Source organism: Salmo salar, chromosome 15 (genome assembly GCF_965601325.2).
Source record: "Salmo salar chromosome 15, fSalSal1, whole genome shotgun sequence".
NCBI lineage: Eukaryota > Metazoa > Chordata > Actinopteri > Salmoniformes > Salmonidae > Salmo > Salmo salar.
Window position 1 is genome coordinate 97,398,826 of NC_138305.1, and position 288,358 is coordinate 97,687,183.

General features: G+C 42.2%; 10 protein-coding genes and 3 long non-coding RNA genes across 24 annotated transcripts; 2 read left to right on the forward strand and 11 right to left on the reverse strand.

The window, feature by feature from the left end:
• Positions 1 to 22,408: 22,408 nt before the first annotated feature.
• On the reverse strand, positions 22,409 to 26,207 carry hoxc1ab (homeobox protein HoxC1ab). The gene is given in 4 exon segments (NM_001139537.1): positions 22,409 to 22,476; positions 22,478 to 22,483; positions 22,485 to 22,799; positions 25,589 to 26,207. Coding segments are annotated over 4 exon segments (984 nt in total). The 5' UTR covers positions 26,184 to 26,207.
• Positions 26,208 to 40,668: 14,461 nt separating this feature from the next.
• hoxc4ab (homeobox protein HoxC4ab) lies at positions 40,669 to 144,565 on the reverse strand. 10 transcript variants are annotated; one of them, XM_045695193.2, is made up of 5 exons: positions 143,543 to 144,565; positions 140,112 to 141,401; positions 73,383 to 73,430; positions 43,008 to 43,133; positions 40,669 to 42,802 (listed from the first exon to the last, which is right to left on the reverse strand). In XM_045695193.2, the coding sequence occupies exons 1-2, from the start codon at positions 144,285 to 144,287 to the stop codon at positions 141,121 to 141,123; spliced, it is 1,026 nt and encodes a 341-aa protein (XP_045551149.2). In that variant the 5' UTR covers positions 144,288 to 144,565; the 3' UTR covers positions 40,669 to 42,802; positions 43,008 to 43,133; positions 73,383 to 73,430; positions 140,112 to 141,120.
• Positions 77,542 to 83,018, forward strand: LOC106572581 (uncharacterized). The gene is made up of 2 exons (XR_001321151.3): positions 77,542 to 79,254; positions 79,653 to 83,018. It is a non-coding gene; the product is annotated as an uncharacterized LOC106572581 (long non-coding RNA).
• Positions 97,459 to 99,235, reverse strand: hoxc5ab (homeobox protein HoxC5ab). The gene is given in 3 exon segments (NM_001139536.1): positions 97,459 to 97,480; positions 97,483 to 97,700; positions 98,725 to 99,235. Coding segments are annotated over 2 exon segments (705 nt in total). The 5' UTR covers positions 99,212 to 99,235; the 3' UTR covers positions 97,459 to 97,480.
• hoxc6ab (homeobox protein HoxC6ab) lies at positions 101,034 to 102,285 on the reverse strand. The gene is made up of 2 exons (NM_001139535.1): positions 101,883 to 102,285; positions 101,034 to 101,318 (listed from the first exon to the last, which is right to left on the reverse strand). The coding sequence occupies exons 1-2, from the start codon at positions 102,283 to 102,285 to the stop codon at positions 101,035 to 101,037; spliced, it is 687 nt and encodes a 228-aa protein (NP_001133007.1). The 3' UTR covers position 101,034.
• Positions 119,473 to 123,099, reverse strand: hoxc8ab (homeobox protein HoxC8an). Of its 2 annotated transcripts, none has more exons than XM_014146887.3 (2): positions 122,343 to 123,099; positions 119,473 to 121,130 (listed from the first exon to the last, which is right to left on the reverse strand). In XM_014146887.3, the coding sequence occupies exons 1-2, from the start codon at positions 122,776 to 122,778 to the stop codon at positions 120,805 to 120,807; spliced, it is 762 nt and encodes a 253-aa protein (XP_014002362.1). In that variant the 5' UTR covers positions 122,779 to 123,099; the 3' UTR covers positions 119,473 to 120,804. The 2 variants fall into 2 exon arrangements, with proteins under 2 accessions (XP_014002362.1, NP_001133006.1); NM_001139534.1 differs by having other exon boundaries at positions 120,515 to 121,136; positions 122,343 to 123,084.
• Positions 127,607 to 129,735, reverse strand: hoxc9ab (homeobox protein HoxC9ab). The gene is made up of 2 exons (NM_001139533.1): positions 128,999 to 129,735; positions 127,607 to 127,981 (listed from the first exon to the last, which is right to left on the reverse strand). The coding sequence occupies exons 1-2, from the start codon at positions 129,537 to 129,539 to the stop codon at positions 127,734 to 127,736; spliced, it is 789 nt and encodes a 262-aa protein (NP_001133005.1). The 5' UTR covers positions 129,540 to 129,735; the 3' UTR covers positions 127,607 to 127,733.
• On the reverse strand, positions 140,894 to 144,450 carry hoxc10ab (homeobox protein HoxC10ab). The gene is given in 2 exon segments (NM_001139532.1): positions 140,894 to 141,401; positions 143,543 to 144,450. Coding segments are annotated over 2 exon segments (1,026 nt in total). The 5' UTR covers positions 144,288 to 144,450; the 3' UTR covers positions 140,894 to 141,120.
• A 6,792-nt stretch (positions 144,566 to 151,357) lies between the features above and the next one.
• LOC106572583 (uncharacterized) lies at positions 151,358 to 152,625 on the reverse strand. Its single transcript, XR_001321154.2, has 2 exons — positions 152,148 to 152,625; positions 151,358 to 151,844 (listed from the first exon to the last, which is right to left on the reverse strand). It is a non-coding gene; the product is annotated as an uncharacterized LOC106572583 (long non-coding RNA).
• A 1,193-nt stretch (positions 152,626 to 153,818) lies between these two features.
• On the reverse strand, positions 153,819 to 158,613 carry hoxc11ab (homeobox protein HoxC11ab). 2 transcript variants are annotated; one of them, XM_014146890.3, is made up of 2 exons: positions 156,882 to 158,613; positions 153,819 to 154,925 (listed from the first exon to the last, which is right to left on the reverse strand). In XM_014146890.3, the coding sequence occupies exons 1-2, from the start codon at positions 157,579 to 157,581 to the stop codon at positions 154,693 to 154,695; spliced, it is 933 nt and encodes a 310-aa protein (XP_014002365.3). In that variant the 5' UTR covers positions 157,582 to 158,613; the 3' UTR covers positions 153,819 to 154,692.
• A 13,012-nt stretch (positions 158,614 to 171,625) lies between these two features.
• On the reverse strand, positions 171,626 to 173,613 carry hoxc12ab (homeobox protein HoxC12ab). Its single transcript, NM_001141619.1, has 2 exons — positions 172,926 to 173,613; positions 171,626 to 172,002 (listed from the first exon to the last, which is right to left on the reverse strand). The coding sequence occupies exons 1-2, from the start codon at positions 173,539 to 173,541 to the stop codon at positions 171,764 to 171,766; spliced, it is 855 nt and encodes a 284-aa protein (NP_001135091.1). The 5' UTR covers positions 173,542 to 173,613; the 3' UTR covers positions 171,626 to 171,763.
• A 9,472-nt stretch (positions 173,614 to 183,085) lies between these two features.
• Positions 183,086 to 186,641, reverse strand: hoxc13ab (homeobox protein HoxC13ab). Its single transcript, NM_001139531.1, is given in 2 exon segments — positions 183,086 to 183,492; positions 185,637 to 186,641. Coding segments are annotated over 2 exon segments (924 nt in total). The 5' UTR covers positions 186,301 to 186,641; the 3' UTR covers positions 183,086 to 183,232.
• Positions 186,642 to 188,073: 1,432 nt separating this feature from the next.
• LOC145860920 (uncharacterized) lies at positions 188,074 to 200,570 on the forward strand. Its single transcript, XR_014380699.1, has 3 exons — positions 188,074 to 188,602; positions 188,706 to 188,819; positions 197,749 to 200,570. It is a non-coding gene; the product is annotated as an uncharacterized LOC145860920 (long non-coding RNA).
• Positions 200,571 to 288,358: the final 87,788 nt, after the last annotated feature.

The window sequence follows — 288,358 nt, forward strand, 5'->3', positions numbered from 1 at the left end:
ACCGGGGGCAAACTACCTGCCCTCCAAGACACCTACACCACCCAATGTCACAGGAAGGCCAAAAATATCATCAAGGACAACAACCACCCGAGCCACTGCCTGTTCACTCTGCTATCATCCAGAAGGCGAGGTCAGTACAGGTGCATCAAAGTGGGGACCGAGAGACTGAAAAACAGCTTCTATCTCAAGGCCATCAGACTGTTAAACTGCCATCACTAACATTGGGTGGCTGCTGCCAACATACTGACTCAAATCTCTAGCCACTTTAATAATGAAAAAATTGATGTAATAAATGTATCACTAGCCACTTTAAACAATGCCACTTTATATAATGTTTACATACATTACTCATCTCATATGTATATACTGTACTCTATACCATCTACTGCATCTTACCTATGCCGTTCGGCCATCGCTCATTCATATATTTATATGTACATTTTCTTATTCATTCCTTTACACTTGTGTGTATAAGGTAGTTGTTGTGAAATTGTTAGGTTAGATTACTTGTTAGAAATTACTGCATGGTTGGAACTAGAAGCACAAGCATTTCGCTACACTCGCATTAACATCAGCTAACCATGTGTATGTGACAAATAAAATTTGATTTGATTTGAACACCACTGTACCCCCAACACTACTGTATCCCCAACATCACCGCATCCCCCAACACTACTGTATCCCCCAACAACACTGTATCCCCAACACCACTGTATCCCCAACAACACTGTATGCCCAACACCACTGTATCCCCAAAAACGCTGTATCCCCAAAAACACAGTATCCCCAAAAACACTGTATCCCCCAAAACACTGTATCCCCAACACCACTGCTTCCCCAACACCACTGCTTCCCCAACACCACTGCTTCCCCCAACACCACTGCATCCCCAAACACCACTGAATCCCCCAACATTACTGCATCCCCCAACATTACTGCATCCCCCAACATTACTGCACCCCCCCAACACCACTGCATCCCCCAACACCACTGCATCCCCCACCGCCACTGCTTCCCCCAACACTATTGCATCCCCCAACACCACTGTATCCCCAAATCCCTGCATTCCCCAAACAGCACTGCACCCCCCCAATGCCACTGCATCCCCCAACTCCACTGTATCCCCAAAAACGTACATTTTGGCATTCAATCTGAGTGGTTAAATTGAGCGTTAAGTCTTGGTATAGGCTTAAAATAATATACATACAAAACGAGTGCCCAGCACTGGGATGGAACGCTCAGAGCTGGAGGGTGGGGCTTAAGTTCACATCCACCATCCACAATGCCCCTAGCAAGCAGCAAGCCTACTAGATGGTAATAGATGGTCAGGTTGACCCTAGTGGACGTTAGCTTCCACATTTCGCCAGGTCCAAACATAATCTGTACCTGCAGAATCGGCTCCTCCTGGTGTACTCCATAAGAGAATGGGCTGATTGTTTGACTGTTACCTGCTCAGTAGTATTGTTCTGTAGTCTGTTGTTTGTTAAGGCAGTGCTGTGTAATCTCTTATCATGATTGGTGATTGGTGATTTCCACATGACAAGGATTTGTGTTGTATTTCATTGTAATGCATTTTATTGTATTATATTATACTTTATGGTATTGTGTTTTATTGTATTCTATTGTATTTTATGGTATTGTATTTTATTGTATTGTATTGTATTTTACTGTATTGTATTTTATTGTATTGTATTTTATTGTATTGTATTGTATTTTATTGTATTTTATTGTATTTTATGGTATTGTATTTTATTGTATTTTATTGTATTGTATTTTATTGTATTTTATGGTATTGTATTTTATTGTATTGTATTCAATGATCGTAGGCTCCCTGAGAGTTCTTGCCCTCTTAGCGTCATTGCTATGTATAATCATAGAGGTGTCTTTCCTTGTGTCTTCCTTAGAGCCAAGTGTTCCTCAAGGGCTTGGTCACTGTGGTGTGCAAATCAGCATTAATATTATTGTCAGAATGAAAAAATGGGAGAAAATGGTAAAGCAGCCTCTCCAGATGCCTTGCTCCTGCACAGAGCAAATTAACATAAATGTCACTGTCAAATTGAAATGAAGAAGAAACGTGGCATAGCGGGAGCGAACAGACTGTTCTGTGGAGGACAACGGGACATGTTTTGCGTCTGAAGAGGTGAAAATCACAGAGAACTGTAACAATATAGTTTGCTCGAAATATGAATTTGTAGTTATTAATAGTGATAAAGTAATAACTTAAAGTGATCCCATGTTTACATTTGAAATATCCACACACCTAACAAGCACCGACAGCATGTGTACACTGTACAGAACTATAAGTGCAGCATGTGTACACTGTACAGAACTATAAGTGCAGTATGTGTACACTGTACAGAACTATAAGTGCAGCATGTGTACACTGTACAGAACTATAAGTGCAGCATGTGTACACTGTACAGAACTATAAGTGCAGCATGTGTACACTGTACAGAACTATAAGTGCAGCATGTGTACACTGTACAGAACTATAAGTGCAGCATGTGTACACTGTACAGAACTATAAGTGCAGCATGTGTACACTGTACAGAACTATAAGTGAAGCATATGTACACTGTACAGAACTATAAGTGCAGCATGTGTACACTGTACAGAACTATAAGTGCAGCATGTGTACACTGTACAGAACTATAAGTGAAGCATATGTACACTGTACAGAACTATAAGTGCAGCATGTGTACACTGTACAGAACTATAAGTGCAGCATGTGCACACTGTACAGAACTATAAGTGCAGCATGTGCATGCAGCATGGTTGTGCCTCCTAATCGGCTCAGTCAATGACCATCACCATGTGTTTAGTGCTGTATGTAAATATGCAGAGCATGTACACATCTCCAAGGTGACAGCCAGTGGTGTGCGTGTGTGTGATTATTGACTGTGTTGACCTGCCGGTGACCCTGGCGGTGTGTGAGTACAGGGCGGGGAGTTGGTGTGATCCGCAGCACCTGTCACACACGTCAATACGCTGATAGATGGTCGCTATGGTTATTAAAGCAGAGTTAGAGCGGGGAGGGGGAGAACTGGGATGAATGATGACTGCAAATGGCTGGCTGTACGTGCGTGTGCCTGCATGCGCAGTGCAGTGTGGAGAGGAGAATGGGAAGCCGGATGGCAAAGCATCGATGTCATCTGTCTTTATTATCCTCCTGGGAAGAGAGGAGGACGAAAAGAGGAGGGAGCAGAGAGGGAGAGACAAGGAGCGGTCAGTGGTACGGGCCCCATCGGCAAGCCAGGTCGCACCATGCCAGGAATGTAATGTCCCCACTGCTGGTCATGCATTAAACCTTACAGACACACATACACACACCTCGATTCTTCATCCACCTCTCAGGCTCTCTCTCTCTGTTTTCCCCAATGCTTTACCCAATCTCTCCTCCATTTCCTAATTTTATTTATCCCTCCATTTTCTATGTCTCTTTCTCTTTCTGTCTCTCTCTCTCTCTGTCTCCCTCTGTCTCTGTCTCTCTCTGGGTCGGTCTCTCTCTCTTTCTGTCTCTCTCTCGCTCTCTATATCTCTCTCTTTCTGTCTCTCTCCCTCTCGCTCTCTCTATTTCTCTCTCTGTCTCTGCTCTCTCTCTCTCTCTCTTATCAAGCGAGGAGAGAACCCCCACCACAATCAATCATGGTGAAGTCACAAAGCACAGCGGCACACTCAAGGCACAGCAGATAGGCTGGGGGAGAAGAGAATGAGAAGGAGAGGTGGAGTAGAGAAGGTCTGAGCTGTGCTGGGAGGGGAAGACAATGGGTTCACTGCACAGTCAAAGAGTGGGCACACTCACTGCTGGGGAGGGGGGCGGAGGGAGGGAGGTGGTGATGAAACCAACGAGACAACGTGATTGGTGAAGCCTCCATGAGGACCAGCCCCTCGCCAACAGAGCTCTCTGTTTGTTCCAAATGGCACCCTATTCTCTATAAAGTGCACTACTTTTGACCAAAACCTTATAGGCACTGGTTGAAAGTAGTGCACTATATAGGGGATAGTGTGCCATTTGGGACGATACCTTTGAATCGCTGTCTGAATGCAGATGTGACTGAACAGGCCTGCCATTTATATTCTCCCCCTGTCCTCTCCTCCTGTTCTTTTTTCCTGATTAGTGCTTTATTTATTGATAGCCCAGTTAATGTCCCCCCTAATTTCAGAATGCTTCTGTCGTCATTACCCAAGGAGATTAATTTGCCGCATTGTCTCTGTCTGTCTGTCTGTCTGTCTGTCTGTCTGTCTGTCTGTCTGTCTGTCTGTCTGTCTGTCTGTCTGTCTGTCTGTCTGTCTGTCTGTCTGTCTGTCTGTCTGTCTGTCTGTCTGTCTGTCTGTCTGTCTGCCTGCCTGCCTGCCTGCCTGCCTGCCTGCCTGCCTGCCTGCCTGCCTGCCTGCCTGCCTGCCTGCCTGCCTGCCTGCCTGTCTGTCTGTCTGTCTGTCTGTCTGTGTGGGTGTGTGTGTGTGTCTGAGTTTGGAACGCCTCAACAAATGCCTACCAGCTTATACCCTCCTTCTCCCAAAACTGCCCCCCTCCTTACGCCCTCTACTTCTCTCTGTCTTTCACCTGGGCCGTTCTTGTAATGCAGTCAGTGCATTGACACTTTGTACTTTGACATTGCACTCCTTAAAATAGTCTTTGTAAATGGCACAAGTTTTTCTGAACGGTTGATATTTTGCACATTTACAGGCAAGAGACATGAATCCCATTCAGTAGTCGCAATGCCTTAAAGTGGAACTGACAGCAATTTAGCAAGATTAAATATTTTGAAATCTTTTCAGGAAGAATATGACACTTAAATATTTTCAGAAATTCTTAGAATATTTGAGCATAACTTATACTAAGGCATTTGTGAAAATTGGATAGGGAAAGTGTGTTTAGATAATTAACTGTAGTAAATAAAAGCCAATAAAAACATCTGTCTCATCCAGGACCAGAGTCTATGCAGACCAGTGCTCCATAGTACTTCAGTGCTACAGTAGGCCTTTATTTGCCACACAGGCCTGTCATCATTCACATTCATCATTGCAACAGCACAACTTTAGATCATTAGAACACATTCACCAAAAGCCACAAAATACACCTGAATGGATGTCTGCAAATATGTAAACACCACCGGAGTCCTCTAACATTTGGGAACTTTACAGTCCTATTGATCAAACAACCATAAAAAGATCAACAACTAAAGTTAGCCAGGGAAAGATGAGCTCAAATCCTAAGCAGGAAAACAGATAAACCCTCTCAAACTCTTTCAGTTTGTCACAGCTTCCGTCGCAGTTGGTCCCTCTCCTTGTTCGGGCGGCGTTCGGCGGTCGACGTCACCGGCCTTCTAGCCATCGCCGATCCACCTTTCATTTTCCATTGGTTTTGCCTTGTCGTCCCTCACACCTGGTTTCGATTCCATCAATTACATGTTGTGTATTTAACCCTCTGTTCCCCCCATGTCCTTGTCCGGAATTGTTTCTTGTTAGTGCTTGTGCACATTATGCTGGTGGATACCGGGTCTTGTTTGACCCATTTCATTTATTGTTCTGTTTACGGTGTTTTTTTATTGTTTATTAAATTTCACCGTTGTAAATCAGTTTTCGCTCTCCTGCGCCTGACTTCTCTGCCGCCAGTACGCACCACGTTACACAGTTAGTTGGCCATCAAAATTTCCCTGATAAATGATGGGGAATTGTAGTCTCCTCATTGTTCTGCAGCTTCCCTGCCAACAATGCATGCTTGTCCCAGCCAAGCACCCAAAGCTAACTGGCTAAAGTTGACTAGCTTGCCAGCTAGCTACACCACCGGTAAAAAGTTTTAGAACACCTATTCATTCGAAGGTTTTTCTTTATTTGTAGTATTTTCTACATTGCAGAAAAATAGTGAAATCATCAAAACTATGAAATAGCACATATGGAATCATGTAGTAACCAAAAAAAGTGTTAAACAAATCAAAATATATTTTATATTGGAGATTTTTTTATTATTTTTTATTTTTATTTATTTAACCTTTATTTAACTAGGCAATAGCCACCCTTTGCTTGATGACAGCTTTGCACACTCTTGGCATTCTCTCAACCAGCTTCATGAGGTAGTCACCTGGAATGCATTTCAATTAACAGGTGTGCCTTCTTAAAAGTTAATTTGTGGAATTTCTTTCCTTAATGCGTTTAAGCCAATCAGTTGTGTTGTGACAAGGTAGGGGGGTATACAGAAGATATCCCTATTTGGTAAAAGACCAAGTCCATACTATGGCAAGAACAGCTCAAATAAACAAAGAGAAATGACAATCCATTGTTACTTTAAGTCAATACGGAACATTTCAATAACTTTGAAAGTTTCTTCAAGTGCAGTCACAAAAGCCATCAAGCGCTATGAAACTGGCTTTCATTAGGACTGCCACAGGAATGGAAGACCCAGAGTTACCTCTGCTGCAGAGGATAAGTTCATTAGACTTACCAGCCTCAGAAATTGCAGCCCAAATAAATGCTTCACAGAGTTCAAGTAACATCTCAACATCAACTGTTCAGAGGAGACTGTGTGAATCAGGCCTTCATGGTCGAATTGCTGCAACGAATCAGTACTGAAGGACACCAATAATAAGAAGAGACTTGCTTGGGCCAAGAAACACGAGCAATGGACATTAGACCGGGGGAAATTTGTCCTTTGGTCTGGAGATCCAAATTGGAGATTTTTGATTCCAACCAGCGTGTCATTGTGAGACATGGTGTGGGTGAACGGATGATCTCTGCAGGTGTATTTCCCACTGTAAAGCTTGGAGGAGGAGGTGTTATGGTGTGGGGGTGCTTTACTGGTGACACTGTCTGTGATTTATTTAGAATTCAAGGCACACTTAACCAGCATGGCTACCACAGCATTGTGAAGCGATACGCAATCCCATCTGGTTTGGGCTTAGTGGGACTATCATTTGTTTTTCAACAGGACAGTGACCCAACACACCTCCAGGCTGTGTAAGGGCTATTTTACAAAGAAGGAGAGTGATGGAGTGCTGCATCAGATGACCTGGCTTCCACAATCCCCCAACCTCAACCAAATTGAGATGGTTTTGGATGAGTTGGACAGAGTGGAGGAAAAGCAGCTAACAAGTGCCCAGCATATGTGGGAACACCTTCAAAACTGTTGGAAAAGCATTCCAGGTGAATCTGGTTGAGAGAATGCCAAGAGTGTGCAAAGCTGTAATCAAGGCAAAGGGTGCTATTTGAAGAATCTCAAATATAACATATATTTTGATTTGTTTAACACTTTTTTGGTTACTACATGATTCCATATGTGTTATTTCATAGTTTTGATGTCTTCACTATTATTCTACAATGTAGAAAACAGTCAAAATAAAGAAAAACCCTTGAATGAGTAGGTGTTCTAAAACATTTTGACAGGTAGTGTACTTCCAGATGTAACTGACGTGAAATGGCTAGTTAGTTAGCGGTGGTGCGCGCTAATTGCATTTCAATCAGTGACGTCACTCGCTCTGAGACCTGAAGTAGGGTTTCCCCTTGCGTTGCAAGGGCCGCGGTTTTTGTGGCGCGATGGGTAACGATGCTTCGTGGGTGTCAGTTGTTGATGTGTGCAAGGGTCCCTGGTTCGAGCCCAGGTTGGGGCGAAGAGAGGGACGGAACCTACACCGACACAAATGAGAGAACACCGTACTCAGACCATTTTGCTCACCCTAGAAGAGCTGGTTAGGCTGTTTACATGTTATCTAGCGCGTTGGTCATATTCAGTGGGTGTTGCGTTTGTAAATTAATCAGTTATTCTGCGGTCTGGCACACTCAGACAAGAGAGCTCTTAAATCGGAGTGGATAGCCAGAGTGAATTTGCGAACTCACGAGATATACTAACTCGATAACAATTGTTCAAGTTCTTGCTAGCTCACCAAATGACACCTGCATCTCTAGCTGTGTATAGCCACCGAAAAATGATATGAGGGGAAAAGTCAGTCACTCACCCACTCCTCTAAATGACGTTTGCCTAACAGCTAGCTAGCTAGCTACCGTTAGGCTCCGTGTTTTTAAGCATGCTACATAAATAGATACGCTATCCTATTAGCTACGTTATAACTGAATTGTGATCATTGCCCTTGCTAGTTTGATTGTAATGACATTCCCAGCCTACATTCGTCCGTTTTTTGTCCAAAATATTGAGGTATTGAAACTGAAACCGTCCATCCAGAATGGAGGCAGCAAACAATGTACCAGACCAGCTGTGATGTACAACCTGATAGCAATATTTTCTGGACTTCCAAGAAATGTATTAATCGTGCATTGAACTGCATCCATCTATTCTGCCAACAATACCTAAGTGTACATCATGGAATGTTGAGTCAAATAGAACCAATTCTTAAAACCTCTGATAAAGTTGGTTTTGTAGCATAAACTGGGAATTTTATATGTTTTACTAATATTATGATTTTGTGTGTGTTTCATATCTACAAAGTGGTTCAAATGCTGTCAGTTCCACTTCAATTATATTCAGTGACCTGTCCATCAGTATTGTTATGATATGGGGGGAAGGTTAGTGTTAGGATGTATTTTTTGGGGGGCAGGCTTTTGGTAGTTTTCCTTTTTGTACATATTTATGTTTCGTCACCATCCGAACAAATAAGTATACCCTTGGACTGGCCGACCAAGAGTTCAAGTGAGAGAGAGCTGGCCCTCGACCAAGGCAAGGTTGCTGTCTCTATGGGCACATGTACATTCAACACCTAGGCGTATTTACACTGATTTCTCACGTAAATGAACACATTCATTCAGGTTACAGACCATGTAACTAGGCCTAGGAACCCTAGACAAAGCAAGTGCAACATTATCCCTAGGCTAGTTATGGGTCGGAACAGTATGACCTCTTGTGTCTCATCATATTGCAACCCCCCACCTTCACCTGGCAGACTGAATGTCCACACTACATCATATAACCCCCCCCCCCACACACACACACACACTCCTTCCCAGTGTCCCCATTGTACCCAGCTGCTGCTCCAAGCCCAGCTGCACCCAGATTGATGTCTCATGGATCACAATAAATCCTCTCATTCAGTCCAGAACCATCGCTGTCTGGCCTGTCTGTCTTTCTATCTATCTGGCGGCTCTGGTCTCTCTGTCAATCTGGCCTGCCTGTCTGTCTGGCCTGTCTGTCTGTCTGTCTGTCTGTCTGGCCTGTCTGTCAGTCTGTCTGGCCTGTCTCTCTGGCTTGTCTGTCTGGCCCGTCTGTCAATCTGGGCTGGGTTTCCCAAAAGCATCATAGCACTGAGATCATCTTTCGTTGATTTGGTTTCAATAGAATGAAGATGATCTCAGTGTTACGAAGCATTTGGGAAACCTGGCCTGTCTGTCTCTGCAGGGTTGGAAATGATACGCTTACAATGATCCCAACCCCTCCATGACAATAGCTTCCATCGGAAGACTGTTTTCCCCCTGATGACCTTTGTGAGTACTTCTGTCTTTGTTAACTGTAACCCTGTAACATTGTTCACAGACATTACTGGTACACTCGGGAGCTGTCTCAGATATGATCCACTAACTTGTTGCTTTCACCGATGCATTCTAAAGTGTCTTTGACAGATCCGTCTATTGATTGAGTAGATATAAGAGCAAGACAAGTCTATTTGAGATGCCCCCAAATGTTGATCATGCTCTATCGGTTTTCCAAATGGGTCAGAGGAGAATGGGCTCCATAATCAGGGACAGGAGAGGAGGAGGCCCTGGCAGTGTGGCACCAACGGGTTAACTAATTATAACATTAGTCTGTGCTGCCTGTCTCTCTCTCAGGTGATCAGTCAAGGTTATCCAGTCATCCCCTTTTCACTCCTCTCTCTCATCCCCTCATTACCTTCCCCTGCTATCTCCCATAAACACCTGCAGCCCAGCCATCAGTAGTATTATACAGTAGCTGCACAGACACACACACACAGAGACACACACAGAAACACACACACAGAAACACACACACAAACACACAGTATCACCAGGGTCCATACACTCGTAGTCTTTGTCCAGACGAAACCAGGCCCTGCCCATCACATTCATCTAACAGCAGCACTGTTCATATTTTTGTGGGGAGTGGGGAGAGAAAAGACCTCCTCTTACTCTGGAGTTTATTGACTAAGCATTAAGTGGACATTATCAGCCGATGGCCTGGTTATTTATGAGGCAGTGATAAAGGCTTGGAGACTGAGTTATGTGAGAACCGCGCTCTGGATGAAAGGTGCTCATACACAACACTGATACCCGCTGCTCTGCACTCTGTGTCTGGGTAGAGAGAGAGCAGGGATGGGCATTACAAAATACAACTACAAATAACCTAAAAACCATGTATCAAAATAAAATATAAGATCATTTTGCAAAGTATTGTAGTTAATTAAAGTACATGTATTTTGTATTTTAAAATACAAAAATAAATGTGCAAGTAGCCAGCCGAACAGCAACAACATTCTCAGTAACTCTTACAGAAACTTCTTACTTGCTATGATTGTGATATGTTGTTGTTTATCTTATTTGAATGCATTGTCAGTCTGTATATTTAACCTGTCTCCTCCCCTTCATCTACACTGATTGAAATGGATTTAACAGGTGACATGAAAAAGGGATCATAGCTTTCATCAGGATTCACCTGGTCAGTCTGCAATGGAAAGAGCAGATTTTCCTAACATTTTATACACACAGTGTATATGTGATAATGAACAACTGCAAAGCACATTAGGTATTGTCATTGGCCTTTTTTAGGCGCGGAGCTCATTAGAGTAATACATAGAATGCTTTGCAATTGTTCATTGTTACATATACATTTATATTTAGTTCATTTAGCATACGACTGTATGTATTTAGCAGATGCTCTTATCACTCCATAGTGCCACCAGACATTTGATACCAATGCAGGGTGAAAGGGGGCCACAAAATTGTGAACCGCTATAAAGAAATGATATAGAAAAGTATTTTGTCATTTCAAAATACAAATTAAGGCTTTCAAAAGCATCTTCTTACAAAACACATTGGAGTGTAGTTCAGCCCAATGTAATACAAGAAACTCAGATGTAATTAAAATACTTATTTCAAATACATGTAACAGAAATACTGCCCATCTCTGAGAGACAGGCAAGCCAGCTGGGACTGGCGCTGGAAGCCCAGGCCAAAATGGAGCTGAAACGCTGCTTCATTTAGGATTTATGGATTTATGATCCTTCCATAGGTCAAACGAGGAGCTGCTTATGCATGTTTCATTGTCACTGTTATGGCGCCGGTCCCCTTGGCACGACTGTATGTATGCAGTACATAGTGAAATATTCATACTTGCCTCAGGCTATACAGCATAGGCTTACTGAATTCTATTGACCTATTGACCTTAATCCACAACACACACACACATCTTCATACTGTACACACACCCATTTGCACCCACACATACTTTAACTGCACACAAACACAGCTTCACCCAAGTCTAGAACACAAACACAGCTTCCCACATACTGTACACACATTAGGGTTGCAAAATACTGGTAACTTTCACAAATTACCAAGGTTTTTCCAGAAATCCAGAATGGAAGATTCCTAGTCACCCCTATCTTCATCCACACATACTGTACACACCCCTATATTCATCCACACATACTGTACACACCCCTATCTTCATCCACACATACTGTACACACACCCCAATCTTCATCCACACATACTGTAGACACACCCCTATCTTCATCCACACATACTGTACACACCCCTATCTTCATCCACACATACTGTACACACCCCTATCTTCATCCACACATACTGTAGACACACCCCTATCTTCATCCACACATACTGTACACACACCCCTATCTTCATCCACACATACTGTACACACACCCCTATCTTCATCCACACATACTGTAGACACACCCCTATCTTCATCCACACATACTGTAGACACACCCCTATTTTCATCCACACATACTGTACACACACCCCTATCTTCATCCACACATACTGTACACACACCCCTATCTTCATCCACACATACTGTAGACACACCCCTATCTTCATCCACACATACTGTAGACACACCCCTATCTTCATCCACACATACTGTACACACCCCAAGCTTCATCCACACATACTGTAGACACACCCCTATCTTCATCCACACATACTGTACACACCCCTATCTTCATCCACACATACTGTAGACACACCCCTATCTTCATCCACACATACTGTAGACACACCCCTATCTTCATCCACACATACTGTAGACACACCCCTATCTTCATCCACACATACTGTAGACACACCCCTATCTTCATCCACACATACTGTAGACACACCCCTATCTTCATCCACACATACTGTAGACACACCCCTATCTTCATCCACACATACTGTAGACACACCCCTATCTTCATCCACACATACTGTAGACACACACACACACACACACACACCTATATCTTTACTATCTGTAACTGTACACACACCCACTACCTGAAGGAAGCCATCTTACTCTGCACTAGATCAGGTCAAAAAACCAAAATGATGTTGGGCAGCTGTCGCCTGGGAGTGGGTAATTACAGTGCTATGTGGACAGCTTCATTCTAAACAGGTACTAAAAGCATCATCCATCATCCAATCACTGACACCCGCCTCACCATCGTCACGTGACATGAGTGGAGTGTGGAGCTGTAGGGGAGATTGGTAAGGGGGGTGGGGTTGGAGTGTGCGCATGTGTGTGTGGGTGTGTGTTTCTGTATGTGAGCGTGCTTGCGCGCGTGTGTGTGTGTGTGTGTGTGTGTGTGTGTGTAGAGGGGGAGTCAGAGCGAGAGGGGCGTGATTGGCTGCTGCCAGAAGTGCTTTTAGAAATCAGCCAGTCAGAGGAGACGACCTGCCAATGACCTTGTATCACTTGACCTCCCCAACCCTGAAGGTCAGTCCCTCATGAGAGAGAGAGAGAGAGAGAGAGAGAGAGAGAATCTGGCTAAAAATACTGCAATCAGTTATAGAACCCATTTCCCTCTATGGTTGTGAAGTCTGGGTCCACTCACCAACCAATAACTCACAAAATGGAACAAACATCTGATTGAGGCTCCACATACAGATTTCTGTAAAAATATACTTTGTGTGCAATGCAGACCCCCTAAACAATGCAGATCAGAACGAGGACTATAACAGCTAGATGTCAACATCCAGAAAAGGCGGCGGTGCTCACACATTCCATCACAAAGCCCTCACCTACAGAGAGATTAACTTAGAGAAGAGTCCTCTCAGCCATTTCACAAACACAAACAGACCCCACAGAGCCCTAGGACAGCAACACAATTAGACCCAATCATGAGAAAGAAAAAGCTAACTATTTGACACACTGAATAAATACACTGCTCAAAAAAATAAAGGGAACACAATGTAACTCCAAGTCAATCACACTTCTGTGAAATCAAACTGTCCACTTAGGAAGCAACACTGATTGACAATAAATGTCACATGCTGTTGTGCAAATGGAATAGACAACAGGTGGAAATTATAGGCAATTAGCAAGACACCCCCAATAAAGGAGTGGTTCTGCAGGTGGTGACCACAGACCACTTCTCAGTTCCTATGCTTCCTGGCTAATGTTTTGGTCACTTTTGAATGCTGGCGGTGCTTTCACTCTAGTGGTAGCATGAGACGGAGTCTACAACCCACACAAGTGGCTCAGGTAGTGCAGCTCATCCAGGATGGCACATCAATGCGAGCTGTGGCAAGAAGGTTTGCTGTGTCTGTCAGCGTAGTGTCCAGAGCATGGAGGCGCTACCAGGAGACAGGCCAGTACATCAGGAGATGTGGAGGAGGCCGTAGGAGGGCAACAACCCAGCAGCAGGACCGCTACCTCCGCCTTTGTGCAAGGAGGAGCAGGAGGAGCACTGCCAGAGCCCTGCAAATTGACCTCCAGCAGGCAACAAATGTGCATGTGTCTGCTCAAACGGTCAGAAACAGACTCCATGAGGGTGGTATGAGGGCCCGACGTCCACAGGTGGGGGTTTTGCTTACAGCCCAACACCGTGCAGGACGTTTGGCATTTGCCAGAGAACACCAAGATTGGCAAATTCGCCACTGGCGCCCTGTGCTCTTCACAGATGAAAGCAGGTTCACACTGAGCACATGTGACAGACGTAACAGAGTCTGGAGACGCCGTGGAGAACATTCTGCTGCCTGCAACATCCTCCAGCATGACCGGTTTGGCGGTGGGTCAGTCATGGTGTGGGGCGGCATTTCTTTGGGGGGCCGCACAGCCCTCCATGTGCTCGCCAGAGGTAGCCTGACTGCCATTAGGTACCGAGATGAGATCCTCAGACCCCTTGTGAGACCATATGCTGGTGCGGTTGGCCCTGGGTTCCTCCTAATGCAAGACAATGCTAGACCTCATGTGGCTGGAGTGTGTCAGCAGTTCCTGCAAGAGGAAGGCATTGATGCTATGGACTGGCCCGCCCGTTCCCCAGACCTGAATCCAATTGAGCACATCTGGGACATCATGTCTCGCTCCATCCACCAACGCCACGTTGCACCACAGACTGTCCAGGAGTTGGCAGATGCTTTAGTCCAGGTCTGGGAGGAGATCCCTCAGGAGACCATCCGCCACCTCATCAGGAGCATGCCCAGGCGTTGTAGGGAGGTCATACAGGCACGTGGAGGCCACACACACTACTGAGCCTCATTTTGACTTGTTTTAAGGACATTACATCAATGTTGGATCAGCCTGTAGTGTGGTTTTCCACTTTAATTTTGAGTGTGACTCCAAATCCAGACCTCCATGGGTTGATAAATTGGATTTCCATTGATTATTTTTGTGTGATTTTGTTGTCAGCACATTCAACTATGTAAAGAAAAAAGTATTTAATAAGATTATTTCATTCATTCAGATCTAGGATGTGTTATTTTAGTGTTCCCTTTATTTTTTTGAGCAGTGTATATAAAAAATAATACTGAGCAAATTGGAATGCTATCTGGCTCTAAACAGAGAGTACACAGTGGCAGAATACCTGACCACTGTGACTGACCCAAACTTAAAGAAAGATTTGACTATGTACAGACTCAGTGAGCATAGCCTTGCTATTGAGAAAGGCCGCCGTAGGGAGACCTGGCTCTCAAGAGAAGACAGGCTATGTGCACACTACCCACAAAATGAGGTGGAAACTGAGCTGCACTTCCTAACCTCCTGCCAAATGTATGACCACCTTTTAGACACGTACATTGATGGTTGAGTGTACATTGAGGGTTGAGTGTACATTGAGGTTTGAGTCTACATTGAGGATTGAGTGTACATTGAGGGTTGAGTGTACATTGAGGGTTGAGTGTACATTGAGGGTTGAGTCTACATTGAGGGTTGAGTCTACATTGAGAGTTGAGTCTACATTGAGGTTTGAGTGTACATTGAGGATTGAGTCTACATTGAAGATTGAGTCTACATTGAGGGTTGAGTCTACATTGAGGGTTGAGTCTACATTGAGGGTTGAGTGTACATTGAGGTTTGAGTGTACATTGAGAGTTGAGTCTACATTGAGGGTTGAGTGTACATTGAGGGTTGAGTCTACATTGAGGGTTGAGTGTACATTGAGGGTTGAGTGTACATTGAGGGTTGAGTGTACATTGAGGGTTGAGTGTACATTGAGGGTTGAGTGTACATTGAAGGTTGAGTGTACATTGAGGGTTGAGTGTACATTGAGGGTGAATGGGCAAGACAAAAGATGAAGTGCCTTTGAACAGGGTATGGTAGTAGATGTCAGGCAACGCTGCTGGGTTTTTCATGCTCAACAGTTTCCTGTGTATTTCAAGAGTGGTCTACCACCAAAAGGACATCCAGACAAATTGAAACTGGGAAACATTGGAGTCAACATGGGCCAACATCCCTGTGAAAAAAGGCAACCAGTGGAACACAAACAACATTTAAATACCACCAATATTTCTCCACTATTCATACTACAACTATTTGTACACTGCTAAAACACTGTACATAGTTGATAATATAAACCGTGAGATGTCTTTATCTTTTTAATGCAATGTTAACATTTCATTTCTAATCGTTTTTTGTTGATATTGTTAAATATGTTTCTTCTCACTTTTGTTTATTGCCAATAAAGCCCCTTTGAATTGAGAGAGAGAGGGAAGGAGAGAGGGAAGAGGAATGGCAGCGAGGAAGAGAAGGATGGTGTGAGGGGAGTGGGGAGGCAGCAGGAGAGAAGGATGGTGTGAGGGGAGTGGGGAGGCAGCAGGAGAGAAGGATGGTGTGAGGGGAGTGGGGAGGCAGCAGGAGAGAAGGATGGTGTGAGGGGAGTGGGGAGGCAGCAGGAGAGAAGGATGGTGTGAGGGGAGTGGGGAGGCAGCAGGAGAGAAGGATGGTGTGAGGGGAGTGGGGAGGCAGCAGGAGAGAAGGATGGTGTGAGGGGAGTGGGGAGGCAGCAGGAGAGAAGGATGGTGTGAGGGGAGTGGGGAGGCAGCAGGAGAGAAGGATGGTGTGAGGGGAGTGGGGAGGCAGCAGGAGAGAAGGATGGTGTGAGGGGAGTGGGGAGGCAGCAGGAGAGAAGGATGGTGTGAGGGGAGTGGGGAGGCAGCAGGAGAGAAGGATGGTGTGAGGGGAGTGGGGAGGCAGCAGGAGAGAAGGATGGTGTGAGGGGAATGGAGGCAGCAGGAGAGAAAGAGGTAGTGATGAGTAAATAAGGGAAAGGAGGGGTAGAGCCTGAGGTTTGATTGACCCTCTTTTCATAAAGGGACTGATGAAAATATGTTTTTATAGTCATCCAGACCAGTGCCGCAGTCCGTCTCACATATCCTAGAGTATATGACAAAATATCTCAACATTTAGACATGTTAGTTTAAAAAACAGCCAAGGACTATGAAATGTGTATAATGTTTCAAACAATACTGCATGTGTAAACGTTTTGTTCATATAATTGTAGTATTGTTATGTCTCCTCAGGAAAACATAGGTTCAGGGACGTGATTGTACGGAAATCAGTTTTCTTTTCTCTGCTCTGTGAAAAATAAACAAAAGTAGTGGCTGATGGCTGGCACAGACCTGACTGAGAAAGGTTCATGAACTGGGCTCCTATTCAGCACGCACGGATGATTCACAGATGAGGCACAAAGACATATCTGAAAGAAAGAAAGTGTCCTCGAACCGCACCCGCCCCTTCTCTTCTCCTGTCCTCTCTCCTCTGTCCGCCGCCCCACCTCTCTCCTGTCCTCTCTCCTCTGCCCACTGCCCCACCTCCCTGCTTCCTGCTCCCCTCCTCTCTCCTGTCCTCTCTCCTCTGCCCGCCGCCCCACCTCCCTTCTCCCCTCCTCTCTCCTTGGTCCACCGCCCCACCTCCCTGCTTCCTTCCTCTCTCCTCTCCTCTCTCTTCTGCCCCGCCGCACCACCTTCCTACTCCCCTGTGCTACCCCCGCTCTTCTCCATATGTCTGAGAGCCTGTCATTATGGTAACCTCCCTCGGGCAGCAGAGAAGGGGGGGTCGACTTTAGTTCAGACAAATAGGCATTGCATGGCTCATGTATGAGTGTTTTGTGTGTGTGTGTGTGTGTGTGTGTGTGTGTGTGTGCGTGCGTGCGTGTGTGTGTGTGTGTGTGTGTGTGTGTGTGTGTGTGTGTGTGTGTGTGTGTGTGGTGTGTGTGTGTGTGTGTGTGTACTCTAAATACTGGTACCGGAAGTAAATGTTATTGCCTCATTTGAAGTGAAAAAATCAGAATCAAATATTGATTATTTTGTATGAAATATTTTTTATGCATCCTACAAAACCATCAATCCAAAAATCTATCTTCTATTAAAATGAATTCCAAAAATAACTTTAGGGCTCCTTCATTACAACAGCTAGACTAAAGTATGTCTGATATCTTGAATGCAGCGTCAGCAACCCCTGTAGAGGCTTATTGTTTTGTTTTCCCTACTCACTTTATGCCTGTGTGCAATTTTTAAAAGGGCAATACAAAGCGCCAATGTAAACAGAGCTGTAGGATAGAGGTCAGTAGCTCTGCACACACAATCTGCAGTGACATCCATTCATTTTACTGATGTGTGTTTTCCTGAGGAGAGGAGGAATCCTTTCTGAGCCTGCAGCCAACTGCTTTGTCTAAGGCTCAGAGACAAACCTGTCTCTATTCAATGTCTGTATGGGGAAATAACAGGAGAATTCCTATGCAATAAACATGCAACCTTGACACAGTTTCACCTCTGAATGCACCCCTCCTTTCTCTATCTCCCTCCTCTCTCTCTCCGTCCCTTTCTCTTCCTCTCTCCATGTCTCTCTTCTTCTCTCATTCTACCTTTCTCTCTCTCTCTCTCTCTCTCTCTCCCTCCCTCCCTTTCTCTTCCTCTCTCCATGTCTCTCTTCTCTCGTTCTACCTTTCTCTCTCTCTCTCTCTCTCCATCTCTTCCTCTCTCTCTCCCTCACTCTCCCCCTCCTACCTCTTCCTCTCTCTTCCTCGCTTCCTCTCTCTTCCTCGCTCTACCTCTACCTTGAGCTGACTTGATCGCAGACCTGTCCAAGAGGACATTTCCCTTGTCCGGCAGCCAGAAGTGCTGAGTGCTGCTGTTTTCTTTATACACAGAAATACGCTGAGACTGTAAGCTGTCCCCAAACACCTGGTTGCTGGAGGAGGAGGAGAAGAGGAAAGAACTGTGGTGTGGGTGCGTGTGTGCATGTGTGTGCATATGTTTATCGCTGCTTTGAATAATCAATTCTCAAACAAACATAGGATAGCCAAGAGAGAGCGAGAGAGAGAGAGAGAGAGAGAGAGAGAGAGAGAGAGAGAGAGAGAGAGAGAGAGAGAGAGAGAGAGAGAGAGAGAGAGAGAGAGAGAGAGAGAGATACCCCGGAACAACAGTATTTATTTAAATTCATTAGTAGCAATGAAATGTTTAAATTGATTTAATTTCAGAGTACACTTATTGCATGTACATTATGCATTACGTTAATACTAGGTTTACTGAATTAATGAATTACAATAAAGCAAGTAAGAAATCACTTACACATGTAAATGCAAAAGTAATGCAACATGCCTTTGAATCATTATGCATTTAAATGAGTTACGGTATCTAATGCTATTGGGCTCGTAAGCATGAGAACAGGTGTCCATATTGCATGAGAACAGGTGTCCATATTGCATGAGAACAGGTGTCCATATTGCTATAACCAGAATAATTGCATGGCTCCTGTTATAGCCATGTGGTCCCGGAAAAACTCAAGGATTTATGGTTTAACTTTAGATATGTCTCTGAATGCTTGCAATATAAAAAGTTTTCAACTCACTATGCAATATAAAAGTTTTGACTGGGTTCAACCATTTCAAAACACGTTTTGAATAGTTTTGAACCCTTATTAATACTAGTGTCAGTGCATGACAGAGCTGTCACTGTGATGAGGGAGCTGTGCATCTTGGGAAAAGAGAGGAAAGAGGAGTAATGATCCATCAGACAACAATGGTTGAATGGTTTCAAACTAAATGTCAATCTACACAAAATTGCAAAGGTGCTCTCATCAATTGACAGGCAGGCAGCCCAATGCTGAACCTGTCAGAGGACGACTAGAAAGGTGTTTTCAGGAGCTCAAGGATATGTGTACAGATGCTTAAAACCAGTTATTGCTAGCTGCTCAGTGCCTCTGTGTCCACGAGATATGGGGCATATTTATACATTTTAGTTAAAGTCCGCTAATTGAGTCAAATAACAGTGCATCAAAATCATAATCATAATTTTCATCTTTATCATGCACATCAGAAACATCATCATCATCAACATTATACTGTAATAGTGAGTATATTTTGTAATTAATTCCTTATAGCATTCCTAATATGGTCATCATGTTTTATTGCAGGAAGCAAAACTAATGGTGTGTATTTAAATGACTTTAAATGACTTTAAGTTACTGTGCAAAATATACAAATACATTTGGTACAGTGCACTGCCTGAGGTTGCACAGTTATCCTCCCATTGATTCATCCAAGCTCATCTTTCTCAGGTCATAAGGCATTAAAGGCATTAGACTTCAGCTTTATGAATTAAGTCTGTATAGTTTCATTGTTTTTTCAAGTTCTTGTAGGTAAAAACTAATTAACTAAAAAAATGGCTGTAGGGAGCACTTTTGGCAGAATTATTTGACAAAGGAGGCAATAAGTTTTTGTCGATTAACTGTTGACATGCAATGGAGGAGCATACTGAATACATCATTTCCATATGACATTGTTGCATAACAATTTAATAACAAATGAAATGCAATGGAGGACTACAAAATTGAATGTTATCAAATAATAAGCATGATCGTAACAGATCCATAATTAGAGCGAAATGAATAGTGTTCTAGTATCAGGCTATAGAATACTATTCTTCTGGGGCCGATTCAATGTTGAATAGTGAAAATGAATAGTGTTCTAGTATCAGGCTATAGAATACTATTCTTCTGGGGCCGATTCAATGTTGAATAGTGAAAATGAATAGTGTTCTAGTATCAGGCTATAGAATACTATTCTTCTGGGGCCGATTCAATGTTGAATAGTGAAAATGAATAGTGTTCTAGTATCAGGCTATAGAATACTATTCTTCTGGGGCCGATTCAATGCTGGATGAAATATTGTCCTGAACAAAAGTTTGTTTCCTTGTTGAAAAAGCCATAAAGCTTGTGAGCCTCTGAGGTCACCCAGATGAAGGATCATCTTTCTCTCCTTGACTCACTGACCAGGTCACTGTCGTCTGTAGGCATGTTGAAGGTCACCAGGTCAGAGTTGAACTCTGGAGTAACTGCATACATTAGCAAGACTTGCACAAACTTATGTGCATGTGTCCATAATAACTCTACAATAGTGGCATATTCATTCATGTAAAACTATGCATTGAAAATCCCAAAATACAAGTACAATTGTCTACACTTGCAATTCATTTAAATGAAGGTATTCGTAAGTAGGCCAATAGTTTACACCAAGTAAATGAAGCAATTCCGTGTTTCCAATTGTTTTGTAATTTTCAGCCCTGCACCACATTTACTGGTGATAAATAACACACACAAAAACTAATCTACTAAATTAAATTAGGAGCGTATTCGATATTTCAACAAAAAAAATGGTTTATCTCTTGTGTGGTTTTAAAGGTGACATTAAGCTATAAGTCCTATATATTAACACCCCGGATAACCTGTTACTCCATTAATAACGTTTTTATGAGGCATTAAACGAATCTCTACGGAATGCATTTCAGAGGTGTCGTGCGAGCCCAGGCAATTCATTTGCTCATTTATAAGATAACATGACAGTTTAGAGAGCGTTTTATCGTCGAACCATGAGTGTTCAAACTGTAAAAAGTATTCAGAAGTGGATTCTTAATTTCTGAAATATGTTTATGATAAGGCTATAGCTCACTCGTTTAGGAAAGAGAATTCTACAATCATTTGCACTTGCAGTTCCGTTGAAATGCGTTCAAATATTTGATTAAAATGGTATGATTAACTTTGATCAATGCATTAAACCTGCCAATCAATAGATCTATCAGTCAATTACCACATTAATCCTTAAGTGCTGGCGGGATAATTAAAACCATTAAGACATATAGAAATACAACGGGTGAAAGTGAAGAGAGAGAGAGGAACCAACAATGTTGAATAGAGAAAGGAAAATAAATGCAAGAATGATTCATATTCAAGAACATGAAATAGGTAAATATAAGATAATACAATTCAAATAACTTTTAAGTTATTCAAAATGTGTATAACCAAAATACATTTACTTTAGATAGGCTATTGACAGAAATTCTTTTGGAATTAGCTTTCAGCCTTATGCGGTCCTTGAAAGTCACTGGAAAATTTAAAATCAATTGGATATTATTTTAAAACAAGATAAATGCTGACGGAAATGTAGACATTTTAGTCAAGAAGATTTTAAGTAGGCTGTTCCGAAGAAAGAACTGGCCACAACGTTATTGTAGTTATGCTTTAATGACATGTACGAGACAATAAATAACTAAATCAATAAGTTTAGTAGGCCTACTAAATACACAAATAAATATAATAATATTGGTTGTCTGAATAAAGTTATGTTATTTGGTATAAACTCATAAAGTGCATGAATCTTTATATTATTTCACCTGACAAAAGAGCGCAACTCAAATGTCCTTTTGAATAGGCTACTCCGATTAAAAGTCTCAGGACTATATGCGCCTCTAAAATGAGGAATCGCTGAGTCAAATATTTACAATAACACATTCTGGAGTTCACGACACTGACCCTGTTTTCCGTGTTTTTGTTGTGAAAAACAACATGACCCTGATTAACCAATTAGGAAGAAATTCCTCCTAATGGAGAATCAAAGAACCTGCATGTTGATGATACTGTCTGCCACTATTACACACCTTATTGTGTAACGCATGAGACACTTCCTCTAGTTGAGTGTTAAGGGGCGGCAGGTGTTTGGGGGAGCATGAGGTCGGTTCAAGTTGTCCAGGAGAGGAATAAGTGTCCAGGCTGTTGGAGCGTGAGCTTTCTGAGCAGCTCGAGGACACGGGAGGGGCCACCGGGAGAAGGCCCTCGCGCATTAATTTCTTCTGTTTCATGCGCCGGTTCTGGAACCAAATCTTCACCTGCGTCTCGCTCAGTTGCAGGGCGCTCGCGATCTCCACGCGTCTGGCGCGCGTCAGGTACTTGTTGAAGTGGAACTCCTTCTCGAGCTCTGTGAGCTGTTTGGTGGTGAAACTGGTCCTTAGTACCCCGTTAGCAGTAATATGATGCCCATCGGTGGGAATGCTGGGGTTACCTCCACCTCCTCTGTCCATACTGACGCCCGGAGCGACTAAACTTAATCCACAGGCCATGTGCATCTTGGCTGAAAAGACAGTTAAAACACAGGTATAGTATAAATATATCGGCTGAATTCAATGAAGTAACCCAGCCATAAAATATAGACAGTACAAAATGTATGACTACCGGTTTATATCAATCACAATTACTTATAAAACATATATTAAATAGGTTAATTCAGTTAATTGGTTAAGTGTATTAACATCCATAAACTGGAGTAGATGATTGCGCGGGGGAAACTTGGCTCTAGCGCCACATTCACGTGCTCTTGTGCCAAACATTCAGCTGTGAAGTTCCTGATACGGGTGTATCTGTACCATGAGGACAGGTGTTGGGTGTAATAACGTATATCACAGTACAGGTACAGGCTATCTAACAGGGCCTATATCAGAGAGAACAGAAAGCTCCTATGATAAAGGTTGACATGTCAGAGACAGGCAGTAGCCAATAGTGAATATGAAAAAACATAGACAGACAAAACAGTACAGTAAGTAAATAAGCGCTTTGGCTCTCATGAATAGATAATCACATTCTGATTAATGGCGTCTAAGATAATAGAAATTGGCGCTGGCCAGAAGGCGTAAAATGAAAATATTTGAGGAATGACTTGCACGCTTAAGAAATAGCCAGCCAGCAAAAGCCAGGGCAAGCCGCCGAGCCGAGGCCTTCCCAGCCAAGGAGAGAGAGAGAAAGAAGAGAAGAAGTTAAGGAGAGAGAGAGAGAGAGAGAGAGAGAGAGAGAGAGAGAGAGAGAGAGAGAGAGAGATATCGATACACATTGCCTCAGCCATCTGGGCATCCTGCCCACAGTAATTCAGGTGCTGTCAGAGCATAATCGAAGAATGACACACTGGGAGTATATACACTGTACCAGCAGGTCAAGAGGCAGAGGGGTGGTAGGCCTTTATGCAAGAGAGAACATAGGGATGCTTTGCTTCGTGCCAAGACTAATATACCCCCCTGAAACGTTGCTGCTGCTGTCACTAATCATACTACTGCTAACAATGTAGCGCTAAAGAGATCTACTCCAACCCTGGAAATCATCCTTACAGATACTATATCAATATCTTTGCAGCTGTTTCTATGGTAGCTTAGAAAGCTGGCTAGAGGACATTGATACCAGTCCTGGCAAGCAACATTAACAATCAATATAAATGAAGACATATGTGGTGACCATATGAACTGTCAGCCTGGTACCAACTGATACGCGTCGACAGCATTAATTGTTATACTGTATTTGTATGTCTCTGAGACAGACTACAAAGAAGACATCCATGTCGTCTTCAAACTCTAGAGGCTTTATTTCTGAAGCGTTCCCCTTGTCCATATAATTTATATTCATTATGGTTAAAAAGGCAAACTGATCCTAGATCCTATTCTGAGACGCTTTGTGAATACAGGCCCAGATTGCACGTCATAATAGAACGAGACAGAAGGATCTCTACTGGGTCCATATCACCCCAATAAAGCATCTCTTTATTCAGATGTGTTCGAGATGTTCCGAAGGCTGTGAGCTCATAGTTTTCCCTTTTCACCTCACACTGGATACTCAGATTTAGATATTATGCTGTGAGGTCTTGTGAGACGACATCTCTTTGTCAGGATGAGAAATTACTTTTAATGGGCAAAGTCAAGATACTCAAGGTATTTTTTTAAATATACCACGTATTCTACATGAGTTGTATGATCTCATTTCTGTGAAATCAGAACGTTTATGCTGAATGTCACAGTAAAGGCTCATGAGATGTTGGTGGACTGATGATATGTGACAATGATTATGTTAAAACGGACACATGTAAAGGTGCTGGGCACTGAGATCAATACACAACGCTCTCATTACTGTACAGACAGATAATCAATAAGCAGAGAGCTCTGATGTTACTAACGTTATAGGGAGTGAGTTTGGCTAAACTTAACATTAGCTGCATTGCACACTGCACACCCAGGCAATATTGCATTGTCAGAGCACAGTGATGTGAAAGCAAAGCACGTGGATAGCTATTATATTTATATTCTATTATTTTATTTTATTCCCTTCTATTGTGTTCTAGTATGGGAAATATATCCATCCTTTTTCTGTGCCCAATAGGTAGAGAGAGGCAAGTTGGCCTACACTGTACAATAACCATGTACACCTCGCCCAGCCTCCCCTGCCCGTATCCCAGTCCATTCCGATTATCCCAATCCGGGTAGAATACATAGTTCAATTGTCACATATGGTTATTGTGGTAGGCTGATTCAGGAATTGTAAGTATTACAGTTATCATATTGTAATGAAACAGGCAGGGAGCAGGTCTCGAACCCTCGACCTTCAAGCCCGAAGTCCGGCGCGCTATCGACTGTGCCGCAAAAGCATGCTCCAGCATGCTCCAATATTTTTGCTGGAAGTTTTGTTAAAGGTAAATTCACAAGTATGCATGTATTTGTACATTTTGAGCCATCACACGCTGAAAAATAGGCTACATGCATCCAAATGTATAATTTTCTTATTTTAAAAAAGGTTGTTGATGATGTTGAGCGACTTTACGAAACTTAATCTACGCTCGAACACGTCACACTTTGTTGCCCGTAGCACAGTAGCCTAGTCTGTACTTCCTCACAGCACAGCACTGTCCTTCATACTGAATAGTGAATATGGCACATTCAATTGTATACTTTCCAATAGTAGGCTATGTTGATGAATCAATGACAGTTTACTATAAGTTATAGGTGCTATTGGTTTTCGTATCAACAATAAATACAATGTTTTAAAAAGTAGTTTGTCAATAAGATGCTTATTGTCTTTCCAAATGGAAATGTGAACTCCAAAACTTACCCGTCCGAGCTTGACTTCTCTTCTTCACGTTCATCCAATCAAAAGTTTTGCTCCTGTGACTGAGTTCAGCTACCTTACACTTGGGGTCGGAGGGAGAGCTACTGTCCACAACAGCAAAGTGAACATTTGACCCATCATGAGTGTAGATTTTAATGTGCGCATTTATAGACCCGAATTCAGCGTGCGCCAGCGCCTCAGTCCCGGTGATGTGTGTGGAAGAGGAGTACCCAAGTCCCGGGAAGTCGTGTTCCTGCACCCGGTGGTAGGAGGGGAGACGAGAGTAGTGAAGGCAGGCCGGTGGCGTGGTTGAAAAGCCCTGACTCTGTGTCAGAGGAGAGCTGCTCGAGCCTGAGTAGACTGGGAGCTGAGTAACGGTGCAGTCGGTTGCAGAATTGGCACCGGAGAAAGACGGGTAACTGTGTTGTAATGAATATCCCGTGTCACCCTCTGATAAAGAGTTACCCTCATTGCCAGCTCCAAGTTCTGGAGAAATGATCTGGTCCAAGTCACCTATCCTGATCTCCCTTGGTCGGTATCCCCCTGCGAACAGAGCGCTACTCTCCCCATCGCACGTTAACTGTTGATACAAATTCATTATCACCTACGCATAATCATTGGATCGGTCAAACGGTTATAGGACTCATGGACGGGTGGCCTCTAGCTAACACCCAATAACGCATGGATGACCGAGATAGCGACCATAGACAGTCAGAGGGACATGCCCTGGAGAAATTCGATCTCTGATTGATGGAGATGACGTGCCCTCTTGGTCTTGGCCAATAGATGGACATCTATGTCATCCACCGGGGACAACACACTGATTAACCAAGCCAATCAAGTTGTGGACTCATTTCAGGTGGTCAAATTAATGGACTCCAGTACAGCAGACAATAGCTGTTTCGTCCCCATCATTCATGGTAACTTTCTTTTCTCAAACAGGGCTGTTTAAATGAGTAGGATTTACACATTAGATGGACATAGAAGAGGTACTTGGTGATCATATAGGACTGGGATATGGAGAAGCAAGTAAGTCAAGTTTGCTGAGACGATGGACCGACGCTTCTGAAGTCTGGCTTTCATCAAAATATCACTGCTCGTTTATAAAACAGGTACAGGTAAGCTGTGGTATGTTGCTCTGTACCACACAGTGCTGCAGGCCTGCGGTGATCTACCAACTTTGTGACTTTCATGCCAGCTTTGTTGTTATCAATTATAACCGATTAGTGCTAGATGTTTTTTTTTAATAACAGGTTTTAAGGTCCAAGTAATAAAATAGCAATATTTGTTAGCAGGTCCTGAATTTAAATGTTTGCCAATAGGAATATAGGCCTAAGCCGTTCATTATACAAAAACCCTCAAAATGTAATAGACTAAGGGAATCCAGACTAGTCATTGACATTAGTCTCGTACACAATTATCCTGCGATTATGGTTTCTTCGGCTGCAGAGGCCGTGATCAGTGCAGGGCTTAAGGTCATGTTAAAGACACACTTAATGGGTTCAAAGGTCGTGACAGCGGCTGTTGAGCTCTTCTCTGACATTTACATGTTAGTCATTTAGCAGACGCTTTTATCTTGAGCGACTTGCAGGAGCAATTAGGGTTAAGTTCGAGGGCACATCGACAGATTTTTCACCTAGTCGTCTCGGGGATTCGAACCAGCGACCTTTCGGTTACTGGCCCAATGCTCTTAACCGCTAGGCTACTCACTGGCAGTCTCCGAATAACTAGGAACATCGGTGGTGACAGGTGGACATGCACGTTCCGGTTTGGGTTCCCAATTATCGACAATTAGCTATGTAGCTCCTACACATTTTACTTAATGAAATGGGATGCCAAACTAATATAACGTTAGTAACTATAAATGATCTAACTATGTCAATATTGCACATTCAATGCTGTTATTTCAGATAAATAGGACTAGATCTTTACTATTCCACAAATACAGCAAGCCTTTTTCTCGACAGTAAAGTATATTTTCATTTTTTGAGACGTGGCATGGGAAATTGTAAAAGTGCTAATTCAATAAATAAAGGAATACAACAACAAACTTTATATTCCATTTTGTTCATCCGGTATAATTCCCATAGTTAAGTATATATTCCTAGACGCTTATCCTCATTTCATTGTACTATAAGCAGAGCTAAACCTGTTTAATTTCCCTTTACATTACATTTGTACCTGTTCAGATTACATAGAAAAAACTATACCATCACATTCACATAACATGAGAATAAACTATACCATCACATTCACATAACATGAGAATAAACTATACCATCACATTCACATAACATGAGAATAAACTATACCATCACATTCACATAACATGAGAATAAACTATACCATCACATTCACATAACATGAGAATAAACTATACCATCACATTCACATAACATGAGAAAACACTATACCATCACATTCACATAACATGAGAAAACACTATACCATCACATTCACATAACATGAGAATAAACTATACCATCACATTCACATAACATGAGAATAAACTATACCATCACATTCACATAACATGAGAAAACACTATACCATCACATTCACATAACATGAGAAAACACTATACCATCACATTCACATAACATGAGAAAACACTATACCATCACATTCACATAACATGAGAATAAACTATACCATCACATTCACATAACATGAGAATAAACTATACCATCACATTCACATAACATGAGAATAAACTATACCATCACATTCACATAACATGAGAATAAACTATACCATCACATTCACATAACATGAGAAAACACTATACCATCACATTCACATAACATGAGAAAACACTATACCATCACATTCACATAACATGAGAAAACACTATACCATCACATTCACATAACATGAGAAAACACTATACCATCACATTCACATAACATGAGAATAAACTATACCATCACATTCACATAACATGAGAAAACACTATACCATCACATTCACATAACATGAGAATAAACTATACCATCACATTCACATAACATGAGAAAACACTATACCATCACATTCACATAACATGAGAAAACACTATACCATCACATTCACATAACATGAGAATAAACTATACCATCACATTCACATAACATGAGAATAAACTATACCATCACATTCACATAACATGAGAAAACACTATACCATCACATTCACATAACATGAGAAAACACTATACCATCACATTCACATAACATGAGAAAACACTATACCATCACATTCACATAACATGAGAAAACACTATACCATCACATTCACATAACATGAGAATAAACTATACCATCACATTCACATAACATGAGAATAAACTATACCATCACATTCACATAACATGAGAATAAACTATACCATCACATTCACATAACATGAGAAAACGTATTAGCTCGTGAACAAAATCATTTAGAAAGGCTACACAATTGTATTTAGCATGAATTGAAGGATGTTTAGAAATAAAGATAATCCCAACGTTATTAATGATAAAGTAATCGTGTCTGTTGGGTTCCAGATATTGACTGGGTGAGACTGAAGTAGCTGGGATGCCACACAAATGTTGTTTTTCTCTCCTTCAAGTTCATTTGTGGATAGTCTTGAGTTTAGTGTGTTTAGTGTGTAATATAACATATACCGGTACACCAACATTGCAATAAAGTAATGGTTTGTTTATTTCTATTATTGTAGGCCTACTAATTATCGTATTGTTATGATTATTATAAAGCATATATCATTGTTACTATGCTGTTCTTGCTTTCTTGTTATTCATTGTATTTGTCATCTGCAATTTTGTTTAAATTATTATTATCGCATATAACATTATTTTCTATCAAAGACCGTATCACTAACCTGATCACATAATATTTATCCACAACAGTAATTACAAAGCAATTCTAAATAATCAACCATTTAGGCCTATAACGGCATACAACGTTCTATAGACTACAGGCCAGAAAGTCGGTCGCAGCTGGGAGAGGTAATGGAATTCTACAGGCAGCGATGAGCTGAATGACCGACTGCGATATAATCCTTCCCTCCGCGCATTTGCATGCAACACTTATCCATCTTGTTGTCAGCTCGCGAGGTTACCCAGGGTTCACACGCTAGCTTGTGTCTCTCCCCTACACTCAATAAATAAAACTCGTTCTGTTTACCGCCTGAATATAAATTTGTTTTCAGTTGATCGCAGACCTGTGTGGAGATATTAGAAATTGTATTTCTCTAATGGCTTTCATCAGAGGGAGGAGGAAAGGGGTTTGCAGGGATATAAAGAAAAAAACTGGTATGAGCATCTCTCCTCTCCCTTTGTGGAAATACATGTCATTTTTGAATGAAAAATAATAATGATCCCAGTAGCCACTTGACGAATTAAAAATAGATTAAAATATTTTATTTTACAAGAAAAGTGCAACCATCTTTCAGTGGCTTAAATACGAGTGGTTGTACACTTCCTGGCAACAGGAGTGATATTATCACATAGACCTCAGGAAGGAAAACAAGTCATCTGGAGTCTCCCTCTCAACAGCTTGTATCCCCAAAACAGACACATTTACAGGGACAGGTGATGATAAACAATCTGGGCTCATGTTCAGAATGGACAAGGGAAAGATTCAAGCTTAAAAAATAAAACTGTAATAAAAGAAACCACCCCCCTCCCCCAGGGATTATTGATTGACTGATTCTGCTAATTAGTTTTCTCCTCCATCCTCTGATGTCAGTGATGTCTGTGATCTGTCGTCAATAGAGGAGCTGAACTGCTGAGGCCCAGGGATTATGGTGGTGGTGATGCCCGGATGGGATCATCTCCTATAGGTCTGTATTGACCCCTCGCCCTGCTGACACACACACACACGCACACGCACACGCACACGCACACGCACACGCCACACACACACACACACACACACACACACACACACACACACACACACACACACACACACACACACACACACACACACACACACACACACACCTTGCTGACAGTGGTCGGTAATGATGCTGCAGTAGTGATGGTGCTGACATTGACACGATGAGGATGAGGCCCTGGTCTAACCCAGGAACACTGTCAAAGACTCATTATGTGTCATCTCTCGACCCTGGGAGCTCTGGGAATGAACCGTGTGATGACAGATAACTGTCACCGCCAATCGGAGAGGTCACAGCCGGCCTTTAATGCAGTGTGGGGCTGAGCGGTTAAAGCTGGGCGATCTGTACAGTGGAGAGGATCTCAGTGGGGCCCACCCGAGCAGTGTAAGCAGCTAGGTGATATACGTGTTGAGGCCTGCATTGATCTGTTTAGTGGGGATCACTAAGCTGAGTTTAAATGGATTTGGCTAAGGTGTATGTAAACTTCCGACTTCAACTGTATGTATGCATCCTGGTGCTCCACAATAATATCTATACATCCTGGTGCTCCACAATAATATCTATACATCCTGGTGCTCCACAATAATATCTATACATCCTGGTGCTCCACAATAATATCTATACATCCTGGTGCTCCACAATAATATCTATACATCCTGGTGATCCACAATAATATCTATACATCCTGGTGCTACACAATAATATCTATACATCCTGGTGCTACACAATAATATCTATACATCCTGGTGCTACACAATAATATCTATACATCCTGGTGCTCCACAATGATATCTATACGTCCTGGTGCTACACAATAATATCTATACATCCTGGTGCTACACAATGATATCTATACATCCTGGTGCTACACAATAATATCTATACATCCTGGTGCTACACAATAATATCTATACATCCTGGTGCTACACAATAATATCTATACATCCTGGTGCTCCACAATAATATCTATACATCCTGGTGCTCCACAATAATATCCATACATCCTGGTGCTACACAATAATATCTATACATCCTGGTGCTACACAATAATATCTATACATCCTGGTGCTCCACAATAATATCTATACATCCTGGTGCTCCACAATAATATCTATACATCCTGGTGCTCCACAATAATATCTATACATCCTGGTGCTACACAATAATATCTATACATCCTGGTGTTCCACAATAATATCTATACATCCTGGTGCTCCACAATAATATCTATACATCCTGGTGCTCCACAATAATATCTATACATCCTGGTGCTCCACAATAATATCTATACATCCTGGTGCTACACAATAATAACTATACATCCTGGTGCTCCACAATAATATCTATACATCCTGGTGCGCCACAATAATATCTATACATCCTGGTGTTCCACAATAATATCTATACATCCTGTATCCATACATCCTGGTGTCCCACAATGATATCAATACATCCTGGTGCTCCACAATAATATCTATACATCCTGGTGTTCCACAATAATATCTATACATCCTGTATCCATACATCCTGGTGTCCCACAATAATATCTATACATCCTGGTGCTCCACAATAATATCTATTCATCCTGGTTTTCCACAATAATATCTATACATCCTGGTGCTCCACAATAATATCTATACATCCTGGTGCTCCACAATAATATCTATACATCCTGGTGCTCCACAATAATATCTATACATCCTGGTGTTCCACAATAATATCTATACATCCTGGTGCTCCACAATAATATCTATACCACCTGTATCTATACATCCTGGTGTTCCACAATAATATCTATACATCCTGTATCCATACATCCTGGTGTCCCACAATAATATCTATACATCCTGGTGTTCCACAATAATATCTATACATCCTGTATCCATACATCCTGGTGTCCCACAATAATATCTATACATCCTGGTGCTCCACAATAATATCTATACATCCTGGTGCTCCACAATAATATCTATACATCCTGGTGCTCCACAATAATATCTATACATCCTGGTGCTCCACAATAATATCTATACATCCTGGTGCTCCACAATAATATCTATACATCCTGGTGCTCCACAATAATATCCATACATCCTTTATCTATACATCCTGGTGCTCCACAATAATATCCATACATCCTTTATCTATACATCCTGGTGCGCCACAATAATATCTATACATCCTGGTGCTCCACAATAATATCCATACATCCTTTATCTATACATCCTGGTGCTCCACAATAATATCCATACATCCTTTATCTATACATCCTGGTGCGCCACAATAATATCTATACATCCTGGTGCTCCACAATAATATCCATACATCCTTTATCTATACATCCTGGTGCGCCACAATAATATCTATACATCCTGGTGCTCCACAATAATATTCATACATCCTTTATCTATACATCCTGGTGCGCCACAATAATATCTATACATCCTGGTGCTACACAATAATATCTATACATCCTGGTGCTACACAATAATATCTATACATCCTGGTGCTACACAATAATATCCATACATCCTGGTGCTACACAATAATATCTATACATCCTGGTGCTACACAATAATATCCATACATCCTGGTGCTACACAATAATATCTATACATCCTGGTGCTCCACAATGATATCTATACATCCTGGTGCTCCACAATAATGTCTATACATCCTGGTGCTCCACAATAATATCTATATATCCTGGTGCTCCACAATGATATCTATACATCTTGGTGCTCCACAATAATATCTATACAATCTGGTGCTCCACAATAATATCTATACATCCTGTATCCATACATCCTGGTGTCCCACAATGATATCTATATATCCTGGTTTTCAACAATAATATCTATACATCCTGTATCCATACATGCTGGTGTCCCACAATAATATCTATACATCCTGGTGTTCCACAATAATATCCATACATCCTGGTGCTCCACAATAATATGAGTACATTCTGATGCTCCACAACAATATGAATACATCCTGGTTATTCACAACAATATGAATACATTCTGATGCTCCACAACAATATGAATACATCCTGATGCTCCACAACAATATGAATACATTCTGATGCTCCACAACAGTATGAGTACATTCTGATGCTCCACAATAATATGAATACATTCTGATGCTCAACAACAATATGAATACATTCTGGTGCTCCACAACAATATGAGTACATTCTGATGCTCCGCAACAATATGAATACATCCTGGTGCTCCACAATAATATGAGTACATTCTGATGCTCCACAACAATATGAATACATCCTGGTTATTCACAACAATATGAATACATTCTGATGCTCCACAACAATATGAATACATTCTAATGCTCCACAACAATATGAATACATTCTGATGCTCCACAATAATATGAATACATTCTGATGCTCCACAACAATATGAATACATTTTGGTGCTCCACAACAATATGAATACATCCTGATGCTCCACAACAATATGAATACATTCTGATGCTCCACAACAGTATGAGTACATTCTGATGCTCCACAATAATATGAATACATTCTGATGCTCAACTACAATATGAATACATTCTGGTGCTCCACAACAATATGAGTACATTCTGATGCTCCGCAACAATATGAATACATTCTGGTGCTCCACAACAATATGAATACATCCTGATGCTCCACAACAATATGAATACATTCTGATGCTCCACAACAGTATGAATACATTCTGATGTTCCAGTGACAGATATAAATGCCAGTCAGAATATGCTCTTAACCAAAGTGAATTTTACAGTACATGATGCCTCTGGGACTTGAACCCACAACCTTGGCATTGCGATTTTGCAAGGCACTTACCAACTGAGCCACACAGGACCACAGAACAAGTACACTAGGTCACACTCTCTGTTTACTCTGAACACTCCTTTCCTGTACTGTCTGACACACTTTCGTCAGTGGCTTTACCTTTTTTATTGTCACAGATCGTCCTTAACTGGGATGCATTTAAAATGTAATTGATCTTGCTTTAATATGACAGTAACAGTTGCCTGGTCAACCAGGAAGTCAAATCCTGAGATGGATGAGCAGGTGAGTTATTATCATCCATCTACCTGAGTGATGCTCTCCTTCGCTCCGTTACACACCACAGAGCAGACAAAGAAATACAACCTATAAAGATGACACAGGAAATTGATACTTAACAATTCTCTCTTGAGCAACAAGCACCTGGAAAGAGTCATGAACAGTGGGAATTACTGCTGGGGATGGAGAGAGAGGGGGCCAGAAAGAAAAGAGAGAGACATGATTGGCTAAAGGCCACCCGTGAACTTTAGTGTCTCGTTAATCATTGGAGGAGTCAAGTATAATACAGCTATAATAGTTACTTGCTTGGCCAAAAATAAACCTAATGAAAATATAACAACACAATGATTAAAAAAATGGTCACCAAGAACGATCTCACGTTGAAAGTGTTATGGGCAGTTTGGGAGAGAGTCTGACTGTCTCTTATTTTATGTGACCACCAATTGACAAAAAACAATCTATGATCTGTTTTGAATTGCTAGCCTGCTAGAATCTGACCTCAAGTTCCTGAATGTATAATGTAATGCATTCTTAAACCTGGATTCTGTTTCATATTCTGCAATAACACTGACAGTGTTTGTAGTGGCATTGTTTAGTGTGGTGTGTCTCTGGTTTTAAATGTCTAAAAGTTTAATGTCGAGGATGGAGCACAGCAGAGCTCCTCAGATACTGGGGCAGGCCTCATGTAAGCAATGCTCTGTATTACTACCATAAATCACATCTGTTCTACTCACACAGCACATGCAACAATGCAAAGAATCCAACGCTGCTGCCTGCCTTCTATTCTCTCTCACTCAATCTCACCCTGATTGGTTTCTCTCTCTCTCTCTCTCTCTCTCTCTTTCTCTCTCTCTCGCTTTCTCTCTCTCTTGTAAAGGTACAAGTTTTAATCCTATTAACATATTTTATGCTGAATTAAATGGGTTTGCATTTTCTGTTTTGTGTTCAGAGTCAATCGATTTCATTATACTGTACCTTTTATCTAAGACAGACTGCAATGATGAGGCCATAGGCCACTGGGTCATACCAATACTGGCGCCGGAGGGGATCAAATAAAATAAAATAAAACTTTATCAAACCAAATACAATCGTACCGAATACAACAAGTGTAGACTTTACCGTGAAATGCTTACTTACAAGCCCTTAACCAACAGTGCAGTTCAAGAAGAGTTAAGAAAAATATTTACCAAGTAGACTAAAATAAAAAGTAATAATAAAAAGTAACACAATAAGAATAACAATAATGAAGTTATATACAGGGGGCACCAGTACTGAGTCAGTGTGCAGGGGTACATGTTAGTCGAGGTAATTTGTACATGTAGGTGGGGGTGAAGTGACTATGCATAGATAATAAACAGCGAGTAGCAGCAGTGTACAAAAGGCAGGGGGGTCAATGTAAATAGTCCAGTGGCGATTTGATTAATTGTTCAGCAGTCTTATGGCTTGGGGGCAGAAGCTGTTGAGGAGCCTTTTGGTCCTAGACTTGGCGCTCCGGTACCGCTTGCCGTGCGGTAGCAGAGAAAACAGTCTATAACTTGAATGACTGGAGTCTCTGACAATTTTATGGGCTTTCGTCTCACACTGCCTATTGGATGGCTGACGTTTTACGTGCTTCTAACCAGCTGTGCTATTTTGTTTGTTTTTTCGCGTTGTTTGTAACTAATGTTTTTACTTATTTTGTACACAATGTTGTTGCTACGGTCTCTTATGACTGAAAATAACTTCTGGACATCAGAACAGTGATTACTCACCTCGAACTGGAAGAATCATTTTTCTTTAATGGGAACAGGCCCAAATCCCCGTAATTTGCGTGAAGAAAAGACAGACAATAAGGGGGTGGATGTCGGGCTGCCTTCTGAGAATTCGTAGGCGAGCAGTAAACTCCCACTGCAATCCGTTCTATTGGCCAACGTGCAATCATTGGAAAATTAAATCGATGACCAACGATCAAGATTATCCTACCAATGGAACATTAAAATCTGTAATATCTTATGTTTCACAGAGTCGTGGCTGAACGATGACACAGATAATATAGAGCTAGTGGGATTTTCCATGCATCGGCAGAACAGAGAAGCTACGTCTGGTAAGACGAGGGGTGGGGGTGTGTGTCTATTTGTCAATAAAAGCTGGTGCGCGATATCTAATATTAAAGAAGTCTTGAGGTATTGCTCGTCTGAGGTAGAGTACCTTAGACCGATGCTGGCACCACAGACCGATGCTGGCACTAAGACCGCACTCAACCAACTCTATAAGTCCATAAGAAAAAAATAAAATGCTCATCCAGAAGCAGCGCTCCTAGTGACCGGGGACTTTAATACAGGCAAACTTAAATTGGTTTTACCTCATTTCTACCAGCATGTCACATGTGCAACCAGAGGGAAAAAAATTCTAGACCACCTTTACTCCACACACAGAGATGCATACAAAGCTCTCCCTCGCCCTCCATTTGGCAAATCTGACCATAATTCTATCCTCCTGATTCCTGCTTACAAGAAAAAACTAAAGCAGGAAGCACCAGTGACTCGCTCAATACAGAAGTAGTCAGATGACACGGATGCTACGCTACAGGACTGTTTTGCTAGCCCAGACTTGAATATGTTCCGGGATCCATCCAATGGCATTGAGGAGTAAACCACCTCAATCATCGGCTTCATCAATAAGTGCATCGATGACATCATCCGCACAGTGACCGTACGTACATATACCAACCAGAAGCCATGGATTACAGGCAACATCCGCATTAAGCCAAAGGCTAGAGCTGCCGCTTTAAAGGAGTGGGACACTAATCTGGATTCTTATAAGAAATCCCGCTATGCCCTCAGACGAACCATCAAACAAGCGAAGCATCAATACAGGATTAAGATTGAATCCTACTACACCAGCACTGATGCTCGTCGGTTGTGGCAGGGCTTGAAAACTATTACGGACTACAAAGGGAAACCCAGATGTGCACGAGAGCACCAGCTGTTCTGGACGACTGTGGGATAACGCTCTCCGTAGCCGATGTGAGCAAGACCTTTATACAGGTCAACATTCACAAAGCCGTTGAGCCAGACAGACTACCAGGACGTGTACTCAAAGCATGCACGGACCAACTGACAAGTATCTTTACTGACATTTTCAACCTCTCCCTGACCGAGTCTGTAATATCTACATGTTTCAAGCAGACCACCACAGTCCCAATGCCCAAGGAAGTGAAGGTAACCTGCCTAAATGATTACCGCCCCGTAGCACTCACGTCAGTAGCCATGAAGTGCTTTGAAAGGCTGGTCATGGCTCACATCAACAGCATCCTCCCGGATACCCTAGACCCACTCCAATTCGCATACCGCCCCAACAGATACACAGATGACACAATCTCAATCGCACTCCACACTGCCCTTTCCCACCTGGACAAAAGGAACACCTATGTGAGAATGCTGTTCATTGACTAAAGCTCAGCGTTCAACACCATAGTGCCTGTGAAGCTCATCACTAAGCTAAGGACCCTGGGACTAAACACCTCCCTCTGCAACTGGATCCTGGACTTCCTGAAGGGCCGCCCCCACGTGGTAAGGGTAGGCAACAACACGTCTGCCAAGCTGATCCTCATCACTGAGGCCCCTCAGGGGTGTGTACTTAATAACCCTACTGTACTTCCTGTTCACCCTCGACTGCGTGGCCAAACACGACTTCAACAACATCATTAAGTTTGCTGAGAACATAACAGTGGTAGGCCTGATCACTGACAACGATGAGACAGCTTATAGGGAGGAGGTCAGAGACCTGGCAGTGTGGTGACAGGACAACAACCTCTCCCTCAATGTGAGCAAGACAAAGGAGCTGATAGTGGGCTACAGGAAAATGCGGTCCGAACAGGCCCCCATTGACATCTACGGGGCTGTATTGGAGCGGGTCGAGAGTTTCAAGTTCCTTGGTGTCCACATCACCAACAAACTATCATGGTCCAAACACACCAAGACAGTCGTGGAGAGGGCTCGACAACACCTTTTCCCCCTCAGGAGACTGAAAAGATTTGGCATGGGTCCCCAGATCTTCAAAATGTTATACAGCTGCACCATCGAGAGCATCCTGACCGGTTCCATCACCGCCTGGTGTGGCAACTGCTCGGCATCTGACCGTAAGGCGCTACAGAGGGTAGTGCGTACTGCCCAGTACATCACTGGGGCCAAGCTTCCTGCCATCCAGGACCTATATAATAGGCGTGTCAGAGGAAAGCCCCAAAAATTGTTGGAGACTCCAGTCACCCAAGTCAAAGACTGTTTTCTCTGCTACCACACAACAAGCGGTACCGAAGCGCCAAGTCTAGGACCAAAAGGCTCCTTAACAGCTTCTGCCCCCAAGCCATAAGACTGCTGAACAATTAATCAAATGGCCACCAGACTATTTACAATGACACCTTCCCCCCTCCATTTGTTTTGTACTCTGCTGCTTCTCGCTGTGTATTATCTATGCATAATCACCCCTACCTACATCTACAAATTACCTTGACTAACCTGTACCCCCGCACATTACCACTACCCCCTGTACATAGCCTCGTTATTGTTATTTTATTGTGTTACTTTTTATAATTTTTTATTTCAGTTTATTTGGTAAATATTTTCTTAACTCTTCTTGAACTACACTGTTGGTTAAGGGCTTGTAAGTAAGCATTTCACGGTAAGGTCTGCACTTGTTGTATTCGGCTCATGTGACAAATTAAAGTTTGATTTGATTTGATAACACTGCTGGCATTTACTGTATACTTTCTCTCTTTCTCTCTCTTTCTCTCTCTCTCTCTCTCTCTCTCTCTCTCTCTCTCTCTCTCTCTCACACACACTCTCTCACATACTCTCTCTCTCTCTGTCTCTCTCTCTCCCCCTCTCTCTCTCACTCTCGCTCACACTCTCTCTCTCTCTCTCCCCCTCTCTCTCCCTCTCTCTCTCTGTCTCTCTCACACACACTCTCTCCCTCTCTCTCACACGCTCTCTCTCACACACTCTCTCTCACACACTCTCTCTCTATGTGTAATTACAAGTAGAAACTGTTTTGCCTGAAAGCCTACTACAGGTGCTGTAGCCTATAGGGTGCTGTAGCCTATAGTGTGCTGTAGCCTATAGGGTGCTGTAGCCTATAGTGTGCTGTAGCCCATAGGGTGCTGTAGCCCATAGGGTGCTGTAGCCTATAGTGTGCTGTAGCCTATAGGGTGCTGTAGCCTATAGTGTGCTGTAGCCCATAGGGTGCTGTAGCCCATAGGGTGCTGTAGCCTATAGGGTGCTGTAGCCCATAGGGTGCTGTAGCCTATAGGGTGCTGTAGCCCATAGGGTGCTGTAGCCCATAGTGTGCTGTAGCCTATAGTGTGCTGTAGCCTATAGGGTGATGTAGCCCATAGGGTGCTGTAGCCTATAGTGTGCTGTAGCCTATAGTGTGCTGCAGCCTATAGGGTGCTGTAGCCTATAGTGTGCTGTAGCCCATAGGGTGCTGTAGCCTATAGTGTGCTGTAGCCCATAGGGTGCTGTAGCCTATAGTGTGCTGTAGCCTATAGGGTGCTGTAGCCTATAGTGTGCTGTAGCCTATAGGGTGCTGTAGCCTATAGGGTGCTGTAGCCCATAGTGTGCTGTAGCCCATAGGGTGCTGTAGCCTATAGTGTGCTGTAGCCTATAGGGTGCTGTAGCCTATAGGGTGCTGTAGCCTATAGTGTGCTGTAGCCCATAGGGTGCTGTAGCCTATAGTGTGCTGTAGCCTATACTGTGCTGTAGCCTATAGGGTGCTGTAGCCCATAGTGTGCTGGGCCAAGCAACCAATACTCTAAGCCTGTTAGTCCCAGCTTGCACTGCTTCGAATAGCCAATTGAAAAGGAGAGGGTTGAGTTGAGAGCCTGTGATTGGATGGCTGGTAACACTACCTTGTCTCCATGATTAATGTACGGTAGCTAGGAAGCAGGCGCCAGGGAGAAGCTGTTTCCAGAGATTGTGTAACATGAAAACATAATATCACAGAGTTGTTATTGAATCTATTCTACAGAATGGCTTAATTTCATTACAAACCCTGTTTTCCAGAAGTAGCATACGCTCTTTAATCTCAATAAAATGCTGTTGGAGAATGAAGTCATTCTGATAAGAAATTAATGAAGATAAGGATTCCACTGATATTGATTTTACACAAATGCATTTATTAAACATCTCAAATAATCAAGAACAGTATCAAAAACATATTTTAGTTTACGCAAATACATACATAACAAAAATAGAACTTCATTCAGTATGAACATATGTTTGCTTCTGTTTTCACACTTAGCCTAAACAACTTACACATATGAACAGCTATGAACATGATAAGAACACATGAAACAAGACCTAACACATGACACCTACAGCCAAAGTCAAATTCCTGTCCCTCTGATCTACAGATACAACAACCACACGTATTTCACACAGGAGGTCTGGAAAATACTAAACTGATGACTAGTAAATGATGTTACTTACACGATCAGAACATAACGTCTTACAACTATAGCAAAGTCATATGATTTTCTCTACGATTTACAGAGATGACAACCACAAGTCAATTATCTGACACATGAAAATACTAAATGAATAATGTGTTCAAAACATGCATTCATCATGCAAAACAGTACAGTAATACCAGCAGAACCAAAAGATGACTGGTATGCTATGTACAGTACATCATGCGTTACATCTGCCACAAGGTATAATGGAATAGCAACAGAGGGGGCAGTAGTTGTTCCTTTGGAATAGAAACCTAGTCCCAGGGATACTCAGGATACCCTACAGGTAATAATTATGCCTTGTTCAGGAAGCCGCTATCAAAACGTTGAATGAAAGGTAACGTCTACAATGCTGGTTTGATTGACTTGAGCCCTTCGACTCACAATCTAAGTGTTAGGGTTGCGGTCTAGTCTCACAGGTGAGTAGGAGCTTCTAGGGGGCAGCCGTGACGTTGGAAGTGTGCACTGATGTCATAAGAGGATAGGTGTGCATCATTGTGCCCTGAGGAAGGTTCTGAGAGACCTGTGGACAAACAACTGCTGTCTACAACAGTAAGAGACAGGTGCAGGTATGGTGGTGAGATGGGGAAGGTCCGTGGAGGAAACACAAAGACATTCACTGTCATTTCTACTGTTAAAACCAACCAGAGCAGGGGTCCGATCATAATCTATGAAGAGGAGGGTTGGAGATCTAGGCGCTCTCACCAGACAAGAACTGAGTACCCAACACCAATAGAGAGCCTTGGGCTGAGGGAGGACGACGTGTGTGGTGGTAGAGAAGGATGGTTTGGCGTCTCAGTCTCTATGACACTGTCCTCCTTATGGTCCTTCTTGTGTTTCATGCGTCGGTTCTGGAACCAGATCCTGCCGATCGGTGAGCCTCAGGCCTGCAGCCATCTCCAGCCTGCAGGGTGGACACAGGTAAGGCCTGAAGTGGAACTACTTCTCTAGCAACACTAGCTGGGTGCTGGTGAACGCTCTTGCTCTTGCTCTCGCCTCCCTCCCTCTCTCCCTCCATCTCTGTATCTTTTTCCATCTCTTCCTCTACTTAGGAGACCACCAGCCTCGTTATGACAGCACACTGAATCCCGTGGGGAAATGACAAAATGAACATTTCATAGTAATGCTGTACTGCAAGTGTCTGAGACATAACAAGGGATAGTTACATGTTGTGTTACATCTTCCCCCCTTCTAAAGACAAAGTCTAGGAGGGGAAATATCTGACACGTGCATGAATAGAATCTACACATGGCCGTGCCAACTCAACTCATCACTTAAAGACTGAGACCACCGCTGGAAACACCCACCTTCGGTGTCACGTGCTACAACAGTCCTGTTAGTATTGTGTGCAGGGTTTTAGTCCCAGTTTACCCCTGGATATCCGACCTACCTAGGAGGAAAGTATTGTATGTAATACAGTTGTGAACTAACATAAATGATAAAGAGTTGATCAAACCAGGGGCCTAACTCCCCTCCACATTCTGAAAATGCATTTTTGCAGAGTTTCTGTCATCCAGGGGAAGAGATGTCTTGGTGAGAGGCAAAGGGGTCGATGGAATGCACCTCTTTCCTCTGAAGAGAGCTTTGCCTTACCATGGCGGGTATCCACCGGGTCATGGGTGCCTCAGAACGGGTCAGACGGGTACAGAGTGCAGCTGACACAAGCAGAAGAGGTGACAGTAGGACGAGGGAGTGGGTTCTCTCTGAATTGTGGTGCGTGGCCTCTGCTGTGTCCAGTGCCATATCCATCCGGTTCGGCTGCAGTGTTGTAGTAGCTCTGTAGATGACATATGGGGGATTGGTGGTGGTCCACAGATATAGCAGGATGCACTTCAAATTTACTCTGATAAATAAAACTATGGATATGACCTGAAAGTTGGGAGGGAATGCACTTTCGCATGATAAATATATAGCTTTACACCAAACTGAAATGACTTTGAATAAGATGTAAGACTGTATTGAATATAACCAGATGGATAAACCGTGAAGTCACGTGCAGCTATCCTCCAGTAGTCGCCTCCAATAGTCTGAAAGGAACTTAATGGCGCCCGAGGAACCCGCTCCGATTCTTCAGGCAGCATAGCAATACGCGTTTATTTCTTCTTAACCTACGGATGAAAACAACCAATTAAAATATATGAATAATAAGAGAACAATAGCAGTGCATGATCAGTATGCCGTTTTAGAGAGACAGGACAGAGACAGGACAGAGACAGAGACAGGACAGAGACAGAGACAGGACAGGACAGAGACAGAGACAGAGACAGGACAGAGACAGGACAGAGACAGGACAGAGACAGGACAGAGACAGAGACAGGACAGAGACAAGACAGAGACAGAGACAGGGCAGAGACAGAGACAGGACAGAGACAGGACAGAGACAGAGACAGAGACAGGACAGAGACAGGACAGAGACAGAGACAGGACGGAGACAGGACAGAGACAGGTCAGAGACAGAGACAGGACGGAGACAGGACAGAGACAGGACAGAGACAGGACAGAGACAGAGACAGGACAGAGACAGGACAGAGACAGGGCAGAGACAGAGACAGGACAGAGACAGGACAGAGACAGGACAGAGACAGGACAGAGACAGAGACAGAGACAGGACGGAGACAGGACAGAGACAGGTCAGAGACAGAGACAGGACGGAGACAGGACAGAGACAGGACAGAGACAGGACAGAGACAGAGACAGGACAGAGACAGGACAGAGACAGGACAGAGACAGGACAGAGACAGGACAGAGACAGGACAGCGACAGAGACAGGACAGAGACAGGACAGAGACAGAGACAGGACAGAGACAGAGACAGGGCAGAGACAGGACAGAGACAGGGCAGAGACAGAGACAGGACAGAGACAGGACAGAGACAGGACAGAGACAGGACAGAGACAGGGCAGAGACAGAGACAGGACAGAGACAGGACAGAGACAGGACAGAGACAGAGACAGGACAGAGACAGAGACAGGACAGAGACAGGACAGAGACAGAGACAGGGCAGAGACAGGACGGAGACAGAGACAGGACAGAGACAGGACAGAGACAGAAACAGAGACAGAGACAGGACAGAGACAGAGACAGGACAGAGACAGAGACAGGACAGAGACAGAAACAGAGACAGGACAGAGACAGGACAGAGACAGAGACAGGACAGAGACAGGACAGAGACAGAACAGAGACAGAGACAGAACAGAAACTGAGACAGAGACAGGACAGAGACAGGACAGAGACAGAGACAGGACAGGACAGAGACAGGACAGACACAGAGACAGGACAGACACAGAGACAGGACAGAGACAGGACAGAGACAGAGACAGGACAGGACACAGACAGGGACAGAGACAGGACAGAGACATAGACAGGACAGAGACAGAGACAGAGACAGGACAGAGACAGGACAGAGACAGGACAGAGACAGGACACAGACAGGGACAGGACAGAGACAGGACAGAGACAGGACAGAGACATAGACAGGACAGAGACAGAGACAGAGACAGGACAGAGACAGGACAGAGACAGGGACAGGACAGAGACAGGACAGAGACAGGACAGAGACAGAGACAGGACAGAGACATAGACAGGACAGAGACAGAGACAGAGACAGGACAGAGACAGGACAGAGACAGGGACAGAGACAGGACAGAGACAGAGACAGGACAGAGACAGGACAGAGACAGGACAGAGACAGAGACAGGGACAGAACAGAGACAGGACAGAGACAGAGACAGGACAGAGACAGAGACAGGACAGAGACATAGACAGGACAGAGACAGAGACAGGACAGAGACAGGACAGAGACAGGGACAGAGACAGGACAGAGACAGGACAGAGACAGGACAGAGACAGAGACAGGGACAGGACAGAGACAGGACAGAGACAGAGACAGGGACAGAGACAGGACAGAGACAGAGACAGGGACAGAGACAGGACAGGGACAGAGACACAGACAGGGACAGAGACAGGACGGAGACAGGACAGAGACAGAGACAGGGACAGAGACAGGACAGAGACAGTGACAGGACGGAGACAGGACAGAGACAGGGACAGAGACAGGACAGAGACAGAGACAGGGACAGGACAGAGACAGGGACAGAGACAGGACAGAGACAGGGACAGGGACAGAGACAGGGACAGAGACAGGACAGAGACAGGACAGAGACAGAGACAGGACAGAGACAGGACAGAGACAGAGACAGGACAGAGACAGGACAGAGACAGGACAGAGACAGGGCAGAGACAGGACAGAGACAGGACAGAGACAGAGAGGCACACACTGAACGGATCATTTGGACCTAAATATATATTTATTTGTTATTTACAGAGTAGGCCTACCACAAGTGGGAAGATATTCAAATGAAAACCCAGTGCAATTAATTAAAGTTACTTCGTTTCTTGAACTTTCCTGGTACGTTATAGCAATGCTCCTTATTGGAAACTATTGATTGAGTAGCCGATTTGAAGGAATCATATCAATACTATCACAAAATATTTCAACAATTATTTTTGACTGAATGTGTAATTATAATATGAGTGTGCTGTTTGTTGAAATATAGCATTACTATATTAAAAATGATGATAAACCATTGTGAATTGTGTTTTTACATCTTCCACTCACTTTTTGTATATTTATTTATTCTATTTGCACGTGATTATGCATACAATGTATGCTGGTTGTATGAAAATACACTAAATGAGTGAACTGTCCGAGTTATTAGCGTAATGACTTACCTATAATAGATTCAATGGGAGTGGTGAAACAAAGGGTTTTGAAAAGCATTGCCACACAAAGATAATGAAAAGAATATGGTAAATAATAGTCGTTTTACCTCAAATGTCTGCTTATCTGCTTTCACTAATCAATTGCAACATGGATGTGTTCGCTCTGTCAAACAACGTTCATATTACAGAGTAGTTTTCGTTGATAAAACCCGTGTGGTATATGGCCGAACAGAGAGGCAGAATATATGGACGAGAGGCAGAATATATATCCGAACAGAGAGGCAGAATAACGCCATACTGTCACCCTATCAACCCAAAGCTAACACTAAAGCAATACAGTGTAGGCTACTAACGAAATTTGTTAGGGTAATTTTTTTGAACTTGTAGGCTATTACAAAATATATTATAATCATGTACAATCTTATTAGCTTAATTTACACCAAATATATGTGTACATATCAAACTCAAATGAACATGGCAGTGCCATAGACTCTCGTATACAGTGGGCCAATGACGTCATTAGGCTACTGCATTTATTTCGAAAAGCTGATTCAATTCTATAGGCCTTTTCCTAGAAGTATAGCCTACAGTACCCCTATTTATCTAATATAATACGCTGTTGAGGAGAACCCTCCAGTAGATGTCTTAGCAGCACAGGGACGACTCAGCCTTTCCAGCACCACTCTGATATAATCCCTCTTCCGTTCACCCTCCTCCTAGCCCCGCCACAAGGGCAGCCTCACACCCTGAACCTGCATTCACACTTCACACACTCACTCCAATAACTTATTTTAACATAAACATGATCATCTCATGTTTATCATTATTGTAAGCACAAATGATCAGAGGAAATACATGACATAATTTAGAATGCAATAGAACAACACGAATAGCATGAGGGGCAGAGATGGAATTTCCGGTGTTGTGCCGAAAATCTCCCCCCTGCCAGAATCCTCTAATGTCCTTAATTTTGTGGCTAGAGTCAAATACTTTCTGTGGCACACATCAAAGTCAAATACTTTCTATAGAAGAAACTTTACGTCAGGATAGGCAACCGAAAATAATAATTAATATATGTGTGTTATATTAAACATAGAGGAGGGAGTAAAATGTAGGCAAGCAATAAACATTTCAGAACAACTACTAGTCGAATAAGACATGGGAGAGATGACGAATATTGGCAAAGACATTTATTCATAGACTAATACAAATCAGTAGCGGATTTAGGTACGGGCGCACGGGCGCGGATGCGGGCGGGCGCAGGCGCTATACAAGCTATAACCGCCACATACACTTGAAACAAATAGCCAAACCGAAAACTGTAGACAAAAATGCCTTCTGCTACTAAGATCAGTGAAATGTAGGCTAAACTGACAACGGAGTGAAGAACAGAAATCTCAACTAGCAAGCAAGTCGCAGCAATGAAGAACACTAAGGGGGGGGGGGGGGAATTCTGTCAGGGGGGAGATTTTCCGCACAACACTTGTTAACACTGGCAACACCAATTGTTCATTGAGAGCATGAAGTGATAAGCAGGATAAACAAATTACTCCACTTGAATTTCGGGCAAAATTGATTTATGGGTCGTAGAAGAGTGTTCACGTCATGTTCAGAGCCTAAGAATGCATGCTCGACGAGAGAGAATTGTGCCTACATTTCTTTCAGATCGTATGAGATTGGGACAAATAAGTCCATCTCACTAACGTCTATAATAAGTCGGTGTAAACATACAAAGTCATATATATATGCATTTCTTTAACATATTACATTAAAATACCCTTATAACATTTGATTTAGAATTGGTATGCCATACTGTGCACAATGAAACAGGGAAGTTACACCGCGTTTATTAGAGGGTTATCAAGAAGACGCCCGTTGTTTTCGTACCCTTTCAAACTGTTCTTCCAAAATCAATCTTGTTTTAAGAGCTGTTGTTATTTAGAGTTCCGTGAATTGCTGTCAGTACTTGTCAGATCGAGCCTGTCATTATGCACAACAGGTCGGACATTGGTGCAGTTTACATGACATATGACTTGGTTGGACTGTGCATTGAATGAGAGAAGATTCATTCCATAACCTGGGATACATTAAAACATGGGTCAATTATGCTAATAACCGAACTCGATAGGTTTATTTAAGGTTCATGTGCATTTAATGCACTTTTTAATTTCCTTCACAAATGATCAATTTAGATGTACACTATTGGTATTATGATTGGTATGATAATTATGAGCGTAACGCTATTATTATTAAATCATTATCATCATGATCATCTTGTATACCTGTAGCATCAGGCAGTCCTTTTATCTGGAGAGGAGAAATCAGGCCTAAAGTAATTACATTCCGTTTGTTTTCTTTTCCTCAAATCGTTGAGCACACTCACTCGCCTGTAGCCTATTGGATATAGAATCTGTGATATACTAGCTCAGCAAGACAATAATTTATCTCCTCCGCGCGTCTACATCACAATTCTCAGTGAACTCTGGTTGAACCGCTCGCGTGGCAATAAATCATTTTTTCCCCTCTGCACAAAAGCGGGCGCCAGTCTTTCTGGGTGTCAACCCCTTTTACAACCCCCCTTACCTTCTGCACTCTCTTAGACTGCTCTTGGGTTGGTTTATAACATATTGCCTTCTGCAGTCACTTGGTTTGGTGGCTGACAAAAACAGGAAAACATCGATAAAAAATACTTCTATAAAATATTTATCCCATAGCCTATATGAAAACAGGCAGAATATGGAGACTTTTATAAACATGGGCGATATTTACAGAAAATATATACCAAACGCACAACACTAGCATTTCCACTCAAAGAGATTTTTGGTTTATCCATGTATACCATGTTGGACTTGCAGCAAAAATAATATTCCTAACCCCTTTGTTCCAAAACGCACTGTTTTCTACACTGCTCTTTTCAAGAAAAAGCTACCATGCCATGGATCTGCGAATTTGTTTTCGGCGGATTGAGCTCGATTCGGGCAGATAAGAGGAGACTGAGAGTGTGCGGAAGGACGTTAATGGGCAGAGGATGTTGTCGGTTAAAACGGTGCATACAAATGGCCCTGTCTCGGCGGCTCAGGCGGGAGATTTATGGCCCGGTGCCCCATATTGCTGTAAACAATGCAGAGTGAAATGAAAGGACCAGAGACTTAGCTGCTGCACTCAGCACTTCATAAGAACACTTCATAAGAGAGGAAAAGGAAAAGACACTGTCAATTTACTTTCTCCTAACATGCGTTCTTGTCTTGAACTATATGCACATAAGCGGCTTCCTTCTGCAATACACCATTGCAGAGGCAGACTGGCCATCTGGCATTTCGGGCAAATGAAAAAAAAATCATATATATCATTGCACAGCGGTCTAGGGCACTGCATCTCAGTACTAGAGGCGTCACTACAGACACCCTGGTTCGAATCTAGGCTGTATCACAACCCGGCTGAGATTGGGAGTCCCATAGGGCGGTACAATTGGCCCAGCGTCGTCCGGGTTTTGACGGTGTAGGCTGTCATTGTAAATAAGAATTTGTTCTTACCTGACTTGCCTATTAAATAAAGGTTAAATAAAAAAATATACAAAAGTATGTGGACACCCCTTCAAATTAGTGGATTCGGCTACTTCAGCCACACCCGCTGCTGACGTATACAATCGAGCACAAACCATGCAATCTTCATAGACAAACATTGGCAGTAGAATGGCCTTATTGAAGAGATCAGTGACTTTCAACATGGCACTGTCATAGGATGCTACCTTTCCAAAAAGTCAGTTTGTCAAATTCTGCCCTGCTAGAGCTGCCCCAGTCAACTGTAAATGCTGTTATCTAGGAGCAACAACGGCTCAGAAAGGGACTGCAGTGTGCTGAAGAGAATTAGCATGTAAAAATTGTCTGTCCTCGGTTGCAACACTCAATACCGAGTTCCAAAATGCCTCTGGAAGCAACGTCAGCACAATAACTGTTCGTCGGGAGATTCATGAAATGGGTTTCCATGGCTGAGCAGCCACATACAAGCCTAAGATCACCATGCGCAATGGCAAGCGTCGGCTGGAGAGGTGTAAAACTCGCCGCCATTGGTTCTCTGGACTGATGAATGCATAGTGCCAACTGTAAAGTTTGGTGGAGGATGAATAATGGTTTGGGGCTGTTTTTCATGGTTCGGGCTAGGCCCCTTAGTTCCAGTGAAGGAAAATCTTAACGCTACAGCATACAATGACATTCCTGACGATTCTGTGCTTCCAACTTTGTGGCAACCGTTTTGGGAAGGCCCTTTCCTGTTTCAGCATGACAATGCCCCCTGTGCACAAAGCGAAGTCCATACAGAAATGGTTTGTCGAGATCAGTGTGGAAAAACTTGACTGGCCTGCACAGAGCCCTGACCTCAACCCCATCGAACACCTTTGGGATGAATTGGAACGCAGACCGCGAGCCAGGACTAATCGCCCAACATCAGTGCCCAACCTCACTAATACAGTTGTGGCTGAATGGAAGCAAGCCCCCCGCGGCAATGTTTCAACATCTAGTGGAAAGCCTTCCCAGAAGAGCGGAGGCTGTTATAGCAGCAAAGGGGGGGACAAACTCCATATTAATGACCACGATTTTGGAATGAGATGTTCAATGAGCAGGTGTCCACATACTTTTGGTCATGTAGTGTATATAGGCTACTGCACATTACACATGACATAAAAACATAAAAGCCCATAGATATAGGCCTAGCTATGCTCTCTTGGGTAAATAAATGAAACAAGCTTCAGTAGGCTAATCTTTTTGAGTGTGAACTGTATTACTGTACTGTATTGTATTATACTGTATTATATGGACTGGAATTAGTCACATCGTTCAAACCATGATAAAGCAGGGAGAGAACATGTGATTCCAGTGCATCACATGAGGCCTACAATTCTCCATAATATTTCCCTTAATGTTATTAGCCTACTTCCTCTTTCTCTCTCTAGTGTTTCTTCATTCCCTTCTCGCTTTCAACAGTTAAATGAAATACGTTTTGTTGTCCTCATCTTCATCATTCTACTACTAATTCCACGACTGGTCTATCGACGTCACCGCACGAAGAGGCAAAAAAAGACTTACCCCCATCACGACGTCCCCCAAAGGCTAACTTGCTAGCCCCGGTCTGCTAACTGCTAGCTTGCCTGCCCCGGTCTGCTAACTGCTAGCTTGCCTGCCCCGGTCTGCCAACTACTTGCTTGCTAACCCGGTCTGCTAACAGTTAGCTTGTCAGCCCCGGTCTGCTAATTGCTAGCTTGTTTAGCCCCGGCCTACTAACTGTTAGCTTGTTAGCATCGGCCTGCTACCTGTCTAAATCGCCGTGTCCCCAGTCAGCCCAACCAATCACTGGACCCATATGTTCACTTGGCTACGCATGCCTCTCTCTAATATCAATATGCCACGTCCATTACTGTCCTGGTTAGTGATTACTGTCTTATTTCACTGTAGAGCCTCTAGCCCTGCTCAATATGCCTTAACCAACCATGTTGTTCCACCTCCTACATATGCGATGACATAACCTGGTTTAAACGTCTCTAGAGACTGTATCTCTCTCATCATTACTCAATGCCTAGGTCGCCCTCCAATGTACTCACATCCTACCTTACCTTTGTCTGTACACTATGCCTTGAATCTATGCTATCGTGCCCAGAAACCTGCTCCTTTAACTCTCTGTTCCAAATGTGCTAGACAGCCAGTTCGTATAGCCTTTAGCCGTACCCTTATCCTACTTCTCCTCTGTTCCTCTGGTGATGTGGAGGTTAATCCAGGTCCTGAAGTGCCTAGCTCCACTCCCACTCCCCAGGTGCTCTCATTTGTTGACTTCTGTAACCGTAAAAGCCTTGGTTTCATGCATGTTAACATTAGAAGCCTACTCCCTAAGTTTGTTTTACTCACTGCTTTAGCACACTCTGCCAATCCAGATGTCTTAGCCGTGTCTGAATCCTGGCTTAGGAAAACCACCAAAAACCCTGAAATCTCCATCGCTAACTATAACATTTTCCGCAAAGATAGAATTGCCAAAGGGGGCGGTGTTGCAATCTACTGCAAAGATAGCCTGCAGAGTTCTGTATTACTATCCAAGTCTGTACCCAAACAATTCGAGCTTCTACTTAAAAAAATTCACCTTTCCAGAAACAAGTCTCTCACTGTTGCCGCTTGCTATAGACCTCCCTCTGCCCCCAGCTGTGCCCTCGATACCATATGTGAATTGATTTCCCCCCATCTATCTTCTGAGCTCGTGCTGCTAGATGACCTAAACGGGGACATGCTTAACACCCCGACCATCCTACAATCTAAGCTTGATGCCCTCAATCTCACACAAATTATCAATGAACCTACCAGGTACAACCCCAAATCCGTAAACACGGGCACCCTCATAGATGTCATCCTAACTAACTCGCCCTCCAAATACACCTCTGCTGTTTTCAATCAAGATCTCAGTGATCACTGCCTCATTGCATGCATCCGTAATGGGTCTTCGACCAAACGACCACCCCTCATCACTGTCAAACGCTCCCTAAAACACTTCTGCGAGCAGGCCTTTCTAATCGACCTGGCCGGGGTATCCTGGAATGACATTGACCTCATCCCGTCAGTAGATGATGCCTGGCTATTCTTTAAAAGTGTCCTCCTCGTCATCTTAAATAAGCATGCCCCACTCAAAAAATGTTGAACTAGGAATAGATATAGTCCTTGGTTCACTCTAGACCTGTCTGCCCTTGACCAGCACAAAAACATCCTGTGGCGTTCTGCATTAGCATCGAATAGCCCCCGTGATATGCAACTTTTCAGGGAAGTTAGGAACAAATATACACAGGCAGTTAGAAAAGCTAAGGCTAGCTTTTTCAAACAGAAATTTGCATCCTGTAGTACTAACTCAAAAAAGTTCTGGGACACTGTAAAGTCAATGGAGAATAAGAGCACCTCCTCCCAGCTGCCCACTGCTCTGAGGCTAGGAAACACTGTTACCACCGATAAATCCATTATAATTGAGAATTTCAATAAGCATTTCTCTACGGCTGGCCATGCTTTCCACCTGGCTACCCCTACCCCGGTCAACTGCCCGGCACCCTCCACAGCAACCCGCCAAAGCCCCCACCATTTCTCCTTCACCCAAATCCAGATAGCTGATGTTCTGAAAGAGCTGCAAAATCTGGACCCCTACAAATCAGCTGGGCTAGACAATCTGGACCCTCTCTTTCTAAAATGATCTGCCGAAATTACTAGCCTGTTCAACCTCTCTTTCATATCGTCTGAGATTCCCAAAGATTGGAAAGCTGCCACAGTCATCCCCCTCTTCAAAGGGGGTGACACTCTAGACCCAAACTGCTACAGAGCTATATCTATCCTATCCTGTCTTTCTAAGGTCTTCGAAAGCCAAGTTAACAAACAGATTACCGACCATTTCGAATCCCACCGTACCTTCTCCGCTATGTAATCTGGTTTCAGAGCTGGTCATGGGGGCACCTCAGCCACGCTCAAGGTCCTAAACGACATCATAACCGCCATCGATAAGAGACATTACTGTGCAGCCATATTCATCGACCTGGCCAAGGCTTTCAACTCTGTCAATCACCACATTCTTATTGGCAGACTCGACAGCCTTGGTTTCTCAAATGATTGCCTCGCCTGGTTTACCAACTACCTCTCTGATAGAGTTCAGTGTGTCAAATCGGAGGGCCTGTTGTCCGGACCTCTGGCAGGCTCTATGGGTATGCCACAGGGTTCAATTCTCGGGCCGACTCTCTTCTCTGTATACATCAATGATGTCGCTCTTGCTGCTGGTGATTCTCTGATCCACCACTACGCAGACGACACCATTCTGTATACTTCTGGCCCCTCTTTGGACACTGTTAACTAACCTCCAGACGAGCTTCAATGCCATACAACTCTCCTTCCATGGCCTCCAACTGCTCTTAAACGCAGGTAAAACTAAATGCATGCTATTCAATCGATCACTGCCCGCACCTGCTCGCCCGTCCAGCATCACTACTCTGGACGGCTCTGACTTAGAATACGTGGACAACTACAAATACCTGGGTGTCTGGTTAGACTGTAAACTCTCCTTCCAGACTCACATTAAGCATCTCCAATCCAAAATTAAATCTAGAATTGGCTTCCTATATCGCAACAAAGCATCCTTCACTCATGCTGCCAAACACACCCTCGTAAAACTGACCATCCTACCGATCCTCGACTTCGGTGATGTCATCTATAAAATAGCCTCCAACACTCAACTCAACAAACTGGATGCAGTCTATCACAGTACCATCCGTTTAGTCACCAAAGCCCCATACACTTCCCACCATTGCGACCTGTATGCTCTCGTTGGTTGGCCCTCGCTTCATACTCGTTGCCAAACACACTGGCTACAGGTTATCTACAAGTCTCTGCTAGGTAAAGCCCCGCCTTATCTCTGCTCACTGGTCACCATAGCAGCACCCACTCATAGCATAGCATGCGCTCCAGCAGGTATATCCCACTGGTCACCCCCAAAGCCAATTCTTCCTTTGGCCGCCTTTCCTTCCAGTTCTCTGCTGCCAATGATTGGAACGAACTGCAAAAATCTCTGAAGCTGGAGACTCATATCTCACTCACTAGCTTTAAGCACCAGCTGTCAGAGCACCTCACAGATCACTGCACCTGTACATAGCCCATCTGTAAACAGCCCATCTATCTACCTACCTCATCCCCATACTGTATTTATTTATTTATCTTGCTCCTTTGCACCCCAGTATCTCTACTTGCACATTCTTCTGCACATCTACCATTCCAGTGTTTAATTACTATATTGTAATTACTTCGCCACCATGGCCTATTTACTGCCTTAACTTACCTCATTTGCACTCACTGTATATAGACTTTTTGTTTTCTTTTGTTCTACTGTATTGACTGTATGTTTTGTTTATTCCATGTGTAACTCTGTGTTGTTGTATGTGTCGAATTGCTACGCTTTATCTTGGCCAGGTTGCAGTTGCAAATGAGAACTTGTTCTCAACTAGCCTACCTGGTTTAATAATGGTGAAATAAAAATAAATTAAATAAAAATTCTAATGACATCCTTGAATAATATCGGACTAGATTGAGATACAGAAGGCTTTCACTTCTCTTCATGAGGATTGAATGGTTATGGGTCTGACTCAATAACTGTTACAGCCTACCGCCATCGCGTGTTCACTCTGGTTTCAAACTACCCGTGAGGTCTATTGCCTTCTGTATCCTCAGGGTTAGTTTGGCAGCTGGGGTGAAAGAGGAGCGATTACGATAGAGGAAGCCAAATCTAGATTTAACTTTAGCCTGCAGCTTTGATATGTGCTGAGAGAAGGACAGTGCACCGTCTAGCCACAACCTCAAGCTCTAAACCCTCAGAGGTAGTAATAACACCTGTGGGAAGAGGGGCATTCTTCTTACCAAACCACATGACCTTTGTTTTGGAGGTGTTCAGAACAAGGTTAAGGGTAGAGAAAGCTTGTTGGACACTAAGAAAGCTTTGTTGTAGAGCATTTAACACAAAATCCGGGGAGGGGCCAGCTGAGTATCATCTGCATATAAATGGATGAGAGAGCTTCCTACTGCCTGAGCTATGTTGTTGATGTAAATTGAGAAGAGTGTGGGCCTAGGATTGAGCCTTGGGGTACTCCCTTGGTGACAGGCAGTGGCTGAGACAGCAGATTTTCGGACTTTATACACTGCACTCTTTGAGAGAGGTAGTTAGCAAACCAGGCCAAAGACCCCTCAGAGACACCAATACTCTTTAGCCGGCCCACAAGAATGGATTGGTCTACCGTATCAAAATCTTTGGCCAAGTCAATAAAAATAGCAGCACAATATTGCTTAGAATCAAGGGCAATGGTGACATCATTGAGGACCTTTAAGGTTGCAGTGACACATCAATAACCTGAGTGGAAACCAGATTGCATACCCGAGAGAATACAATAGACATCAAGAAAACCAGTCAGTTGATTATTGACACGTTTTTCCAACACTTTTGATAAACAGGGCAAAATAGAAATAGGCCTATAACAGTTAGGATCAGCTTGATCTACCCCTTTAAATATAGGACGAACTGTGGCTGCCTTCCAAGCAATGGGAACCTCCCCAGAAAGGAGAGACAGGTTAAAAAGGTTGGAGATAGGCTTCATAAGATGATAGGGGCAGCAACAAAGAAGAAAGGGTCTAAACCATCTGACCCAGATGTTTTTTTGGGGTCAAGTTTATTTAAGGAGCTCCTTTAGCACCTCGGACTCAGCGACTGCCTGCAGGGAGAAACTTTGTAGCGGGGCAGGGGAAAAAGAGGGAGAAGCATTGGGGATAGTCGCATTAGAAGGGGTGGGAGATGAGTAAATGTTGGACGGGCAAGGAGGCATGGCTGAGTCAAATAGGAATCCTGACCTAATGAAGTGGTGATTAAAGAGCTCAGCCATGTGCTTCTTGTCAGTAACAACCACATCCTCAACTTTAATGGACATCGGCAGCTGTGAGGAGGAGGGTTTATTCTCCAGGTCTTTAACCGTTTTCCAGAACTTCTTGGGGTTAGACCCACAGAGAGAGAACTGCTCCTTAGAGTAACTAACTTTGGCCTTCCGGATAGCGTGAGTGCAATTATTTCTCATTTGCCTGAACGATAGCCAGTCAGCCTGAGTATGCGTGTGCCGAGCCTTTCGCCAAATGCAATTTTTGAGGTGGAGTAAGGCTATGTAGTATAAGCTTCTGCAGCAACAATAAAAAAGGTTACCATGATGAGATGATAGGTCTACATACTGAGATGGGCTGTCAGTCACCACCCTGAGCTTTGATGAATCACCATGCAGTGAGCAGAGGCTATAGAGAATCCAGATTTAGACACTGCATATCATTTAACAGTTCCATTTCACGTCATTTACCACTTTCTCACTGTTATTTATCCCAGGAAATGGGAGTGGTTTTGGGTGGTAAATCTCTGTAACCGGGTTCCCACCATTCAACCCTAGGCTGGTCCATTTTTAGCTTAGTGGGCTTGTCAAGCTTGGGTTTTTTCTCATTATCTGACTGAATCGGGCCGCAAGGAAAAAAATGGGCCGGTGTGGGTACCTCCAGGAACAAAATGGGCTGGTGTGTTACAAATGCCAGGGCCAATTTCTGGTCCCATTCCACCCCTGCACCATAGCTACATTGGCTGCAACTCTTAAATAACCCATTAAAGCAACAGATTAAAACTGGCTATTTTGCATTTCTTGGTCAATGTGAAATTTGGGGAAATTAGCATGTTGATTTGTGTCCAATAGACATTACCTTTCATTTGTATATCTCTCTCTTGAGCCTATACCATAAATTGAACATCCAGTCCATTCAGAGGAGTGCTGGGAGTGCTACATGTTCGCCCCAAAATGTAGCACGGACGGAAGATCTATTTTACACACGCTTATTTTGGGATTGATTCTCTGCTCTTATAACAGGTTTCTATTGTATATAACTTCTAAATGGTTATGTCCAAATTCTCAAACACATGGTAAAAACACAATTACAGGGTGAATTCTGAAAAAGTGGGACACTTTCTGCATTTCACGCTTCTGTAACCTCTTTCAACATCTATCCAACATACAGTATTAGCCCAACAAATTATTTATTTCTGAAATCCTCAAGATGTTTCCTAATCCCACAAAATGGACAAATGTTGGTATCACATTCACATGAGGCATGACACACCCATTTGTGTAGACTGAGCCAAAACCACATTTTTCTTCCGCATTTGGTCAACTGGGACAGCAGGTTAGATAAACTGGGACACCATTATTACAGTCCCAATTGTACCACAATTACAATTCAATTCACACTTTGTTGTTATATTATTATCCTGAGGATTTCAGAAATGTATCATGCGTTGGGATAAAAGAGATTACAGAAGACGGAAATGCAAAAAGTGGGACATATATAAACTGGAACTGCTTAATCCTGACACGTTTATTTCTTGGTCTGAAAAGTGAAAATCAAAACTATTGTTACTAAGCCCTTGCAGAGACACCACCTGATCAACATCACATCACTTCATTGGTGTGACATAATAGAGGGAGGCAGAGCAAGAGTCAAACGGGAATCTCACCCGCAAAGGACACGGTAAGATCAGTGACAGATTTTTTTTTCTGTTTTGTTGTTAAGATTATAAAACTGTCATAAATAATGCAATGTGCCAAATTGTGATGTAAATGTGCATACTATGTACTAGTGCATCAAAATAAATAAAAAAGCTGCCAATATTATGTTTACATTTGTAATTCAGTCATTTTAAGACCCTCACAAGCTTCTACAGATGCACCATCGAGAACATTCTGTCACCGCCTGGTACGGCAACTGCATGGCTCTCCAGAGTGTGGTGTGGTCAACCCAATGCATCACCGGGGGCACACTGCCTGCCCTCCAGGACATCTACAGCACCTGGTGTCATAGGAAAGCCAACAAGATCATCAAGGACCTCAGCCACTCCAGCCACAGCCTGTTCTCCCTTTTACCATCTAGCAGACGGCGATAGTACACGTGCATCAAAGCCGGGACAGAGAGACTGAAAAATAGCTTTCATTTCCAGGTCATCAGACTGCTGAACAGCCATCACTAGCTAACCACTGCCAGGTACTCTGCCCTGCACCTTAGAGACTGCTGCTGAATGTATATAGAGACCTTGAACACTGGTCACTTTAACAATGTTTACAGTGTTTTACCCACTTTATATGTATGCACTGTGGTCATGGCTCATCCTATATAACTGCTGCTGTACAAACCTTTTCTATTCCTATACTGTCCATACTGTCTAAACACACTATATATATATATATATATATATATATATATACTGTATATACTGTATATATAAATATTTACATTCCGGACTCTGACATTGCTCATTCTGATATTTCTTAATTTATAGTTTTTTACTTTTTGGATTATGTGTGTATTGTTATTCAGTTTCACTTCGGGATTTAACTCATGAATCTTCGACCCAGTAATTCTGCATGGTTACAGGGTTAATACAAAAACAACTCAAAGGGTTAAGTTTAGGTACGATGGCTCTTTCTTGTGACATGCCTGATTACTGCACTGTTGGAGCTTGAAACACAAGCATTTCGCTGCACCTGCGATAACATCTGCAAATCTGTGTAGTGACCAATATTTGATTTGATAAGATTTTTTTTACCAACCATAGATAGCTAAAGAAGGGCAGCATGGAGTTGGTAAAGTGGGACAGTCTTATAGGCTTTTCCAATGGAGGAACGAGATCCAGTTTACATTAGGGACCCCTTATGTTAGGCAGGGCTCTGTTTCTTGTAGTACTGTTATACTGTTTAATTTACACTCACTGGCCAATTTATTAGGTACACCCATCTAGTACCGGGTAGGACCCCTTCGCCTCCAAAACAGCCTTTCTTCGGGGAATTGAAACGTTTCTCAGTTGGTATCAAGGGACCTAGCATGGGTCAGGAAAACATTCCCCACATCATTAATCCACCGCAACCAGTCTGTACCGCTGACCCCAGGCAGGATGGGAGTGTTCTCATGCTGCTTATGTCAAATCCTGACAGCCTTCTTTCAAAAAAATATATAGAGATATGTATATATATATATATATATATAATATTAAAACATACAAACTACATGCAGTGAAGCCGCTCAACATTTACATTATACTGAGTAATCTAACTGTCGCCCGTCAACAGATCTCCCACACAAGTCAAAACAGGAGCCCAAACCAGCAACCTTTCGGCCACCGGCCCAAGCTCTTTGAGCATAATCCCAGTCCCATTATTCCCTAACATTTCCAGGTGGTGGGGCAATATACTGGGCATCAACACTGAATACATTTTTTATGGAGTATTTTCATGATTCATGTATCTGCTACAATGCAATGCAATTGGAACCATTGAGTTCTGCATAGCCTACAGAACGCTCAGTGAATGCAACTGGTAGTCCACCACTCCTCCCACCTGATTCGATGAGCCCTAGGGCATAGACTTGGAGAGATGACAAGAACTGATGGCTGCTGAGAATGATACAACACCTTGGAAATGTATCAGATCAAATCAAAATCAAATAAAATTGTATTAGTCACACGTGCCGAATACAACCTTACAGTGAAATGCTTAATTACAAACCCTTAACCAACAATGCAGTTAAAAAAAAATGCTGATAAGAATAAGAGATAAAAGTAACATATATTTAAAGAGGAGCAGTGAAATAACAATAGCGAGACTATATACAGTGGGCAGGGGCGGAAATCCCGGGGGGGGGACGGGGGGGACACGACCCCCCCATCCTGGGAAAAATATGATTTGTCCCCCCCAATATATCACTGAAACATAACTATGTAATTTAAATAATATTAATAATACGCAATGAAAGCAATTGTGCTGATTATAGACACTTAATAGCGCGTTTTTAAGTTTCAAAAGATTGCAACCCCCCCACCCTTTGCCTCACAATGGTTTGATCCACTGCCAGTTCCTTAGCTTGCTAGGTAACAGAGAGGTCGTATCTATTGTCTGAAAGGCACTCAATGCACGTAACTGACGGGAGGTTCATCCAGTCAATCGCGCACACACACTAGCTGAATATGCAGAGCTAGCGCGCAAATATTAACTATTAAGCTAGCTAGTACCTATTCCATTTATGTGGCGTCGTCAAAGATGGAATCAGCATGCAGATGATGTAAGTTAGTGCTTCAAAGTCCCTGTGATAAGGTTAGCGATAAACTGAAATCCAAACTGAATAGAACTACACTCTCTTCTACCATTGTCTTAAATATATTTAATGGTCTCGTTGCAAAAGCTAAATTGTCGCAAGTGAACTTTTATTTATTTATTTAATTTCACCTTTATTTAACCCGGGTAGCAAAGATTATAGCAAACACCACTGAAACTGAATTGGTGCTCGCTAGCTTTGCAAATTCAGCTATTGTTGGAAGCCAGCCAATATGAAACAAACTATTAAAATTACAAAAGGTTGCAGCATATGTTGTGTAAATGGTGAACTCATACAGCTGTCAACTCTTGTCATTTTAATCCATTTCACATTTGCTAGCTACCTTTTAGATCTAAGCCCAAATAGAATGATTGAAGATGATAGAAGCCCATCTCCTACTGTAAATAACCTACACACTGTGTGTGTAGCCAGCCAGCCAGCCAGCCAGGTAGAAAAATGGCAGAAAAATAAAAGACGGACATCAGAGTATTTTTCAGTACACCAAAACGCAAAGTAAGAACCCTAGTAGCCTAATATCTCAAAGACTAGTTGATAAAATGTTCATAAGAAAGAAATTAAATTCTAATGGAAATGTTTCACAATGATGTCATTAGGCAGAGCAGGCAACAGATGGCACACAGACAGCAGAGTTGGGGACAGATATGCAGGGACAGACTGGCAGAGACAGGGAGTCTCAGGTAAGTTTGTTGAGTCTTTGTTTGGCAACATTATGAAAGGTTCTCAATTTTTTTGACTTGTAAAATAGGAACATAATTGGAAAATGCCATGGATACCCCCACTCTCAACTTAAACTGGTGACTGAACTAAGATTTGTTAAAGGCAATGGTATTGCTGTTGTGATTAGTTGTGTAGTTTTGGGTACCGGTAGTTAGGAGTACGGCAAACACCTTATTTCTTTGGTTCCTCAATATACATTTACCATATTACAATGTAGGCTATGTGTTACAGCACTACTTTTGGTGTCCCTCTCAGGAATTGCTCTTGAGAAAATTTCATGAAATTGTCCCCTCCAAAGTTGATATCAGATTTTCGCCCCTGATAGTGGTTTACAGATACAGAGTCAATGTGCGGGGCACCAGGGAGCACCGGGGGCACCGGTTAGTTGAGGTAATATGTTCATGTAGGTAGAGTTATTAAAGTGACTATGCATAGATGGCAACAGAGAGTAGCAGTGGTGTAAAGAGGGGGGGGGGGGGGGGGGCAATGCAAATAGTCTGGGTAGCCATTTGACTAGATGTTCAGGAGTCTTATGGCTAGGGGGTAGAAGCTGTTTAGAAGTCTCTTGGACCTAGACTTGGCGCTCCGGTACCGCTTGCCAAGCAATAGCAGAGAGAACAGACTATGACTAGGGTGGCTGGAGTCTTTGACCATTTTTAGGGCCTTCCTCTGACACCGCCTGTAGTGCCTTGCGGTCGGAGGCCAAGCAGTTGCCATACCAGGCAGTGATGCAACCAGTCAGGATGCTCTCGATGGTGCAGCTGTAGAACCTTTTGAGGATCTGAGGACCCGTGCCAAATCTGTTACATTGTCCAGAGATATCTATTTAATCAAATCATATTAATTAAATCTCTGTTGGGCTTACTAGTGAGGACACGAAGTTACCAGTAGCTCTCTTGCTATTGTAACTAATCACTCTCCCTTTATAATTCAGAAAGCCCAGTTTATTCAGTCCATCCACTGACTTTAATGTCCTACACTCTAGAAAAAATAGTTCCCAAAGGGTTCTTCGGCTGTCTCCATGGGATAACTTCTTTTGGTTCCAGGTAGAAAGAACCCATTTGGGTTCCATGTAGAACCATCTATGGAAAGGGTTCTACATGGAAACCAAAAAGGGTTCTTCATATAGCTCAATACTCTGACACTTGCCTGTTACCAGGGGCTGAAACGTAGGTAAATGTTATATTATGCTACACTAATGTTTATCAATGCTTTATAAGTAATTGCAGTAGGCCTATAATTACCTAAATTATGAATAATCCCATGATGGAAAATAAATAACATTTTGGCAACCTATTGTCAGCTTCAAGTGCTTATAATGTTTATAATATTGCAGAAGCACACAGGACAGACACATCTGCTCCTGTGGTGGAGAACCGACAGACGCGAGAGTAGATTTACGGATTTATGACGCGTCCTCCTCTCCTCTGGTCAACGTGAGAGTGAGCAGCCCTACTCCCCCTATCCCTGGAACATGGTGACGTGAACCCTGTTTCAACTCAGCGCCTTTATGCAGCTGCCATGGCTGCCATTTAAACAGACTAGCTCACCCCTATCACAATACTCTGGACATGGCCCTTTTGTCTTACAAGACACTCATCTAAGACGAGGAAATGTTGCTATAACCATAATCCATTACTAACATAAATCTCAAAATAGGCACAGATGAGTTATCACCACAATGATCATTACAACTGTTGATTTATTTGGGGGATTTATGGATGAATGTGACTTCGTTACATGCTTTCTACTTCTTTTAACTATTTAATACAAGTTTGTTTTCGTTTTTCTGTCAGCCGAGAGAGAGAGAGAGAGAGAGAGAGAGAGAGAATGCCTTGCCAAAGGCCTGCCATAAATCAACCTTCTAGAGTGGAATGTTCGCCTGTATTTCCTGGAATCACATGGAGAGAAAAATTCTAAATATTCTCTAAATACTTTGAAGAGACAAGATTCACAATGGCTTATCTTTTGCAGTAATGTTATCAAATCATTATATTTAAGAAATCAATATCACTATAGGCTACATTTGTATAAATGTAACGTATTCTTTATTTACTTTTGGGGAATTAATCACACCAATTGAAATACATGACATGAAGTTAGACAATTAAACAAATAAATAATAAACGAACGTAAACAATTTCTGAAAAGACGGATCTTAGCCTGGAGCTAGTTACAAAGTAAATAAAACATTTCATTTGAGCTAGTGCGTAATTCCTTTAAATGTAAACCCACATAATTATTTACATTTTCTACGTTCAAATTAGTTTTCTTAGTAATCACATTCAAATGTAGATTTGATAGAAAGCTGAAACTCGTTATCAAGTTTTCAAATCAAGTTGAGTAGACATTAGGTTGCAGCTGGTGTATGATGGGACAGCTTGCATTTCTAAGTCCCGAGAGAATGTCTGTTAAAAACACTTTCTCCATCATTGCTGTGCAGTATCAATAATATTTTCTTTCAATTGACCGTGTCTTTTCGCATTGTGTCACAAAGTACAATGACTCAATTCAATTATAGTCAGAAGTTAAACAATAACGTGTTTTATGCTGATTGTGTTTACTAAAATAATATTGGACATCGTGAAAATAAACGTCGTCACCTACTGTAACTTCCAGGCATCTTCAGGCCATGAGGTCAGTGGCGAGGTGGCTAAATAAATGCCGTTGACTGCATGCTCAGAAGAAGCCCCTCAGAGGAACTTGTAACCGTATATCCCTGCCCTTAATGTCAAATTCCGGATGCAAGATGTAGCTAGGTTTAGCTTTAAATTCGTGAGCTATACACAATCTACAGAGGTCCAAGTTTAGGCTACACTATTCATTTTTTTTAATAACGAATAGGCCTATACGTGTAAGAACTCCAATATGCGATACACAGATAAAGAAAAATAGTTGAATGTTAGCTTGAAAGGGTTGTACGAATACTACAGGCCATTGAAAAGTAAGTTAACTGGAAATGAGTTTCTACAGGTTCTACAGGGGTTCTACAGGTTCTACAGGGGTTCTACAGCTTCTACAGCGGTTCTACAGCTTCTACAGGGGTTCTACAGCTTCTACAGGGTTTCATAAAAGTGCACCGAAAGCCAAATTATATAAAATCCTATAAAATGTGGTATGCATCCTATAAAATATCGCGTGATATTTTGTGTTAATTGCTTACAGAAACATTTTGTAGGCCCATATGCTAAACACATTATTTGTGCCATATAGACTGCAGTAGGTTTAATATCTCGTTGGGAGCAATTCAAAGCATTATCTAAATATGGTTCATTCTATTCGGAAAAAACACTATTTTGTGTTTCATAATTCTAAAAAGTCCATTTGAATGTCAATCCTCTAAATACAGTTCATAATATATATTTTACCTTTATTTAACTAGGCAAGTCAGTTAAGAACAAATTCGTATTTTCAATGACGGCCAGTGGTTACCTGCCTTGTTCAGGGACAGAACACAGATGTTTAACTTGTCAGCTCGGGGATTCGATCTTGCAACCTTTCGGTTACTAGTCCAACGCTCTAACCACTAGGCTACCTGCCGCCTCACTAATATAGTGATTACGAGTCACTATGTAGTCTGTTACCTACACAAATACATACTGTAACATATCATAGTCATAAATGTCTATATGGAGATGAATCTGAGAGAAAGTCAAATGTTCAAACTGTAAGAGGGGAAGACTTCCTAATACAGTTCTATGAAACACACCTGCCATGTAATATATTGCATGGAGACTCCCGGCAGCATGTCCAATGAGCATCTCTGATGCTGACATATGGTGAGAGAGAATTAAGTCAAGATATTCGTAGGCCCACTTTGACCATGGATCAGAAACTCACCTTCAATCAACTGCAAAGATAGGTTTTTGCTACATGAGGTACAAAAGTTTGTAATAAAATACACAATATGCCTACAAATGATAGCAACCGCATATGGATAAAAAATATATATATGTTAAAAAATGTGTTTTTATTTATTTAAGAACTGGTTATGTTATTGTAAGAATCAAAGGCATGTCCAGGAACAGAATTGCATTTGAAATGGTAAATGTAGGTAGGTTTAAGCCTATACTACGCCGGAAAGTGCATATATACATAGGTGTAGGTTTACTAATCCATCATTTAATCCTATTGAAATTCAATTACTATCCTCGAACATGTACTCGCGAGATTACATTGAAGCTATGGACATCAAAACTATTTTTGTTATGTACATAATTCTGATATAAAAAGGTAATAATGCATTCGACATGAGTAACACTCACATGCAGACGGATCATAAGCTCCGAAGTAACCGCTTGGAAGTCCCTCAAATTTGTAGGATGTCCTACAAAGGGTCTAGGTCCTACAGGGCGCACAATGGAAGAGAAGTGACCGACAGTTCACCGCACTCTCGGGTCACCACTGAGAGCAACAAAAGAGCAACACATTCAGAGGTGCCTTTCTACCGGCCCCTCAAGTAGAAAAACACACAAAGAAAGTCCAGAGCCCTGACGAGGCCACGCAAGGACCGGGGACGACCTACCAGGGCACACACAGAAGGTACAAGTATAGAGACCCAGTCAGATCACCGGGGGTTGCAAAGGTCGGCCATCCCGGCTGAAACGGACCTAATGGGACAGAAAATGTGCCCTCCGACTGAACTCGGCCTTCTCGCGGTTGATCCCAAACTTCAGTAAAGTACCTTTTCAGCCTCGCTACATGGAGGCGACAGGATCTAGAAAGAGATTGGAGGGATGGTGAGACTTTGGTGAAGCTACACATTCATTTATATCAATTGTCCAGGCAGCTATATAAAGGCTACCGGAATTCTGCATGTTTTAGGGATTTACAGGCGTTCCAACTGCCATTCCAAAGTCATGTCTAAGTCACGGTGTTAAGTTTCCTTTTTGGCCCTGATAGTTTTATTTCGTAAAATTACTAGTTAGCGATTTGGGTTTATTTCTGAGAGAGGCTGTTGCCAAATTAATATATTCAGGCCCAAATAATTCTTTACTCTGCGGCGCTAAGATTGATGGTTTAGAATACCTCTCCCCTTTGTGCTCTTTGCCCCCCCACCTAGCAAGCCGTTTTAACATTTCTATTCAAGTCACACAGTTTAAATAATCTATCAAACTATTGCGCTCTTTTCAAACATTGCATGTTTTTGCACAACATTTTGAGCAGAATAAGAAAAACAATGAAATTCGTTTAGGAGAACTGTTAATTGGACGTCCTGTTTCGTGGCTAGGGCCTACATAAGATCAAAGGCGCAATATGACTATGCTATGTATTATTACAGTTGCATGGTGACAACACGTCCACAACATTGCCATAGGCCTATAGAACCCCCCCCCCACGATGCTTGAGCAGTATAGGCTATACTTACCAAGAGCAGAGGTGACGATGACGTTGCCTCAAGCGCCACTTTTTAAAAGCATATTCTTCACTTTGACGGGGGAGGTATCAGGGCGCAACAAACATAGACTATTATACGAATGACAATTTGGTAAACATCTCAAACTTACAACTAACATTCCATTGTATATAGGGTCCAAATGATTGCATATTGAGAAGGCCTACGTGCATGCATATAAAACACTATTATCCAAACTATTGTTTTATACAAGGTCATCTTCATCATCTGGATGCATATTTTTAAGAGCCAACAGGTCTTGCTGGTAGATATAATCCGAATACAATATTTTGGAGGCTATATTCTCATGTATAGTCCACGATATAGTCCTTCAAGGCCTTAGACCTTCCAGAATCAACCTGCAATTGGGGCAAAACAATAAATAAATAGGAACCCATATACCATCAACACAACTGATTATCTGTCATATTTTGGCAATATGAAATTGATTTCCGAAAGGTATGTGCAGAGCTATATGTTCAGTAATGAGCAGGAAGCAGGGCTCCAGCCAGTCACTATAATCTGAGGTGGCATGGTTGAGGGCCTGGTTGAATGGCTTGCCAAGTTAATTGAATGTCCTTGAGACTAATGAGCTACATGGAGGATAATATGATGCATGCAGCCAGGCTATAACCCTTTATTTGGAGTAGAATTATGGATTATTATTGGATTAGGGGGGAATATGAACGGTGGATCTGTATACGCGTGCCTACCTCGAGAACGATTCTAAAGGAACATTTGAAATCGTCAGTATCATGTTTTGCATAGGCTAAACAATTTAAAACTAAACATTGCCAAACAAATAATGCATTGTTAGGCTGAACCATCAATAAAGAACTTGGTAAATTGTGACTATACTATTTTTATATAACGGCCACCACATCAATAGCCACAGTCACCAAAACAATAGGCACTCTGTTGGCCATGAATGAATCGACCCATACGTGCATAAAACTAGTACACTCACTGTTTTATTGACCAATATGATTATCACAAATACACTAAACTCTGTGTATTGCATTTCACAATAATCTGCTAAACACAGCACAAACTAGATTGTAATTAAAAATCCTGTCTTTGAAAGCAAGGAGCTAATTCACCTTGTTATAATCCTAAACATATGCGTTCAAGATCAATGTTCCATCGGTACGTTCCAGCATTTTTACCAAAAATAACTATGATTGCCTAATAATGATATTCTTCCAGTGTTGAGCTTGAAATAAATAGATTGTGCATTTCAACTTGGGCCGTAGGGCAAACAAATGGCTCACAATAACATTTAGATAAAATGTACATTATTTTCCTTCATTCAAAACATTTTTCTGATAAAAAAGCATCATCTTGATCCAGCATTAAATAACTTAAACCCTGTGTCACGTAAAAATAACCCATCAGTATTCGTATAAATCCATGCTATATAACATGCATTTTATATAACTTTGGATTTAAATGAAACCGCACAAATACCTACGAAAACAAAATATATAATATACTATAAATAATTAGTCATTCTCTATCCCCCTTCTTGAAGTGGTTTTCTCTTCGCCTTATAACCTTGTAATATCCTCGCCATCCTCTACTCCGGACAGTTCATCGGGAGTAATGCTACCAGTGGCCGAGGAACTGGCGACAACGCCGGCTGATGAGGTTGTGTTGGACCCGGAGGATATGCCCGTGGTGGAGGATCTCACTTTGGTGTTAGGAAGCCTATGGTCTTTTTTCCACTTCATCCTGCGGTTCTGAAACCAAATCTTGATTTGTCGTTCGGAGAGAACCAAGGTATGGGCTATCTCGATGCGCCTCCGCCGAGTTAAATAGCGATTATAGTGGAATTCCTTCTCCAATTCTAAGACCTGCTGTCGAGTGTAAGCTGTCCTAGACCGCTTGGAATCCGGTCCATTGTAATTCGGGTTCGCTGTAAAGGGGGAGAAGAAAAGAGAGAGAGAGAGAGAGAGAGAGAGAGAGAGAGAGAGAGAGAGAGAGAGAGAGAAGAGAGAAAGAAAGAAAGAAAGAAAGAAAGAAAGAAAGAAAGAAAGAAAGAAAGAAAGAAAGAAAGAAAGAAAGAAAGAAAGAAAGACAAGGAGGGAAGGAGGGAAGGAGGGAAGGAGGGAAAGAGGGAAGGGTAAACAATAGTGTCCTCAACTGAGACATATGATGGGCAGGGCAGAAGGAATGGCTAGATATGCTAGTTATGGTATTAGAAATCATAGAAATGGGAAGTTAAGAACTTGTCTATTTCTCCATAATGAGGGGACACTCATATCCAAGTATGCACTAAATTATTAATGCAAGATTCCAAATCGCAGTCTTTTTTCTGTTCTTCTCTCCCCATCTTCTCTCCATCCCGCACATACATAACAGCAGAAGCCACATGGTGATACGGCTGCCCAGAGTATACCTCTGCTATAAAATTTATGGCGGGTGTAATTACCGACGCCGAGTCGTAAATCCGACTCAATTGTGCCATTTCAAAGGCTTCTCCCCTATCTTAGCAGGGGCTGGGATGGAGATGGGAGTCAAGAGGCACTGATAAAGGGAGGGAAAGGAAGAGAAAGGAGTAGGAGAGTGCAGAGAGAGAGAACAGACCATCACAGACAAGTTGCCTACCGGTGCTGACGTGAATTTTCTTCATCCATGGGTATACCACGGGCTGCTTGGAGGAGGCTGAGCTGTTTGGGTGCTCCGGTGTAGCTTGGTTGCAGGCGGAGGATGCAGCTGGTGGAGTGGAGGGGGACATGGGTAACTGTGGGGTCTCACATGAGGCTGGCTGCCCTTTCCCTGCAAGCAGGTGCGCAGAATGGGGTAGTCCATGTCCCCTTTGCGTGTCAGGTTCAGGGATGCTTGCACAATTATATTGGCGCTCTTGGTAGCTCGCCCGCGGAGGGTATAACTCCTGATGGTGATGCTGGTAGCCAGAGCCAGGGTTCCTGGCGCGGCTGTAATATTCGGGGCTGTGCTCGGGGATGTAGCTGTTTTGTGAATATTCCTCGCATGGAGGAAATTTCGGATCAATGTAGGTAGAGTCCATCAAATACGAGCTCATGATCATTAATTTCTGCAGTGGAAATTTATTTTTCTAGCTTTGTCGTTTTTCTGCTCCATATAGCCCTCCTACTTGCGAGCAGCCCTGTAAAGTTAGTTTTACCACGTGACCCCACGGCCCAATGGCAGAGTCAGAGCTAGTCCCCGGATAAGGAACCAAAGGTTTTGAAACATACCTTCGGTCGCCATTGTGTGCGTAATCTCTCTCTCTCTCTCTCTCTCTCTCTCTCTCTCTAAATTCAATTCAATTTCTCTCTCCTTCAATTCAATTTTAATTTCTCTCTCTCTCTCCCACTCCCTTGTTGTGTTACCAAGGCCATTGATATTGCAGCAAAAATTGCAACACAAACACTTCTTATGTGAATTACACAGTGTCGTTATTGTTCTATTATTATAATCATTTTTTCAGAGGTAGAAATAGCCTGTTAATAGTAATAATAATAACCAATAAGACAGTAGAATGACTAGGCCTGCCTAAATCACAGAAAGTTGGCCTGTGGCCCACTCTAAGAATATTCTGATGCTGCCTTCTCAAATATAAAATAATCCAACACGAAATGTTGGCCAAATCCTAAATCGATTTTTTTTTAAAAACAAGCGTAAAATTCGCTTTCACATAGCAGTTCGAATTATGCATTTTTTTTTAAACTAGCTTGGCTCATATTGAGCTTGGCTCATATGAGAAGAATGTGGACACCAAATGGGCACCGTATCAGTGAAGTAACCACACAATAAGTATTTTGCTTTGCATTTGAGAACTTTCAAAACTGTGGCAATACTTTACTTCGTAAATATTCTGAAAGACTTTTCAAACATAGCATTCCAAATACTTTTCAAATGCATTAATACTTGTCAAATGCATTAATACTTTTCAAATGAACTAATACTTTTCAAATGCATTCATAGTTGTCAAATAGGCCTACTTTGCTATCTTGTGCAATGGACACAAGGGAAGGCAAATATTCTTTAACGATGGTATATCTCTAATGTTTATATCACTGTCATTATTGGATATTGCATTGAGGTCTCTGTCTCTCTCTTCATGTTTAGAGACGTATGCATTTGAATACAAATCTTTATAAGGCTGCAATGTTGATGAAAACAACTTTACGTGCCATGAAAGGACTCGTAGGGCCGTTTTGTCCAATCGTAAGTTTATCTCCATCAAAACTAGTGGTTGTCTAAGTGCACGTGTACGGTTATTCATTTGATGTTAGACCTAGATGGGGGAGTAAGTCCATTACAAACTCTATCCACTGTTGTGTTCGGCACAGTAAATCATTGCAGATAAGCTGTCAATGATGTCTGGTAAACTATCCGTTGCCACAGACGCGTTACAGGTACTATTATACTGTCATTAACTGCTGGCTAAGTTTGTCAGTGGCTGTCATTCCATGCCTTCAATTATGCACGACACCACAAACCACAGGACAGTAGACCTACATAATCAATGGGACCTTTGTGAGTCAATGGAGTTAATAATGATCATATTCAATATTGAAATAAAATAAATATATTATACATGCAGGGCCTAGTACATACTAGGGATGGATTATAATACGATTATATTAACACGGGTTATAATACGTTTTATATGAGCAGGTGAAAATGACATAACAGGGAAGATGTTTATGGTTTGTTTATGTGTAGACCGCGCCCGCCATTTCAATTACTTTTGGCAGCGATGTTTGAGGCGTTTTATAGGGCTATAAAACGCAGTAAATCAGTCCGCTTTAAACGATGGCTGGTTTTTAACATGTTTACTGGTACGGGCCGACTACTCGTAGTAGCCCTTTGCTTCCAGATAGCCTACTGTACCCAATATAGACCTATGGACGTCCTGACAATGCCTAGGCTACTTATGTGGAGGTTGAACAGATACTGTGTATGCTGTGTATGCTGCACACAGACTTATTCGTGCCCTATTATTCCAGCTAACACTGCATGCAGCTATAACCTACTGGATAGAGGCGAGGGTTGACCAGGCGATTATCTTGACATACGTGGGATTTCAGTAGCCCATGTATTCCTGTAGAGACGTACTTGCGATTGTTATCTATTAACACAAATTCGGTTCTACAGGGTACATATAGACAACTAATGAGTCTTTTCCATTGCAGCCTGAGAAGAAGAGCTCCAACTGGAAGAATTCGGTTAGGTGAAAACCTCTCTCTCTCTCTCCTCTATCGCTCTCACACACGTACACGTACAAGCACACACACACGAATAGAGTCTCCTGCCTAATATGTTTTTCTCTATCAGATTCAATCAAAACCCTGCCTTTGAGGTAACTTCTCTAAACTATGATTATTCAGGCAAAACACGTGCACTTCGGGTAAAAAGCGAGCGACCGCGTGACAGCACAGATGAAATATACGTTTATTTTGTCCCCAACGATTTCTTGTGCTCGCCTGCCTCGCCATTACCATACTGACCGCTCCGTAACCTCTCTTCCTGCCACTCTAGAAGTTAATGAGAAGACTGAGATGAAAAATGTTATATCTTGCATGGTGGGAGTGTGACATGTTTCAATAATCCAGAGGGGCAAACATAGGTTACTGAAATCGTGAATATATTTAATATATAGAGTCTTGAAATAGAATCCAATACAATGTTTTATTTTTAAGTAATCAAAACAATAACATGTTTACGTAACTTGATAAAATGGTATACCTAGAATAGAATAGAAAATAATCGAAAAGGTGTAGGTAGGCCTACACAAGACGTCAGCTACCTTGTAACCATGAGACCAGAGAAGAAGAAAACATACTCAAAATGTAAAGGACACTTTCGTTCTCATCTTACGTTAGCATCTGCAAATCTCCGCATATTATTATAATTTTTGCACACACCCTCCCACCCGCCCAAGCCTTCACAGGCCCCGTGCACGCCCCCAGCTCCCCTCTCACCCCATCTCCAGTGTTGTGGACGCATTTTAATATTCCTTAGACAGCCTGACCTGCGTTTCAACCCTCGCGTTTGACTACTTCCAATAGTTCACTGCCAAGGATTATTGATGGGCGAAAATAAATAAATAATTTCTCCCCACAAATGGCTTTCAGATCTCTCACCTCGTTCAATATCTAGTTATAATGTAGAACTACAGAAAAACGAGGGCCTTAGGCGAACTCATTTGATGTTCCATTTGTTCATGGAAAAAAATGGTTAACATTTGCTTTTCTGTTACATGAAAACCTTTCAGCATGTTCTCTTTCACACGCATAGGCTATGCATATCTGTAACACACGATATGAATGCAACACATATCTGTAGGCTACAATATTGATGTTAGGATGAGAAAAGATTCGTTGTTCTTTCACTGAATGGTGGTTTTTATTTTTATTTATTTAACCAGACAAGTCAGTTAATTAAGAACAAACTATTATTTACAATGACGGCCTACCCTGTCCAAACCCGGATGACGCTGGGCCAATTGTGCGAACCAGTTGCGCCACTCGCTGCGCCACTCGGGAGCCCAATAGAGTTTTTGAATAGATATCTTTCAGAATATTAGAATAAATTAACCACAGTGTGCATGGTGAGGCCAAACTGAGTAAAATGCAATGTTTAATAATAAACTCATTGCACAATGGAATTTGTGTGCACAGGTCTAGGCTTCGGTGAAACCAACTTCTTATTATGAGAGCAAATAGCTTCATAGCCATTATCAGGGAACACTGCCCTCTGTGTTGGCTGTGCGCACGGGAAAGGACAGGGCAAGTAGCCTATTTGTGTACAAAATAATAAACAACTTACTGATACATAAATGCTCCCCTTCATTCCGCCTCGGTCCTCGATTGTTGTCTGCAAAATGTAAAAAATATATCAAATTAGATGATCAGTGGGAAAACCAATAAAGTTAAAATGCTTAAAAGTATATATTATTCCCACCCCAAATTATTCGGAATGGTTTTAATAAAAGCTCTAAAATAGAATAGCCTATGATGCCATGAAAAACCACATACGGTATTGGTAATGGAGGGCCAGGATAGCCTGCAGTATTTTCGAATTTCATAAACCACAAAATGATCGTTATTAGAGAATTATCTGATAAATTAGCTAAATACTTGTTAATTTGTCATCGAAAATCAATTGACAAACATCAAGTCATACGACACAAATCCCCCATTTCTAACGACATCACTCTTTTCCCTGAAATTCCAAATGTATTTTGAAAATACAAACCACATTTAACTTTCCCCATTAAGGAACAATGTTCATGCCCTTGAATTTGGGGACCCTATTAGATTTTTTTATTCAATTCAGTCTGGTACAATCCAAGATGGCGTAGCAGTCAGACGTCTTTTGTCCTCGTCTTGTCGTGTCCCTGTATATATCTTTTTATATATTTTTCTTCGCATATCTTTTTTATATTTTTTCTAAACCTCAACTTCAAAACACTCTCCTTCATCCCACCTCACCCAATGTGGTGTGGATCTGTTTTTTCTAAAGTATTTCTATTCACCTCGAATCCGGAATCCCCCAACAGAAGCTAGCCAGCTCACCAGCTACTAGCTAGTAGTCAGCTAACCACTGCTAGCGGTCATCATCTAACCTTTAGCTCAGAAAGCTCTCACAGGTTTGTACAATGCGACTCAAACCAGAGTATACTGGACCTATTTTCTCTCCATATCCCCGGATTCATACCGCAAGCTCTGGACATTTTCACCTGGATCATCGCAGCTAGCTAGCTGCTATCCGAGTGTCTACTGGCTAACGTCGGTCCCGGAGCAAGCTCCAATTAGCCTGGAGCTAGCCCATGCTAGGCCCTTTCTCCCGGCTAGCTAAAGAGGCCCATCAGCCACTCCTGGGCTACAATACCCGGACCAATTCTACTGCCAGTACGGGGCACGGAACCCCGCCGATCCTGCATGACTACACTACGAAGTAATCTGCTCGAGGGGGTACTCAACTGGCCTCTACATCGCGACGTCCCCTGAATGCCCATCCGCTAGCCACGGCCTGCTAGCTGCTAGCTGCGGCCCACTAGCTGTCTAGAGCATATTGGACTGTTAGCTGTATAGATCCATCGGCCAATTTCTTGGGCCACTATACCTATTTTTCCAATTGGACTTGGACCCTTCTGCTACTCGGAACCCTACTAATCCATCACGACTGGTCTATCGACGTCACCGCACGTGGAGGCTAAAACAGACTTTCCTCCGTCAAGACGTCCCTCTAAGACCCTTCTGCTAGCTTGCTAGCCCCGGCCTGCTAGCTGTCTGAATCTCCAGCCAGCCCAACCACTCACTGGATCCCTATTGATCTCCCGGCTACGCATGCCTCTCCCTAATATCAATATGCCTTGTCCATTACTGTCCTGGTTAGTGAATATTGTCTTATTTCACTGTAGAGCCTCTAGCCCTGCTCAATATGCCTTAACCTACCATTTAGTTCCACCTCCCACATGTGCGGTGACATCACCAGGTTTAAACGTCTCTAGAGACAATGTCTCTCTCATCATTACTCAATGCCTAGATCTACCTCCAATGTTCTCACATCCTACCATACCTCTGTCTGTACATTATGCCTTGAATCTATGCTATCGTGCCCAGAAACCTGCTCCTTTACCTCTCTGTTCTGAACGCACTAGACGACCAGTCCTGATATCCTTTAGCCGTACCCTCATCCTACTCCTCCTCTGTTCCTCTGGTGATGTAGAGGTTAATTCAGGCCCTGCAGTGCCTAGCTCCACTCCTACTCCCCAGGTGCTCTCATTTGTTGACTTCTGTAACCATAAAAGCCTTGGTTTCATGCATGTTAACATTAGAAGCCTCCTACCTAAGTTTGTTTTATTCACTGCTTTAGCACACTCTGCCAACCCGGATGTCCTAGCCGTGTCTGAATCCTGGCTTAGGAAGTCCACCCAAAACCCTGACATTTCCATCCCTAACTATAACATTTTCCGACAAGACAGAACTGCCAAAGGGGGCGATGTTGCAATCTACTGCATAGATAGCCTGCAGAGTTCTGTCTTACTATCCAGGTCTGTACCCAAACAATTCGAACTTCTACTTTTAAAAATCCATCTTTCCAGCAACAAGTCTCTCACCGTTGCCTTTTGCTATAGACCACCCTCTGCCCCCAGCTGTGCCCTGGACACCATATGTGAATTGATTGCCCCCCATCTATCTTCAGAGCTCGTGCTGCTAGGTGACCTAAACTGTGACATGCTTAACACCCCGGCCATCCTACAATCTAAACTTGATGCCGTCAATCTCACACAAATTACCAATGAACCCACCAGGTACAACCCCAAATCCGTAAACACGGGCACCCTCATAGATATCATCCTAACCAACTTGCCCTCCAAATACACCTCTGCTGTTTTCAACCAAGATCTCAGCGATCACTGCCTCATTGCCTGCATCCGTAATGGGTCTACGGTCAAACGACCACCCCTCATCACTGTCAAACGCTCCCTAAAACACTTCAGCGAGCAGGCTTTTCTAATCGACCTGGCCCGGGTATCCTGGAAAGATATTGATCTCATCCCGTCAGTAGAGGATGCCTGGTTATTCTTTAAAAGTGCCTTCCTCAACATCTTAAATAAGCATGCCCCATTCTAAAAATGTAGAACCAGGAACAGATATAGCCCTTGGTTCTCTCCAGACCTGACTGCCCTTGACCAGCACAAAAAACATCCTGTGGCGTTCTGCATTAGCATGGAACAGTCCCCACGATATGCAACTTTTCAGGGAAGTTAGGAACAAATATACACAGGCAGTTAGGAAAGCTAAGGCTAGCTTTTTCAAACAGAAATTTGCATCCTGTAGCAAGAACTCAAAAAGTTTCTGGGACACTGTAAAGTCCATGGAAAATAAGAGCACCTCCTCCCATCTGCCCACTGCACTGAGGCTAGGAAACACTGTCACAACCGATAAATCCACTATAATTGAGAATTTCAATAAGCATTTTTCTATGGCTGGCCATGCTTTCCACCTGGCTACCCCTACCCCGGTCAACAGCCCTCCACCCCCCACAGCAACTCGCCCAAGCCTCCCCCACTTCTCCTTCACCCAAATCCAGATAGCTGATGTTCTGAAAGTGCTGCAAAATCTGGACCCCTACAAATCAGCCGGGCTAGACAATCTGGACCTTCTCTTTCTAAAATGATCAGCCGAAATTGTTGCAACCCCTATTACTAGCCTGTTCAACCTCTCTTTCGTATCGTCTGAGATTCCCATAGATTGGAAAGCTGCCGAGGTCATCCCCCTCTTCAAAGGGGGAGACACTCTAGACCCAAACTGCTACAGACCTATATCTATTCTACCCTGCCTTTCTAAGGTCTTCGAAAGCCACATTAACAGACAGATTACTGACCATTTCGAATCCCATCGTACCTTCTCCGCTATGCAATCTGGTTTCAGAGCTGGTCATGCGTGCACCTCAACCCCGCTCAAGGTCCTAAACGATATCATAACCGCCATCGATAAGAGACATTACTGTGCAGCCGTATTCATCGACCTGGCTAAGGCTTTCGACTCTGTCAATCACAACATTCTTATTGGCAGACTCAACAACCTTTGTTTCTCAAATGATTGCCTCGCCTGGTTCACCAAGTACTTCTCTGATAGAGTTCAGTGTGTCAAATTGGAGGGTCTGTTGTCCGGACCTCTGGCAGTCTCTATGGGGGTGCCACAGGGTTCAATTCTCGGGCCAACTCTCTTCTCTGTCTACATCAATGATGTCGCTCTTGCTGCTGGTGATTCTTTGATCCACCTCTACGCAGTCGACACCATTCTGTATACTTCTGGCCCTTCTTTGGACACTGTGTTAACAACCCTCCAGACGAGCTTCAATGCCATACAACTCTCCTTCCGTGGCCTCCAACTGCTCCTAAATACAAGTAAAACTAAATGCATGCTTTTCAACCGATCACTGCCCGCACCTGCTCGCCCGTCCAGCATCACTACTCTGGACGGCTCTGACTTAGAATATGTGGACAACTACAAATACTTAGGTGTCTGGTTAGACTGTAAACTCTCCTTCCAGACTCACATTAAACATCTCCAATCCAAAATTAAATCTAGAATCGGCTTCCTATTTCGCAACAAAGCATCCTTCACTCATGCTGCCAAACATACCCTCGTAAAACTGACCATCCTACCGATCCTCGACATTGGCGATGTCATTTACAAAATAGCCTCCAACACTCTACTCAACAAATTGGATGCAGTCTATCACAGTGCCATCCATTTTGTCACCAAAGCCCCATATACTACCCACCACTGCGACCTGTACGCTCTGTACGCTCACAGATCACTGCACCTGTAGATAATCCATCTGTAAATAGCCCATCCAATCTACCTCATCCCCATACTGTATTCATTTATTTATCTTGCTCCTTTGCACCCCAGTATCTCTACTTGCACATTCATCTTCTGCACATTTTACCATTCCAGTGTTTAATTGCTATATTGTAATTACTTCGCCACTATGGCCTATTTACCTTCCTTATCCTACCTCATTTGCACATGCTGTATATAGACTTTTCTACTGTATTATTGATTGTATGTTTTGTTTATTCCATGTGTAACTCTGTTGTTGTATGTGTCGAACTGCTTTGCTTTATCTTGGCCAGGTCGCAGTTGCAAATGAGAACTTGTTCTCAACTAGCCTACCTGGTTAAATAAAGGTGAAATAAAAATAAATGAATAAAAATGAGAACGGTAGCCCCTATCTGCAAAAGCAGGGTGTCTGCGGAAAGCTTCGTGTCTTGGCAATTGATCGGTGCCTTAAAATCTTTGGTGTGATTTACTGCCATATATGGGCATATGAATGTATAAGGGCAGGCCGAGCCGATTACCTAATTTCAAGATGGCTGCTACCTACATTCCTATTAACGTTGTGAAGCGTAAACAAAATAAACACGAAACACGTCGATACACACCGGAAGCCAGGACTCCACAGATCATGAGGATGTCTTATTTGTCTGCCTGTGACCTACGGTTATTGATCACCAACCCCGAGAGTCAAAATGTTATTTAACACAACGTTTTCACCAAACATCTTACAAGGTAAGCTTTGATTTGGTCTGTGTTTGAGCTATAGATACATGGGGAGGTATGAAATGAATCCTTAGGTTGGTAGGAACAAATCTAGCCTATTGCCAATGTTATCTGATGATGTATGACTTAATGGAAACATTGAATGTCCACAGAGTGACTATATCTTTGCGCATGAAAAATATGACGTTGCCTGCTTACGTGCGGTAGCCATCCATTACTCATGGGATTGGCTACTATGGCACGTTGACAGTCTTGTAACCAATGGGATATGCAGGTGACCTGGGTGGGACAAAGCAAGGCCTAGAACCTTTTATGCGTAATGCGAACTATCGCTATCTGGGTCAGAAACGAGAAGCATCGAGCACGTTACAATACATTGTAAACAGATTTCATCGCTTTAAGATGAAAGATGGCTTTCTCAAAGGGGGAAAAAGGTAAAAACGAAGAGTATCGAACAGGAAGCTAAAAAGAAGGCAGCTATGAATAAGTATACCGACATAGAAGCTTTGAATAAAATACTGGTCAGACTCGGATAAGGGAAGCGATTTGGATAAAGAGGATTTCGACTCGGCCGATGAGGTCTACCTTCTAGAAGGATTGGATCCACTTTTAGATCTGTTAGTACATTCTTTTCATGAATTTGTATAGCTAATTTACTATATGTATTTCGTTTTTTATAAGTTGTCTGCTTTTTGTGTTTACATAGGCCTATGTAACAAGTCATTTCAATGTTATATAATTCCAAAGTAGTTATTGTCTATTTTTCATATTAGTTCACTGTTTGCTGTTCCTTGTAACTTTGGAGAGGCCACTAAACTCTCATGGCCACTGTTTATTTGTGGTTCTCACCTTTGCCTTTGTGTGTGTGTGCGCTTCACACCTTCTATGTGAGTCACTGTACAGATAAAGTTTACGCTTGGTGTTTTTACTTTACAGTAATGTTGTTTTGTAAATTTAGTCAACTGTAATTCTGTGTGTCTTACAACAGTATATCTCTTTATTTTATTCACCACAGAGTGGAGGATGCAGATGATTTGGATGATGCCGTTTGGAAGCCACCCCTCCCGGTCAAGGTCTTCATCCCCCACTGCTACGTCTATCACCCATCTGATGGTTCTACATCCACTTTTCATAGACTTCTTGAAAAAGAAAATAGTGGCTTGTGGCACCATTCGTACTAACAGAATTGGTTTTCCCAAGACCAAGGTAAATGACATGACAAAGACAGTGGAGAGGGGGACTATACGTTGGATCAGGACTAACAAGTATCTTTTTGTGAAATGGAAGGACACTAGGGAAGTAACCATGCTCACCACACAGCATAAGGCATGCAATAACAACCATGTCTCAAGGAGGGTGAAAAAAGAAAAACGTCTCAATTCCTGTTTCTGTGAAGGACTACAAGGTCAGCATTGGGGGTGTCGACCTATCTGATGCTCTGCTAGGCTACTACCAGGTCCTCCACAAGACCAGGAAGAGGTATTAGACTTTTTTTACCATTTTGTGGGCCTTGCTACAGTAAATTATGTCATTTTGTTCAAGCAGATGGCCAAAGCAGAAGGTCAAGCCCCTCTCTCCCAGTTGCCTTCCGAGAGCAGCTGGTGTTGGAAATGGCTGAATTGGGGGACCAAAGCAACCTCACAACCATCACAAGACACCCCACTCAAGGTGAGCGTAGCGTAGCTATCCAAAAACATGCCAAAAGACAAAATGAAGAACTGCAAGCATTGCGCAAAACACAGGGGGGAAATGCCAGATCTTCTGTCCGAAATGCCAGTTCGCTTTTTTTCCTGGCAAAGAGGGACTGCTTCAAAGACTATGATGACATGCACAAGCTACGGTGAAAGTGAAACCTAATCATCTACACATGGGATGTAAAACGAACACAAATTCCATTTGTAAATAGTTAAGCTTATTTCTAGTTTTGCACCTTTTTTAGTGAAGGACACGTGTGTTACCAAGTTTGTGTTTGATAAGACATTTTATAATTTTTGACATACAGTACCAGTCAAGTTTGGACACACCTACTAATTCCAGGGTTTTTATTTATTTTTACTATTTTCTACATTGTAGAATAATAGTGAAGACATCAACACATTGAAATAGCACATATGGAATCATGTACTAACCAAAAAAAGTGTAACAGTCTTGAAGGAGTTCCCCCATATGCTGAGCACTTGTTGGCTGCTTTTCCTTCACTCTGCAGTCCAACTCATCCCAAACCATCTCAATTGGGTTGAGGTCAGGTGATTGTGGAGGCCAGGTCATCTGATGCAGCACTCCATCTCTCTCCTTGGTCAAATAGCCCTTACATACCCTGGAGGTGTGTTTTGGGTCATTGTCCTGTTGAAAAACAAATTATAGTCCCACTAAGCCCAAACCAGATGGGCTGGCTAGCACTGCAGAATGCTGTGGTAACCATGCTGGTTAAGTGTGCCTTGAATTCTAAATAAATCACTGACAGTGTCACCAGCAAAGCACCCCCACACCATCACACCTCCTCCTCCATGCTTCACGGTGGGAACAACACATGTGGAGATCATCCGTTTACCTATACTGCATCTCACAAAGACACAGCGGTTGGAACAAAAATCTCAAATGTGGACTCATCAGACCAAAGGACAGATTTCCACTGGTCTAATGTCCATTGCTTGTGTTTCTTGGCCCAAGAAAGTTTCTTCTTCTTATTGGTGTGCTTTTAGTAGTGATTTCTTTGCAGCAATTTGACCACGAAGGCCTGATTCACGCTGTCTCCTCTGAACAGTTGATGTTAAAATAAAAAAATAAGGGGGATACCTAGTCAGTTGTACAACAATGCATTCAACTGAAATGTGTCTTCCGCATTTAACCCAAGCCCTCAGAATCAGAGAGAGCACCCGGTGTGTCTGTTACTTGAACTCAGTAAAGCATTTATTTGGGCTGCAATCTGAGGTGCAATTAACTAATGAACTAATCCTCTGCAGCAGAGGTAACTCTGGGTCTTCCTTTCCTATGGTGGTCCTCATGAGAGCCAGTTTCATTATAGTGCTTTATGTTTTTATCATGTTACTACATGATTCCATATGTGTTAGTTCATAGTTGTGATGTCTTCACTATTATTCTACAATGTAGAAAATAGTAAAAATAAAGAAAAACCCTTGAATGAGTAGGTGTGTCCAAACTTTTGACTGGTACTGTACATCTGTTGCTTTTCTATTGGTTTTGTAAACAGGTTATTTCTATGTGGGACCAATACATTGGATTATTATTTTTTATATTTACTTTTTTTTTATTTATGCCTAGGTTAAACGTTCCTGCACTTTGGAGAGGTTTAAAAAACACTTGGATATCCCCTGTATGTCCCCAGACACCACCACATTGTTTGAGAGAGGTTGGTGTTGTAGAAATCTAGTTTTTATAGTGAACAATAACTTTTAGGTTCATCCAGTGTGCAATTACCACATTCGGACACTTTGGAGAGGTGAAAGGACATGTTGAAAGGACACTTGAATGTACCCTGGATACCCCGTAACACCACCACAATGTTTGAGTAGGGTTGATATGGTAGAAATTATATTTTTTATACTGAACAAATAGCATTTAGAGATTGCAAATATGTAATAGCACTGAAATGATCTAATTTACAGACATGCCACTTTGGAGAGGGTTAGGGACACTTGTAAATGTCCCGTGACCACACCTGACACCACTTACTAAAACATCTGCCCATTTCTAGTTGTTAGGTCTATCAATCCCTTTTCTAGTTGTTAGGTCTATCAATCCCTTTTCTAGTTGTTAGGTCTATCAATCCCTTTTCTAGTTGTTAGGTCTATCAAGCCCATTTCTAGTTGTTAGGTCTATCAATCCCATTTCTAGTTGTTAGGTCTATCAATCCCTTTTCTAGTTGTTAGGTCTATCAATCCCTTTTCTAGTTGTTAGGTCTATCAATCCCTTTTCTAGTTGTTAGGTCTATCAATCCCTTTTCTAGTTGTTAGGTCTATCAATCCCTTTTCTAGTTGTTAGGTCTATCAATCCCTTTTCTAGTTGTTAGGTCTATCAATCCCTTTTCTAGTTGTTAGGTCTATCAATCCCTTTTCTAGTTGTTAGGTCTATCAATCCCTTTTCTAGTTGTTAGGTCTATCAATCCCTTTTCTAGTTGTTAGGTCTATCAAGCCCATTTAGTTTCCTGATATTGTTCACATGTTGTGGAAGCCATCTGATGTGTTTCCAGCTCTGGGCATCAATAATTCACTCATAGAATACTTGATGAATGAAAAAAGGAAACCGCACACTGTTCTTGATAGTATCACTGATATTTAATAAGCTTACGTATCGGCCTAACGGCCTTCGTCAGAGCTACTCATAGAATACTTAAAAAATAAATAAACAACGGTTATTTTGTGTGTGTTTGATCTTGTGTATTCTGAACTACGTAACTCCTATCTATCTTCTGATAATTTCCTCATAATCTCCCAGATGTCTTCTTCAGTTTTTGCATGTCAGAATCATGTAATTACACATGAATAGCAGTTACTTTTGGGTATGTCTATTTAGGCGGGAAACAACATTAAAGAGGTTAACCCCCAGCAACAACTGCTCCCCGGGTGCTGATGTCATAGATGTCGATTAAGTCAGCCCCCCACACCTCTCTGACTCAGAGGGGTGGGGTTAAATGCAGAAGACACATTTCAGTTGAATGCATTCAGTTGTACAACTGACTAGGTATCCCTTTCCTTCCCTATTGTTTTTTGCAATCTCATCTCATAAATAAATTAATTTCATAAAGGGAAATTAATATCATCTGAATATATTACAATAAAATAAACCATTCAGTCTACAAACAAATGCATAAACATAAAATGCATAATAGAGTTTTCTGTTCATCTAAAACATATGTTTGGGCTTCTGGAGGTTGGTCCCTCTACCAACAATTAGGCAATGTTCTCATTGCCAGGTAACTCTCACATGATCTATTCTAGACTAGACAGTGGCTTTCTTATTGGATGATTATTTGCCAACCTGTCACGACCTCCGCCAATCTCATCTCATAAAGAAATTAATTTCATAAAGGGAAATTAATATCATCTGAATATATTACAATTTAATAAACCATTCAGTGTACAAACAAATGCATAAGCATAAAAAGCATAATAGAGTTTTCTGTTCATCTAAAAAATATGTTGTTCGGGCGGCGTTCAGCGATTGATGTCACCGGCTTTCTAGCCATCGCCGCTCCATTTTTCTATTATCCATTTGTATTGTCTTGTTTCCATACACACCTGGATATCATTTCCCCAATCAATCTACTTGTATTTAACCCTCTGTTTCCCACCATGTTTTTTGTGTAATTGTTTCATGTTGCTGTGGTGTCTTTTTACGTGCTTTACTTTACATGAAGAGAGAATCAGTCTCTTTCTCATTGACTCTCCTGCGTTTCCTGTGGTACTAGGCCTTCCTTGGTTGGCTCTGCATAACCCCACTATTTCCTGGCAACAGCGGGATCTCACGGGGAGGTCACGAGAGTGCTCAGGGAGGTGTGTAGGGGTTTCTGTTGGTGCTACCACGGTGGAAAGTCCAGACCAGGTCTCCACCGTGCACATCCCCCCAGAATGAGCCAATTTGGCTCTCGCCTTCTGTAAAAAGAAGGCGACTAAATTACCACCTCATCGACGGGGGGATTGTGCAATAAATCTCCTGGCAGACGCTGCGCTTCCCAGGAGTCACGTGTATCCCCTGTCGCAAGCGGAGACGGTGGTTATGGATACATATGTCTCTGAATCCCTGCGTCAGGGGTACATTCGGCCCTCTACTTCACCCGCCTCCTCGAGTTTCTTTTTTGTGAAGAAGGATGGAGGTTTACGCCCGTGCATTGACTATAGAGGTCTCAATCAAATCACGGTGACGTACAGTTACCCGCTACCTCTTATCGCCACAGCGATTGAGTCAATGCATGGGGCGCGCTTCTTCACCAAACTGGATCTCAGGAGTGCGTATAACCTGGTGCGTATCCGGGAGGGAGACGAGTGGAAGACAGCGTTCACTACCACCACAGGGCATTCTGAGTACCTGGTCATGCCGTACGGGTTGATGAATGCTCCATCAGTTTTCCAATCCTTTGTAGACAAGATTTTCAGGGACCTGCACGGGCAGGGTGTAGTGGTGTATATCAATGACATTCTGATTTACTCCGCTACACGCTCCGAGCATGTGTCCTTGGTGCACAAGGTACTTGGACGACTGTTGGAGCATGACCTGTACGTCAAGGCTGAGAAATGCCTGTTCTTTCAGCAGGCCGTCTCCTTCCTACGGTATCGCATTTCCACATCAGGGGTGGAGATGGAGAGTGACCGCATTGCAGCCGTGCGTAATTGGCCGACTCCCACCACGGTAAAGGAGGTGCAGCGATTTTTAGGGTTCGCCAATTACTACCGGAGATTTATCCGGGGTTTTGGCCAGGTTGCTGCACCCATTACCTCACTGCTGAAGGGGGGGTCCTGTAAGGTTGCGGTGGTCGGCTGAGGCGGACAGGGCTTTTGGGCAACTAAGAGCTCTGTTTACTTCGGCACCAGTGCTGGCCCATCCGGATCCCTCTTTGGCATTCATAGTGGAGGTGGACGCGTCCGAGGCTGGGATAGGAGCCATGGTCTCACAGCGCTCGGGCACGCCACCGAAACTCTGCCCCTGTGCTTTCTTCTCGAAGAAGCTCAGCCCAGCGGAGCGTAACTATGATGTGGGGGACCGGGAGTTGTTGGCTGTGCTTAAAGCGTTGAAAGCGTGGAGACATTGGCTTGAGGGGGCTAAACACCCTTTTCTCATCTGGACTGACCACCGCAACCTGGAGTACATCCGGGAAGCGAGGAGACTGAATCCTCGTCAGGCAAGGTGGGCCATGTTCTTTACCCGTTTTGTGTTTACCCTATCCTACAGACCAGGTTCCCAGAATAAGAAGGCAGACGCACTGTCCCGGCTGTATGACACAGAGGAGCGGCCCATGGATCAGACTCCCATACTCCCGGCCTCCTGCCTGGTAGCGCCGGTCGTGTGGGAGCTGGACGCGGACATTGAGCAGGCGTTGCGTACAGAGCCCGCTCCCCTCCAGTGTCCCGTTGGGCGTAAGTACGTTCTGTCTGCTGTCCGTGACCAGTTGATCTCTTGGGCCCACACATCTCCCTCCTCTGGTCATCCAGGGATCGGTTGGACGGTGTGCTGTCTGACTGGGAAGTACTGGTGGCCCACTTTGGCTAAGGACGTGAGGGTTTATGTCTCCTCCTGCTCGGTGTGTGCCCAGTGTAAGGCTCCGAGACACCTGCCCAGAGGTAAGTTACATCCCTTACCCGTTCCACAACAACCTTGGTCACATCTGTCAGTGGATTTCCTAACGGATTTTCCTCCCTCACAGGGAAATACCACTATCCTGGTTGTTGTGGATCGCTTTTCTAAGTCCTGTCGTCTCCTCCCTCTGCCTGGTCTCCGTACGGCCCTACAGACTGCGGAGGCTCTGTTTACACACGTCTTCCGGCACTACAGGGTGCCTGAGGATATAGTGTCAGATCGGGGTCCCCAGTTCACGTCGAGAGTTTGGAAGGCGTTCATGGAACGTCTGGGGGTCTCGATTAGCCTTACCTCAGGTTTTCACCCCGAGAGTAACGGGCAGGTAGAGAAAGTCAACCAGGATGTGGGCAGGTTTCTGCGGTCCTATTGCCAGGACCAGTCTGGGGAGTGGGCAGCGTTTGTGCCCTGGGCCGAGATGGCACAGAACTCGCTTCGCCACTCCTCCACTAACCTCTCCCCCTTTCAGTGAGTATTGGGGTACCAGCCAGTTCTGGCACCATGGCATCAGGTTCAGACCGAGACTCCTGCGGTGGACAACTGGTTTAGGCGCATTGAGGAGACATGGGAGGCTGTCCGTGTCCATCTCCAGTGAGCCGTGCGTCGCCAGAAAGCCAGCGCGGACCGTCACCGCAGTGAGACCCTGGTGTTCGCACCAGGGGACCGGGTCTGGCTCTCGACCCGTAACCTGCCCCTCCGCCTGCCCTGCTGGAAGCTGGGTCCGCGGTTTGTGGGGTCATTTAAAGTCCTGAGGAGGGTGAACAAGGTATGTTATAGATTACAGCTTCCCTCTGATTATCGTATTAACCTCTCGTTCCATGTGTCTCTCCTCAGGCCGGTGGTGGCTGGTCCGCTCCAGGAATCTGAGGTGCGGGAGGTCCCTCCGCCCCCTTTGGACATCGAGGGGTCCCCGGCGTATATCGTTCGTTCCATCCTGGATTCGGGGCCTTCAGTACCTCGTGGAGTGGGAGGGGTACGGGCCGGAGGAGAGGTGCTGGGTTCCGGTTGCAGATGTTTTGGATCCTGAACTGCTGCGGGAGTTTCACCGTCGCCGGCCGGATCGCCCTGCGCCTCGTCCTCCGGGTCGTCCTCGAGGCCGGTGTCGGTGCGCCGCTGGAGCCGCGCGTCAAGGGGGGGTACTGTCACGACTTCCACTGAAGTCGGCTCCTCTCCTTGTTCGGGCGGCGTTCGGCGATCGACGTCACCGGCTTTCTAGCCATCGCGCTCCATTTTTCATATATCCATTTGTCTTGTCTTGTTTCCATACACACCTGGTTTTCATTTCCCCAATTAAGCTACTTGTATTTAACCCTCTATTACCCATCATGTTTTGTGTGTAATTGTTTCATGTTGCTGTGGTGTCTTTTTACACGCTTTACTTTTGTTATGTTCCGTGGTTTTGAGCGCATTTGATTTATGTACGTCACCCTACTCTCCTGCACCTGACTTCGCCTCTTTTACACACGCTGACACAACCATGGCAATACCATGGCTCGATTACAGTCAACAAGAATAGAAAAAGTAAAGAGTAAGACATACCGAGCTTAAGAACAGTGGAGAACTTAGCCACCCCAATGCGCTATAATGCAGGCGAATCCCCTCTATAACAGCGTTTCCCAAACTTGGTCCTGAGGCCCCCCCTGGGTGCACGTTTTGGTTTTTGCCTTAGGACTACACAGCTGATTCAAATAACCAACTCATCATCAAGCTTTGATTATTTGAATCAACTGTGTAGTGCTTGGGCAAAAACCAAAACATGCACCCAGGAGGGGCACCAGGACCGAGTTTGGGATACCCTGCTCTATAGCATTATTATTCTCTATTTGGAGGGGGAGCATGTTTAATAGCACCCCTTATTGACTGTGTATCATTGGTTCCCACTCTCTTCATCTAACAGGAAGTAAGGGGTTTATACTCAACATCAAATAAAATGTTATTTGTCACGTGTACCGATACAACCGGTGTAGACCTTACAGTGAAATGCTTACTTACAAGCCTTTAACCATCAATACTTTAAGAAGTTAATAAAATTTAAAAAAGTGTTAAGTAAAAAAATAGATAAAAGTAACAAATAATTAAACAGCAGCAATAAAATAACAAGCGAGGCTATATACAGGGGGTGGGTAATTGAGGTAATATGTACATGTAGGTAGAGTTAAAGTGACTATGCATAGATTATAAACAGAGAATAGCAGCAGCGTAAAAGAGGAGTCTGGGTAGCCCTTTGATTAACTGTTCAGGAACATGAACCCATCAACTCACTACATAATCAGGCCACTGAGTTCCTCCCTGGCCCTTCTGTGAACTGACCAGGAAAACCTCTGGGCCATAATTACAAGGTACTACAAGGGGCCCAGAGTTCATGGGCAGGTCACACGAACATAACACTCAGGTCAACACAGGATCTTACTGACAAAGGAACTTAACAAAATCAACCACATAACTTTCCCACATTAACAGAGGAAGAACAAATCAAATCAAACTTTATTTGTCACCTGCGCCGAATACAACATGAGTAGACCTTACCGTGAAATGCTTACTTACAAGCCCTTAACCAACAGCACAGTTCAAGAAAGAGTTAAGAAAATATTTACCAAATAAACTAAAGTAAAAAATTATAAAAAGTAATACAATAAAATAACAATAACAAGGCTATATACGGGGGTACTGGTACCGAGTCAATGTGCGGGGGAACAGGTTAGTCGAGGTAATTTGTACATGTAGGTAGGGGTGAAGTGACTATACATAGATTATAAACAGCGAGTAGCAGCAGAGTAAAAAAATGAATGGAGGGGGCGGGGTGTCAATGTAAATAATCCGGTGGCCATTTGATTAATTGTTCAGCAGACTTATGGCTTGGGGGTAGAAGCTGTTAAGGAGTCTTTTGGTCATAGACTTGGCGCTCCGGTACCACTTGCCATGCGGTAGCAGAGAAAACAGTCTATGACTTGGGTAACTGGAGTTTTTGACAATTTTTGGGGCTTTCCCCTGTCTAGTATATAGGTCCTGGATGGCAGGAAGCTTGGCCCCAGTGATGTACTGGGCCGTACGCACTACCCTCTGTAGTGCCTTACGGTCAGATGCCGAGAAGTTACCATACCAGGCGGGGATGCAATCGATGGTGCAACTGTAGAACTTTTTGAGGATCTGGGGACCCATGCCAAATCTTTTCAGTCTCCTGAGGGGGAAAATGTGTTGTCGTGCCCTCTTCATGACTGTCTTGGTGTGTTTGGACCATGATAGTTCGTTGGTGATGTGGACACCAAGGAACTTGAAACTCTCGGCCCACTCGACTACAGCCCCGTCGATGTTAATGGGGGCCTGTTCGGCCCGCCTTTTCCTGTAGACCACAATTAGCTCCTTTGTCTTGCTCATATTGAGGGAGAGGTTGATGTCCTGGCACCACACTGCCAGGTCTCTGACCTCCTCCCTATAAGCTGTCTCATCGATCCTCGACTTCGGCGATGTCATTTACAAAATAGCTTCCAATACTCTACTCAGCAAACTGGATGTAGTCTATCGCAGTGCCATCCGTTTTGTCACCAAAGCCCCTTATACCACCCACCACTGAGACCTGTATGCTCTAGTCGGCTGGCCTTCGCTACATATTCGTCGCCAGACCCACTGGCTCCAGGTCATCTATAAGTCTATGCTAGGTAAAGCCCCGCCTTATCTCAGCTCACTGGTCACGATAACAACACCCACCCATAGCACGCGTTCCAGCAGGTATATCTCACTGGTCATCCCCAAAGCCAACACCTCCTTTGGCCGTCTTTCCTTCCAGTTCTCTGCTGCCAATGACTGGAACGAATTGCAAAAATCGCTGAAGCTGGAGACTTATATTTCCCTCACTAACTTTAAACATCAGCTATCTGAGCAGCTAACTGATCGCTGCAGCTGTACATAGCCCATCGGTAAATAGCCTACCAAATCTACCTACCTCATCCTCATATTGTTTTTATTTACTTTTCTGCTCTTTTGCACACAAGTATTTCTACTTGCTCATCATCATCTGCTCATCTATCAGTCCAGTGTTAATTTGCTACACTGGAATTACGCTACTATGGCCTATTTATTGCCTTACCTCCTCACGCCAGTTGCACACACTGTATATAGACTTTCTTTTTTTCTATTGTGTTATTGACTGTACGCTTGTTTATTCCATGTGTAACTCTGTGTTGTTGTTTGTGTGGCACTGCTTTGCTTTATCTTGGCCAGGTCGCAGTTGTAAATGAGAACTTGTTCTCAACTAGCTTACATGGTTAAATAAAGGTGAAATAAAAAAAGTTTTAAAAAAAATTGTTGTCGATGATCAGGCCTAACACTGTTGTGTCGTCAACGAACTTAATGATGGTGTTGGAGTCGTGTTTGGCCACGCAGTCGTGGGTGAACAGGGAGTACAGGAGGAACTAAGCACACACCCCTGAGGGGCCCCTGTGTTGAGGATCAGTGTGGCAGATGTGTTGTTGTCTACCCTCACTACCTGGGGGCGGCCCCGTCAGGAAGTCCAGGATCCAGTTGCAGAGGGATGTGTTTAGTCCCAGGGTCCTTAGCTTAGTGATGAGCTTCACAGGCACTATGGTGTTGAATGCTGAGCTGTAGTCAATGAACAGCATTCTCACATAAGTGTTCCTTTTGTCCAGGTGGGAAAGGGCAGTGTGGAGTGCAATTGAGATTGCGTCATCTGTGGATCTATTGGGGCGTTATGCAAATTGGAGTGGGTCTAGAGTATCTGGGATGATGCTGTTGATGTGAGCCATGACCAGCCTTTCAAAGCACTTCATGGCTACCGACGTGAGTGCTACGGGGCGGTAATCATTTAGGCAGGTTACCTTCACTTCCTTGGGCACAGGGACTATGGTGGTCTACTTGAAACATGTATGTATTACAGACTCGGTCAGGGAGAGGTTGAAAATTACAGTGAAGACACTCGCCAGTTGGTCTGCGCATTCTTTGAGTACACATCCTGGTAATCCGTCTGGCCCCGCGGCTTTGTGAATGTTGACCTGTTGAAAGGTCTCGCTCACATTGGCTACCTAGAGTGTTATCACACAATCGTCCAGAACAGCTGGTGCTCTCATGCATGCTTCAATGTTGCTTGCCTCAAAGCGAGCATAAAAGGCATTTAGCTCATCTGGTAGGCTCGTGTCACTGGGCAGCTCGCGGCTGTGTTTCCCTTTGTAGTCCGTAATAGTTTTCAAGCCCTGCCATATCCGACGAGCATCAGAGCCGGTGTAGTAGGTTTAGTGTCCCACACCTTGAAAGCGGCAGCTCCAGCCTTTAGCTCGATGCGGATGTTGCCTGTAATCCATGGCTTCTGGTTGGGATATGTACGTACGGTCACTGCGGGGACGACGTTGCCAACGCACTTATTGATGAAGCCAATGACTGAGGTGGTGTACTCCTCAATGCCATTTGATGAATCCCAGAACATATTCCAGTCTGTGCTAGCAAACAGTCCAGTAACGTAGCATCCATGTCATCTGACCACTTCCGTATTGAGCGAGTCACTGGTACTTCCTGCTTTAGTTTTTGCTTGTAAGCAGGAATCGGGAGGACATAATTATCGTCAGATTTGCCCAATGGAGGGCTGGGGAGAGATTTGTATGCATCTCTGTGTGTGGAGTAAAAGTGGTCTAGAGTTTTTTTTCCCTCTGGTTGCACATGTGACATGCTGGTAGAAATGAGGTAAAATGGATTTAAGTTTGCCTGCATTAAAGTTCCCGGTCACTAGGAGCACCGCTTCTGGATGAACATATTCTTGTTTGCCTTCCCTGTAGCTCAGTTGGTAGAGCATGGTGTTTGCAACACCAGGGTTGTGGGTTCGATTCCCACGGGGGGCCAGCACAGAAAAAAAAATCTATGAAATGTATGCATTCACTGCTGTAAGTCGCTCTGGATAAGAACGTCTGCTAAATGACTAAAATGTAAATGTAAAATGTTATGGTCTTATACAGCTGGTTGAGTGCGGTCTTAGTGCCAGCAACGGTTTGTGGTGGTAAATAGATGGCTACGAATAATATAGATGAGAACTCTCTTGGAAGATAGTGTGGTCTACAGCTTATCATAAGGTACTCTACCTCAAAATCAAATTAAATTTTATTGGTCACATACACATGGTTAGCAGATGTTAATGTGAGTGTAGCGAAATGCTTGTGCTTCTAGTTCTGACCGTGCAGTAAAATCTAACAAGTAATCTAACAATTTCACAACAACTACCTTATACACACAAGTGTAAAGGAATGAATAAGAATATGTACATATAAATATATGGATGAGCGATGGCTGAACTGCATAGGTAAGATGCAGTAGATGGTATAGAGTACAGTATATACATATGAGATAAGTAATGTAGGGTATGTAAACATTATATAAATTGGCATTGTTTAAAGTGACTAGTGATACATTTATTACATCAAATTTTTTATTATTAAAGTGGCTAGAGATTTGAGTCAGTATGTTGGCAGCAGCCACTCAATGTTAGTGATGGCTGTTTAACAGTCTGATGGCCTTGAGATAGAAGCTGTTTTTCAGTCTCTCGGTCCCCGCTTTGATGCACCTGTACTGACCTCGCCTTCTGGATGATAGCGGAGTGAACAGGCAGTGGCTCGCCTGGTTGTTGTCCTTGATGATATTTTTGGCCTTCCTGTGACATCAGGTGGTGTAGGTGTCTTGGAGGGTAGGTAGTTTGCCCCCGGTGATGCGTTGTGCAGAACTCACTACCCTCTGGAGAGCCTTATGGTTGTGGGCGGAGCAGTTGCCATACCAGGCGGTGATACAGCTCGACAGGATGCTCTCGATTGTGCATCTGTAGAAGTTTGTGAGGGTTTTAGGTGTCAAGCCAAATTTCTTCAGCCTCCTGAGGTTGAAGAGACGCTGTTGCGCCTTCTTCACCATACTGTCGGTCTGGGTTGACCATTTCAGTTTGTCCGTGAATTGTATGCCGAGGAACTTAAAACTTTCCTCCTTCTCCACTACTGTCCCATCAACACTCCGAGGGCCCTCACCTCCTCCCTGTAGGCCGTCTTGTTGGTAATCAAGCCTACCACTGTAGTGTCGTCTGCAAACTTGACGATTGAGTTGGAGGCGTGCATGGCCACGCAGTCATGGGTGAACAGGGAGTACAGGAGACGGCTGAGAACGCACCCTTGTGGGGCCCCAGTGTTGAGGATCAGCAGGGTGGAGATGTTGTTTCCTACCCTCACCACATGGGGGCGGCCCGTCAGGAAGTCCAGGTCCCAGTTGCACAGGGCGGGGTCGAGACCCAGGGTCTTGAGCTTAATAATGAGTTTGGAGGGTACTATGGTGTTAAATGCTGAGCTGTAATTGATGAACAGCCTTCTTACATAGGTATTCATCTTGTCCAGATAGGTTAGGGCAGTGTGCAGTGTGATTGCGATTGTGTCTTCTGTGGACCTATTGGGGCGGTAAGCAAATCAGAGTGGGTCTAGGGTGTCAGGTAGGGTAGAGGTGATATGATCCTTGACTCGTCTCTCAAAGCACTTCATGATGACGGAAGTGAGTGCTACAGGGCGATAGTCATTTAGCTCAGTTACCTTAGCTTTCTTGGGAATAGGAACAATGGTGGCCCTCTTGAAGCATGTGGGAACAGCAGACTGGGATAGAGATTGATTGAATATGTTCGTAAACACACCAGCCAGCTGGTCTGCGCATGCTCTGAGGATGCGGCTAGGAATGCCATCTGGGCCGGCAGCCTTGCGAGGATTAACACATTTAAAGGAGAGCCCGCAGGTTTTGGTAGCAGGCCCTGTCAGTGGCACTGTATTGTCCTCAAAGCGAGCAAAGAAGTTGTTTAGTTTGTCTGGGAGCTAGACATCGGTGTCCGCGATGGGGCTGGTTTTCTTTTTGTAATCCGTGATTGACTGTAGACCCTGCCACATACGTCTCGTGTCTGAGCCATTGAATTGCAACTCTATTTTGCCACCCCGGGTCACGCATTCGAAATATGCTGATAAAATTTAGTGAGCCTTGTTTTCAGTTTAGCCTTGTTAAAATCCCCAGCTACAATAAATGCAGCCTCAGGATATGTGGTTTACAATTTACATAGAGTCCAATGAAGTTCTTTCAGGGCCATCGAGGTGTCTTGGGGGGGATATACGCGGCTGTGATTATAATCGAAGATAATTCTCTTGGTAAATAATGCGGTCCGCATTTGATTGTAAGGAATTCTAGGTCAGGTGAACAAAAGGACTTGAGTTCCTGTATGTTGTTATGATCACACCATGACTGGTTAATCATAAGGCACCGTTGTTTTGGGTCGCCTACTGGGATCCGATCCATTGTCCTGGGTGGTGGTCCAAGCAGAGGATTCGCTTTGGGAAGCACGTATTCCTGGTCGTAATGTTGGTGAGTTGACGTTGCTCTTATATCCAATAGTTCCTCCCGGCTCTATGTAATAATACTTAAGATTTCCTGGGGTAACAGTGTAAGAAATAATAGACAAAAAAATGAAATACTGCATAGTTTCCTAAGAACGCGAAGCGACCATCTCTGTCGGCGCCATCACGGCGAGCAATACCTCGAGACATCTTTAATATTAGACATCCCCACCCCTCGTCTTACCAGACACAGCTTCTCTGTCCTGACGGTGTATGGAAAATCCTGCCAGTTCCCTATTAGGTGAGGTGAGATACAACGTAACAATTGGGATTTAACTTGTCACACTGCTTTTAAACAAATGTTGGCTTCCAGAACCTTCCAGAACATTTTCTATGTTAGCATTCCATTCCTCAACTACAAAAATAAACAGTATCACGTCTGTGTGTTGATTATGGGATGGCAGGGGATGGATGACATTTATCCAATGGACTGCTATACCATGACAGGTATCAATTGGACTGGCCTACAAAGTTGAAGAGAGTCGAACCATTGAGCAGTGAACATGATACACTCATCAGTCTCTGTGTCAACAGAGTGATTTAGCAATATCTTACCAAGAGAATCCTGAAACGTGGGTTGCTATGTTTATTCAAGCACAAGTATGAACTTGTAATTTATACACACATCCCAGCTCTGAAACCTGACTGCATTTTTGTGGGAGCGATGGCTGTGCATAGTAGCTTCAGTTAGTACTGTATGATAGGACATCACACACACACCACACACACACACAAACTCTTATTTTGGTTCTCTGACAACTGTGTTACAGTAACATGAAGCATTTGACAATGTGCAGACCATTATCTAAATTAATAAATTGTGTTCTGTTTAAAGATGCATCATATGCCTAATGAATGAGAGGAGAGTAAATAGAACCAGTCAGGAAAGCTAGAACAGAACTGTCTTTCAGAAGTAACTCTATTTTACTAGGGGGTTAGGGACCATGCATGATCCATACATAGACACGTTTGTAATCTATTGGAAGACATATCTCCTCTAAGGACAAACAAACAGCAAGCAGAGCCAGATATAACATAACGATTGGTTATAATAATTATAAGGAATGTGTACCACAAAAACTATTTAACAAATCCTGTTTTATCGAAAACATCAAGCCAACCGAACCACAACATCAAATACAAAAGAAACGCTATAGGTTGACGCAACATGCATGTTAGTAAATATATTATAAACTTACTGGAGCGTTTAAGGATCCATTTGTGACCGAGAGATCAGCACCACCACCACAGACGGACTAGTCCGGGCCAAGGTAATCCACACTAACTGAGACAAAGCCCTTATTTACTCAGGTAATAGAAGCAAGCAGCTGCGATTCAGGACAAGATTATATATGATGTGTATATATCGAAGGTTTGTCAGTTTTTCCAGGCCATAAACCCCACTTTAATGGCACCACGTGCTCCCTGTGCACCATTCACAGGCCCTGCTCGAGGCAATTGGCATAAATAACATTACAAACTTTAAAATACTAAAAGGAAGAGAGACTAAAAGGGGAATGTGATAGCCCTATATAACAATGTAGCACGGTTAGGCCCGACAGTGCAATTGAGAAAGCAGTCCATGCTCTGTTGTATTTATATAGCAATGAAACTAGGCTACAAGTCTGCAAGGTGAGTGAAAATATATTTATTTTCTATATGGGGCAACATTTCCTACAGGAAAAGGCATCTGATTAATCATTTTCCCTGAAACTAGATTTTTTGTTTTAGTTTTGTTAAGACGTCTTGTTACAATAAGTGTCAATGGTTAGGCCAGCAGTGTGCCAAATACAGGTCAATGCATAGCTGTGTTTCAACTTATGGTTTTGTCTACTACACTAGCTTACAATATTGACTCACATGATCAAATCTCTACTTAAAGCTATATTAGTAAACCGTTTTTTGTTAGCTTTAAAAAAAAACGTTTTGATATAGACTGAATATAAACATATAGCATACCGTAACATATTTCATAACCATAGCTTTACATTTGGTCCGTGAGTAAGGCCACAGAAACATCAAAGTCTGTGAGTGGCTAGGCCTATGGAGAAGGTTAGCCTGCACATCTCAACCCATATGAAGTTAGAAGCAGCTAGCTATGCTCTCTGGCTCTATCCTGTTAAAACTGGAACCATGTTATATCTGTGGTGGAGAGGTGGAAACACAGTAATACAGTTTTACTGGGGGCTTAAACGTGTATGTGCATGCGTTTGTCTGTCAGGGGTAGATGGGCCTACTGTAAATGATTTAAATAGACGTGTGGGACCTCGAATCTATTTCTTAATAATAAGTGCCTATACATGTGTAATGATATAAAAGTGCGACACGAATGTGCTGGTAATTCGGTATGGGAGGTTTATTCAAACGTTTTCTCAACACCTGTAAGCGTTTTGATTGAATCACAAGCTTATTCAGACAATTGTATAATAGGCCTTCTGTACATATGCAATTATTGTGCATCTAAGGGGGTGGCAGATTATTCAATATGTACACTGTTTCGATTGGATCAGACAACTGCGAACATATATATATATAAGACATGGAATGGTAGGCCTATGGGTATGGGTGCTGTCCTCAAATACCATAATCCTCATAATCCATAGTTGAAAAAGTCAACCGTCTGTTTGCTGTAAACCCGAATACAACAAAGTCACTCAGCGCCCAAATATGAATTTTAAGATATTTAATAAAATAAAAAATGTTCGTCATTATAAGAGACATGAACAGTTAGGTCTCCTCGTTATGATTGTATTACCACTGAGTATCACTCACGAACATGTTCTTCATTATTATCTCAAGGATAAAAGAATAGGCAGAATGTTCATGTATTTGCATTGAAACATGAACGAGGGAGTGGCCTTATAGTCCACAGCTCCTCCTCCCTAGGACTTCCAGAGGCCTTTACATTTAGACAACACATTACTATATTTTTGTTCAATATTTTCCTTCCATTTTTACATCCATCAAGCAAAGAATAAAAGTCCACATGTAAAGTTACAAACACGTAATATGCTAATAATGTAATAGTCCGTAACACAAGTGCTGATTTATGAAAACGGTCTTCACGTTTCGAATAATGGTCTCCCTCTGGATACTTCTTTTAGCAGTTCGTCTCCAGATCAGTCATCAACTCCATGTTTATATTGAGTCCTTTGATTTCAGTTTCGAATCCTTCTTCCACTTCATACGTCGATTCTGGAACCAAATTTTGATTTGCCTCTCGTTCAGACAGAGGGAATTGGCGAGCTCAATGCGCCTGCGACGTGTGAGGTAGTGGTTGAAATGGAAGTCTTTCTCCAACTCCAGAGTCTGGTAGCGGGTGTAACTGGTTCGAGAGCGTTTACCGTCAGATGATTCTGAAGTGGTATTAGAAAACATATGCGTTAGCCTACATTTTAAGAATATCCAAGAGTTATCGAATATTATAAAATCTTAATTCATATAAAAATAACCTGAGGTCAAGGTTAATGTCGAATGACGTGAGATGAAGATACTGCCTCTCTATTTTGAGTTGCAGCATCTAAAATGATTAAAAATGATGAAACGTTCATGTGACTAAGCCCCAAAGAAGTGAAACTATTTCAATTCAAATGAACTGCTTGAACGAAATAATGAAATTGAAATCAAGGGACAAAAACTCTGGATGAATGAAATGAAATTGTATCCGTCAAATGCAGGTGTAAAAGGTGTAAACTAACAGTGAAATGAATGTTCTTCTAATTCTATTTCATTGAATAGAAAATATTATTTATTCTGGCGCTTGTTCATTTCACATAAATCTTGACAAACAAAAAAACATAAGGAAGAACAGTCGCAGAACTATCATTTTGGCTAAGTCTTTAATAAAGCACCAAATGCAGTGGTAATATTTAGTGGTAACTCCAGCAGTAGGCTATAGCCTAATGGACAATAGTGGATTTTGGACATGAATACCATCTTGCAATTATATCTGGAGCTTTCCAAGGTGAAAAGTTCACACGGAGGTCAGGGCACATAGTTTTCCTCCGAGTTCCACTAGGCTATAGCCTATACTCATCTTAGAGTATAATAACCTGTTAGGAGCTGAAAAGCACTAATACATGAACGTAAAAAAGAACACTCGTTTATCGTTTTCGTATATTTTTGTTTCTCTTATCCAATTATGCAGCCATAAATCTAACCGTGGCAGATCACCTATTCACAGTAACAGAACAGGTTTACGAGCAATAGACGCCTTTGTCATAAAATTTATGACTGCCAGTTTTATTATTTCCTGCGTTTGGCCTATAAAACTCAAGACGAAAAACTGTGAATGGACAAAAGCTGGATCGCAGGCGAGAGAGAGTGAGTGAGAGGGAAGTAGTAGGCTTTAAGTTGGCTATAGACTTGTTTTCAGTTTACCGTGGCTCATGTGTAGTTTTGTCATCCAGGGGAAAATCCGCGGCTGCTGTTGACTGTCTTGGTGTTTCTTCGAATGGTTTTGACATTTCACAGGCTGCATAGTTTCGACTTTGATTGCGTTTTCTTCAGTCGCAGGGTTTTCGACCACTTCCATTGGCCTTCCAGTCCCTTTGCTCAGTATCCCATCACGAAGGCAGTTTTGCACGGAGTTCCGGGAGCTCGCAGCTGAGCAAGACTGTAGTCGTGGTGGAGGTTGAGCGTCCGTGTTGCCTCGCAGGCTAGTTTCCATCTCTTCTCGTTTCAGAGAGTTCGCAGTGGAATCAGACGAGGTGAATGTTCCGTTCAAATGAAGACCTCCGTTATAGGCATAATTGTCTTGATGGAGGGAAGAGAGAGAGCCATACCTGCCAAAACTATTCATGGTGTTAAAGGAGGATGCCTCGTGCGTTTGCTCCTTAAAAATGTTGTTAGCTACGTACGAGCTCATCTTACACGAAACACTCAAAAACGGTGCGCAAGGGATTCATGAAGTAAAAACTGAACTAGACTAACAATACATATTATATCAGAGAGTAGCCTGGGCTAAATATGTTGCTGTTGTATTGTTATTTTATATTAGTTATTGCTATTCCTATGAAGCTCTTTGGAAGTTCAAGGGATATCTTTTTTTTTTTAATACCACGGTTTATAGGTGGTGGCATTCATATATGTTTTTTTCTTGATTCGACGTGCAATGCCCAAATATGGGGAATCTGAATAGGATCACGTGCTGATGTTGGCCAGTCATGCATTGGCTTGATATTCCCGGGGGTATATTGATGAATAGGGGGAAGGTGCCCGGTAAACTTTGTGCTGTGGGCTGTTGGGGACCATGGTGGGGTCTGGGTGAGGAAAAGGGCGAGACTGTAAGACAATAGCGTCATCTGGTGCCTGGTGTAGGGCAGGCCAGGGCGGTCATCTCATCTATGCCCCTCTATAGGCCCACTTCCCTTGCCCTGCTGCATTACATAGCGTACCAGCCTCTAGTTGGGGTGGGGCGTAGTGCCATAGAGGCACTATGAACAGCAACAGTAACACTGATGGAGCAATACAAAACGACAAATGCTCCATAGTCGGCTATCATAATAATAATAATTATTCGTATTATTATTATTATATTAAAATGCTGTGCTATTTGAGACACCATTATGCTATGTAGGTTTATCTTCATTTGGTTTAAATTGGGTTGATAGTCATCCCGGAAGTGCGGAAGAAATAGGTCCATGTGCCCAAACTGCCCATATCAACGTTTATTGAGCAGCATAAACAATCACTAAGCCATTGCATATAGGCCGATAGCCTACAGGTTGGACTGGCTATCAGCTTTATAGTACAATATGGCAATTGGCTTATGTTTGAGTTTATTTTGGTATCCCAAACTTGTTTCCGTTGCTACTTCATTTGGAAATGTGGATTGGCTATTATGACTATAGAAACAATACGGATGCTTTCTTAAACAGTAATATGTCAAGTTATTTTCATACATGGCAAGAGCCATTCACGTAATACTTTGTAGGCTACCTGTAATACATTAAATACTTTGCCAGACTAAACACACAAATTGTGCAAAAAAGACATCACTGTCTTCTCTGGATTGAAGTGAAGGTAGTGATCTGTATTGTGATGACCCATCGCTCAGAATTGTACAAAAGACAGGGACGGACATGTTTTGAAAACATTTTATTCAATGATACACAATTATGATCAAACATAAATTCACAACCCTAAACAACGTGATTGATTGCTCGTGTATTATTTGTCCTCTTTATTAGGTATTCTTGGGTAACCCAAAACGGTTATTAGGTTAAACAGTGGTAAGTGCCACTTTAAGAGAACGTCCATTTAAGCTACACAGGGTATACATAAGCGTACATAGAATATATACAGGCATATCTACAATTTAGGTAGTGTTTGTCACCCCATGAGAGCTTTCAGGATATTTGCAAGATGCATATTGCAAAACACAAAATTACGATGGGATTCATGTGAAAGTAAACCTTCAAATACCTATATTAATTAACAAAAACAAAATAAGTGTGCCTTCGCATTTTCTTCACATTTGGAATGCTAATGCATATTGTGTTTGTAAACCATGCCTATCAATGACTTATGTGAATTGGTTGAAGTGATCCAAACAGATACATAGATGGGGGGGGGGGGCAATAGCAGAATAATATCATGCATTAGAGTTTCTGGTCCTTGAATGGCTAGGTAGTTTAGTTGGAGTTTCATGATTTCGTTTTAAATGTCTTTCTTTCATTCATTTATTTTTTATTTATTTTCCTCTTCCACGCCGTCTCCTTCCTCCACGGAGGCCCCTGTTGATTCACTCCCTGTCACCGTAGACGTTAGAATGCTCTCTTTCTTCCATTTCATACGACGGTTCTGGAACCAGATTTTGATCTGACGCTCCGTCAAACAGAGAGCGTTTGCTATTTCGATACGTCTACGTCTGGTTAGATAGCGGTTGAAATGGAATTCCTTCTCCAGTTCCAGTGTTTGGTAACGGGAGTATATCTGGCGGCCTCTGCGTCTGTCTGACCCAAATCCAACTCCTGTGCAGTGAAAATAAAATAAAACAAAGTATTGGATTACACAAACACACACACACACACACACACACACACACACACACACACACACACACACACACACACATACATACATATATATATAACCAATCTGTACATTTTTCTGACATCAGATGATTTAATCACCATAATCTAGAGTAGACATAATTACAAAGGTACTGACAATGTGATGGCAGCGATTCATGTCCAAAATAGCCTATTTCTGCTCCGGGTAGGAACGCATCTGGCATGCAGTGAAATAAACAAGCGGTTCAAACCATGATACATCATCTGAATGTCCAACGTCTGTTTGTAAAATATACATCGTTTATGCAAATTGTTTAAATTAAATATATAACATTCAGGTTAAACAAAACATACAATTTGGGGCAACTCTTAGAATAGTTACGCACACTCAGAAAGGAGGCCTTTCTCCAGGGCGAGACGATACAATGTTTTATGGGGCCATAAAAACGAAGTTGCTCTGTTGCTAAGACATATCGTAAAACTGACCCATTTACTTAATTTATTTGTTGTAGTAAAACTCACCGCTGTGAGAGTTCATTCGCTGCATCCACGGGTAAATCTGGACGTTAGCTTTCTGCTCCTGCGATCCTCCTCTGGCGTGATCCAAGCTGTACTCCTGAGCACTGGGGCTTTGTGCATTCAGCCCTCTGCTTGTTTGTCTGCAACTGGCAAGACCCCCATCCTTGTCTTGAAGAAACACATTAGATCCATACTCATAGGATGCCCGGCTCGGCCCAAAAACAACATTGTCTTGGGGAGAATAGAAAGGATTTGAGTATATCCGATTCTGGTTGACAGCAGCCCCATACGAGGAAAAATGTCTCACTGTGTCATAAGCTGTGGAATTTAGGGACACGCTTGGCAAAACATCTTGACCAGCGGATAAATGGCAGGAGAGCGACGGGTTTGCGAAATACGAATTCATACCTTGCCTGTAACCCTCTCCTTTAACTCTCCCCACTTTATCGGTCTTTTTTTCTCCACTTCCCTCTCTCAGTAGCTCCCCCCTCCCGTCTCTATTTATACTCTGTCTATCTCACACACCTTTGCAAAACCTTCCTTTTATACGTTATCTGCTTCTGTAAAATGGACGGTTCCTTGAGATTTCAATATTATTAATTTCCAGTAAGACGCACTAACCCGAGTGTTATAGCTGAGGCTCCGAAAGGGAAAATATGACCATGTCAGCTGACCCTTCTCCACCAATAGAGAGCAAGGAGTTAAAAGGAAACTGTAGCTTTTAGGTAACCAGCTTTAGCTCTAACAACACAGTCACAAAACACACGCATGAAGTTAGAGTGTCTTTCTGCTGAGCTAGAAAACAAGACAATAGAAACATATAAGTGACATGTGTATCTGTCAGCAATATCAAACTGCTGCCTGTCCAAAACCAGAATACAGTTTATGAAATTTTATACATGGGACAACTCAATTGATATCTTTACATCTGTTTAACCTGCTTATGGGGAATAGTGTGTGTGTGTGTGTGTGTGTGTGTGTGTGTGTGTGTGTGTGTGTGTGTGTGTGTGTGTGTGTGTGTGTGTGTGTGTGTGTGTGTGTGTGTGTGTGTGTGGAGAGAGAGAGAAGGTAGTTTGCAAGCACATATTTTGCATATTGTAAATGCCACTAACAAGTACAATGTAGAAATATATTTGTATAATGTAATTCTTTGACCTGAGCACTGTACATCATTTCAGGCTGAGTTGTACATTTAGACGTTTATGTATCGGTAGCACTCTCATAAAACTCGCGTGCTTTGTTGGTTCTTGTGTTTTTGCTGAAGCAAGAATTTCTCACATTCTTTCCATGATTTACATCGTGTATGAAATGCATTACATGACGTAGGTAATTATCGTGCCTCGGCTCGGAACTTGTCAATCCGATTGTTAGGGGGAAGGTCGGGGATGCTAAGAATGCGTTTAGGGTCTCTTCTGTGAAGGGCAATAAAACCAACTGACGTTTCCCAGCTCACCAATAAATAACTCTATGTATAAGTCTCGAGCCTCTGAATCGAATGTGTTGGATTATAATCGCAAGGAAAAATACTAGAATATTTTTTATTTAAAGTTACTACGCTATTAACTGTTTCCACCTTCTCTCCTGGTTATCCAGAAATCAGCCGTGAGTAGAGCATTGATCAGGCTATGTCAGAGGATGTATTCACAGAGCACTTTTACGGATACAATCACATCTTACAAATGTAGAGCTAGGTATTTATTTACCTAACCACAATACTCTCTCACCAAATACTGTAATATCAGTCTCAAATTGCATATTATAAACAGGGTGGTTAGAGCCCTGAATGCTGATTGGCTGAAAGCCATGATATATCTGACCATTTACTGTTCTAATTATGTTGGTAACCAGTTTATAATAACAATAAGGCACCTGGGGAGTTTGTAGTATATGGCCAATATACCATAGCTAAGGGCTGCGTTGCGTCGTGATTAAGTATAGCCCTTGGCCGTGGTATATTGTCCATATACCACACCCCTCATGCGTTATTGCTTAAATATATGTTATGTGTGTTGCCTTCACACAAATATTACATTTATATGATTTTAGTATCGGTGACATGATGTAGGGTATATCTTAAACAAGGATGGATATTTTGAAATAGCCCAGTACTTTAGCTCTAGACCATATGTATGTAAATTGTAAAGTATTAGGTTTGTAATGTTTTTTTCGTTATGTGTCGGACCTCAGCACTACTAGATGTTGCCATTGGCGTCGGCTAATGGGGGTCCTAATAAATCAAATCAAATAAAAAATAGACTTGTAATTGTGTTTTATGTAGCCCTATGACATGAGCTCGTTCGTAACTGAGGAAATTGAGTCATTTATCATTAACAAGAGTCATTAATCATTGAATGAATACCCGGATAAAATGAGGTACAAACTCGACACCACTGTTATGATCTTGCAGATAGGATACCAATATTCCACACTGAACCCTTTTGTTCTCAGTGTGTGGCAAAGTTCATTCAACAATCGACTACTGCAAAGCCTTTTCCATCTTCAGCTCCAACACACACCTGCACCTAATCAATTCAGATTGATTAATTTGACTGTTCAAACAACTTTCAAGCTATTCGATAACAACGTTGATTAGAGAACGATATTAGCTAAACATTGCTGATATCTCCAAATTGTTCTCAATAATCAATACATAGAAAATTCACAGTATTGAAACTACAAATGTATACAAATGTATTTGACAAGGGGATATCTATACAGACTACAACAAAACGAATCTTTAACTTGCAGATGTAGGTCTATGCTCCTGGTCTGGGTCCTAAACAGGCCATAAAAGCGAGGACAGAACAAAGACGAGGAAGTCTGTGGTGCAATAAATGTTTGCCACTGGATTAGTGGCCATATGTGACATCCGCAGACTGACAAACAGGGAGAAAAATAGGACACCAAGAAGGAATATTTCATCTTAAAAACCTCTAATTGTAAACAGTATTACACGTGTGTTGTGTTAACTACTTGAGGAAATGAAAGGCAGTTGAAAGTGCGTCATAACTCCGAAATTGTCTATATGCCTTTATCCTTCCCATTAAATGTTCTATTAAAGTTGCTTTCATTATACTCACAATTTTGCATTTCACTAGCCTACATAAATAGTGTCCCCATTCTGCGAATAGAATTACGATTCTCCTCCTACACTCAACTAAGCCAAAATGGTCGCAGACTGTATAGGCCTACTGCTTGGGCTACATAAGTCTGGGTGTCTAGCAATTGATGAGAGCCATACAGCCGAGCGCGCTACCGAAATCAGCAATACTCACAATGTATCAACATCACGTACTTCAACGTCAACTGTGATTGATGAGATGACTGAGTGTGAACCTCAATGATATGACTGCACTCACTGCTTCGGTATTTCAGTTTTTATACCCTTTATAGGCTCTATACGTTTTACCCCAATATGACCGAAGTATTTGACATAATTGTTTATAAAACCAGTATGATGATTTTTGTTTTCATACCCTGGAGTTTGTGGTAGTTCCATTGCATAATTCACAACAGCTGTTAGTATGCAGTATAGTGATGTGAGCTGGGAGAATGAGCTGTATGCCTATGTCTAAGTGGTTTATGGCAGCTCACAAATTACGTGCTTTTGAAGCAGAGAGGAAAGAGCCCGTTTGGCCCGTATTTCTTTGAAGACGAACATCTGCACTGTTGCACTTTATAGGCTATATGCGTGTAGCTTACTAGCCTATTATCTACTAGGCCTACTACTGCTGCCGATAATAATACTAATCATTTACTCAAAACGATAGGATTATTTTAATGATCATTATTATTATTAGTAGTAAATGAGGAAACAAGCCAGAAAAGTCCAATTAGGCCTAATAATGGTCTAACACACTTGTAGTTGTAATCAGGAGGAGCAACCCAGGGTGTCAAAAACAATTACAAATGTGACTTTGGAGTAACTTCGGAATTTGACATGTGGAGATAAGTGCAATAACGTATATTTCTGCAGTGAGACTGTGAGAGCTTGTTGGTTGTAACAGCCTACTGTGGCAACATTTGATCTTAAGCTGTAACAAAATAGGCTAACATAATGAAATAGAAAATATCAAAATGATGTTGAGTTATAGACAAGGCAAGTACAGTGTTCACTTTTCCATGGTCAACAATTTGAAGCACAAAGGAACATATGTGTTGATCATGTGGGCCTGAAGAACTGCTTTAGTATCCGCTTTCTCTTACTGTAACACGAGGAGTTAATACTCAGCGCTAGCTCTGAACAAGCTTTAATGAGATAATGTTAACATATTGCGGGGATTGGGTATGAAGAGTATGTCTACTCGCTTCCCACTGGGCACTAACGTCAGTTCAACGTCTAGTTTTGATTTACATTTGGTTGAGTTGTCAACTAACGTGAATTCAACAACAACAAGAAATCACCATTTCATTGGATTTAGGTTAAAAGTTGGGTGACAAAAAATACGAAATACCCTTACCTTGATGACTTTTTGCAAATCCAATTAGTTTCCTACGTTGAAGCAACGTCATCACAGATTTTTGAGGGGTTGAAATGACGTGGAAACAACATTGATTTAACCAGTTCTTGCCCAGTGGGGTATAGGATTTATGCCTGTTATGCACTAGGCTAATGAGAGATGAGGCTGTTTAAGGTGACTAAAACACATCGTAAATCATGTTAATTAGCAAATATCTTCTATTTTGATTGATGATTCAATAACAATGTGTAATAGACGTTAAAGCGTTTGACTGTACAGCGCGTGGCCCTATTACAAGTTTCAAATCCCCAATAAAAAATAACCCATAGGCGTTTGCTATATTTTCTAAATATAAAATGTATGATACCCATTTGTTTTTTATAAACCTTTAAAAAAAGCAGACAAATGCAGACAAACAATAAATCACTATTTTCTGCATTAATAAAGCCATTGTATATCTGCAAACTGACATCTGGAAAATTCTACACTCCTTTCATTTTTACAAGTGATTTGGGTCAATCGTTGATGTAAGGTTTTGAAGTGTAACTTTAGCTACAAGGGATTGGGGAAGCGAGTTCGCATGTTAGTAATATATGGCTTCTGTATTATGAATTTGTAATTTGAAGGATATTTCTCTCTCTCTGTCTCTCTCTCTCAAGGATAATCCACTGAAGAGCTAAAGATGTACCCCCCATGACAAGCACAATAGGAAACAATGGGGAAAAAAGGTTCGCGCACAATGACCTGACATTTGATAGGTGACCGTATGAATTAAACACACCTGCGAGAATGTCTATTGACATGCTCTAGTTTCAATTAGCCTAATAAAATATATGAAGGGATCAAATATTCCTCTTTGCCCAATAATGGTTTTACTTTAGGCTATAGAAATAAATAGAAAATACACAATATGTAACCCCCCCCCCCCCCCTGAATGTACAAGTGTTTGCCATATTTAACCAATTTTGCACAGTGAAAGGCTTATATCCTATGGAGCTCAGTATAGACTATTGGGGATCCAAAAATGATGACGCTCGTGAGTAAAATCTCCTGCGGAAGTTTAACAAAGCTCGTGCGTAAACCTTAGCAATCTGATTTACGCGCAAGTTGTAGGCTAGTTAGGCGTGGATATGTTAAGTAAGGATTCTGCCCTTTGTGTACGCATATGATTGTTGACAGGGAATGTGATCATGACGATTATTTTGATAATGATTTATTGTTATTTTTGTTATTATGATTTTGACCATGTTTGCTGTTGCTGGTGTTCATTCAATTAATATAATTAAATATTGAATCCTTGTTGTTGTGTACAGCTTCATTATTGTATCAGAAAATAACAACTTTATTTTCTACTCATAGGCCGTCTCACAACCCACCAATACAGACATCAATTCAAAATGGGGACGGTTGAAATATTTCGTACGATATTCCAAGCTGCGTGCATGCTGGTGACAGGTTCAGTCATTTTGTAATGCACATATTTCAGCTCTGTATATGTGTATTATATCCACACTACAGCCAGCCTGCAGACTGACTAACAGACGTAGTTCTGTCCTCCAGCTGTTCATGTCTATTAATGTTCTGTATTATGTCATGTTTCATGTTTCATGTGGACCCCAGAAAGAGTAGCTGCTTCTTTCGCAACAGCTAATGGGGATCCTAATAAAATACCAAATACCCCACTACTCCCCCTACACTACCCCTCACCCCCGCCGTGGAAGCGGTAGGCACAAGCGGGCACTGTTAAGAGCAGTGAACAACAGTTGTGTGTGTGTGTGTGTGTGTGTGTGTGTGTGTGTGTGTGTGTGTGTGTGTGTGTGTGTGTGTGTGTGTGTGTGTGTGTGTGTGTGTGTGTGTGTGTGTGTGTGTGTGTGTGTGTGTGTGTGTCCAAAACACAGTTCAATGTCATCTCTATAATCTGGAAGAATGGCAAAGAAAGATTCAAGCCCCAAATGAACATTACCACAAAACAACATGGTCCCCCAGTGGATCCTCTCGCAATATTTACCCACCCAAGGCAAGCTATCTTCGACAAAACAAACCACACTCTAGCGTAACATATGATTACATCTAGACGGTGCGTCATTGATTTTCTGAACAGTGCACTAATGAAGAATCCATTTCCAAGCAGACGCAGCCTTGCCTACTATAGAGAAACAACTGAGGTTACAGTAGCCTGCAGGTCAGGTCACGAATACGCAAAATATACATCAATAGCATTCATATCCAATGTCTTTCCCCTCACTTATCTGATACCATATAGCCTGTATTGCATAACGTCTCAAATGCCCCCTTCTAACAGATACGGTTCATATCCAGATTCAAGCCAGTGAGGAAGGATCACGGAATCGCTTTCTTACCCGCATCTGCGTTCTCCGAGTTGTTTGTAGTGACCGTGACGCAGGATCACTGGTCCAGTGGAAGGGTATGGCGGTGATCCTGGCAAATGGACCTCTACGCCGCTACACCGCGCATGGCAAATGTCTCTAAATCTGCCGACGGATCGAAAAGCAAAAACTAAATTGAACAATTTGGTAACCAGCGTAATTTACTGTCCGCTGCTTTCTCTTTCTCTCTTTGTGCAACCGTTGGGTTATTTTTCCTCTAGGGTAGGCTACCGTAGACAGGGGCTGATAAAGGCTGTGACTGTCGTGAAGCCATTTCTGACGGCGAGGCAGGAGCAAGTCGGGAAGGGAATGTAGCCTAGACCAAATGCGTTCCATATCCAAAAGCTAAACTGCTTTTTAGTCTATACTGAAGGAAAAATAATGTATTGGCGATAAAATGTCTAAGACCCCGCTGAGAGAGCTGCTGATATAACGTGAGGTCCGAGGAATAGACAACAGCATAAAGTTCATGTTCACAGAGCGGGTGTGCCACGTGGCTCGCTGCAACCAATCCCAGAATGGATTCAGTCGTAAACGTTGATTACTCAAATGTAAATGTATCCCCAAAACAACTAGGAATGTGTTGCACATCCTAGTATTTCTCTCCTTCTTGAGGATAAAGTTCTCTAGACCTAAATATTTTCTTAATATTTCTGGTTTAATAAAGAACAAAACGGAAGCAATGCTGTTCCACCTCAGTAATGTGAGAGTATCCCCAATATTCTACTTTATATCAATATCTCAATGTATCCACCAATGTGAACATTGGCAATGAATAAACTATTGGAAGCTTCACAAACACAAACACAGACTATTAGGTAAGTAGATATAGTTTGAGGCCATTTGTCGCTCAATCAACACCTTCAATATAGGTTTATGCTCAGGTTCAATTAATTCGATTCATCCATCTTCATTCGATTCCAAGATATGCTACTATATGCACAGGCCTACAATACTCCTAATTTAGAGAAACGACACAGACCTATAACGTGTGAAAATGAAAACCTTTCGTTTTTCATATTCTCATGAATACTTCATATAGGGTAAGTGTTAGATATTTCCCTCACCAAAAGCTTGATTTAGCCTTTCCGTCCAAGAACATATAGAAGATTGGCAAAGCTTCACATGTGAGTTTAAACATTTAGGCCTATTCGCTGAAAATGTTAGACAGAACATTACAGTGTAGTGTAAAACTGAAAATCAGACGGAACTATGGATACAGGCATATTTGAGCAAAACAAGCCAGTAGTCAGACCTCTTTTAGGATACTGTAAAATAGAAAGGTTCCGAATAAAGATGAGGTAAGGTGAAGATATAGCCCAGGCCTTATGGCATTTCCATTTGGAAGAGTACATCACTCGGATAATTCAAAAGAACAGGCCTTGATATTGGAGAGAAACACGTTTGATTTGTTTCGCAGTAGGTATACTATACGCCTACAATATTTGATTCCATTTTTTCAGGCCTAAAATATTTTCCATCCTCTTGGCATTCCAAATAGATATAATCTTGTCGCTTAACATAGACAAAGGCTATATCATTAGTCTCTCTGTGAGATAAGAAAGAAAGATAGATCATACTGTAAATTCCACAGCTATGATTAAGATATAAATACATTATATACATACACCGAGGCAAGTTGCATCTTGTCTGTGCAGGCCATGTGCCATGTCGCAGGATGAGTCAACATTGCACACTGTAAAAAGAAAAACACCGTGTTTCCGGATATAGCTAGCCCCATTTATAGCGCCATTAAAGTTTATGGCAAGTAGACTAAACCTAAACGGGAATCTGTTAAAAGTATACACACAAAAGCCCGACGGTCAGACAATTCTTACGGATAATTGTTCATTGTGCGGAAGCTTCCTGTATTTTCAATAGGCTACAAGCATGCAAGAATAGTTTTAAAGGAATAGCCTTACCTAATGCCAAGTCATTTAGCAGTAGGATACGAAACAAATAAAACACTGATAGGCCTATATTTTTTGTGCTATTTTTGGACTGGACAACCGACAAGATTTGTACGAAAATTGTATTTTTTATTGAATAGCCGTTTCATTCGAGAGCATTATTATATTTGAGAAAAACAAGTCGTGCAATAACTTATTAAGTAGGTATCTTATAGTAGTAGGCTTTAGAAAATAGGCTATAGGCCTTTAAAATATTATCCCCCTCATTCTTCTTTTGTTTTCGATTTACAGAAACATATCAACACAGAAAATAAATCGTGACGTATCAGTTTTGAATGTTTAAGATGCATTTTGAATGACATTTTGTGATAATTTTTGAATATAATTGGTGTTTTTTGGACTCCTGCCGTTTGCATGTTTACATCCAATTTTTATTGAGGTGATACATATTGCTGCAATTAATTAAGTTAAACAATATTTATTTTAAGTATGTGACTAGTTATGATGGAGTATATTGAGGTTGATTTCCATGTAGTAACTGGTTATACAATTTAGGCCGTCATTGTAAATAAGAATTTGTTCTTAACTGACTTGCCTAGTTAAATAAAGGTTACATAAACAAAAGGTTCGAGATAGCCAGGTTGCTCGAGATGCGCCAAACACATCTTATAGCAGGACCCCTGTTATGAAAAGAAAACGGCAAACACATTCTGATGAGGGTGATTCCTATACATCTCCATACATTACCAAAGCTGTACAGTGGCACACAGTTAAAGTCCTACAATAAGGAGTACAGAATAGCAATGGGCCTCAACCCCGGGCTCAAAACGAATCCCTGTGGATAGGCCTTGTGTTACGGGGATTTTATCTTTCTCTGAGAACATTTGATCGAACAGTAGAGAGCAAAGGTATGACACACGTGTTTCCTAAATAACAATATAACATTACCAGATTGGTTCATAAACACATTTCTCTTCAAGATGTGGGAGCTCTAATCTCTCAAGAATAAACAGACTTCTTCTGATGTTGTCTCCAACACTGCAGTTTTATATGACCCATTCACCCATGCATAAACAATGATGTTATCCCAAAGGTTCGAATCCCGGGCCAGGCAATAGGAGAGACTAACCCTCAACTGGAGGGCTGCCAGTTTCAGAACCAAGCTACAATTGGCTGCCTTTGTGCCCTTGAGCAAGACACTTAACCCCTAGCTAACTCCTGGAATGCTACACTGCAGCTGACCCTGTGCTCCTCCCAAACTGCGGTGTGTTTGTCTTTGGGAGGGATGAGAACAGAAAAAAATAAGAATGTCTTTCTCTGATGAAGCAATATAGAAGGACTATTATTTTCTCTGATTCTATGGGCTGAACCATTGCTTCTCCACTGTTGGACCTTCAGTCCATGTATTCATAGAACCATAACTCAATGGTCCAAAAGCAGAAGACTAGGGTTTGGCTTAACTCCATATTTAAAAGTTATGATTGATAACATCTAAATTCCAATGTTCCACACGTGTTCACACATAAATCTAAAGTATGTCACTGCTGTCTCTGGGAAATCAGCCTGCAGCCATCATCATTATGATTAACAGTATGGTGAGGAGCAGTCTGTAAACCTTACCTCTTCTGAGGGTGATGAGAGGTGATACATTTCCTGCAACTTCAATGAATGTTTATGTATATGGAGGTATGTATGTATAAATGTATTTAATGTTTATGTATATGGCTGCTCTGAATAAGGCATGGCCAATATTTAACCTCAATAAATCAGTGATACTGTCAAGTCAGAGTGCATTAAGTGTTTTTATTTTATTTTAAGTTATGTATGAATGTATACAAATACATTGGTTACCTTACACACAAAAAAATGAGGATTCCTCAAGGGTTCTTTAGGAAGGGTGATGGTTCTATGTGGAACCATACTGACCCAAAGAACACTTAGAGCCCTTCAATGGTTCTTTGCATTTCAAAAAAGTGTTTTTCTCCTCTTTAAGTGATAATTAAAATGTGGGGGCGATGGCTCATTCGAATATTTTGGGGCGTGGTTAACTAACAGATATTTTTGTGTAACCGTGAGTGAGAGTGTCATTGCAGTTAATCTAATGTGTTGTGTTGCGCTGTTGACGGTGTGTTGTGAAAGACTAATGTGTGGTCTTGTTGACTAGTCAGTAATTCCTAGCTCTCTCCTCAAGGACCCCCAGCTGTTCCAGAGCCAGCACACCTGATTCAACTTGTTAATCAACACAATAATGAACCTATGGAATTTGAACAATATAATATAGCTATTAAACCAGATTCAGCATGATTCTACAAAAAACGTTGAGATTATCCATAAAGGTTCCATAAAGAACAATAAAAAGGCTTCTATATAGCCACAAAAGGGTTGTCAACATAGTGGAATCCTTTTTTGATGCATTCAGAAAGTATTCACACCCCTTGACTTTTCCATATTTTGTTGTGTTACAAGGTGGGATTAAATTGATTTGTCTTTTTTTTGTCAAGGATGTACACAGAATACTAAATCATTTGAAAGTGGAAGAAAAATTGTATCATTTGTAAAAAAAAAAACATAATAATAATGAAAAATAAACACTAATATATCTTGAGTCACTACATGTTAAAATCGCTTTGGTCAGTGATTACAGCTGTGAGTCTTTCTGGGTAAGTCTCTAAGAGCTTTGCACACCTGGATTGTGCAACATTAGCACATTCTTTTTTTAGATTTTCAACCTCTGTCAAGTTGTTTGTTGATCGTTGCTAGACAGATATTTTCAAGCCTTGCCATAGATTTTCAAACCGATTTAAGTCAAAACTGTAAGTAAGCCACTCAAGAACATTCAATGTCGTTTTGGTAAGCAACTCCGGTGTCTATTTGACCTTGTGTTTTCGGTTATTGTCCTGCTGAAAGGTGAATTTGTCTCCCAGTGTCTGTTGGAAACCAGACTGAACTAGGTTTTCCTCCTCTGCTTAGCTCTATTCCATTTATTTCTATCCTAAATAAAACTCTGTAGTCCTTGCTGACGACAAGCATACCCATAACATGATGCAGCCACCACGATTGAAAATATGAAGAGTGGTACTCAGTGATGTGTGTTGTTTGTATTCAGGACATAGAGTTAATTTCTTTCACACATTTTTGGCAGTTTTATTTTAGTGCCTTATTGCAAACAGGATGCATGTTTTCAAATATATTTGTTCTGTACAGGCTTCCTTCTTTTCACTCTGTTATTTGTGTTTGTTGTTTTAACCTTTATTTAACTAGGCAAGCCAGTTAAGAACAAATGCGTATTTACAATGACAGCCTACCCCGGCCAAACCCTAACCCAGACAATGCTGGGCTAATTGCACACCACCCTATGGGACTCCCAATCACAGCCTGGAATTGAACCAGGGTCTGGTGTAACGCCTCTAGCACTAATATGCAGTGCCTTAGACCGCTGCGCCACCCGGGAGCTCCATCATGGAGTAAGTACAATGTTGTTGATCCATCCTCAGTTTTCTCCTATCACAGCCATTAAACTGTAATTGTTTTAGTCACCATTGGCCTCATGGTGAAATCACTGAGAGGTTTCCTTCCTCTTAAGCAACTGAGTCAGGAAGGACGCCTGTATCTTTGTAGTGACTGGATGTATTGATACACCATCCAACATTTATTTAATAACATCACCATGCTCAAAGGCATATACATGTATGTATTTTTTTTTTTACCCATCTACCAATGGGTGCTCTTCTTTGCAAGGCATTGGATAACATCCATGGTTTTTGTGGTTGAACCTATGTTTGCAACTCACTGCTCGACTGAGGGACCTTACAGATAATTGTGTGTGTGGGTTACAGAGACAAGGTAGTCATTCTAAATCATGTTAAACACTATTATTGCACACAGAGTGAGCCCATCCAACTTATGTTACTTGTTAAGCACAGTTTTACTCCTGAACTTATTTAGGTTTACCATAACAAAGGAGCAGTTTTACTCCTGAACTTATTTAGGTTTACCATAACAAAGGAGCAGTTTTACTCCTGAACTTATTTAGGTTTACCATAACAAAGGAGCAGTTTTACTCCTGAACTTATTTAGGTTTACCATAACAAAGGAGCAGTTTTACTCCTGAACTTATTTAGGTTTACCATAACAAAGGAGCAGTTTTACTCCTGAACTTATTTAGGTTTACCATAACAAAGGAGCAGTTTTACTCCTGAACTTATTTAGGTTTACCATAACAAAGGAGCAGTTTTACTCCTGAACTTATTTAGGTTTACCATAACAAAGGAGCAGTTTTACTCCTGAACTTACTTAGGTTTACCATAACAAAGGAGCAGTTTTACTCCTGAACTTATTTAGGTTTACCATAACAAAGGAGCAGTTTTACTCCTGAACTTATTTAGGTTTACCATCATAACAAAGGAGCAGTTTTACTCCTGAACTTATTTAGGTTTACCATAACAAAGGAGCAGTTTTACTCCTGAACTTATTTAGGTTTACCATAACAAAGGAGCAGTTTTACTCCTGAACTTACTTAGGTTTACCATAACAAAGGAGCAGTTTTACTCCTGAACTTACTTAGGTTTACCATAACAAAGGGGTTGAATACTTATTGACTCAAGACATTTCAGCTTTTCATTTTTAATTGATTTGTAAAAATGTCTTAAAACATAATTCCACTTAGACATTATCGGGTATTGTGTGTAGGCCAGTGACACACAATCTCAATATAATAAATTGTAATCTTGGTTACCCCGAAGTAAACTTCTCTTGCCAAAGTTAGTCATTTCCTATTTGACTTCTTGGGGTAATGCCGTTAACAATTCGTATTACCTTTGTGCAAACGGAGGAAGCGAAGTCTCCTCCCTCGCAAACAAAAACTCAAAACCCCTCTCTTCCCCTAATATCACCAGTGTTTATCATGGCCAAAAGGGACATTTTAGTTTTCATTCATTTTTACAATATAGCCCATTTTGACTTTGCGGCTGTGGAAACAGTTTATCCTCCTCACACGGGCTTGAAAATCACTGATCCAGTTTAAGCACTGCATTCGCCCAATCCTGATTCGTCCAAATGATGAAAACCCGAAACCAGGAACTACTGCAGCTTCAACTGATATCAATACATTGGGCCAATTATGTTGAGATACTAGGTATATTGTTGACTGTGTCTCCAATAGACCGATATAACAATTGTCATTGTACATGGTACTGGAAAACTATCGCTCAAAACATGTCGAGCCACAGTGTTTGTCTGTTGGTAATATGAGGGATGGATTTCTAACTCTGTATGAAATGATTTATTACACTTACTGGTCATTTCAATGTATATGGTGATAAAAGTGTTACTAGATGTAACTGCATAGTCATTATATAAATAACTAATATGGTGCAGATATAACTAATACATTACAGATTGGAACAAGTCAAGTGTAGGCCTATCTATGTACAGTGCCTTCAGAAAGTATTCTCTCACACGCATTTATTTTTTCCACATTTTGTTGTGTTACAGCCTGAATTTAAAATTGATTAAATATATTTTTTTGTCACATCCGGTTTGCAACAAGCCACTAAAGTAAAACTGTAAAAAAAAATGTGACAAAGCAATTAACTTTTCGTCCTGAATACAAAGTGTTATGTTTGTGCAAATCCAATACAACAAATGACTGAGTGCCACTTCCATATTTTCAAGCATGGTGGTGGCTGCAACATGTTATGGGTATGCTTGTAATTGTTAAGGACAGGGGAGTTTTTCAGGATAAAAAGAAATGGAAAGGAGCTTTCCACCAGTCTGCTTTCCACCAGCAGGACAATAACCCAAAACACAAATCCAAATCTACACTGGAGTTGTTTACCAAGAAGACAGTGAATGTTCCTGAGGGGCGGAGGTACAGTAAATTCAATAAATTTGCAAACATTTCTCAAAACAGGTTTCCACTTCCATTATGGGGTTATGGGTGAGAAAAAAAAAATCTATTTTGAATTCCGGATTTAACACAACAAAATGTGAAATAAGTCAAGGGGCTATGACTACTTTCTGAATGCACTGTAAATACAGACGTCCTGTGACAATGAGAAGCTTCTGGTCGTCAAGGAGTGGACTATGGAGAAATATGCAGGCTACGAGTACAACTTCAAGTTAAGTGGCAATAGTTGCATCAGAGCTACACTGTAAAAAGTAATTTGTTCTGCTAACAATTTTCCGTCCCAACTCAAACACAGGAGTGTGGTGGCACCTTAATTGGGGAGAACGGGCTCATAGTAATGGCTGGAACGGAATCAGTGGAAAGGTATTAAATGCATGAAACATGGTTTCCGTGTGGTTGGTACCATTCCATTTACTCCATTCCAGCCATTATTATGAGCTGTCGTCCCCTCAGCAGCCTCCACTGAACTGAAAGTATTTCAGTGTTCAATACTTAAGTAATAAAGTGTTTTGGTTATCTTTTTAAATTCTGATTAGTAATTTTCAGTGGTCGTGTCTTAATGTTTAACATTGTTTTATGTATTTCACAACTTGTCATTTTAACCCACTTTATAGCAGGCGTTGTTGAGCACGGTGCTCATTCCTCTAGCAGTAACGAGATAGGACGGTAATCATTACAGGAAGCTGCATTAGCCTCTATCATTAAGAGTGGGACACACCTTGTTGATGGTGGGAATGACTTGTCTCATTATTCAACATCAATTTGCCTGACGGTTTTGATATCTATTCATCATGATCAATTACAACTTGTAGCATACCATATGCTAATACTATTTTGGAAATATACATTTCATTCTTTAAACATGCATACAACATTGTGTAAAAATATCATAAAGTAAAAAATATATATATATTACCCACGTGGCACTAGTATATTCATAACTTGCAAAAACGTAATAATTCTATATCAGCACAACACAGAAGTGTTTTTTACTGAAATATCAATGTGTCTGACTCGTACTTTATTCATTTAAGTAAAGACACAAAACATAATAGAATCAAGCAAGAACAACTTATTTAATAAACATTACATTTACTTTAAAATATGAAATAATTATAACTTGTAAAATCTCAATCACTTTAGATTAGCAGAACACAAATAAATGAAGTTATACTTACTCAATAACCGAATATTTGTTAACTGTACTCAAACCCATTAAGTGATAAGAAATCTTATTGACATCTGAGTTAGTACGACTTTTATGATTTGAGTTCTACTGACTGTTGGAGATGTTTGAGTAGCCACTACTCAATTTCTTTAATGAGTTAGACAGTTACTTTTTATAGTGTAGTCTAATGGGTATTGGCACAATAATAATAAACAGTGAGCCTTTCCTCTAAAATGTTTTGAGGCTATAGTCTAGTCCAGGGCTGTCCAATCCTCTTCCTGGAGATCTACTGTTCTATAGATTTTCAATCCAACCCTAATTTGGCGTATCCGATTCAGGTAGTTAAGGTCTTGTTGAGCAGCTAATTAGTAGAATCAGGTGTGTTAAATTAGGGTTGGACTGAAAACCCACAGGACAGTAGATCTCCAGGAAGAGGGTTGGACTGAAAACCCACAGGACGGTAGATCTCCAGGAAGAGGATTGGACTGAAAACACACAGGACTGTAGATCTCCAGGAAGAGGATTGGACTGAAAACCCACAGGACGGTAGATCTCCAGGAAGAGGGTTGGGCTGAAAACCCACAGGACTGTAGATCTCCAGGAAGAGGGTTGGGCTGAAAACCCACAGGACTGTAGATCTCCAGGAAGAGGGTTGGACTGAAAACATACAGGACGGTAGATCTCCAGGAAGAGGATTGGACTGAAAACCCACAGGATGGTAGATCTCCAGGAAGAGGATTGGGCAGCCCTGGTCTTGTGTGTAGTCTACACTGTAAATAGGGTTATTGTGATTTTGACAGTAGCTTACAGGCACCTCGGTGGCAAGAACAATTCTGCATTTCATATTACACTTATTGTAATATAAATATGGTATCAAAGCAAGTACTGTGTAACGACACACACTACAATACAATACAATTGACTGCATTATACTGTAAAAAAGTAAAGCCTACCATAATCGGAATGAATGAAATTGAGGGGAGGAGTTTGTATTTCACATTATTTTACTGTAATTGCAAGGGATTGGTGCAAGCAGGTTGGCTGCTAAGTAAAGTGTTTACAAACATTGCAGCATATTTAAGCAATAGGGCCAGAGGTGGTGTGGTATATGCCATATATACCACGGCCAAGGGCTGCTCTTATGCAAGACCCAACACGGAGTGCCTGGATACAGCCCTATTTGTGCTTTGTGGTATATTGGCCATATACCACAAACCCCCAAGGTGCCTTATTGCTATTACAAACTGGTTACCAGTGCATTTAGAGCAGTAAAAATAAATGTTTTGTCATGCCTATGGTAGATAGTCTGATATACCACGGCTGTCAGCCAATCAGCATTCAGGGCTTGAACCACCCAGTTTATAAAAATGTATATTTGGTTTTTATATCACATGCACTTTTATAGACCTTAACAAAGGCTTATAAACCGGCAGCGACTACAGGGCATATGTTAAGGTTCAAGACTTCCTGCGCTCCCATCTTTCCCCTATACATTTTAAGTTCAAAATACAGCCATTATTTCCTGAACACAACATTTCCCCACAATGCACCATAATTTACAGTTTGCAGCAGTAAAACATTTCAGAGTATTTTACTGTTCATAATTTAAAACAAGTATCATGTCATTGAGTTTTCCGTTGCAGTGAGGGGTTGCTCGGTGTTGTGTAGAGGACAGACAGTAGGAGCAGTAGTCTAGCCCATGCACGCTCAGTCATTTAGTCATTCAGTCAACAAGTTCTCACAGCCAAGAACAGGAACGATTGTGAGCCATCTTGTTTATTCATCTTTTTATGTCAACAACAATGGCGGGGACACACAATTCCGTCGTTCACATGGGAAACACCAGCAAACGAGCATATTAACATCAAGAATATAACAATACGTACATAAAGATTATATTCAGTGCAAAAAAACTACTCTATTATCACCAGCACATTAAAAGAACACTCCTTACTTCTTAAAACCCTTGCAATTGTAGCAGGTATTATTATCACACACAGTCAAGTGCGTTTTCTATAGGCAGTTTTAGTTGTTGGGGAAAATATAGGTTTTCATCTAAACATAGCAGTGCCATTATTATTAAATACAAATTAAGTAAAAGGCAAATCTCTGTTTTAGTAGGTAGTGCCGTGGTACAATCTCGAACGACAAATCGTTTACTTGGCTTTGAGCTAACTGTGTCTTCCTAAGACTCACAAATTGTCTTAAACAAGCATAGGTATATATTGGGCAAATGATATATAATTGAATCATATAACGTTGATATAACACTATAAAAACAATATCATTTGAAATCTCTATTTAGAAATCTCTATTGCAATTTTCCCTGTTTTAGGTAGCGTCTTAAGGATTTTAAACGATTGCATGTCCCTGGTAATTTTAACAAAACTATATATGAAGTAAGAACCACATATTCTTGTCTTGGCCATTCACCACAAATGACAATGAAGTATAATAAAAACAATTAAAACATGTGTTTTACATATGGGCCTGTTGCTAATCAACGTTATTTCCCTCAGAAGTCACACTGCTGTCACGACGTTGAACATTGTTTTTAGTTACGTTTTGCTTACGATTTTAAATCACATATTTCGCAATGATGTCTATTGTGAATTTGTTGTGTATTTACAAGATTAGATTGGCATTGGTCAAGTTTTGTTGGACCTTGCGCTGTCTTCCTATATGCATTTGTTTGGTTATGCTGTTGTCAGATAAACCAAACAAAGCATATTCTAAAAGTAGCCTAGCCTGCTCTGTTAACTAAACATGCGTTTAAAGTTAACCCATACAAAGATCACCTATGTGCTACCATTACCTTTCCCAGATGTAATATTGGCAAATGCATATTGGAAGGAAACGTCCAAAACTACAAAATAACTCATTTGGATCCCTAAAGCATCGTTAGGAGGGAGAAATAGATAAATGATTATGCCAGCAATATCTGTAAGATGTTTTTTCCCTTTCCCTTGTTGACTAATAAAACCGTGGTCATAAAGTTGACGCTCTCTGCCTTCTTCTCTCCTCTCCCCATCTACTATATGGGACCTCTTTTTTTCTCGTTTTCTGCCATTAAACCATAAATGACCATAAAATCACTCCTTGGGATCAACTTTCTTTTTCTCTTCCACTTCTTTCTCTTCCCCCTCTTCCCCGTCACCGTCCTCGTTGCCCTCCTCGGGCTCGGGCTCGGGCTCGGGCTCGGCCTCTCCTCTCTGGCCCGGAAATGTGTCTTTGTTGTTTTCTTTTTTCCACTTCATTCGTCGATTTTGAAACCATATCTTGACCTGCCTCTCTGTGAGACTCAGGGCATGGGACACCTCGATCCGCCGCTTGCGGGTCAGGTACGGATTGAAGAGAAACTCCTTTTCCAGTTCCAGAGTTTGGTAACGACTGTAGGTTTGTCTTCCATTTCGCCTCCCTGGTGCTTAAATTAAATAGTAAATAAGATTAGTAAATAAGAATGAATTTGATGGTGGCATTAAAATTTCAGGATGAAAGAAAAAACAACTCTCAATCAAATAGTGTATAGGCCCAAAGTGCGATTACTTAAATAAATGAGATCATCTTTGTGCAATAAGATAATAGGACATACAGTAATAGCTATGATGGTTTGTATTTGGAGTCGGTTTAGCTTATAGCTACATTCCATTGAAAGGTACATGAGCTAGAAAGTACAAGCTAACATTTACTTTTTCAATGATGTAACAGGTAACTGTGTACGCACGCACGCACACCACACACAAAAACACACACACCTCACACACACAACGGATACACGTTCTTCTGCAGATTGTGGAGGAAAGTATCTTTAGGCCTAAAAAACATCTATCTGGTATCCCGTTAAAAACAATCTAAACGATCTAGTCCATAAGGTTTCATTCTAACTAGTTAACATCCACTAGCCTACTAGCTTGGTTTAGGGTAAGGAAATGTAAACGAAATGAATATCACGTAGAATAGTAATGTTAGAAGCATTACAAAGTACCTCATATTTGTTTTAAAAGTTATTTATTGTTACTGTAATAATTTGGTCATATTGGTCATAACATTTTTACTGCATTCTGGTTAGTAGGTTACTATTTTATTTAGGATGCACTTAGTTATACTTCAGGTACTTTAAATAACCATTGTTTAAACTGGATTTCAGATTTTTTTTTTATCATTTCAGATTTTCTCAACAAAACACAATCTTTATCACCAAAACCTTCGTCAAGTTAGCCAGCATTGGTTTTTAATGATTTGGGAATTATTACATGAGAACTTGGTTGGTTGTAAGAAGGTTATATGTTTATGTTATACCTTACATATTACAGTGCGAATGTTGTGTATACTTGCGAGAGCTATAGATAGGCCTAATCCATTTACTTTGGGTGAAATGTATATTTGCTGCACAAAAATGTAATAAATAAACAGATACAGCCTCCATTCCTTATGACATATTTTGCTTTTACGCACGTAGGTTACACACACACACACACACACACACACACACACACACACACACACACACACACACACACACACACACACACACACACACACACACACACACACACACACACACACACACACACACACATAATACACACATTTATAGCTATATAAAAAAAGAACACAAAATAATTCTAACCGTGGGGTCTCATCCAAGGAAACATAAGTGTGGGAGACGAGTTCTGATTTAAATGGCCTTGTCCTTCTCCGGGGTTAGAGCCGTTAGACGATTTACAGTCTGGGTATTGCGCGAGGCTTGGCTCTTGCTGGGTACCATAAAGCGGTTGTCTCGGAAGAGCTTCATATCCATAAAATTTCGTTGCGTCTCCATGGCAAGCCAGTGCGCAGGGGTTCTGTTGGTATGCAGGGTTGGAGATCCCCGTGGTCCCATGGTGGAAAAAATCCTGGACATGATGGGACGGCTGTTGAAAGCCCGATGCAGCTGCCCCGGGTCCGTAGACCAGCGTGTGGCTACGGGCAACGCTTTGTGGGAACCTGCAGTCGTAGTAAGTTGGCTCCAGTGATTCACAGCCTTTGTATTTGGAGAAAAGAGGGTTAACAAAATATGAGCTCATTGTTTAGTTTGCATTAAACAACAGACGAGGTTTCTTCGTTGTAGAATATCCCCTTTTGGATTGTGGCAGCCTTTTGTTTAGGTTCCCAGTCGCACACAGCGCAGACTGACAAACCGGAACTAGATGGAGAAACGCTGCCCCTTTGGACAGTCTCAGGCAGCTCTCTCGCGCTCCAACACTCTTCTCATCGAGTCTCTCGCACTATCTCCAGTATCTTCTCTTTTTCAGCCTCAAATCCGGCTCATGGTGTGTGCTTTGGATGCATTGAGGTTCACGCTGGCTTGCTCCGCCGACACAGTCACAAGCGTTTGTTCTTTTCTTTTGCTTCCCACCCAACCACCCCCACCACAATTCCCCCTCCCAACACCAATAGCCCCCCTTAATTTTTCCACAAGCTGTCAGCGGGTAGGCTACATACCCCTTAAGAGGCAACATGCACTAACCATTCTATTAGATAAAGGAGTTCAAATTGATGCATAAGATGTGAAAATTATCAAATCAAAATATCGTTGTGGTCATATTACTCTTACACGGTGCTTACATGATACATAGAAGTACACACATATAGCCTAACGAATAGAATAAAAAGGCTTTGTTCATAAAGTCCTCATGTGTACCCTCGTGTTATACAGTTTCTGAGCCATTCCTTATACCAACTAATGGTTTAAATTGGATGCTGTTAGCCTTGCCTATCATAAATACTTGGCCTACACAATAGCACTGCTTGCGGGCCCGCTATACTGCCTGCTATTATGACAGTGAAACAAAACATATAGTCCTATATAACTTTAAAAACAAGTAGGCCAGGACTAGCATATACAATATGGGTAAGTCTATTGATAATGGCATACAATAATAAGGCTATAATGACATCTGTAACAAAATCACAAAAATATAAAAATGTCTAACCCGTGTTGCTCAACATTAGCCCGTGCTACGTGCTCATACTTGAGATATATATAGGTCTAAGCGATTTCCCAAGTCCCTCGCGCACTTAAACTACAGAAGGCCGTGAAACACCGTAACGCTCAAATATAAACACGACCTGTTGTGAATACCCGACTCACGGTACTGACCCTGTTAAACCTATGAGTAGACGTAGTAAATATGCCGCTTGCATTAGATGTCTCGTTATTTCTGCGTACATATTGCTGGTACAATATTTATTTCAGTTGTGTCTAGTGTAGTTGCAGCAAAGTCTCTCCCTGAATGCGCTCATGTGGGTTTTGTGGTGTTACTGACGATTTTTACACATGATCGTAAAATAGGAAAGGCACACAGTGTATAGACTATAAATGTATAGACTTGTCGTACAGTCTATAAATATGCTGATTAATGGTCTTTGTTGCAATTTACCGTCGTGGAAATTTAAGCTGCGATTACAGACATATATCAACAACAAAAACACAGGAAATAACTATAAAACCCTCACCGTTATAATACTGCTTCTGATGTAGGCCTATCATTTCTAATAATAACATTATTATTACAATAACTATTCTTCTAGTATTATCATATTATTATTAGGATCTAGTATTAATGTTAGAATTTGTATTAGGGTAATTGATTATTGAAGCCTTTAGTGGTATTTGTCAATAAATTGAAATAAATACTTTCTTTATTTGTTCATTTTACTTGTTTGAAGATGTTTTCTTCTTAAAGTGGTTTGATACGGAAATGTGTCATATTCTATTAAGTATATATATGGTGGCTAATACAAGTGTATGGTGCACGGTCCACGGCTCTCCACGGGAAAACTAGGCCACACCACTGGCGTAAAAACAGTGGCAAAGGAGTGATTTAAATTGGCTTAACTTGAAAAGTGTGATGTTTTCAAATGTTAGTCCAAATGTTAATGGAGCATCAATGTTGGTGCACATATGCAGAATCAACCTAATCGATTTGCTAGCAGTTGTTAACAGTTTACAATCATGTATAATGAATCCATAACATGTATACAAATCAGCTTTAGTGTGTTAACAAATATTAGGCTAATGTTCTACTAATGTAAAGGTCATAAAATGTGGAAATGGGACATTTAGGTAAAGGAATGTACAAATACAAAATAGACCTATCCTAGAATTATGAGGCTATACACACAACGCGCATGGAAGGATCAACAGGCATAATCTATGTCTCCTGTACCCAGTCCTACAGGTGTCAATTATATCACAACATTTTTTCATAAAAATGTGATGAATGACCGAAGCAGCATTTGTTTCATCAGTAAACCTACAGGCATACGCCTAGCCCACTCCCTGTTTATGCACCACGCAAATCCACAGCACGGAGGCACTTGCGGCACAGGCCCAAACAATCGGTCAACAGCGCCATCTAGTGTTACGGTCGATCACCAACATTCAACCGCACCATGCATGGTTTTATCAAACCCACATATATTACACGAGGGGAAAATGCAGTGGACGACATAACAAATGTGTTGAATATGTATTTCACGATCCGTCAAATAAACTATATTAGTAGTCTTCCTACGTTTAGCGTCTGCTTTTATTTCAGTAGACTCAGGATGTTGGTTTTCATGATACTGTCCTATGGGTTGTCTTCTAACCAGTATAGTTACATGTACATTGTCCAATGCGAATATGCTGCTTTTGACGTTGGTTTCTTCTTGCGGTCAGATAGCCTAGGTCTACTCTGACCCGCTCAGAGAGGGGGCTGCCCTTAGAGGTTGGCAAATGTAGCCTAGGGGCGCGCTGGGCCAGTAACTTAAAGGCTGCTGGCTCGAATTCCCGAGCTGACAAGGTAAAAAACGGTCGTTCTGCTCCTGAACAAGGCAGTTAACCCACTGTTCCCCAATAGGCCGTTATTGTAAATAATAATTTGTTCTTTATTAACTGACTTGCCTAGTTAAATAAAGGTTCAATAAAACATTTTTTTTAAAGGCAGCGGCATGTTTGCGGTGGGCCCAACAGACAAACTAGCTGCAGCAAGCCCCCTTTGAACGAGTCCAACATCACCCACCATCCCACCATTAAAACCATAAAGTAATTTAGCCCAGACGTCTAGCCAGTTAGTCGGGTTTGCTTTGTTCGTCTGCATTTGAGACAATCAACTGAGTTCTAGCAGGGCTGTAAACGCAGCATTTTTGTCCTGTGCGGAAATGCACTGGATTGGGCTTTGAAATTACAGCATCCTGTCCGTATTGTTCGACACCACAAAAAGGCAATTTAGGCCAAGACCCAGTAAACAAATGCCAGACATGGGAATTTATTTCACGTTAGAACATTTTAATTTCGTTACCTTTCAAATAGGTGCAATGGCTCGAAATGTGTTTCTAACTGTAATTTAGTTGAGGTAAAAATATTTCTTTTTTCCTTTTCTTATAAGCAAGTTGACTGGAAAGAAGATTTCGGTTATAGCTTTAATCCGGGATCTCAGTCGCACGATTCTTACAGGCCCTAAACTTTTCCCTTAGCTTGTCACACACGTAACGTTACAGGGCCTTATTCAATTTAGAAAATGTGCCAAATTGTTAAAGGTTAAAGATATAAGAATATCTTAACCAGCAGCTGTTAGTGTTCCTGTTTTGAAAAAGAATTGCGAGTGACACAGATATGATAGGTCTGTGACGACACAGGTTTATTTGTCAAATTTGCACATGAAGTTGACAACGACATTTCCGTTGTTTGTCTGCCATTTTTATCACGAAATAAATTGATATATTTTTCCAAGTTATGAGTAATGACGGTTTCTAATTTGTTCTATAAAACATTTGACTACTAAATGTTGATTTATATGTCTTGGATGTTTACAATTAGACCTAGATGTGGTTTAAATGTGGGTGTTTGTGGATACTTGTGGTGGCCTGTGCATACATAGTGGATTTGTAAACATATATTAATGCATTCAAATATAATTTGTGTCACAACACCATATAAAAGGAGTACACAAAAGTTTCGTTAAATCATATTTAGTTACGTCATTATGGTGTTGGCCTACTCGAAATAATCCCCATTTACGGGCGCACGTCGTGGCCCTAAGAGTCTGCAGAGCCTGGAAATGCTAACAGAAGACTGGGAAACGTTCCATCTGCTTCCAATATTCCACTTGCGGGGAAATGGGGATATTTAAGGTATTAAAGCTGTTTCTCTCCAGATTAACAGAAATCTGGTTTGTGTGCATTTGTGTTGACATCATTAATATACTGGCTTGGTCTATTTGAAGCGCCTCAAACGTATGTCGCAATATTCTGTTTTACATTGGTTTGCATGGGTAGTAAGATTTTATGCATATCTACGTCTGTTTTGTTAAGAGACATTGCTTGAAAATAAATACAGAAAACACAAGAGCCTCATGATAATTTTTATATTTGAGTAGGTCTATATCTACACGTTCTATAATGAATGGCACGTGTCTATACAATCAAAATAATACGAAACGCACAAATAGGTACACCGAACGGATACGTTACCACATATACACAAGACAGACATACAGTTGTTAAGAGGGCAGATGTTATCTTTCTGTACAAAATATGCTACAACACCTGCATAACATTCACAAGAAACAAACATGGAAGGAATATTCGCACGGACATCATAAATTATGGAGGGTAGAAATTAAAATAATCCCAGTGTTCCATTCCTTATACGTCGGGACAGTTATACATTTGTTCAAAATATGTTTAATTCAAATGTCCCTTATGTAAATAAACATATAGGCCTACAGGTATCTTCACAAGTGCAAATGTTTTCTTTCCTTGAAGGTTATTTTAAACCTGGACAAGGAAAGGTGCATGTGGTGAAACAAAAAATATTTAGCATCAAACATGGAAGGTGGGCTTAATAAAAAATAAAAATAAACAACATCCAACATTAAGAAGGGGGCGTCATGTATTTTGGTTTATCTTTGTTGTTATCCATGGCAATAGTGGTTATTTTACTGTTGTCTGATTCTTGTTTTTGTCCTTTGTCGTTATTGTAACCATTCCTTTATTATTGTTCTTTGTTGCGGTCGGTTTTTTCCTTGTTCATTTTCTTCATCTTCATCCGCCGGTTCTGGAACCAGATTTTGACCTGCCTCTCCGTGAGGTTGAGGACTCTTGCCACCTCGTATCGACGGTCTCTGGTTAGATACATATTGAACAAAAACTCCTTTTCAAGTTCGAGAGTCTGGTATTTTGAATAAGGGCACCGCTTCTTCCTTGTTGAACGCGCGTGAATCCAGTTTGCAACTGGGTTATCTGAAAATCAACACATAAAAACAGATAACACATTATCAGTCAGCAATAATATCAAACGTGAAGCTATGACGCATGATAAGGCCTTGTACTTTTTGGTCTCCAAAAGTTACGCTAGATCTCAGAGGTAGTGGTGGTCCCTCAAATGTATTAGTAAATATAATGCTGTAGGAAACAACCGTCAAATGTATCTTTTAACGTTAGAACATTTAGTGATGCTCTTCCAGCTTTTCCCTTTCTGGGACTTCTGAGAAATGCCATCGTAAAATACTCAATGCCTATTCGCTTTATAGGCCCATAAAAACGGCCTGTATGTCAAGCCTTTACATGTCAGTGAAAGTCCCTCGAATATGTTGCAAACATTCCTCAACTGTTGGGGTTATATCGACAATTGGTTTGGAATGGAAAAAGATTATGTAGGATGACAACAGACAACATACACGTACGCTACGCCGCGATGCTACTGTAGTTCCTTATCATGGTTTCTCTTTGGTCTTTTTCTAGGGAGGATCCAGTTTTACTGACATAGCAACATAATATCTCTTTAAAATATAATTGTAGTTTATTTACTAGTAGACTATGGGGGATATAGTGGCATAGTCTACTAGCATCGTAAAATAGTAGCATAAACCATAGTGGCCATACAACATGGTTTATAATGATTATTAATATTGGCGGTCCCAAATCTTGGGTAAAAAGTATTTGGCATCTAAAACACCAAAACAGATTTGCTGAGATGCGGGCATGTTGCAGAGTCCCTCAAATTTACAACGTCCATAGGTTTTTCGAGTAGTTTATAACCAGCTCGTCGTTTTATAGCCCAATCCAACTAGCGTTTGTCTCTTTACGGTCCCTCGAGGTAGCCCCCTAGCCGAGTAGATTCAGTCGAGGAAAGAAAGGGGGATGAAATTATGGCAGATAGACGCTATGGCCTAGCTCTAAACCAAATCAAAGGAACACAGACAGAATCTCTTCCAAACTATTCCCATTCCCGGTTTTCAACAAGGGGCTCGAACTTACTCGGGTCTAATTCTGTCTTCTCGTCTTTATGCTTCCCGAAAGCCAAAGGCTCGGTCTCGGGAGAAGGGATGTTTGGTTGGGTCTTTTCTCGGATGTCAGCGGTGGTGCAATATATATAATCCGTGTAGGTGCGTCCATTGGAGGCGAGGCAGTCACTGGGTCGATGCTCCTGGAAGGCGTCGGGCTTCAGCCCATAGTGTCTGGCGTTAGCCGGGTAGCCTGGAAAGGACATTGCCCCCGAGATCGGCTCCAGCCATGACCGCACATACCTTGAGTCCGTTCCTAGATGAGGTTGATGGCTGTATGGATGGTAAACCACTGAGGACTGGGAGTGAACAGGGGTCCAGGATGTAGTAAAAACGGATGGTTTAGAGGCAAAGCTGCAGGAGGGATAGTCACCACACTCCGATACGAGGGACGTCGGACGAGGGCCGGTAGGGTGCGAACCAGAAGCCGAGAATCGAGCCGCAAGAACATCCTCGCTTTCGTGGTTTATCAAGGAATCTACATAATAATTACTTAAGGGAACCGTGGCCGACATGTCGATGCTGCCAGTCTATTTTACATGCATCCGATTATTATTTGGAGTGTATGTGTACTTTTTTTATCTACCCATAGAACAATCAAGGCAGGTAATTATTTCTCAAAGCTTCCCCGGCTGCTATTGGCTGCCGAAGCAACACGTGATTATATTTACCCCCACAAAAATTGCACTGTGGATCAATGCGCGAGTTATCCTGGCATAGCATTGCACACTAGACATGGATTCTAGAATCATATTCAGATGATTTTTCCCTGGATGCATAAGAGGTAAATTCCACAGTATTATGTTCTGACGTTGATCAAATAGCAGCAAAAATTAGTAGAATATGTGAAACTAGTCGTCAAACAGGCTGGGGTTGGCTAGGTATGAAATCGTAGGCACTATTTTCTGATGTAATCAATCTCTGTCTAATGTCTCCGTAGTCCAGTTTTATGCGCGTATAGACATAGTTCAGTAGTAAAATGGATCATTAAACTCACTCTCTAACACATTAGGCTTTGAATTATTCTGCGTTTTTCATTGTATAACGGTGTTTATCTTTTCATATGGAGAAAATCTAGTCTACTTGATTTTATTTTATGAGCAGCCTGCATAGATAATATTGTACATTATATCCTACGACCATTGCACCAAAATGTATGTACAAGAAAAAAGTTCGCACAGACAACAAAGAAGCAGAATTGGGATATTTTCCCCCCCAAATGATGTCTGGAGAGATAGAGGAAAGAGTTACTACTACGATGCTTGAAACTTGGCCAACTACAGCGGCTATATTCGGCAAGTGGCAGTGCATGTTTTTATGTCCTTCGATAAATGTTTACGAGGACCATTTGATTGTTCATAAACGTGTCGTTAATAAAACTACAGTCGAGTTCCTAGCTTAACATAAAACCAACACTGGAACAGTGAGGACAGACAGCAACGACAGGGACTGAGGGACTTTTGTGCTGCAGGGGAGAGGAGTATTTGGTTCAAGGAATAATCAGGCTAGCGATGTAGGCTTGCAACAAGACGAATACACTTTCTTGTTTTGTGAGACTAATATGGCATACACTGATCTATGATCCGAGAATAAGCCTTTGTGTTGTCATATATGCCTTAGAGAACATATTAATCAAATAAAATCAACTTGTATTTGTCCAGTACATTTTTTTTAGCAGGTGCAGCGAAATTTCTGTTTCTCCAACAGTGCAGTAATACTTAACAAAACAAAATGTGCATTTGTGTATTCCGAATGTGTATTTTCTCATCTCAGTCATGTATAGGCCTATCTAAAAAGAAAATGAAATGCAAAATCCTATGTTATTTGTCACATGCTTCGTAAACAACAGGTGTAGACTAACAGTGAAATACTTACTTAAGGGTCCTTTTCCAACCACGCAGAGTTAAAGATAAAGATTTGTTTTTTTAAATAGTGACACGAGGACTATATAAGGTTGATTCAGATTAACTGCGATAACGACGACGGACTTTACTCTAAAGGATAGTGGATAAGGGTTGACATTGGTGATACAAGATGCAGTTCGTTGTATGCATGCTATGGTAAGATACATACTTTAATATCAAAATATTCATTTTGAGCTTTTGCAGTCTAGACGAATAACAGACAATAATGCACAATGTTGCCGTCCAAAATTACAAAATAGACATAGCCTATTATCTCAAATGTAACTAGTCATTGCGTTGGTGACCTACAAGATCAAGGGAGGTCATTCGTTTTTGCTTTAAACTGAATAAATGTATGCAAACTTAGACATCTCAAAATGTGATTATTTAATTATCTCAGTAACTACTGCATATTTTGAACTTCCTGTAATGAAAACATGTATATGCTGTACAGCATCCTTACATTTTGAAGTGTATTTCTCTGTCATGGCTGTTTGGTTCAGATTCAACCATGAAATATGAACCCCCAATAAGTCTGTAACCTGCAGCAGGTGTTTGTGTAGTACAGTATGGTAATTATGGATGGTGCTGAAGAAGGCGTTGTTTGACTTGCAATGTTAGGCAATGTCATTTTTAGGTTGTGTTATAACTTATGTATTAAATATTGTGACGAGTAATCCATATATTATTATCAATACGATGCAACTAAATATCAAGACAGGCAAATAGAAAGTATTTTTCTCAAATTAAAAAGCATAAACCTTGAGCTCACTAACGTTGAGTATTTTCTCATACACAGTTAACATTCAGGCCCAATGAGAGCACAATCCTATTTTAACCCTAGGGGTTTCCCTTGATATCAAAACCATGAAATCCTAAATATAGCGTATCTATTATAGCCAAGGTAATCTTTCATTAAAGGTCTAAAATACATCTCTCTGTCATACTGGATTTCAAACCAATGCGTAATGCACGCTCTATCATTTTACGCATAAAAGGCAGCCGGTTCTAATAAAACTAATGAACTATTCACAATAATATTTACTATATATATATATATATATATAAATATATGTGGTTAGGATCAGATCAGTTATATTACAGCTGGTCGGCATTTTGCAACACGTTTTGACTAAACAGATCTTCTTCATACAGCCTAAAAAAAAGGTAGGCTATTGTTTAGTGATTTAATTTAGAATTTTATTGGTAGAAATTACATTAATTTATTTAAAGGGATACTTCGGGATTTTGGCAATGAGGTCCTTTATCTACTTCCCCAGAGTCAGATGAACTCGTGGACACCACTTTTATGTCTCTGTGTCCAGTATGAAAGAAGTTAAGAGGTAGTTTCACAATCCAATGCTAACTAGCGTTAGCGCAATGACTGGAATTCTATGGGTATCTGCTAGCATGCTAGTAGATACCCATAGAGCTAGTAGATACCCACAGACTATATCTAAGACACAGAGCAGTTTGAGTCTTGTTCAGTATTGTTAGACACATATAAAATGAATCTACCAATATTAGTCTTGGAATTGCCTATTGAATGGAACATTCACATGACAAATGTAATTATATCAGGAGACAAATACTAATTTGAGCATGGTTAATCCATTATTTTTGTCATTACTTTGCTGTCTTGTTATTTATATTTGAATGTATTTATTGTCCTAATGATCATTGATAATAAAATAAAATATCCAATGTATGTATCCTGGTTTTCATAATATTTTGTGGACACTAGGCTTATTTCCCTTTCTGTTATTGACCATACCTTGAATTCTCTGATAACTTCAGGCTACTAGCCTATTAGCGTGTTGCCTGTGTCATGACAGCTGTTGTTATGATGCTATATGTAGGCCTACTGATAGAATAAACTACGCCATAATGCAACCCCCGATTGGAAAGCCTAGTTTAGAATTACTGTTCATTCATTCACTTCAAGTACATTTCATAATATGATACGCTAGATCTCTGCGACCCAAATGCGCTCTTTCGCACGTCACCATGATCCTTATTATTTATCATTTGTTCTGGTTAAATCAAAAGAGTCGAACTAAATAGCCAAATATTTTGTATTTTCTCCATAGCCTACTTTATCATCCCTAACAATGTTATTCTATCAAATTCCACTAATGTTGTACATGTATCTTGCACATTCAATATTAGGAAATGCTTTGAAATAATGTATTTACACTGACTGTCAACTGTTTAGAGCAATGGCATTGGAAATCATTGTCCAAATATGGCGAATTAGTTAGGGCGAGGGCGGCAGGAGATGAAAGGGTGCAGAGTGTCACCGTAGACAACAATAATGTCCAAAGGTGCTGTCGTCTCAGTGCAGGGGTCAGACTGCAATATATTGTTAGCAGTCGGATTCCTAACTCTTCATTCAGAAATGCTACAAGAGACGCTTATTAGAAATCCATATTTTTTGCGCATTCATGTTTCAGTCAATCAATAACCAAAACATGTCCAAAACATAAGTATGTCCAAAACATAAGGCTACTGTTTACGATACATAGGCCTACTAGCTAGCCTACATAATAACGACCTTAAGCTTTGTTAATAGGCCTACTTTGCGCACTAATATGTTTAAATAAAAAATCCTCAGAATCCATAGAACCATGTTTAATTTGAAATGTGATTAGATATACACCTACTCCTAAATCATTTGGAAAGTTTTAAACGTCTTATGTAACATTATATGGATCAAAGTAATTTTTGGAAACTATGATGGCAAATGTGTGGAGCTAAAATAATATACAAATCAGGAGAATGGTATACTGGCTAACTAGAATTTAAATCCACATTTAACCATTAGTAAATTCTAGGTTTGATCTGAACCTTGCATCCATGTCGCATAACCGATTAAGATTATTCTGAATGAATTGTGAAAATATCGCATTACAAACAGTGATCAGTGTATTTACGTGAAGGAAGCTCAAGTGAATACTTGTTTTCATAGCCTATATGATACATATATTTGAACAAGGGACATGTTGTTGTATTGTCAAAAGCTCATTTGAATTGTCAAATGAATAGGCCATATACAGTTCAGAATTGGCATGTTGAACTCTTACCCTCAAACATTTATGTTGAATCACCAATGTGTCTATTTGGAAACTATTCAGCGAACATATTATTATTCTGATAAATAACAGAAACGTAATACCGTCAAAAAACACAGTAAGTATATGGTTAAGGCCACTTGGAAAACAAGTGTTATAATTCATACTTTAAGAGCTATCCTCTGGGTACACATTGCACATTCTGTTGTATATGTTTTTTACCCTCAATAAATTCCATTCAAGGCAACAGCTAATTTAGGTGAATGAAGGATGAGGTAGGTCTATGAGTTCCCCCAAATACTTCATATAGCACGATAATCATTAAGTGCATCAAGATCTGTCATAAGTTTAAGAGGTTTTCCTTTTCATGAAGCCCTTCATGACTAAAGGGTTATAAAGCGTTATTACACGGCACTTCATTTAATTGGTTAATTAATAATAAACCCAGACCACTAGTAGAACAGCCAAGTGCTTCTTTCCGTGTCAGATCACAGAAGATAGACAGAATGAAAGTTTAAAATCCAGTGCACTCAAAAACGTGATTTCCATGTATTTTACATATATTTCCACACTATGAGGTTGGAATAATACTGTGAAATGTAGAAAATTATGCTCATGGCCGTTTAGTGTAAGAGCTGTTTGAAAAGACAATCTGGAATTTCAGTCTTTTTTTGGTGGGATGGAGTTTTGGCCTTCCATGGTGACATCACCATGCGTAAATGAGTTAATAGACCAATAAGAAAGATAGTTCCAAACCTCTCTTCCAATAAGAGCACATTTTCAGTTTGCCTCTCCCCACTAAAGACCACTCCCAGACAGTCCTAGAAAGATTCTTGCTTTAGAAATTGCTCTTTGCTAAGAAGCTATTTTTGTTTCTTTTTGACCATTTTCATTGAAAACAATCACAGTAAGGAACTAAATTGCTACAAAGAAATAATTGTATATTGAGATAAAAACGTCTGCATTGGAACTTTAAGGGCCTTTACGCCATACCCTAATGACATTGCTCATCCTAAAATGTATATATTTCTTAATGCCTTTATTTTACTTTTAGATCTATGTGTATTGTTGTGAATTGTTATATATACTGCACTGTTGGAGCTAGAAACACAAGCATATAGTTAGATATACTGCACTGTTGGAGGTAGAAACACAAGCATATAGTTAGATCCTACTGCACTGTTGGAGGTAGAAACACAAGCATATAGTTAGATATACTGCACTGTTGGAGGTAGAAACACAAGCATATAGTTAGATATACTGCACTGTTGGAGCTAGGAACACAAGCATATAGTTAGATATACTGCACTGTTGGAGCTAGGAACACAAGCATATAGTTAGATCCTACTGCACTGTTGGAGCTAGGAACACAAGCATATAGTTAGATATACTGCACTGTTGGAGGTAGAAACACAAGCATATAGTTAGATATACTGCACTGTTGGAGGTAGAAACACAAGCACATAGTTAGATATACTGCACTGTTGGAGGTAGAAACACAAGCATATAGTTAGATATACTGCACTGTTGGAGGTAGAAACACAAGCATATAGTTAGATATACTGCACTGTTGGAGCTAGGAACACAAGCATATAGTTAGATATACTGCACTGTTGGAGGTAGAAACACAAGCATATAGTTAGATCCTACTGCACTGTTGGAGCTAGAAACACAAGCATATAGTTAGATATACTGCACTGTTGGAGCTAGGAACACAAGCATATAGTTAGATATACTGCACTGTTGGAGGTAGAAACACAAGCATATAGTTAGATATACTGCACTGTTGGAGGTAGAAACACAAGCATATAGTTAGATATACTGCACTGTTGGAGGTAGAAACACAAGCATATAGTTAGATATACTGCACTGTTGGAGGTAGAAACACAAGCATATAGTTAGATATACTGCACTGTTGGAGGTAGAAACACAAGCATATAGTTAGATATACTGCACCGTTGGAGCTAGAAACACAAGCATATAGTTAGATATACTGCACTGTTGGAGCTAGGAACACAAGCATATAGTTAGATATACTGCACTGTTGGAGGTAGAAACACAAGCATATAGTTAGATATACTGCACTGTTGGAGGTAGAAACACAAGCATATAGTTAGATATACTGCACTGTTGGAGGTAGAAACACAAGCATATAGTTAGATATACTGCACTGTTGGAGGTAGAAACACAAGCATATAGTTAGATATACTGCACTGTTGGAGGTAGAAACACAAGCATATAGTTAGATATACTGCACCGTTGGAGCTAGAAACACAAGCATATAGTTAGATATACTGCACTGTTGGAGGTAGAAACACAAGCATATAGTTAGATATACTGCACTGTTGGAGGTAGAAACACAAGCATATAGTTAGATATACTGCCCTGTTGGAGGTAGAAACACAAGCATATAGTTAGATCCTACTGCACTGTTGGAGCTAGGAACACAAGCATATAGTTAGATATACTGCACTGTTGGAGCTAGAAACACAAGCATTTCCCTGCACCCGCAACAACATCTGCTAAATATGTGTATGGACCAATAAAATGTGATTTGATAACAAACGAGCACATTCTGAAGAGAGATTTAGCTGGTTACTGAGGTGTAGATAGCTTATGTTTACTGCCCAAAGTTATGCAGGTGGGGCGGCAGGTAGCCTAGTGGTTAGAGCGTTGGGCCCGAAAGGTAGCTGGATCGAATCCCTGAGCTGACAAGGTAAACATCTGTCATTCTGCCCCTGAACAAGGCAGTTAACTCATTGTAAATAAGAATGTGTCCTTAATTAAATAAAAAAAAAAACGGTTGAATGCAAGTATTGTTGCAATGTTCATTAATTATATCATTTACAAACTGCTAAACAATATTAACAATATTTAAACAAATCCTGATGTAATCAATGTGCTTGCACAGCAAGGAAGGGGTTTTGATTGATCCATGTTGCATTTGAACATTTTACACAGGTATAGGCATAGGCCTAATTGAACGTTTTACTGCAGTGGGCTATATCAGGGTCACACAGAGTGTTTCTTGGCAGTCTTAAACAAATCTACTTTGAAACAAGTATACACATCACACACATGGTTATGGACTTAAACAAAATAAGACACCTGTACCATGTCAGATATAGTATTACATTTTGAGTTTGCATTCCAATATTACACTTTAAATACATCACAGAAGACTTAAAGATAACACAAACGTATGACATAGAAATAACGGATTTTCGGCGGCTTTAAAAAAATTCTGGCGCCTTTTTAAAAGAATGTTTATTAATTATGAAATTATGAAAATGATTGCCTATAGTGCCTGTATAGTGTATTATCTCCTCATAACTCTGATAATATTCGACAATTCATAAAATTAACAACGCATGGATACATACACACACACACACACACACACACACTAAGGTTACACTAGGCTACTTGCCACTGTGATGCACCATTTCGTTTCAGAATATAGGCCCACCGCAAATGCTTGAATCCGGTACGAGATACCTCTGATTATGCCTATTCAGATAGCAGTAATCATGCACACATTTTGTTTTGCCATCACACAACAATCAGTGCTTGCCGCTCTCGCATGATCCAGTCTTACATCAGCCAGCATTAGGCCTACACATACCCAGACACCCGGATGGTTGTGACAATGAGTTAGCCTTTATTAATAGTTCTCAACGAGTACTTCCCTAGCCGCTCACAGACAGAGATACATACCTAGTGGACTGTAAAGACTTATATAACAAATACCTCCAATAGCCTAGCTATTCCCGTTTTTTCTTCTTCCGTGCTCCACCTGTTTCAGAATTTTAAATGGGTTATTCAAATGCCGCTGTGCAGTTTCTGACAGCATGCTATTTACTATTGAAATTGCTATTAATTTGAGAAAGAATAACTTGTGGACAAAAGAGGCAAAAGTATTATCCATGTAACAAGAACCTTTATAAAAAAAAGTTGCTACATTACGTGCGTAATGGCTGTGCGTAATTGTGCATTAGTGCGTAATTGTACACTAGCGCGAATTACGCACCGTCTCGGTGTGTAAGCAATGTGTGTTTCCTGTGGGTGCTATTTGGAGTGGTGTAAACTCTTTGTCAGTGATGCATTCCAGGGGGAGACGCCTATTCACTAAACTGAATGAAACTGACTTTGGATTCCAGACGGTCTCTGCTAGATGCACTTACTGCTGTGATGATGAACATATAAACACATGCTCTCCCAGAGAGGTGACTTTGACTGTGCCATGTTAAAAACGTTATTGGCTAAACATGAAATCATTTTGTTGTGTATTATGAATACGACACACAGTTGATATTCAAATTAAAATGGATAATACATGTTTCTCGGCCACGTCTTGTCATTTCGGTCATGTGAATGAAATCAGTTAAATTATTACCACAAACATTTCAAATGAAATGAAATGAAATCAACCTATATGGCCCAACATTCCAATGCTGATAACTTGACATAACCTAGTTAGCTACATGAATGATTCATAAAGAATAATAACATAACAATTGCGAAATAGAATTTGCCCACAAATGCACAAATGAAATAGGAACAGGACATAATACATAAAGAAATATTAGGTAATATACCCAGCGTATTTCAACTATAGGCTAATCTACCCAATTCCTTTCCATTGAATGAACATTTTGTAAATGATTGGATTGTTTATAATTCACGTCCTCTGGACGCATTATAGTCTAAATCCAGTCGATGACCTAGATTAGTTTCTTGAATCAGAAAACGTTTTGTCATTTGAGAAAGTTGAGGAAAGGGAAACAATCAAAGGACATGTAGCGGCAGGTAGGCTAGTAGTTAGTGTTGGACTAGTAACCGAAAGGTTGCTAGATCGATTCAGCGAGCTGCCCCAGAACAAGGCAGTAAACCCACTGCTCCCAGGCCGTCATTGAAAACAAGGATTTGTTCTTAACTGACTTGCCAAGTTAAATAAAACAAAAATGTCATGGTAAATATATTATGACGATGGAGTCATTTCCCCTTAACAGGTGACAAATGCGTTACAGGTCAACAAAACCTACGGGATATTCAACGGTCCATTCAGTTAACCCAAACACACACACAGTGCCACAATCAGGACAATACTGGACCATGTGTACCAAAGAAAACGTATATTCAGAAGAAGATTAAAGAGCCCATACATTGTTTCCAACTTTAAGATCAATAAAAAAAATACATTTTAGAGAAAAGAAAAGTAAATTCTGTTAATTAACATTTGGCTGGCTGGCCTGATAGCCACGTGATCTTGAGATGGTGGCCGAACAAGCTAAGCCTGTAAAGGACATTCCCATCATTTCATGGTCCAGTAACCAACACCAAAATCAGGGGAAACCTAACCAAAAACCAGTAACAAAATTATAAGGCAACAATAGCGGTCTAACGTCTACCCCATGTTGTTTACAACCCATTCTCCATCTGAGAAGCTAAAGTACTTTTTACAGCCCGCCACAAACATGAGAGCCGGGGAGAAAAAGTGTCCGTCCCGGCTATTAAAGCTCCAGTTCATTTACAATGCCATTTGCGATGACTTCAGTCAGAGTCTAGGGTGTAATTAAAGGATAGTGTCGCCCTTGATGAAGACGAACTGACGTAATCAAGGCAGTTTCTTGTTGCGGAGCCAGGAAGCGAATCCCAACAACATGAAACTACCTAAACCACGCTTCAGCTGCGCTAGACGTGGTGTTCCAACCGGAAGGGAAACAAAACAAACAGAAAAATATTCAAAGCCAAGTAAGGATTTTATTGTCTGTCTAGCTATTACTATACTATTAGTATAGCTTTACCCGAATTATATTCTTGTCTCTGTCATGCTATCCTAAATAGGCTTATCGTGTAAAATATTAATATAAGAATAATACATGGTGTATAAAAAAGCTCAACCAATAAACGGGAAAGATCGTTAGACATTATGCTGAAGAACATCAGAATATGTGATAAACTGTTCTAACGTCTCCAGAAATCGCAATCATGTAGACATAATAGACAAGACCAGTAGCAGCAATACCAAGAGCTGTCAACCAAGCGCCAATGGCAGAGCAGATTACTCATCTCCAAATCACAGCAGAATAAATATCTATTTGTGTCCTACCTTGCATTTCCTCACACACACTCTGTCGTGGTGGTCCTCATGTATCCATGCTGTCCTTGTTATTGTTGTTGATAATCATCCATCTGTTTCCTTTCTTGCTGAGATGCAGTATCCTCAGTCTCCATAGCAGAGGTTTCCCGTCGAGCGTATTCGTTCTATCCAGTAGGCATAGCAGACCCTCTCCTCTGTGTAGAGTAGCGTGTCCCTCCTCTCCTCCACACACCTTTAAACGATGCATCTTAACTGCAGCAGCCAGATAGCACATTATATTTGCAGATCATAAAATCCACCCCTAGCTGAGCGCTTCTACCACGAGACGATCCTGACGTTAGCATTTTATGACCTTGACTTACTGTGCTCACCTGGATAATATTTAAATCAACGTAATGGTCTCCCTCTTCTATTAAAACGGCCATGATCTTCCCAATGTCTCTTATCCGCAGCCTCTCTCTCATTCCCTCTTTTTCTCTCTCTCTTAACATAGTGGAAATGGAATAATAAGGGGAAGGACAAACTATATTTTCTATAGGAATAATCAACAAATATGACGCGAGCAACAATGTGGATGCAAAAAGTCCAGTGCACGAATAGCTTCTCACACACAGCAGCAGAAAACTAAAGACAACACGATGAAGCTAGGCGGTAAGAGGACATTGCTCAAGAACAAACTAAACAACGTATTTTTTCATTCCAGCAGTTCTAAGCTGCTTGAGTGTTGGTGTTCATTACAGGCCTTCAGTTTTATTTTTGCTTTATATGACAAGGACAACGGCACCACTATTTCATGTTCAGGCAAACTCAAGTGCTGAAGTCCTTCCTTCATAAAGTCGTGTACTCTTGGGTATCGTTGAGATATTGTGTGTGTGTGTGTGTGTGTGTGTGTGTGTGTGTGTGTGTGTGTGTGTGTGTGTGTGTGTGTGTGTGTGTGTGTGTGTGTGTGTGTGTGTGTGTGTGTGTGTGTGTGTGTGTGTGTGTGTGTAAATTGAAGGGTTTTATAGATCATATAATTTCAGGTGAAGTTGTAGGCCGCCATAAGATGATCCCGACCCCGACTTTCACTATTGAGTTTCTTGAGCTTCATCCTTCGGTTCTGGAACCAGATCTTGACCTGTCTATCGGTCAGATCGATACTCTTACTGATCTCCAGGCGGCGCTCGCGAGACAGATACATGTTAAACAAGAACTCCTTTTCCAGCTCGAGCGTCTGATACTTCGTGTACGGGCATCTCTTCTTCCGTCCACTTTTGGCTTTTAACCAGTTTCCTGGAGCATTTTCCAATGTAAAATCATCTGTAGACATAAAAACATGGAAAAGGTGAGCATAGGCCTACTGAAGGTCTACTTCCATGTTCAAGACAGACTATATCAGAAATACTGCATTCCAATTGGTCTGCGTCAGGTCTGCACTGCCGCACCGCAATGTCTGGACGGTCTCTGCCAGTCTTTATCGCAAATGCACATTCAAGTTGTTGAGCTTGAATCAAATGTCCACGCTCTTTAAATACACGGCTTTAAAAATAATCTATTTTTGGACTTTCTTGGAACGCTTTGAACGAAAATGCAAATACTTTTAATTGAAACATTATGTAGGGCTATTCCTTTTGACCGGATTCTAGTGTCTGTCCCTGTGCTATAGGCCTACAGACACTATACAAGCCCAGCCACCATATAGTCTTTATGTGGTTTGAGGCTATAGGGGTACTATACCAGCCCAGCCACCATATAGCCTTTATGTGGTTTGAGGCTATAGGGGTACTATACCAGCCCAGCCACCATATAATCTTTATGTGGTTTGAGGCTATAGGGGTACTATACCAGCCCAGCCACCATATAGTCTTTATGTGGTTTGAGGCTATAGGGGTACTATACCAGCCCAGCCACCATATAGTCTTTATGTGGTTTGAGGCTACAGGGGTACTATACCAGCCCAGCCACCATATAGTCTTCATGTGGTTTGAGGCTATAGGGGTACTATACCAGCCCAGCCACCATATAGCCTTTATGTGGTTTGAGGCTATAGGGGTACTATACCAGCCCAGCCACCATATAGCCTTTATGTGGTTTGAGGCTATAGGGGTACTATACCAGCCCAGCCACCATATAGCCTTTATGTGGTTTGAGGCTATAGGGGTACTATACCAGCCCTGCCACCATATAGCCTTTATGTGGTTTGAGGCTATACGGACACTCAAATTAGATTGGAAATAGTTTAATAATTAATTACGCAAATTCCATATTTCAGGGTACATGGATAAAATGTTTGGTTAGTCCTACTCTTCGATTGCCTTAAAAATGCCCAACCTTTTTAAACGATTGATGAAATGAATTCAAACAAAAGAGGAGAATATAAGAAGAGCATCTCTGGATTATCAACGGGCTTATTTCGCTCCTAAAAGACGACGCAAAGGGAATAATATAGGCTTAATGAATGGTTCGATAATACCACATGGAAGGCTACATTGTGGCGGTTAAAAATAAACCTATGTGTGGCGCATTTAGCCTACAAATAGCGGTACCGGAAAATATGTAGCCGACACTGTTTAGAAAACAAACGATGGATATGTTTAAAATAGTGCAGCAGCATAAATGAACTAAAAGTCAACTTTCAACTGGAATTTTATGTGGACTATAATGATGTTTGTATCTTAATGGTTGTTTGGTTGAATCTTAGTTGATTAATTATCATTATAATAATAATACATTGAACATTCGTTAACAATATATATATATATATATTCACCATTTTTGTTTCCTTGTATACGCTACCATAATAATTAAAAAGTCGTTTAAGCTTTTTTCTCAATCAAAGATCTCATGTAAGATCTCATGTAGTATTCTCATGTAGTATTACCTATCCATCTTTATGAATGTTATTTCAGTCTAAAAAGTAAATCGCAGGGCTACACTATTTTACCAAAAACAGTAATTATGGAAATTGAGGCGTATGTGTGTCTGTCTGGTCTATCTGTTTTACGGTGCACGCGCGTTATGAGTGTGTGAGCTTGTTTATTTCAATGATAACTGCTCAACTCACCTTCGCACATTAAATAGAAAGGTGATAAATGCCGTCGCCACAGTAACCCCTGCTAGGCTAGACCGTGAAATGCCCGTTCAGAATGTCTCCGATATATACAGAGCGTAGATATACAGTAGCAAACCAACAATATAAAAACGCAAACACGGAATGACATGCTTAGCTCATGCATGCAGATGAAATTTTAGTATGCTCTCTAGCAGAGGCTTTATTGTAGGATTATAAGTACATTGTACTGTGTGTGTGTGTGTGTGTGTGTGTGTGTGTGTGTGTGTGTGTGTGTGTGTGTGTGTGTGTGTGTGTGTGTGTGTGTGTGTGTGTGGGGGAGAGAGAGAGAGAGAGAGAGAGAGAGAGAGAGAGAGAGAGAGAGAGAGTGGGGGGAAGCTTTCTGGATTACCTTTCAATTCGTCAGAGTTTTCAGAACAACTGTCAGTCTTTGCGCTCTCTTCTTTCTTCCGCTGTTCTTCCCCTTCGATGCCCGTTTCCTCGCTAACTTTCTCCTGCGTAGATTTGTTAACCGTTGATTCTCTTGGTGATTCAACAGATGTCGTCACCGGGGACAAAGACGCAAAGCCTGTCCCGAACTGCTCCTCTCGCTGTTCCCTGCTCTTTCCGGGGTATACCCGTCTTACTCCTCCATAACATTGGGACACCTCCGAGACAGCGGTTTGGTCCGTCTGGCTGCTGCTATTGTTCCCAAGCCGAATGTAAGAAGCCGACTCTGTATTGTCCGTATTAGCCCTGCTGCTACTGTCACCCTGATACAGACAACAGAACGCCTCCTTTTTGACGTTGTCGATTGGAAACGAACACGGTTGTAAACTGGACTGGGCAACAGGTTGCTCGTCACTGTCAGTTTTAGAAGCTGAGGTCCAAGTGCCCAGTTGGGATGACAGGTAAAGCGCATCTTGGTAGGAGCCGAGAGGATGGCTACCAAGAGGAACCTCGTCTTTTTTGGGAAGGGGCGATCCAACTACTCCAAAATGTCTCATCATTGAGCATCCATACTCAGATGCAGCCGAGTGGATGTACATTCCTGGGTTGCTGCTGGAGTAGCCCTCGCCTCTATAGGAAGATGATGATCCTCCCATCAAAGAATCCATCAGGAAATGACCGGCAGCAATGTTATCCTGGCATGACATTCTTTTTTATTGTTGGTGTTGTTGGTGTCTTTTGTGTTGCTGTGGTAACGGTTTTTCTCGAGGAGAATAAGGACAGTAGGACACTGACAACTTTTTGGAGCCAAAAATATCAGCAACATAATTATGGATTCTTGGAGCGCCATGTCATGTGATTTTCAGACCAATAGCGGCGTGGAAGTGGCATTGACGCTCCAGACTAAGGTGACGTCAGCGCGGTCAAGTTGTTAAGCAAAGGGATTTTTGCACGGTGAAAGGGCGCCACCTAGCGGAGAGATTTAGGGGGGAAAAGCCACGGGAGGAAGGAACAAAGGAGTGGAGAATTTTTTTTGCAATCTGTTACGTGGGTATAGCCGAAATGAAATATAGTTCAATAAGTAATCGTTAAGATAGGCTAACATAAAAACAAGACCGCGCAAATAATTCGATAAATATGATTATTTCTTGGAAGTCGCTGCAAATGCCACTATAGGAAGTCACTTCGTTCTGGTATTCGTCAATACATTGAGATAATCCAATGGACGTACATATTATCAGCCCCACTCTCGGGTAGGCCTAGACTTGTTAGGCCAATTGATTTTCATAAGAGGTGGACTTTGCAAGTAACTGTAGCTAGTCGTTGTTGCACCAGCAGTTGCATAAGAACGTTTGTTCGATTAAAATCTATTTAAAATGTTAACCAATGTGAGTATTCCAAAGTGTATTTTTGCCTAATTACTTTAGCAGCCCTATTTTTCTAGAGCATTTTACGGTAGTGCTATTCCTTGTATGTATGTATGTATGTATGTATGTATGTATGTATGTATGTATGTATGTATGTATGTATGTATGTATGTATGTATGTATGTATGTATGTATGTATGTATGTATGTATGTATGTATGTATGTATGTATGTATGTATGTATGTATGTATGTATGTATGTATGTATGTATGTATGTATGTATGTATGTATGTATGTATGTATGTATGTATGTATGTATGTATGTATGTATACTCCTTGTAGTCCCAGTAACGCCGAAGCATGTGTAGGTGTTTTTCTTATCACCAAAAGCTAGAACATTCAATGAAATATGTTCTCTATGATCTTTCTACAATTCATCATGAGCCTATAAAGAATGGTTGGTGGCTAAATCTTTTTCTTTACGTTTAAAATGATATCAAGGATAATTATAGTTCTGGCCCTTTTTTTTCCACTCCTGGTCCTTTCTTTTCCACTTCAACTCGTTTGTAATTCGTGTGTAATATTTAATTCATATAAATACAGGCGTGATATCAAACTGAGGGAGAAAAAAATGTACATTTATGCCACGTGTAAATTGTTTATTGAAGACAAAGGACCATAACTTTTTTAGACAAATATCAAGTGTAATTTCATGTAGACATGTAGACAATTAAGCAGACATTTATGTGTAGGTTTTTAATTTAGTACTAATTGAAGCTTCGACTCAGACATTCTTAAATCCATTGCAAATATATATGTTGTTACATATATAATATATACTATAGTTTATATTCATTCTTAGAAAGAAAAACATCTGGACAGAACCAAAAACGGTTCTATGCTTGCTTCATATATGGCACCCCTTAAGGTTCTGTATATAACCGAAATTGGGTTCCCAAAGGTTCTATATCGATTGATTCCATTAAAGAACCCTATATGGAACCCAAAGGTTCTATGTGGAACCAGTTTTGGTTCAGTGAAGAAGAAGCCCTGGGGTTCTTTAAAAGAAAAAAGATAAATATCAAAAGGGTTCTGTATAGAACCTTTAGGGGTTCCATATATGAAGCAAGCAATATAACCTTTTTGCTTCTACCCAGAACCTTTTTTCACAGAGTGTACAGTACATTCTATAGTTTCCCCATGAAAATAACGTTCTATCATTTAAAACGTTGCATACCGATAATCTTGTTTTCCAGTAAGGGCTCTAGTTCATATTTTCTGATATTGATAAACCAAGGCGAAAGTAACATTTTATTTTTGAATTCATGTTTTTTGTATTCCTATTCACATATTGTTTTGAAGTTAAAATGTAAGAGGAGAGTAAAAACATCCTATATGCTGGACGGTGTAGCGTGTTAATAGATTATTGTGTTTCCTTATTTTTGAATCACCTTCACAGTGTGAGTCAACACCAGAATCAAAAAGATGCGCATATTTTTTTCAACCGGAGGCCTATGAAAATGGCTATCCATAAGGCGTATGTCTAGTGTTTGTTGTTTTATACTCGAATATATATCCTCAACACGATTGATATTCCCATTACTAAGGTAATAGAGTGACATCGACAAACAGTAGGCTACCAGGTTTAGCAACTACTGCCAAACAATGCCGGGCCCCATAAGGCGAGTGTTGTTATTGCTCTTGTGTTGGCTATGACGCTTTATAATGAAAGGGGCAATCCAACCTCTTTTTTTCATTTAATTTCATCACGAGCAATGATAAATAGGGATTATCAGACTTTGCACGTCTTGTATTTTAAACTGATGCAAAAATGTACGAATGGTTACTAGGCCTACGTCTCATTTGAATTGAAACATAGAAGGAAACGTCTCCGTGAATTTAGAGGTTGTTTAAGTCTAGCCCATAGACCCACAACTTCTTCTGTTCCTTAAGGCAAATTCAGATAACACCAGAGCAAGTTGAGTTGCATAGCAAAAAGTTCAAACGAACCGGATGAAAAAGGTTTAAGCATATTGACAATTACAGACGCTTTGTTTAATTTCGAAGCAAATAACAAATAGTCTAGCTAATAGCCTAACAGAAATTCATCACATTATTCATGTTTATGTATATTGAATGGTGTGATGCCAAGGCGATTTTCAGCTAAAATAAATAATATTAGCTAAATGCTGTGGCCTATTTCAAACAGGAAGATTAGGCTAATACATATAGGCTGTGGAGAATGCTGATATTTCTCTACCAACCACTGAAAGCTACAAGTAATACCAGACTGTTTTGATTGGTTTCCTCACCTGTCCATCATTTCATCGTCTTGTTAGAAATGGAATCCAGGGCTCCGTTGAATCAGATCCGCTTTAGCCAACATCTGTATAGGGGTTGTTTTGGCGTTGTCCGAGGTGGAACTGCGTTAGAGCGATCACATCCACAGGCGGCTCCTGGCAAATCCATGCGGCCTTGTTTACAAGTTGGAACCCTGGAATGTGAGATGTAATCTACAACTCCATTAGGATGATAGAAACCTTCATTATTTCGTTTAATGAATTTCAATTTGAGCGTCATTATTTCTATAACGCCTACACTTTCTCATTCTGAACTTCTAACGCGAGTGAGGTGGGTGTGGCTTCGATACAATGATCACAAGAGCAGCTGCCCACTGTTTAGACAGCTCCAACGCAGCTCCACTCCAAAACCACCAGCACATCTGCTATGCAGGTGTCTGCTATCACTGGTTAGCGCTTGATCTGATTGAATCTAGGCGTCACAGACTTCCATTCTAAAGCTAGAATTCAATTTGAGGACACATTCTGTAAACCTATATGATCTTTTGTATTAATTTGTATCAAAATATGTTAACAATATCTAACAATGAAATTGACAATAAAAATTATGTTTTTGGTCCATGCATGCTCTTCAATGGCATGTAGCCTGTAGGCTGAAAGCTATTTTTGTGTGTCTTGATTTCGTTCTGAACATTACCCACACACAAGCAACTGCATGTAAAACAATGTTTAATTTCTAGAGTAAGTTTAGTGCACCAACATAGTATAATTCTACACATGTATGGAATAAAAGGGATATTATGTTTATGATCTTACAATTTCCATTAAAAGCACTTTTCTTGTTTTCACATACATGGAACCTGGGGTATGGCTATAGAGACCTAGAATACATGGAACCTGGGGTATGGCTATAGAGACCTAGAATACATGGAACCTGGGGTATGGCTATAGAGACCTAGAATACATGGAACCTGGGGTATGGCTATAGAGACCTAGAATACATGGAACCTGGGGTATGGCTATAGAGACCTAGAATACATGGAACCTGGGGTATGGCTATAGAGACCTAGAATACATGGAACCTGGGGTGTGGCTATAGAGATCTAGAATACATGGAACCTGGGGTGTGGCTATAGAGATCTAGAATACATGGAACCTGGGGTATGGCTATAGAGACCTAGAATACATGGAACCTGGGGTATGGCTATAGAGATCTAGAATACATGGAACCTGGGGTATGGCTATAGAGATCTAGAATACATGGAACCTGGGGTGTGGCTATAGAGACCTAGAATACATGGAACCTGGGGTATGGCTATAGAGACCTAGAATACATGGAACCTGGGGTATGGCTATAGAGACCTAGAATACATGGAACCTGGGGTATGGCTATAGAGACCTAGAATACATGGAACCTGGGGTATGGCTATAGAGACCTAGAATACATGGAACCTGGGGTATGGCTATAGAGATCTAGAATACATGGAACCTGGGGTGTGGCTATAGAGACCTAGAATACATGGAACCTGGGGTGTGGCTATAGAGATCTAGAATACATGGAACCTGGGGTATGGCTATAGAGATCTAGAATACATGGAACCTGGGGTATGGCTATAGAGACCTAGAATACATGGAACCTGGGGTATGGCTATAGAGACCTAGAATACATGGAACCTGGGGTGTGGCTATAGAGACCTAGAATACATGGAACCTGGGGTATGGCTATAGAGACCTAGAGGACTCATCTTTCAATCTGTACCATTAAGCACCTGTGACAGCATGAGCGCCATCTCCATTTAGAAGTAGTCAATTTTCTTCATTACTATTTCTTATCCCTCCTGATGACCCAGTTGGACATGACTCCAACAGGGAGCCCATGCTGGTATGGCCTTTTGGCCACTAGAGGCCTCGATCATTCTCTATGGGTATGACTTTAAATTATATTCTATAAAATGAAAAAGTATTCTCAAATGGGTTTTTATTGTTTTGTGATAGAGAGATAATGTTAAATGCTGCTTTAATGTCACCTTTAGGAGGCTATTAAGTTTGCAAACTGAAACCAGCATCCTGAAATCATGACATTCTTGTGTGTAATACCGATGTCAGAACCTTGAGTGAAAATGCAGAATGCGTGTGTGTGAGTTGTACCTTTCTCTATCTACTTCGAAATTTGGCGTTTGAGGAACATTGATGAACGTCTAATTCTGACGTGAGAATATGAGAGCTTGTAGCTACCCTGCTATCTCTCTGTGTGTGTCTGTGTGTGTCTGCCCGCTTACCAGTCATATTATCTAAATGAAGAGAAGGATGAATTCTGTAATTGGCCTACATTGAAGATTCAGACCCAATTGCATTATTCCCGGTAGGTTAAAACCCCACCTAGAATCTGGGTCATTCCATAATATAAATATGAACTGTACTTATCATAACATTTCTCATAAATAGTTTCTCTAAAATAGTAATTGATCAATAAACAATGTATTTATTCAGCTAGAAGCCCAATAATAAAACGTATCGTCATGATCTGGATGTTACTACGTGTGAATCACTATAGCTTTGTAGGCAATGTGTGCCTCTTTGCCCCAGTTTTTTACTATGTGTGTTTGAGGGGGTGAATTGTGTCGATTGAAATGCCTATAGGTGTGAATGTTTTCTTTGTGGGTTTGTTTTGTTCTTTTGTGCACAGATGGATCTTTACGCACATATGTATAGGCCTACTTAAGCGTGCGCGCACACACAGACGTAGGGAATGTTTCATTTGCTCGTAGGTATGTCCTTTCCATTCGTTATATTACTAAATAGCTGTTGATTTGTATTTAGTATAAAATAAGCACAGGCACATTTATGTTTTACGTCTTTAAACTTTATTCAGTCTAGTAATATATTTACCATCATGCCGAGTAAATAAAACAGACAGGCTACCCACATTCAGGATTACGCATAGGCCGCCCATCCCCTTGCCATGTTGCGCATATGGAGAGACGCCAAAACTAGTTTGCATTGCAGGCCGCCATGACCGCCATGATATATCTTTCCAATGTGATGTAACGAGGTTGAGCTCCTTGCAAGCAGACGTCCACACCCTGTGAATGTGGGAATGAATGGTTGAGGCATGTAGCTTCTTAAAGACAATTATAAATCAAAGGTGGTAATCGGAAAGCACACATTGATATTATATTACATTCCAATATGGTTACGACCACACAAGGGACCACAGGTTAGTTTCTTCGACGTAGGCTCCTGTATATCTACAGCATTGTGCTTTCATCACATAGAGGGAAGGTAAGCCACCTATGTACGTATAGGCGCATGTACATTGGAAATCACTATGGCCAGAACTCATTGCAAAACAAATATTAAATTGCAATTTGTATCCAAACGGCCCTTTTTCATTTTTGATGTAATACATTTTTTGGTTTGTAAGCACCCGTTCATTTGTTTGTGCAAGAGGATATTTGTTGAGTGCGTTATCTCCCTTCACGTAAGAAGTCATTGCAGAATTATTTTCAAAATCTAGGCCTATAACAAGCTACTCTCTGAGGAACCGGATAGCGCGGGCTTGTGCTTTCAAAACACTGCGCTCCTATTATAAACCACGTTCATTTTTTATTACATTTTTTAAAACCTTTATCTAACTAGGCAAGTCAGTTAATAACAATACAATGACGGCCTACCAAAAGGCAAAATACCTCCTGATGGGACGGGGGCTGGGTTTAAAATAAATAAATAAATAAATAATAATAATAATTATATATATATATATATAAAGAGAGAGCTAAGACAACAACATAGCAAGGCAGTAACACATGACAACACAGCATGGTAGCAACACAACAGGACAACAACATGGTAGAAAAACAACATGGTAGCAATACTAATTTGGGAGACAACGGTTATTATTATACAGACTTTTACATAAAACGTCTGTGGAAATCAATAGCATCATACATTTGATAAGCATCGCGTGTGAGAAAAGGTTCGTGTGTAATGTGGAGGTAGGCCCATCATGGTAACACATTATTTCTTGAACATTCCCCTTTAATCTGACACACAGAGTCCTGACCTAGCACCTGACTAAAATGTGGAGAAAATGATTAAGCACAAACACAATTTCAAGAAATCTACCTTTAATTACAACGACACGTAATTTAGACAGTTTATTTATCCTTCCCAACTGAAAACATGTATGGATAAGATAAAGGAATGTTAAAAACATCAGAGAAATGAAACAGGCCTTCAGTTCTCACAAAACACATAACAATAACACATACATTCTAATTATTTCAGCGGTGCCTAAAATGCAATACAATCCATTCAAATAACCATTAGCTACTATCACTTCGAAAAGAGTCATCAAAGATTTCGCTATTCGTTAGGTTAGTTAATTTTCAACCTTATTGAATCACCTGCCATGCATTTGCTCTTACGAAATGTCATTCTTTAGGCCGTCTCATTGCATTCGTCTGTGACAGACCCGCCATTTTCCTTCCTAATAGCCAAGCGCCCAACGGGATCAGCTCAACTGAACCAACCGCCGGATGAATAGTATCCTCTCTCTCGTCGTCTCTCAGGATCAATCACGATCACCACATTAAAACTAGAAGACAACCAAAACAAAATCAAATGTAATTCAATATCGAAGATTCCATGTAGGCCTCCATTTTAATGACGTATGAATTAAAGCATCCATCAAAAGAATAACACGGTGTTTCTAGTGTCCTATAACTTTATAAAGCCTATTGAAGGAAAGGAAACAAAACATTGCTCTCCCATTGTGCGACCAACACATTCCGGGGTGAATTCTGGCCCCCTGTGGTTGATAGGCAGCCGTTTGAGGAGCCTCGAGCCTCTGCACTTAGAGGACGGTGAATATGTGTGGCAAAGAAATCCAACAAATTACCGACGTCATCGTCCCAGGGCCAAGGTTGGTGGGTGTGACAAGTCTTCTAGCCTTGATCTCTGCCTTCTAGCATCTCCCCCCTCATCCTCTGTCACAACTAACTTCCCCCTCTTCCGCCCTCGGCTTCATTCTGGAGGGTGACTGGGTAGTGTGTTACATAGAACAAACACACACACAAAGAGAGAGAGAGCGAGAGAGAGAGAGATAACAAAATTGAATGGAATTCTGCATCCTTCTCAAAGAAGAACATAACCCAAATGCATTATCTATACATTATTTTCCAGAAGAAACGATGGAAATATAAAATAGGTATTAAAGCTCATGCCAACATGTTATAAAACTTGTCATGCGTGAAAACGTATACATTTTACAGGGACAATAAAGTGTATTTACTGGGCGTGCTAAAGCTGGCGAAGTTACCTGCTGTAGTTTAATGGGAGGGGTCAAAGTTGGACTCTCTACACATTCCTTTTTCTGTTCCCACTCACTCCCATTGGTCGATACCCCTCCTGCACAGATTTCCGGGCAAAAGGGGCTCCTTGATTCCACTTTATTGCAGCGGGTTAGAGGTGAAAGCCTTGACATTATTGAAGTTCAAAGACTACTTTTAATTATAAATTGTAGTTAATACATACACGTGCAATCTTCCATAGACATATGCTCTGTGAGCACGCGGGCGCAGGCACGTAGGCCTACCCAGACACACAAAATCTATCAAATCAGTCACACACCAGTAATGTCCTCGATATTTATAGATGTGCACATACACCTACCACCATTGACCTGGAATTCCAAGATCTAACTTTAGGGTCCGTTTTATCAGAAATGTCTGTCTGTCAAATGGCTAAAGTGTGTGTGTGTGTGTGTGTGTGTGTGTGTGTGTGTGTGTGTGTGTGTGTGTGTGTGTGTGTGTGTGTGTGTGTGTGTGTGTGTGTGTGTGTGTGTGTGTGTGTGTGTGTGTGTGTGTGTGTGTGTGTGTGTGTCATATGTGCAGTCGTATGTGCACAACACCGGCCCGAGGTCAGGTTGAACAGTGTAGTTGTCAAGAATTTTTGTTCCGACAGCCAGTCTTACTTGTTTACTATTTACTGCGGAAGTGAGCATCATTCCCCCCGAACAGACGGTGCAATTAAGAGAAAAAATGTCAATTTAGTGCCTTTGTCTTTATGGCAGTGTCTAGACTGCTAGAGTGGCGATTCCATTTAGTGGGCACTAAAGAAGGATCCCGTACCTCTTTCTTTCTCTGCGTTTCTGAAATGTAGCCTAGCTTGCATGTTGTTGTTTGTGTCTAACCCTGTGCATGCTTGCAAAAGCTCAAATATGCACTCCGATATGAACGTACCCCTCAACAGTCTCCCTCAACTTTTTTGTCAGAAAATGTTTGCGTAAAAAGGGAAGGCCTATTCCTAGATGACAATAGTTGATATACATAAATACCCCGATAAATACCCCACTAACAAAATAACCATTCAGGATAGAAACCCCCACTCAAATCCCTAAAAAATACCACCAGATAGACTTAATGGTTCAAAATAAAATCTAAGACACAAAGGTAGGCAGATGTTTTGGCAATACTTTTTCAACCATTGCCTACCACTCTTAATCAATGACCTTTAAAAATGACCAGCAGATAGCCATGGTCAATAATAAATCTATGACAAAATCCTCCAGAGTCTGTTTGTTGTCTATATGTCTGTTTATTTCATAGGTATCTTTATATTAATGATACACAGGAACAGCTCCATATTTTCCTCCTCTTCCATAGCCAAACACCGAGCATAAAGCAAATAATTTAAAGGAGCGTTAACGTTAAAGCTTTTAAAGTGCACCGCTTGCTTGGGCGGTGTAAAGAAAAATAGCAGCACGGAAAGGGGGTGAGAAATGAAAAATGAAATCATATTTACAATCACGAATGCACATAGTTGCATAGTCTGTACAAGGGAAAACATTATCACAAATTGTACACGTCACAGTTCTCAATGGCAAAAAAGAAGGCTGTAAATACTCTTGTGTTCAATAGTCTAGTCGAAAAGAGAATCGTGGTTTCATGGTAGGTTACACATAGGCAATACATATACCTATACAACGACCAGAGGGAAGGGACATTTTGAAATATCCAATACAGGCCTATCATTGCTTCCAAATTGTGTTGTAACATTTAATATTCAACAAATAATATACTTGTGAAATGCACAAGTAAATACACAGAATTAAAATTCGTGGTAAATACATGGAAATTCATATGAACTACGGCATATCAATGATTATGATATCACCTGTAGGCCTATATCTGAAATAGAAAATATTCTGTGCACGAAGGCTACAGGAAAATGGCGGCTTATTACGCATACATAGAGAAACCCCATATGTTGGAAATAGAAATAACCTCATCATAACATTTAGTTGCTCAACATGGCTGCTGATCTGGGCTCCTTTTTGTAACTTGAACTTTGTTTATTACTGGTGATAAGAATTCACTGAGAAAAGAGTGTCATTGACCTTTGACTATAATCATTAGGCCTATGCTTTAACACTCCTCACATGCTCACAATAGAGGGTTTCCAGAAAAATATTGCAAACGATCTCTGCTTAATTTCTTTTCTTTCATTCTTCGATTCTGAAACCAGATTTTAACCTGTCGGTCGGTGAGGTTCAGCATCCGGGAAAGCTGCAGCCGTTTCTCTTTATTGATGTAAACATTAAAGAAGAACTCCCGCTCCAATTCTCGAATCTGAAATTTGGAGTATGGACATCTCTTCTTCCTCGTGCGAGGAGTACCTGGGGTAATCAAACAGGAAGGACATGATCAGCGAAAGTTTCAAGGAATAGTTTGTCATTCACGCACGGATATTCACATGAAGTTAAAGTAGCCTAGCTAACACGTATTAACATCAACATAAAGTACGTAGGCTCTTTCTGTGAATACACTATTCAGGTATTTCTAGAAGCATTCATTTAATGGTACCAATTCTGTCAACATCCAACACTGCACGTAATAGATCCAATCAATCAGCCATAAAGACTGTTAAATTATCCCACGCACTCAAAGTGCAAAGAATATCAACTTACAAATATACAATAACAAAATGTATACGGCTGCAGTTTGCGGGGCATTCCCATGGAATTCAACTATACATTTGCACACTCCTTCATGGTTGTTTGAAATGCACATGTTTATATTAGATATTAATCCTCTTGTAAAGCGAAAATGGCAATACATCATAGTTCTGGTTAAAATCTCATGAAAAAGACGAAGTACAACGACATAAAACATCTCTACAGTTATGCTCTGATTGTGCAACATTAGGCTACACAAACAGACGCCAATGTGTGTGTGTGTGTGTGTGTGTGTGTGTGTGTGTGTGTGTGTGTGTGTGTGCGCGTGTAAATCACTGCAAATTCAGACATAGATATCTCAGGTCTAACCGAATGGAAAGGGGTTCTCAGTTCATACTGACCACAATGTACGCATACCCTAATTCATAACTAAATGCAATACACATAGATGTAGCATTGATGCTAACACAAATGTAGCTATATAGACTGCATTTGGACAGAATGTGTTTTCATACTCAGTGTTGGGGAAGCTAATATAGTTTACCAAGCTATCAACTACTTCACACTGGAAGAACTTAAGATACACTAAAACTACCCTTAAGATACATATAGTTAACTTAACTGAAGTAACTTTGAAAAAGTAGTTCACTTCATGCAAACTACTTCGTGAAAAAGTGTCATACCTTAATCTGACTACAAATGACAAGAACAGGTCACTCTGAAGTTAGATGTTAACATAATGTGTAATTTAGCTTATTTAACCCCAAAACTATGTTTCAAGGGAAAATCCGGTAGGTGGTCTGATGCCGAAAAAGAAAGAAAATTCTTGCCTACTTCACCCATCATTTATTTTAGCCAAAACAGTAGTGTGTAGTTCCAGTAGTTAGCTACACCGCTACATGGTAAAACAGTAGTGAGTAGTTCCAGTAGTTAGCTACACCGCTACATGGTAAAACAGTAATAAACTACTGAAAACAGTACCAAGACTTTCATTTATTTCAACGACCAAGCTACAGCAAATTTGAATGAAATGACTAGTTGAACTAACCTACATGTAGTTCACTACTCCCCAACACTGTTCATACTGCCGTACAGAGCTCGAACTGCAGACACAAGCATGGTCCAGATATGGACACAAACACATAACCGAGTCTCTACGACTGATTTCATTTGTCTCCAGATACATATAAATAGCCTAGATGGATACTTATGGAACCTGTCATATGGTCAATAGCTGAATTAACAATACTAGTTTGCCTCCAAGTGTACAGGGCTAATAATCTCCCAGCATCTTTTAGTAGGGTTAGTTTGCATGCAAGCTGCTAAAAGAAAATTAACAAGATACCAAAAGCAATGTTCTGCCCAATTGGTTTTTACTCACGACAGACCAAGGAGAAAATCCCTTAAAAAGCCCAACGCAAGTTCATGATCAAAGTTAGCATTTGTCACAATAGCGCGCTCTTAAAATTTCACGGACTCTAAGATAGAAGCGTCTGTGTATAACATGCTTTTTTTTCAAAGCACTTTCCCATCGTAAAAAGTATTCTCGTTGTAAGAAAGAGCTTTGTAGGTTATAATAAAATCCTTTGAATGCTTATTAAACTCCACATAAAATCTGACCGACAAAACACTCGGCTAGTCCCTTAACCTTTCCCCATTTACAGCTTCGGTACCTACTCGAGTGGCTGTTCTTGCTGGCACTGCCGTCCTTCGTGGCTGAAGAAGTACACGAGCCCGAATGTGTATGTTCCTCCTCATCCTCTGGGTCCTTGTCCTGGTCTGGGGCGCCCAGTAGAGCCGCTGGCTGCTGGGACTCTGTTTCCAGTTTACTAGCCTCGCTCTTATGTAAACAATTCTCTGCTGACTGATTGTCCGCGCCGCAGTATGCGGTCTCGAAAAAGCGGTCGAAACCTTGAGGGAGGACGTTGTTTTTCCCCACGCCGGGGTAGAACCCTGTGGAGGAATGGTTGGAGCTGGGATGGTGGTGGTGGTGGTGGTGGTGACTGTACACACTCTCGTTAGTTTTCATAAGCATTTCTGTCATGGTGGATGACGGAAGACAGTCCCTGTGCACCAGATCCTCTCCAGAGTAGCATGATGCATAATTGCTTCTATGGTGCCATTTACTAGAAGGGTCCAATCCATAGGAAACTTCCCGTACCGGCTGCACTTGAGGCAGATTTGAGGAATATGGGTAGGTTATCTGCCGCGACGAGGCCTGTGGAAGAAACGTAGAGACGGCGGAAAATTCGGGGACGTAGTAGGTGCAGTTCGGGAGGTAGATGTTTGAGGCGCAGCCCGTTCTGTCCCCAAACTCGGATGTCCGGTCTTTGCGCGTCTGGGAGCAGAAGTTTCCCAGATTCACCGAGTTAAACATCTTTCCCCCGTACTCCGTACTATAGATAAATGTTTTGGATTCGAACTGCAGAAGGGGAAAATTTAGGAAGGCAAGATGACGCGCAATCCGTCTAAGTCGCCAAAGACACGTGATCGAAAGTAGATATTGTCATATATCAATTTGGACCACTTGGATGTGTAGTAGTTCACTTAGCTAAGATCTAGGAGGTTCAAACGATTCATTTAAACACCACAGGAGCACTAAGAAAACCAGTAACATAATCCTGTTTGTTGGTTTAGGCTATGGCAATTATAAAGATAAGCTTGAGTATGAGGCTATTTATGTATGAGTGGGCTAGGGTAGCATAGTTTAGCATGTGATATAGCAGATTAAATTTGATTTTGAATTCTACAGGTAAGACCTTACTATTATTATGACTATTATGATTATTATTACTACTAGTACCATAGCATAGTATACTACATGTTGTATATTGTACAATAGCATATAGCCTACTGGTAGACACCATCATTTACTCTCACACATTGTAATGTATGACTAAACACTACCAACAAAGTGTACCGAGATCACCGCGAAGTTAAAACAAATCCATGCTTTACAATGAGACCAAGATTCCAACACCACACTCGAAGCGCCCCTGTTTTGAAAAGTGTGTTTTCACACATAGCCTAGCAGGCTTTATGCGATTATAGGTAAATATCTATCGTGAATCTATGACTAACCTCTCTGAAACTGCTCCTCACCAAGGCAATGATTGTGACTGTTTTTGATTGATATAGATGTTGTCTTGCTTAAGATATTGCAGTTTTGAAACGTGGGGTATTTTTCATCTAAACCACTTTTATAGCCTATATTTACATTTTTAACAGACACTAACAGACTAACATTTCCCTATAAGGAAAAAAACATTAAAACTCACTGTTCAAAATAAACATTTTGAATACGCATTTGGCTACATTCACGTGTTTGAGGGACATTTTTCTATTGAAGTTTTTCCCCCGATGGTATTTTATTTAATCAAGACATGGCCTTGATGGAAGCCTATATCTTTGGTGTTGTCTCAAAATAAATGTGAACTAAACGGGAATAAAACAAGGATACACAACATACCATTTAGGGTACCTTAGTTCGACAAAATCACACATTTTCTTCATTCATTTCCTTTCTCTTGGATCATGTTAGAGCTGGAGGAGAATAGCCGAGAAACTCAAGACCAAGGTTCCAGGCTGAACGTGGAGGAGAGAAGAGCACAAGTGAAATTTAACCTTGGTCGACGACGGCTGTCAAAACAGCTGTAATCCACCAACCGCAGAGTGTAAAATATAAAATAATCTTAACTTTGAATTGCAGAAATGAACAGTGTTTTAGAAAATGATAGTCTACTCGAGAGGTAACCTAGCTAGATTTAAGCTAAAAGTCTACAGGAGGCCATTTCTTTTGTTTTGAATAAGGCTTGAGGACCTATTTCTGCTTAGGCCCTACAGTCTCACTGGGCAAATGAATCGATTTGTCATGGAATACTTTCACTCTGACAGCTGTTGAGAAATAAGAAATACTTTACTGTATGTATATCTTTAGGACTACATCGTGTAACTTCTGTACATAGATGCCCGATAAAATATGCATTGTTTTCCGGAGAGAAAACAAATCTCGTTATTGATTCGTTTTAATAGTGCTCCCAGACAGGACATACATTGGTTATTACCTTCAAAATATACATGACGCCTGGAATCCCCATCACAAACTCGGCTAGGCCATGTGATCAAGTAAAGGGATGTATGGTATTTAAATCCTGCAATTGCATTTATTCAAACAATACCTCCGTGTGCGATTTCTCTTATGTGGAAACTTTCACTGTTGTTGAATCACGTGATCCGTACTGGCCAATCATCAATACAAAGAAAAACTATGATCGTTATATTGATTATGATAAATATCATTAACTTCCTCTGTTCCAAAATATGTTTTCTGAAGGGTAATCTGTATGCAAATTATATAATTGCATAGCCCAAACCCTATTGTTTCAATAGTTTCAACGTTTAAGATTACGAGAGTATGTAATCATGTAGGTGCATTTTGGTAGTCGCCTTAAAGCACATTATAGAAAACCCCACATCACGTCTGCTGTTCCATTTAAACCATCAGAAAGAATACTACTATAATAAATAGGCCCAGGTATTTTGGAGAGAGGTATGTGGCAGTGGCATTGACATATATTTGTTTACAGACCCCTTTCAGAAGATTAAAGGTTGAAGTACACGATGCCTGCATCCAAGTACAAAGAAAGCAGACAGCTGCCTAGACACAGCACTTGAATTTGACCACTAAAATCCTCTACGTGCCTAACCATAAAACGCCCAATGGCTGTAAGAAAAAGCTAAATCCCTTTGTTCTATAGAACACAATAAAGTGAGAGGGAGAGTAAGGAGTTAAAAATGAGTGAACACTAATAAGTTCTACCCTACACATATGAAGTAGTCTAACCATGCAGTCATACTGTCGTTTTGGATTCTATATGAAAACACAAAATGGACAATTCCACGTCACACCACAAGGGACGGCTAAAAGAAGTTGAAAGCATTTTCGAAAATATCTTATGTTGGACAAATGTTACTTAGCTACCATTAGTTAGTCTGGCTATTTAGCCTAGAGCGCAGTGAGTCAATTCCCTCTCGTTCGGGCTTGTAGCGTCTAATATTGTAGCCTAATAGAACATGGTGAAAGTTTGGATCCTATAATGACATTCAAAGACTTTGCATACCATATTGGGAAACCATTGGAATATCATGACGCATGACCATAAACTATATGGATATAATTCAGGCCCTGACAGAAGTATATTGCATTATATAGGCCTATTTAATTATTCAGGTTTAGACAATCCATAAACGCACACAAAGAAGCGATAGCTCGACTCTCAAATGCATAGGCCTAAAGCTACCATCCAGTTTTAGGAAGGCTTAGTATTCATATTCTGCAAGGAATTCTATATCTTGGATAATTAATATCACAAATCATGATTGGATTATAATAGCGATTTTTGCTCAAGGCACTTTGCATTATTTAGGAGAAGCGCGCCTCAAGAACTGATAGAATACGTTTAATTGGGAACTTCATACATTCCAAAAAGTAAACTAGTCGAAAACATAATAATAAACCATTCATATTGACAGGTTGCAGAAAATGTAGTGTCGTTGTGCTGTTGTTTCATTTCAATAAAGAGTTCTAAAATGGCGCTAATTCTCCAAAGCCAATAACAACATTTACTGTAAACGAAGCCTCCACGCAGAATAATTCATTATTAGTCCCTTTGTGGAATTCATTATCGTCAATAGCAAGACAACAACAAAGTGCATAGTAGCCTTCATGTAATAGCCTTCATGTAGTCCATAACATTGTCAGATATTCTCCAGCTCAGAGAACACTATAACAACATCGTTTTCTGCATGCGCTCTAATTAATATGCACAATGATTTTGAGAAGGATAATGAAGCTAGGCCTTAACCGAAAGGCCCAATCGCTGAAACAGGGATTTACCTATGTACCAGTCGTGTACAATTTCAAACAGAGATACCAACACATTGTCTGTGGTATTACATAAATGGCATGCCCACAACACTTCCGTTTTAAAATCTGGACACAAGCTAGTAAGGAAAATGAACACCGTGCGTAATCCTCCTTCGAATACCTAAAACGATGAATGTCTTGCGGGACTGAAGCTCTAAGGCCATCATTCGGGGGATAAGGTTTACCATGTGTTTATTCTTCTTGGATTTCAGTTAAAGTAATGGATTTTAGTCTGTAATATTCCACCCACAGTAGGACCCTGGAAGTGGATGACTGGTGCGCCATTTCTCGAAATAAGAACCCACTGGGCACAGACGTTAATTCAACTTCTATTTCATGTTGAGTCAACGTAATTTCAATGAAATGACGTGGAAACAACGTTGATTGAACCAGTGTGTGCCCAGTGGGAAGGGTTTCCTTCACTAATATTTTTGACTAACTAAAGTCCCTGACGAATATGTCTACCACACGCAGCGAGTTGGATCATAAAATGTACGAAAATACAGGCAGAGGCTTCAACTTAGTAGCCACACATGGCTTTTGGAGTCCTGAGAATTTCCGGAAAGAAGGTGTTGTAAATATCTGCCATTCTCTGGTTAAACATCACTGTTCGTGAGCACAAGCTTTTACGACTGCGTCAGGAATATATGCAATGTATTTCTACCTCGCACCATTATTACAACGGTAGCCTAAATGTTTTTTAGAACACAAATAACTATCTGGACAAAAATCAACACTAAAACAGTACATGGGGATAAGTTGCATGTGTACTCACAAGTCGTAGGCTATTCTGTGTATAGCCTATGATCGATAGCATGTCTATTGTGTGGTCTGGTTCATAGTCTAAACGTATTATGGACTATTCATATTCCTTAGCTTTTGGGGAACAGATAATGCTGTAAATAATTTAATCATCCACATTTTTGCTTCTGTCCTCCAGACACAGACCTTGTCTCGTCACCACCACGCACCAAAATGGAAGGAAAAGACAGTTATCCTGTTGAGAGTCGCACGGCCGGTCCGGCGCGCCTCATATTAAAGCGGTCTGAACCAGGGCTAAATGTGGGAAGCGTGTGTAATCATGTTACTGTCCCCCAATGGCCTAGATACATTTAATTGGATGTACGTCGGGCTGTTAAACGTGGTTCTATGAGCTGCGAAGAGTTTCAAGCACAACAAGAAAGGCCCTTATTTTTACTGAGGTCTCAGTGAATGCACCTAGCTTGAAAGCATTTGCACAGGGAACCAGTAGGTTACAAGATCAGATGATATAAACGCGGTAAAAGGGCTCTCCAGAGTCTATTTGTGGACTATAGGAGCACAAAGGTTCACAAACCATTATAGGCCGTTGATTAGTCCTCTCATCACATAGATATACATTCAAGTTAAAGGAACTACAGTGTTTGGACATTTAAATAGCTTTGTATTATTTTGCGGACAATAATTTGGTGTGTTTTACAATAGTTTTTTTACAGTAATGATCAATGAAATATTGTCATCAATTCTGTGAAAGTGTCAAATTATTTCACACATATTGTCAATTTATTTGATGGTTATCTTCATCCATATTTATCCAGTGATGTGTTGAAGTAGAAACAAACGTCTGCTCCTCTGAGGAATGTATTATCATAGGCTATGGTACATATTATTGACTGGTCAAATCCTTTTTATTGCATGGCGGCAAAGTGTAGTGGGCATCCTAAAAACAAAACCAGCTAGTGTTTGGCCTACTTCATTAATAAAAATGCACACAAAAAATTATCAATAATTGCAGGCCTGAATAACTTCACTTTTTTAAACAGTTATTGAACCTCCCTCTATTATGTTGCACCTACATAAAAAAACTACTTTCCTTACCACAATTTGTTTTGCATATGAGTCTGGGTTTTGTCGGCTGTTAAAAAGTTACTTGTTTTTAAAGTCAATCCTTTTCAGAAGTTCTAAATACATAAATCGCACTAAAATACATATTTTGACTTTTTTTTGTAGGGTATATTATCAACTACAAGTATGCTTTCATTGCGAAAAGAATAATATCTTATTACATAAATCGTAAAGATAAATATATTGCACAGGTGCGTCACAGTTCACCAAATAACCGTGTCTATATGAAGTTACATTTAAGTGTGAAATGGAATACATTAGAGAAGAAAAAAAAGTAAATAGCTTCATTTCTGCAGGTCTAATCTATACTAAAACAATCCAAATGTAACTATTTCATGTAGCCAATGTAGCCTGCTGACCCAAATTCAGTTATTGCTATAATTCTATTTTACGTAGCCCTACTACTTTATTTTGTTTATTTGCTGCGATATTTGTTACTATTGTTTCAAACGATGAGTTAGCAAAGCATACCCCTGTTATTTTGTGTGTCAATAAATATGGATTCCTACCTAATTGCTGTGTGGGTTTCCCTGTCTGCGTTTTTTAATTCACCTTTGAAGTCGGGGTGGCAGGTAGCCTAGTTGTTAGAGCGTTGGGCCAGTAACCGAAAGGTTGCTGGATCGAATCCCCGAGCTGACCCGAAACAAGGCAGTTAACCCTCTGTACTGCGGTGGGCCGTCGTTGTAAATAAGAATTTGTTCTTAACTGACTTGCGTAGTTAAATAAAGCTAAAAAAAAAGTCAACACGTCATTTCCCATGCAGTGAGATATTAGATACAATGGCAAAGATACGTTTCAAAAGGCCTTAATGTTGCGGTACAATTAGGCATGACAAATGATTGAATTGAACGAATGAACGAGGCCGCGGCTGTGTCGATCAGTGAGCCTAGCAGGTCTATACACCCTCATCCAAGTCCCGCTTTATTCTAGGAAACAACTGACGTTGTACACTGAATAACGCACATGCATTACTTGATATAAGCTTGAAGGACTAATGTGCATGCATATTAAAGAGGCGTAGCTGGTAAAATGTAGCCTATTGCTAAAATTAGGATTATTTCGTAAAGTAAGTCTACACTGGATTTTCACTAAAGTAGAGTAGTGTTCTATTTCAATACCACAACGTTTCAAATAGAAGTCTGTATTTACGCATCGTCTGTATTTACCAGTCAGAACTCAATCAGAGTCAATTTTCCCGTTGCACAGCTATTAGGCTTACAGCGCAGTTCAAAGTAAGCAAATTATCCATGGTGTTCAATGCATTTTACCAATGGCAAGTTAAACAAAATACAAACAAAGGAAACTACTGAGACGTTTGTTTTTGTTGTGCTCCCAGTGGAGACAATTCACAGATTTCTATTGCACTCAGTCAGTCAGTCAGTCAGTCAGTCAGTCCAACGGTCGGTCAGTCACTCAGTCAGTCAGTCAGTCAGTCAGTCAGTCCAACGGTCGGTCAGTCAGTCAGTCAGTCAGTCAGTCAGTCCAACGGTCAGTCAGTCAGTCAGTCAGTCAGTCAGTCAGTCAGTCAGTCAGTCAGTCAGTCAGTCAGTGTGTTGGTCAGTCAGTCAGCCAGTCAGTCAGTCAGTCAGTGTGTTGGTCAGTCAGTCAGTCAGTCAGTCAGTGTGTTGGTCAGTCAGTCAGTCAGCCAGTCAGTCAGTCAGTCAGTCAGTCAGTCCAACGGTCAGTCAGTCAGTCAGTCAGTGTGTTGGTCAGTCAGCCAGTCAGTCAGTCAGTCAGTGTGTTGGTCAGTCAGTCAGTCAGTCAGTCAGTCAGTCAGTCAGTGTGTTGGTCAGTCAGTCAGTCAGTCAGTCAGTCAGTCAGTGTGTTGGTCAGTCAGTCAGTCAGTCAGTCAGTCAGTCAGTCAGTCAGTCAGTCAGTCAGTCAGTCAGTCAGTCAGTCAGTCAGTGTGTTGGTCGGTCAGTCAGTCAGTCAGTCAGTCAGTCAGTCAGTCAGTGTGTTGGTACACCAGGGATCCATATAAGGTACTAACTTGACCTTCAGTTTGTGCACTGTTCCCGCCCACACGTATCAGTTAAAGGAGTGGTTGTGAGGAGAACCTATAGAAAGCACTCCCCACAACCTTGGACAGGCCCAGAAATAGATTGTCACGCAGGCGTAATGTTAAACAAATAGGAAATATAAGCTGAGGAGCTTTGGAAGATAAAAATCCAGTTTTGATTGAACAGGGTAACCCTTGGAAAAACCATGATACTTATCATGCCACAGAAGCTGACAAAAATAATCCGCTAACAAATTCAGAAATTAACTGCAAATACACAGTTCACGTTTAGTTCGGTTTGTCTGGACTAAAGGATTTAGATAAGAATTAAAGGTATCCAATAAATGCTTGTAAAAACGAATGGGGAGGGGGGGGACTCTGGTACAAAGGTCCTCCTCTAAATTGTTTCGTTACAAGTATTTATATTAATGCCACTATTGTTATTATATAATTATTATTGGTATTATAAGGCTATAATTATTATTATGACATTATTATTAGGCTAATTATAAAGATAATGCTGGACGATGCTGTCTGATTTTCTTCAACCACACACACACACACACACACACACACACACACACACACACACACACACACACACACACACACACACACACACACACACACACACACACACACACACACACACACACACACACACACACACACACACACACACACACACACACACAGAGAAAGATGGAGAGAGAGATGAAGAGAGAGAGCGAGAGAGAAGGAAAGGCCGCCGTAGGAAGACCTGGCTCTCAAGAGAAGACAGGCTGTGTGCACACTGCCCACAAAATGAGGTGGAAACTGAACTGCACTTCCTAACCTCCTGCCCAATGACCAGACACATATTTCCCTCAGATTACACAGAGACACAAATAATTCGAAAACAAATACAATTTTGATAAACTCCCATATCTATTGGGTGACATACCAATCACAACAGCAATATTTGTATATATGCACATAATATGACATTTGAAATGTCTTTATTATTTTCGAACTTTTGTAAGAGTAGTGTTTACAGTAAATGTTTTATTGTTTATTATCTATTTCTCTGGTTTTGGCAATGTAAACATATGTTTCCCATGCCAATAAAGCCCTCAAATTGAATGAATTGAATTGTGAGAGAGAGAGAGAGAGAGAGAGAGAGAGAGAGAGAGAGAGAGAGAGAGAGAGAGAGAGAGAGAGAGAGAGAGAGAGAGAGAGAGAGAGAGAGAGAGAGAGAGAGAGAGAGAGAGAGAGAGAGAGAGAGAGAGAGAGAGAGAGAGAGAGAGTGGAGAGAGAGAGAGAGAGAGAGAGAGAGAGAGAGAGAGAGAGAGAGAAAGAGAGATAGCGGCCGTGCTGGGGCGCCTGCTAGGCCACGTGGCTATCTGTGAAGTTCTCTGTGAAGGGCATGCACGTACCGCTTACTGACCTCTGTGACGGGACGCGAAGGGAGACAAGCCACCATAAACAGATTTAGCCAGTCTCAAAGTCAAAAGTGCGATCGGTGTGCATGCAGACCACATATAACCTCGTATCTGCATTCTACGGAAGAACGAAGAACATCGTCTCAGAGATTGGTTCTTCAATGACATTACCATCATATTTTGTAGGCTACATTTGGGTCAAGTGTGGCTCTTTTTCATTGCTGGATACAATGGCCGATGCGTAAAAGCACGTTTAACACTAGAAGTAGCATTACGCAATTTACTGGGCCTATAACCTGTTCCAAGTCGAATGTGTTTTCGAAGTGGGAAAAAAACACGGGGAGAAAATGAAAACCTGATGTGATTGATTTCTTATATGAACTCATTTCTAAGATGCAAATGCTTTTTGAAATATAGCCCATATCCAGACAATATGTAGGCTATATATTGCATAACATACAAAATACTTGTATTATTATGATTTAAAAAAAAATTGTATGAGGTACTAGGCTAATATTCGAAGTACAATATACTCTCTAATTTAACACATCAAAGGCACATCAAAGACATTGAAACCGCGAGAATATTCTCTGTGTAATCTCTGCGTAAAACCACTCCAATGAAGACGCACACAGAATGTAACCCGAATATTTTCGTCTTCTAATACCAGGTTTCAGAGTTTAAATTTGCATGCATTCACTTCTATTAAGTACGGTATAATCTAACATGTTAGACTATTATAGACTATTATGTGCAACCTAAAATCAGGACCACAATATTGTTTTGCCTTGTGCGTAAATTTCACACATTTTCCACCATGCCTTCTCCTTAATGTCTCAGGTAGAATACAGCTGAACTTCAATTTTTCTCGATTAAATATTATTAAACGGATGCATAACTAAATACTTATTATTCAGATGATTGCTAGTTGTGTATAGTAGGCTAGTACCCAAAACACGTTCTCTCTCTTTTCTCATTTGTTGACTTTATCTATAAGCAAATCCATAGGCTGCTGCTAGAAACTAACGTATGGTAAAAGCATTATGGTGCAATGCATCTCTCCGTTGATGACTCAATGCACCTCTCAATATCCTGACTGTAGAAACTGTGAACACAGGTTAGTTAAAATGGCAAAATCACAATAAGAATATTGCAGAAGAAATAAAGGAAGCTGAAAGGACGGACTTGTAACTGTGGCAACGTATCACCTCAATGTTCGCAATGTGATGATGGATCAAAATTTGCAGCCTTCTAAATTATCAATAAACTCATGTCTATTTTGAAGATATTGGTGAGATATACTAAGTTCAACACAGGATAGTCAGCCAGTTTATAGTAGGATAGGAAGATATAGTTCAACACTGTATAGTAGGATAGGAAGATATAGTTCAACACTGTATAGTAGGATAGGAAGATATAGTTCAACACTGTATAGTAGGATAGGAAGATATAGTTCAACACTGTATAGTAGGATAGGAAGATATAGTTCAACACTGTGTAGTAGGATAGGAAGATATAGCTCAACACTGTATAGTAGGATAGGAAGATATAGTTCAACACTGTATAGTAGGATAGGAAGATATAGCTCAACACTGTATAGTAGGATAGGAAGATATAGTTCAACACTGTATAGTAGGATAGGAAGATATAGTTCAACACTGTATAGTAGGATAGGAAGATATAGTTCAACACTGTATAGTAGGATAGGAAGATATAGTTCAACACTGTATAGTAGGATAGGAAGATATAGTTCAACACTGTATAGTAGGATAGGAAGATATAGCTCATCACTGTATAGTAGGATAGGAAGATATAGTTCAACACTGTATAGTAGGCTAGTGAGTATTTAGTTCAATACACACTCTTAGAAAAAAAGTTTCTGGATAGACCAAAAAGTGTTTTGTGTTTTCTTCATAGATGTCACCCCTTAAGTTTATATTTAGAACCGAAAGTGGTCAATATAGAACCCCTTAGTGGTGCCATATATGAAGCAACCAATCGAACGTTTGTTGGTTCTTTCCAGAGCCTTTTTTTCGTAGAGTGCAGTATAGAAGGTTAGTAAGCTATATTCAACACGGTATGGTAGGCTAGTAAGCTATATTCAACATGGTATGGTAGGCTAGTAAGCTATATTCAACACGGTATGGTAGGCTAGTAAGCTATATTCAACATGGTATGGTAGGCTAGTAAGCTATATTCAACACGGTATGGTAGGCTAGTAAGCTATATTCAACATGGTATGGTAGGCTAGTAAGCTATATTCAACACGGTATGGTAGGCTAGTAAGCTATATTCAACACGGTATGGTAGGCTAGTAAGCTATATTCAACACGGTATGGTAGGCTAGTAAGCTATATTCAACATGGTATGGTAGGCTAGTAAGCTATATTCAACACGGTATGGTAGGCTAGTAAGCTATATTCAACACGGTATGGTAGGCTAGTAAGCTATATTCAACATGGTATGGTAGGCTAGTAAGCTATATTCAACACGGTATGGTAGGCTAGTAAGCTATATTCAACATGGTATGGTAGGCTAGTAAGCTATATTCAACACGGTATGGTAGGCTAGTAAGCTATATTCAACACGGTATGGTAGGCTAGTAAGCTATAGGCAAAACGCACAAGTGGCAGCAGTGTATGATGTATACGTAAGTATTTTTTGATATACAGGGACTAATTCAGACCACTTGACTGGTGCCTGGAGTCGGTCGCCCGATCCGGCCATCCACAGTTCACTGAAATGCCAATAACTGATCTCAATTCAGAATAAAACACAAGCCGCCACTTTATTGTGACAAGCCCTTAATACCCAATACACTTTTTATTTTCAATGATAATTATGTTTGAGAGTTATTTGGCTGATATGTGTAACGCAAACTCCATATTTTCTGTTTACCTGTCATTACCACATAACAAGTGCATCATATTGTTTTACCATTCCAAATGAGAGCGCTGGGTTCTTGTACACATCACTACAACTACGGACCACAGTAAAAGTTCATTGAAACAGCATTTAAATATAATCAGAATATCCAGCCAACTATGAGGTTCAGGGTATTAGAACTGGAATGTAGTCCTATTACTGCTATTGTCTGTTCAAGTCACTGTTTTATTGCAGTCCAGCGACATTGACTACCTGACCTTTGAACTGTAAGGCGTGTTTATAATATTTAGATGAGGAAGCTACTCAACTTACAGTTTATATGTTGCCACACTCCGAGTAGCATTTATTACAGATCTTCAAAATGTTTGTTTTAGAAGAAAAACGGAAACAAAATAAAGGTATAGCTTATCTTAGATATATGTCATGTATATCCAAACAATAATCCAACGCAATAACCGTGTGTAATGCTAGAATGGGACTCATTTGTTGTACCATTATCACATAATAAAGTACTTGAAACCACAGTAAAATGATAGTGGTATAACCTTTTATATTTTTGAAAGATTCTGTTTATTAGAAACTTATTCATACATAGATACATTCATGTCATTTTTACTTTTGTACAATACAACGTTTTAAGCAACCCTCACAAGAGCAAATAAGGGAACGCAATATTGTAAAAGAAATAAGGAACAATAACATAACACTATCACACTGAGAAAGGGTATCCTGAAATATCATGTAAATAGTATCCTATCATATCATTTTTTATAACCATGTCATAATGGCTGTATGAAATCTTCATTTCATATAACCATTTACAACCACAAATAATGGAAATGCGAGATTGTATATTGGAACATTAACATAAAACACTATTACATTGAGATACGATATCCCCAAATATCATATTATTTCCATACTTTTACAATTTGCTACACGTTATAAGGTAAAAAGAGACCCCATATAGTATATAACGAATACCAAATACAGTAGCCTACAAACGACAGTCAGCACCTCCGACCAATGCATTATAATCATTCTAATTCTAATATGCATACATCGTAAAGGTTTTTAAAATGCGACGATATGTCTTTCAATCTTTCAGTTGTTTCTAGTTAAAAGTCATAAGGTACCGAGCAATCATTATCTATCATCCATTAGTTTATTTTTCACATAATCACTAACATGCTTCACTGTATCTTTCACTGCTGGGTTTTAATCCATATACATTCAACACTATAATACATTGTGCTGCCCAGATGTTAAAAGTTCACACAGCAGCGGTTAGATTTTTTTGTATGTCATATATGTTTATAATACGATATTTCTTTCCACTGAGCCTATTTTTCAGTCAAGTTCTACTTCCAATTATGCCCATTTCAAATGTGCACTTTTCCAGCGGTAACCGTTATTCGTGGGCCTATATCAGGTAGAAAAAGCTTATTGAGAGTCTATCTATGGGATGTGCATTTAGGAAGAAGACATCTATCTTCGCTTGTTATTGCAATACGGATCTCCAACAACTCTATTGTGGAAGAACAATTGAAGAATAATTGTCAGCACAACTACGAGAACTATGATCTTCGATAGCAGCCAGCACGAACCCGTGTTTAAACAGCAACCTGGTCTGTTCTGATCCAACCCCCAAAGTTATTCAGAGGCTGTTGGATGGTAATATCAAATATCTTGAGAAAGTTGTCAGCACATGAACGAATTCATGGCAAATAATATTTCAAAGCGCTGCAGCAATAGAGAGGTTGGCATGGAGGTTTAAGATCCTCTGATTTGCGGCTTGGCGTCTGACTCCTTGCTCGTGACCGTGAACGTGCCAAAACACATGGCAGGGAACTAGAGAAAGCAGATAAGGGCATTAGGTTCGTCTTAACCAATGTCGTTCGTCTTAACCAATCTACATTGCCAGTGACAATGAATGCACGTAAATGGGATTCAGGTACATTGGTGAAGAATTCGCCTGATAGGTTTATCGCAAACTCTGCCCTCGTGTTTATTATATTGCTTTTAATTTAGTTAATTTAGTTTTCAAGTCATTTTTCAAAATAAATGATTCATTTTCTAGGGCTTAGGAAATGACATCAGTCATGGACATCATGCACTAATTCCGTCCTTTAGGCCTATCCGGGACGCAAGAATATCATCTTACAGTTGATTAACCTCTGTAGGCTATAGGTGTTTTACCACAACACTATGCTAGTACTATCCTGCATAACTCTGCACATATTCGAAGTTATCGCAGCAGTATCACTTGGTCGTTTTCCTTAGGGCCTACACCAAAAATATTTTCCTGAACATTTTGCACCTTCTGATGGAGATGGAGCGAGAGTAGGCTAGGTGGGTGCATGCATGCATTTATAGCAATTGCAGACAGGAGAAACACTGCCTGTCAATCGATTATCCTTATGGTGCCACGTCTCTACTAAATCTAAAAGAAGGCCATAGCTTGCTCCCTCATCATCAGTCTCTTCTTCTTCATACGCCGGTTCTGGAACCAGATTTTAACCTGTTGATCGCTGAGGTTGAGGCGGTTAGACAGCTCCCTCCGCCGCTGTCTGGTGATGAACTCATTCAGCATGAACTCGCCCTCCAGGTCGGACAGTTGGAGCTTGGAGTAGGGCTTGCGTTTCTTTCGGGTCCGGGTGTGCATCGGGTACCACGGGGCACCTGGAGGGGGCATACAAGATATGGATAAGTCACACCAGTTAGCACTACAAATGAAGCTCACAGTCACCTCCAAGACTATTCTCCTTTCAATGTGACATCCTGTGCTGCGCACATAAACATGTGTTGTGTTACACTTGACTTGTTTTGGTCTAGTCTATCTAGACCTTTCTAAGTCTGAATCTTATTCGATGACATGGGGAATGTTTTTTCAGAAGCTGCAGCTGAAATTCTGTTTCCTTCTTCGGAGTTGATACGTAAAGGCAAAGGGACCACTAATTTACAGTAGTTTGTGTCACATGAATTATTACTGATGCAGTTAAAGCTACATTAACGCGATAATTAAGTCTTTCCTTGCAAAAACCCCAACATTTCCCCCCCTTTAAAGTACACAGCGACAGAAATTAATTATGTTAACGAGTCATTAAAACGAAACCCCTCTCTATTTTATGCAGTCATCCACAGCGCCTCACCTCTTCAAATCATTGCACTAATTTGTTCTGCCTAATATTTTAGTAATATACATGTTATAACAAGCTAAATGATACAGATAAACCAAACTGATACATTCACATCGATAAACGTATTCATAATGATTTGTCTCTGACTCTGAGACGCATGCAGTGACAGTAAGACCTAAGACCGTGGACTAAAATGATCTGCAGCCTAAAGTCTCCTGGTTGTACACAAACGCTTGAAGCATGATGGAACATTTTAGGGAAACCCCTAGCGGCGTCTGTCTGCCACGCAAGTGAAGTCGCCTACAGGCAAAAAAACTAAACATGAGCATCATGATAACAAATCGCTAGAGCCAACAACCAACCTCTGGCTATGCTGAACTACACAATTCCTTTGATAATAAACGAGCATTTGGGGGATTTATAATATCATGTAACAGTGTTTGGATGAATGAGGATGGGACCCACCTCCGCATGCAGCTATGTTGCCCGAGTGGGCGGTGTGGTTTCCTGGGGACAGAAGGGTCTGAGGGTCGCTGGAGGAAGTTTTGCTGCCCTCGTTGAGAAGCGAGGAGCTGGAATCGGATTCCAGAGATTGGCAGGACGGCGGGTCTTGAATGAGTTGCTCGGTCCCATAATTATACTTAGAAAATGCACCAATGTTATTGCTGCCCCTGCCAGAGTGCATCCCGTGATCAGATGTTATGAATGATGATGTGTCCCTCGCTTTATCCTCTCGCTTTAGGCTGCTCCCGCCACCACCTGAACAGCTCTCTCTGCTGCTCACGCTGTCGTTGCTATAATAACATTTACTCTCCTCCGGCCGAGTAATTTCACACGACCGGTTGAAAGAAGGGTTAATAGGCACGGGGCTGCTAAAATAGGATTGAGAGTATCCATTGCAGGACTCGGATGGGTTCCACGGGAGGGAGCAAACATTGTCCCTTCTCGGGTAGGGGAGAGACGGTAGCCCCGCCAGTTGTCCCCCCGAGGCTCGGAAATTCGGAAAGTAAAAAGTGTCTCCAGTGTGGATGTTTACCAAAGGTCCCACAAACCCGGGATTAAGAAGATTATGCTCGCCCATTTCCGCGGGCCCGACCAACAGCTTCTAGTTTATTGCAATCTGACATTTAACGTAGTTAAACCTGGGGGTGCACCTGATTGGTCAACCTCAAGTCATGTGATCTAAGGACTAAATTATGCTACACAAGGGTACCACCCACTTGGTCCACTCAGACAAAACAAAACATTCCCTTCTGTATTACGGAGTTTATGTGCTTTAAAAAAATACTATAAATGTTTTATTAAATATGTATAATGTTGTTTTTCTTCTCTGGAACCCAGTCGATTCTAAACCTACTTCTCATTTTTTCTCCTCTACTGTACAAATATATGTAACAGTCCCTAGTCTCGTTTAATGTCTTTATTAGCTGGCAAAGGTTTTAAAATACTATTTCTTATGAAAACTATTTATTTTCCTAGAAGGAGAAGGTGCATCGTTTTTTTCGAGCAAATTATGTTTGAATTAAATGTCATATAAAGCTGTGATGTCCGTCTTTTACAAGCTTGTTTTAAGAAAAGACTGTTGCTCATTGCTGCTCTCTACTCTAGCGGCTCTGTTAAAGTCAGACGATATTCTGTAAGGTTACTTTAAGAGTGTATATCTCACATAGTATTCTCTCATACACCCATGAACAACTTTAACAGATACCCCCTATAAACGTTAGCAGCCAAACTCTATGGGGAGGGTGATAGGCCTATACCTCTCACAATTATTTTATATAAACTTTACAAGTTAGCAGAGGGAACATAATTGATTCAATTGGTGGAGACGAACTGAACCATATTCCATTAATTAGTTGATTTGTGATATTATCATTCTGAAGATGTTCTGTAGGAATCGCTATTACGCATCACAGCGTAGCTGTTATAATAGTAAAGCACCGCTAGAGAACAATTTTAGAGGAAAAATATTTTCTTATAGGCTATAGTACAACAGCAAAAATGAATGCTTAGTCTCAGCAAAAAAATTACATCGCTTTACCATATATTTTTTTAAATACGACTCCTATGCATATCATTCAGGCACGTACATTTTACATTTACATTTTAGTCATTTAGCAGACGCTCTTATCCAGAGCGACTTACAGTAGTGAATGCATACATTTCATACATTTTTTTTTCTCCAGTTAGCGAATACATTCCAATGTGGTCTAAGCCTGTCAAATTGTTCAACATAAACAGCCTTATAATATGCCAGTGGATGGTATGGTACCATATTCTTTCTCTTTCTTCTCCTCCCATCTGGTCCACAGATCCTCTCATCAGTTGCATTGAAGGTATCTGGAAATGCTTAGACTCAGAGTGCATTCTTCGATATAAATCCTTCTAATATATAGCTTAGTACTGACACATATTAATTCTTCTGAAGTTACGTAATGTTTAGCCACCGGGCAAGACCGACAAAAAACAAATGTATAGATCAACACATACATTACACGTAATTTAGCAGACGCTCTTATCCAGAGCGATTTACAGGAGTGATTAGGCTTAAGTGCCTTGCTCAAGGGAACATTGATAGATTTTTCACCTAGACTACTCTGGGATTGGAACCAGCAAATTGTTGATTGCTGTGCCAACACTCTCAACCGCTAGGCTAACTGCCGCCTCAGATCTGCACATTTGTAATCAAAAATGCATACCCCTTTTAAATGTAATTATGTAACGTCTCTTATGCGCACGTGTGTATACTTATGGGTTAAGGCTCATTGCCTAGGTTCCCAGATGTCTGTAGAACTGGTGACGATTACGGCTAACTTCTTATAGGCATAAATAAGGCCTACTAAATAAAGACTTACATGTATTAATGAATGCATATTGCTCTGAATATGTCAGTGCTACTCAAGTGCATGCACAAAATTGCGCTTTATTGATCTTAAAACATGTTAACCATTCACATTATTTTCATGAAGCATGCGTTACCATAATATCAATGAACTTTCACGCGCCGTTATACGTCATAAGGATATTACAACATATATAACTGTGTGTTGAGGGTATGGTAAAGGAATATAACTCCTTGCCATCCTATTTGATGTATAGTAATACTAATGGTCTGCTATAACGTGGATTTATAACTCTTTGTCCAAATGTTCATATTATTCGTCATAACAGCATAACTATATAAAATATAAAATATCTGTAAATAAAATAACTTAGACCTATTGACAACGTAATTGTAGTAGTTATATAACATTTTAGATGTAAATGTTAAGAATGTGGCATTTTATACTTGCAATTTGAATATTCCTGCATAGACAAGAATTGCAAAGCCTTATCTGAGAATACGAGCCTAATTAGTTTTACATAGGCTACATTGGTCGCTGCACAATTTTCAACTCAGCCATGATTTGATGCAAGCCACACGTTATTTGATCCACCGACAGCGGTGACAGATATCACAGAGACCCAGCGTGCCTCAGCCTCGAAATAGAACGAAAAATATACATCTGAAATTGGAGACGCTGCTTTGAATTCTTTGAGTTTTAATTTGGCCTCGTGCACTTTCAGAATTTCTTCTCCAATCATTGCAGACCCTTAGTAAGTATTGCAATGCAGTACAACAACATAAATGTTATTACATGTTATTATATGTTATGAGCCTAGCTACAGCCGTCTGAGCACTATGGGAGATTACTTGGTGTCGGTTTAGTTCACAACCTCTCATGTTCTTAATTACGACATAGTATTCCATTCTAGGAAAAGTTGCCAATGCAAAAACCTTAATTACAAGACGAGAAAATGTCTGTAACCATGTAATGAGAAGTCCATGACCATTTTCAAAGTAGAGCTTTAATTATCGATATATATATATATATATATATATATATATATATATATATATATATATATATATATATATATATATATATTACAAGTGAATCTGCATGATATATAATGGTTCCACTTTACCTCAAAGAGAATAGAGGCAACAGCGTCGTTGTGCTGCAGCAGACCAGACCCCCCAATGCCACCACGCCTTCGATCCAGACCAGCTCTCCAACAAGCCCACTTCACATTCACACTCAACGATTTCTGGATTCACATTTGATACAGACGGTACCATTAGAAGCGTAGGGGAATTGAGCAACACTCAACTGATATTCTGAGATATTCTAAGAAAATAAGTATTTTTATAAGTCTATATTCTTTTACAAAACGACAGTTGGGAAATACTGGTTGTCAGTTCAAGGTCACTGTCTCGTGCGCTGTCTGGAGGCTCGGGATTGGAATTTCTGTCTTGGAATCTCTCGGCCTGTCCAGACAGGGAAATAGCCTAAACAAAGGACTTTTTTACTCCACTTTGATTTTGTGCAGACAGGTTGCCACGGTTATGGCCTTGGATCTTTTTTAAAGTTCCCCTCAAGGATAAGACCTCCCTGATTGTGAGCAACGCGGGGAGAACTGCAAGATTTTAGCCTATTTAATTCTGTCTATTTTAATATAGGAAGAAGTTTCCATTTAGAAAAAAGAATAGTGAACTAGATCATAACCATTGACTTAAAATGCTTAAGGTAAACAGTTATATATGCTTATATTAAACGTTAAATTATTAATAATTATGATTTAATATCATACCTATAACGAAGTTGCTCGTGTTACAATATTCGATATTTTAACAACAGTCTATGGGTGCATACCCTTTGAACTTGACCGTCAAAAAACATTTGTTCAAAACATTTGTTTTTGGAAGATCATTGCGAAATATCATATAATTGCCTGTGAATTAAAATGTTATAAATGATAAAGTTATATAACTATTCGGCCAGTGTAAACCTGTGCGTGTGTGTGTGTGTGTGTGTGTGTGTGTGTGTGTGTGTGTGTGTGTGTGTGTGTGTGTGTGTGTGTGTGTGTGTGTGTGTGTGTGTGTGTGTGTGTGTGTGTGTGTGTGTGTGTGCGTGCGTGTGTGGTTCTGCCAAGTAATTATCAAATTCTTTCAGAACAGCTGAGGGAATTGATTAATATATTTAGTAGTTACAAATCAATCACAATCTCTCTATTTTCAATCAATTGACATATACTCAGGCATTTTACGCACAGCCCTATTATGCATAACATTATTATTCCTAATCAGTAGGCCTAAATAAATACCTACAAACGAATCTACCATCTACATAATTTGGCGTTGGAAGAGCCTGTAGCTATAGCTAAAAAATGATGCAAATAGCATTACCAACACAACATAAACCATTCATATGAATCATCTTGAAAATATTCCTCACGTGTCTAAGAGGGAAGAGTCGCTAAAACTCAAAATCGCTATGGGACGTCGTTATGTTGGGATATAAGAAATGTATAAACGCTATGAAGCATAATCGTTGTGTTGGGATTTAAGAAATGGATAACATCACCACAACAAAACAACAATATGCATAATGAATATAGCGTACTGTATAATGATAACAACAACAAAACTAAAACTTCACTAACAACAATAATAAGATCAACAAATTCAGTCAGTCACATAGAGTTGGTTGTTTAGGCTTGGCTTAGATTGTTGACAACATGTAAACTATATTTCGTCTCCAATGTTTACTGAAAACGTAAATACATTTGCACAATGAGCACTTGTTGTCTCTCAAATACATCGTTATAGTGTCGGTTAACTAGCTAGCGGATTTTAGCCATATTAGCATGGACATTAGTCAAAACACCTCAAAACAAGACATGGTATAAATATAACAGCAACAATAATAACAATACTATGTTAAAATATGAATATGGATTTAGTGTTAGGCTCCTATATAGGCCTATTGATGTTAAAAAGTAATAGCCTAATAGTAAGAATGATAATTACAAGATGCAGCATCGTTCGTTGTATAGATGGGTTAGACGACAATGTCACGAAAACAATGCGTGCGTTTCAACAGGGCAGAAATCTGTTGTTGTGATTCTGGATAGCCATATAGCTAGCAACAATTACAATAACTACCATGTGGGGAATCGTAGTTGGCTCGTTTCAGCTGGTTTTATATTGTTCTTGATACCATGACTTGTTTTGAGGTGTTTTGACTAATGTCTATACTAATATGGCTAAAAGTCGCTAGCTTAATAACCAACAACTGTAACGATGTATTTGAGAGACAAGTGCTCATTGTGCAAATGTATTTATGTTTTCAATAAACATTGGAGACGAAATATAGTTTATATGTTGTCAACAATCTAAGCCAAGCCTAAACAACCAACCCGTCCATGTGACTGACTGAATGAATGCAAAAATAAACTCTAGTTTTATTTCTACACCCTGGTATTTCACCTTGCCACCACCAGAGGTTATCAGCCCCCTTCTCAACTCAGCTTTTGCCCTCTAGAACCCTGCTCAGCAACATGCTGGCTGGGACCAGCGCCATCTATTTGGTTGGACCGGGCCTGGCAGCAACCACAAGCTATTCACTCTATAGCCTTATTTAATCATTTAACCAGGCTAGGCCTACACATTAGCCAAAGCTTTCATTTACATTTTGAAACTTGTATCAAATAAGTACTTTTTGGTTACTTGTTATAATCTAAAGGAAGTAAGTGTACGACTACATGCCATTTTCACTGGACAAATTATTCCATTCCATTTGGAGTGAAGTTGTCTTGTGTTTTTGATTGGACAAAACACTCTTTGCGGAAATGATCAGTTAGAATGCCGAAAATGATTGACAATATTGAGTGAATAAACATTTAAATCAAAAGATTTAAGCCTTTGCGTGAATGATTCAAGAATTTCGACACCCTCAGTGCCTGATTTAATTAGCAATTGTTTCACTAAATTGTCTAAGTCAACACGCAATATCTAAGTTTGTCACGTCATAGATATGAGCCAATTTTCATAATTCTCAACGTAAAACGTTCTCAGATATTGTAGATTGAGCGTGATGTATGAAAATTAACTAGGCCAATATGAAATCCTGGATTACATAAAGTAAACGTCTGAATAATTGTTCTGGATTTGTCATGATTCAAATTGTCCATTCACTTTCAGTGTATTTAGTGGAAATACAAGATCTGTAGAAGTATGAAGTAAGTTTACAACAAATAGTTCGTGTGTTGGGTGGTGTGGGTGGGTGGGTTGATATTTGTCATTTGGTTTTCCTTCATTGCAAAATATTGTTTTAAATAAAATCGTGTTTTTAATACTTGAATAGAAAGGCGGCATATTGACATCCTTAAATAAAACACTGTGATTTACTTGTCCGTACATGACGATATCTCACGTATTCAAAGAATGGATGCAGAGTAAAAAACATAGGTCTACATGAGGTTCTAACTATACCTTTTTTGAATTTGAGATGAACAATTGCAAACTGATACCACAATCACATCTTATTTATTTTCATCATTTATCTTACCCAAAACATTATAGAACATAGCCCAAACATTTCCCAGAGAGAACAAATTCATTCTTCATGTGTTAAAAACCCCTCTTGTCAAATACAACTACATTTCCTAACACAACAATGCAAACCGGTCGGTCTAGTTTGACATACTAAGAGTTACATTTCCAAAGTTGTTCAAAGATTGTTATTGCACATGAATAACAATGCCTATAGCAGCTAAACCAAGCAAAGTTTTACTTTCTAGCACAAAAAGGATTATCAGTTGTCTAAAATGTGCTGTCATTTGACCAAATATGCATAAATAAAATAAGAAAAATGGCCATTACCTTAAATCGGTATACCATGGGCGACGTCCCACTTCGGCATATTTCATTTATTCTCAGACAGAAGCTGCGCGTGAGGTGAGCCGTGTCTCGAGCCGTCATGGCTGCTCGCTGCAGTCAGATAGGCGTCGGCGTTGGGAAACGTCAAAGTTCTACCTGTCCTTTGTGGTCAATAACACACACGCACACTTCATGATGAGAGAATGAAACCATTGGTTGGTTTTGAGTAGCACGGGGAAGAGAGAGAGAGAGGAGAGAAGAGAATAACCCACTTTGGGAGTAAGGTATGCTCTGTTTAACACAAACGATGACACAGAAACCCAAATGTTAACGATAAGGCTCACTCAGAGTTGGTCACCAGTCAGAGATGGTCAGGTCAGTAGGATATCGGTGCATTTCCCCTTTTTATGTATTTATGGCATGTTATTAAGTCTAGCTGTCTAGACAGGGACAAAACACCTTATTTGCCTGTAAACAAACCGTGGGCCTTCCCTGCTACGCTCGCCCAGCCCCCTGTTTAGTATTCACGCGCTGCTCTGATGTCAAGGTCAAAGTGACTGGCTGCATAGTCACGGTCAAGGGTAAAGAGGTGCCCCTGACGTCAAACACCGCTTTTTATACGCTTTGCATTTGCTTACTACAGTTTCAAAGAAGCATTATCAGGTTGACCAATGAAGCATATGGCCACAAGTAGTCCCGTGGCTAATGGTGCGAAAGGTTTCAAGAAACGGAGAAAAAGGCATAGTGTTATTTGCTTGATGTTTGGTGAGTGGTCCCATCTCTCTCTGTGTGTGGTGTGTCCTTTAATACCAGAAATAAGAATGGTAACAATCTAAGAATATCTACAGTATATTGGTTCTATAAAATAGGCCTAACAATGGCGGAGACGATGATACTATACCAGCTTCAATACATTTGCAGAACGTATAGGTTATGGACTTTGGACGGAATTCTATAGCGTGTGAACCAACTTTAAGTAGAAATCGCTAAATCAATTTAAACGCAAGTTTATATCCAGTTTTAGGCACAAAGTACTTACTTTACATTCCTTGAGAAATTATAGCTAACTTATGACATATATATGACACATACGCTATTACGCATGTATACGAAAAGGTATTTCGGAGGCTTGTAGTCAACCTGAAAAAGCAAGTCAATATCACGAGTCACGAGTAACTGCGGGCAAATCATGGAGAAGGTCTCCTCTGTTATGGAATGCTTCGTTATTTCTAGGGTAAGGAAACTTATGTGGACGCATTAAGCTGCTGTAAGTCTATGGATTCAGTGAAACTGAAATACGTTACTTTAGCATGAACTTGGATTTAAAGAACAGTGTGTGTGTGTGTGTGTGTGTGTGTGTGTGTGTATGAAATGTTTTAGTTATTCAGGGTATTGTGTTTCTTTAGGAAGGTAAGAAGACATTAAGACATTGTATGCCTACATTGCTTTGATATAAATGTAGGCCTATTACGCATGAAAAACCAAATATAGCCTATCACTGATCGTTTATTCGTTTGCTGCTCAATACCGAACACGAGGCTAGCGAATACTGTTGCTGTGTCCTGATACATCTGGTAAGCAGCCATTTCTATTATATTCAGCTGAGTTAGAAGGAAGTAATTGGAAGAATCGGAATGATCCAAGAAGACGTCGTAATCTCACATTGCAAGACTCCACATTGAACTTTGTGGAAATGTTCATTCTCTACTTAAACAACAGTGCAATATAGGCTTATTATACAGGCCTGTATTAGGTGGGCCTATTACTTACTCCTACCCGTACAACCTATCCTCAGTAAACGCGTCAAAGGATACACAGTTGAATGTGAATCATTTGTGTCCTATGGATCTCCTAGGTGTACATGTCAATATCATACATGTCTATCCAAAGCACGTATACACTTCTATCCTCTTCTATACAAACGGTTCGTCAATACCAGTGCTGTTCAATGTCGGTCCTACTTGTTGGACCGGCCACGAGGATGTCAGACAGAATGCACTGCAAACTAAGTTCCACTAAGTGATATGATTACTTACTACAGGAAACAAGCACAACATTTCATTCATGATATTTCAACAAATAACCTTCTTGACCGGGGTGAAAATACATGTCTTTATGAAACATGTCACCAGTTTGTTTAAAACACCATAAAACAGTGTACATAGCCTACTGCAGGACATACAAGACTGTCTGTTTCCAAAGCGACTGAACAGCTTCTAATGTACTATATATAGCCCACTATAAACAGGAATCAAAAGAAAACGAATGTGCATTTATGTGTAATATTCACTGACTTTAATTGCTTACAATCATTCAAGTTGCATGACAGACATTACCCTTCACTGATAAAGGAACACATAAAGAGTTTGAGACATTCCAATTTACAGCCCTGTCATACGAGAGAATTTGCATTAAATAATGAAGGCATTGCACTGTACATGTATAACAATAGCAGCCTTGCTTTTACCCTATTAACAAGAAAGACAGAAAAGACAGGAAGACAACATATATAGCTTCTGAAATCCGGAACGGGAGCAATTTTAGAGAACCATTGTATCATCCGTCGCCCCAGCAAAAACCCAGTCTGTGAAGAAAATACATCTCATTGTTTTTTTGTGTAGAATTTCGAGTTAATTGAAGTTATCGTTCTCCCTGACAAGTTTATGTCCATATTTCAGTTAACTTTCTGTTGATGACATGATGAAAATATCTTGTTTTGATGAAAAGTCTTGGAAAAGTCAATATTCCTCGTGAGATTGGTTTGAGAGAAAAAAAACACGCAATCCTTGTGTCTTTTTGAAATACAAATATCGTTTTAAATATTATATATTTATATATGTACATTCATATAAAACAACGTTGAACTGATTTCTCAATATTTTCACAGTTTTTAGAGCATTTCTTTCTCTAAATCGAAAAAAAGGGGTTTGTAGCGTGGACCATTGGAATTGAATTAAAATACACTGCCGAAGTGTTCTTCTGGCTTGGTTGTTGCTAAGAGGTAAATCATGGACTGGAAGATGGTGGGATGGATATCAGCTGCAGTGTAGAATGGCCCGGGAATCTATCAAGTAGTATGCATATGATTACTAGTCTTGGATTTACTGACAAATTTCTTCTCTTTCACCCGTCGGTTCTGGAACCAAATTGTGACTTGGCGCTCTGAGAGGTTGGTCCCTGCGGAGATGCGTCTTCTCTTGTCTTTGGTGATGAACTTGCTGCCAGCGTACTCTTTCTCCAGCTCCTTCAGCTGGAGCTTGGTGTAGGGAACCCGCTTCTTACGTCCACGACGGTAGTTACTGACCTCAGGCTGCAAAGGGACTACGTCTGGAGAGAAAAGGAGATATGTATTACGCAAACACATTTCCCACCACTATTCACTAATCTGATTATTTCAAATGTATTTCATGTATCAATATGATTGTTATGGAAATGCCTTTTATGTCAAAAATACCTCATAGACGTTAGATTCAGACTAATAAATTATCTATGGGCGAAATTTAAACATTACGCGCGATATTTTTGGACGCACAATTGGTATTTACTTTTTTAGTGGTATACGTTTTGATCTATAAGCTTTCCTCCTTGATGTTCAAATACAAGCATATATCAAGCACATTGTTATATATATTCTAGCCTAGGCACGAGGTGTATGAGGTATTAGGCACGAGGTGTATGAGGTATTAGGCCACCGAGGCCGTGTATGAGGTATTAGGCACGAGGTGTATGAGGTATTAGGCACGAGGTGTATGAGGTATTAGAACATATTTTCTTTGAGTTACAGGCACTCAGTACGCATGACAAATTGTATTTCTTCAAAATATAAGAATCTTGATCCGTAATAAAGATATGAACGACACAGAGATGGGCCTTGGCGGTCGATACATTGTTTATACCTCCTTATATACATCGAAAAGAGGATGTAAGTATAGTATTTTATCAGATTTTTATGAGAAAAACATGTTTTGCCTTGCTGATGTACACAATGTTACCCCCAAATACTTAACGATGTTCATATAATACTCACAATGTTTATGGTTTTGATATAAATATATCAATATATCAACAATACTTTTTTCGACAGTGGACATATCATTGCGTAATTATGCAGGTATGCCCTGGATCTTTGAAGATGTTTGGTATTGTACTGTGAGAATCCGATGAACACTTATTTATCAAGAACCCGTTGACGCGCTCAGCCTTTTGCATACATAGGGCCAAAGCGCAAACAGCTGAAGTTTGATTTATGTTGGGAATTGGGATGCGACTTGAGCTACCTATAGTTATGAGGTAGGATTGTCTGGCTTGCTCAAAAAGTTGTCTATAACAGAGCCATAGGCTACACGTGTGTGTGTGTGTGTGTGTGTGTGTGTGAGAGAAAGAGTTTGTTTGTGTTTGTGTTGTGCGTGTGTGTTGTGCGTCATCCGCGCGCGCTCAACGTCCGCGTGTGTGTTTTTGAGGAATCTCCTGGAAAAGGAGGCAAAATGGCGTGAGGGGAGAGCTAGCTAGGGCAACAACTCCTCCGTGTCCGAAATGCAAATACACATTTCACCAAGACGATAAAACTTTGTGGTTAACTAAGCACTCTAGTAAACACCGTGTAAACAGCATAATGGACGCTTATGGATCGTGTTTTCTTGATCAAATATCAGACTAGGCTATGTAGCCAATACAAAAGGAAAGCTTGTCTTTCAAAAAACCATTGAATTATAAATAGTTATGAAATACTAATGCAACACAGTATTTGAGTCAGGTATTAGATGCTTTGGTCATGGGCGAATGGAACATTGATTCTCACATGCAAAACGCGCCCTCGCGAAACATTGGGCGCTGTTGACAAAGATTCGGCAGAGATTTATTGGCACAATCCAAACAGTAGCCTAGCTTGCTTTTATAATACAAGCGCAAAGGTATGTTGTTATGCCGCTGCATGACTGACTACCTGGTTTAAGCGCTATTGTATTCATGTTGTGACTTGTAAATAACAAAGCTGAAACGAATTGTTTTGTTTCTACAATGCGCGTTTATAGTGTTTATCACCAGATACATAAAATCACACCGAGTAAGCTATTTTCTCTGACGATAGGTTTTTCAGCTGTGATTTCAACTAAAGCACAAACCCTGGTGTTGAGTTAAATTGAAGGACGTGACATTGATTTTGGCATATTGAAGGATCAGCCTCATAACCAACCAATCGCGCCACCACTCCCCCTGTATTAGAGGACCGAGTGGATGAAAATAGCCTACCATTCCTGACTGTCATTTTCATTACGCTGTGAAATGTTGCACAAATATTACGCTGTGCCTCAAGAATGTATTAAAGGGATGCTATACATTGTCGTTTATATATAACTCTACACATAACAATTGACATAAAGGCTTAGCTATAGCTTTGGTGTGCCACATGGTAAATTAGAAGACTACGTTATGATGAGGGGAGTAGGACATTTTAAACATGTTTAATTTCATACCTGGAAATGAAGATTTCCAAAGATGAGTGGACTGTGTTTGCTCCTTGGAACAGTACACCTGCCCATCCCAGCCATTCGACAGAGCCCAGTGCTGGTAGCCCTCCATAGGAATCAAGGCGTCGTGCCTGGGTTCGGGGTGGCTGATCCCGGGAACCACTGACATGTCTAGATATCCAGGAACCGCTTGGTACGAGCTAGCAAAACTGGGGTAGAAGGCGTACTCTTTCGCCCTGCTAGACAGCTCTTCGGTGGGCAAAGCGGTGCTGGTGGGGTCGCCATATTTCTCTGCAGGGTGGTACGAGCAGGGCTTCTGTTGCAAGTTCACGTTGTGCGAGTGAGATAACCTACAACCGTAATAAGGGTTTCCAAACGGATAACCATAGCTCAGAGATGGACTGGAGGAGGTTTGGGGAGCAGGACACTGTCGGCCGGTGTCTGGGGAAGATATATCCGAGTACATAGAGCCCTGATGGGTCGCTATAGTGCCCGAATGTCGCCCCAACCCAGGGTGCGACATTAGGTCCCTGCAATGGGTCGCCGGGCAATTCCCGCTCAATCCCTCCATTGTTTGGTTTTTATTCGGATTATTTTCATTCGGGCTTTTTTCATAAACGTACATCAAGGTGTCCGCCCAGCGTGGATGCAGAACCAGTGAAGTTGTCATATCAGGGGTTGCGGATGCTTTTTAAAAGTCGACTACTCCAAGACGGACACCTCATTTCCAACTACATATTACGCGAGCGCATGCGCAACCATGACCCCGTGTGTCCAGTTCGTTATGGTTCTGACACGTGATATGCTAACCAGCCCGAAGAGATTGAGGCTTGTGAGTGGGGGGAGAAAAGCCCTATAAACAACTAGCAGCTCAAGTTTCATCGCTTCTTTCTGGGGAATCCAGGGTCCTATCATTGGCTGAAGTCACCTACGCGAACATCTTTAAAGGGGAGGTTGGAAACCTTAGACGAAGAAGGGGAAATGAAAACAACCTGCAAAGTTTGGCCGACACTGGAAAACATTAACCTGAAGTAGCCGCAGGTACTCTTGCGGTTAGAGTGCTGGGCCGTTAACTGAAAGGTTACTAGTTCGAATCCCCGAGCTGAGAAAGTGAAAAATATGTGAATGTGCCCTTGAGCAAGCCAATTAACCATTATTGTTCTGGACAAGAGCGTCTGCTAAATTACTTAAATGGAAAGAAACATTTAATTACTGAGCGTGACGAAAAATATTGTTATAATAAATTAATATGCAGGTCTAGGCATTTTTTGATTTATACTAAAGTAAACAACTTGCATCATATTTCATTCGCTTCAATGCGTGACAGTGTGCTGGTTTCACTAACAAATGCAATGTTCCATACAATAATCTCTTTTAGAGTCAGAGTGGAAAATGTTTTGGCTGCATGACGATTAAAATGCATATTCAGACTTGCATATTCACAGGAGTGGTTAACACACTATTGACCATGTCTAAAAAAATGTTTAATATTATATATTTTTCGACTAATATTGGTATGGCAATGCAGACACAAATGCACATTTCTTAGGAATACAAATAATGATACGACCGACCATTGTTAATCATTAAGGCTATATGTTTGTCAGCAAACTGTGTTAACTACGGCTAAGCAGTTTCAGGATTTCGAAACTGTGTTGGCATGAATTCAACTTCTTGGTCTAATTTTTTTTAAATGAATTCAGAGCTTTGAATTATGCTACAGGATTGCATCTTTAATTTCAAAATGTACTTGGTGAGATATAATCACGTATTCCAAATACACTTTATTTGAGCTCTAAAGATGACTTATCCTTTCTTTTTAAAACAATAATAATCATATTTGTGAGAGAAAATATTGGGCATCACATTTGGCACCTTTTGGGTAATCCAAAGGTAACGCATAAAAGCTGAATCTTGGGTCAGGTTTAGCTAAATTAGATCTGTCTATATTTTGTTCTTATCGTATGCCTTCGTCTTCGAAGAAATATTGATAGCTATGCTTACGCAAAAAGCTTCAGCTTTTCCAGCCTTTTGCAATAGGTAGAGTGATAGACTTCAGAAAAATTTACCTCGCAAGTGAGTTTTGTTAGTTCCACTATTTTTAATAATACCCTGTCAGTTGAAATAAAAATAAGCGGTTGGACCAGGTTTTTAAAAATGTTATTTTTCTAGGCCAGTCAGTTAAGAACACATTGTTATTTACAATGATGGCCTACCCCGGCCAAACCCTAACCCGGACGACGCTGGGCCAATTGTGAGCCGCCCTATGGGACTCCCAATCACGGCCGAATGTGATACAGTCCAGGATCGAACCAAGATCTGTAGTGACGCCTCTAGCACTGAGATGCAGTGCCTTAGACCGCTGCGCCACGCGGGAGCCTTGGTTCACATGTACGAGTCTTTATTTGTTTGCATATCCATTTATTTATTACAAATATTCGTAGTTTGGAATAAAGATTCCGTTTCTGATTCATTTGTCCTTCTTTCCTTTAGACTAATGTCTATAACTGGTGATAATAGTCTACATTAACATGTGGAAATCATAAAATCATAGACAATGTAAATGTCACATGTTTGTAATATGTGTTTAGGACGCCAAAGGTTGTCCCGGTGTTTTGAAGGTTGATAATAGGATAGGACAATTGAATATTCAACAAATTAAACAGTTTTACTTGTGATGCTTAGGCCTATCCTGAAAGATGTCACTGCCTCAGACAACAAATTCCGATCACTTGAATCTCTGGTCCAATCGACTGTAAGCTGACAGCTAAACAGTTGTAGCACCATTGTGCCAGAGTTGTGCACATTAGATGGATATCTAGACAGGAAATGGAAAGCCAGGCTACAACTAGATGGCTGTGCTGTAATTCGTCGTGAGAGACAACTAGTAAGCTGTTGTCTCCTGTCCGGAGATTACAGATATGGAGGGCCGGCTCATCCAAATGGCAGCTGCACGGAAGTCCAAGGTCAAGGTAAAAAAAAACGCAGACAAACAAGGTCGTAATCAGAGTCTAGACAGACAAGAATGAACTTCACACTCACGCTGTCGAGTATGCATGAAAACTCCTTCTGTAGTTTACAGACCCTGGCTCTGAAATACCTGCGGAGTGGCTAGTAAGAGGAAGGACTGCACTCCAATAGTGGCTCAAGTAATTTCCGGTGTTTTTAAAGGGACAAGACAACTAATAGGTATGTGGCTGTGTGGAGAAGAGGAGACAGACAGACGTGCAATAACAATGCATTAGGCTACTACAACTAACGCATGTGCTTTCTGTCATGAAACTTTGCCACTGTGAGGTGTTAATAAATGTTATCCATTTTATATGGATTTCGATGGATGGTTTATAGGCTTATACAAATGTTGCAATGTCATTTTGTTAGCGAGGTTTACCCACCACACCATTCCAAGTACACATAGTGTTCTCTTGTTAACGGGGAGTTGCCAAGCCGGCAGTTTTTAAAAAGAAAACCTTTAACTTGTAACCAAATATTGAGCATTGTTCCCTTGAGATACATATTTACCTGATAACTTCTTAAACATATCACGCCAATCATTTCTACTGCATGAAAAATTACTATGCTTATGATTCATTTAGAGTCCTTTTTCAAACGTGTTCCTCTGGTTGAGAGTGGAAGAGTCATAGAAAATGAATGGATTTGTAAGTTTGGGTGTTATACAGGTATTTAAACTAACTCCAACGTTCTGTATCGGGCGGCAAGCTTCTTGAAAAGTGTGCAGGCCCGGCCTATGACAATACAGTTATAGTCCTATGCGTCCTTATACGTGTAAAGACAACAACATGTATTTTGGGTAGATGGGTTACATTACATTTCCCTGCGCAATAAAAGATCTACTCAACGATATAGTTATAATTGCATTACTTTGGGTTATAAGACCCTATTCGTTCAGGATATCCTTTATCTGCAGTAAACTAGCACCCAACAATGACACAATACAAGTTTTCAGTGCTTCGAAAGTCCAAATATTTTCTCCTATATCATAACCTAATTCTAACGAAGCCATATGATCAAGCAAAAATAGATCTTCCTTTCATCTCTTAGTATTCTGATAACTGAGATTTCTAAACATTCTAGTGAAACTCCCCTCATGCGAGCTATGGAACATCCTCTATATAATTATAATACATGCTAATGATTAAACATCTCAATAAGACTTGAAATGTTACATCTCCATGAGCTAAATCATGTCCGATATAATATATCCTGTTATACTTCCTTATTTCCCCACATAGCAAACCTATAAACAGCGTTGGGGAAGCTACTCTGTTTTACCAAGCTACCAATTACTTCACACTGAAATAAGTTTTAAGCTACGCTAAAGCTACTCTTAAGAAACACATAGTTGAACTAACTAAAGTTACTTTGAAAAAGTAGTTCGCTACATGCAAACTACTTCGTGATAAATTACCATATCTAAATCTGAAATGTCATAGACTACAAATTGCAAGAACAGATCACTTTGGAGTCAGATCTTAACAGAATGTGGAGTTTGGCCTATTAAACAAGAACAGAAAAATATGTTTCAAGTGAGAATCAGGCAGGTGAGCTTCCGAAAAAGAAAGTAATTAACTACTGGAAACACTACCATAATTTGAATATAGTTCCGCTACCACCAAACTACTGCAAAATGTAGTTCAATTACTAGTTGACTACTACATGTAGTTCACTAATCCCCAACACCGCTTATAAATATACAAGAAACAAGTGATCCAGAGGTGTAGTATGTTGCAACATGCATGCAGGAAAGAGGTCAGGATAGGGGTCGACTATCATCTATTCCATTCCAGCAACCTAATGCGAAAATGAAACAATGGAAATGACGGTGAATGTTCAATTCATGAACTGATTCATTTCCTAAATTGACCGGACATAGAAGGGATGGAACTGACCCCAACCTCGCTGTTATATTCTTACCTCACAAGCATAGGCCCGGGCAGCGTTCCCCAAACTCGGTCCTGGGGACCCCAAGGTGTGCACATTTGGATGTTTGCACTTCGCAGCTGATTCAAATAGTCAACTAATCATCAAACTTTGTTTAATTGAATCAGCTGTGTGGTGCTAGGGAAAAAACAAAACGTACACCCCTTGGGTGTACAGCCTAGCTGTACACCATCAACTAAAATCAACCACTTGCCGACAGTTACGCATGTACTTTTCAAGCACCAATAGAATAATTTCCCTACAGTGTGATATAGCTTAGCCTAGCGTAGTGTTGTGAACAAGCATTGAACTGAAGCTGCTAAATGCACATATCAGGAATTGAGTTCTGTCCAGATTTAACACACACATCCTTAAAATCGTGCCAGCTCTGTCTCGCCGGGCAGCAGGGCTAGAATAATTATTTGGGAAGTAAACTTTGGGTTGGGGCCCGCATCACCACCACACCCGCTAGGCAGGTCCGCATGGTGATGGTGGACAGACCGCGTAGGAACCTACATACCTGTGGTGGGGCTCCCCTGCCTGCTCACCACATAAAGCATGCGATTTAGTACCAGTCATTTGTTTACATAAGCGTTTCCTCTCTAGCTCAGTGAATTATTCATTATTTTCTATGCGGATTCTTTAACAATATGTCGGTTTTTCCAATGCAATAGTATAGAACAGAATAGAACAGAATAGAACAAAACAGGATAATGTAGGATCTTAATTTGATCACCTTGTTGCAGGAAAACCTTCATGCAATGCAGGACGTTTTAATTTAAACTTGTAGTGTATTTGAGATTTAAAAAGGCTTCTGAAGTTTGACATTTCAGACTGGATTTTCCCTTACGAAAATGTATCAACCACAAATGTCATGAATTGTAATCCTCATAGTATTTAACATTTTCTGTTGTTGCAGGATTATTTTCTGCTGTAACAAACTGTCTGAAACACTTCTACATCTGTACAAAATCGGCAACATTGCAATGTCTAAAACTGTGGCGCAATCTCACTGGTGGTATAGTGAGAATGACGCAGTATCTTGGCGGATCACGTAGAATTCTCTGAAGTAGCCTCTGGTGTGCAAGCATACGGGATGGATGGATGGAGTGATGGAGTGAGTGATGGATGGATGGATGGAGTGATTGACTGCAGGTAAAGCTCTATGTCGAAACTACTACAGTTATTTACGACTAGCTAACTGCCTTGTCAACTTCAGGCTATGCTTGAAAATCAAACATATGATTATCAAAATTACCACAGAAATATGTTAGTCGTTTAAATCATCAAAGTGTAGTGAATATGCTATTTTTTTTGTTGTTTAATTAATCGAATAAGCAAACTACAAAGATCAATCTCGAGATGGAGTTTCGTGCACTTAATTTAACCTAAATATGCGCTCACATTTGGAAACACGGTTTGAAACATGTCCTGCACGATCATGATATTTGTAAAGTAATGAACTCTAAAATATATTTATAGGCATGAAGTCAAATTCATTTCAATCAAAATACCCATGCGTAAAACCATGCGTAAAAGTGAATTGGAATAATCACAGATAACTTCTCAAAGCAACCCACAAATAAAATAATTTCAATATTTTGTTCGAGTTTTTTTATTGAAAGGAACATGGAAATATATATTAATCGAAGTCAAGTATGGAATGAGACGTCAAATTAAAAAGTAATTTTATATGTGTGTATTACTAATGCCAAAGCCGTGTTCTGTAGGAACTATGCGTGTGCGTCTAGGATACGTAGATTACAACACGTTTCAATCGACATTAAGTTACATTTCTTATTTTACACCAAATATTGTTTTTTGTTAAATTAATCACTTTTCCATACATACAGATACACACATATGCATAGCAAAGCATATCATATCATAGCGCGCGCTTACACACACAACTCGAGTGTTCAAGGATTCTGGGATTCTAGGTTTGGAAAGTTAGTCATGTTGGCTCAGGTTTCTTCCTGTGCACATGCAGTTTCGACCATCTTCTTTCAGCCCCTGTATTCAGTAGTGCCTCGTGTATGACAGGCCTGCGTCTGGCGCGCTCAGGCAATTAACAAGCCTGCGACTAATAACTGTTTAAATACAGGATACTTTTTCTGATACATTAGCATGTATGACGACAGTAGCCTGAACAAGTTGATCTCTCAGAATAACCATATACATTTTGGAATAAAATAATGCAGACTATTTGATTATTTCCAAGACAATATAAGCTAAATATGAGTTAAATATAAGTTAAATATGAATGTTATTTTGAGCCAGAAGTCCACGAAATCATTTGATGACGGGTTTGATTCAAACAGTTCTTAAATATATTTTAGACATTGACTTTTTGTAATTTTGACTTTATTTTGTCATCCACAAGGGGGAAAACATTTACATTTACACTCAGCGATGTGAAATGAGGCAACATTTGCAGCATTTATAAATCGTTGAAGACTTGAGATTGTTGCCTGTATTTACTAGCCTACTGCTGATAAAGTGCATCTAAAGGCATGTATCAGCTCGAGATAACAGGGATTCAAATATCACAATATCTGAAAGCCAACTACAATCCTTTGTTGAGCTTCTTTAGTGCAGGTAAATCAAAATTCTTCTTAAATTAATAAAAAGGTGACTGTTTAAGTGCTTGTATGCCTGCTAACCGCAAACAGTTCATAACCAAATCCGTGCGAGGGCCACTCCTAGGCATGCACGAGCAATCCTAGGGGGAGGGGAGACTGCCTGACAGAGGAAGGTGGATTTCCTCACTTGCGTCTTGAGATGAGATACTGAACTATCAATATCGGTTAATGTCGCATTGCGGATATGTTCCATTATTTACGACTTCCTATTCGAGACACATTTGCATATACATGCGCGATGCAGAGTTGGTCTGAACCACAAATACCATACTATAATGTATATTTTTGTGAGGGGGATTTTGTCTTGTTATACAAAGTTGGTAAGCAGTCAAGCAACGTTTTTCAGGGTCTATGCGAAACAATTAAAGGTATAGATATACTGTATTTATTTGGACAGTGAAGATAAAATATTTATTTGGGTCTATACTCTATACAACATTTTGGATTTGAGGTCAAATGGATCTTAATCTCAAATCCAAAATGCTGTATTATAGACTAGAGCCAAATTAAACGTTTTAGCTTCACTAACCAAATAAATAGTTAGGGGAGTGTAGATGTAGCTATAGATGGCATATAGCTAAGGGCCATTGCACTGTATAAAGCCTCGGTGTTTGCGTTGCTGTTTTGAGTTGCAGTAGTGCCAAAGAGCAAAAGCGCTTCTTTCTTGGTTCTAAGGAATATGAAATAACAAAGGGTGCTACTTAAATCCAGTACATTCACAATGACTAATACCGCAGGCAGCGATTTGTTATTTTCCCATACTCTTTTGATTCTGAATGTGTTTCAAATGTAACCATTTCAAGCAGTTTTTCCGTTCAATAGCCTATATCGTTTTGTGGAAAACAAGAGGTCAGTTCTGGAAAAAGCTTGCGTAAACGATGTAGCTCCACATATGAAATTCAGAATATAGGCTATGTAATATCACAGTGGGATACAGACATCATAAGAAAAGTTTGAATTTGACAAACAACATGAATTCCCTCGCTGCGGTGGATACTAATCATCAAATGCCCCATGCATCTAATAAAAATACGTTAAAGAATATATTCATATCCAAATAAGGCATGCAGGTGTACAGTAGGCTAGATTGTCTTCATTTAGCCTGCACAGATCCTACATGAAGGCATATTGTCTCTTGGATCATTTCCATTTAGCTTATGCAGAGCAACTTACAATCTGTGCATTCAACTAACTTTAAAAAAGCAGCTGTCAGCGAAATCAATGCTAGTAAGAAAAGTATAGGGAATATAAGTATAGAGTATAAGTATAACGAGTCTAGAGAAGCAATGTGTCCAATTATTTGAATCACTTGAATGCAGAAAAAAACCTCCCAGGTTGCAGACGCAGACACATCTCGTCAGAAGTCCAAGTTCAAGGTAGAGCTCAGTCAGCCGCTGTCCAGACAGTACAACAACAAGGTACAGCTCAGACAGCCGTTGTCCAGACAGTACAACAACAAGGTAGAGCTCAGACAGCCGCTGTCCAGACAGTACAACAACAAGGTAAAGCCCAGACAGCCGCTGTCCAGACAGTACAACAACAAGGTAGAGCCCAGACAGCCGCTGTCCAGACAGTACAACAACAAGGTAGGGCTCAGACAGCCGCTGTCCAGACAGTACAACAACAAGGTAGGGCTCAGTCAGCCGCTGTCCAGACAGTACAACAACAAGGTAGAGCTCAGTCAGCCGCTGTCCAGACAGTACAACGACAAGGTAGAGCTCAGACCGCCGCTGTCCAGACAGTACAACAACAAGGTAGAGGTCAGACAGCCGCTGTCCAGACAGTACAACAACAAGGTAGAGCTCAGACAGCCGCTGTCCAGACAGTACAACAACAAGGTAGAGCTCAGTCAGCCGCTGTCCAGACAGTACAACAACAAGGTAGAGCTCAGACAGCCGCTGTCCAGACAGTACAACAACATGGTAGAGCTCAGACAGCCGCTGTCCAGACAGTACAACAACAAGGTAGGTCTCAGACAGCCGCTGTCCAGACAGTACAACGACACAGTAGAGCTCAGTCAGCCGCTGTCCAGACAGTACAACCACAAGGTAGAGCTCAGTCAGCCGCTGTCCAGACAGTACAACGACAAGGTAGAGCTCAGACAGCCGCTGTCCAGACAGTACAACGACAAGGTAGAGCTCAGACAGCCGCTGTCCAGACAGTACAACAACAAGGTAGAGCTCAGACAGCCGCTGTCCAGACAGTACAACAACAAGGTAGAGCTCAGACAGCCGCTGTCCAGACAGTACAACAACAAGGTAGAGCTCAGACAGCCGCTGTCCAGACAGTACAACAACAAGGTAGGTCTCAGACAGCCGCTGTCCAGACAGTACAACAACAAGGTAGAGCTCAGACAGCCGCTGTCCAGACAGTACAACAACAAGGTCGAGCTCAGACAGCCGCTGTCCAGACAGTACAACAACAAGGTCGAGCTCAGACAGCCGCTGTCCAGACAGGCTGGGTTATTGACACACTGCCGGCCTATTGGTAGTTTCTTCTCAAAAAAAAATAAGCTTGATTTTTTGTTAAGGTCTCAATGACCTTTGACTTCAGTGAACTGTTAACTTGAAACATCATAGGCTATTGATAAGGAAATATTATTACCTTTTTTATTTCCATTTTGCATGTTTATTAAAGGATGAAAAGGTATTTTATAATATGAGGTGCGATGAAAACATTCCCACCGAATACTAATGCACTCACCTGTCAGTGGATGGAGAATTTTTCATATTTTTCTTATTCTTCAGATTTTCTAAAATCTAGCCTATATTTGAACTTTTATTCAACGGTTATTTAATTGTATTTATTTCAGAATTAGTAAATGAAATAACACGACGTAAAGCAGTATTCTGCTGGTGTGAAGAACATAGCCTACATCTCGTGAGTTCTACATAGATGTGGAACATCTTGACCACAGTTCCTTTGTATCTTGTTTACAAATGATATATTACATACCATATAAACATTATTTATTTTAACACAGTATAATAAGTCACAATATAATATCAGACTATGATATAATACAATACATATAAACATGAATGTGTTTAACATTTACAGTAGCCTATACCGAGTCTGTAGGTCTACGCTACTAACGTTCCTACAACATAAACATCCCGAAATGTTTAACATTTAATATGAATAGGTTGTGCACGTGCAGCAATGTCCTCTTCCATAATTCAATGAGTTAATCATTGGTTATTGGGTGTGGGAGGACGGATGCCCTACAGGCTACTATGAAGGCCTATCTTTTATGCATCAAACTGCATGGTGTAAAATAAAAGTCAGGATTATTCTGTCAGTGGGACATGTACACTAATCATGTATGCCACACCACAAACAGGCAGCTTAACGTTGCCTCTATTTACGCTCTCCATCGCTAATGAGAACAATGTTGATAAAAATATAATGACAATTTATTTTGTATGTTACAATTGCAAAGTACCACACTTGCAGTAAATTGACAATACCAACCTCAGAATATTAACGTGTTATACTCACTCAGCCATAGTATTTCTTCAGATCCATGTGGGGCTCTCTGCTTGTCTTGGATGTAAGAACAGTACCGTGCAAAACATTTTAAATTCAAAAGCAACGTCCAATCAAGGCAACATGTAATATAAAACATGCTCTGTGAAACCTGGTCTGTGTCGTTTCCCTATTTGCAACAGGTGTTTCATTCACAAGGGGTGACATCACCGTGCATTGAGTGGTAGCCTGCCTTATACGGTACATTCCCAATACAATGCACGGACGTATTTAGCTGTAATTCAAATTCCTTCCCCACAGAAATGCCGTGTGAAATATAATTTAAAAAGTTTGATGATACTAACCTAAAAACAACCACGAATAAATGTGTATTAAATGTGACATGCTACAATTTAATTATACAAATGAAGTTCCAAACATATTGGTCGTTTTTGTTTAGACCCACCAGAAATGCATACAAATACCCCAATAATGTGACATATTCTCATGCATGTGGCCTATGACACAAATCATAATTGAAAGTGAATTTAGAATTTGAAGACTTAGAATGTAGATAGAAGCAGCTTCGTTTTGAAACCTCAAGACATCCCCAAATGCATGTATGTGTCGGCATGAGTACAGATGTAGGATCTTAATTCGAGCCGGTTTGCTACAGTAGGAAAATAATGCTGCAGCAACAGGAAATGTGAATTATTATGTGGATTATAATTAATTGTAATTTTTGTATGGGTTGATACCTTTTATGTTAGGGCAAATCAAGTCTGAAATGTTAAAGTGGAAATTACAAACTTTACAAGCCTATTTAAACCTTCAATACACTGCAAGTTTGCATTTCCTGCTGTGCATGAATATTCTCATAAACAAAAGAGTGATCAAATTAAGATCCTACATCTGTAGGCTACTTCCAAGTAGGTAGATGACACGGTATTGATAACAGCTGAGTATAAAATGTATTTACTATACTCTGTATTCTTATGTTTGAGTGCTCTCCCACATTCAGTCAATTAATTATCGTTTTTTCTCTCGTTTTTTCTTTCTTTCTTTAGCTACAATGCAGTTCCCCAAGACGTAACGCAAACAATACATTTTAGAAGGGAGCCTGGAATTATGGTGCGATGCATACGTCATCTCCTCGAGAGGTATACCTTAGATGTGGCCAACGCAGATGCGCTACATCCATCTGAAGACGTGAAACAGGCTGACAATGTCATGGGATCTCAGGAATACTCCCATCATCGAGAACAAACCAGAGGGACACGTCTGAGAAGGACACGATTCAGCCTACATGCATTCAGTCATGAATGAGTTTGATCCGAGGATCTGATTGTGATTGATAAAATAAAAAATAATGCCAAATCATTAACAAAAAGCTTTAAAAAAATGCTGAAATACATAAAGCATTGTTGAACATAGCATTTATATATGTTCAATGTCACAACTTTTGGAAAGATGTTACATCTTGTGATCTCTTCAATCTCGGTTGCGTGATTAACCTGCAATAGGCATATGCATTCGTGCGTTTAAGTCAATAGACTCTATATTTCAGTTGCATACTGATCAAGCACACTTAAAAATAAAATATTTATCACAATAACTGAAATATTAAGAGTTGCAAGACGTTCATTCAGTAATTTCAGTTCGTGCATGAGATATGAGAAAACAGACCGCTTCCTTCATTCAAAAACAGCCTATTCAGATTTCTATTTAAATGCGTCTCCTCTATTCTCTATTTTCAAGACACAATATGTAAATATCCTCGCACTTATTCAAATGTCACTTTATGGTCTCTGTCTGTGTCATAGGTCAAGGTCAAGGACGACCATTCTAAGAAGTAGCCTATTCATGCATTCAAAGTCGTCTCAGACATCTGAAAAAGGTCCACAAGTTCGTATCGGTCAAGTTTGAGATTCGAGAGCACAGCTGCTATTGGCTCACTAATGTCCTCTCTATAACCTCTTGTTTCATAACTGCTATATACTGTCGGAACATGTTTTCAATAACCTAACAAATTAAATGCGATATAATCAACAACCAAAACATACGGGGGTTTCCCATTAAGCAGGTATAGGACCTATTTAATTCGCGCAAATAGCCCAAACAATTTCGTATTTTAACTCACACTTTAATCCAACGAAAAGTGTCTGGTTGACAATGCAATGCGTCTCATGTGGATCGAGTTGAGGAATTGGTATTTGGCTTATACGTTTTATTTTCAAAATGTCTCATCGAAATATAGGGATTTAAAACGACCATCTCCCCTTAAATGAGAAATAAGACCGAAAATGACGTATATTTTTTCATGACACAATGTTTTAGAAAACGCAGATGGCCATTGACTTCATTCAAACTCCCTGATGTTTCTGTGATGCACAGATGGTACACGGGAATGGTAGCCCACAGGTGGCCTATATGTCAATATGTCAACAGATATTACAAGGTAACGCTTACGGATAAGGTACCCAACTTTCTCAGGCTGCAATCTACACAAAAACGCAAACCATACACTTTCGATTTACTTTCTTTCGATCGATATTTCATAAAACACCCTATTGCCTATTTAAGTTCATATAATGACTAGACAAAAATATCTGAGTTCAAGTTCAAAGTCTGTCTCCCCAGACAGAGCCGGGATGCGCTCAGTAAAATACCTCCTCACTCACCCTTGTCGTAAAATAAACGGTAGCACACAGAGCGGGGTCCACAGACCCGACCCAAAATAAAATAATAAAATATAGGATCTAACCTATTGTAATATGTCAGTCCAAAAAAAAAAAAAAATCACAGAGATTCGTTTGACAACTGAACAAATTGAGGAGCGCGACTGTACCGTTTGGATCAAAGAAGTATCCATGACATGTCCATGTCCCTCTAAAATGTACAAATCTGTGCGTAATGGGACGTACTGCACTGTCAATACTGTAGCCCGCTATACGTCAAGGAGGTGAACGTTGATAATATTTGAAATGTGATGGTCAACCATAGCCAGACCAGACCATCCGGAGCCTGCTGCATCTGCTTTCGTCCCATGTAACTCTTGATCCAAACAATAACTGTCAGCTTTGTTTGGACTCTCCATTTGGATTAGTGTATTCCTGTGTGTGTGTGTGTGTGTGTGTGTGTGTGTGTGTGTGTGTGTGTGTGTGTGTGTGTGTGTGTGTGTGTGTGTGGTGTGTGTGTGTGTGTGTGTGTGTGTGTGTGTGTGTGTGTGTGTGTGTGTGAGATAGGCTATATCATTGTTTTGTCTGGCTGCTAAACAATTCCATGAGCTCAGTTTAAAATAAAAAATATCTATTTTTAAAATCGTATTACAGTAGGTGAATGAAAGGCAATAACATATCCCAACTAAGATAAGATACCTGTAAAAGAGAAACTGCATCTACATAATCGTTAAGTTTTTAATATTTCGACACTTCATTTCTGATTAAATGCCCTTAAATGTCATTTCATTTATTGAATAAACGTTATATTAATGTGTCTTACCACAACTCATCGTTTGTTCCGATATTCAAGGATACATTGCATTATTACGTTGTGCTTTCAATTTCCATCACAATTACCGGCTAAACTTAGATAACAATATATTGATAATAAGTTGATCATTTTTCTTTACTGTAAATTGATGTGGTGAGGTATATTCAAGTCTGATTCACACCGGTTTGAAGGCATCACTTGTTGGTGTTGAGTGACATATCTCCCTCTATCATGTAACATGCAGCTCAAGAAGACACTATATATTTCAATATTCCTAAAAATATAAAGGTTAAAATAAAGCAGCATGCCGCTACCCACAGTATATTCCAAATCAAGTTCTTGGAGTGATCAGATAACCTCAAAACATCACGAATTCCAAATAAACTTTTTAACTGTGGGTATCGTTTGTTCCCCAACTCTTCCAATGTATTTTATTGATTTAATTGGTATGTTTAAAGACCTATCCATGTTTGGATAAAAGTTGTTTTGTTCAGGGAATCATTCTATAAAAGACATGAAATTGCAGCTTTTTCATTAACATATTCCGTTGAGTAATGGGGTGATGAAAAAGCACATTTTGTAACATTTCATCCTGCGTGGGATTTTATAGAAAGACCAACAAAACTCTTCACTTCGGACTAAATTCTATGGTAGAACATAAAACGAATATAATCGGTGCTGCATGGAACCTTAATTAATTAATCTCTTTAATTGGATAATTAACGGTTGAAGGAGTTGTAAAATAATCTGCATCAGTAAGATATTAAATGCATCAGAGGGTTTTACATGTCTGTAGATGGAAACGATTCAGACAATCTTTAAGAAACAATATAGGATTAGTTACTATGAAACTATCATTCTCAGTAACCACGTTTCCACCCACAGCTGTTGTGCAAGTAAAGTCATATCATATAATACATTTAAAAAACACGGCCGCTGTGATGGAAAAAGGCCGTTTCTGTACAATTTTATACATGCCAACAGATCATTTGTTCGTTTGACATGGTGGGATTTTTTTGTGTCGGTGAAATTAATTATGCGATAAATGGAGGTGGAAACGCATTTATGTGCAAATACTGATATAATAACCATCATTATATGGAAGTAAACTTGGAGTGACTCGATGATACGGCGTGTGGTCCTCCCACTATGACTCATACAGATCAACTATGATGAACTTCACAAGGTGGTGAACGTGCAAGGTGATGAGCTTGATGCTCCTTTCCAATAAATACCGAGGGTCTTATTCTGATGACATGCTGATAGATGCTTGACTGACATTTGACCCACAAAACTATTCTCGCTCTTATCCATAATAATCTCATCATGTATATTAGCCTACCCGCACAGCCTACAGGCACTGTATCTGCTATCTGTTGGCCAGAGCTCAGATGCCAAGACCAGAGTAGGCACATTTGCTATTTCATTCAAAAAGTTTTTGTGACAAAACTAGCTGTTCAGTTGAAAATGCAATGGAAACACATTGAACTTGAGATTTTTCTTCACACATGAAAACTCAAACAAAAAAGAACATTTTGTGTGCACTACTTCATCACACGCTGATTTTTATCCACAACAAGTCAGTTTTGTGGAAACACCGCACCTGTACGAAAATGCGCATATTTTTTATGCAGATTTTTGAATATTTGAATAAAAATCTGTTGCCAATTGGATGGAAACCTAGCTAATCACAATTATGTTTTGACAGTGATTGTGTGAGATGCACATTGCAGAATCCTACTACTAACATTAGAAGCAATGTCAACCAGATTGATCCATTGAGACCATTCTGGTCAAATCAAACCAAATCAAAGTCTATTTGTCATGTACACAGTTTTGCAGATGATATCACAGTTGCAGTAAAATGCTTATATTTCTAGCTCCAACAGTGCAGCAATATCTAAAAATAAATCCAAAAGTAAGAAAAATAAAAAACGGACATATCGGACTGATCAATATCAGAACGAGCAATGTCAGAGTCCGGAAAATGCACTGAGTGTGAAAAACATTAAGGACACCTGCTCTTTCCATGAGACAGACTGACCAGGTGAATCCAGGTGAAGCTATGGTCCCTTATTGATGTCACTTCAATCAGTGTAGATGAAGGAGAGGAGACAGGTTAAAGAAGGATTTTTAAGCCTTGAGACAATTGAGATATGGATTGTGTATGTGATCATTCAGAGGGTGAATGGGCAAGATAAAAGATAAGTGCCTTTGAACGAAGGTATGGTAGTAGATGCCAGGTGCACCGTTTGTGTCAAGAACTGCAGCGCTGCTGGGTTTTCATTGCTCAACAGTTTCCTGTGTGTATCAAGAATGGTCCACCACCTAACAGACATCCAGCCAATTTGACACAACTGTGGGAAGCATTGGAGTCAACACGGGCCAGCACCCACACCATGTAGAGTCAATACCCAGACTAATTGAGGCTGTTCTCAGGGCAAAACAGGGTGTGACTCAATATTAAGAAGGTGTTCTTAATGTTTTGTACACTCAGGGAGATATATGTATGTGAATGGTGTGTATAGACAGTATGAACATTATATGAATAGAAAAGGTATGTAGAGCAGTATTTATATAGGATGAGCATTGACTAGAATACAGTATATACATATAAAACAGTATGTAAACATTATACCTATACTGTCTTTGCCTTCTAGATGATAGCAGGGTGAACAGGCTGTGGCTCAGGTGGATGAGGTCCTCGCTCTGGGCAACGTGTCTCCCCGGATCTCTCAACGTGGGTGTGCATCTACTTTTTAGGTGGGGTCCTATCTCTAAGGAGTGGAGACTGCACCCCTGGTTTGTTACCCAGACATGGGACCGGTTCGGCAGGGTCGACATAGATCTTTACGCATCGTGAGAAAACGCAGCTGGCCGTGACGCCCATGGGGTGGCGCACAATTGGCCTAGCGTCGTCTGTGTTAAGGAGGGTTTGGCCGGCAGGGATATCCTTGTCTCATTGTGCACTAGTGACTCCTGTGGCGGGCTGGGTGCAGTGCATGCTGACCAGGTTGCCAGGTGTATGGTGTTTCCTCCGACACATTGGTGCGGCTGGCTTCCGGGTTGGATGCGCGCTGTGATAAGAAGCAGTGCGGCTTGGTTGGGTTGTGTTTCGGAGGATGCATGGCTCTCGACCTTCGCCTCTCCTGAGTCTGTATGGGAGTTGCAGTGATGAGACGAGACAGTAACTACTAACAATTGGATACCATGAAATTGGGGAGAAAAAGGGGGTAAAATAAATAAATAAATGTGTTTTTCTGGTCGAAGTGACAACAGATAACCAAAGGACAACCAGCTACAGTAAAGACATGTATTTATGGCTGCTAAAAAGATGCTTAAAACAACACAATTAGACGTCTAATACAATCAGAATGCAACCTGACCATGATGTCACAAAAACGGCAACCTGACGTTTGGTCTCTGGTCAAAAGTAGTGCAATACGGCCCCTTAGGACTCGGGTCAAAAGTAGTGCACTACGGCCCCTTAGGACTCTGGTCAAAAGTAGTGCACTACGGCCCCTTAGGACTCTGGTCAAAAGTAGTGCACTACGGCCCCTTAGGACTCTGGTCAAAAGTAGTGCACTACGGCCCCTTAGGACTCGGGTCAAAAGTAGTGCACTACGGCCCCTTAGGACTCTGGTCAAAAGTAGTGCACTATGGCCCTTTAGGACTCGGATCAAAAGTAGTGCACTATGGCCCCTTAGGACTCTGGTCAAAAGTAGTGCACTACGGCCCCTTAGGACTCGGGTCAAAAGTAGTGCACTATGGCCCCTATGGCCTCTGGTCAAAAGTAGTGCACTATGGCCCCTTAGGGATCTGGTCAAAAGTAGTGCACTACGGCCTGGTAGGACTCTGGTCAAAAGTAGTGCACTATGGCCCCTATGGGTTTTGGTCAAAAGTAGTGCACTACAGCCTCTTAGGACTCTGGTCAAAAGTAGTGCACTATGGCCCCTTAGGACTCATGTCAAAAGTAGTGCACTACGGCCTGTTAGGACTCTGGTCAAAAGTAGTGCACTATGGCCCCTATGGGCTTTGGTCAAAAGTAGTGCACTACAGCCTCTTAGGACTCTGGTCAAAAGTAGTGAACTATAGCCCCTATAGGCTCTGGTCAAAAGTAGTGCACTACAGCCTCTTAGGACTCTGGTCAAAAGTAGTGCACTACAGCCTCTTAGGACTCTGGTCAAAAGTAGTGCACTATGGCCCTTTAGGACTCGGATCAAAAGTAGTGCACTATGGCCCCTTAGGACTCTGGTCAAAAGTAGTGCACTACGGCCCCTTAGGACTCGGGTCAAAAGTAGTGCACTATGGCCCCTATGGCCTCTGGTCAAAAGTAGTGCACTATGGCCCCTTAGGGCTCTGGTCAAAAGTAGTGCACTACGGCCTGGTAGGACTCTGGTCAAAAGTAGTGCACTATGGCCCCTATGGGTTTTGGTCAAAAGTAGTGCACTACAGCCTCTTAGGACTCTGGTCAAAAGTAGTGCACTATGGCCCCTTAGGACTCATGTCAAAAGTAGTGCACTACGGCCTGTTAGGACTCTGGTCAAAAGTAGTGCACTATGGCCCCTATGGGCTTTGGTCAAAAGTAGTGCACTACGGCCTCTTAGGACTCTGGTCAAAAGTAGTGAACTATGGCCCCTATAGGCTCTGGTCAAAAGTAGTGCACTATGGCCCCTATGGGCTCTGGTCAAAAGTAGTGCACTACAGCCTCTTAGGACTCTGGTCAAAAGTAGTGAACTATAGCCCCTATAGGCTCTGGTCAAAAGTAGTGCACTACAGCCTCTTAGGACTCTGGTCAAAAGTAGTGCACTACAGCCTCTTAGGACTCTGGTCAAAAGTAGTGAACTATGGCCCCTATGGGCTCTGGTCAAAAGTAGTGCACTACAGCCTCTTAGGACTCTGGTCAAAAGTAGTGCACTATGGCCCCTATGGGCTCTGGTCAAAAGTAGTGCACTATGGCCCCTATGGATTCTGGTCAAAAGTAGTGCACTACGGCCCCTTAGGACTCGGGTCAAAAGTAGTGCACTACGGCCCCTTAGGACTCTGGTCAAAAGTAGTGCACTACGGCCCCTTAGGACTCTGGTCAAAAGTAGTGCACTATGGCCCCTTAGGACTCTGGTCAAAAGTAGTGCACTACGGCCCCTTAGGACTCTGGTCAAAAGTAGTGCACTACGGCCCCTTAGGACTCGGGTCAAAAGTAGTGCACTACGGCCTCTTAGGACTCTGGTCAAAAGTAGTGAACTATGGCCCCTATAGGCTCTGGTCAAAAGTAGTGCACTATGGCCCCTATGGGCTCTGGTCAAAAGTAGTGCACTATGGCCCCTATAGGCTCTGGTAAAAAGTAGTGCACTATGGCCCCTTAGGACTATGGTCAAAAGTAGTGCACTATGGCCTCTTAGGACTCTGGTCAAAAGTAGTGAACTATTGCCCCTATAGGCTCTGGTCAAAAGTAGTGCACTACAGCCTCTTAGGACTCTGGTCAAAAGTAGTGAACTATGGCCCCTATGGGCTCTGGTCAAAAGTAGTGCACTATGGCCCCTTAGGACTCTGGTCAAAAGTAGTGCACTACGGCCTCTTAGGACTCTGGTCAAAAGTAGTGCACTACGGCCCCTTAGGACTCGGGTCAAAAGTAGTGCACTATGGCCCCTTAGGACTCTGGTCAAAAGTAGTGCACTATGGCCTCTTAGGACTCTGGTCAAAAGTAGTGCACTACGGCCTCTTAGGACTCTGGTCAAAAGTAGTGAACTATGGCCCCTATAGGCTCTGGTCAAAAGTAGTGCACTATGGCCCCTATGGGCTCTGGTCAAAAGTAGTGCACTATAGCCCCTATAGGCTCGGGTCAAAAGTAGTGCACTATGGCCCCTTAGGACTCTGGTCAAAAGTAGTGTAATTTTGCTTGCTGGGATGGTATTGCATGCAGGTATTAAAGCGGTAGGTCTTAACATTAAGCCTTATAGGATTACAAAAGGTCATTACATACTGTATTGCCAACATCTCCAAAGACTCATTCATTTTCATCTCTGGTAAATTTACTAAACCTAGTAACTAACAGTGAATAAGATTCATAGGCTTCATTTGAGACTTCTATGTCCCCGGTTACGTCCCAAATGGCACCCTATTCCCTGTACCCCTTAGGACTCTGGTCAAAAGTAGTGCACTCTTAGGACTCTGGTCAAAAGTAGTGCACTATGGCCCCTATGGGCTTTGGTCAAAAGTAGTGCACAACAGCCTCTTAGGACTCTGGTCAAAAGTAGTGCACTACGGCCTCTTAGGACTCTGGTCAAAAGTAGTGAACTATGGCCCCTATAGGCTCTGGTCAAAAGTAGTGCACTACGGCCTCTTAGGACTCTGATCAAAAGTAGTGCACTACGGCCTCTTAGGACTCCGGTCAAAAGTAGTGAACTATGGCCCCTATAGGCTCTGGTCAAAAGTAGTGCACTATGGCCCCTATGGGTTCTGGTCAAAAGTAGTGCACTACAGCCTCTTAGGACTCTGGTCAAAAGTAGTGAACTATGGCCCCTATGGGCTCTGGTCAAAAGTAGTGCACTATGGCCCCTATAGGCTCTGGTCAAAAGTAGTGCACTACAGCCTCTTAGGACTCTGGTCAAAAGTAGTGAACTATGGCCCCTATGGGCTCTGGTCAAAAGTAGTGCACTACAGCCTCTTAGGACTCTGGTCAAAAGTAGTGCACTATGGCCCCTATGGGTTCTGGTCAAAACTAGTGCACTATGGCCCCTTAGGACTCTGGTCAAAAGTAGTGCACTATGGCCCCTTAGGACTCTGGTCAAAAGTAGTGCACTATGGCCCCTATGGGCTTTGGTCAAAAGTAGTGCACTACGGCCTCTTAGGACTCTGGTCAAAAGTAGTGCACTATGGCCCCTATGGGTTCTGGTCAAAAGTAGTGCACTACAGGGAACAGGGTGCCTTTGGGATGCATCCCCCCATTTCTCTCTTGACTCATGTGGGCGTTAGTCTCCATCTGCACACCCATGTCTGGGCCGTTATTTTATGTGTCCCGGGGATATAATTGCAAAGAAAGATATGTGTATACCACTACGATAAACCACAGCAACTCCCTCTGGAGAAAAATATATTATTTTCTAAGCTACCAACAAAACACTTTGTTCTGAATTGACCTTTGGGATAATGAAGACTCCACTCTACTCAGAGACAATAGTGTGTATAGCGTGGCATACTACACTTATGCAAGGTTAGGCGGGCAGGCACAAGGAAAATGGGTGCGTGGCGCTTAGTTCTATAAAACCCAAGAACACAAGCCACAAATGTATAGCACAGAGATGGATCTTTTCAGGTCCAATTCCTGACCGAATGGAGAAAAATGTCACACACACACACTCCACCAGAGAGGAGAGGAGCCCGCTACCCGTGCACACCCCATTCCCCCTCCCCGTGCCCCATCCAAACTCTTTCCACATGATTTAGAAGGTATTGTTTCTCTGTCTTCTTTGACACCTGTGAAGGAGTTTGAACTCAGTTTCCATTACAGCATGCTCCCTACTTAATTAGCCACAATCTGGATACAGTTAAGCATGCTGATGTCACTCACTCACTCACCCACTCACTCACTCACCCACTCACTCACCCTCCCTCTTTCTCTCTCTCCTTCACTCTCGCTCTATCCCTCTCTCCCTCTCCCTCCTCTCCCTCCATCCTGCCCTCCTTTGCTCACTTTCCTTTCCTCCCTTCCCCTCTCTTCAACCTTCCCTCCTTCTCTATTTCTCCCTCCCCTTTCCTCTCTCCTTCCCTCTCTCCCTTGCTCCATCCCTCCCTCCTTCCCTCTCCTTCCATCAATGTCTCTCTCTCTCTTCATCCTTTCCACCCTCCCTCCATCTCTATCCCTCCCCAATCCTACCTCCGACCTTCCATCCCTCTCTCTCTCTCCTTCTCTCCAACCCTTCTTCCATCTCTCTATCTCTCCCTCCCTCCATCCCTCTCTCCCTCCCTCCCTCCATCCTTCCCCCATCCCTTACTCCATCCCTCCCCCATCCCACTCTTTCCATCCCTCCACCACCACCAGTGGTATTCCAGTGCAACATGGAAGCCATTAAGAAGCCTGTAATTAAATAGCCAGAAAGTCTTTGTCACTATTTGTGTCTTCTGGCACATAAACCTTTTGGCTTTCCCATGGCACTCTTTTCACTTTATGGTACACTACTTAGAGCGTTGGGCCAGTAACCAAAAGGTTGCCATTTTGAATCCCCGAGCTGACAACAACAGCCCCCTGCACATCTCTGTTTTAGAGGGGTTGGGTTAAAAGCAGAAGTCAAGTTTAGGTTGGATCTTGTGTGCAAATTGAAGATAGAATTTGTTTTAATCCTTAATCCTTTAAATTTGTTATGCACCCAGATTATTTGGGATCCTATAACGATGTCATATTTCATGCCTTTTCCAAACCTAAAATGTATTGGAAAGAAGTAAATGACCTACATATGTCGCACAAGCACAGCACAGCACAGCACAGCACAGCACAGCACAGCACAGCACAGCACAGCACAGCACAGCACTGCAGAACAGCACGCAGCACAGCACAGCACAGCACAGCACAGCACAGCACAGCACAGCACAGCACAGCACAGCACAGCACAGCACAGAAACACAGCACAGCAGCACAGCACAGCACAGTACAGCAGCACAGCACAGTACAGCAACACATAACAGCACAGCACAGCACATAACAGCACAGCACAGCACAGCACAGCACAGCCAGCACAGCACAGCACAGCACAGCACAGCAGCACAGCACAGCACAGCACAGCACAGCACAGCACAGCAGCACGTCACAGCAGCACGTCACAGCAGCACGTCACAGCAGCACGTCACAGCACAGCACAGCACAACACAGCACAGCAGCACATCACAGCTATCCGAAATGCCATATGGCCAGTGAGTCTGTCTGTCTGTCTGTCTGTCTGCCTGTCTGTCTGTCCATTCATCCCTCCATCTGTCAGTAGGGCTCCCGAGTGGCGCAGTGGTCTAAGACACTGCATCTCAGTGCTAGAGGGGTCACTACAGACACCCTGGTTTGAATCCAGGCTGTATCACAACCGGCCGTGATTGGGAGTCCCACAGGGCGGTGCACAATTGGCCCGGGTTTGGCTGGTGTAGGCCGTCATTGTAAATAAGAATTATTCGTTCTTAACTGACTTGCATAATTAAATAAATAAATGTGTGTGTCTGCCCGTTCTTCTCGGTTTATTGTCAAGTTGCTGCTCAGGTACTAACATCTGGGGCATTTATAGAGCTGGCCAGCGGTTGCTGCTCAGGTACTAACATCTGGGGCATTTATAGAGCTGGCCAGCGGTTGCTGCTCAGGTACTAACATCTGGGGCATTTATAGAGCTGGCCAGCGGTTGCTGCTCAGGTACTAACATCTGGGGCATTTATAGAGCTGGCCAGCGGTTGCTGCTCAGGTACTAACATCTGGGGCATTTATAGAGCTGACCAGCGGTTGCTGCTCAGGTACTAACATCTGGGGCATTTATAGAGCTGGCCAGCGGTTGCTGCTCAGGTACTAACATCTGGGGCATTTATAGAGCTGGCCAGCGGTTGCTGCTCAGGTACTAACATCTGGGGCATTTATAGAGCTGGCCAGCGGTTGCTGCTCAGGTACTAACATCTGGGGCATTTATAGAGCTGGCCAGCGGTTGCTGCTCAGGTACTAACATCTGGGGCATTTATAGAGCTGGCCAGCGGTTGCTGCTCAGGTACTAACATCTGGGGCATTTATAGAGCTGGCCAGCGGTTGCTGCTCAGGTACTAACATCTGGGGCATTTATAGAGCTGGCCAGCGGTTGCTGCTCAGGTACTAACATCTGGGGCATTTATAGAGCTGGCCAGCGGTTGCTGCTCAGGTACTAACATCTGGGGCATTTATAGAGCTGACCAGCGGTTGCTGCTCAGGTACTAACATCTGGGGCATTTATAGAGCTGGCCAGCGGTTGCTGCTCAGGTACTAACATCTGGGGCATTTATAGAGCTGGCCAGCGGTTGCTGCTCAGGTACTAACATCTGGGGCATTTATAGAGCTGGCCAGCGGTTGCTGCTCAGGTACTAACATCTGGGGCATTTATAGAGCTGGCCAGCGGTTGCTGCTCAGGTACTAACATCTGGGGCATTTATAGAGCTGGCCAGCGGTTGCTGCTCAGGTACTAACATCTGGGGCATTTATAGAGCTGGCCAGCGGTTGCTGCTCAGGTACTAACATCTGGGGCATTTATAGAGCTGGCCAGCGGTTGCTGCTCAGGTACTAACATCTGGGGCATTTATAGAGCTGGCCAGCGGTTGCTGCTCAGGTACTAACATCTGGGGCATTTATAGAGCTGGCCAGCGGTTGCTGCTCAGGTACTAACATCTGGGGCATTTATAGAGCTGGCCAGCGGTTGCTGCTCAGGTACTAACATCTGGGGCATTTATAGAGCTGGCCAGCGGTTGCTGCTCAGGTACTAACATCTGGGGCATTTATAGAGCTGGCCAGCGGTTGCTGCTCAGGTACTAACATCTGGGGCATTTATAGAGCTGGCCAGCGGTTGCTGCTCAGGTACTAACATCTGGGGCATTTATAGAGCTGGCCAGTGGTTTATGTCTGGCGGGCTGAGGTTTACTTTCAAGCCATACCTGAGAGGGCTCGCAAGGTAGTCTGTTAGGGTGGAGGGAAAATACCCTCTCCGTTTACCCCAACCCTGGGACAAGTCCAACGGTCCCCAGCCCTGGATAGAACCAGACACATTTTCTGGAGCCATGAAAAGAAAACAACTGGCAAACTTATTGTCCTTGGTAAATAGAATTCATCAATCGCACAGTCTCTAAACTCTTTTTTTCCCTAACCAATAAACACACTGAGTGTACAAAACATTAGGGACACCTGCTCTTTCCATAACATAGACTGACCAGGTGAATCCAGGTGAAAGCTATGATCCTTTACTGATGTCACTTGTTAAATCCACTGCAATTAGTGTAGATGAAGGGGGGAGACAGGTTAAAGAATTATGTTTAAGCGTTGAGACAATTGAGACATGGATTGTGGATGTGTGCAATTTAGAAGTTGAATGGAAGATAAAAGATTGTAGTGCCCTTGAACTGCATATTGTAGTAGGTGCCAGGCCCACCAGTTTGTGTCCAGAACTGCAACGCTAATGGGTTTTTCACGTTCAATAGTTTTTGTGTGTATCAAGAATGGTCCACCACCCAAAGGACATCCACTCAACTTGACACAACTGTGCGAAGCATTGGAGTCAACATGGGCCAGTATCCCTGTGGAAAGCTTTCAACACCTTGTAGAGTCCATACCATGAAGAATTGAGGCTGTTTTGAAGGAAAAAGGGGTGGTGTAACTCAATAGAAGGTGTCCTTAATGTTTTGTACATTCAGTGTCTGAGTCAATCACAAAAATACATATTTAAATGACAAATTACATTTTTACCACTGAAAATGTATATAATTAACAGAATGCTTTTTTTATTTTTATTTTTTTAAATACCATTGAAATGGAAAAATACCGTATAAATCCACTATAAAGACAATCAGACATAAACATCTATATTATCACAGACATTTTTAGGTGAACTTTGTGTTCATTACATCATAAACTATAAAGGCCTGGTTGAAGTCCTACACAAACACGAGTTGTAGCCTGGACCCAGATCTGTTGGTACTGTAGAGCCAACTCCTATCAGCGACAGTAACCATAGCAGTTGGCACAAACAGATCTAGGACCCAGTTCTACATGAATTGGGCTTATATCCAAAATCCCAACGATTTTAAATGCATTTATTTTTATTTCCTTAATTGTGATGTCAATCACAGTGCTGCAGTCACCAGAGCTTTTCTATCAATAAACACTTTTATGGGTACACATAACATTTGATTGTAAATATGTCTAAGCCAACACACAACTAAATGTTGATGCCACTGGAGCTCCACATGAAACTCATTATGAAGCCTTTTATTTTCCTTTTTACTGGGCTTAGACTGGAGAGGGAGGGGAGAAAGAGAGAGAGAAAGAGGTGAGTGAGAGAAACAGAGCGAGAGAGAAAGAGCAGGGAAAGAGAGGGGGGAGAGAGAGGGTGGAAAGAGAGAAAGAGGAATGGGAGAAAGAGAGAGAGAGAGAAAGATAGAAAGAGAGATAGATGATAGATAGATAGATAGAGAGAGAGAGAGAGAGAGAGAGAGAGGAGAGAGAGAGAGAGAGAGAGAGAGAGAGAGAGAGAGGCAGGGGAGAAAGAGGGAGTGAGAGATGTACCAGATGCTTGCATGTACCAGATGCTCAGCAGAATCTGCTCACACCTACTGGTTGGAGGACAAACCACACAACTAACAACATTGGACACTTTATGGAACACAAAGCCTTCACTATCTCATCCTGGAATATCCAAGGCCCAAGGTCATCTGCCTTTGGCCTAAAGAGCAGGAACCTGGACTTCAATAAAGAAATCAGAAATACAGACATTGTCATCCTACAAGAAACATGGTATAAAGGAGATGGAGCCACTGGCTGCCCTCTAGGTTACAGAGAGCTGGTAGTCCCATCCACCAAACTTCCCGGTGTAAAACAGGGAAGGGACTCAGGGTGTATGCTAATTTGGTATAGAGCAGACCTAACTCACTCTATTAAATTAATCAAAACAGGAACATTTTACATTTGGCTAGAAATTCAAAAGGAATTTATCTCAACAGAGAAAAATGTCCTCCTGTGTGCTACCTATATCCCCCCACTAGAATCCCCATACTTTAATGAAGACAGCTTCTCCATCCTGGAGGGGAAAACAATCATTTCCAGGCCCAGGGACATGTACTAGTCTGTGTTGACCAAAATGCCAGAACTGGACAAGAACCTGACACCCTCAGCACACAGGGGGACAAACACCTTCCTGGAGGTGACAGCATTCCCTCCCCCATATGGCACAACTATGACAACATAACCAACAAAAACGGCACACAACTCCTGCAGCTCTGTTGCACGCTGGGTATGTACATAGTTAATAGTAGGCTTTGAGGGGACTCCTATGGTAGGTACACCTATAGCTCATCTCTTGGCAGTAGTACTGTAGACTTCTTTATCACTGACCTCAACCCAGAGTCTCTCAGAGCGTTCAGTCAGCACACTGACACCCCTATCAGATCACAGAAAAACCACAGTCTACTTGAAAAGAGCAATACTCAACCATGAGGCATCGAAGCCAAAGGAACTGAATAATATTAAGAAATGCTATAGATGGAAGGAAAGTAGTGTGGCAACAACAAATTAAATCCCTTTTACATAACTTCCTGGATAAAAAGTTTCACTGTAATAGTGAAGGTGTAAACTTGGCAGTATAAACAGAATATTTGACCTCTCACCTTCCCTATCAAATCTAAAAATGTCAAACAGAAAACTGAAGAAAATGAACAACAATGACAAATGGTTTGATGAAGAATGCAAAAACCTAAGAAAGAAATTGAAAAACCTATCCAACCTAAAACATAGAGACCCAGTAAACCTGAGTCTACGCCTTCACTATGGTGAATCACTAAAATAATACAGAAATACACTACGGAAAAAGAAGGAACAGCACGTAAGAAATCAGCTCAATGTCACTGAAGAATCCATAGAATCTAACCCCCTTTAGGAACACTGTAAAAAACGAAACAAACAACAACAAGATGAGTTATCTATCCAAAATGGAGATGTATGGGTAAATCACTTCTCCAATCTTTTTGGCCCTATAACATAGAACAAACAACAAAAACACATACATGATCAAATACAAATCTTAGAATCAGTCATTAAAGACTACCAGAACACACTGGATTCTCCAATTACATTGAATGAACTACAGGACAAAATACAAACCCTCCAACCCAAAAAGGCCTGTGGTGTTGATGGTATCCTCAATGAAACAATAAAATTTACAGACCACATATTTCAATTGGCTAAACTTAAACTCTTTAACATCATCCTCAGCTCTGGCATCTTCCCCAATATTTGGAACCAAGGACTGATCACCACAATCCACAAGAGTGGCGACAAATTTGATCCCAAAAACAACCGTGGGATATGAGTCAACAGCAACCTTGGGAAAATCCTCTGCATTATCATTAACAGCAGACTTGTACATTTCCTCAGTGAAAACAATGTACTGAGCAAATATCAAATTGGCATTTTACCAAATGACCATACAACAGACCACATATTCAACCTGCACACCCTAATTGATAAACAAACAAAACAAAACAAAGGCAGACTTCTCATGATTTGTTGATTTCAAAAAATCTTTGGGCTCAATTTGGCATGAGGGTCTGCTATACAAATTGATGGAGGGTGGTGTTGGGGGAAAAACATACGACATTATAAAATCCATGTACACAAACAACAAGTGTGCTGTTAAAATTGGCAAAAAACACACACATTTCTTTTCACAGAGCCGTGGGGTGACTCAGGAATGCAGCTTAAGCCCCACCCTCTTCAACATATATATCAACGAATTGGCGAGGGCACTAGAACAGTTTGCTGCACCCGGCCTCACCTTACTAGAATCTGAAGTCAAATGTCTACTGTTTGCTGATGATCTGGTGCTGCTGTCCCCAGCCATGGAGGGCCTACAGCAGCACCTAGATCTTCTGCACAGATTCTGTCAGACCTGGGCCCTGACAATTAAATCTCAGTAAGAAAAAAATAATGGTGTTCCAAAAACGGTCCAGTTGCCAGGACCAGGAATACAAATTCCATTTAGACACCGTTGACCTAGAGCACACAAAAAACGATACATACCTCGGCCTAAACTTCAGCGCCACAGGTAACTTCCACAAAGCTGTGAACGATCTGAGAGACAAGGCAAGAAGGGCCTTATCCTCTACGGGCTAGGGGGCAGTATTGAGAATTTTGAAAAAATATGTGCCCATTTTTAACTGCCTCCTACACCAACTCAGAAGCTAGGATATGCATATTATTAACAGAGTTGGATAGAAAACACTCTGAATTTTCTAAAACAGTTTGAATGGTGTCTGTAAGTATAACAAAACTCATATGGCAGGCAAAAACCTGAGAAAAATACAACCAGGAAATGAGAATTTTGTGGCTGTACTATTTTAGAGTAATTTCTAATAGATCACACAGTGACAAAGGATTCATTTTGCACTTCCTACGGCTTCCACTAGATGTCAACGATCTTTATAAAGTTGTTTGAAGCGTCTATGATGAACAGAGACCGAATTAGAATGCAGGGAAGTTGACGTCCCTGGGATGTCGTCACTTCATTATTGCGCGCACCTGCACGTGCATGTGAGGCGAGACATTTTTCAAAAACGTTTTTCAAGACACAGGAGAGGTCGGGTTGAAATATTACTGATGTTTCACGTTAAAAATGGCCCTAAAGATTGATGCTAAACAACGTTTGACATGTTTGAACGAACGTAAATAGATTTTTTTTTTTACTTTTCGTCGTGACTTCCCCCCCCCCCCCCCCCCTACATTTTGAGGAGCCTAACAACATGGAACAACTTGGAGTTATTTGGACATAAATTATGAACTTTGTCGAAAGAAACCACATTTGTTGTGGACCTGGGATTCCTGGAAGTGTCTTCTGATGAAGATAATCAAAGGTAAGGTTTTATTTACAATAGTATTATTGATATTAGATGGTGCTAACCTGTATATCCTAGCCTATTGTTCTTAGCATGTTCTTAGCATAGCACCCCGTTTATTGCAAAGTGTGATTTCCAATTTTACGAGATGTTAATCTATAATTCTTTGAATGACAATATTATAATTTACCAATGTTTTCGAATAGTAATTTTGTAAATTGTAATGCTGATTCACCGGAAGCATTTGAAGGAGAAAAAAATTCTGAATTTCACCGCTACTGTAAAATGCTGTTTTTGGATATAAATATGAACTTGATGGAACAAAAAATGCATGTATTGTAAAACATAATGTCCTAGGAGTGTCATCTGATGAAGATTGTCAAAGGTTAGTGCATAATTTTAGCTGGTTATCTGCTTTTGGTGACGCCTGTCTTTGAATTGACAAAACATTACACACAGCTATTTTCAATGTACTCTCCTAACATAACCTAACTTTATGCTTTCGCCGTAAAGCCTCTTTGAAATCGGACAATGTGGTTGGATTTAGGAGATGTTTATCTTTCAAATGGTGAAAAATAGTTGATTGTTTGAGAAATTGAAATTATTAGATTCTTGCAGTTTTGAATTTCCCGCCATGGTCTCTTGACAATAAATCCCAATACCGGGATCAGGTCCTCAACAGGTTAAATGCCATCGAAAGGAACATAAAATTCTACATACCAATTAGTATCTGACTAAAAGTATTTGAATCAGTTATAGAACCCATTGCTCTTTATGGTTGTGAGGTCTGGGGTCCGCTCACCAACCAAGAATTCACAAAATGAGACAAACACCAAATTGAGACTCTGCATGGAGAATTCTGCAAAAATATCCCCAGTCTACAACGTAAAACACCAAATAATGCATGCAGAGCAGAATTTGGCTGTTACCCATTAATGATCAAAATCCAGAAAAGAGCCGTTAAATTCTACAACCACCTAAAAGGAAGCGATTCCCAAACCTTCCATACCAAAGCCATCACCTACAGAGAAATTAACCTGGGGAAGAGCCCCCTAAGCAAGCTGGTCCTGGGGCTCTGTTCACAAACACAAACACACCCCACAGAGCCCCAGGCCAGCAACACAATTAGACCCAACCACATTATAAATGCTATTTGGCCCTAAACAGAGAGTACACAGTAGCAGAATACCTGACCACTGTGAATGACCCAAAATTAAGGAAAGCTTTGACTATCTACAAACTCTCAAGAGAAGACAGGCTATGTGCACACTAACCACAAAATGAGGTGGAAAGTGAGCTGCACTTCCTAACCTTCTGCCAAATGTATGACCATATTAGAGACACATATTTCCCTCAGATTACACAGACCCACAAAGAATATGAAAACAAATCCAATTTTGATAAACTCCCATCTCTATTGGGTGAAGTACCACAGTGTGCAATCACAGCAGCAATATTTGTGACCTGTTGCCACAAGAAAAGGGCCACAAGTAAAGGGAAGTACAAACACCATTGTAAATACAACCTGTATTTATGTTTATTTAGTTTCCCTTTTGTACTTTAATTATTTGCACATCAATACAACACTGTATATAGACATACTATGATATTTGAAATGTTTTTATTATTTTGGAACTTTTGTGAGTGTAATGTTTACTGTACATTTTTTATTTCCCTTTTGTTTATTGTACTGTATATTTCACTTACTTTGGTAATGTAAACATGTTTCCCATGACAATAAAGCCTCTTAAAAAGAGCGAGAGAGAGAGCGAGAGAGAGAGCGAGAGAGCGAGAGAGAAAGAGAGAGCAAGAGAGAGCGAGAGAGAAAGAGAGAGAGAGAGAAGAGCGTATGAGAGAGAGAAAAAGCAAGAGGCTGCTTTAAAGAATGTCCAGATAAGCAATAAATCTCCAGAAGGACCTGAGGTACTCAAACGCTTTCTGACTGAATCTGTCTCCCAGCCCAGAGCCCGGAGGCTCCACTCTACAATGACTTAAACATTAACAGCAGTCTGTCATCAGGGTATCTGCAGCAGGCACCGGCTTCTAGCAGCTTCTAGCTGTAGTCTGGTGTGTCTGCCGCTTTCACCATCCCCCACCCCACCAACCAGCCAGCGCCTCAGCCTGCCTGCCCGCCCTCGCGTCTGCCTGCACTATCCAAACCATGGGCAGTGCAAACACACAAAGACTCACCAACCAACGACCAACCAAAATGGCTCCCAATCCAAACCTCCGTTCAGATGTTGGGTGCTTGGAACTATGAAGAGAACGGAGAAGGCTGCAGCAGAGTGGAGGACAGGGTTGTTCTTGTTGTACACAACCATCTATTTAGTTGTTGTGTGTCTGTCTGTCCCCATTCCCAAGAGTCATAAACTTGCCACTGGCATTTCAGTTGAGAGGTTTGTCTGTGTGTCGAGTTACAGGTGTTCTTTTTAACACAGTTGCTTGAAAAAAAGTCTCAGTTTTATGGCTTTTTTTCTATAGAGGGCTGAGGAAATAGAAGTGACATACTGGGCAAAAAAACAAGTTAGAAACACCAAGGATGTTATCAGTTTGAAAGAACAACGAGTACACAGGTTAGAGAACAAGGTTGTATTTACAGACGGCAGTCAACAAGTAACCTGTTCAGTAGACCTTACACACATTGTCAGTCAAAATGACTGAAAACATTCAACTGCCTGACTGCATAAGCTTGAAAACAAATGACTACCCACTGGGCACACATTGGTTGAATCAACGTTGTTGCCACGTCATTTCAATTAAATTACATTGAAGCAATGTGGAATAGACGTTAAATTGATGTTTATATCGACAGTACCTTTTATGGCTGAAATAATGTCTCTAGTTTTCAAATGTCCTTTAGTTTTCTTGATAGCTGTGATGGAAAGGAGATCCCTGTAGGGAAAATACATTGCACTGCCGAGACATAGCTTACTGTGCATCTGAATAGAGGTCCATCTTTTTAGTGTACAATAACAATAATGTTCCTAATTCATATAGCTAATAAACTCTACGAGCACTGAAAGGGAAATAAATTATTTTACAATTTTATGAGCAGAGAAATTACAGCCCCACATTTCAAATTCATTGAACTGTAACTTTCTGGTTTATTTTGGAAAGTCATTGACAATTCATTTTATAAGTACTTTTAAATGCTTTTTTAATAAACAGAACACATATTAACAGATCCATGCCTGCTGTTTGTATGAAGCGGACTTCAGCACGGATGAACTAAGATATCTTTTTACATTTTTTTAATTGAACCTTTATTTAACTAGGCAAGTCAGTTAAGAACAAATTCTTATTTACAATGACAGCTTAGCCCGGGCAAACCCTAACCCAGATGACGCTGGGCCAATTGTGCGCTGCCCTATGGGACTTCCAATCACAGCCCGTTGTGATACAGCCTGGGAATCAAACCAGGGTCTGTAGTGACGCCTCTAGCACTGAGATGCAGTGCCTTAGACCGCTGTGCCACTCGGGAGCCCTATCCATATAGATCAGATCAAATTCACTCTATAGTTCACTGTGCCATGTGTGACCTCTAAATGGAAAATGACAGTGACGTGATTTACCACTAATGAACAGAACATTAATAGGGGACATAAACCAGAGAGCAGTGATAGCTATAACAGCTATCGCAGGACTCTACAGTGGGACGAACCTCAATACTATCAGGAATCAAGTTAAGACCCAAGTGCAGACTGTAACAATGTTTATTGTAACCACAGGGATAGGCAAACGACAGGTCAAGGCAGGCAGGTGTCGATAATTCAGAGGTGGAGCAAAGGTACAGGACGGCAGGCAGGCTCAGAGACAGGCAGTGGTCAGGCATGCTGGTACAGGGTCAAGACCGGAAAAGGTCAAAAACCAGGAGGAAGAGAAAAAGAGAGACTAGGGAAAAACAGGAGCTGAGACAAAACGCTGGTAGGCTTGAACAAACAAGACGAACTGGCAACAGACAGACAGAAAACACAGGTATAAATACAGGTATAAATGTCAAAGATGGGCGACACCTGGAGGGGGGTGGAGACAAGCACAAGGACAGGTGAAACAGATCAGGGCGTGACAGTACCCCCGCCCCCATACCTGGTTGAGCGGAGTTCCCGGCGCTGGAACTCAGAGATGAGGCCTAGGGCCAGGATGTCTCGAGTGGAGACCCAGACGATAACCCTCCCAGTCAACCAGGTACTGGAATCCCCTGCCCCAAGGATGAACCTTCAGGAGGCATCTCACCATGTATGCCGGTCGGCCGTCAATGAGACGAGGGAGAGGGGTGGGCGTGGAAACAGGAGACAAGGGGCAGTCAGATATGGTTTTAACTCTAGATACAGAAAAGGTAGGCATCTGTCCTCGTGCTCCTAGATCTTAGTGCTGCTTTTGATACCATCGATCACCACATTCTTTTGGAGAGATTGGAAACCCAAATTGGTCTACACGGACAAATTCTGGCCTGGTTTAGATTTTATCTGTCGGAAAGATATCAGTTTGTCTCTGTGAATGGTTTGTCCTCTGACAAATCAACTGTAAATTTCGGTGTTCCTCAAGGTTCCGTTTTAGGACCACTATTGTTTTCACTATATATTTTACCTCTTGGGGATGTCATTCGAAAACATAATGTTAAATTTCACTGTTATGCGGATGACACACAGCTGTACATTTCAATGAAACATGGTGAAGCCCCAAAATTGCGTCGCTAGAAGCCTGTGTTTCAGACACAAGGAAGTGGATGGCTACAAATGTTCTACTTTTAAACTCGGACAAAACAGAGATGCTTGTTCTAGGTCCCAAGAAACAAAGAGATCTTCTGTTAAATCTGACAATTAATCTTGATGGTTGTACAGTCATCTCAAATAAAACTGTGAAGGACCTCGGCGTTACTCTGGACCCTGATCTCTCTTTTGAAGAACATATCAAGACTGTTTCAAGGGCAGCTTTTTTCCATCTACGTAACATTGCAAAAATCAAGAAACTTTCTGTCCACAAATGATGCAGAAAAATTAATCCATGCTTTTGTTGGACTACTGCAATGCTCTACTTTCCGGCTACCCGGACAAAGCACTAAATAAACTTCAGTTAGTGCTAAATACGGCTGCAAGAATCCTGACTAGAACCCCAAAATTTGATCATATTACTCCAGTGCTAGCCTCCCTACACTGGCTTCCTGTTAAGGCAAGGGCTGATTTCAAGGTTTTACTGCTAACCTACAAAGCATTACATGGACTTGCTGCTACCTATCTTTCAGATTTGGTCCTGCCGTACATACCTACACGTACGCTACGGTCACAAGACGCAGGCCTCCTAATTGTCCTTAGAATTTCTAAGCAAACAGCTGGAGGCAGGGCTTTCTCCTATAGAGCTCCATTTTTATGGAATGGTCTGCCTACCCATGTGAGAGATGCAGACTCGGTCTCAACCTTTAAGTCTTTACTGAAGACTCATCTCTTCAGTGGGTCCTATGATTGAGTTTAGTCTGGCCCAGGAGTGTGAAGGTGAACGGAAAGGCTCTGGAGCAACGAACCACCCTTGCCTGGCCGGTTCCCCTCTCTCCACTGGGATTCTCTGCCTCTAACCCTATTACAGGGGCTGAGTCACTGGCTTATTGGTGTTCTTCCATGCCGTCCCTAGGAGGGGTGCATCACTTGAGTGGGTTGAGTCACTGACGTGGTCTTCCTGTCTGGGTTGGCGCCCCCCCTTGGGTTGTGCCGTGGCGGAGATCTTTGTGGGCTATACTCGGCCTTGTCTCAGGATGGTAAGTTGGTGGTTGAAGATATCCCTCTAGTGGTGTGGGGGCTGTGCTTTGGCAAAGTGGGTGGGGTTATATCCTTCCTGTTTGGCCCTGTCCGGGGGTATCTTTGGATGGGGCCACAGTGTCTCCTGACCCCTCCTGTCTCAGCCTCCAGTTTTTATGCTGCAGTAGTTTATGTGTCGGGGGGCTAGGGTCAGTCTGTTATATCTGGAGTATTTCTCCTGTCTTATCCGGTGTCCTGTGTGAATTTAAGTATGCTCTCTCGAATTCTCTCTTTCTCTCTTTCTTTCTTTCTCTCTCTTGGAGGACCTGAGCCCTAGGACCATGCCTCAGGACTACCTGACATGATGACTCCTTGCTGTCCCCAGTCCACCTGACCGTGCTGCTGCTCCAGTTTCAACTGTTCTGCCTGCGGCTATGGAACCCTGACCTGTTCACCGGACGTGCTACCTGTCCCAGACCTGCTGTTTTCAACTCTCTAGAGACAGCAGGAGCGGTAGAGATACTCTCAATGATCGGCTATGAAAAGCCAACTGACATTTACTCTTGAGGTGCTGACTTGTTGCACCCTCTACAACTGTGATTATTATTATTTGACCATGCTGGTCATTTATGAACATTTGAACATCTTGGCCATGTTCTGTTATAATCTCCACCCGGCACAGCCAGAAGAGGACTGGCCACCCCTCATAGCCTGGTTCCTCTCTAGGTTTCTTCCTAGGTTTTGGCCTTTCTAGGGAGTTTTTCCTAGCCACTGTGCTTCTACACCTGCATTGCTTGCTGTTTGAGGTTTTAGGCTGGGTTTCTGTACAGCACTTTGAGATATCAGCTGATGTAAGAAGGGCTATAGAAATAAATTTGATTTGATTTGATTTGACAATTACAGAGGGTATGGGGCAACAGAGGACGAACAGCAGAGGGGCGAATGATATTGGAGCGGGGGGGAAAGGTCTCGGCTTCTGGTGTAGTAGCCATGGCACTATAGCAGCGTGCCAGCGCCTCAGGCTTGACCTTCTTGGATACCGGTTGGTGCTGCGGAAGCGAAGTGGCCCGGGCCTTACTGAACCCCTCCCGGAGGTCCTGGTACTCTTCGGAGCAGGCGGAAAGGTGCGGGGCAATTTCCAAGCCCACAGGAAAATGTCCTGGGGCAGGCAGAGCTGACTTCAGGCAATGCGTGTGGCAGGACGGGCTCCAGCCCACAATGGCACCAGTAGCCCAGTCAATGGAGGTATTGTGCTGCTGGAGCCAAGAGAATCCCAATACCACGTAACTTGCGGAGACTCAAGCAGCAGGAATTGGATCGTCTCGCTGTGGTTCCCCGACACTCGTAGGTTGACCGGTGTGATCTGGTGGGTGACCCAGCCTATAGAGCGCCCGTCCAGAGCTCTAACAGCCATGGGAATGGAGAGGGGTTGAGGGGAGATGCCCAGCTCGGACTACAGGGTAACGTCCATGAGACTCACATCGACCCCCGAGTCAATGAGTACCTAGAAAGACTTGGACTGGTCGCCCCACAGCAGGGTGGCATGGAGAGGTGGGCGAGTAAGGGGAGAAGAATAATTATCTTTAAGACCCACCAGAGTACTCACTCCAATGAATTAGCTGGGTCTCTTGAAGGGACAGGTAGACACATAATGACTGACAGTACTGCAATTCAGACAGCCTGTGTACACGTTCGGCTGAAGGCAGCCTAGCCCTGCCGAGCTGCATCGGCTTGGGAAGAGGCAACTGATCAGTCTTTGGAGGCTCTTGGAGGAACTTGGGTAAGCTCGGGTCCTCTCTGGGACTTCCGGAGTTCATCAGATGCAAGGTGGGATCCTTGAGTGAGCGATTGGGACCGCAATCAGACCTCTTCTCCCTCCTATGTTCCTGTAACCGTCCATCGATCCAGATGGTTAAGGCGATGAGTGAGTCGAGATCCGTTGGTAGTTCCCGGGCTGCAAGCTCGTCCTTTACTTCCTCCGATAAACCATGCAGGAACGTGTCGAACAGCGCTTCCGGGTTCCAGGTACCCTCCGCTGACTGTGTGCAGAACTCCACCACATAGTCTGCCACACTGAGGGAGCTCTGCCGAAGCTGGAGTAACTTCCGGGCAGCCTTTCTCCCGAACATCGGAGCATCAAAAACCTTTCTCACCTCCGCCACGAATACCTCCAGACTGAGGCAGACGACGGATTGTTGCTCCCACACTGCCGTGGCCGAGGCGGGTGCCCTCCTGGACATCAGCGTAATAATGTATACTATCTTTGAGCTGTCTGAGGGGAACGAATAAGGCTGCAGCTCAAAAACGAGGGAGCACTGGGAAAGAAAGGCCCGGCAGATTCTGGAATCTCCATTGTAGCGCTCTGGGGGAGGTAGGCGGGGTTCCTGGGAAACCGGGGTGACAAGCACAAGGACAGGTCAAACAGATCAGAGCGGGACAAATACTTTCACATTATCAGCTTGTGTTTGTTTACCTCTGGAATGTTTAACCATCTCTATGTGCATGTCATCTAAATGTGCTATGTATCGCTATAGCATATCTATGTAGCCTAGATACCATATACATATACATATTCACATATACATACACATATAAACTCAGCAAAAAAGAAATGTCCCTTTTTCAGGACACTGTCTTTCAAATATAATTTGTAAAAATCCAAATAACTTCACAGATATTCATTGTAAAGTTTTTGAACACTGTTTCCGATGCTTGTTCAATGAACCATAAACAATTAATGAACATGCACCTGTTGAACGGTCATTAAGACACTAACAGCTCACAGGCTAGGCAATTAAGGTAAGCAATTAAGGTCACAGTTATGAAAACTTAGGACACTAAAGAGGTCTTTCTAATGACTCTGAAAAAACACCAAAAGAAAGATGCCCAGGGTCCCTGCTCATCTGCGTGAACGTGCCTTAGGCATGCTGCAAGGAGGCATGAGGATTGCAGATGTGGCCAGGGCAATAAATTGCAATGTCCGTATTGTGAGACACCTAAGACAGCGCTACAGGGAGACAGGACGGACAGCTGATCGTCCCCACAGTGGCACCTGCACAGGATCAGAACATCCGAAAATCACACCTGCGGGACAGGTACAGGATGGCAACAACAACTGCCCGAGTTACACTAGGAACGCACAATCCCTCCATCAGCGCTCAGACTGTCCGTAATAGGCTGAGAGAGGCTGGACTAAGAGCTTGTAGGCCTGTTGTAAGGCAGGTCCTCACCAGACATCACCGGCAACAACTTCGCCTATGGGCACACACCCATCGTCGCTTGTCCAGACAGGACTGGCAAAAAGTGTTCTTCACTGACGAGTCGCGGTTTGTCTCAACAGGGGTGATGTTCGGATTCACGTTTATCGTCGAAGGAATGAGCGTTACACCGAGGCCTGTACTCTGAAACGGGATCGATTTGGAGGTCGAAGGTCCGTCATGGTCTGGGGCAGTGTGTCAGCATCATCGGACTGAGCTTGCTGTCATTGCAGGCAATCTCAACGCTGTGCGTGACAGGGAAGACATCCTCCTCCTTCATGTGGTACCCTTCCTGCAGACTCATCCTGACATGACCCTCCAGCATGACAATGCCACCAGCCATACTGCTCGTTCTGTTTGTGATTTCCTGCAAGACAGGAATATCAGTGTTCTGCCATGGCCAGCTAAGAGCCCAGATCTCAATCCCATTGAGCATGTCTAGGCCCTGTTGGATCGGAGGGTGAGGGCTAGGGCTATTCCCCCCAGAAATGTCCTGGAACTTGCAGGTGTCTTGGTGGAAGAGTGGGGTAACATCTCATAGCAAGAAATGGCAAATCTGGTGAAATCCACTCCTCCATGAGGAGGAGATGCAAAACTGGTGAAGTCCACTCCTCCATGAGGAGGAGATGCACTGCAATACTTAATGTAGCTGGTGGACACACCAGATACTGACAGTTACTTTTGATTTTGACCCCCCCCCCCCCCTTTGTTCAGGGACACATTATTCAATTTCTGTTAGTCACATGTCTGTGGAACCTGTTCAGTTTATGTCTCAATTGTTGAATCTTGTTATGTTCATACAAATATTTACACATGTTAAGTTTGCTGAAAATAAACGCATTTGACAGTGAGGACATTTATTTTTATGCTGAGTTTACATATACATATACAGTTGAAGTCAGAAGTTTACATACACTTTAGCCAAATACATTTTAACTACAGTTTTCACAATTCCTGACATTTAATCCTAGTAAAAATTCCCTGTCTTAGGTCAGTTAGGATCACCACTTTATTTTAAGAATGTGAAATGTCAGAATAATAGTAGAGAGAATGATTTATTTCAGCTTTTGTTTCTTTCATCACATTCCCAGTGGGTCAGAAGTTTACATACACTCAATTAGTATTTGGTAGCATTGCCTTTTTAACTTGGGTCAAACGTTTTGGGAAGCCTTCCACAAGCTTCCCACAATAAGTTGGGTGAATTTTGGCCCATTCCTCCTGACAGAGCTGGTGTAACTTAGTCAGGTTTGTAGGCCTCCTGGCTCGCACACGCTTTTCCAGTTCTGCCCACAAGTTTTCTATGGGATTGAGGTCAGAGCTTTGTGACGGCCACTCCAATACCTGGGCTGGAGTCATTTTGCCACAACTTTGGAAGTATGCTTGGGGTCATTGTCCATTTGGAAGACCCATTTGCGACCAAGCTTTAACTTCCTGACTGATGTCTTGAGATATTGCTCCACATAATTTTCCTTTGTCATGATGCCATCTATTTTGTGAAGTGCACCAGTCCCTCCTGCAGCAAAGCACCCCCACAACATGATGCTGCCACCCCTGTGCTTCGCGGTTGGGATGGTGTTCTTCGGCTTGCAAGCTTCCCCTTTTTCCTCCAAACATAACGATGGTCATTATGGCCAAACAGTTCTATTTTTGTTTCATCAGACCAGAGGACATTTCTCCAAAAAGTACGATCTTTGTCCCCATGTGCAGTTGCAAACCATAGTCTGGCTTTTTTATGGCGGTTTTGGAGCAGAGGCTTCTTCCTTGCTGAGCTGCCTTTCAGGTTATGTCGATATAGGGCTTGTTTTACTGTGGATATAGACAGTTTTGTACCTGTTTCCTCCAGCATCTTCACAAGGTCCTTTGCTGTTGTTCTGGGATTGATTTGCACTTTTCGCACCAAAGTATGTTCATCTCTAGAAGACAGAACGTGTCTCCTTCCTGAGCGGTATGACGACTGCTTTGTCCCATGGTGTTTATACTTGCGTACTATTGTTTGTACAGATGAACGTGGTACCTTCAGGCGTTTGTAAATTGCTCCCATGGATGAACCAGACTTGTGGAGGTCTACAATTTGTTTGTCTGAGGCCCCACGGGGGGCCAGTACCAAAAAAAAATGCATGAAATGTATGCATTCACTACTGTAAGTCGCTCTGGATAAGAGCGTCTGCTAAATGACTAAAATGTAAATGTAAATGTACATTTCTTTTGATTTTCCCATGATGTCAAGCAAGGAGGCACTGAGTTTGAAGGTAGGCCTTGAAATACATCCACAGGTACACTTCCAATTGACTCAAATGATGTCAAATAGCCTATCAGAAGTTTCTAAAGCCATTACATCATTTTCTGGATTTTTCCAAGCTTTTCCAAGCTGTTTAAAGGCACAGTCAACTTAGTGTATGTAAACTTCTGACCCACTGGAATTGTGATACAGTGAATTATAAGTGAAATAATCTGTCTGTAAACAATTTTTGGAAAAATGACTTGTGTCTGACTTGTGTCATGCACAAAGTAGATGTCCTAACCGACTTGCCAAAACTATAGTTTGTTAACAAGAAATTTGTGTGGCTGAAAAATGAGTTTTAATGAATCCAACCTAACTGTATACACGTATACAGAAAGTATACAGACCCTTCACTTTTCCACATTTTGTTATATTACAGACTTATTCTAAAATGTATTACATCGTTTTTTCCCCTCATCCATCTACACACGATACCCCATAATGACAAAGAAAAAACAGATTTTTAGAAATATCACATTTACATAAGTATTCAGACCCTTTACTCCGTACTTTGTTGAAGCACCTTTGACAGCGATCACGGCCTCGAGTCTTCTTGGGTATTACGCTACAAGTTTGGAACACCTGTTTTTGGGAGTTTCTCCCATTCTTCTCTGCAGATTCTCTCAAGCTCTGTCACGTTTGATGGGGAGCGTTGCTGCACAGCTATTTTAAGGTCTCTCCAGAGATGTTCGATCGTGAACCTTCGCCCATGTCTGAGGTCCTGAGTGCTCTGGAGCAGGATTTCACCGGACTAGTCTCCCAGTTCCTGCCGCTGAAAAACATCCCCACAACTTGATGCTGCCACCCCCATGCTTCATCGTAGGGATGGTGCCAGGTTCCTCCAGACATGACACTTGGCATTCAGGCCAAAGAGTTCAATCTTGGTTTCATCAGACCAGAGAATCGTGTTTCTCATGGTCTGAGAGTCTTTGGGTGCCTTTTGGCACACTCCAAGCGGGCTGTCATATACCATTTACTGAGGAGTGGCTTCCGTCTGGCCACTCTACCATAAAGGCCAGATTGGTGAAGTGCTGCAGAGATGGTTGTCCTTCTGGAAGGTTCTCCCATCTCCACAGAGGAACTCTGGAGCTCTGTCAATGACCATCGGGTTCTTGGTCACCTCCCTGACCAAGGCCCTTCTCCCCCGATTGCTCAGTTTGGCCGGGCTGCCAGCTTTAGGAGGAGTCTTGGTGGTTTCAAACTTCTTTCATTTAAGAATGATGCAGGCCACTGTGTTCTTGGGGACCTTCAACGCTTCAGACATTTTTTGGTACCCTTCCCCAGATCTGTGCCTCGACACAATCCTGTCTTGGAGCTCTAAAGACAATTCCTTCGACCTCATGGCTTAGGTTTTAATCTGACATACACTGTCAACTGTGGGACCTTATATAGACAGGTGTGTGCCTTTCCAAGTCATGTCCAATCAACTGAATTTACCACAGGTGGACTCCAATCAAGTTGTAGAAACATCTCAAGGATGATCAATGGAAACAGGATGCACCTGAGCTCAATTTTGAGTCTCATAGCAAAGGGTCTGAAAAGTTATGTAAATACGGTATATCTGTTTTTTATTTTTAATACATTAGCAAAAAATATAAAAACCTGTTTTCACTTTGTCACTATGGGGTATTGAGTGTAGATTGATGAAGAATATATTTAAAAAAAAATCTATTTTAGAATAAGGCTGTAATGTAACAAAATGTGAAAAGTCAAGGGGTCTGAATACTTTCAGCCACAAGAGCATTAGTGAGGTTGGGCACTGATGTTGGGTGATTAGGCCTGGCTCGCAGTCAGCGTTCCAATTCATCCCAAAGGTGTTTGACGGGGTTGAGGTCAGGGTTCTGTGCAGGCCAGTCAAGTTCTTCCACACCGATCTTGGCAAACCATTTCTGTATGGACCTCGCTTTGTGCATGGGGGTGTTGTCATGCTGAAACAGGAAAGGGCCTTCCCCAAACTGTTGCCACAAAGTTGGATGCACAGAATCGTCTAGAATGTCATTGTATGCTGTAGCGTTAAGATATCCCTTAACTGGAACAATGGGGCCTAGTCCGAACCATGAAAAACAGCCCCAGACCATTATTTTTCCTCCACCAAACTTTAGAGTTGGCAGTATGCATTCGGGCAGGTACTGTAGAGTTCTCCTGACATTCACCAAACCCTGATTCATCCGTCGGACTGCCAGATGGTGAAAACGGATTCATTAGTCCAAAGAACTTGTTTCCACTGTTTTAGAGTCCAATGGCAGCGAGCTTTACACCACTCCTGCCGACGTTTGGCATTGCTTCTAGAGGCAGTTTGGAACTTGGAAGTGAGTGTTGCAACCGAGGACAGACCATTTTTACGAACTACAAGCTTCAGCACTCGGCGGTCCCATTCTGGGAGCTTGAGTGGTCTACCACTTAGCTGCTGAGCCGTTGTTGCTCGTAGACGTTTCCACTTCACATTAACAGCACTTACAGTTGACCGGGGCAGCTCTAGCAGGGCAGGAAAGGGATGAACTGACTTGTTGGATAGGTGTCATCCTATGACGGTGCCACGTTAAAAGTCACTGAACTCTCCAGTAAGGCCATTCTACTGCCAATGTTTGTCTATGGAGATTGCATAGCTGTGTGCTCGATTTTATACACCTGTCACTAATGGGTGTGGCTGAAATATCCACTAAATATATAAATATAAATATATAAAACTAAATACACAAAATATCCATATGGCTCAGTTGGTAGAGCATGGTGTTTGCAACGCCAGGGTTGTGGGTTTGATTCCCACGGGGGACCAGTACAGAAAAATATTTTTTTAATGAAATGTATGCATAAGTCGCTCTGGATAAGAGCCTCTGCTAAATGACTAAAATGTAAAAAAAAATGTAAATCCACTAATTTGAAGGTATGTCCACATACTTTTGTGTATATCACAGGAGGTTGGTGGCACCTCAATTCGCTCCGTTCCAGTAGTTATTATGAGCTGTCCACCCCTCAGCAGCCTCCACTGATATATATATACTTGTCAGAGGAGAGAGAGGAGGCAGATAGAGGCAGGAAGCTAGGTAGTAACAGGGATATGTCCTTCAGACTCTTCTCTGGTTCTCATGATGCTATGCTCTACCTCAGAGGTGTCAAACTCATTCCATGGAGGGCCGAGTGTCTGCAGGTTTTCCTATTTTTTCTTCCAATTAAGATCTATTAGACAACCATGTGAAAGGAGTTCCTTATTAATTAGTGACCTTAGTTAAGTACAAGGGTGGAGTGAAAACCTGCAGACACTCTGCCCTCCATGGAATGAGTTTGACATGTGCTCAACTACTAAGACAACATGCTCTATGTGTGTGCTCCGCTGCCCCCTGGCAGACTTTAGTGGTACTACAGCCTACCTTTCTCCTCTCTGCCTTCAGAATTTGAGTATAACACATATCATCATTATGGTGAGGCTGCACCATTAGCCTACATGCTCATCAGACATCACCACGTATTGTGGTGTTGTCAATAAAGTTATTTAATCCGCTGGCGTCCATGACATGCACCACAGTCACCAAACAGTCACCCAACAGTCACCCAACACTTATGAGATAAGGTGTTATGTCACGTGGCGCAACAGGATTCATTGCAACATGACAAGACAACCTAATCTCAGTAACCATAAAACTTTAGTTACACACACCTACTACTCAGAGAGCTGGGTCAATGACGACAGCCATTAAAGCTACATTCCACACACACTGGTCATCAACACACTAACACAAACTGTATGTTTAACATAATGTATGTTTTAGAATGCTGAGGCAATAGGTTGCATGAGATAAATCCAATTTAACAATATGTATCATGTGTTTCTTACTCTCACTAAAGATCAAATCAAATGCAGACTGTTCCTGAGATCTAATCAAATTCAGACTGTCCCTGAGATCTAATCAAATTCAGACTGTTCCTGAGATCTAATCAAATTCAGACTGTTCCTGAGCTCTAATTAAATTCAGACTGTTCCTGAGATCTAATCAAATTCAGACTGTTCCTGAGATCTAATCAAATTCAGACTGTTCCTGAGATCTAATCAAATTCAGACTGTTCCTGAGATGTAATCAAATTCAGACTGTTCCTGAGATCTAATCAAATTCAGACTGTTCCTGAGATCTAATCAAATTCAGACTGTTCCTGAGATCTAATCAAATTAAGACTGTTCCTGAGATCTAATCAAATTCAGACTGTTCCTGAGATCTAATCAAATTCAGACTGTTCCTGAGATCTAATTAAATTCAGACTGTTCCTGAGATCTAATCAAATTCAGACTGTTCCTGAGATCTAATCAAATTCAGACTATTGTGACTCCATTACTTCTATTTCTTCTAGTTTCCAATATCATTGAGCACACACACACACACACACACACACACACACACACACACACACACACACACACTCTCTCTGTCTCTCTCATTACGACTCACCCTTACTGAGCCACTGTATGTAAGGGGTCGGTTGAGACCTGGTGCCCCCAGAGTTGTGCACTATGTATTGCTATGTTTTAAATAAAGGTTAAATAAAAAATGTTTTACAATAAATGACAGTATCACAGTTTGGCTATAGGTGGCAGCATAGCCCCTGAGACAAACACTGCCTGGCTTCATGCCTTCCGGCTGTCTGGATGTCAGCGCACTCCTCTGATGCCTTAGTAGTGATGTCCAGGTCCTATTACAGGACCACAGAGAATCACCTAGCTTAGTAGTGATGTCCAGGTCCTATTACAGGACCACAGAGAATCACCTAGCTTAGTAGTGATGTCCAGATCCTATTACAGGACCACAGAGAATCACCTAGCTTAGTAGTGATGTCCAGGTCCTATTACAGGACCACAGAGAATCACCTAGCTTAGTAGTGATGTCCAGGTCCTATTACAGGACCACAGAGAATCAACTAGCTTAGTAGTGATGTCCAGGTCCTATTACAGGACCACAGAGAATCACCTAGCTTAGTAGTGATGTCCAGGTCCTATTACACGACCACAGAGAATCACCTTGCTTAGTAGTGATGTCCAGGTCCTATTACAGGAAAACAGAGAATCACCTAGCTTAGTAGTGATGTCTTGGTCCTATTACAGGACCACAGAGAATCACCTAGCTTAGTAGTGATGTCCTGGTCCTATTACAGGGCCACGGACAATCACCTAGCTTAGTAGTGATGTCCAGGTCCTATTACAGGACCACGGAGAATCACCTAGCTTAGTAGTGATGTCCAGGTCCTATTACAGGACCACGGAGAATCACCTAGCTTAGTAGTGATGTCCAGGTCCTATTACAGGACCACAGAGAATCACCTAGCTTAGTAGTGATGTCCTGGTCCTATTACAGGACCACAGAGAATCACCTAGCTTAGTAGTGATGTCCAGGTCCTATTACAGGACCACAGAGAATCACCTAGCTTTGTAGTGATGTCCTGGTCTTATTACAGGACCACAGAGAATCACCTAGCTTAGTAGTGATGTCCAGGTCCTATTACAGGACCACAGAGAATCACCAAGCTTAGTAGTGATGTCCAGGTCCTATTACAGGACCACAGAGAATCACCTAGCTTAGTAGTGATGTCCAGGTCCTATTACAGGACCACAGAGAATCACCTAGCTTAGTAGTGATGTCCTGGTCCTATTACAGGACCACAGAGAATCACCTAGCTTAGTAGTGATGTCCAGGTCCTATTACAGGACCACAGAGAATCACCTAGCTTAGTAGTGATGTCCAGGTCCTATTACAGGACCACAGAGAATCACCTAGCTTAGTAGTGATGTCCAGGTCCTATTACAGGACCACAGAGAATCACCTAGCTTAGTAGTGATGTCCTGGTCCTATTACAGGACCACAGAGAATCACCTAGCTAAGTAGTGATGTCCTGGTCCTATTACAGGACCACAGACAATCACCTAGCTTAGTAGTGATGTCCAGGTCCTATTACAGGACCACAGAGAATCACCTAGCTTAGTAGTGATGTCTAGGTCCTATTACAGGACCACGGAGAATCACCTAGCTTAGTAGTGATGTCCAGGTCCTATTACAGGACCACAGAGAATCACCTAGCTTAGTATTGATGTCCTGGTCCTATTACAGGACCACAGAGAATCACCTAGCTTAGTAGTGATGTCCAGGTCCTATTACAGGACCACAGAGAATCACCTAGCTTAGTAGTGATGTCCAGGTCCTATTACAGGACCACAGAGAATCACCTAGCTTAGTAGTGATGTCCAGGTCCTATTACAGGACCACAGAGAATCACCTAGCTTAGTAGTGATGTCCAGGTCCTATTACAGGACCACAGAGAATCACCTAGCTTAGTAGTGATGTCCAGGTCCTATTACAGGACCACAGAGAATCACCTAGCTTAGTAGTGATGTCCAGGTCCTATTACAGGACCACAGAGAATCACCTAGCTTAGTAGTGATGTCCAGGTCCTATTACACGCCCACAGAGAATCACCTTGCTTAGTAGTGATGTCCAGGTCCTATTACAGGACCACAGAGAATCACCTAGCGTAGTAGTGATGTCCTGGTCCTATTACAGGACCACAGAAAATCACCTAGCTTAGTAGTGATGTCCAGGTCCTATTACAGGACCACAGAGAATCACCTAGCTTAGTAGTGATGTCCAGGTCCTATTACAGGACCACAGAGAATCACCTAGCTTAGTAGTGATGTCCTGGTCCTATTACAGGGCCACAGACAATCACCTAGCTTTGTAGGGATGTCCAGGTCATATTACAGGACCACAGAGAATCACCTAGCTTAGTAGTGATGTCCTGGTCCTATTACAGGACCACAGAGAATCACCTAGCTTAGTAGTGATGTCCAGGTCCTATTACAGGACCACAGAGAATCACCTAGCTTAGTAGTGATGTCCAGGTCCTATTACAGGACCACAGAGAATCACCTAGCTTAGTAGTGATGTCCAGGTCCTATTACAGGACCACAGAGAATCACCTAGCTTAGTAGTGATGTCCTGGTCCTATTACAGGACCACAGAGAATCACCTAGCTTAGTAGTCATGTCCAGGTCCTATTACAGGACCACAGAGAATCACCTAGCTTAGTAGTGATGTCCATGTCCTATTACAGGACCAAAGAGAATCACCTAGCTTAGTAGTGATGTCCAGGTCCTATTACAGGACCACAGAGAATCACCTAGCTTAGTAGTGATGTCCAGGTCCTATTACACAACCACAGAGAATCACCTTGCTTAGTAGTGATGTCCAGGTCCTATTACAGGACCACAGAGAATCACCTAGCTTAGTAGTGATGTCCTGGTCCTATTACAGGACCACAGAGAATCAACTAGCTTAGTAGTGATGTCCTTGTCCTATTACAGGACCACAGACAATCACCTAGCTTTGTAGTGATGTCCAGGTCCTATTACAGGACCACAGAGAATCACCTAGCTTAGTAGTGATGTCCTGGTCCTATTACAGGACCACAGAGAATCACCTAGCTTAGTAGTCATGTCCAGGTCCTATTACAGGACCACAGAGAATCACCTAGCTTAGAAGTGATGTCCAGGTCCTATTACAGGACCACAGAGAATCACCTAGCTTAGTAGTGATGTCCAGGTCCTATTACAGGACCACAGAGAATCACCTAGCTTAGTAGTGATGTCCTGGTCCTATTACACGACCACAGAGAATCACCTTGCTTAGTAGTGATGTCCAGGTCCTATTACAGGACCACAGAGAATCACCTAGCTTAGTAGTGATGTCCTGGTCCTATTACAGGACCACAGAGAATCACCTAGATTAGTAGTGATGTCCAGGTCCTATTACAGGACCACAGAGAATCAACTAGCTTAGTAGTGATGTCCTGGTCCTATTACAGGATCACAGAGAATCACCTAGCTTAGTAGTGATGTCCAGGTCCTATTACAGGACCACAGAGAATCACCTAGCTTAGTAGTGATGTCCTGGTCCTATTACAGGACCACAGAGAATCACCTAGCTTAGTAGTGATGTCCAGGTCCTATTACAGGACCACAGAGAATCACCTAGCTTAGTAGTGATGTCCAGGTCCTATTACAGGACCACAGAGAATCACCTAGCTTAGTAGTGATGTCCAGGTCCTATTACACGACCACAGAGAATCACCTTGCTTAGTAGTGATGTCCTGGTCCTATTACAGGACCACAGAGAATCAACTAGCTTAGTAGTGATGTCCTGGTCCTATTACAGGACCACAGACAATCACCTAGCTTTGTAGTGATGTCCAGGTCCTATTACAGGACCACAGAGAATCACCTAGCTTAGTAGTGATGTCCTGGTCCTATTACAGGACCACAGAGAATCACCTAGCTTAGTAGTCATGTCCAGGTCCTATTACAGGACCACAGAGAATCACCTAGCTTAGTAGTGATGTCCTGGTCTTATTACAGGACCACAGAGAATCACCTAGCTTAGTAGTGATGTCCAGGTCCTATTACAGGACCACAGAGAATCACCTAGCTTAGTAGTGATGTCCAGGTCCTATTACAGGACCACAGAGAATCACCTAGCTTAGTAGTGATGTCCAGGTCCTATTACAGGACCACAGAGAATCACCTAGCTTAGTAGTGATGTCCAGGTCCTATTACAGGACCACAGAGAATCACCTAGCATAGTAGTGATGTCCAGGTCCTATTACAGGACCACAGAGAATCACCTAGCTTAGTAGTGATGTCCAGGTCCTATTACAGGACCACAGAGAATCATCTAGCTTAGTAGTGATGTCCAGGTCATATTACAGGACCACAGAGAATCACCTAGCTTAGTAGTGATGTCCAGGTCCTATTACAGGACCACAGAGAATCACCTAGCTTAGTAGTGATGTCCAGGTCCTTTTACAGGACCACAGAGAATCACCTAGCTTAGTAGTGATGTCCAGGTCCTATTACAGGACCACAGAGAATCATCTAGCTTAGTAGTGATGTCCAGGTCATATTACAGGACCACAGAGAATCACCTAGCTTAGTAGTGATGTCCAGGTCCTATTACAGGACCACAGAGAATCACCTAGCTTAGTAGTGATGTCCAGGTCCTTTTACAGGACCACAGAGAATCACCTAGCTTAGTAGTGATGTCCATGTCCTATTACAGGACCACAGAGAATCACCTAGCTTAGAAGTGATGTCCAGGTCCTATTACAGGACCACAGAGAATCACCTAGCTTAGTAGTGATGTCCAGGTCCTATTACAGGACCACAGAGAATCACCTAGCTTAGTAGTGATGTCCTGGTCCTATTACACGACCACAGAGAATCACCTTGCTTAGTAGTGATGTCCAGGTCCTATTACAGGACCACAGAGAATCACCTAGCTTAGTAGTGATGTCCTGGTCCTATTACAGGACCACAGAGAATCACCTAGATTAGTAGTGATGTCCAGGTCCTATTACAGGACCACAGAGAATCAACTAGCTTAGTAGTGATGTCCTGGTCCTATTACAGGATCACAGAGAATCACCTAGCTTAGTAGTGATGTCCAGGTCCTATTACAGGACCACAGAGAATCACCTAGCTTAGTAGTGATGTCCTGGTCCTATTACAGGACCACAGAGAATCACCTAGCTTAGTAGTGATGTCCAGGTCCTATTACAGGACCACAGAGAATCACCTAGCTTAGTAGTGATGTCCAGGTCCTATTACAGGACCACAGAGAATCACCTAGCTTAGTAGTGATGTCCAGGTCCTATTACACGACCACAGAGAATCACCTTGCTTAGTAGTGATGTCCTGGTCCTATTACAGGACCACAGAGAATCAACTAGCTTAGTAGTGATGTCCTGGTCCTATTACAGGACCACAGACAATCACCTAGCTTTGTAGTGATGTCCAGGTCCTATTACAGGACCACAGAGAATCACCTAGCTTAGTAGTGATGTCCAGGTCCTATTACAGGACCACAGAGAATCACCTAGCTTAGTAGTGATGTCCAGGTCCTATTACAGGACCACAGAGAATCACCTAGCTTAGTAGTGATGTCCAGGTCCTATTACAGGACCACAGAGAATCACCTAGCTTAGTAGTGATGTCCAGGTCCTATTACAGGACCACAGAGAATCACCTAGCATAGTAGTGATGTCCAGGTCCTATTACAGGACCACAGAGAATCACCTAGCTTAGTAGTGATGTCCAGGTCCTATTACAGGACCACAGAGAATCATCTAGCTTAGTAGTGATGTCCAGGTCATATTACAGGACCACAGAGAATCACCTAGCTTAGTAGTGATGTCCAGGTCCTATTACAGGACCACAGAGAATCACCTAGCTTAGTAGTGATGTCCAGGTCCTTTTACAGGACCACAGAGAATCACCTAGCTTAGTAGTGATGTCCATGTCCTATTACAGGACCACAGAGAATCACCTAGCTTAGAAGTGATGTCCAGGTCCTATTACAGGACCACAGAGAATCACCTAGCTTAGTAGTGATGTCCAGGTCCTATTACAGGACCACAGAGAATCAACTAGCTTAGTAGTGATGTCCAGGTCCTATTACACGACCACAGAGAATCACCTTGCTTAGTAGTGATGTCCAGGTCCTATTACAGGACCACAGAGAATCACCTAGCTTAGTAGTGATGTCCTGGTCCTATTACAGGACCACAGAGAATCACCTAGATTAGTAGTGATGTCCAGGTCCTATTACAGGACCACAGAGAATCAACTAGCTTAGTAGTGATGTCCTGGTCCTATTACAGGATCACAGAGAATCACCTAGCTTAGTAGTGATGTCCAGGTCCTATTACAGGACCACAGAGAATCACCTAGCTTAGTAGTGATGTCCTGGTCCTATTACAGGACCACAGAGAATCACCTAGCTTAGTAGTGATGTCCAGGTCCTATTACAGGACCACAGAGAATCACCTAGCTTAGTAGTGATGTCCAGGTCCTATTACAGGACCACAGAGAATCACCTAGCTTAGTAGTGATGTCCAGGTCCTATTACACGACCACAGAGAATCACCTTGCTTAGTAGTGATGTCCAGGTCCTATTACAGGACCACAGAGAATCACCTAGCTTAGTAGTGATGTCCTGGTCCTATTACAGGACAACAGAGAATCAACTAGCTTAGTAGTGATGTCCTGGTCCTATTACAGGACCACAGACAATCACCTAGCTTTGTAGTGATGTCCAGGTCCTATTACAGGACCACAGAGAATCACCTAGCTTAGTAGTGATGTCCTGGTCCTATTACAGGACCACAGAGAATCACCTAGCTTAGTAGTCATGTCCAGGTCCTATTACAGGACCACAGAGAATCACCTAGCTTAGTAGTGATGTCCTGGTCTTATTACAGGACCACAGAGAATCACCTAGCTTAGTAGTGATGTCCAGGTCCTATTACAGGACCACAGAGAATCACCTAGCTTAGTAGTGATGTCCAGGTCCTATTACAGGACCACAGAGAATCACCTAGCTTAGTAGTGATGTCCAGGTCCTATTACAGGACCACAGAGAATCACCTAGCTTAGTAGGGATGTCCAGGTCCTATTACAGGACCACAGAGAATCGCCTAGCTTAGTAGTGATGTCCAGGTCCTATTACAGGACCACAGAGAATCACCTAGCTTAGTAGTGATGTCCAGGTCCTATTACAGGACCACAGAGAATCAGCTAGCTTAGTAGTGATGTCCAGGTCCTATTACAGGACCACAGAGAATCACCTAGCTTAGTAGTGATGTCCAGGTCCTATTACAGGACCACAGAGAATCACCTAGCTTAGTAGTGATGTCCAGGTCCTATTACAGGACCACAGAGAATCACCTAGCTTAGTAGTGATGTCCTGGTCTTATTACAGGACCACAGAGAATCACCTAGCTTAGTAGTGATGTCCAGGTCCTATTACAGGACCACAGAGAATCACCTAGCTTAGTAGTGATGTCCAGGTCCTATTACAGGACCACAGAGAATCACCTAGCTTAGTAGTGATGTCCAGGTCCTATTACAGGACCACAGAGAATCACCTAGCTTAGTAGTGATGTCCAGGTCCTATTACAGGACCACAGAGAATCACCTAGCTTAGTAGTGATGTCCAGGTCCTATTACAGGACCACAGAGAATCACCTAGCTTAGTAGTGATGTCCAGGTCCTATTACAGGACCACAGAGAATCACCTAGCATAGTAGTGATGTCCAGGTCCTATTACAGGACCACAGAGAATCACCTAGCTTAGTAGTGATGTCCAGGTCCTATTACAGGACCACAGAGAATCATCTAGCTTAGTAGTGATGTCCAGGTCATATTACAGGACCACAGAGAATCACCTAGCTTAGTAGTGATGTCCAGGTCCTATTACAGGACCACAGAGAATCACCTAGCTTAGTAGTGATGTCCAGGTCCTTTTACAGGACCACAGAGAATCACCTAGCTTAGTAGTGATGTCCATGTCCTATTACAGGACCACAGAGAATCACCTAGCTTAGAAGTGATGTCCAGGTCCTATTACAGGACCACAGAGAATCACCTAGCTTAGTAGTGATGTCCAGGTCCTATTACACGACCACAGAGAATCACCTTGCTTAGTAGTGATGTCCAGGTCCTATTACAGGACCACAGAGAATCACCTAGCTTAGTAGTGATGTCCTGGTCCTATTACAGGACCACAGAGAATCACCTAGATTAGTAGTGATGTCCAGGTCCTATTACAGGACCACAGAGAATCAACTAGCTTAGTAGTGATGTCCTGGTCCTATTACAGGATCACAGAGAATCACCTAGCTTAGTAGTGATGTCCAGGTCCTATTACAGGACCACAGAGAATCACCTAGCTTAGTAGTGATGTCCTGGTCCTATTACAGGACCACAGAGAATCACCTAGCTTAGTAGTGATGTCCAGGTCCTATTACAAGACCACAGAGAATCACCTAGCTTAGTAGTGATGTCCAGGTCCTATTACAGGACCACAGAGAATCACCTAGCTTAGTAGTGATGTCCAGGTCCTATTACACGACCACAGAGAATCACCTTGCTTAGTAGTGATGTCCAGGTCCTATTACAGGACCACAGAGAATCACCTAGCTTAGTAGTGATGTCCTGGTCCTATTACAGGACCACAGAGAATCAACTAGCTTAGTAGTGATGTCCTGGTCCTATTACAGGACCACAGACAATCACCTAGCTTTGTAGTGATGTCCAGGTCCTATTACAGGACCACAGAGAATCACCTAGCTTAGAAGTGATGTCCTGGTCCTATTACAGGACCACAGAGAATCACCTAGCTTAGTAGTCATGTCCAGGTCCTATTACAGGACCACAGAGAATCACCTAGCTTAGTAGTGATGTCCTGGTCTTATTACAGGACCACAGAGAATCACCTAGCTTAGTAGTGATGTCCAGGTCCTATTACAGGACCACTTAGAATCACCTAGCTTAGTAGTGATGTCCAGGTCCTATTACAGGACCACAGAGAATCACCTAGCTTAGTAGTGATGTCCAGGTCCTATTACAGGACCACAGAGAATCACCTAGCTTAGTAGTGATGTCCAGGTCCTATTACAGGACCACAGAGAATCACCTAGCTTAGTAGTGATGTCCAGGTCCTATTACAGGACCACAGAGAATCACCTAGCTTAGTAGTGATGTCCAGGTCCTATTACAGGACCACAGAGAATCACCTAGCATAGTAGTGATGTCCAGGTCCTATTACAGGACCACAGAGAATCACCTAGCTTAGTAGTGATGTCCAGGTCCTATTACAGGACCACAGAGAATCATCTAGCTTAGTAGTGATGTCCAGGTCATATTACAGGACCACAGAGAATCACCTAGCTTAGTAGTGATGTCCAGGTCCTATTACAGGACCACAGAGAATCACCTAGCTTAGTAGTGATGTCCAGGTCCTATTACACGACCACAGAGAATCACCTTGCTTAGTAGTGATGTCCAGGTCCTATTACAGGACCACAGAGAATCACCTAGCTTAGTAGTGATGTCCTGGTCCTATTACAGGACCACAGAGAATCACCTAGATTAGTAGTGATGTCCAGGTCCTATTACAGGACCACAGAGAATCACCTAGCTTAGTAGTGATGTCCAGGTCCTATTACAGGACCACAGAGAATCACCTAGCTTAGTAGTGATGTCCAGGTCCTATTACAGGACCACAGAGAATCACCTAGCATAGTAGTGATGTCCAGGTCCTATTACAGGATCACAGAGAATCACCTAGCTTAGTAGTGATGTCCAGGTCCTATTACAGGACCACAGAGAATCACCTAGCTTAGTAGTGATGTCCAGGTCCTATTACAGGACCACAGAGAATCACCTAGCTTAGTAGTGATGTCCAGGTCCTATTACAGGGCCACAGAGAATCACCTAGCTTAGTAGTGATGTCCAGGTCCTATTACAGGACCACAGAGAATCACCTAGCTTAGTAGTGATGTCCTGGTCCTATTACAGGACCACGGAGAATCACCTAGCTTAGTAGTGATGTCCTGGTCCTATTACAGGACCACGGACAATCACCTAGCTTAGTAGTGATGTCCAGGTCCTATTACAGGACCACGGAGAATCACCTAGCTTAGTAGTGATGTCCAGGTCCTATTACAGGACCACAGAGAATCTCCTAGCTTAGTAGTGATGTCCAGGTCCTATTACAGGACCACAGAGAATCACCTAGCTTAGTAGTGATGTCCTGGTCCTATTACAGGACCACAGAGAATCACCTAGCTTAGTAGTGATGTCCAGGTCCTATTACAGGACCACAGAGAATCACCTAGCTTAGTAGTGATGTCCTGGTCTTATTACAGGACCACAGAGAATCACCTAGCTTAGTAGTGATGTCCTGGTCTTATTACAGGACCACAGAGAATCACCTAGCTTAGTAGTGATGTCCAGGTCCTATTACAGGACCACAGAGAATCACCTAGCTTAGTAGTGATGTCCAGGTCCTATTACAGGACCACAGAGAATCACCTAGCTTAGTAGTGATGTCCAGGTCCTATTACAGGACCACAGAGAATCACCTAGATTAGTAGTGATGTCCAGGTACTATTACAGGACCACAGAGAATCACCTAGCTTAGTAGTGATGTCCATGTCCTATTACAGGACCACAGAGAATCACCTAGCTTAGTAGTGATGTCCTGGTCCTATTACAGGACCACAGAGAATCACCTAGCTTAGTAGTGATGTCCTGGTCCTATTACAGGACCACAGAGAATCACCTAGCTTAGTAGTGATGTCCAGGTCCTATTACACGACCACAGAGAATCACCTTGCTTAGTAGTGATGTCCAGGTCCTATTACAGGACCACAGAGAATCACCTAGCTTAGTAGTGATGTCCTGGTCCTATTACAGGACCACAGAGAATCACCTAGATTAGTAGTGATGTCCAGGTCCTATTACAGGACCACAGAGAATCAACTAGCTTAGTAGTGATGTCCTGGTCCTATTACAGGATCACAGAGAATCACCTAGCTTAGTAGTGATGTCCAGGTCCTATTACAGGACCACAGAGAATCACCTAGATTAGTAGTGATGTCCAGGTCCTATTACAGGACCACAGAGAATCACCTAGCTTAGTAGTGATGTCCAGGTCCTATTACAGGGCCACAGAGAATCACCTAGCTTAGTAGTGATGTCCAGGTCCTATTACAGGACCACAGAGAATCACCTAGCTTAGTAGTGATGTCCTGGTCCTATTACAGGACCACGGAGAATCACCTAGCTTAGTAGTGATGTCCTGGTCCTATTACAGGACCACGGACAATCACCTAGCTTAGTAGTGATGTCCAGGTCCTATTACAGGACCACGGAGAATCACCTAGCTTAGTAGTGATGTCCAGGTCCTATTACAGGACCACAGAGAATCTCCTAGCTTAGTAGTGATGTCCAGGTCCTATTACAGGACCACAGAGAATCACCTAGCTTAGTAGTGATGTCCTGGTCCTATTACAGGACCACAGAGAATCACCTAGCTTAGTAGTGATGTCCAGGTCCTATTACAGGACCACAGAGAATCACCTAGCTTAGTAGTGATGTCCTGGTCTTATTACAGGACCACAGAGAATCACCTAGCTTAGTAGTGATGTCCTGGTCTTATTACAGGACCACAGAGAATCACCTAGCTTAGTAGTGATGTCCAGGTCCTATTACAGGACCACAGAGAATCACCTAGCTTAGTAGTGATGTCCAGGTCCTATTACAGGACCACAGAGAATCACCTAGCTTAGTAGTGATGTCCAGGTCCTATTACAGGACCACAGAGAATCACCTAGATTAGTAGTGATGTCCAGGTACTATTACAGGACCACAGAGAATCACCTAGCTTAGTAGTGATGTCCATGTCCTATTACAGGACCACAGAGAATCACCTAGCTTAGTAGTGATGTCCTGGTCCTATTACAGGACCACAGAGAATCACCTAGCTTAGTAGTGATGTCCTGGTCCTATTACAGGACCACAGAGAATCACCTAGCTTAGTAGTGATGTCCAGGTCCTATTACACGACCACAGAGAATCACCTTGCTTAGTAGTGATGTCCAGGTCCTATTACAGGACCACAGAGAATCACCTAGCTTAGTAGTGATGTCCTGGTCCTATTACAGGACCACAGAGAATCACCTAGATTAGTAGTGATGTCCAGGTCCTATTACAGGACCACAGAGAATCAACTAGCTTAGTAGTGATGTCCTGGTCCTATTACAGGATCACAGAGAATCACCTAGCTTAGTAGTGATGTCCAGGTCCTATTACAGGACCACAGAGAATCACCTAGATTAGTAGTGATGTCCAGGTCCTATTACAGGACCACAGAGAATCACCTAGCTTAGTAGTGATGTCCAGGTCCTATTACAGGGCCACGGAGAATCACCTAGCTTAGTAGTGATGTCCAGGTCCTATTACAGGACCACGGAGAATCACCTAGCTTAGTAGTGATGTCCTGGTCCTATTACAGGACCACGGAGAATCACCTAGCTTAGTAGTGATGTCCTGGTCCTATTACAGGACCACGGACAATCACCTAGCTTAGTAGTGATGTCCAGGTCCTATTACAGGACCACGGAGAATCACCTAGCTTAGTAGTGATGTCCAGGTCCTATTACAGGACCACGGAGAATCTCCTAGCTTAGTAGTGATGTCCAGGTCCTATTACAGGACCACAGAGAATCACCTAGCTTAGTAGTGATGTCCTGGTCCTATTACAGGACCACAGAGAATCACCTAGCTTAGTAGTGATGTCCAGGTCCTATTACAGGACCACAGAGAATCACCTAGCTTAGTAGTGATGTCCAGGTCCTATTACAGGACCACAGAGAATCACCTAGCTTAGTAGTGATGTCCAGGTCCTATTACAGGACCACAGAGAATCACCTAGATTAGTAGTGATGTCCAGGTCCTATTACAGGACCACAGAGAATCACCTAGCTTAGTAGTGATGTCCATGTCCTATTACAGGACCACAGAGAATCACCTAGCTTAGTAGTGATGTCCTGGTCCTATTACAGGACCACAGAGAATCACCTAGCTTAGTAGTGATGTCCTGGTCCTATTACAGGACCACAGAGAATCACCTAGCTTAGTAGTGATGTCCAGGTCCTATTACAGGACCACAGAGAATCACCTAGCTTATTAGTGATGTCCAGGTCCTATTACAGGACCACAGAGAATCACCTTGCTTAGTAGTGATGTCCAGGTCCTATTACAGGACCACAGAGAATCACCTAGCTTAGTAGTGATGTCCTGGTCCTATTACAGGACCACAGAGAATCACCTAGCTTAGTAGTGATGTCCTGGTCCTATTACAGGACCACAGAAAATCACCTAGCTTAGTAGTGTTGTCCAGGTCCTATTACAGGACCACAGAGAATCACCTAGCTTAGTAGTGATGTCCAGGTCCTATTACACGACCACAGAGAATCACCTTGCTTAGTAGTGATGTCCAGGTCCTATTACAGGACCACAGAGAATCACCTAGCTTAGTAGTGATGTCCTGGTCCTATTACAGGACCACAGAGAATCACCTAGCTTAGTAGTGATGTCCTGGTCCTATTACAGGGCCATAGACAATCACCTAGCTTTGTAGTGATGTCCAGGTCCTATTACAGGACCACAGAGAATCACCTAGCTTAGTAGTGATGTCCAGGTCCTATTACAGGACCACAGAGAATCACCTAGCTTAGTAGTGATGTCCAGGTCCTATTACAGGACCACAGAGAATCACCTAGCTTAGTAGTGATGTCCTGGTCCTATTACAGGACCACAGAGAATCACCTAGCTTAGTAGTGATGTCCAGGTCCTATTACAGGACCACAGAGAATCACCTAGCTTAGTAGTGATGTCCTGGTCTTATTACAGGACCACAGAGAATCACCTAGCTTAGTAGTGATGTCCTGGTCTTATTACAGGACCACAGAGAATCACCTAGCTTAGTAGTGATGTCCAGGTCCTATTACAGGACCACAGAGAATCACCTAGCTTAGTAGTGATGTCCAGGTCCTATTACAGGACCACAGAGAATCACCTAGATTAGTAGTGATGTCCAGGTACTATTACAGGACCACAGAGAATCACCTAGCTTAGTAGTGATGTCCATGTCCTATTACAGGACCACAGAGAATCACCTAGCTTAGTAGTGATGTCCTGGTCCTATTACAGGACCACAGAGAATCACCTAGCTTAGTAGTGATGTCCTGGTCCTATTACAGGACCACAGAGAATCACCTAGCTTAGTAGTGATGTCCAGGTCCTATTACACGACCACAGAGAATCACCTTGCTTAGTAGTGATGTCCAGGTCCTATTACAGGACCACAGAGAATCACCTAGCTTAGTAGTGATGTCCTGGTCCTATTACAGGACCACAGAGAATCACCTAGATTAGTAGTGATGTCCAGGTCCTATTACAGGACCACAGAGAATCACCTAGCTTAGTAGTGATGTCCTGGTCCTATTACAGGACCACAGAGAATCACCTAGATTAGTAGTGATGTCCTGGTCCTATTACAGGACCACAGAGAATCACCTAGATTAGTAGTGATGTCCAGGTCCTATTACAGGACCACAGAGAATCAACTAGCTTAGTAGTGATGTCCTGGTCCTATTACAGGATCACAGAGAATCACCTAGCTTAGTAGTGATGTCCAGGTCCTATTACAGGACCACAGAGAATCACCTAGATTAGTAGTGATGTCCAGGTCCTATTACAGGACCACAGAGAATCACCTAGCTTAGTAGTGATGTCCAGGTCCTATTACAGGGCCACGGAGAATCACCTAGCTTAGTAGTGATGTCCAGGTCCTATTACAGGACCACGGAGAATCACCTAGCTTAGTAGTGATGTCCTGGTCCTATTACAGGACCACGGAGAATCACCTAGCTTAGTAGTGATGTCCTGGTCCTATTACAGGACCACGGACAATCACCTAGCTTAGTAGTGATGTCCAGGTCCTATTACAGGACCACGGAGAATCACCTAGCTTAGTAGTGATGTCCAGGTCCTATTACAGGACCACGGAGAATCTCCTAGCTTAGTAGTGATGTCCAGGTCCTATTACAGGACCACAGAGAATCACCTAGCTTAGTAGTGATGTCCTGGTCCTATTACAGGACCACAGAGAATCACCTAGCTTAGTAGTGATGTCCAGGTCCTATTACAGGACCACAGAGAATCACCTAGCTTAGTAGTGATGTCCAGGTCCTATTACAGGACCACAGAGAATCACCTAGCTTAGTAGTGATGTCCAGGTCCTATTACAGGACCACAGAGAATCACCTAGATTAGTAGTGATGTCCAGGTCCTATTACAGGACCACAGAGAATCACCTAGCTTAGTAGTGATGTCCATGTCCTATTACAGGACCACAGAGAATCACCTAGCTTAGTAGTGATGTCCTGGTCCTATTACAGGACCACAGAGAATCACCTAGCTTAGTAGTGATGTCCTGGTCCTATTACAGGACCACAGAGAATCACCTAGCTTAGTAGTGATGTCCAGGTCCTATTACAGGACCACAGAGAATCACCTAGCTTATTAGTGATGTCCAGGTCCTATTACAGGACCACAGAGAATCACCTTGCTTAGTAGTGATGTCCAGGTCCTATTACAGGACCACAGAGAATCACCTAGCTTAGTAGTGATGTCCTGGTCCTATTACAGGACCACAGAGAATCACCTAGCTTAGTAGTGATGTCCTGGTCCTATTACAGGACCACAGAAAATCACCTAGCTTAGTAGTGTTGTCCAGGTCCTATTACAGGACCACAGAGAATCACCTAGCTTAGTAGTGATGTCCAGGTCCTATTACACGACCACAGAGAATCACCTTGCTTAGTAGTGATGTCCAGGTCCTATTACAGGACCACAGAGAATCACCTAGCTTAGTAGTGATGTCCTGGTCCTATTACAGGACCACAGAGAATCACCTAGCTTAGTAGTGATGTCCTGGTCCTATTACAGGGCCATAGACAATCACCTAGCTTTGTAGTGATGTCCAGGTCCTATTACAGGACCACAGAGAATCACCTAGCTTAGTAGTGATGTCCAGGTCCTATTACAGGACCACAGAGAATCACCTAGCTTAGTAGTGATGTCCAGGTCCTATTACAGGACCACAGAGAATCACCTAGCATAGTAGTGATGTCCAGGTCCTATTACAGGACCACAGAGAATCACCTAGCTTAGTAGTGATGTCCAGGTCCTATTACAGGACCACAGAGAATCATCTAGCTTAGTAGTGATGTCCAGGTCATATTACAGGACCACAGAGAATCACCTAGCTTAGTAGTGATGTCCAGGTCCTATTACAGGACCACAGAGAATCACCTAGCTTAGTAGTGATGTCCAGGTCCTATTACACGACCACAGAGAATCACCTTGCTTAGTAGTGATGTCCAGGTCCTATTACAGGACCACAGAGAATCACCTAGCTTAGTAGTGATGTCCTGGTCCTATTACAGGACCACAGAGAATCACCTAGATTAGTAGTGATGTCCAGGTCCTATTACAGGACCACAGAGAATCAACTAGCTTAGTAGTGATGTCCTGGTCCTATTACAGGATCACAGAGAATCACCTAGCTTAGTAGTGATGTCCAGGTCCTATTACAGGACCACAGAGAATCACCTAGCTTAGTAGTGATGTCCAGGTCCTATTACAGGACCACAGAGAATCACCTAGCTTAGTAGTGATGTCCAGGTCCTATTACAGGGCCACAGAGAATCACCTAGCTTAGTAGTGATGTCCAGGTCCTATTACAGGACCACAGAGAATCACCTAGCTTAGTAGTGATGTCCTGGTCCTATTACAGGACCACGGAGAATCACCTAGCTTAGTAGTGATGTCCTGGTCCTATTACAGGACCACGGACAATCACCTAGCTTAGTAGTGATGTCCAGGTCCTATTACAGGACCACGGAGAATCACCTAGCTTAGTAGTGATGTCCAGGTCCTATTACAGGACCACAGAGAATCTCCTAGCTTAGTAGTGATGTCCAGGTCCTATTACAGGACCACAGAGAATCACATAGCTTAGTAGTGATGTCCTGGTCCTATTACAGGACCACAGAGAATCACCTAGCTTAGTAGTGATGTCCAGGTCCTATTACAGGACCACAGAGAATCACCTAGCTTAGTAGTGATGTCCTGGTCTTATTACAGGACCACAGAGAATCACCTAGCTTAGTAGTGATGTCCAGGTCCTATTACAGGACCACAGAGAATCACCTAGCTTAGTAGTGATGTCCAGGTCCTATTACAGGACCACAGAGAATCACCTAGCTTAGTAGTGATGTCCAGGTCCTATTACAGGACCACAGAGAATCACCTAGATTAGTAGTGATGTCCAGGTACTATTACAGGACCACAGAGAATCACCTAGCTTAGTAGTGATGTCAATGTCCTATTACAGGACCACAGAGAATCACCTAGCTTAGTAGTGATGTCCTGGTCCTATTACAGGACCACAGAGAATCACCTAGCTTAGTAGTGATGTCCTGGTCCTATTACAGGACCACAGAGAATCACCTAGCTTAGTAGTGATGTCCAGGTCCTATTACACAACCACAGAGAATCACCTTGCTTAGTAATGATGTCCAGGTCCTATTACAGGACCACAGAGAATCACCTAGCTTAGTAGTGATGTCCTGGTCCTATTACAGGACCACAGAGAATCACCTAGATTAGTAGTGATGTCCAGGTCCTATTACAGGACCACAGAGAATCAACTAGCTTAGTAGTGATGTCCTGGTCCTATTACAGGATCACAGAGAATCACCTAGCTTAGTAGTGATGTCCAGGTCCTATTACAGGACCACAGAGAATCACCTAGATTAGTAGTGATGTCCAGGTCCTATTACAGGACCACAGAGAATCACCTAGCTTAGTAGTGATGTCCAGGTCCTATTACAGGGCCACAGAGAATCACCTAGCTTAGTAGTGATGTCCAGGTCCTATTACAGGACCACAGAGAATCACCTAGCTTAGTAGTGATGTCCAGGTCCTATTACACGACCACAGAGAATCACCTTGCTTAGTAGTGATGTCCAGGTCCTATTACAGGACCACAGAGAATCACCTAGCTTAGTAGTGATGTCCTGGTCCTATTACAGGACCACGGACAATCACCTAGCTTAGTAGTGATGTCCAGGTCCTATTACAGGACCACGGAGAATCACCTAGCTTAGTAGTGATGTCCAGGTCCTATTACAGGACCACAGAGAATCTCCTAGCTTAGTAGTGACGTCCAGGTCCTATTACAGGACCACAGAGAATCACCTAGCTTAGTAGTGATGTCCTGGTCCTATTACAGGACCACAGAGAATCACCTAGCTTAGTAGTGATGTCCAGGTCCTATTACAGGACCACAGAGAATCACCTAGCTTAGTAGTGATGTCCTGGTCTTATTACAGGACCACAGAGAATCACCTAGCTTAGTAGTGATGTCCAGGTCCTATTACAGGACCACAGAGAATCACCTAGCTTAGTAGTGATGTCCAGGTCCTATTACAGGACCACAGAGAATCACCTAGCTTAGTAGTGATGTCCAGGTCCTATTACAGGACCACAGAGAATCACCTAGATTAGTAGTGATGTCCAGGTACTATTACAGGACCACAGAGAATCACCTAGCTTAGTAGTGATGTCCAGGTCCTATTACACGACCACAGAGAATCACCTTGCTTAGTAGTGATGTCCAGGTCCTATTACAGGACCACAGAGAATCACCTAGCTTAGTAGTGATGTCCTGGTCCTATTACAGGACCACAGAGAATCACCTAGCTTAGTAGTGATGTCCTGGTCCTATTACAGGGCCATAGACAATCACCTAGCTTTGTAGTGATGTCCAGGTCCTATTACAGGACCACAGAGAATCACCTAGCTTAGTAGTGATGTCCAGGTCCTATTACAGGACCACAGAGAATCACCTAGCTTAGTAGTGATGTCCAGGTCCTATTACAGGACCACAGAGAATCACCTAGCATAGTAGTGATGTCCAGGTCCTATTACAGGACCACAGAGAATCACCTAGCTTAGTAGTGATGTCCAGGTCCTATTACAGGACCACAGAGAATCATCTAGCTTAGTAGTGATGTCCAGGTCATATTACAGGACCACAGAGAATCACCTAGCTTAGTAGTGATGTCCAGGTCCTATTACAGGACCACAGAGAATCACCTAGCTTAGTAGTGATGTCCAGGTCCTATTACACGACCACAGAGAATCACCTTGCTTAGTAGTGATGTCCTGGTCCTATTACAGGATCACAGAGAATCACCTAGCTTAGTAGTGATGTCCAGGTCCTATTACAGGACCACAGAGAATCACCTAGCTTAGTAGTGATGTCCAGGTCCTATTACAGGACCACAGAGAATCACCTAGCTTAGTAGTGATGTCCAGGTCCTATTACAGGACCACAGAGAATCACCTAGATTAGTAGTGATGTCCAGGTACTATTACAGGACCACAGAGAATCACCTAGCTTAGTAGTGATGTCCAGGTCCTATTACACGACCACAGAGAATCACCTTGCTTAGTAGTGATGTCCAGGTCCTATTACAGGACCACAGAGAATCACCTAGCTTAGTAGTGATGTCCTGGTCCTATTACAGGACCACAGAGAATCACCTAGCTTAGTAGTGATGTCCTGGTCCTATTACAGGGCCATAGACAATCACCTAGCTTTGTAGTGATGTCCAGGTCCTATTACAGGACCACAGAGAATCACCTAGCTTAGTAGTGATGTCCAGGTCCTATTACAGGACCACAGAGAATCACCTAGCTTAGTAGTGATGTCCAGGTCCTATTACAGGACCACAGAGAATCACCTAGCATAGTAGTGATGTCCAGGTCCTATTACAGGACCACAGAGAATCACCTAGCTTAGTAGTGATGTCCAGGTCCTATTACAGGACCACAGAGAATCATCTAGCTTAGTAGTGATGTCCAGGTCATATTACAGGACCACAGAGAATCACCTAGCTTAGTAGTGATGTCCAGGTCCTATTACAGGACCACAGAGAATCACCTAGCTTAGTAGTGATGTCCAGGTCCTATTACACGACCACAGAGAATCACCTTGCTTAGTAGTGATGTCCTGGTCCTATTACAGGATCACAGAGAATCACCTAGCTTAGTAGTGATGTCCAGGTCCTATTACAGGACCACAGAGAATCACCTAGCTTAGTAGTGATGTCCAGGTCCTATTACAGGACCACAGAGAATCACCTAGCTTAGTAGTGATGTCCAGGTCCTATTACAGGGCCACAGAGAATCACCTAGCTTAGTAGTGATGTCCAGGTCCTATTACAGGACCACAGAGAATCACCTAGCTTAGTAGTGATGTCCTGGTCCTATTACAGGACCACGGAGAATCACCTAGCTTAGTAGTGATGTCCTGGTCCTATTACAGGACCACGGACAATCACCTAGCTTAGTAGTGATGTCCAGGTCCTATTACAGGACCACGGAGAATCACCTAGCTTAGTAGTGATGTCCAGGTCCTATTACAGGACCACAGAGAATCTCCTAGCTTAGTAGTGATGTCCAGGTCCTATTACAGGACCACAGAGAATCACATAGCTTAGTAGTGATGTCCTGGTCCTATTACAGGACCACAGAGAATCACCTAGCTTAGTAGTGATGTCCAGGTCCTATTACAGGACCACAGAGAATCACCTAGCTTAGTAGTGATGTCCTGGTCTTATTACAGGACCACAGAGAATCACCTAGCTTAGTAGTGATGTCCAGGTCCTATTACAGGACCACAGAGAATCACCTAGCTTAGTAGTGATGTCCAGGTCCTATTACAGGACCACAGAGAATCACCTAGCTTAGTAGTGATGTCCAGGTCCTATTACAGGACCACAGAGAATCACCTAGATTAGTAGTGATGTCCAGGTACTATTACAGGACCACAGAGAATCACCTAGCTTAGTAGTGATGTCAATGTCCTATTACAGGACCACAGAGAATCACCTAGCTTAGTAGTGATGTCCTGGTCCTATTACAGGACCACAGAGAATCACCTAGCTTAGTAGTGATGTCCTGGTCCTATTACAGGACCACAGAGAATCACCTAGCTTAGTAGTGATGTCCAGGTCCTATTACACAACCACAGAGAATCACCTTGCTTAGTAGTGATGTCCAGGTCCTATTACAGGACCACAGAGAATCACCTAGCTTAGTAGTGATGTCCTGGTCCTATTACAGGACCACAGAGAATCACCTAGATTAGTAGTGATGTCCAGGTCCTATTACAGGACCACAGAGAATCAACTAGCTTAGTAGTGATGTCCTGGTCCTATTACAGGATCACAGAGAATCACCTAGCTTAGTAGTGATGTCCAGGTCCTATTACAGGACCACAGAGAATCACCTAGATTAGTAGTGATGTCCAGGTCCTATTACAGGACCACAGAGAATCACCTAGCTTAGTAGTGATGTCCAGGTCCTATTACAGGGCCACAGAGAATCACCTAGCTTAGTAGTGATGTCCAGGTCCTATTACAGGACCACAGAGAATCACCTAGCTTAGTAGTGATGTCCAGGTCCTATTACACGACCACAGAGAATCACCTTGCTTAGTAGTGATGTCCAGGTCCTATTACAGGACCACAGAGAATCACCTAGCTTAGTAGTGATGTCCTGGTCCTATTACAGGACCACAGAGAATCACCTAGATTAGTAGTGATGTCCAGGTCCTATTACAGGACCACAGAGAATCAACTAGCTTAGTAGTGATGTCCTGGTCCTATTACAGGATCACAGAGAATCACCTAGCTTAGTAGTGATGTCCAGGTCCTATTACAGGACCACAGAGAATCACCTAGCTTAGTAGTGATGTCCAGGTCCTATTACAGGACCACAGAGAATCACCTAGCTTAGTAGTGATGTCCAGGTCCTATTACAGGGCCACAGAGAATCACCTAGCTTAGTAGTGATGTCCAGGTCCTATTACAGGACCACAGAGAATCACCTAGCTTAGTAGTGATGTCCTGGTCCTATTACAGGACCACGGAGAATCACCTAGCTTAGTAGTGATGTCCTGGTCCTATTACAGGACCACGGACAATCACCTAGCTTAGTAGTGATGTCCAGGTCCTATTACAGGACCACGGAGAATCACCTAGCTTAGTAGTGATGTCCAGGTCCTATTACAGGACCACAGAGAATCTCCTAGCTTAGTAGTGATGTCCAGGTCCTATTACAGGACCACAGAGAATCACCTAGCTTAGTAGTGATGTCCTGGTCCTATTACAGGACCACAGAGAATCACCTAGCTTAGTAGTGATGTCCAGGTCCTATTACAGGACCACAGAGAATCACCTAGCTTAGTAGTGATGTCCTGGTCTTATTACAGGACCACAGAGAATCACCTAGCTTAGTAGTGATGTCCAGGTCCTATTACAGGACCACAGAGAATCACCTAGCTTAGTAGTGATGTCCAGGTCCTATTACAGGACCACAGAGAATCACCTAGCTTAGTAGTGATGTCCAGGTCCTATTACAGGACCACAGAGAATCACCTAGATTAGTAGTGATGTCCAGGTACTATTACAGGACCACAGAGAATCACCTAGCTTAGTAGTGATGTCCATGTCCTATTACAGGACCACAGAGAATCACCTAGCTTAGTAGTGATGTCCTGGTCCTATTACAGGACCACAGAGAATCACCTAGATTAGTAGTGATGTCCAGGTCCTATTACAGGACCACAGAGAATCAACTAGCTTAGTAGTGATGTCCTGGTCCTATTACAGGATCACAGAGAATCACCTAGCTTAGTAGTGATGTCCAGGTCCTATTACAGGACCACAGAGAATCACCTAGATTAGTAGTGATGTCCAGGTCCTATTACAGGACCACAGAGAATCACCTAGCTTAGTAGTGATGTCCAGGTCCTATTACAGGGCCACAGAGAATCACCTAGCTTAGTAGTGATGTCCAGGTCCTATTACAGGACCACAGAGAATCACCTAGCTTAGTAGTGATGTCCTGGTCCTATTACAGGACCACGGAGAATCACCTAGCTTAGTAGTGATGTCCTGGTCCTATTACAGGACCACGGACAATCACCTAGCTTAGTAGTGATGTCCAGGTCCTATTACAGGACCACGGAGAATCACCTAGCTTAGTAGTGATGTCCAGGTCCTATTACAGGACCACGGAGAATCTCCTAGCTTAGTAGTGATGTCCAGGTCCTATTACAGGACCACAGAGAATCACCTAGCTTAGTAGTGATGTCCTGGTCCTATTACAGGACCACAGAGAATCACCTAGCTTAGTAGTGATGTCCTGGTCCTATTACAGGACCACAGAGAATCACCTAGCTTAGTAGTGATGTCCAGGTCCTATTACACGACCACAGAGAATCACCTAGCTTAGTAGTGATGTCCAGGTCCTATTACAGGACCACAGAGAATCACCTAGATTAGTAGTGATGTCCAGGTCCTATTACAGGACCACAGAGAATCACCTAGCTTAGTAGTGATGTCCATGTCCTATTACAGGACCACAGAGAATCACCTAGCTTAGTAGTGATGTCCTGGTCCTATTACAGGACCACAGAGAATCACCTAGCTTAGTAGTGATGTCCTGGTCCTATTACAGGACCACAGAGAATCACCTAGCTTAGTAGTGATGTCCAGGTCCTATTACAGGACCACAGAGAATCACCTAGCTTATTAGTGATGTCCAGGTCCTATTACAGGACCACAGAGAATCACCTTGCTTAGTAGTGATGTCCAGGTCCTATTACAGGACCACAGAGAATCACCTAGCTTAGTAGTGATGTCCTGGTCCTATTACAGGACCACAGAGAATCACCTAGCTTAGTAGTGATGTCCTGGTCCTATTACAGGACCACAGAAAATCACCTAGCTTAGTAGTGTTGTCCAGGTCCTATTACAGGACCACAGAGAATCACCTAGCTTAGTAGTGATGTCCAGGTCCTATTACACGACCACAGAGAATCACCTTGCTTAGTAGTGATGTCCAGGTCCTATTACAGGACCACAGAGAATCACCTAGCTTAGTAGTGATGTCCTGGTCCTATTACAGGACCACAGAGAATCACCTAGCTTAGTAGTGATGTCCTGGTCCTATTACAGGGCCATAGACAATCACCTAGCTTTGTAGTGATGTCCAGGTCCTATTACAGGACCACAGAGAATCACCTAGCTTAGTAGTGATGTCCAGGTCCTATTACAGGACCACAGAGAATCACCTAGCTTAGTAGTGATGTCCAGGTCCTATTACAGGACCACAGAGAATCACCTAGCTTAGTAGTGATGTCCAGGTCCTATTACAGGGCCACAGAGAATCACCTAGCTTAGTAGTGATGTCCAGGTCCTATTACAGGACCACAGAGAATCACCTAGCTTAGTAGTGATGTCCTGGTCCTATTACAGGACCACGGACAATCACCTAGCTTAGTAGTGATGTCCAGGTCCTATTACAGGACCACAGAGAATCACCTAGCTTAGTAGTGATGTCCTGGTCCTATTACAGGACCACAGAGAATCACCTAGCTTAGTAGTGATGTCCAGGTCCTATTACAGGACCACAGAGAATCACCTAGCTTAGTAGTGATGTCCTGGTCTTATTACAGGACCACAGAGAATCACCTAGCTTAGTAGTGATGTCCAGGTCCTATTACAGGACCACAGAGAATCACCTAGCTTAGTAGTGATGTCCAGGTCCTATTACAGGACCACAGAGAATCACCTAGCTTAGTAGTGATGTCCAGGTCCTATTACAGGACCACAGAGAATCACCTAGATTAGTAGTGATGTCCAGGTACTATTACAGGACCACAGAGAATCACCTAGCTTAGTAGTGATGTCCATGTCCTATTACAGGACCACAGAGAATCACCTAGCTTAGTAGTGATGTCCTGGTCCTATTACAGGACCACAGAGAATCACCTAGCTTAGTAGTGATGTCCTGGTCCTATTACAGGACCACAGAGAATCACCTAGCTTAGTAGTGATGTCCAGGTCCTATTACACGACCACAGAGAATCACCTTGCTTAGTAGTGATGTCCAGGTCCTATTACAGGACCACAGAGAATCACCTAGCTTAGTAGTGATGTCCTGGTCCTATTACAGGACCACAGAGAATCACCTAGCTTAGTAGTGATGTCCAGGTCCTATTACAGGACCACAGAGAATCACCTAGCTTAGTAGTGATGTCCAGGTCCTATTACAGGACCACAGAGAATCACCTAGCATAGTAGTGATGTCCAGGTCCTATTACAGGACCACAGAGAATCACCTAGCTTAGTAGTGATGTCCAGGTCCTATTACAGGATCACAGAGAATCACCTAGCTTAGTAGTGATGTCCAGGTCCTATTACAGGACCACAGAGAATCACCTAGCTTAGTAGTGATGTCCAGGTCCTATTACAGGACCACAGAGAATCACCTAGCTTAGTAGTGATGTCCAGGTCCTATTACAGGGCCACAGAGAATCACCTAGCTTAGTAGTGATGTCCAGGTCCTATTACAGGACCACAGAGAATCACCTAGCTTAGTAGTGATGTCCAGGTCCTATTATAGGACCACAGAGAATCATCTAGCTTAGTAGTGATGTCCAGGTCATATTACAGGACCACAGAGAATCACCTAGCTTAGTAGTGATGTCCAGGTCCTATTACAGGACCACAGAGAATCACCTAGCTTAGTAGTGATGTCCAGGTCCTATTACACGACCACAGAGAATCACCTTGCTTAGTAGTGATGTCCAGGTCCTATTACAGGACCACAGAGAATCACCTAGCTTAGTAGTGATGTCCTGGTCCTATTACAGGACCACAGAGAATCACCTAGATTAGTAGTGATGTCCAGGTCCTATTACAGGACCACAGAGAATCAACTATCTTAGTAGTGATGTCCTGGTCCTATTACAGGATCACAGAGAATCACCTAGCTTAGTAGTGATGTCCAGGTCCTATTACAGGACCACAGAGAATCACCTAGCTTATTAGTGATGTCCAGGTCCTATTACAGGACCACAGAGAATCACCTAGCTTAGTAGTGATGTCCAGGTCCTATTACAGGGCCACAGAGAATCACCTAGCTTAGTAGTGATGTCCAGGTCCTATTACAGGACCACAGAGAATCACCTAGCTTAGTAGTGATGTCCTGGTCCTATTACAGGACCACGGACAATCACCTAGCTTAGTATTGATGTCCAGGTCCTATTACAGGACCACAGAGAATCACCTAGCTTAGTAGTGATGTCCTGGTCCTATTACAGGACCACAGAGAATCACCTAGCTTAGTAGTGATGTCCAGGTCCTATTACAGGACCACAGAGAATCACCTAGCTTAGTAGTGATGTCCTGGTCTTATTACAGGACCACAGAGAATCACCTAGCTTAGTAGTGATGTCCAGGTCCTATTACAGGACCACAGAGAATCACCTAGCTTAGTAGTGATGTCCAGGTCCTATTACAGGACCACAGAGAATCACCTAGCTTAGTAGTGATGTCCAGGTCCTATTACAGGACCACAGAGAATCACCTAGATTAGTAGTGATGTCCAGGTACTATTACAGGACCACAGAGAATCACCTAGCTTAGTAGTGATGTCCATGTCCTATTACAGGACCACAGAGAATCACCTAGCTTAGTAGTGATGTCCTGGTCCTATTACAGGACCACAGAGAATCACCTAGCTTAGTAGTGATGTCCTGGTCCTATTACAGGACCACAGAGAATCACCTAGCTTAGTAGTGATGTCCAGGTCCTATTACAGGACCACAGAGAATCACCTAGCTTAGTAGTGATGTCCAGGTCCTATTACAGGACCACAGAGAATCACCTAGCATAGTAGTGATGTCCAGGTCCTATTACAGGACCACAGAGAATCACCTAGCTTAGTAGTGATGTCCAGGTCCTATTACAGGACCACAGAGAATCATCTAGCTTAGTAGTGATGTCCAGGTCATATTACAGGACCACAGAGAATCACCTAGCTTAGTAGTGATGTCCAGGTCCTATTACAGGACCACAGAGAATCACCTAGCTTAGTAGTGATGTCCAGGTCCTATTACACGACCACAGAGAATCACCTTGCTTAGTAGTGATGTCCTGGTCCTATTACAGGATCACAGAGAATCACCTAGCTTAGTAGTGATGTCCAGGTCCTATTACAGGACCACAGAGAATCACCTAGCTTAGTAGTGATGTCCAGGTCCTATTACAGGACCACAGAGAATCACCTAGCTTAGTAGTGATGTCCAGGTCCTATTACAGGACCACAGAGAATCACCTAGATTAGTAGTGATGTCCAGGTACTATTACAGGACCACAGAGAATCACCTAGCTTAGTAGTGATGTCCAGGTCCTATTACACGACCACAGAGAATCACCTTGCTTAGTAGTGATGTCCAGGTCCTATTACAGGACCACAGAGAATCACCTAGCTTAGTAGTGATGTCCTGGTCCTATTACAGGACCACAGAGAATCACCTAGCTTAGTAGTGATGTCCTGGTCCTATTACAGGGCCATAGACAATCACCTAGCTTTGTAGTGATGTCCAGGTCCTATTACAGGACCACAGAGAATCACCTAGCTTAGTAGTGATGTCCAGGTCCTATTACAGGACCACAGAGAATCACCTAGCTTAGTAGTGATGTCCAGGTCCTATTACAGGACCACAGAGAATCACCTAGCATAGTAGTGATGTCCAGGTCCTATTACAGGACCACAGAGAATCACCTAGCTTAGTAGTGATGTCCAGGTCCTATTACAGGACCACAGAGAATCATCTAGCTTAGTAGTGATGTCCAGGTCATATTACAGGACCACAGAGAATCACCTAGCTTAGTAGTGATGTCCAGGTCCTATTACAGGACCACAGAGAATCACCTAGCTTAGTAGTGATGTCCAGGTCCTATTACACGACCACAGAGAATCACCTTGCTTAGTAGTGATGTCCTGGTCCTATTACAGGATCACAGAGAATCACCTAGCTTAGTAGTGATGTCCAGGTCCTATTACAGGACCACAGAGAATCACCTAGCTTAGTAGTGATGTCCAGGTCCTATTACAGGACCACAGAGAATCACCTAGCTTAGTAGTGATGTCCAGGTCCTATTACAGGGCCACAGAGAATCACCTAGCTTAGTAGTGATGTCCAGGTCCTATTACAGGACCACAGAGAATCACCTAGCTTAGTAGTGATGTCCTGGTCCTATTACAGGACCACGGAGAATCACCTAGCTTAGTAGTGATGTCCTGGTCCTATTACAGGACCACGGACAATCACCTAGCTTAGTAGTGATGTCCAGGTCCTATTACAGGACCACGGAGAATCACCTAGCTTAGTAGTGATGTCCAGGTCCTATTACAGGACCACAGAGAATCTCCTAGCTTAGTAGTGATGTCCAGGTCCTATTACAGGACCACAGAGAATCACATAGCTTAGTAGTGATGTCCTGGTCCTATTACAGGACCACAGAGAATCACCTAGCTTAGTAGTGATGTCCAGGTCCTATTACAGGACCACAGAGAATCACCTAGCTTAGTAGTGATGTCCTGGTCTTATTACAGGACCACAGAGAATCACCTAGCTTAGTAGTGATGTCCAGGTCCTATTACAGGACCACAGAGAATCACCTAGCTTAGTAGTGATGTCCAGGTCCTATTACAGGACCACAGAGAATCACCTAGCTTAGTAGTGATGTCCAGGTCCTATTACAGGACCACAGAGAATCACCTAGATTAGTAGTGATGTCCAGGTACTATTACAGGACCACAGAGAATCACCTAGCTTAGTAGTGATGTCAATGTCCTATTACAGGACCACAGAGAATCACCTAGCTTAGTAGTGATGTCCTGGTCCTATTACAGGACCACAGATAATCACCTAGCTTAGTAGTGATGTCCTGGTCCTATTACAGGACCACAGAGAATCACCTAGCTTAGTAGTGATGTCCAGGTCCTATTACACAACCACAGAGAATCACCTTGCTTAGTAGTGATGTCCAGGTCCTATTACAGGACCACAGAGAATCACCTAGCTTAGTAGTGATGTCCTGGTCCTATTACAGGACCACAGAGAATCACCTAGATTAGTAGTGATGTCCAGGTCCTATTACAGGACCACAGAGAATCAACTAGCTTAGTAGTGATGTCCTGGTCCTATTACAGGATCACAGAGAATCACCTAGCTTAGTAGTGATGTCCAGGTCCTATTACAGGACCACAGAGAATCACCTAGATTAGTAGTGATGTCCAGGTCCTATTACAGGACCACAGAGAATCACCTAGCTTAGTAGTGATGTCCAGGTCCTATTACAGGGCCACAGAGAATCACCTAGCTTAGTAGTGATGTCCAGGTCCTATTACAGGACCACAGAGAATCACCTAGCTTAGTAGTGATGTCCAGGTCCTATTACACGACCACAGAGAATCACCTTGCTTAGTAGTGATGTCCAGGTCCTATTACAGGACCACAGAGAATCACCTAGCTTAGTAGTGATGTCCTGGTCCTATTACAGGACCACAGAGAATCACCTAGATTAGTAGTGATGTCCAGGTCCTATTACAGGACCACAGAGAATCAACTAGCTTAGTAGTGATGTCCTGGTCCTATTACAGGATCACAGAGAATCACCTAGCTTAGTAGTGATGTCCAGGTCCTATTACAGGACCACAGAGAATCACCTAGCTTAGTAGTGATGTCCAGGTCCTATTACAGGACCACAGAGAATCACCTAGCTTAGTAGTGATGTCCAGGTCCTATTACAGGGCCACAGAGAATCACCTAGCTTATTAGTGATGTCCAGGTCCTATTACAGGACCACAGAGAATCACCTAGCTTAGTAGTGATGTCCAGGTCCTATTACAGGACCACAGAGAATCACCTAGCTTAGTAGTGATGTCCTGGTCCTATTACAGGACCACAGAGAATCACCTAGCTTAGTAGTGATGTCCAGGTCCTATTACAGGACCACAGAGAATCACCTAGCTTAGTAGTGATGTCCTGGTCTTATTACAGGACCACAGAGAATCACCTAGCTTAGTAGTGATGTCCAGGTCCTATTACAGGACCACAGAGAATCACCTAGCTTAGTAGTGATGTCCAGGTCCTATTACAGGACCACAGAGAATCACCTAGCTTAGTAGTGATGTCCAGGTCCTATTACAGGACCACAGAGAATCACCTAGATTAGTAGTGATGTCCAGGTACTATTACAGGACCACAGAGAATCACCTAGCTTAGTAGTGATGTCCATGTCCTATTACAGGACCACAGAGAATCACCTAGCTTAGTAGTGATGTCCTGGTCCTATTACAGGACCACAGAGAATCACCTAGCTTAGTAGTGATGTCCTGGTCCTATTACAGGACCACAGAGAATCACCTAGCTTAGTAGTGATGTCCAGGTCCTATTACAGGACCACAGAGAATCACCTAGCTTAGTAGTGATGTCCAGGTCCTATTACAGGACCACAGAGAATCACCTAGCATAGTAGTGATGTCCAGGTCCTATTACAGGACCACAGAGAATCACCTAGCTTAGTAGTGATGTCCAGGTCCTATTACAGGACCACAGAGAATCATCTAGCTTAGTAGTGATGTCCAGGTCATATTACAGGACCACAGAGAATCACCTAGCTTAGTAGTGATGTCCAGGTCCTATTACAGGACCACAGAGAATCACCTAGCTTAGTAGTGATGTCCAGGTCCTATTACACGACCACAGAGAATCACCTTGCTTAGTAGTGATGTCCTGGTCCTATTACAGGATCACAGAGAATCACCTAGCTTAGTAGTGATGTCCAGGTCCTATTACAGGACCACAGAGAATCACCTAGCTTAGTAGTGATGTCCAGGTCCTATTACAGGACCACAGAGAATCACCTAGCTTAGTAGTGATGTCCAGGTCCTATTACAGGACCACAGAGAATCACCTAGATTAGTAGTGATGTCCAGGTACTATTACAGGACCACAGAGAATCACCTAGCTTAGTAGTGATGTCCAGGTCCTATTACACGACCACAGAGAATCACCTTGCTTAGTAGTGATGTCCAGGTCCTATTACAGGACCACAGAGAATCACCTAGCTTAGTAGTGATGTCCTGGTCCTATTACAGGACCACAGAGAATCACCTAGCTTAGTAGTGATGTCCTGGTCCTATTACAGGGCCATAGACAATCACCTAGCTTTGTAGTGATGTCCAGGTCCTATTACAGGACCACAGAGAATCACCTAGCTTAGTAGTGATGTCCAGGTCCTATTACAGGACCACAGAGAATCACCTAGCTTAGTAGTGATGTCCAGGTCCTATTACAGGACCACAGAGAATCACCTAGCATAGTAGTGATGTCCAGGTCCTATTACAGGACCACAGAGAATCACCTAGCTTAGTAGTGATGTCCAGGTCCTATTACAGGACCACAGAGAATCATCTAGCTTAGTAGTGATGTCCAGGTCATATTACAGGACCACAGAGAATCACCTAGCTTAGTAGTGATGTCCAGGTCCTATTACAGGACCACAGAGAATCACCTAGCTTAGTAGTGATGTCCAGGTCCTATTACACGACCACAGAGAATCACCTTGCTTAGTAGTGATGTCCTGGTCCTATTACAGGATCACAGAGAATCACCTAGCTTAGTAGTGATGTCCAGGTCCTATTACAGGACCACAGAGAATCACCTAGCTTAGTAGTGATGTCCAGGTCCTATTACAGGACCACAGAGAATCACCTAGCTTAGTAGTGATGTCCAGGTCCTATTACAGGGCCACAGAGAATCACCTAGCTTAGTAGTGATGTCCAGGTCCTATTACAGGACCACAGAGAATCACCTAGCTTAGTAGTGATGTCCTGGTCCTATTACAGGACCACGGAGAATCACCTAGCTTAGTAGTGATGTCCTGGTCCTATTACAGGACCACGGACAATCACCTAGCTTAGTAGTGATGTCCAGGTCCTATTACAGGACCACGGAGAATCACCTAGCTTAGTAGTGATGTCCAGGTCCTATTACAGGACCACAGAGAATCTCCTAGCTTAGTAGTGATGTCCAGGTCCTATTACAGGACCACAGAGAATCACATAGCTTAGTAGTGATGTCCTGGTCCTATTACAGGACCACAGAGAATCACCTAGCTTAGTAGTGATGTCCAGGTCCTATTACAGGACCACAGAGAATCACCTAGCTTAGTAGTGATGTCCTGGTCTTATTACAGGACCACAGAGAATCACCTAGCTTAGTAGTGATGTCCAGGTCCTATTACAGGACCACAGAGAATCACCTAGCTTAGTAGTGATGTCCAGGTCCTATTACAGGACCACAGAGAATCACCTAGCTTAGTAGTGATGTCCAGGTCCTATTACAGGACCACAGAGAATCACCTAGATTAGTAGTGATGTCCAGGTACTATTACAGGACCACAGAGAATCACCTAGCTTAGTAGTGATGTCAATGTCCTATTACAGGACCACAGAGAATCACCTAGCTTAGTAGTGATGTCCTGGTCCTATTACAGGACCACAGAGAATCACCTAGCTTAGTAGTGATGTCCTGGTCCTATTACAGGACCACAGAGAATCACCTAGCTTAGTAGTGATGTCCAGGTCCTATTACACAACCACAGAGAATCACCTTGCTTAGTAGTGATGTCCAGGTCCTATTACAGGACCACAGAGAATCACCTAGCTTAGTAGTGATGTCCTGGTCCTATTACAGGACCACAGAGAATCACCTAGATTAGTAGTGATGTCCAGGTCCTATTACAGGACCACAGAGAATCAACTAGCTTAGTAGTGATGTCCTGGTCCTATTACAGGATCACAGAGAATCACCTAGCTTAGTAGTGATGTCCAGGTCCTATTACAGGACCACAGAGAATCACCTAGATTAGTAGTGATGTCCAGGTCCTATTACAGGACCACAGAGAATCACCTAGCTTAGTAGTGATGTCCAGGTCCTATTACAGGGCCACAGAGAATCACCTAGCTTAGTAGTGATGTCCAGGTCCTATTACAGGACCACAGAGAATCACCTAGCTTAGTAGTGATGTCCAGGTCCTATTACACGACCACAGAGAATCACCTTGCTTAGTAGTGATGTCCAGGTCCTATTACAGGACCACAGAGAATCACCTAGCTTAGTAGTGATGTCCTGGTCCTATTACAGGACCACAGAGAATCACCTAGATTAGTAGTGATGTCCAGGTCCTATTACAGGACCACAGAGAATCAACTAGCTTAGTAGTGATGTCCTGGTCCTATTACAGGATCACAGAGAATCACCTAGCTTAGTAGTGATGTCCAGGTCCTATTACAGGACCACAGAGAATCACCTAGCTTAGTAGTGATGTCCAGGTCCTATTACAGGACCACAGAGAATCACCTAGCTTAGTAGTGATGTCCAGGTCCTATTACAGGGCCACAGAGAATCACCTAGCTTAGTAGTGATGTCCAGGTCCTATTACAGGACCACAGAGAATCACCTAGCTTAGTAGTGATGTCCTGGTCCTATTACAGGACCACAGAGAATCACCTAGCTTAGTAGTGATGTCCTGGTCTTATTACAGGACCACAGAGAATCACCTAGCTTAGTAGTGATGTCCTGGTCTTATTACAGGACCACAGAGAATCACCTAGCTTAGTAGTGATGTCCAGGTCCTATTACAGGACCACAGAGAATCACCTAGCTTAGTAGTGATGTCCAGGTCCTATTACAGGACCACAGAGAATCACCTAGCTTAGTAGTCATGTCCAGGTCCTATTACAGGACCACAGAGAATCACCTAGCTTAGTAGTGATGTCCTGGTCTTATTACAGGACCACAGAGAATCACCTAGCTTAGTAGTGATGTCCAGGTCCTATTACAGGACCACAGAGAATCACCTAGCTTAGTAGTGATGTCCAGGTCCTATTACAGGACCACAGAGAATCACCTAGCTTAGTAGTGATGTCCAGGTCCTATTACAGGACCACAGAGAATCACCTAGCTTAGTAGTGATGTCCAGGTCCTATTACAGGACCACAGAGAATCACCTACCATAGTAGTGATGTCCAGGTCCTATTACAGGACCACAGAGAATCACCTAGCTTAGTAGTGATGTCCAGGTCCTATTACAGGACCACAGAGAATCATCTAGCTTAGTAGTGATGTCCAGGTCATATTACAGGACCACAGAGAATCACCTAGCTTAGTAGTGATGTCCAGGTCCTATTACAGGACCACAGAGAATCACCTAGCTTAGTAGTGATGTCCAGGTCCTTTTACAGGACCACAGAGAATCACCTAGCTTAGTAGTGATGTCCATGTCCTATTACAGGACCACAGAGAATCACCTAGCTTAGAAGTGATGTCCAGGTCCTATTACAGGACCACAGAGAATCACCTAGCTTAGTAGTGATGTCCAGGTCCTATTACAGGACCACAGAGAATCAACTAGCTTAGTAGTGATGTCCAGGTCCTATTACACGACCACAGAGAATCACCTTGCTTAGTAGTGATGTCCAGGTCCTATTACAGGACCACAGAGAATCACCTAGCTTAGTAGTGATGTCCTGGTCCTATTACAGGACCACAGAGAATCACCTAGATTAGTAGTGATGTCCAGGTCCTATTACAGGACCACAGAGAATCAACTAGCTTAGTAGTGATGTCCTGGTCCTATTACAGGATCACAGAGAATCACCTAGCTTAGTAGTGATGTCCAGGTCCTATTACAGGACCACAGAGAATCACCTAGCTTAGTAGTGATGTCCTGGTCCTATTACAGGACCACAGAGAATCACCTAGCTTAGTAGTGATGTCCAGGTCCTATTACAGGACCACAGAGAATCACCTAGCTTAGTAGTGATGTCCAGGTCCTATTACAGGACCACAGAGAATCACCTAGCTTAGTAGTGATGTCCAGGTCCTATTACACGACCACAGAGAATCACCTTGCTTAGTAGTGATGTCCAGGTCCTATTACAGGACCACAGAGAATCACCTAGCTTAGTAGTGATGTCCTGGTCCTATTACAGGACAACAGAGAATCAACTAGCTTAGTAGTGATGTCCTGGTCCTATTACAGGACCACAGACAATCACCTAGCTTTGTAGTGATGTCCAGGTCCTATTACAGGACCACAGAGAATCACCTAGCTTAGTAGTGATGTCCTGGTCCTATTACAGGACCACAGAGAATCACCTAGCTTAGTAGTCATGTCCAGGTCCTATTACAGGACCACAGAGAATCACCTAGCTTAGTAGTGATGTCCTGGTCTTATTACAGGACCACAGAGAATCACCTAGCTTAGTAGTGATGTCCAGGTCCTATTACAGGACCACAGAGAATCACCTAGCTTAGTAGTGATGTCCAGGTCCTATTACAGGACCACAGAGAATCACCTAGCTTAGTAGTGATGTCCAGGTCCTATTACAGGACCACAGAGAATCACCTAGCTTAGTAGGGATGTCCAGGTCCTATTACAGGACCACAGAGAATCGCCTAGCTTAGTAGTGATGTCCAGGTCCTATTACAGGACCACAGAGAATCACCTAGCTTAGTAGTGATGTCCAGGTCCTATTACAGGACCACAGAGAATCAGCTAGCTTAGTAGTGATGTCCAGGTCCTATTACAGGACCACAGAGAATCACCTAGCTTAGTAGTGATGTCCAGGTCCTATTACAGGACCACAGAGAATCACCTAGCTTAGTAGTGATGTCCAGGTCCTATTACAGGACCACAGAGAATCACCTAGCTTAGTAGTGATGTCCTGGTCTTATTACAGGACCACAGAGAATCACCTAGCTTAGTAGTGATGTCCAGGTCCTATTACAGGACCACAGAGAATCACCTAGCTTAGTAGTGATGTCCAGGTCCTATTACAGGACCACAGAGAATCACCTAGCTTAGTAGTGATGTCCAGGTCCTATTACAGGACCACAGAGAATCACCTAGCTTAGTAGTGATGTCCAGGTCCTATTACAGGACCACAGAGAATCACCTAGCTTAGTAGTGATGTCCAGGTCCTATTACAGGACCACAGAGAATCACCTAGCTTAGTAGTGATGTCCAGGTCCTATTACAGGACCACAGAGAATCACCTAGCATAGTAGTGATGTCCAGGTCCTATTACAGGACCACAGAGAATCACCTAGCTTAGTAGTGATGTCCAGGTCCTATTACAGGACCACAGAGAATCATCTAGCTTAGTAGTGATGTCCAGGTCATATTACAGGACCACAGAGAATCACCTAGCTTAGTAGTGATGTCCAGGTCCTATTACAGGACCACAGAGAATCACCTAGCTTAGTAGTGATGTCCAGGTCCTTTTACAGGACCACAGAGAATCACCTAGCTTAGTAGTGATGTCCATGTCCTATTACAGGACCACAGAGAATCACCTAGCTTAGAAGTGATGTCCAGGTCCTATTACAGGACCACAGAGAATCACCTAGCTTAGTAGTGATGTCCAGGTCCTATTACACGACCACAGAGAATCACCTTGCTTAGTAGTGATGTCCAGGTCCTATTACAGGACCACAGAGAATCACCTAGCTTAGTAGTGATGTCCTGGTCCTATTACAGGACCACAGAGAATCACCTAGATTAGTAGTGATGTCCAGGTCCTATTACAGGACCACAGAGAATCAACTAGCTTAGTAGTGATGTCCTGGTCCTATTACAGGATCACAGAGAATCACCTAGCTTAGTAGTGATGTCCAGGTCCTATTACAGGACCACAGAGAATCACCTAGCTTAGTAGTGATGTCCTGGTCCTATTACAGGACCACAGAGAATCACCTAGCTTAGTAGTGATGTCCAGGTCCTATTACAAGACCACAGAGAATCACCTAGCTTAGTAGTGATGTCCAGGTCCTATTACAGGACCACAGAGAATCACCTAGCTTAGTAGTGATGTCCAGGTCCTATTACACGACCACAGAGAATCACCTTGCTTAGTAGTGATGTCCAGGTCCTATTACAGGACCACAGAGAATCACCTAGCTTAGTAGTGATGTCCTGGTCCTATTACAGGACCACAGAGAATCAACTAGCTTAGTAGTGATGTCCTGGTCCTATTACAGGACCACAGACAATCACCTAGCTTTGTAGTGATGTCCAGGTCCTATTACAGGACCACAGAGAATCACCTAGCTTAGAAGTGATGTCCTGGTCCTATTACAGGACCACAGAGAATCACCTAGCTTAGTAGTCATGTCCAGGTCCTATTACAGGACCACAGAGAATCACCTAGCTTAGTAGTGATGTCCTGGTCTTATTACAGGACCACAGAGAATCACCTAGCTTAGTAGTGATGTCCAGGTCCTATTACAGGACCACTTAGAATCACCTAGCTTAGTAGTGATGTCCAGGTCCTATTACAGGACCACAGAGAATCACCTAGCTTAGTAGTGATGTCCAGGTCCTATTACAGGACCACAGAGAATCACCTAGCTTAGTAGTGATGTCCAGGTCCTATTACAGGACCACAGAGAATCACCTAGCTTAGTAGTGATGTCCAGGTCCTATTACAGGACCACAGAGAATCACCTAGCTTAGTAGTGATGTCCAGGTCCTATTACAGGACCACAGAGAATCACCTAGCATAGTAGTGATGTCCAGGTCCTATTACAGGACCACAGAGAATCACCTAGCTTAGTAGTGATGTCCAGGTCCTATTACAGGACCACAGAGAATCATCTAGCTTAGTAGTGATGTCCAGGTCATATTACAGGACCACAGAGAATCACCTAGCTTAGTAGTGATGTCCAGGTCCTATTACAGGACCACAGAGAATCACCTAGCTTAGTAGTGATGTCCAGGTCCTATTACACGACCACAGAGAATCACCTTGCTTAGTAGTGATGTCCAGGTCCTATTACAGGACCACAGAGAATCACCTAGCTTAGTAGTGATGTCCTGGTCCTATTACAGGACCACAGAGAATCACCTAGATTAGTAGTGATGTCCAGGTCCTATTACAGGACCACAGAGAATCACCTAGCTTAGTAGTGATGTCCAGGTCCTATTACAGGACCACAGAGAATCACCTAGCTTAGTAGTGATGTCCAGGTCCTATTACAGGACCACAGAGAATCACCTAGCATAGTAGTGATGTCCAGGTCCTATTACAGGATCACAGAGAATCACCTAGCTTAGTAGTGATGTCCAGGTCCTATTACAGGACCACAGAGAATCACCTAGCTTAGTAGTGATGTCCAGGTCCTATTACAGGACCACAGAGAATCACCTAGCTTAGTAGTGATGTCCAGGTCCTATTACAGGGCCACAGAGAATCACCTAGCTTAGTAGTGATGTCCAGGTCCTATTACAGGACCACAGAGAATCACCTAGCTTAGTAGTGATGTCCTGGTCCTATTACAGGACCACGGAGAATCACCTAGCTTAGTAGTGATGTCCTGGTCCTATTACAGGACCACGGACAATCACCTAGCTTAGTAGTGATGTCCAGGTCCTATTACAGGACCACGGAGAATCACCTAGCTTAGTAGTGATGTCCAGGTCCTATTACAGGACCACAGAGAATCTCCTAGCTTAGTAGTGATGTCCAGGTCCTATTACAGGACCACAGAGAATCACCTAGCTTAGTAGTGATGTCCTGGTCCTATTACAGGACCACAGAGAATCACCTAGCTTAGTAGTGATGTCCAGGTCCTATTACAGGACCACAGAGAATCACCTAGCTTAGTAGTGATGTCCTGGTCTTATTACAGGACCACAGAGAATCACCTAGCTTAGTAGTGATGTCCTGGTCTTATTACAGGACCACAGAGAATCACCTAGCTTAGTAGTGATGTCCAGGTCCTATTACAGGACCACAGAGAATCACCTAGCTTAGTAGTGATGTCCAGGTCCTATTACAGGACCACAGAGAATCACCTAGCTTAGTAGTGATGTCCAGGTCCTATTACAGGACCACAGAGAATCACCTAGATTAGTAGTGATGTCCAGGTACTATTACAGGACCACAGAGAATCACCTAGCTTAGTAGTGATGTCCATGTCCTATTACAGGACCACAGAGAATCACCTAGCTTAGTAGTGATGTCCTGGTCCTATTACAGGACCACAGAGAATCACCTAGCTTAGTAGTGATGTCCTGGTCCTATTACAGGACCACAGAGAATCACCTAGCTTAGTAGTGATGTCCAGGTCCTATTACACGACCACAGAGAATCACCTTGCTTAGTAGTGATGTCCAGGTCCTATTACAGGACCACAGAGAATCACCTAGCTTAGTAGTGATGTCCTGGTCCTATTACAGGACCACAGAGAATCACCTAGATTAGTAGTGATGTCCAGGTCCTATTACAGGACCACAGAGAATCAACTAGCTTAGTAGTGATGTCCTGGTCCTATTACAGGATCACAGAGAATCACCTAGCTTAGTAGTGATGTCCAGGTCCTATTACAGGACCACAGAGAATCACCTAGATTAGTAGTGATGTCCAGGTCCTATTACAGGACCACAGAGAATCACCTAGCTTAGTAGTGATGTCCAGGTCCTATTACAGGGCCACAGAGAATCACCTAGCTTAGTAGTGATGTCCAGGTCCTATTACAGGACCACAGAGAATCACCTAGCTTAGTAGTGATGTCCTGGTCCTATTACAGGACCACGGAGAATCACCTAGCTTAGTAGTGATGTCCTGGTCCTATTACAGGACCACGGACAATCACCTAGCTTAGTAGTGATGTCCAGGTCCTATTACAGGACCACGGAGAATCACCTAGCTTAGTAGTGATGTCCAGGTCCTATTACAGGACCACAGAGAATCTCCTAGCTTAGTAGTGATGTCCAGGTCCTATTACAGGACCACAGAGAATCACCTAGCTTAGTAGTGATGTCCTGGTCCTATTACAGGACCACAGAGAATCACCTAGCTTAGTAGTGATGTCCAGGTCCTATTACAGGACCACAGAGAATCACCTAGCTTAGTAGTGATGTCCTGGTCTTATTACAGGACCACAGAGAATCACCTAGCTTAGTAGTGATGTCCTGGTCTTATTACAGGACCACAGAGAATCACCTAGCTTAGTAGTGATGTCCAGGTCCTATTACAGGACCACAGAGAATCACCTAGCTTAGTAGTGATGTCCAGGTCCTATTACAGGACCACAGAGAATCACCTAGCTTAGTAGTGATGTCCAGGTCCTATTACAGGACCACAGAGAATCACCTAGATTAGTAGTGATGTCCAGGTACTATTACAGGACCACAGAGAATCACCTAGCTTAGTAGTGATGTCCATGTCCTATTACAGGACCACAGAGAATCACCTAGCTTAGTAGTGATGTCCTGGTCCTATTACAGGACCACAGAGAATCACCTAGCTTAGTAGTGATGTCCTGGTCCTATTACAGGACCACAGAGAATCACCTAGCTTAGTAGTGATGTCCAGGTCCTATTACACGACCACAGAGAATCACCTTGCTTAGTAGTGATGTCCAGGTCCTATTACAGGACCACAGAGAATCACCTAGCTTAGTAGTGATGTCCTGGTCCTATTACAGGACCACAGAGAATCACCTAGATTAGTAGTGATGTCCAGGTCCTATTACAGGACCACAGAGAATCAACTAGCTTAGTAGTGATGTCCTGGTCCTATTACAGGATCACAGAGAATCACCTAGCTTAGTAGTGATGTCCAGGTCCTATTACAGGACCACAGAGAATCACCTAGATTAGTAGTGATGTCCAGGTCCTATTACAGGACCACAGAGAATCACCTAGCTTAGTAGTGATGTCCAGGTCCTATTACAGGGCCACGGAGAATCACCTAGCTTAGTAGTGATGTCCAGGTCCTATTACAGGACCACGGAGAATCACCTAGCTTAGTAGTGATGTCCTGGTCCTATTACAGGACCACGGAGAATCACCTAGCTTAGTAGTGATGTCCTGGTCCTATTACAGGACCACGGACAATCACCTAGCTTAGTAGTGATGTCCAGGTCCTATTACAGGACCACGGAGAATCACCTAGCTTAGTAGTGATGTCCAGGTCCTATTACAGGACCACGGAGAATCTCCTAGCTTAGTAGTGATGTCCAGGTCCTATTACAGGACCACAGAGAATCACCTAGCTTAGTAGTGATGTCCTGGTCCTATTACAGGACCACAGAGAATCACCTAGCTTAGTAGTGATGTCCAGGTCCTATTACAGGACCACAGAGAATCACCTAGCTTAGTAGTGATGTCCAGGTCCTATTACAGGACCACAGAGAATCACCTAGCTTAGTAGTGATGTCCAGGTCCTATTACAGGACCACAGAGAATCACCTAGATTAGTAGTGATGTCCAGGTCCTATTACAGGACCACAGAGAATCACCTAGCTTAGTAGTGATGTCCATGTCCTATTACAGGACCACAGAGAATCACCTAGCTTAGTAGTGATGTCCTGGTCCTATTACAGGACCACAGAGAATCACCTAGCTTAGTAGTGATGTCCTGGTCCTATTACAGGACCACAGAGAATCACCTAGCTTAGTAGTGATGTCCAGGTCCTATTACAGGACCACAGAGAATCACCTAGCTTATTAGTGATGTCCAGGTCCTATTACAGGACCACAGAGAATCACCTTGCTTAGTAGTGATGTCCAGGTCCTATTACAGGACCACAGAGAATCACCTAGCTTAGTAGTGATGTCCTGGTCCTATTACAGGACCACAGAGAATCACCTAGCTTAGTAGTGATGTCCTGGTCCTATTACAGGACCACAGAAAATCACCTAGCTTAGTAGTGTTGTCCAGGTCCTATTACAGGACCACAGAGAATCACCTAGCTTAGTAGTGATGTCCAGGTCCTATTACACGACCACAGAGAATCACCTTGCTTAGTAGTGATGTCCAGGTCCTATTACAGGACCACAGAGAATCACCTAGCTTAGTAGTGATGTCCTGGTCCTATTACAGGACCACAGAGAATCACCTAGCTTAGTAGTGATGTCCTGGTCCTATTACAGGGCCATAGACAATCACCTAGCTTTGTAGTGATGTCCAGGTCCTATTACAGGACCACAGAGAATCACCTAGCTTAGTAGTGATGTCCAGGTCCTATTACAGGACCACAGAGAATCACCTAGCTTAGTAGTGATGTCCAGGTCCTATTACAGGACCACAGAGAATCACCTAGCTTAGTAGTGATGTCCTGGTCCTATTACAGGACCACAGAGAATCACCTAGCTTAGTAGTGATGTCCAGGTCCTATTACAGGACCACAGAGAATCACCTAGCTTAGTAGTGATGTCCTGGTCTTATTACAGGACCACAGAGAATCACCTAGCTTAGTAGTGATGTCCTGGTCTTATTACAGGACCACAGAGAATCACCTAGCTTAGTAGTGATGTCCAGGTCCTATTACAGGACCACAGAGAATCACCTAGCTTAGTAGTGATGTCCAGGTCCTATTACAGGACCACAGAGAATCACCTAGCTTAGTAGTGATGTCCAGGTCCTATTACAGGACCACAGAGAATCACCTAGATTAGTAGTGATGTCCAGGTACTATTACAGGACCACAGAGAATCACCTAGCTTAGTAGTGATGTCCATGTCCTATTACAGGACCACAGAGAATCACCTAGCTTAGTAGTGATGTCCTGGTCCTATTACAGGACCACAGAGAATCACCTAGCTTAGTAGTGATGTCCTGGTCCTATTACAGGACCACAGAGAATCACCTAGCTTAGTAGTGATGTCCAGGTCCTATTACACGACCACAGAGAATCACCTTGCTTAGTAGTGATGTCCAGGTCCTATTACAGGACCACAGAGAATCACCTAGCTTAGTAGTGATGTCCTGGTCCTATTACAGGACCACAGAGAATCACCTAGATTAGTAGTGATGTCCAGGTCCTATTACAGGACCACAGAGAATCACCTAGCTTAGTAGTGATGTCCTGGTCCTATTACAGGACCACAGAGAATCACCTAGATTAGTAGTGATGTCCTGGTCCTATTACAGGACCACAGAGAATCACCTAGATTAGTAGTGATGTCCAGGTCCTATTACAGGACCACAGAGAATCAACTAGCTTAGTAGTGATGTCCTGGTCCTATTACAGGATCACAGAGAATCACCTAGCTTAGTAGTGATGTCCAGGTCCTATTACAGGACCACAGAGAATCACCTAGATTAGTAGTGATGTCCAGGTCCTATTACAGGACCACAGAGAATCACCTAGCTTAGTAGTGATGTCCAGGTCCTATTACAGGGCCACGGAGAATCACCTAGCTTAGTAGTGATGTCCAGGTCCTATTACAGGACCACGGAGAATCACCTAGCTTAGTAGTGATGTCCTGGTCCTATTACAGGACCACGGAGAATCACCTAGCTTAGTAGTGATGTCCTGGTCCTATTACAGGACCACGGACAATCACCTAGCTTAGTAGTGATGTCCAGGTCCTATTACAGGACCACGGAGAATCACCTAGCTTAGTAGTGATGTCCAGGTCCTATTACAGGACCACGGAGAATCTCCTAGCTTAGTAGTGATGTCCAGGTCCTATTACAGGACCACAGAGAATCACCTAGCTTAGTAGTGATGTCCTGGTCCTATTACAGGACCACAGAGAATCACCTAGCTTAGTAGTGATGTCCAGGTCCTATTACAGGACCACAGAGAATCACCTAGCTTAGTAGTGATGTCCAGGTCCTATTACAGGACCACAGAGAATCACCTAGCTTAGTAGTGATGTCCAGGTCCTATTACAGGACCACAGAGAATCACCTAGATTAGTAGTGATGTCCAGGTCCTATTACAGGACCACAGAGAATCACCTAGCTTAGTAGTGATGTCCATGTCCTATTACAGGACCACAGAGAATCACCTAGCTTAGTAGTGATGTCCTGGTCCTATTACAGGACCACAGAGAATCACCTAGCTTAGTAGTGATGTCCTGGTCCTATTACAGGACCACAGAGAATCACCTAGCTTAGTAGTGATGTCCAGGTCCTATTACAGGACCACAGAGAATCACCTAGCTTATTAGTGATGTCCAGGTCCTATTACAGGACCACAGAGAATCACCTTGCTTAGTAGTGATGTCCAGGTCCTATTACAGGACCACAGAGAATCACCTAGCTTAGTAGTGATGTCCTGGTCCTATTACAGGACCACAGAGAATCACCTAGCTTAGTAGTGATGTCCTGGTCCTATTACAGGACCACAGAAAATCACCTAGCTTAGTAGTGTTGTCCAGGTCCTATTACAGGACCACAGAGAATCACCTAGCTTAGTAGTGATGTCCAGGTCCTATTACACGACCACAGAGAATCACCTTGCTTAGTAGTGATGTCCAGGTCCTATTACAGGACCACAGAGAATCACCTAGCTTAGTAGTGATGTCCTGGTCCTATTACAGGACCACAGAGAATCACCTAGCTTAGTAGTGATGTCCTGGTCCTATTACAGGGCCATAGACAATCACCTAGCTTTGTAGTGATGTCCAGGTCCTATTACAGGACCACAGAGAATCACCTAGCTTAGTAGTGATGTCCAGGTCCTATTACAGGACCACAGAGAATCACCTAGCTTAGTAGTGATGTCCAGGTCCTATTACAGGACCACAGAGAATCACCTAGCATAGTAGTGATGTCCAGGTCCTATTACAGGACCACAGAGAATCACCTAGCTTAGTAGTGATGTCCAGGTCCTATTACAGGACCACAGAGAATCATCTAGCTTAGTAGTGATGTCCAGGTCATATTACAGGACCACAGAGAATCACCTAGCTTAGTAGTGATGTCCAGGTCCTATTACAGGACCACAGAGAATCACCTAGCTTAGTAGTGATGTCCAGGTCCTATTACACGACCACAGAGAATCACCTTGCTTAGTAGTGATGTCCAGGTCCTATTACAGGACCACAGAGAATCACCTAGCTTAGTAGTGATGTCCTGGTCCTATTACAGGACCACAGAGAATCACCTAGATTAGTAGTGATGTCCAGGTCCTATTACAGGACCACAGAGAATCAACTAGCTTAGTAGTGATGTCCTGGTCCTATTACAGGATCACAGAGAATCACCTAGCTTAGTAGTGATGTCCAGGTCCTATTACAGGACCACAGAGAATCACCTAGCTTAGTAGTGATGTCCAGGTCCTATTACAGGACCACAGAGAATCACCTAGCTTAGTAGTGATGTCCAGGTCCTATTACAGGGCCACAGAGAATCACCTAGCTTAGTAGTGATGTCCAGGTCCTATTACAGGACCACAGAGAATCACCTAGCTTAGTAGTGATGTCCTGGTCCTATTACAGGACCACGGAGAATCACCTAGCTTAGTAGTGATGTCCTGGTCCTATTACAGGACCACGGACAATCACCTAGCTTAGTAGTGATGTCCAGGTCCTATTACAGGACCACGGAGAATCACCTAGCTTAGTAGTGATGTCCAGGTCCTATTACAGGACCACAGAGAATCTCCTAGCTTAGTAGTGATGTCCAGGTCCTATTACAGGACCACAGAGAATCACATAGCTTAGTAGTGATGTCCTGGTCCTATTACAGGACCACAGAGAATCACCTAGCTTAGTAGTGATGTCCAGGTCCTATTACAGGACCACAGAGAATCACCTAGCTTAGTAGTGATGTCCTGGTCTTATTACAGGACCACAGAGAATCACCTAGCTTAGTAGTGATGTCCAGGTCCTATTACAGGACCACAGAGAATCACCTAGCTTAGTAGTGATGTCCAGGTCCTATTACAGGACCACAGAGAATCACCTAGCTTAGTAGTGATGTCCAGGTCCTATTACAGGACCACAGAGAATCACCTAGATTAGTAGTGATGTCCAGGTACTATTACAGGACCACAGAGAATCACCTAGCTTAGTAGTGATGTCAATGTCCTATTACAGGACCACAGAGAATCACCTAGCTTAGTAGTGATGTCCTGGTCCTATTACAGGACCACAGAGAATCACCTAGCTTAGTAGTGATGTCCTGGTCCTATTACAGGACCACAGAGAATCACCTAGCTTAGTAGTGATGTCCAGGTCCTATTACACAACCACAGAGAATCACCTTGCTTAGTAATGATGTCCAGGTCCTATTACAGGACCACAGAGAATCACCTAGCTTAGTAGTGATGTCCTGGTCCTATTACAGGACCACAGAGAATCACCTAGATTAGTAGTGATGTCCAGGTCCTATTACAGGACCACAGAGAATCAACTAGCTTAGTAGTGATGTCCTGGTCCTATTACAGGATCACAGAGAATCACCTAGCTTAGTAGTGATGTCCAGGTCCTATTACAGGACCACAGAGAATCACCTAGATTAGTAGTGATGTCCAGGTCCTATTACAGGACCACAGAGAATCACCTAGCTTAGTAGTGATGTCCAGGTCCTATTACAGGGCCACAGAGAATCACCTAGCTTAGTAGTGATGTCCAGGTCCTATTACAGGACCACAGAGAATCACCTAGCTTAGTAGTGATGTCCAGGTCCTATTACACGACCACAGAGAATCACCTTGCTTAGTAGTGATGTCCAGGTCCTATTACAGGACCACAGAGAATCACCTAGCTTAGTAGTGATGTCCTGGTCCTATTACAGGACCACGGACAATCACCTAGCTTAGTAGTGATGTCCAGGTCCTATTACAGGACCACGGAGAATCACCTAGCTTAGTAGTGATGTCCAGGTCCTATTACAGGACCACAGAGAATCTCCTAGCTTAGTAGTGACGTCCAGGTCCTATTACAGGACCACAGAGAATCACCTAGCTTAGTAGTGATGTCCTGGTCCTATTACAGGACCACAGAGAATCACCTAGCTTAGTAGTGATGTCCAGGTCCTATTACAGGACCACAGAGAATCACCTAGCTTAGTAGTGATGTCCTGGTCTTATTACAGGACCACAGAGAATCACCTAGCTTAGTAGTGATGTCCAGGTCCTATTACAGGACCACAGAGAATCACCTAGCTTAGTAGTGATGTCCAGGTCCTATTACAGGACCACAGAGAATCACCTAGCTTAGTAGTGATGTCCAGGTCCTATTACAGGACCACAGAGAATCACCTAGATTAGTAGTGATGTCCAGGTACTATTACAGGACCACAGAGAATCACCTAGCTTAGTAGTGATGTCCAGGTCCTATTACACGACCACAGAGAATCACCTTGCTTAGTAGTGATGTCCAGGTCCTATTACAGGACCACAGAGAATCACCTAGCTTAGTAGTGATGTCCTGGTCCTATTACAGGACCACAGAGAATCACCTAGCTTAGTAGTGATGTCCTGGTCCTATTACAGGGCCATAGACAATCACCTAGCTTTGTAGTGATGTCCAGGTCCTATTACAGGACCACAGAGAATCACCTAGCTTAGTAGTGATGTCCAGGTCCTATTACAGGACCACAGAGAATCACCTAGCTTAGTAGTGATGTCCAGGTCCTATTACAGGACCACAGAGAATCACCTAGCATAGTAGTGATGTCCAGGTCCTATTACAGGACCACAGAGAATCACCTAGCTTAGTAGTGATGTCCAGGTCCTATTACAGGACCACAGAGAATCATCTAGCTTAGTAGTGATGTCCAGGTCATATTACAGGACCACAGAGAATCACCTAGCTTAGTAGTGATGTCCAGGTCCTATTACAGGACCACAGAGAATCACCTAGCTTAGTAGTGATGTCCAGGTCCTATTACACGACCACAGAGAATCACCTTGCTTAGTAGTGATGTCCTGGTCCTATTACAGGATCACAGAGAATCACCTAGCTTAGTAGTGATGTCCAGGTCCTATTACAGGACCACAGAGAATCACCTAGCTTAGTAGTGATGTCCAGGTCCTATTACAGGACCACAGAGAATCACCTAGCTTAGTAGTGATGTCCAGGTCCTATTACAGGACCACAGAGAATCACCTAGATTAGTAGTGATGTCCAGGTACTATTACAGGACCACAGAGAATCACCTAGCTTAGTAGTGATGTCCAGGTCCTATTACACGACCACAGAGAATCACCTTGCTTAGTAGTGATGTCCAGGTCCTATTACAGGACCACAGAGAATCACCTAGCTTAGTAGTGATGTCCTGGTCCTATTACAGGACCACAGAGAATCACCTAGCTTAGTAGTGATGTCCTGGTCCTATTACAGGGCCATAGACAATCACCTAGCTTTGTAGTGATGTCCAGGTCCTATTACAGGACCACAGAGAATCACCTAGCTTAGTAGTGATGTCCAGGTCCTATTACAGGACCACAGAGAATCACCTAGCTTAGTAGTGATGTCCAGGTCCTATTACAGGACCACAGAGAATCACCTAGCTTAGTAGTGATGTCCTGGTCCTATTACAGGGCCATAGACAATCACCTAGCTTTGTAGTGATGTCCAGGTCCTATTACAGGACCACAGAGAATCACCTAGCTTAGTAGTGATGTCCAGGTCCTATTACAGGACCACAGAGAATCACCTAGCTTAGTAGTGATGTCCAGGTCCTATTACAGGACCACAGAGAATCACCTAGCATAGTAGTGATGTCCAGGTCCTATTACAGGACCACAGAGAATCACCTAGCTTAGTAGTGATGTCCAGGTCCTATTACAGGACCACAGAGAATCATCTAGCTTAGTAGTGATGTCCAGGTCATATTACAGGACCACAGAGAATCACCTAGCTTAGTAGTGATGTCCAGGTATTACAGGACCACAGAGAATCACCTAGCTTAGTAGTGATGTCCAGGTCCTATTACACGACCACAGAGAATCACCTTGCTTAGTAGTGATGTCCTGGTCCTATTACAGGATCACAGAGAATCACCTAGCTTAGTAGTGATGTCCAGGTCCTATTACAGGACCACAGAGAATCACCTAGCTTAGTAGTGATGTCCAGGTCCTATTACAGGACCACAGAGAATCACCTAGCTTAGTAGTGATGTCCAGGTCCTATTACAGGGCCACAGAGAATCACCTAGCTTAGTAGTGATGTCCAGGTCCTATTACAGGACCACAGAGAATCACCTAGCTTAGTAGTGATGTCCTGGTCCTATTACAGGACCACGGAGAATCACCTAGCTTAGTAGTGATGTCCTGGTCCTATTACAGGACCACGGACAATCACCTAGCTTAGTAGTGATGTCCAGGTCCTATTACAGGACCACGGAGAATCACCTAGCTTAGTAGTGATGTCCAGGTCCTATTACAGGACCACAGAGAATCTCCTAGCTTAGTAGTGATGTCCAGGTCCTATTACAGGACCACAGAGAATCACATAGCTTAGTAGTGATGTCCTGGTCCTATTACAGGACCACAGAGAATCACCTAGCTTAGTAGTGATGTCCAGGTCCTATTACAGGACCACAGAGAATCACCTAGCTTAGTAGTGATGTCCTGGTCTTATTACAGGACCACAGAGAATCACCTAGCTTAGTAGTGATGTCCAGGTCCTATTACAGGACCACAGAGAATCACCTAGCTTAGTAGTGATGTCCAGGTCCTATTACAGGACCACAGAGAATCACCTAGCTTAGTAGTGATGTCCAGGTCCTATTACAGGACCACAGAGAATCACCTAGATTAGTAGTGATGTCCAGGTACTATTACAGGACCACAGAGAATCACCTAGCTTAGTAGTGATGTCAATGTCCTATTACAGGACCACAGAGAATCACCTAGCTTAGTAGTGATGTCCTGGTCCTATTACAGGACCACAGAGAATCACCTAGCTTAGTAGTGATGTCCTGGTCCTATTACAGGACCACAGAGAATCACCTAGCTTAGTAGTGATGTCCAGGTCCTATTACACAACCACAGAGAATCACCTTGCTTAGTAGTGATGTCCAGGTCCTATTACAGGACCACAGAGAATCACCTAGCTTAGTAGTGATGTCCTGGTCCTATTACAGGACCACAGAGAATCACCTAGATTAGTAGTGATGTCCAGGTCCTATTACAGGACCACAGAGAATCAACTAGCTTAGTAGTGATGTCCTGGTCCTATTACAGGATCACAGAGAATCACCTAGCTTAGTAGTGATGTCCAGGTCCTATTACAGGACCACAGAGAATCACCTAGCTTAGTAGTGATGTCCAGGTCCTATTACACGACCACAGAGAATCACCTTGCTTAGTAGTGATGTCCTGGTCCTATTACAGGATCACAGAGAATCACCTAGCTTAGTAGTGATGTCCAGGTCCTATTACAGGACCACAGAGAATCACCTAGCTTAGTAGTGATGTCCAGGTCCTATTACAGGACCACAGAGAATCACCTAGCTTAGTAGTGATGTCCAGGTCCTATTACAGGACCACAGAGAATCACCTAGATTAGTAGTGATGTCCAGGTACTATTACAGGACCACAGAGAATCACCTAGCTTAGTAGTGATGTCCAGGTCCTATTACACGACCACAGAGAATCACCTTGCTTAGTAGTGATGTCCAGGTCCTATTACAGGACCACAGAGAATCACCTAGCTTAGTAGTGATGTCCTGGTCCTATTACAGGACCACAGAGAATCACCTAGCTTAGTAGTGATGTCCTGGTCCTATTACAGGGCCATAGACAATCACCTAGCTTTGTAGTGATGTCCAGGTCCTATTACAGGACCACAGAGAATCACCTAGCTTAGTAGTGATGTCCAGGTCCTATTACAGGACCACAGAGAATCACCTAGCTTAGTAGTGATGTCCAGGTCCTATTACAGGACCACAGAGAATCACCTAGCATAGTAGTGATGTCCAGGTCCTATTACAGGACCACAGAGAATCACCTAGCTTAGTAGTGATGTCCAGGTCCTATTACAGGACCACAGAGAATCATCTAGCTTAGTAGTGATGTCCAGGTCATATTACAGGACCACAGAGAATCACCTAGCTTAGTAGTGATGTCCAGGTCCTATTACAGGACCACAGAGAATCACCTAGCTTAGTAGTGATGTCCAGGTCCTATTACACGACCACAGAGAATCACCTTGCTTAGTAGTGATGTCCTGGTCCTATTACAGGATCACAGAGAATCACCTAGCTTAGTAGTGATGTCCAGGTCCTATTACAGGACCACAGAGAATCACCTAGCTTAGTAGTGATGTCCAGGTCCTATTACAGGACCACAGAGAATCACCTAGCTTAGTAGTGATGTCCAGGTCCTATTACAGGGCCACAGAGAATCACCTAGCTTAGTAGTGATGTCCAGGTCCTATTACAGGACCACAGAGAATCACCTAGCTTAGTAGTGATGTCCTGGTCCTATTACAGGACCACGGAGAATCACCTAGCTTAGTAGTGATGTCCTGGTCCTATTACAGGACCACGGACAATCACCTAGCTTAGTAGTGATGTCCAGGTCCTATTACAGGACCACGGAGAATCACCTAGCTTAGTAGTGATGTCCAGGTCCTATTACAGGACCACAGAGAATCTCCTAGCTTAGTAGTGATGTCCAGGTCCTATTACAGGACCACAGAGAATCACATAGCTTAGTAGTGATGTCCTGGTCCTATTACAGGACCACAGAGAATCACCTAGCTTAGTAGTGATGTCCAGGTCCTATTACAGGACCACAGAGAATCACCTAGCTTAGTAGTGATGTCCTGGTCTTATTACAGGACCACAGAGAATCACCTAGCTTAGTAGTGATGTCCAGGTCCTATTACAGGACCACAGAGAATCACCTAGCTTAGTAGTGATGTCCAGGTCCTATTACAGGACCACAGAGAATCACCTAGCTTAGTAGTGATGTCCAGGTCCTATTACAGGACCACAGAGAATCACCTAGATTAGTAGTGATGTCCAGGTACTATTACAGGACCACAGAGAATCACCTAGCTTAGTAGTGATGTCAATGTCCTATTACAGGACCACAGAGAATCACCTAGCTTAGTAGTGATGTCCTGGTCCTATTACAGGACCACAGAGAATCACCTAGCTTAGTAGTGATGTCCTGGTCCTATTACAGGACCACAGAGAATCACCTAGCTTAGTAGTGATGTCCAGGTCCTATTACACAACCACAGAGAATCACCTTGCTTAGTAGTGATGTCCAGGTCCTATTACAGGACCACAGAGAATCACCTAGCTTAGTAGTGATGTCCTGGTCCTATTACAGGACCACAGAGAATCACCTAGATTAGTAGTGATGTCCAGGTCCTATTACAGGACCACAGAGAATCAACTAGCTTAGTAGTGATGTCCTGGTCCTATTACAGGATCACAGAGAATCACCTAGCTTAGTAGTGATGTCCAGGTCCTATTACAGGACCACAGAGAATCACCTAGATTAGTAGTGATGTCCAGGTCCTATTACAGGACCACAGAGAATCACCTAGCTTAGTAGTGATGTCCAGGTCCTATTACAGGGCCACAGAGAATCACCTAGCTTAGTAGTGATGTCCAGGTCCTATTACAGGACCACAGAGAATCACCTAGCTTAGTAGTGATGTCCAGGTCCTATTACACGACCACAGAGAATCACCTTGCTTAGTAGTGATGTCCAGGTCCTATTACAGGACCACAGAGAATCACCTAGCTTAGTAGTGATGTCCTGGTCCTATTACAGGACCACAGAGAATCACCTAGATTAGTAGTGATGTCCAGGTCCTATTACAGGACCACAGAGAATCAACTAACTTAGTAGTGATGTCCTGGTCCTATTACAGGATCACAGAGAATCACCTAGCTTAGTAGTGATGTCCAGGTCCTATTACAGGACCACAGAGAATCACCTAGCTTAGTAGTGATGTCCAGGTCCTATTACAGGACCACAGAGAATCACCTAGCTTAGTAGTGATGTCCAGGTCCTATTACAGGGCCACAGAGAATCACCTAGCTTAGTAGTGATGTCCAGGTCCTATTACAGGACCACAGAGAATCACCTAGCTTAGTAGTGATGTCCTGGTCCTATTACAGGACCACGGAGAATCACCTAGCTTAGTAGTGATGTCCTGGTCCTATTACAGGACCACGGACAATCACCTAGCTTAGTAGTGATGTCCAGGTCCTATTACAGGACCACGGAGAATCACCTAGCTTAGTAGTGATGTCCAGGTCCTATTACAGGACCACAGAGAATCTCCTAGCTTAGTAGTGATGTCCAGGTCCTATTACAGGACCACAGAGAATCACCTAGCTTAGTAGTGATGTCCTGGTCCTATTACAGGACCACAGAGAATCACCTAGCTTAGTAGTGATGTCCAGGTCCTATTACAGGACCACAGAGAATCACCTAGCTTAGTAGTGATGTCCTGGTCTTATTACAGGACCACAGAGAATCACCTAGCTTAGTAGTGATGTCCAGGTCCTATTACAGGACCACAGAGAATCACCTAGCTTAGTAGTGATGTCCAGGTCCTATTACAGGACCACAGAGAATCACCTAGCTTAGTAGTGATGTCCAGGTCCTATTACAGGACCACAGAGAATCACCTAGATTAGTAGTGATGTCCAGGTACTATTACAGGACCACAGAGAATCACCTAGCTTAGTAGTGATGTCCATGTCCTATTACAGGACCACAGAGAATCACCTAGCTTAGTAGTGATGTCCTGGTCCTATTACAGGACCACAGAGAATCACCTAGATTAGTAGTGATGTCCAGGTCCTATTACAGGACCACAGAGAATCAACTAGCTTAGTAGTGATGTCCTGGTCCTATTACAGGATCACAGAGAATCACCTAGCTTAGTAGTGATGTCCAGGTCCTATTACAGGACCACAGAGAATCACCTAGATTAGTAGTGATGTCCAGGTCCTATTACAGGACCACAGAGAATCACCTAGCTTAGTAGTGATGTCCAGGTCCTATTACAGGGCCACAGAGAATCACCTAGCTTAGTAGTGATGTCCAGGTCCTATTACAGGACCACAGAGAATCACCTAGCTTAGTAGTGATGTCCTGGTCCTATTACAGGACCACGGAGAATCACCTAGCTTAGTAGTGATGTCCTGGTCCTATTACAGGACCACGGACAATCACCTAGCTTAGTAGTGATGTCCAGGTCCTATTACAGGACCACGGAGAATCACCTAGCTTAGTAGTGATGTCCAGGTCCTATTACAGGACCACGGAGAATCTCCTAGCTTAGTAGTGATGTCCAGGTCCTATTACAGGACCACAGAGAATCACCTAGCTTAGTAGTGATGTCCTGGTCCTATTACAGGACCACAGAGAATCACCTAGCTTAGTAGTGATGTCCTGGTCCTATTACAGGACCACAGAGAATCACCTAGCTTAGTAGTGATGTCCAGGTCCTATTACACGACCACAGAGAATCACCTAGCTTAGTAGTGATGTCCAGGTCCTATTACAGGACCACAGAGAATCACCTAGATTAGTAGTGATGTCCAGGTCCTATTACAGGACCACAGAGAATCACCTAGCTTAGTAGTGATGTCCATGTCCTATTACAGGACCACAGAGAATCACCTAGCTTAGTAGTGATGTCCTGGTCCTATTACAGGACCACAGAGAATCACCTAGCTTAGTAGTGATGTCCTGGTCCTATTACAGGACCACAGAGAATCACCTAGCTTAGTAGTGATGTCCAGGTCCTATTACAGGACCACAGAGAATCACCTAGCTTATTAGTGATGTCCAGGTCCTATTACAGGACCACAGAGAATCACCTTGCTTAGTAGTGATGTCCAGGTCCTATTACAGGACCACAGAGAATCACCTAGCTTAGTAGTGATGTCCTGGTCCTATTACAGGACCACAGAGAATCACCTAGCTTAGTAGTGATGTCCTGGTCCTATTACAGGACCACAGAAAATCACCTAGCTTAGTAGTGTTGTCCAGGTCCTATTACAGGACCACAGAGAATCACCTAGCTTAGTAGTGATGTCCAGGTCCTATTACACGACCACAGAGAATCACCTTGCTTAGTAGTGATGTCCAGGTCCTATTACAGGACCACAGAGAATCACCTAGCTTAGTAGTGATGTCCTGGTCCTATTACAGGACCACAGAGAATCACCTAGCTTAGTAGTGATGTCCTGGTCCTATTACAGGGCCATAGACAATCACCTAGCTTTGTAGTGATGTCCAGGTCCTATTACAGGACCACAGAGAATCACCTAGCTTAGTAGTGATGTCCAGGTCCTATTACAGGACCACAGAGAATCACCTAGCTTAGTAGTGATGTCCAGGTCCTATTACAGGACCACAGAGAATCACCTAGCTTAGTAGTGATGTCCAGGTCCTATTACAGGGCCACAGAGAATCACCTAGCTTAGTAGTGATGTCCAGGTCCTATTACAGGACCACAGAGAATCACCTAGCTTAGTAGTGATGTCCAGGTCCTATTACAGGACCACAGAGAATCACCTAGCTTAGTAGTGATGTCCTGGTCTTATTACAGGACCACAGAGAATCACCTAGCTTAGTAGTGATGTCCAGGTCCTATTACAGGACCACAGAGAATCACCTAGCTTAGTAGTGATGTCCAGGTCCTATTACAGGACCACAGAGAATCACCTAGCTTAGTAGTGATGTCCAGGTCCTATTACAGGACCACAGAGAATCACCTAGATTAGTAGTGATGTCCAGGTACTATTACAGGACCACAGAGAATCACCTAGCTTAGTAGTGATGTCCATGTCCTATTACAGGACCACAGAGAATCACCTAGCTTAGTAGTGATGTCCTGGTCCTATTACAGGACCACAGAGAATCACCTAGCTTAGTAGTGATGTCCTGGTCCTATTACAGGACCACAGAGAATCACCTAGCTTAGTAGTGATGTCCAGGTCCTATTACACGACCACAGAGAATCACCTTGCTTAGTAGTGATGTCCAGGTCCTATTACAGGACCACAGAGAATCACCTAGCTTAGTAGTGATGTCCTGGTCCTATTACAGGACCACAGAGAATCACCTAGATTAGTAGTGATGTCCAGGTCCTATTACAGGACCACAGAGAATCAACTATCTTAGTAGTGATGTCCTGGTCCTATTACAGGATCACAGAGAATCACCTAGCTTAGTAGTGATGTCCAGGTCCTATTACAGGACCACAGAGAATCACCTAGCTTATTAGTGATGTCCAGGTCCTATTACAGGACCACAGAGAATCACCTAGCTTAGTAGTGATGTCCAGGTCCTATTACAGGGCCACAGAGAATCACCTAGCTTAGTAGTGATGTCCAGGTCCTATTACAGGACCACAGAGAATCACCTAGCTTAGTAGTGATGTCCTGGTCCTATTACAGGACCACGGACAATCACCTAGCTTAGTATTGATGTCCAGGTCCTATTACAGGACCACAGAGAATCACCTAGCTTAGTAGTGATGTCCTGGTCCTATTACAGGACCACAGAGAATCACCTAGCTTAGTAGTGATGTCCAGGTCCTATTACAGGACCACAGAGAATCACCTAGCTTAGTAGTGATGTCCTGGTCTTATTACAGGACCACAGAGAATCACCTAGCTTAGTAGTGATGTCCAGGTCCTATTACAGGACCACAGAGAATCACCTAGCTTAGTAGTGATGTCCAGGTCCTATTACAGGACCACAGAGAATCACCTAGCTTAGTAGTGATGTCCAGGTCCTATTACAGGACCACAGAGAATCACCTAGCTTAGTAGTGATGTCCAGGTCCTATTACAGGACCACAGAGAATCACCTAGATTAGTAGTGATGTCCAGGTACTATTACAGGACCACAGAGAATCACCTAGCTTAGTAGTGATGTCCATGTCCTATTACAGGACCACAGAGAATCACCTAGCTTAGTAGTGATGTCCTGGTCCTATTACAGGACCACAGAGAATCACCTAGCTTAGTAGTGATGTCCTGGTCCTATTACAGGACCACAGAGAATCACCTAGCTTAGTAGTGATGTCCAGGTCCTATTACAGGACCACAGAGAATCACCTAGCTTAGTAGTGATGTCCAGGTCCTATTACAGGACCACAGAGAATCACCTAGCATAGTAGTGATGTCCAGGTCCTATTACAGGAC

Bases quoted from the DNA above. Each gene is read 5' to 3' on its own strand.
- hoxc6ab (NM_001139535.1), bottom strand. From the start codon at position 102,285: ATGAATTCGTATTTCGCAAACCCGTCGCTCTCCTGCCATTTATCCGCT. The intron at 101,319-101,882 runs GTGAGTTTTACT...TTCACTGCACAG, and splicing joins GCGAATGAACTCTCACAGCG to GAGTTGGATTTGGGTCAGAC.
- hoxc9ab (NM_001139533.1), bottom strand. From the start codon at position 129,539: ATGTCGGCCACGGTTCCCTTAAGTAATTATTATGTAGATTCCTTGATA. The intron at 127,982-128,998 runs GTAAGTTCGAGC...GTTGATTTTCAG, and splicing joins GAAGACAGAATTAGACCCGA to ATAACCCAGTTGCAAACTGG.
- hoxc4ab (XM_045695193.2), bottom strand. From the start codon at position 144,287: ATGTCATGCCAGGATAACATTGCTGCCGGTCATTTCCTGATGGATTCT. The intron at 141,402-143,542 runs GTAATCCAGAAA...TTATGTCTACAG, and splicing joins AAACTCTGACGAATTGAAAG to ATGATTTTACATTGGAAAAT.
- hoxc12ab (NM_001141619.1), bottom strand. From the start codon at position 173,541: ATGGGCGAGCATAATCTTCTTAATCCCGGGTTTGTGGGACCTTTGGTA. The intron at 172,003-172,925 runs GTGGGTCCCATC...TGCCCCCTCCAG, and splicing joins CAACATAGCTGCATGCGGAG to GTGCCCCGTGGTACCCGATG.
- hoxc11ab (XM_014146890.3), bottom strand. From the start codon at position 157,581: ATGTTTAACTCGGTGAATCTGGGAAACTTCTGCTCCCAGACGCGCAAA. The intron at 154,926-156,881 runs GTAGGTACCGAA...TGATTACCCCAG, and splicing joins CAGCAAGAACAGCCACTCGA to GTACTCCTCGCACGAGGAAG.
- hoxc8ab (NM_001139534.1), bottom strand. From the start codon at position 122,778: ATGAGCTCATATTTTGTTAACCCTCTTTTCTCCAAATACAAAGGCTGT. The intron at 121,137-122,342 runs GTTAGAATTATT...ATTTAATTTAAG, and splicing joins TCCTTGGATGAGACCCCACG to CACCAGGGAGGCGAAATGGA.